The 263,967-nt window shown below is 36.7% G+C and overlaps 10 protein-coding genes across 12 annotated transcripts; 3 read left to right on the top strand and 7 right to left on the bottom strand.

Moving 5' to 3' along the window:
* Positions 1-6,367: 6,367 nt before the first annotated feature.
* Positions 6,368-49,606, bottom strand: LOC137404697 (tyrosine-protein phosphatase non-receptor type 11-like). Of its 2 annotated transcripts, XM_068090932.1 has the most exons (16): positions 49,468-49,606; positions 47,450-47,537; positions 46,166-46,288; positions 44,403-44,597; positions 39,488-39,650; positions 36,645-36,761; positions 35,213-35,423; positions 32,685-32,764; positions 31,182-31,337; positions 30,670-30,889; positions 28,871-28,952; positions 27,786-27,853; positions 16,329-16,498; positions 12,754-12,869; positions 11,983-12,026; positions 6,368-7,060 (listed from the first exon to the last, which is right to left on the bottom strand). In XM_068090932.1, the coding sequence occupies exons 2-15, from the start codon at positions 47,464-47,466 to the stop codon at positions 12,023-12,025; spliced, it is 1,722 nt and encodes a 573-aa protein (XP_067947033.1). In that variant the 5' UTR covers positions 47,467-47,537; positions 49,468-49,606; the 3' UTR covers positions 6,368-7,060; positions 11,983-12,022. The 2 variants fall into 2 exon arrangements, with proteins under 2 accessions (XP_067947033.1, XP_067947032.1); XM_068090931.1 differs by lacking the exon at positions 11,983-12,026.
* A 10,128-nt stretch (positions 49,607-59,734) lies between these two features.
* On the top strand, positions 59,735-66,562 carry LOC137405198 (uncharacterized). The gene is made up of 4 exons (XM_068091426.1): positions 59,735-59,903; positions 64,230-64,350; positions 64,994-65,159; positions 65,945-66,562. Exons 1-4 carry the CDS (start codon positions 59,735-59,737, stop codon positions 66,071-66,073), a joined length of 585 nt encoding a protein of 194 aa, XP_067947527.1. The 3' UTR covers positions 66,074-66,562.
* A 1,530-nt stretch (positions 66,563-68,092) lies between these two features.
* LOC137405197 (3-galactosyl-N-acetylglucosaminide 4-alpha-L-fucosyltransferase FUT3-like) lies at positions 68,093-69,442 on the top strand. Its single transcript, XM_068091425.1, has one exon. It carries the CDS (start codon positions 68,093-68,095, stop codon positions 69,440-69,442), a length of 1,350 nt encoding a protein of 449 aa, XP_067947526.1.
* A 1,771-nt stretch (positions 69,443-71,213) lies between these two features.
* Positions 71,214-81,611, bottom strand: LOC137403987 (zinc finger protein 593-like). The gene is made up of 5 exons (XM_068090140.1): positions 81,530-81,611; positions 75,284-75,429; positions 74,455-74,528; positions 72,503-72,565; positions 71,214-71,772 (listed from the first exon to the last, which is right to left on the bottom strand). Exons 1-5 carry the CDS (start codon positions 81,561-81,563, stop codon positions 71,586-71,588), a joined length of 504 nt encoding a protein of 167 aa, XP_067946241.1. The 5' UTR covers positions 81,564-81,611; the 3' UTR covers positions 71,214-71,585.
* Positions 81,612-86,881: 5,270 nt separating this feature from the next.
* Positions 86,882-121,940, top strand: LOC137405195 (DNA helicase B-like). The gene is made up of 21 exons (XM_068091424.1): positions 86,882-87,047; positions 87,425-87,575; positions 87,759-88,021; positions 89,864-90,042; positions 92,766-92,991; positions 93,529-93,719; positions 94,032-94,210; positions 95,043-95,098; positions 96,071-96,248; positions 98,886-99,030; positions 99,954-100,161; positions 103,212-103,406; positions 103,694-103,775; positions 104,850-105,079; positions 105,747-105,869; positions 106,367-106,509; positions 108,712-108,867; positions 109,080-109,237; positions 111,535-111,688; positions 114,331-114,423; positions 121,103-121,940. The coding sequence occupies exons 1-21, from the start codon at positions 86,882-86,884 to the stop codon at positions 121,424-121,426; spliced, it is 3,600 nt and encodes a 1,199-aa protein (XP_067947525.1). The 3' UTR covers positions 121,427-121,940.
* A 590-nt stretch (positions 121,941-122,530) lies between these two features.
* LOC137405521 (serine-threonine kinase receptor-associated protein-like) lies at positions 122,531-136,996 on the bottom strand. Its single transcript, XM_068091820.1, has 8 exons — positions 136,812-136,996; positions 134,215-134,350; positions 133,211-133,365; positions 129,982-130,081; positions 129,764-129,901; positions 125,691-125,827; positions 123,597-123,722; positions 122,531-122,937 (listed from the first exon to the last, which is right to left on the bottom strand). Exons 1-8 carry the CDS (start codon positions 136,924-136,926, stop codon positions 122,822-122,824), a joined length of 1,023 nt encoding a protein of 340 aa, XP_067947921.1. The 5' UTR covers positions 136,927-136,996; the 3' UTR covers positions 122,531-122,821.
* An 8,433-nt stretch (positions 136,997-145,429) lies between these two features.
* LOC137403601 (sestrin-1-like) lies at positions 145,430-194,321 on the bottom strand. Of its 2 annotated transcripts, XM_068089565.1 has the most exons (11): positions 194,151-194,321; positions 193,486-193,683; positions 187,904-187,984; positions 177,005-177,034; positions 153,877-154,047; positions 153,294-153,476; positions 152,744-152,935; positions 152,312-152,435; positions 149,988-150,261; positions 147,594-147,822; positions 145,430-146,101 (listed from the first exon to the last, which is right to left on the bottom strand). In XM_068089565.1, the coding sequence occupies exons 1-11, from the start codon at positions 194,304-194,306 to the stop codon at positions 146,015-146,017; spliced, it is 1,725 nt and encodes a 574-aa protein (XP_067945666.1). In that variant the 5' UTR covers positions 194,307-194,321; the 3' UTR covers positions 145,430-146,014. The 2 variants fall into 2 exon arrangements, with proteins under 2 accessions (XP_067945666.1, XP_067945667.1); XM_068089566.1 differs by lacking the exons at positions 187,904-187,984; positions 193,486-193,683; positions 194,151-194,321 and adding an exon at positions 180,129-180,368.
* Positions 194,322-210,827: 16,506 nt separating this feature from the next.
* Positions 210,828-211,310, bottom strand: LOC137405194 (piggyBac transposable element-derived protein 4-like). The gene has a single exon (XM_068091423.1). The coding sequence runs from the start codon at positions 211,308-211,310 to the stop codon at positions 210,828-210,830; it is 483 nt and encodes a 160-aa protein (XP_067947524.1).
* A 21-nt stretch (positions 211,311-211,331) lies between these two features.
* LOC137405193 (piggyBac transposable element-derived protein 4-like) lies at positions 211,332-212,831 on the bottom strand. Its single transcript, XM_068091422.1, has 2 exons — positions 212,819-212,831; positions 211,332-212,392 (listed from the first exon to the last, which is right to left on the bottom strand). The coding sequence occupies exons 1-2, from the start codon at positions 212,829-212,831 to the stop codon at positions 211,332-211,334; spliced, it is 1,074 nt and encodes a 357-aa protein (XP_067947523.1).
* A 15,256-nt stretch (positions 212,832-228,087) lies between these two features.
* Positions 228,088-262,846, bottom strand: LOC137405418 (translocation protein SEC63 homolog). Its single transcript, XM_068091673.1, has 17 exons — positions 262,654-262,846; positions 261,510-261,615; positions 255,628-255,742; positions 254,615-254,730; positions 254,041-254,212; positions 251,771-251,879; positions 251,518-251,612; positions 249,204-249,438; positions 247,302-247,444; positions 246,667-246,814; positions 245,641-245,772; positions 245,332-245,414; positions 243,613-243,750; positions 241,150-241,245; positions 234,494-234,613; positions 232,033-232,227; positions 228,088-228,499 (listed from the first exon to the last, which is right to left on the bottom strand). The coding sequence occupies exons 1-17, from the start codon at positions 262,775-262,777 to the stop codon at positions 228,359-228,361; spliced, it is 2,268 nt and encodes a 755-aa protein (XP_067947774.1). The 5' UTR covers positions 262,778-262,846; the 3' UTR covers positions 228,088-228,358.
* Between the last annotated feature and the right edge of the window lie 1,121 nt (positions 262,847-263,967).

Below are 263,967 nucleotides of genomic sequence, written 5' to 3'. Positions count from 1 at the left end.
TAAGCAACGTTGTTTTTACGTCATTTTTTCCAAAATGTATTTATCATTAATAATTCAAATATTCTTGTTTTTTGGTGAGTTGAAGACTATAGAAATTCTCAAAAGCATTTGCTAATTAACCAAAAAATTGTTTTGGATTCAAATTGGACATAGTTATCACAAATTAACTGAAATACTTTAGAAGTTCAAAAATAGGTCAGTTGATGATTTTTGAAATAAAATTTTTAAATATCGTGTGAACAATATAAAATGGAACATTATAAACTAAATATGCAAAGCCCGTTCTAAAACTTTTCCTTCCATCTAATTTTTTAGCAAGGCATGTATAATTGTGAGCCGACGACGAACCATTGAACTTTCTTATTTCGAGCTTCTGCCTGTAATAGAGACTGAATTGTTAGTTGCAGAAATATTTGGTAAAATCCATTATTTCTAAAAGGAAAGTCAGTTTGATTAGCTTCTGTGACTATTTTGTTTGAATCTGTAAGATTTTTACAGTTTAAAAGTTTAAAAACTGTTTAAAAACCTAGTTTAAAAACTGCAAGTTTTGGAAAAACCCAATTAAGGTTTTGTGTGTTGTATGATTATTAAGAAAAACAGAGAGGGAAAGGAGCGAAATAAAAATAATCAGAAAAGACAGCTGGAGTTTTTTAGGCACGTAATGCGAAAAGAGGGTCTAGAGAACTTGACAGTAACAGGAAGAACTGAAAGAAAACAAAATAGGAGTGGAAAGCGGCTGACCTACTTGGTAAGCCTAAGCCAAGTTCAAGTACACAGTATGTTTTTAATACTCAGATGAGTTGTGCTTGTTACTGTATAATGTACACAGTATGTTGGTAATACTCTGATGAGCTGTATAGTTGTCACTGTACAGTGTACACAGTATGTTTGTAATACTCAGATGAAATTGTACTTGTCACTGTTTAGTGTACACAGTATGTTTGTAATACTCAGATGAGTTGTGCTTGTCACTGTACGATGTACACAGTATGTTTGTAATACTCATTTGAGTTGTACTTGTCACTGTTTGGTGTACACAATATATTTGTAATACTCAGATGAGTTTTACTTGTCTCTGTACGATGTACACAGTATGTTTGTAATACTCAGATGAGTTGTACTTGTCACTGTACAATGCACACAGTATGTTTGTAATACTCAGATGAGTTGTACTTGTCCCTGTACAGTGTATACAGTATGTTTGTAGTACTCAGATGAGTTGTATTTGTCGCTGTACAGTGTATACGGTATGTTTTTAATACCCAGATGAGTTGTACTTGTTACTGTACAATGTACACAGTATGTTTGTAATACTCTGATGAGCTGTAGTTGTCACTGTACAGTGTGCACAGTATGTTTGTAATACCCAGATGAGTTGTGCTTGTCACTGTACGATGTACACAGTATGTTTGTAATACTCAGATGAGTTGTACTTGTCACTGTACAATGCACACAGTATGTTTGTCATACTCAGATGAGTTGTGCTTGTCACTGTACAATGTACACAGTATGTTTGTAATACGCAGATGAGTTATACTTGTCACTGTACAATGTACACAGTAGGTTTGTAGTACTCAGATGAGTTGTATTTGTCACTGTATAGTGTATACAGTATGTTTGTAATACTCAGATGAGTTATACATGTCACTGTACAATGCACACAGTATGTTTGTCATACTCAGATGAGTTGTGCTTGTCACTGTACGATGTACACGGTACGTTGGTAATACTCAGATGAGTTGTACTTGTCACTGTTTAGTGTACACAGTATGTTGGTAATACTCAGATGAGTTATACTTTTCTCTGTACAATGTACACAGTATGTTTGTAATACTCAGATGAGTTGTGCTTGTCACTGTACGATGTACACAGTATGTTTGTAATACTCATCTGAGATAAATAATAAAATGGAGTTCAGACATACAGTAACTGTAGTAATACATATTGTTTGGGATACATATTTCAGCTGCTATATAAACATGCAGTAACTGTAGTAATACATATTGTCTGTGATACAGACCTCAACTGGTATATAAACATACAGTAACTGTAGTAATACATATTGTTTGTGATACAGGTCTCGACCGTAATATAGACATACAAAAAACGATTCTGAATGTGAGGTCACAGAGGTCAGGCATGGTGTGAATGGAGGGCCAGTATAAATTTGTCCACACAGCTATTCAACACAAAAAAGAGACGGTGACCCAGCGGAGGTTGGCGGAATGACAGAGCCTTACCTTTGCCGAGGGGCAGTTCAACTACCAGAAAAAGAGAGAGCAGAGGTATCAGGGCAAGCATTGTTGAAAAGAACAAGGAATAGGAAATGGTGGAGAACCATGACGGCCAATGTCTTTACAGAGCGTGGCATATAAAGACAGACAGAGTAGTGCGTGATGACTCAGAAGATGTCAAAATTAAATTATTGTGATTGGTTATCTTAAGAAACTATATTTGTCCTCTACTGATATATCTCATGTAGAAATGTCATCTTCTACATCTAAAGAGATTTTTTGAATTTGTTGGCTGGCAGTCTACTAGTCCATCTTCTGGCAAATGCAGCAAGCACTCGCACCTCGTTGCGTAATAACAATTTATCTTAAAAAGAAAATAAAATTGACTAGCATTCAATAAAAGAACCGTTTAGAATCATGGCAATCCTTTCAAGGCTATTCATCTGAAGAGATTAAAGAACAAATTCTGGTAATACCTTCGGTTGGTGGGAGTGAAATAAAGATCTCCAAGTTAATTAAAAGGCAACCATTTATCGAAATGAGGAATTATAACCAAAGCCAAGATTATAAAAACATGTTTTAGTGATTCATTCATTCATTCATTGAAAGTGGTTCCTTTGGCATGAAGTACTTAATACAGCTACTTCATTCAAAGAGGAAATGATAACATCCATTAGAAAAGGATGATGGGCTTGAGCTTTCAAAAAACTATATTGAATATTTTCCGGCAGCATGACATTTATTATTTTCGTCTTCTCATTTCTGCTTTGGCATCAATGGACAACGTCCTTTTCTTGATGATGGATTACTAATGCCAAAAGAGTTATACAAACCGAGAAAAATACATTAGTTTTCCTCACTCAATATCAAATTGGTAGACTGCAGTGTTAATCCGAACAAAAATGTTGCTATGTCACAGAAGTGTTAGTTTTTGCTGATCAGTTTTGAATTATTCAATTATCGAACACTATTAATACTGATGTGCCACTTTTCTATTTGCAGTCCAATAGAACTTACGCTAGGTTGTTCTCTCAGTCCCCCTAATTACAGCGTCTGCTTGATAGTAAGCTACATCAAGGTTGGACTGCTTTGCCTGATAAAATTCAAGATCTTACTTGTTTTACCAGCCTCAGCATTTCTGCTGACTGTAGCAAGAAAGGAGCGCTTTGACAGCGCATGAAAACTGAGTTCTTTGAAGTTTACTGTTCAATCATTGAACTAGCATTCCAGCATCAGAGCTCATCAAAATTATCAAGAATTTCATGATTTGGTACTTAGATTTTCCTTCCAGTACAAATGAGCTCGCTTGAGATCTGTGGATTACATAATGTGAAAATCAAAGTTGTATATATATAAAAAATTCTTGTAGATTCTTGTTCCATCTGTTTCTCTAAATATTAGAGGGCAGATCACTAGCAAATATGAATCAACTAATCTGATAACATATCAATAGTGAATCAATTAACTACTATCAACTGAATGGTACCAGTGATTTAAATTGGGAAGTGTGTGAGCAATTGCCAATGACACGAAAGGTCAATCTACCATGTGAGGCAGTCATCTGCTTACTGTCACAACTTCTAGTTTTTGAGTGTGACATTGTCTATTTGCACTGAGTGTGACATTGTCTACTTGCACTGAGTGTGACATTGTCTATTTGCACTGAGTGTGACGTTGTCTACTTACACGGAAGGGGACGGACATTGTCTACTTACACTGAGTGTGACATTGTCTATTTACACTGAATGTGATATTGTCTACTTGCACTGAGTGTGACATTGTCTACTTGCACTGAGTGTGACATTGTCTATTTGCACTGAGTGTGACGTTGTCTACTTACACGGAAGGGGACGGACATTGTCTACTTACACTGAGTGTGACATTGTCTATTTACACTGAATGTGATATTGTCTACTTGCACTGAGTGTGACATTGTCTACTTGCACTGAGTGTGACGTTGTCTACTTACACTGAGTGTGACATTGTCTACTTACACTGAGTGGGACACTGTCTACTTACACTGAGTGTGACATTGTCTACTTGCACTGAGTGTGACGTTGTCTACTTACACTGAGTGGGACATTGTCTACTTACATTGAGTGTGACATTGTCTACTTGCACTGAGTGTGACGTCTACTTACACTGAGTGGAACATTGTCTACTTGCACTGAGTGTGACATTGTTCATCTACACCAAGTTTCCTATTTGTTCAAATGGTTTGAGTGCTACATTGCCTACTTGCTCTGATTGTCATATAGTTTAACAAATGCTAACTTTCAAAAGTTTGAAACTCTAATAAACTGTTACTACATGGAAAAACATTCCAATGTCCAGAAAAGTTTTGTCATCAAGTAATATTATTTGCTTAGAACAATTGTCTGGAATCAAAGCCGTTGCCTGATTGTCTACAAAAGTGCCCATTTTGAAAGAAACCTGAAGTTGATGACCTTATTCTTTCATAACTATTTGAGTAAAGGTATAAAATACATTTGAGTTTACAATTATTTTCCCACTGTTTCTATCTATGAAGATTAGCAGGTATATCCATGTTCTGGTAGCATTTATTAGCTTTATATAAGATCTCAGTTTATGGACGGACAAGCAATATATAACTTCTGGTAAGCTATGTAGATAATCTAACCACTAATCTAAAGAGCTGCTTATGGATTAAAATGTACCGCATCTGCCAGTCATTTCAATTCTGGTTTAGTCCACAGCACTAAAACTAAATCATGCTATAAACCTCTCCTCTCGCTATCGCAGCCAATTTAGATGAGCTACTATGTTTAATGGGAACAGCAGTTACGGCTGATTAACCAGTGATTTAAGCAAGCGCATTGAGGATTAGCACTTAATACTATGTTAGATTTTAAAAGATTATTACTGTTGCTCAACAATTTATGGTGTTCACAGAAAAACAAGACCAGATTTCTTTGTTATTGAACTCATCTTGGCATGGAGAGCTTCGCTTGCTAGCACTTCCATGCCAATGATTTCAACAAATGGCTGAGTTGAAAGCACGACTACTCGAGTCTGGTAATTTACTTTTAGAATAAGTAAGTTCAGTATTGATATTCAGAGTAATGTGTTTGTTTCAAAAAAGACGGAAGAAAATTAAGATGCAACTACAATAAGTAAATTGTCATTGTTAATATCTTAACATTTCAACCCTTTCAAGCCTTGGCGGGAGATAATTTGGGGTGTTGTTATCCCGCCTGATTATACACTTTGCACAACTGCAACTACAGACGTCATAATCTCACTTTTGCTGGAATCTAAACGGTTAAACCGCGATAAAGTTTTGCCGGTTTCAATCTTGATAAATCCTGGCTGTCAGATCACATCAAACATAAAAAACAATTGCAAATGATAGAAACTCAGATGTATAGTTTCACTTTGTTTTTGCAGTTTTGGTTCACGTAGGATCACTAAATTTTGATTGCTGTGTGCATAAAAGGTTTTCAGTACAATTCCGAAGTTTCAAGTCGATTGGAGGATTAGTTCTTGAGATATCACCGAAATACCATGGGTATTATTAATCAACCGAGAAATGAAAAATGGCTGCCGACAGAACATTAGTTTCTTCTGATACACTGACTGAAAGTCTTTGTAATTAAGTTTTACTAATAAACAAAGCTAAAAAGCTTTTTTTCTTCAGCAACAGAGGTTTACACTAAAACTATTGGATTTTTTATTCATAACAAATACACACACTCTATCAGACTCGGCGTGCTGCAACCATTGTTTCTTCTGTTACGTTGTACCTCTAAAACATCACTTTTTTGAAAGTGTGTGAAAAAAAACTATTTGCACACTCCATTTGATTTATGTTTTTTTCATTGTGTTCTTCAAGTTTGGAGCTCCAAAATATTCAATTCAACAAGGATTGTGCTATTCTGAATGCTTTTTACAATCAATGGAAAGTGGTTAACCCGACTGCCTACTCGCACACGCGTACAAGATTACGCTTCAAAGCATTAATTAAGTATCCATTGTAAAAATCTTGTAAAAAACAGTAATTTTATGTAACAACTGACTACATGCATTTAGGAGCTACATATGTTTGCATCTAATTGACTTCTAAACAAAACAATGAAGTATGAAAGTTTGATTCCGACAAAAGACTAGTATGTATTTGCAGATAGCGTTTATAAGAAAAAGAACATTTATTATTAATAAGAACAGCCTATATAAATGCATCTAAGAATATTATTTGGTAAGATCATGGTAAGGCAACAGAGTAGAATGAATTCGTAAGATACAATTACCTAGAGCATAACTAACACCACAAATATGTAGGAGCGTATTATAGTACAAATTATATATATATATATATATATGTGACATGACGCTCTATGAAATACTTTGCAGGCCTAAATCCTCAAAACCTTCTTATAAAGTCTGACTCGTGTATGGATAGTCTATTATCAGTAGTAAGATGGGGCCTTAGGATATAAGAAATATGTAACATATAGGGGTAGCTTCGCATAAGCCTTCAGGGTCAGGATATATAGCCTCTAACTTTTTAGTTTTATATTCTAATTCATAGAAACTTTATTAGCTTAATGCACCGCTCACTGGCATCAGTCTAATAATACCCTAGTCACTACCCTGTTCCCAAGGAAACTGGCGGTCACAAAAAATGGCATTATTAAATTCACAAAAATACTGTGGAAACAAAGCAGCACTAAAAAGATTTTGCAAAGGAGATCAGCTGGAGCTAGATGGATTGAGACAAGCTAGTATCACTCCCGGCAGCGCAGGGTCAGCTTTTTTTTAATCTCGCCGGAGCTGCTGGCAGCGGTAGATCCATTAAACTCTCAATGCTGAAAGTAGAACAATTACATACTAGACAAGCTTGCAATTGTCTAATAAAACTAGGAAACAAATCAAGTCACAAGCAAGACATTGATTCACTCGGAGAGTCATTGTCAATTTTTTGATCTAAATAAATAAATAGAGCAACTGCTAACCAGGACCCAGCCTCATCGCAGCTCGGTCCTTGTCACACCTTTTTTTCTATTGCTCGCTGTTATGTACTTTATTCAATGACATGAAACAAAAAACCAAACTATAAAATTTAAATGTAATTTTTCAAGTTGTGCTTAGACAAACCACATAAGGTTGGCATCCCTTATAGATTATGAAATTGGTGCTAATTTCAACAATAATTTGGGTCTTGTTTGTATTCCCTACATGTAAGGGGTGTGAAATTAAGGTACATACTACATGTTTAGGGGAATTTACAATTTTAAGAGAATACTGGTAGTTGTCGCCTTGATCTGGGACATAAGGGTGCAGAATAATCGGGTCAGGTAGAGTTTGTTCACAGTGGTTACAGATGATCTTACACAAAGTGTTAGTATATTTTATTAGAAAGTATGAGTATTTTTCTATTATTTGTTATTGTTTTTGATATTTGAAGTGCTCTGACAGCCAAAACGTTTCAAGATTAAATTCAACAAAACTTGATTGCAGTAAAAATGCTCAGAAAGATAAATATGCATCAAAATGATGACACTACTTGCAATCACCGCTTGCGTCTCTATTCTGCTGGTCTCTTTGAAACTATAGATGTCATAATGGTGCTTTCTTGAATCGGTAAACTGAATCGCTAATCTTGAAACACCCTGGCAGACAAATATTACATCATATTACATAAGCACCAGTTATTAGTGTACAGTTATCAGTGTACAGTTATCAGTGTACAGTTATCAATGTACAGTTATGAGTGTACAGTTATCAGTGTACAGTTATCAGTGTACAGTTATCAATGTACAGCTATCAGTGTACAGTTATCAGTGTACAGTTATCAGTGCACAGTTATCAGCAGACTGAATCAGTCTTCAGCATTCTCAAAGATGAATTTACGCAAAAATTTTGTAGATTTTATCAGAAAGTATCGGTATTTTTCTATCATTTGTGATTGTTTTTGAGGTTTGAGGTGATCAATGTTGAAATCGACAAGTCTTTATCGCGGTTTAAACGTTCAGATTCAAGCGAAAATTATGATGTCTGTAGTTGTAGATGTAATAGTCGATGAGATGTCTGTACACTTCGGTGAAGAGACTGACCGACAGAATAGAGACACGCAACGCTGCAGCTTAAATGCAAAAAAATCTTCTAAAATTTCAACTGCTCTGACAACTTCCTTGTTACTGCTGACTAAAAAATTAAATTTAAATGCCTATAAAATCATAGTTACAAGCCATCTACACAATTATAGCCTGAAAAACAATTATATCTGATGAAGGTCCCTCATGTCTGTTAACCTTTTACTGAGCTCTCCGAAAAAACACATGCGTATTATTTGTTATTGAAGAGCCTCTTTTTAAACAATTCTAATAATTGGATTATCATTACTGAAACTTGGTTGAGGTTCATTGCTATTATGTGCTCTCTACAGGGGAAGATGATGAGTGGCTCGTCCATATAAACATAGACCTTAAGGCTAAACTTAACCCTTTGCTCATTGAACCCGAGTCACTAAAACTTAAGAATCAAGAGCCAATCGGAGAGGGTAACTTTGGAAAGATTTATCTCGGCCAGCTCTACAAAGATCGGCAGGTCAAAACAGTGGCCGTCAAAACTTTAAAAGGTATTTACAATACAGATATTTCCAAAGATGGGGAGCTACAGCAGCGATAACAACTGGTGGCGCCATTTCAAATGTGTTTGTCTAGTTGTCTATTTTAATCCTGAAACAGTCAGATCATTTCAAACATTAAAAACAATAGCAAATGATAGAAAAATATCGATACTTTCTGATAAAATCTACTACAAGGTTGCAGGAAGCAGGATTCAAACTTGCCAAAAGTACATTTCTAATGAAAACTTTGAAAGCAAATAGTTGGTAGAAAATAATGAATAAGGTGCCAATAGTAGACAATCTGTATGATAAATACTATTACAAATGGATAAATATCTATGAACATTTCAATATTCAAAACTACAATCTTGTTACCCTTCAAAGAGTAAACCTGTGAGCATGAAACTGCAGAGGCAAGCGAGTGAATGACTAGACAGCTAAACAGCTCAGGCTGCTCAGCACACACGTGACCTTGTTAGCATACACGTGACCTTGTTAGTGGAAAGCTAGCAGAATTAATCACACTATCGATAAGCAGGTGAGGTTAGATTTATGAAAGACAAGCTGTTTTTACTAGTTAGCAAAAGGGGAAGGCAAACTTATGTTTTAACATGGCGTAAGAATTTACAGTGATTTATAGTGATGTATACCATAAATATTATCATAGTTATATTAAACATCATGAATATTATCATAGCTATATTAAACATCATGAATATTATCATAGTTATATGATATACTATAGATATAATCATAGTTATATTATATACCATAGATACTGTCATAGTTACTGTATATTATACCATAGATATTATCATAGTTATATTATATACCATAGATACTATCATAGTTATATTATACCATAGATACTATCATAGTTATATTATACCATAGATACTATCATAGTTATATTATATACCATAGACACTATCATAGTTATATTATATACCATAGAAACTATCATAGTTATATTGTATGCGATAGGTATTATTATCGCGATACAATATAGTCAAACTTGAGATATAAAGTTAACCGATACAATACAGTCAATCTTGAGATACAAAGTTAACCGATACAATACAGTCAAACTTGAGATACAAAGTTAACCGATACAATACAGTCAAACTTGAGATACAAAGTTAACCGATACAATACAGTCAAACTTGAGATACAAAGTTAACCGATACAATACAGTCAAACTTGAGATACAAAGTTAACCGATACAATACAGTCAAGCTTGAGATACAAAGTTAACCGATACAATACAGTCAAACTTCAGATACAAAGGTAGCTGACTGACATGTGCTTCAATTCTGGAGCATATACTCCAATAAGAACTAAGTATTTTGATTAATTCGTCCCAAAGCTTCATATTGTCAAGAAATACACTTAAAATAATTACACCTCGCATTAAAACAAATACGATATATAAAACCATGTAAAAATTAAATATCAAAAACTAACTAATAAGCAAAACAGTAAAGAATATAATAATCAATAAAAATGCATTTGTATTGTCAATATGTCTTTTGTTAAAAACAGGCTAATTGGAGAGTAGCTTAAACAGCGCAGAGAAAAGCAGTTATAGCTAAAGATCTTGATAGGAATACAGACGCTCTCCAACTTACGAACGAGTTACGTTCCGAATGATTGTTCGTAAGGTGAATTCATTCGTAAGCTGCTTCAGTGCTATATTTTGTATTATAATTTATGTTTAAGGCCTATATAAGTATATTGAAGGTTTATATAAGTATGTTTAAGGCTTGTATAAGTAACCTGTATTGGTTTGTACAACACTTTAATAAAATGGAGAGAATACTGTGGTGGACGCCGGGCCATGACACTGCATTTCTTATTTAGTGTATGTGTTGTCCTTTCGTTGTTGTCTTATTTTATTGTATGTGTTGTCCTTTTATTATATCGTTGTTTCACTTGTGATGCTATTACTTATCGTCACTTATATTGTTGTCATACCAACGCACTAGCGATCCTATTTATTCACCTTGTTAGCCGGTGTTCTTACCGTTTGCCGTTAGCCGGAATGGTTGATATTATTGCATATAAATGAGCGCGCTCACTTAGTTGAGCAGAGCAGATAGCTGTACACTCGTCGGCTAGTGAAATTTCCTTTGCTAATAAAAAGCTGAATGAAACTACACGCACTCTCTTCTCTTTATTCATTAGTTTAGATCGTGCCAAGTAAAGGCCGACAAATTCCTTTACGATACGTACAGAAAAATAAATAAGTTCTTTGTGCACTGGAGATATGTTCACGCACTTATGCACTGCAACGAACTGGGCAGAGGAAGGTGGATGTTGGTTGGTGCTTCCGAGTAGGGCCTCTTTCCGCCGCTAATACGTCAGTAATACCTCCACTAATAGCGTCGGTATTAGCGGCGGACATACGCGCAGACATGTTCGTATGTACCGTTGTTCGTAACTCGAATGTTCGTAAGTAGGGGAGCTTCTGTACAAAGGCAGTCTAACTTAGATCTTGCCAATTTTAAATTAACATTTGCTTATGAACTTTTTAGATTCAATGATTTTTAATTTTTGCCAACCAGTTACGATGAGCTACCTCTCCACTTTAACTTGCTCGTGTGCTTTTATTTGATTTCTTTTTAATTTCTTCATCCCTAAAGGTGGCTTCAGATACGTTTTAGAGAATTGATCCAAAATACGCTTGCTTATTTTTTTTTATAATATTCTGTTTTAATGCAAAGGAAAACATTGTTTTTCTTTGCATCAAAACTACTACTTGTACTACTCTTTTTAGAATTCTTGACTTCAATTATAACATAAAATCAAATTATTTGAAGAACTGCGAACATAGGCACTAATTTAAAAAACCACAATGTTTTAAAAAACATCAAATATCATATGTTAGAAATTTATTTGTATGGCGAAACGAATTTTGCCTCAAATCATTTGTATGTAGAGACGGTCACAAGTCGTTTGAGGTTTGACTGTATGCCATTATTAGCATCATCGGTATTATCATAGTTACAAAACTCTAGCCTTTGATTTAAATGTACGTGACACTAACAAGTTGGGCCAAGTTAAAGCAACACTTGATTGTTAGCGGAAAGAAGCTGTTCAGTTAGTGACACACAAAAATGGTTAGCCAACAACACACTGCTCTTAGATCGTCATAGTTACCGTGTATACAGGAAAATGGAACTCGTTGCCCCTCTAGTGTTTAGCTAATGAGAAAAGAAGTTCAGGTAAAATGGTTAAAGAATCCAGAAATCGAAAAGGTAACAAAGTTTGACAGGAAGGATATCGTGAGACAGTTATAATCTGGTTTAAAATACACTGACGACTGACAAATTGGGTAAGAAAAGGAAAGTACGAAATGACAAATGGCTCATTTAATTGATGAGTAGAACAGTGTATGTGCAGTAATGAATTTCATACTAATCAATTTGTTGAGCAAGATTTACCTACATACCTCAAGGAATCTAACAGACATTTAACTAATCACGAAAAATGCAACCACAGTGCCATATACAATGAGCTAAATTGATTCAGTATTTCATGCTGTTCTGCAACGTAATGGCCAATAAAGAATCAACTTCATACAAAATTATTTCCTCTGCCATGAACATGAGATTTATTTAGCCAAGACCATGTCAATATTGACATTTGCAAGGATTTAACATATTAATGAGATAGGTGGATGAAGGGTACTGAGCATCAATGCTACGGGTGCCTATATACACATCCCATTTAAGTCGATGATTTTCAAAATACATTACGCAATAAAACTACAACTACAAGAACACCACAACAAATTACTCAAACAAAACCTCAGCATCACATGGCTGTAACATTTCCTCTAACACTGGCAACCTCCAAACGCTTCACATTACAAGACATTCAAGACTCCAGGCAGCAAAGGTGGTGAGTTCAACAGTCGATGCTGCTTACCTGACATGTGACTTGCTCTTAGACTGCTTTCTAGATCCGCTGCCGGTTAGACTGGGTAATGATCCCGGATTGGCCGGCCCTCCAGCAGCCTCACTTGCATACTTGAGATTGGTGTACTACGAAGAAAAGGTTGGTTCATATTAAAGCACACATAACAACATACAACGATAAAGTTCGAAAGCCTTGGTATGACAAAGTAGATATAACTCAAGTTACAGTATGTAGGCAGCAGTCAGCGTGAATTAAGTTATGTACAAGGTGTTAGTTATTAGTAGATATGACTCGAGTTATATACAAGAGGTTAGTATTAGTAGATATGACTAGAGGTATGTACAAGGTGTTAGTATTAGTAGATATGACTAGAGTTATGTACAAGGTGTTAGTTATTAGTAAATATGACTCAAGTTATATACAAGATGTTAGTAATTGTAGATATGACTCAAGTTATGTACAAGGTGTTAGTATTAGTAGATATGACTCAAGTTATATACAAGGTGTTGGTTATTAGTAGATATGACTAGAGGTATGTACAAGGTGTTAGTATTAGTAGATATGACTCAAGTTATATACAAGGTGTTAGTATTAGTAGATATGACTAGAGGTATGTACAAGGTGTTAGTATTAGTAGATGTGACTCGAGTTATATACAAGGTGTTGGTATTAGTAGATATGACTAGAGGTATGTACAAGGTGTTAGTATTAGTAGATGTGACTCGAGTTATGTACAATGTGTTAGTATTAGTAGATATGACTAGAGGTATGTACAAGGTGTTAGTTATTAGTAGATGTGACTCGAGTTATGTACAAGGTGTCAGCCATAGCTTTAGTAGCGTCTTTGACAAAGTGAGACACTATCGATCAAGATCAGAGAAAAAAATATATATACAGTCAAACATGGATAACTCGAACTTCAAGGGACCGAGCAAAAGTGTTCGAATTATCAGAGCATTCAAGTTATCAGAGCACTGTCACAAGTCCATATATTTACTTATTTATTAGTAAATACATGTACATATACAAACTATAATATAAATCAAAAGCACAAATGGCTTGTTTCAAATTAAATGCTTCTAATGTAAAGTTTAAAACGTTTTCATGAAAAAGTATAGAGATTTTTCTATCACTTGAGATTGGTTTGTTGTTTGAGGTGATGTTATTGCCAGGACGTTTTTCAGATTGACATTGGCAAAACTTGATCGTTGTTGAAATGCTCAAAAGAAAAGACATTTTTTTCTTTTGGGGTTTTACCCACCATCAATTTTGCCGTTTTTTCTTGAAGTTTATGCAGATTACCTTACTTTACCTGGGATTCGTTAAGAGCAACACTCCGAGGCAGTTCAATTAGAAGTTTTACGAGGTTTTACGGTACATTCTATATCACTCACGCTTTTTTAATAAATACTTATTGAATGTACACACGTATTCTGTGTTTAGGTCAAACGATGAATAGTTTTTTGTAGCTCAGACAAAGTATACGTTTAATTACAACATTTTTTAAGACGTTTTAAACATTCAACATTCCGACGTTGATTCAACACGGAATCAACGTCGGAAAACTATTCATCACGGGCTAGCCGAGTCACGCACTCAAGGATTTTCGCCACGCACATACAAAACAACATGCGATTTTTGTTTTGTATGTGCGTGGCGAAAATTCTTGCGCGCGTGACCCGGCTAGCCCGTGCTATTCATCGTATCGCAGTATAAATCAAATTTCACCAAACTTTTAGAAAAGTCGTTGACAAAAATATTTTGCCGATGGTGGTAATAACGACGCTTATGAATTACGAAAAGATGAAGTTTACCTCTATGGCTTTGAATAAAGTGATTTTCTAAAGCGAAAACAACCGTTTCGGTAGCTGTTGGGCAAAAAAACAGTTCGAATTAACAGTGTTGAGTTCGAGTTATCTAAAGCAATTTATCATTACGTGGGAACAGACCAAAGGAAATGTTCGAATTAACCATGTGTTCGAGCTATCCGTGGACGAGTTATCCATGTTTGACTGTATTTGATTAATATATATATATACATATATATACATGTATATTAGTAATGAACTTAGAAAAGAAACAAATGAAATCACATTTTACTCAAAGCTGTTGTATTTTTAGCTATGTAATTTTGCCAAGGATTCTTAAAATATTCATGATGATTTCTGATAGCCAAATGTTTAGAGTAAGTTTGAGTATAAATATTGAGTCAGTTCTCAGTAGTATCGTCCAGACCACAACATCGTTACAGATAGTTCTCAGTAGTATCGTCCAGAGCACAACATCGTTACAGATAGTTCTCAGTAGTATCGTCCAGACCACAACATCGTTACAGATAGTTCTCAGTAGTATCGTCCAGACCACAACATCGTTACAGATAGTTCTTGGTAGTATCGTCCAGACCACAACATCGTTACAGATAGTTTTTGGTAGTATCGTCCAGACCACAACATCGTTACAGATAGTTCTTGGTAGTATCGTCCAGACCACAACATCGTTACAGATCAAAAAGGATAAAAATGAAGAGAGGATCACAAATCTTTACAATTGATCTCACTCTCTTACATCATACACCGTACTTATATACTTACTCTCTTACATCATACACCATACTTATATACTTACTCACTCTCTTACATCATACACCGTACTTATATACTTACTTTCTTACATCATACGCCGTACTTATATACTCACTCTCTTACATCATACACCGTACTTATATACTTACTCTCTTACATCATACACCGTACTTATATACTTACTCTCTTACATCATACGCCGTACTTATATACTTACTCACTCTCTTACATCATACACCATACTTATATACTTACTCTCTTACATCATACGCCATACTTATATACTTACTCTCTTACATCATACACCGTACTTATATACTTACTCTCTTACATCATACACCGTACTTATATACTTACTCTCTTACACCATACACCGTACTTATATACTTACTGACAGTTGAAAACTGCTTTCTTTTTAAAACTTGTCCAAACTTTGTAACAAGCTTAAGGACTTGCAGAGTTTAAATTTTAGCACTGTGTATCACGGGTATGAAAACTCTACGATTAAAAATATAAAGCACTATTTAATCTATGCATTCTAGGGGTGGAACAGCGATACTACTCCGTGCTGTCATGGCCAATACGCACACTTGCTTTAACTCTCTGTCAAGTGGAAATGTACACTTGACAGTGTGTATGTTGTATGTTGTGTATGTGTTGTATGTCATCAGAAAGGTATAATTCCTATAAACATACACATACACTTGGTGTATGTGTATATTTTATAGGAATTATACCTTTCAGATGAGGGTTTGCCTGCAGGTCTGCCTACATGGAACATATGAACGAGTGCCTCTCAACAATATCTATTCCGGTGCAGTGAAAATGTAAAAGTAGATGGTAAGAGAGAGACGGGATACTAACAATAAAAACAAAACTAAGAAAAAAATAGTTTTTGGAGAAAAGATCAAGAAAAAAAGTAAAGATTATAAGAAATGCAAAAAAAATTAGCAAAACAATGAGAAAAGAAGAAACGAGAGATTGATAGAAAAGCTCAGATACCTCTCTATTGTGGCTCTGTCGTTCCGCCAACCTCCGCTGGGTAACCGTCTCTTTGTAGTGTTGAATAGCTATGTAGACAAATTTATACTGGCCCTCCGTCTGCACCATACCTGACCTCTGTGACCTCACACTCAAAATCGTTTTTTGTATGTCTATATCACAGTCGAGACCTGTATCACAGACAATATGTATTACTACCCTTACTGTATGTTTATATACCAGTTGAGATATGTATAACAGACAATATGTATTACTACAGTTACTGTATGTTTATATACCAGTTGAGATATGTTTCACAGCCAATATGTATTCCTACACCTACTGTATGTTTATATACCAGTTGAGATATGTTTCACAGCCAATATGTATTCCTACACCTACTGTATGTTTATATACCAGTTGAGATCTGTATCACAGACAACATGTATTCCTACAGTTACTGTATGTTTATATACCAGTTGAGATATGTATAACAGACAATATGTATTACTACAGTTACTGTATGTTTATATACCAGTTGAGATATGTTTCACAGCCAATATGTATTCCTACACCTACTGTATGTTTATATACCAGTTGAGATCTGTATCATAGACAACATGTTTTCCTACAGTTACTGTATGTTTATATACCAGTTGAGCTCTGTATCACAGACAATATGAAATGCTACAGTTAAAAATTGGAACAAACAGGCTGAAAGCTCGTAGGCAGCTATGCACGCAAAATTTGATTGGTAGAAGCCGTCAATCAAACAGTCCAAGATGTTGAATACTTGATCATGTACATTTGACTCAAGAAATATCCATTAGCTTGCACCAAGGTGTTCCAACAAAAGTCTGTCACACTGCCAAGACAGATAGAGGGAAGACCAGAAATCTGTATCTTTACAAATAAAAAGTGATGACAAGTAGAAAGAATCCTGACATCAGTGACACAAGCAGCCACTCAGTTGTTACGGAGATAGGTTAGTTACATGAAATTATTAAATCCCTGTAAACTGCGTGGATCTCCTGATGCCCCAAGCGTCAACTTGGCATGAGCTAAGTTGTCAATGAACAATACAACTTGACACTAATCGTGAAGTTGTCATTAAGTGTCAATGGACACCTAGTGGCTAGGTAAAATGGTGTTAAGTTCTGTTATCATCAACTGTTATCGGGACAAGTAAAATGAGTGTCTGAACCTAATAATGTTATAGGCCATCTATTGGGTGTTAATAGCTGATTTTAGTTGTGTGAAGGCTTTCCTAGAGCTTGTCATATTACGCTGAGAACTCCTTTAAAATGTAAATAATCATGAATAAGGATAATGTATAGCGGCGGTAAGGACCCAAGATTGTAGAACCATGCACAAGTGATCATATTAACTTAGGAGGATCTCATCTTACCATACAGGAACCAATACGTGATTAACGCCTTCCAATGCAAAAGATAAGAGATAATCCGAGTGATCTAAGCGGGTTGTGCGTCAGAGAGTCTATTTTGATTCCGCATATCTCTAGATCTGACAGTCCCAAAAGTTACAAATCAGCTTATTTTCTCCTGACAGCTGTCACAACGTACTACGAAGTGGTATCTGGAGACAGCTGGATTATTAGTTGACAAACAAGAAGTTTCCAACAATCGAGCAATGGTAATCCTTTTCTCCAATTCATATAGCAGCTTTCTCTTGCGTACTATGAACATATATTTCTAAGCGGTGTAGCTAAAGCATCTAAATATTTTAGTTGTAGTAAAAAGTGGACATCAAGTGGTATCAGCATTTCGCACTTTAGTTTTTATTTTATGGCGCCCAAGGTAGCTTATAAATAAAGCTCTTTTACAAACCTCGGATAAGACTTTGTGGCTTGCCAGTAGCGATAAGACTTTGTGGTCTTTTAGAGGTTGTGGGTGAGTACAACTTTTACAGTCGGATGACCTTCTTACCACTATCCGATTATCGAAAGCAAAGAAGCTATTTTCTCTTTCACGAGAGTTACAGAAGTTCACCTCATTAGACCCAGAAAAAAAGGCCGGTACGTTGCCAGTTTTTATTAATGAAGTCTTTAGTAAAGTTAATGCAAAAGAACCTAAAAACATATCGTCAGATGTAATCCAATATGGAGCATGAATCGTTCAAGTTATAGCAGTTATCTGTAGTTTGTGTGAGAAATACGCCAAGAAACGTGTCATAATCTGATTTTTATTTCCTGCATCTGGTGACTGTTTGCTAAAATAAAAATTTAATCTATTTGCACTTCTATTTATCGCTCTTCTACCACTAATCCAGATACTAAGCGCTTGTAATACACTCATTAAATTGTTTTAAAGGCTTTAATATAATTTTCTTGAAGTAAAACAACTTTGTCGTCTAATTGTAAGAGCAATATCTTGTTACAGAAGCCTGGAAAAACACAACCTGGAAAAAAGAACCACATCTTAATGCTAAATGAATCACATCACTAAATTTTTCAATGGCAAATACTTCAAGTTTAAAAAGATTTAACCAGTCAGGACTAGACCATGTATATATGTACTTTATAAAGACAACAATATAGAAAGCTATCTACACATGCATTTGTGCTAAGAAATATAGCGCACAATTCCTAGATAGTTTAAGAGTTGATACATATATATATATATATCTATTTATATATATATAAAAGTTATACTTATACACATTAGTAAAAATAGTGCTCAATGTTTTGAGTAAAAACAGGGCTGATATAAAACTATGTGTACTAAAAATCTACAAGTTTTGTTAAAACATTTTATTACTTAAAGTTTCGTGTGTTAGGCTAATGACATATATATATATATATATATATATATATATGTCATTAGATGTACATGATACTTTCAATTCATATAATAACCATACATTAGGTATTCTATCAGTTCCTATAAACAGTGCAAGAATTTGACACTGAAACGTTGTAGCTGTCAGGTACTAATGCCCTGGCAGTCTTGTGTGCCGTGAGAATTCGTCAAGTACGGCGATAAAGCGCAGAGAGCAAGAATACAAACAACTATTCTTAAATGCTACAAGGCTGGTGATTAGCCCGGATGTAAGAGAGTTGGGCTGCCAAGCTGCGGGTCAGGAGTTCAAATCTCGTACACTGCTATCCTCTTTTTCCAACCTAGAACAGCGGCTTCAAACAGACAGACGGACACGCTTATATCACGTCTTATACCACTGATTATGGTAAAGACTAGCTGAAGGCCCAGCGTTGCACGGATAATAAAATAACTAGCCGATGAGTTTGAGTAACTTAAGCTAGTAACTTAAACTCATCTAAATTTTTACCATAAGAGCCATGAAGCCAGCTTGACGTTATGCGTAATGACATTACATGTAACGTCAAACTGGCCAATCCTTCGTTTTTTCGTGACATCATTTTATCGTTGTCGGCCATCTTTATAGACAATTTTATTGTTAGAAACACGAAGCTTTTGCAATGATCTTTTGAAAACGATGCTTTTGTTCGCAATTTTTTTATTATAGTATCAAAACAATACCAAAAAGTACTAATAAATAAAAGAAAAATGATCGGTTTCTACAAATATGGCAGCTTCTTCGTGAATGAGCACATGTGCAAACAACTTGATGACGTCAAAAAAACGATGGATTGTATTTTCGCAAGAACTACATAAGTATGTGCACAATTATTCATTGCTACGACCAGTTGGACACGTAGTTGGACGATCTAAGTTCAAATCCAGTCGAAAGCGGATTTTTCATTCCTAAAACTTTATCGCTGTAACTGGACACAGGAATGACAGATGACAGCCAAACACTGAGATTTACAGATATAGATTAACAGGTGTTATTTTGCAACCAGGAATTTAGTTAACATATAGGGTGCAGTAACAAATCATCAGTTATAAGTTGTATGTCAAATACAGAATAATTAATACAAAACTCATTGTGTAGCAACTGCGATCATTTATAACAGCACTTGCGAGGAAGTGTTGCTCAAACAACATTTGACAGATGGCATGATCGGTCAACTCATTTATGAATACTTGCATGATCTCTAGCCTTTGGCTTTGATTCATATCACTTCTAACCTTAGGTCTTCAGTTCAGCAAATCTTTATTGAGGGTTTGAGCCGACATTTTTGTAAATAATTTAGAAGGATAAATGAGGGTCTCTGACTCCGGTTTTTAGTATCATATTGATCATGTTGATCCGCAAAAGTTAGCTAACAACAGATATTTCTGCATAATGAAGCGACGGTGTTTGAAACAGGAAACAGTTCCAAATGCTCCAAACTTTAGTAGATTTTATCAGAAAATAGTTTTTTTTTTTATCATTTGCGTTTGTTTTTTATGTTTGAGGTGATCTGACTGCCAGGATGTTTCAAGATTAAAATTGACACAACTTGATCCCGGTTAAAACAATCAGAAAAAATATACATGCAAAATGACATCGCTATTTGCTATCATTGCTATAGTTGATATCAGCTATTACATTCAAGTTGCAGCTTTGCGGGTCTCTATTCTGTCTCTTTGCAACTATAGATGTTATAATCACCCTTTTCCTTGATCTGAGTGTTTTAACCACGGTCAATCAAGTTTTGTCGAATTTAATCACGAAACATTCTTGCAGTCAGCTCACCTCACACATCAAAAACAATCGTGAATGATCAAAAAATACTGATACTTTCTGATAAAATTTACAGAAATCTTGTACAAGTTTATCTTTAAACATTTGATAGCTGCTGTGATATAGCAGGACGATTATTTAGCGTGTCGACTCAATGCTGATAGGTTGGTGTGAGAAAGAATATATCAATAAAACATAATATCTAAGACAATTGTTTGTAAGAAATCCAGGATAACAGGAAGAATTTTACAAATATAGATGTAACAAATAAAAAGTAACGCTTAACGAACTTCATGAGAGCTCGACTCCATCCTGGCCATAACGTAATCATGCCACAAATATTTGTGTTTGGGCAAAGGTTTTTAGAGTTTTGAAGAATTGCTTAAAAACTGGACATTGAATAAATGCCTGCGTTATGTTTCCTTGTAAAAGATAAGGGGTCGATCAACATATAAACAGAAGCTCATGATTCTGAAAGCTGGAAATCCAACGCGTGTCCTTTAAAGGTTGACTTGCAACAAAATTCACATTACAGTTATTTGGTATCAAAAGATTCACCATGTCTTACTCTGTTGTGTTGTAGGTGCCAAATATGTGGAAGTGTGATTACAAGCTCTTAAAAGCTAAAAAACGAACAGGTAATCGCAGCCACATGAGACCGCCGTAGTTTGGATTCGCTTACCAAAACGGCTCAAATGGGACGTAGTTGTTACAGGATGGTTTCTGTTTACACTTTCATGCAACCTCATTCGTCGAAATATTTTCACAAATATACTTCATGCATTCAATAAAACTATGTCTATTGTTCTTACGCGTCTGTTTTATCGTCATTGTTATGCTGTCACTTTTAGCACTGATATCTTATAACTTACCGTAAAAAATCGTTAAACTTTTTAACCTTACCTCGAAGGAGTACATATCATTGTCTGATAATCATGACGAGCCTGTTGGTCACTTGTGACAATCGAAAAGTGCTGCAGAAATTATTTTTGAAGTATTGGGTCACATGATCAGATTACGACTTGACGATTGAATAATGCCGAAACAAAACTGTAAAGTAGCAAGCATCTATATTTGATACGGGGTCTTCGGTAAAACCCGAAGTGTTTGTGATAAACTAGTGCTACGATAAGTTTTATATTGAGCTTTTTATTGGCCTTTCAATTCACGTGAGAATATCACGTGACAAGACGATATCCAAACTGTAATGAATACGTCAGATAAATAAAGAGATTCCAATCTACGGCGGCTTTTCGTTTTTGAGCTTTTAAGAGCTTGTAATCACATTTCCACGTATTTGGCACCTACAACACAACATAGTAGGACGTGCTGAATCTTTTGATACCAAATAACTGTAGTGTGAATTTCGTTGCAAGTCAACCTTTAAGGTTTTCAAATATTGCTTTTTTATCAAAAGACCCTACATATCTACACCTACATATATATCTACATCTAACTATTTACCTTTAGACTCAAGATCTATGTCTAACAGAATCCTCTCAGTAATAGTCAAACTCATTCCAAAGTTCAAAGATGTTTCAATTTTATTGTCAATATGCGTTCCATTTCTTGTGGTCCTTTGTTGGGTGGGAATAAATCTGTAACAACTCTTATCTATTGAGATTTATCCACATAAGTTTTTTTAATATATAACAATGTTACAAAAATGGATCCACCCTATTATTGTTTCTTATTTGCTGTATGTGTGCGTGTAAGTAGGTAAGTACCATTTTTACAGTCAAATGCCCTTCTTGTTACCATCTGATAATGGAAAGCAAAAAAGACTATTTCCTCTTTCACGAGAGGCACGGAAGTTCACACTTTCAGACCCCAGAATAAAAGGCTGGTGCGTTGCTCAGGACCTTATGCCAGCTTTTATTGATGAATTCTCAGACTTATTCTCGAGAGTATGTAATATACTAAATGTAGAATGAAGTATAATATATAAAAAATAAAGTGTACTTAGGCTATTAGTCAATTCACTATAAATTTGGTTCAAGCAGATATAAAAATGCTCTCATCAGGTGATAGATTTATCAGGTTATCGCCTGATGAGAATAGATCTATATTGGGTTTGAAACAAAGTTGTAGAGATTGAATAATAGATAAGTGCTATTTATATTTCATATCAAAACATATTTACACATTCATAGAAATGTACTTCTCACTAGCAAAAAATGCCATGTTAGAAAAGACACCGGAATTGTAAAACAAACAGTTGAAAGCAGGATCCAGTAAGGCTAATAGCCCGGAACAACCACGTATCAAGAGCAACCACGTATCAATTACAGCTGGGCTAAGAGCCTAAGATACAGGCAAGAATCTGCTGTGTGGACAGGGGTGTGACCAATGAATCAGGATTAGAATATAAGCTATTTGTACCTCCATAGAATCATGTTGGAAGAATGACCAAGCTTTAACGAAGAATATTGACCAAACAGAGTTAGATGAAAGGACAAAGCGGCGGGAAGCATTATGGAATATATCCAATTGATAGTACAAAGCCTGATGCAAGACCAGTCAATTAATGTGCATGTATGATAATATTGTATGATTCATTCGGACTCGAAGTCACAGCAATACAGCCAAGCTGTTTGACTACTCGATCGGAGGTATCGCATAACTAGGTAAATATCTCATAACCTTTTGGCAGCAGTCTTTGTTTCGTTTCCATGACAACAGATTTAACTCATGATAGGAAAAGTATAAAGATTTTTCTGCACTGATTATTTTTGCTATGAAAAACAAGAGAAACTGCCTCATGAATTTATGCTCAGGCCCTTGCCAAGTGAATACATTTTTATCAAAACTTGGAAGTTCTTCTCAAATGTATTTTGAAATGTTTTACCGCTGATTTTCCAGGAAACATTGCAAAGGTTTTTGATACAAAAAAATTATGTACAGGCGTTAAAGCTCAGCCGACTAAATATTCTAGCAGAGCATCAAATTGTTTCTTTTGTATTCTGTTAATTGTTTTAATTGGTTCCAATCATGAACCTCGCACAATGGTAGGATTGTTTTAGATTTTCTGCAATAATTGTAGTACGTGATGATACACCAGAAGCCAGTCGTTTAAGTTTCGATGAAAGTGGGGATGAACAGGCATCTATTTAAAAAGATGGCCAACGGTCTTCATCAAATTTTTCGTTTTCCATAACAGAAATGTTTGTGACGACTGAAAACGTTTTAATTGGATTCGTCAGCAGGTTATCTACGAGGTGTTGAAATAATTACCATAACGATTACATATGAATGAAAGTAGAGGGTAAAGGATAAATCCAAGTTTATGAATGTGCACGGAATACGCAATACGGAATTCGTACATACATACAAGCGGAATCCTACAGCATCTGAAGTCACTGTATCACTCAAGGCCTAACTGTATGCTCAATGGAATAAAGGATGTAACGTAACTCAAGAATGGTGAATGGCACCTTTTGTTCTGGAAGTGGGGTAAGGTGGCTTGGAGAAATGCCTAACAGTTTAAGGTTTCGAAATGTTTTAAAGCACTAATTCCTGCAGCCATATTCTTAGTACCAACACCATAGAGTGTGAGAGCCACACGAAGAACCAGCTGCATTGTTTCCAATCAAAAAAACTGGAAACCACAACCAAGAAACCTGCCGCATTTTCCTTTGCAGCTGCTAGATTCTACCACACGCATATATTAGGTCATTTGCATGTCAGCGTTAGGTTGCCGCGTGATAAAGCACTTCTATAGCTACCTTTGTCCATTGATTGAATGATAGTAAGTGATAATGTCATAGGAGTTATCCAGAACTGCATACACTCCTGATGGGCATTTGCATAATCCTTGCTCGATTTGCCGGTGCCCATTGTTAGCTGGCAACAAAATAATTCAGTACGCATTATCATTCACTATGACACGTCTTTGCTTCCTCGACTGACTAACAAATCATACTCGGACAATCTATATCATGTCAGTGTAACCCGCCACCTTTCACTACAGTCGTGTTTACCATTGTAGGGAACGCAAATCTAAAACGACTGGACTCGCATAGCTTCTAAGAGCAATATATGCCTGGCAACGCCGACAAGCTCATTCGTAAAGGTCTGTAAGGGTTCAGGACATATTCTTTGTGAACAAAAAATATAAAATTCATTCCTAAAGGAAATCATTCTGTTGCAAGGTTATGACATGCGCTAAGTGTAATGAATATTAATTATATTATGCCGAGTTATTAGTCAAGTTTGTAACTACAATACACGGTGAATTGCGGAAAGCTTATAGCATCTCATTATGCAATATTAGTATTATGTCAATTTACTTCAACTATTTTAGCTTGCGATGAAGTGAGTGAGTGAAGAAGGAAGCCGGAGCGAATAAAGGAAGAGTGTGAATCTTGATTGATTACGCAGTAAAAACTGATATTAATCGAACAAATAATTTTAATAAGAACGATCTAGTTTTTGTCTACAAGCAGTAGAAGTTAGTTAAGGCACAGCCAGTCCTCTAGGCGCAAGGTTACTTTGTTACACAAGATCTACTTCAAAAGCTAAATCTGCCGTATATTAAATAAAATTTAACTATAAGAATACAGTAATTCGCTCCACAGTTCAAAATTTATGATGACTCCTTAATAGTCGCTGCTGACAAATACACATCGCAATAAAAATGGATTATATAAAGAGATTTGGATTATATAAAGGGATTTAAAAACATGAAATAGCAAATGAAAACTTTGGTTTTTATGGTCTTTACCTTAGAAACAGGCAGACGTAAGTAAGTATAACCTTGGCAATACAGGATATGGATGCTGTGGAAGCAAAGGCGGTTATAGAGATGTGCAAAATGGCTTACTCCAACTAAAACGATCGGGTTCTTGGATTGGATTCACATTTGGCTTATTTGGTTTTCATCATTTATCCTTCTATAATTTTTTAAGGAGCTGCGGTGACCTAGTGGTCAAGGGTACTTGACCTGTAAATAACAGCTTAGGGTCCATTTTATAAAAAGACTCTGCTGATGATGACAGGGTGGGAATCTGAACTTCACACATTCTCTCAACACATGAACAATGTAAACTAGTCTGCTGTCTGATAAAACAATTGGCTGAAGCTGCTTATACACTGTCCGATAATCGGGTAGATTTTACCAAAAACCTGTATCGCCCGATAGTTTAAAAATACCTTTCAATCCAGCCCACTAAAAATGTTTGAAAAAATCATCCGCACAGCGGTTTGGACTTGTTGAATTCACAAATGAATGCTCTGTTACGACAACCAAACAGAGCGGCTCGAGTATAGCTCAATAGGATCATAAGATCAATCGGCAGTGTAGATGGGTCGATGTGCCGATGTGGATTGGTCGATGTAATCATTTGTGAAGCAAATTAGCACTCACAAAATTGATCGCACACTAACAACAGATTATCAGCTACCGAACACACAGCTTGTCTGGAGTTTGGTAAAAAAGAAGAAAAAAAAACTTTGTGGTTGGTTTTTAATTTACACCCTCAGCCTTTTTGCTATCGCTTACAAAACTGCAATGCCATCATGGAAACCGTCGCGCCGCTGTCATTCTTTCAAAATTCAGTCTCCACATTTGGAAGTGAAACACCCGTGCAATGCACCATCTTTGTGCCATGGAAACGGCCTCAGCGACCAATGGCATCGCGCTAGTGCATACGCATAGGTCTTGTTTGACCTTGACATAAGCTGTTGTATAACCATCGCTCTATTACTATAGTGCCCTATGAAAATATGAACTAGTTGTCAGCCTGGCGTGGCGCTTGAGCTCCGGCGTACCAACGTGTCGCTACTCTATCAGCGTATAGAAACTTGGCAATCCTAAGGCAACCATAAGCAGATGTTTGATTGTATTTACATCGGGATATGATAGTTTATCACATGTTATATGCAGCATGGTTCTATAAACATACTCGTAGATCTATAAGCTGAAAATACGCGACACTTGAATACCGTAGAGAGTTAGCATGGAACTTTAACGGACTTGACTGTTGTGACCAATGATTAGTAGTATTACTACTGTTAGTGAGTACTACTGTAGGTGAGTACTACTATTAGTGAGTACTACTGTAGGTGAGTACTACTATTAGTGAGTACTACTGTTAGTGAGTACTACTGTTAGTGAGTACTACTATTAGTGAGTACTACTGTTAGTGAGTACTACTGTTAGTGAGTACTACTATTAGTGAGTACTACTGTTAGTGAGTACTACTATTAGTGAGTACTAATATTAGTGAGTAGTACTGTAGGTGAGTACTTGTCTGGTCAGTCTTAGTTTCTCGACTTGTGACAAAAGAACAATCTGCATTGTAAGAAGTCACATAAAGAATGTGGGGTACCTTCTACATAATGTTGTTCTAGAATACTTTCGACAGCATTTCTCAAATCTCTATAAAACCTTGAAATTTCGGTCCAGCTCAGGCAATAAAAAATGTCTAGTGTATCAGTAGATCCCCGCATTCAATGTTTACCAGTGTTTTAGAATATCTATTGTACCGTAACTATTACATCTTTGACTATGAAGCACCTGCCTACAAGTGACTGTGACAACAGGCAATATCAAATGATAAACGAATTGTACCATAACTATTACATTTTTGACTATGAAGCACCTGCCGACAAGTGACTGTGACAACAGGCAATATCAAATGATAAATGAACAACTCTAGCACTTACCGTAGAGTTGCACCTACCATAGAGTTGCACCTACCATAGAGTTGCACCTACCATAGAGTTGCATATACCATAGAGTTGCATATACCATAGAGTTGCACATACCATAGAGTTGCAGCTACCATAGAGTTGCACCTACCATAGAGTTGCACATACCATAGAGTTGCACCTACCATAGAGTTGCACCTACCATAGAGTTGCACTTACCATAGAGTTGCAGCTGTGTGAGTATTATGTCAATCACTATAAACGTGCCAGTCCTCCCTATTCCAGCGCTGCAAGGTCATGCAAGGTCATTCAAAACATATTTAGGAATTAGCTGTATGAAATGCTTGACAAGCTAACAGTATGCAGTGATACAGCAAATAGCAATACAACAGAAGCACAAAATGCAAGAGAAAACAACCCTGATCTAGATATGTTCTTTGTCATGTGTTAAAAGATGAATTTTGACTATATACAAGTATAATACGCATTGAAACAACTGGCACTGATAATGTCAGCTTACAGTGTAAGTGTATGCAAGTGTACGTGTATTACATAGTACATAATACAATATAGACATAATACATAATAGGTGTACACATATGTATACGTGTATGTGTACGTCTATTGTAAAAAGGACTAGTTTCTACCATTGTGAAAGACCCAAACTTAGGAGGAAATTCACTTACATGTATATAAAACTAGAGCCACAAGACAAATATTACATACATTTGAATTAAATTTTATCGAAATCTCATATCGATAAAAATATTTTAATTGCAACAAATGTTCCATATTGAGTTTTTAACAAACTTTGATATAGAATATTGTAAATAATTTAAAACAATTTTATTTATAGCTAAATAAAATGGCTCATCAAGTCAGTACAAATATGAAGTTTATGTAATGAATCGGCTATAAAATTAGCAAGAATTAGCAACGTTTTCAAACAGAAACATATTAAAGTCAATGTTACCATTGCTCCAGTGGTCGACGCATAAACCGCAAACATCCGGCCATATTTGGCCCTAGCTGACAAAAAAATTGGTGAATCAAAACTTGCTAAATAAAGAGCATCCGCCCATCATACCATAAGCTAGCGGCTCGGCTCGTGCCAAAACATGAAAGCCATGAGTGATTTCATGAACAACATCACACTGCGTAAGCACCTTATGAAGCACATTAATGGTTAGTGTTGTCTCATAGTTAAAGGTTTCTGGAGCCATTGAAGCCATTGTCATTAGATAATCTTGTAATATCGCAGTCATTGCGCAAGAGTTAATTGCCTGTGCTAAAAGGATAATTACCTGCAATGAACAACAATGCAGCCAGCATCCGGAAGACTGTTCTGTTTGTCGTTGATGTCATGGAGGAAGTTGAGCACACAGCCTGTATAAAGAAGTAGCAAATAATAACACAAATAAGAAAAGACAACAGTAAATGTTCATGATAACAAAATATCTACCAAAGGGTTAAGAATGTTGGAAAAAAGTCAGTCAAGTTTGGTTGTCTGTCATCGACTGCCTCATTCTGCAGCGAGAAACACGCCTGATTGGTGTCACAGGTAAAAAAAATTGTTTAAATCACTAATGATTTTTAAGCTTTTTGCAATGATAACACTAATCGTCTCGGAAACCCTTTATCGCTATCCAATCTGATTGCTGCAGGACCAGAGAGCTCGTGAAGCCAGGATATTTGAAAAACTGGGTAGCACAAGAGGTTCCCTGTGCCAGTATATATTCTTTTCTTACTTTCCCTCCCTTCTAAAACACTAAACTACATGATTGTATCCTGCGATGAAGAAGGATACACTCAGGTATGGATTAGAACTGTACTAGCTTATCCCTTTCGATGAGAAATTAATATTACCTACTTACAAAGACTGGCTTTACTAGTTCCGAAGTCAGATTATCCAACGAATAGTCATTTGTAGTACAAGCGCGTCGAGGAAACGTTTTTAATAGAAAAATGACTTCCCTCATAAACACACAGCTATACAAGATCAATTAGACCAAGTACAGCGAGTCGTGTGATTTGAGTGCGTGAGGAGAGCCTTTGATGTCATCGATTGATTTCCAGTGAAGCCAAATAGAGTTGAAAAAATTCTAGTTGGCTCTTGAAAAGACTGAAGAATGCATTTAAAGTCATTACTGGTCACAGAATACCAATTAATCTCAAAAAGTTTCAAACAAAAAGGAGTCTGCAATGAAAAATACATTTGCCTCGACACAGGATCAAACGACCGTACAGTTTTAAAAGCCTAACATTCACTTCGTGTCAGAAATGAGCCAATCTGTCCTTTCTAAAGAATATCCAGTATTTGAGTGAGAAACTTCAAAGTTCCTTGAAGTTTCTTCTCCACCCAATATTGACATTCTATCTATGCATTTTTAGTTTAAAGTAGATACCCCCACATAATCAAGAGGAAAATCCATCAAATTATGATATTGGGTAATGGCTGCATGTGGTATTACTAGCATGAGAAAGGTCAAAATATAGGTTATAAATTAAGGGACCGACAACTTCCACACATTGAAATGCTAGAAACTTCCACCTGTTAATTGTAGTAAACCTATAGATGACAGTCGAATTTAGTACTAGCTAGTATATTCTTAGCCAGTGGATAAACTCATAGTCCGCAGGTAAAATGCTAGTTAGCAGGTAATCCTACAACCAGTAGATAAACTGAGCGCTAGCAAGTCAGTCGGCAGCCTAAGTGTGGAACTCAAGAGATAATAGATGATGCCTTACCTGGGTCCTTTGGCACCCCATGATCTGGCCATGACTTAGACTGAATCAAGAGATAGTAGATGAGGCCTTACCTGGGTTCTTTGGCGCCCCTTGATCTGGCCATGACTTAATCTGAATCAAGAGATAGTAGATGATGCCTTACCTGGGTCCTTTGGCACCCCATGATCTGGCCATGACTTAGACTGAATCAAGAGATAGTAGATGAGGCCTTACCTGGATCCTTTGGCACTCCATGATCTGGCCATGACCTAAACTGAATCAAGAGATAGTAGATGATGCCTTACCTGGGTCCTTTGGCACCCCATGATCTGGCCATGACCTAAACTGAATCAAGAGATAGTGGATGATGCCTTACCTGGGTCCTTTGGCACCCCATGATCTGGCCAAGACTTGAACTGAAACTGGTAGACCTTTCTCTTCTCTTCCGACTCGCAGCTGACCATTAGTTCCCTCATAACATAGTCTGAGGTGTTGTGCTCATGCAGGTTGAGAACAGTAATATCTGGTCCCTTCCCAGATGGATGTAGCACAGGCATAGCCTTGTCGACTTCGGGCCAGTACTTGGCACACTTGTTCTATTGATAGCCAAAGTAACAAACATTTACAAGTTGAGCTTGTTCAGGGTACTGGGGTGACGCAAAAACATAATTTAGCAGATGATAGAGGAATAAAAGGATGCAGTCTGAGTAGCTGTATCAGAAATATTTCCAAAATGGCGACCAGTTTACTCAATATCATACCTGATATACACCAGAAATAAAATACCATAGTTGTCAATAAATGTTTTCACAAAAGATTAAAAAAACCGGTTCATTACAAGCGTTCATGATTGCAAAAATAAGTTGTGAAACACCCAAGGTCATATACCTTGCCTCTCTCCACTTCCTTTGTGGTCATCACTATAACCTGGCATTTCTCCTGCCATACCATTCGCCAAAAGTCTGTGACTGTAGCATTAAGACAACCTTGTGTAGCTATGTATTTCTTTTCATACTTCTTGTCATACGGCCCATCCTCATCCGACTATGAACATATGCTATACAATTAGTGACTTAAAATAAAGCTCTGAAAAAAATCTAAGCAAATTTTTATTCACCGCTAGACTAAATACGCGCTTAGTGGAGCTGATGTTATGATGTGGGCTGAGCGCAAAATTGTTGTAACTTATCTTTTGTACTATATGAATACATAACACAAGTTTAACTTGTGTTAAACTTAGTGACTATAAAAATGTATATAATGATATAAACGATATATAAATGCGCTAGCGACAGTTTGCTTATGTAGTAAAATTAGCGCAACTGAAGTAGTGCTAAGGGCTGACTCAACAAGACCAGTGTGACACATTTACACGCTGATACGTCTGATCCTAATGGTATATCGAAAGTCTAGCAGAGACAGAGTAGAACAATTAGCCCACTCAGTTATGCCTAGAGATATCCAGTAACACAGCAACCGTTCCCACTGGTAATTATCAATATGCTGGCAACAGAACATTCAGCAGTAGATCTCAAAGTTGGAACCAAGAAAAATCATGGCTGACTAATATTCTCAAATGCTTCTACACAGCTATAAACCACGATAGAGAAAACAGTTGTACATCTTATCTTATCAGCAGATTGCTAGCCTTGTTAAAGGATGTAGGGCGTAAGCATTATAGAAGCACATTGTATAGTCCATAGATATATATACCTATGGTATATAGGTATATATATCTATGGTATATATACCTATGGTATATAGGTATATATATCTATGGTATATATACCTATGGTATATAGGTATATATATCTATGGTATATATATATCTATAGGTATATATATCTATGGTATAGTCTAAGTGCTACTGATCTTCCCAATGCTTAATTTGGAGTTGTCTTCTCAAACAACACTAGATAACCCCTGAACAGTAGACTCTATGCTACAGCCATAACTAATACTATTAGTTACATGCGCCCATAATAAGTTTGATATTAATGCTAATTGTTTCAACTTTTAAAAGCTAGGAGCCATTTTTAAAAAATAAACATCTAATTGTATACATCTATCAGTGTATAAAAGCACAAAGCTACTTTGGTTTTGATAGTACAAAGATACTGTAAGTTGGTGTTTGACAGTACGTACAAAAATACATTGGTATCGAACAATACAAACCAAAATGGCATCTAACAGTACAAAGATACATTAAAATGTTATCAGCCCAAAATACACTGGTATCTAACAATACAAAGGTATGTTGGTATCTATAGTAAAAATATATGTGCAGTACACAAATACATTGATGTATAAGAGTACAAATATATATTAGTAACTAACAGTACAGAGATGACTGACAATAAAAGGTTCTGTACCCAACAGAGCGATACTCACGGATGCTTCTATGAAGTTAGCATTGATATAGTCAAAGGCAGGATTAGATGAGTCAGACAATTTGACCCTCGTGTAGTCAACTAAAAGAAACAGAGCCAGAGCTATAAGTATAATAGTAAATGCAAGATGAATTTGATTCTGCGGACAACAGCTCACAGCATGCATAACTTAACCAATGATATAACTTTTCATTTTCATGTAAGAAGGGAGTCTTCAGCAAACCCTATGCATTTGTGAAGTCGGTGATAAGCAGATTATATATGTATATTTACAACCATAGTTTTTATGTGTGAATTCATAAATGCTTGTCTGAGACACTCCCATTGGGATTCAATATCAACTATTGATACTGATTAAAGGGTAAATAAATACTCTGCTAGCAGGCTGTTTCCTCAAGTAGCCATTGTTCTACAGAATTGATGCTTGCAATGTCTGTCACAGTTTAGATTGTAAAATTCTGAAGTTCAATATGTAAAGCTTGTAACATGTTTACTATAATAAGTTTGAATTTTATGCAAGCGGCCTACGCGAATCAGTCACGTGAAATTTGTTATGGGCCGTGTAAGTTTATGTGAACAATCATCAAAGCAATAGAAAATTGCACAGTTGGCTTCTCTTGAAAGTACCCTTTGGCAGATAACAGCCCAATGGAAGCAAATCAAATGGAATATACACCTTGACGAGATACCCAAAGTGTTTCTTGCTTATGATTTTACATTTCTTGTGCTTCTTTGATGTGTTCAATGTTTAGTCTCATATATTGCAATGAATGGTGAATAATGTGGAAGAAAGAATTTTTAGATAACCTGTTGCACATGTATGTTAATTTCAAGCTACAAGGACAGACAACTCTCCAATGCAATAAAGTCTTACCAATGTCACAGCGCAGAGGTGAAATATGTATTCACGCATTATGTCAACAATACAAAGCGTAACCAACAGTGATTCGTGACCGGAGCATCATCCGTTAACACCGAAGTTCTCTAGAACAATTATGTGATATGGCTAACAGCTACATATCACTGATAGGTCCCATGTATCTATTATTGTACCTCAGAGCACCTTAATACACGCATGATCCTCATACCAGGAACTTAAAGGTTGACTTGCAACAAAATTCACATTACTGTTATTTGATATGAAAAGATTCACCATGTCTTACTCTGTTGTGTTGTAGGTGCAAAATATGTGGAAAGGTTATTACAAGCCCTTAAAAGCTCAAAAATGAACAGAAAATCGCAGCCACATGAGACCGCCGTAGTTTGGATTCCTTTCCAAAACGGCTCAAATGTGATGTAGTTGTGAGAGATGGTTTCTGTTTACACTTTCTTGCAACCTTATTCGTCGAAATATTTTCACAAATATACTTCACGCATTCAATAAAACCATGTCTATTGTTCTTACGCGTCTGTTTTATCGTCATTGTAATGCTGTCACTTTTAGCAGTGATATCTTATAACTTACCGTAAAAATTTGTTTAATTTTTTAGCCTTAGCTTGAAGGAGTACATATCATTGTCTGATAATCATGACGAGCCTGTTGGTCACTTGTGACAATCGAAAAGTGCTGCCAAAAGTATTTGCGAAGTATTGTGTCACATGATCAGATTACGACTTGACGATTGAATAATGCCAAAACAAAACTGTAAAGTAGCGAGCATCTATATTTGATACGGGGTCTTCGGTAAAACCCGAAGTGTTTGTCATAAACTAGTACTACGATAAGTTTTATATTGAGCTCTTTATTGGCCTTTCAATTCACGTGAGAACATACATGACAAGATGATAACCAAATTTCGTGGTTACGTCATCGAAATAAAGAGATTCCAATCTACGGCGGCTTTTCGTTTTTGAGCTTTTAAGAGCTTGTAATCACATTTCCACATATTTGGCACTTACAACACAACAGAGTAAGACATGGTGAATCTTTTGATACCAAATAACTGTAATGTGAATTTTGTTGCAAGTCAACCTTTAAACATTTTAATTTCCTATATGACCTTCTGACCATCCACACCATGATCACTTCCTACATAGCCTATGACATGTTATGGTATTATTCCCTCTCCCTATGCTTTAACACACACGTAGCCTTAGAGCAGTCACATACTAGATTGCGGCATTTTTTCCTACATGAGCTTATCAAATTCCCATAGTTTTCCCTCCTTGGTAACCTTACATTACACATGTAGCTTTCTATCAGCTTACACTGCCTTGTCACGCCCCACAAAGCTTTACTTCCTCACAAATAGTCTTACAACTGCATCAATTCCACCCGCATTCTGCTGTTAAAAGCCCAAAAACGGTTCTAAAAACTTTTGGTACATGAACTTGCATTGATCTACTACAAAAATTAGGGTTTGCATCATAGACAAAACTGATTTTGCATAGACAAAATCAGTTTTGTCTATGAAAAATATTAAAATTACTTTATCGACAAAAATGACAAGATCTAATGACACCCTATGAAAACACAGGAATATCAGGTTTTCTCAGAAAAGAATAAAACAACCTATTAAGCTTACTCACATGGAAGAATATTTTTGTATCTATTTTTAGCCCTATTTTCCTCCTTCTGTCCTTCTTTCCTACTGTATAGATGCTTGCATTCCTGCTGCTGCAGTTCCTCAAACTCATCCCAGAATCCACCTTTAGAAGTTGTGCTTACATTGTGTTCTTCTTGGAGTTTTTTTACCCTGTCCTCAATGTTAGCGACCGGAAATCGTGATGTGTGTAAAGGCTGCAAAATATATTTTCAAAAAAATCTACGTCACTTATAAGAATACAAAAAGCAAATTCACACATTTCCCCCATCAGCGTTGCGTGTCTGTCTGGCCGGAGAGAGTACCAATCTAATCATTTGCATTGGATCCGATGCTCATTCTCAGCGGTTAAATGATTACGTAAGTATGGTATGAGCATAATGGCTAATGACATTCTAGCAGGAGCAAGCGAGATAACAAAACCTCATAAACCATGTCATGCAACTGATTTATTACCTTTTTCTAAAGACTTCTCATCGGTCAATCACCAAATTTGGTTTGAATTAGTACAGTATATAGACCTCTAGAGACACTTGTATTCAACTAGTATATAGACCTCTGGAGACACTTGTATTCAACTAGTATATAGACCTCTGGAGACACTTGTATTCAACTAGTATATAAACATCTGGAGACATTTGTAGTCAGCTAGTATATAGACCTCTATAGAGACATTTGTAGTCAGCTAGTATATAGACCTCTAGAGACACTTGTATTCAACTAGTATATAGACCTCTAGAGACACTTGTATTCAACTAGTATATAGACCTCTAGAGACACTTGTATTCAACTAGTATATAGACCTCTAGAGACACGTGCATTCAACTAGTATATAGACCTCTAGAGACACTTGTATTCATCTAGTATATAGACCTCTAGAGACACTTATATTCAACTAGTATATAGACCTCTAGAGACACTTTTATTCAACTAGTATATAGACCTCTAGAGACACGTATTCAACTAGTATATAGACCTCTGGAGACACTTGTATTCAACTAGTATATAGACCTCTGGAGACACTGTATTCAACCAGTATATAGATCTCTAGAGACACTTGTATTCAACTAGTATATAGACCTCTAGAGACACTTGTATTCAACTTGTATATAGACCTCTAGAGACACTTGTATTCAACTAGTATATAGACCTCTCGAGACACTTGTATTCAACTAGTGTACAGCAATATAAAGACAATCGTACTCAACTAATATATTGTATATAGAGTTTCTTCGAATAGATTGAGTCGTTGAATAGATTGGATCGTTGAATAGATTGGATCGTTGAATAGATTGTGTCATTGGATCGATTGAGTCATTAGATCGAATTTTTCAATCAATTGAGGCAAGCAGCAAAAGCAAAGATAAATTATATCATTGCTATAGAAAAATGAACTAGCAAGAGAAGTGACAACTCACCTGTTTTAGCTGCACAACAGCCCCAGAGATTTCTACCATTGGATTTTGTTTGTAGTGATCTATGAGTTCACCTAGCGTCTCACACCTCTCTCCACCACCGATATCATACCGGTTGTCCTGCACAACATGTAATTTACTAGAAGCATGCACAAGAGTGCCACAGACATAGTTTAGTAACCTGACATATGGTTCTATATCACCTTAGATGCTATGCCACTTCAAGAAACTACCCAACAACTTACAACTGCACAATTGTTAAGGTCAGAATGAAAATTTATGCAGAGCAATGACAGTTATAAGTGATATTTTAATGTGTAACATCGGAGCACGCATATAAAAACTTAAAAGACACCTCTAAAGGCCAAAGTGTTAGATCAAGCAACACTTGATCACTCTGTAAATGCCTGCTTGTATGTAAACAAATGAATTGAACCTTGAGCGATTAAACGGACTCCACGAACTACATATAACATATAACTATAATCTTATTTATAGCTAATATTTTGAAGATCAAATACAATTTATACTGATAATGCAAAAAAGGTACATGTACTAAAGCTAAAATATATTTGAAGCATTTGATAAAAAACATCGAAGTTGTATTTCTGCAATTGATGACATATCGATGCTTAGAATTTCACTGTAGAGATGTTTATTGAGTAGAGGTGTATTACAAAGAAAAACACTTTTTGATTTTGTTTAACCTTCAAATACCAAAAGCATTGAGATATTCCAATGAAGCCTTAATGAAAGTGCAATGGAGTAGCAAAACTATTAAACATTTAAAAAATATTTCTGCCATACGTACAACTGTTTGTATTTTCTATCCAATACAGTAAGCGCTCCTATAACGTAAATAATTTGTTCCAGAAACATTTACATTACAGAGATTTTACGTTATAAGAACAGTAATGCATGTGAATTGCCTAATCCGTTCCAAGATCTTTCCAAACTCACCACTTTCGCCATACAAAAAGAAAAAACAAATGATTTTTTTTAATTTCTAAGCTGTACTGTAACTGCAGTATAATTGGTTTGCATTGACAACTTTTCTCCTTTTTGCTGATCAATTTCACTGGTTTTATAGACTATGATTGCGATAATTTTACAATAAATTGATGGAGAGCGCAGATCTTCAACGCTCATTTACAAATATTTGCTTATTTTTTCTAAACGGCAAAGTCTATTCTGCAAAGTAAAACTGATAACAAATATTTATACGCCTTGAATATAGTAAGACAACAAGATCCTTCTACTATAAAAATGGTACTACCTGTTCGTCATACATCTGTACCCAGGAGTCAAAGTTAGGATAAAAGACAACTTTTGACAATATTCCAACTCGTGACATTCAGATTGGCGAACCGAGGTTGTAACACCTGCACCAATCGATCGCCTTTAAGCATTTATGAACAATTGCGAAGCTACCTACTCTCTGTTTTGTCGACACAGCTGACGATCTATCACAACAAACTAGAATGTCATGGAAGTTGTATAGTACAGTGCATGTATATATCCAGTAGATATAACACTATACGCACGGCAGTTTTTCTTTTGCAAGTGCGGCAAGATAGATTAACATTAAAATCAAAATCAAATGGGAGAACTCGCCCAAATTGACACTTTACATTATATGGAATTATTTACATAGTACGAAGCAGAAACTTCACATAAAATCTTTACGTTATCTAGAATTTACGTAATAGGAGGTATACGTTGTAAGAGCGTCTACTGTAATTAAATATTTATAAATCAAAAGCAAGCGGATAAACAGAATCGGCGACGATGATACTCTACTACACTTTGAAACAAAGTGCTGGAGAAGGAGCTAAGAATTGCAGACAGATTTAATAGCACGGAGAATAGTATACACATAGTGACGGCGTTTTATACAAATGATACCTTCGCCTTTGCACTTGATACTGAATGATACAACTATGCTGATATTGTTTATCAACGTGTGATGAGCCTACTGCGTACATACACATAGGGATCTACAGTTTCATAATTCAATCCAAACAATATAAATCTAATACCAATTGTAAATCATCTTTTACAAAGTAGTTTGCTGAATACTTTTAAACGAGTTTTAAGTGAGCTAGTAAACAACAGGAGTAGTAAGACCAGTAGGTGGTAATTCATCAATCTATTCATCTACTTGTAATAGTGAACTAGGGAGAACTACACAGCAGTAATAGCTTTATCATGTCTATAGATTGATAGATTTGAAAACTTGTTGACCTGACCAATCATACAGTGGAACTAGTTATTATGATACAATATAATTTGAGTGAGATAGTGAGCCAAGATAGACCGAGTGTTTTTGTTTGTTATGTAAACAGGTCGGCTAGTAACAGAAAACCTATTAGTGTTGCAATACATGCGCACATGTATCTCTGTTAGCATTGAAGTTTCAAGAGCTGATGAGAGAGAGAGGAGTGAGAGAGAGGGAGAGAGAGGAGTGAGAGAGAGGAGTGAGAGAGAGAGGAGTGAGAGAGAGAGGAGTGAGAGAGAGAGAGGAGTGAGAGAGAGAGAGGAGTGAAAGATAGAGGAGTGAGAGAGGGAGGAGTGAGAGAGGAGTGAGAGAGGACTGAGAGAGAGAGGACTGAGAGAGAGAGGAGTGAGAGAGAGAGGAGTGAGAGAGAGAGGAGTGAGAGAGAGAGGAGTGAGAGAGAGGAGTGAGAGAGAGGAGTGAGAGAGAGGAGTGTGAGAGAGAGGAGTGAGAGAGAGGAGTGAGAGAGAAAGGAGTGAGAGAGAGGAGAGAGAGAGAGAGGAGTGAGAGAGAGGAGTGAGACAGAGAGGAGTGAGACAGAGAGGAGTGAGAGAGGATCAGACGCTCGTACCAGGAATCTAATATGTATGTGTTTAATCCCATCGTCACTCTTGATGGAGAGAACATAGTTGCCCGGCTGACTCTGACTCTCTCGTACTAAAAAGGTGCCGGTTTTTCCTTTCTCACTAAGCATCCTTTCAGCATCTCTGCCAGACACAGAACCGTGGAACCATCTGCAGCAGATAAAATTCATGGTTAATCCGAAACCAGAACAAACTTACAACACCGGTGAGACAGATAAAATCATGACTCAAGAATTTCAACACGACCAAACAATATTGACAAGTAACCTCAAAGCAAAACAATGATTTGACAGCACCAAAGGTTTTGTAAGGCAAATCAGTTTTCTCACACCCAAATCAGTTTCTCACACATCAACTACAGTGCCAGGCCTACGTTAAATTTAACCAGGGGCAAAAATAAATGACAAGACCCATGCATCTCTGCAGCTAGCTTGCAATTGCCAGGTTTTGAAACTACAACAATCACTGAAGATGCTATGAAATTTAGTAAGAAAATACGAAGCCAATACACAGTGCACTGATCTCCGGACTTACGAGTAAGGTATTTACTTATGTATCATGAGCTGACTAATGCTCGGTAGAAGGAAGCACTTGAGAGAGATAAACTAGAGAGCACAAGGAACTTGTTCATATCAAAATATAAAAAAAACAGATGTTTGGGTCAAGGTTTAATTGATAAGGCAGACCGAAGGCCTACTAACAAAATACCTAGCAAGCAGAGTGTCAATAACCCGATCACAAAGCGTGTGACTGAGAAACAAGGAGTTAAATGTGTGACACTGGAATTTTAACAATTGTTGCCTTAGGACAAGAACAAGCACAAGCCACCCGTAGATGTCTTATCTAGTAGATGTTACAGGCTTCTATGACACGACTGGCATTTTATAATTAGAAAAATTTGAAATTTTGTCTTTCTTATACATTTATAACGCGACTAAAAAAACAAAATGAGAACACACTAAACTAAGCTGCTCCCACCATGTTACTAATTCTAAAAAGGCTCATCCAGAGAAAATGAAGTGCCTTCCTGACAGCCTTGATGCTGCACTTTCAACTTGTACTATACTTTATAATGCATCAACTTTCAACTTGTACTATACTTTATAATGCATCAACTTTCAACTTGTACTATACTTTATAATGCATCAACTTTCAACTTGTACTATACTTTATAATGCATCAACTTTCAACTTGTACTATACTTTATAATGCATCAACTTACAACTTGTACTATACTTTATAATGCATCAACTTTCAACTTGTACTATACTTTATAATGCATCAACTTTCAACTTGTACTATACTTTATAATGCATCAACTTTCAACTTGTACTATACTTTATAATGCATCAACTTTCAACTTGTACTATACTTTATAATGCATCAACTTTCAACTTGTACTATACTTTATAATGCATCAACTTTCAACTTGTACTATACTTTATAATGCATCAACTTTCAACTTGTACTATACTTTATAATGCATCAACTTTCAACTTGTACTATACTTTATAATGCATCAACTTTCAACTTGTACTATACTTTATAATGCATCAACTTTCAACTTGTACTATACTTTATAATGCATCAACTTTCAACCTGTACTATACTTTATAATGCATCAACTTTCAACTTGTACTATACTTTATAATGCATCAACTTTCAACTTGTACTATACTTTATAATGCATCAACTTTCAACTTGTACTATACTTTATAATGCATCACCTTACAACTTGTACTATACTTTATAATGCATCAACTTTCAACTTGTACTATACTTTATAATGCATCAACTTTCAACTTGTACTATACTTTATAATGCATCAACTTTCAACTTGTACTATACTTTATAATGCATCAACTTTCAACCTGTACTATACTTTATAATGCATCAACTTTCAACTTGTACTATACTTTATAATGCATCAACTTTCAACTTGTACTATACTTTATAATGCATCAACTTTCAACTTGTACTATACTTTATAATGCATCACCTTACAACTTGTACTATACTTTATAATGCATCAACTTTCAACTTGTACTATACTTTATAATGCATCAACTTTCAACTTGTACTATACTTTATAATGCATCAACTTTCAACTTGTACTATACTTTATAATGCATCAACTTTCAACTTGTACTATACTTTATAATGCATCACCTTACAACTTGTACTATACTTTATAATGCATCAACTTTCAACTTGTACTATACTTTATAATGCATCAACTTTCAACTTGTACTATACTTTATAATGCATCAACTTTCAACTTGTACTATACTTTATAATGCATCAACTTTCAACTTGTACTATACTTTATAATGCATCAACTTTCAACTTGTACTATACTTTATAATGCATCAACTTTCAACTTGTACTATACTTTATAATGCATCAACTTACAACTTGTACTATACTTTATAATGCATCAACTTTCAACTTGTACTATACTTTATAATGCATCAACTTTCAACTTGTACTATACTTTATAATGCATCAACTTTCAACTTGTACTATACTTTATAATGCATCAACTAGTAATTCACAAAAAAAACTCCATACCGAGTTACTATTCATGTATTATGTAAAAATATAGAAAGTTATGTCCTAGCAACTATGCATCATACAATTATGCATTATGCATCATATAATGATGTATTATACATCCCACATCCTCTCAGTGGCTGACAAAGTGTATACTCGTCATAAATTGTCCACAATGAGAATCGCAATGAGAATCCTTTGCGAGAAGTCCCCGCAAGAATTGCAATGAGAAGTCCCCTATCACAAGGAGAATTCTTTGCGATAGGGTGAAGGCCCAGATCCTCATTATAGTTTGAATTTTGTTGAAAAAATTACAAACTGCGATAGAGCCAAAAACGGAAGCCTTCTCCAAATATTGAAAATTTGGACTTCATGAAATGTGTGATCATCTTGACACACCCCAGATGATACACACAGTAATTGATGAATTCGTGTAAGGTTCCCGAGTGAATTAAATGAGGCACACCAAAATGAAAGTAAATGCATGATGTAAGTTTTTTTTAAAAAAAGGTTGTCATAAGAAAAATAATTTATTTTTGTTGTAGTAGTAAGTAGCCTGTTTAGTACACTGGCTATCAACAATGCACCGATAGAGAGCGGATTCATTTGTTACGTGTTCATGTATGTTAGAGATGTATTTGCTGTAACCCCGGCTGCCATCGCAATATCTGTTGCAGGTGAGAATATCTTTTTCCATATACAAACAGTTGTTTCTATGAGACCAAGTCATCATTCGAAAGTTAATTTTGAATAAAATAAGCTTACACTAAAGGTGAATAAAATGGACTCGAGATGTTAATTGGGAATCAACTCTTTCGGCTGATCATATATTATCCATTTCGACTCTATCAACCTTAGACCAACACGTCTGTTTAAAGAAGACACTTCAATAATGCGTTACCAAAACATTGACTGCACAAGTGACACATTTTTTCAATGTGCACCCTTAAAACCATGACGGACAAGACTAGCTTTGTCATTGACCTGCGCGTGTGAGGTCATTGACCTGCGCGTGCAAGCACCCTAACTGATTACAAATTGTTTCACAAGAAAACTGCTCTCATTTATTTGTAAGACTACTAATAACCCGATAACAATTTTCACTAAATGCTAAGAGTTCGTTGTCACACTCCCATTCAAGATCAGATCCTTTCTTGACTTCACCAATGATTTATGTGATACTCTCACTCTTCCCTGTTGGGTGCTGTGACCATGCGAGCATATAGGCCTAACTTTGTCATTGCCATTGAATTTGAAACTAGTTCAAGATGCTTAAAACACAGAGGCAGTACTTGATAAATGAAAAATGTGTCAGCTATTAGTCCTGTTAGTTACAATGATTTCCGTTGTTACATGCTTGCCTAGAAGCATTCCAAACACCTTAAGATATATAAAACCACACATGGGGTCCCGTGTAAATGACAGGAATTGTCCATACGATTAATACCAAAACTATTCAAATCATAAAAGCCGTTATGTTGCGAGCTATTACACTTGAGACTGAACTCTATAACAAAATAAAATATTGGATAGCATTGCTATTTCCAGTGTTTGTGACACAGTGAACATTCAAACGCCTTCAAAGTGAGATATGAAAACATTCAAACTGCGTAAAATGTTGATGTTTCGTCTTAATTGTGGCAGTGAAATTTTTATCCAAATTTCGATTACATACTCGAAGACAGAAGAATTTCTGGTTACGTGAACATTTTTGCAATAGCTTATTCCATTATTGTTCTAATGTGCAGGACTCCTTTTTGCTAGAAAAAAGGTTGGATAGCCGAATCTCAAAATGTTTAAGATTGCTGAATGCCTATTATGACAGAAAAACTTATGCAGTTTTGATAGGCATTTTCAAGGTATTATGTAATTCATAGTTGAATTAGTGAATCTTCAATGAGTTATTTGATTTTTCATTGCTACTCATTACAATGTTTAGCCTTTTATCCTCACAGGTCGACAGTGAATTTGTGCCGAGTACCGCATGAGTATCCTGAAAAAGAATCAAATTTCTCAAGCTATGCGAGTAGAAGGCCATAGCCATTAGTAATAAGTTTTCCCCGAGAGAAAACTTGTATGGCATTGCCAATAGCTTGCATATGTAGCTGAATAATATTACCTATTGGAAGAAGATATATTCAGCTGTGTGTTGATACCAAAAATTGTTTTATAAACTAAATAGTAACAAGGCACCCATGTTCTTTTGATCACACGGGGTGACCAGTTAGGGCAGCCAAGCTGGCTGCTAGCTCGAAAAACATTCCCAAAAAAATTCTTCTAGATGGAAAGACCCCAGGCTGCGTTTTTACCAATGCTATACCTTTTTAGCAACTGATTCAACAAACTCACCTTTCAGCAGTTGGCCCAGATACATTTAGGGGATATTTAAGCTCAATGATCTCTCCATTTTTTTCCTTGAGAGGTCCGAGTCCTTCGTAGTAGTACTGTACAAGCTCAACAAGAGAAGCAAACTGTGATCCGCCGAAGAGATCATAGAAATCACCTTGATTTTGGATTTTTATGTGAGTCACTTTACCCGCTCTCCTAAAACAATAGAGACATTGTTCAGAGAGCTTATGTTTACCCGCTCTTCTAGAATGATAGATGGTTCATAGAGCCTATCTCGCAGCCAGGCTATAATAATTATTATAATTAATATTAATAATAATAAAATCATCACGTCAATAAACACTCTTGACTCTTCTCATTTTTTGTATACCACTTATTTTTTCTTAAAAAAGAATATGCCAAATCACAACCAAAATTTTGGCTGAAGGGGCGCAGTGAACTATTCATAGATAAAAATCATCAATATACAGCCACCGCTGCTCACCATTGCCTTCATATCAGGATTTTCCGACATGGTCTCGAAACTCCAACCCCTACTGACGCTATACTAAAGTCATTTCTAACATAAAATTCCTGAAGTTGTTCAAAGCAGCATAGTTTCGTGAGCAACGTGAAAAGACTGGTAAAACTTTAAAAAAGACCTAAAACTATTGATAAAATGAATGATACGAGCTAAGTTAGCTACATGAGGCTAGGTTATCATAACTTGACCTAGTTAGCATAAGTTACTGCCCATATCCATCAACACCTCCATAGCTATATATGCGTTGCTGAGTCTATACTCTTGTACTTGTGTTTCTAAGATACAATAACAATGCAAACATTTTACAATTTGTAGTGATTAGTACTTGGTTAATTTATGCTTTACATATAATTAATTATATATTATATTATATATAATTTATATAGCACGTGTAACCACCTGCAGTATTTATTATGGTGTCATCATAGATATTTGGGCCATGCAATGAATTAAATGATTTAGTGTATTCTTATAAAAAACATCCACAAACAACTGTTTTAAAATAGGAATGAGATGTTGGGATTACTTAATGTCATATATATAGATCTGCTTGTCTATGTAATCAAATAACGATAATGCATAGGGCGATAGATTCGGTGCAGATGATACAACCATTAAAAGAAAATCAGTGGTACAATAGAATACCTAACCGACTACTTTATAGTTCAGAATATTACAGTCCCAGCCATATGTGTAAACTAATTCGCTCTCAAAGGACGATGCTCATCAAGACAAAGTTAGGGCAATTCTAACAAACAAATATAATAAATATTTATAACACCTGAATGAACAAAATCATGCATAGAATTGGGGATGCGGCATATTGAGAGAGTGAGCTACACTCTAAATATGTTAGCACAAATCATCCAATGAGACGCTGATATACCGAGTGACATATTTCCAAGTCTTGGCGTGAACAAAATTTTTAACAATGTATAATTTCGCCATAGGCTCATTAGTTTATATAAAGCTGCCTAAACCAATTGCCTGCAGACAAGGAATTGCCTAAAATCAACCATTTTGCCTATTGGTAAACAATTGCCTACTGGCAATCTATTGCGAACTGGTGAGCAATAGCTTACAAGCAAGCAATTACCTACAGATACGAAGCTCAATCCAGCACGATTGGCTAACCACAACGACAGCATCTCAAGTTAACCCTTGTATCACAATTAAAAATGCTGCAATAGCTATCACCCTAGTGACGAAACTAGCAGTAAAAATGCTGCTCTCTGCTCACCTGACGCAGAGCGTAAAGTTACCAGGGGTGCCCTCACTTGGTCTCGCTAAAAAACTGCCATCGTATCCAGTGTCAAGCAACAGACGTTCAGCCTCATGGCCTGTTATACTTGCATGGAACCACCTGCAACAAATTGTCAGGAACAAGTTGTCAGCAGCTTAGGTATATCTTGTATTTAAAGCAAATTGGCTACTTTTAAAAATGAACTACCAAGTTCGCTTGAGGCAACGGTACGATGACAATTCAGGCAGGTGATAGTGCATCGACCAACAAAGCAAACTTTCTTATACAACTGAAATATACTGAATGATCTATGGTATAACCATTATTGCTCAGTACATTCTGCAAATAAAGAAAGGTGTTAAATGGTATACCGTAAGTCAATTTAGCACATTTTGTGTGATGCCATTTTGAACCCATAATAGGTAAGTGTTCGCTAAAAACCTAGAACTACGAGTGCGAGACTGTCTCGACAAAGTACACCGATAATCCGTCTATCAGCCTAGTTGTTCCACACATTCTATAACTATACTAAGCCCATAAATAATTATTTGACTCTATTACTATACTAAGCCCACAAATAATTCTTTGACGCAATAATTGATCTCCATATGTCAACAAACCAAATCTTTGATGTAACAACGCGCCTCGTAGAAGCCTGGTGATTATTAGTGAGCGGTGTTGCCCACACACCATATGTTGTGTGAGCAAAGCTCATAATATGTAGATTTTGCAATGATTCACTCATAACTTGTAGGTAAATAATAAATGCTCACATGCAAATTAGGTCATCATAAAAGATTAACCAAAGCCCACAGTTGAACTATGAATGCCATTTTGAGTCACAACAGCAAATGAAACCACAGCATGTATCCTCAGTTACTTTCACGCCTACTACAGTACTAGAGCTGAAGCCAAACACTCAATACATAAGTACTTGCATTCTTTACTGATGAAAGTTTTCTTATAAAGTTTTGCCATTAGCAACAGGAGGACGGGTTGCTAATGGCAGATAATGACGTTCTCACAAAATAAGCAACTTGTCATGTCAGTTCTGTTCACAACAAAACTGTTTCTTATGATAACCAAGAGGCTTGTGGACTGTCAGCCTATAGACAGGTCATTGATAAAGATCCAAAGTTGAACTAGCTAAAAATTTCCAACAATAATCTAAAAATAATACATACAAGTAACTCAACGTAATTCTACTTCTGATGCTAACTGATATCTGTAACTGTTGTCACTAGCAAAGACTAATGTGCGAATATGTACGAAATGGCATACCGTCTGCTGGCAATCATTTTGATGCCTAGACTGTGCAGCGCAACACTTTTCCCCAGCAGTTATTTCCACCGGCCAATATCCAGGATGTCTGCAATACCAAATAAGGAAAAGACTGAGAAAAGATTAGCCAACCGTAAATGTTCCAGTGGATCAAGTCACAAAAACATACACTTTCTTGTTGTATTTCTCAGCTGTACGCGTGAATCTAGCCTGCAACATTCATATTACACCTAACTTAAGATCGTGTAGCTTCTGCAAAAAATATTACCCATGAATTTTCCGTTTTATATTAAAAGGAGTTTTTTACTAATTCATCAAAGAAGTCCAATATATTTTGCCAAATGCCTTGAAGCTACAATGGAGAATGGAGCAACATTCTGAAAACAAAATTTATAGAATGACAATCTTATGTTTGAAATTAAAATTCAATTAATACTGATAATCCAAGAAGATTGCATAGGAGAGTAATAACACATTTAAAACTACTGATTCAGCCATTCTATTCTTCTATTTCTCCCTGTTATGCACTTTTTCTAACAAAATAAAACAAACAAAAATGTCCTTTCCTATGAGTTAAAACATAGGCCTATATATACCACAGCAGTACAAGATATTTTCCTACAATCCGGTGAAACAGTGATAGTCTGATAGGATTCAATCGTTAGCAACTAACTGCAAAAGATAACTGCAGAGAACATATCGGGTTCCTTATCATTTCTATTTGCTATAGCCACATACTAGTATGAGAAGCCAAGAGTGTTATCACTTTCAACATTAAAATACTATTTAAAAAGCATCCATAAGAAAATTACTTTCAAGCTTTGAGAAATCTTAATTGTAAGCAGACCTAAGAGGTTGCTCAAGTGGTTAACACTGAGTGACCAAAGTATTAATATAAATTAACCTAATGCGCATATAGAAACATACGCTGTATGACAGGTCTATTCAAATGAAAAGACAGTGGAGTTATTATGAGATATATGGTAAACAAAGCTGAAATCATGATATGAAGCTAGCTGGAAGTTATATAGCATAATACAATCATCAAGCATTACTTGGCGAAACAGCATGAAGTTTTAGCTAAAATCATCTGGGCCACACTTGAAGTGCTAAAATGAATGTTTATCTGACCTGTTGAGTCAGCATTCAAACTTGCATCACCATGCAAGCCACCATAATTTTGCAATTCAGCATCCCAACAAATGTATCAGTAAGGCAGAACAGTAACAAGGCAGATGAATAATGAATAAGACTATGTAGTCTGACGACTTTGAAAACTATGAGTGGCTCAATGTAAAAAGGGCAATATATGACTCGACAAGCACACATTCGATGACAAACTGAAATTACACATCCTGAGGGCTGTAACCCTGAAAGCTTGATCACAAACAGTCACGTATTTAGATTGGCATAATACAAATTGTATATCCTCTACTCAACTTCTTGACGGCTGTGAGTAGTGGAACGGTTAGACCACTTCTCTACCCCTACCAGAATAAATTGAGACATTTGAATCCTTTCAAACACAAAAAATAAAAACGCTGTCGCTTCGACAGTTACAATAGCTAAAGTGCTTGACCGCAAAAAGACCAGATGGGATTTCACAAGCAGCTTTGTGTGAAGTTCAACGCGAATCGCTTGCTAATAAAAACTTACCAAGCTTTGTTATGATGTACACTATTAAATCGGTTTTTGTAGATTGCTCAATGAAATACATTTGTACTTATCTTTAAGAAATGGTGCATTTGCGCCTTGTTTAACCATTTGAATCAATGAATTATATAATGAGTGGCCGCAATTAAATTTAACAGCAAGATATACGTACCAGAATTTCGTAAATACAATATATTTTGCCAGCTTGCCACTATCAAACACTTTCTCCTTTTAAAAAAATGCCCAGTAAAACCTGCAGTGAGCGGGTCGTATTAATAAACTTTAATCGTTAGCCAGGTTGTAATTCAGGAACGCCTTGTAGCAGCTAATTCACATAATATATTAAATATGATAAAGCCACTTACCTATTACGCAATTGTAACAAAGCACAAGATAATACGATATACTACCGCCAAGCAGAGCGGGTTACAAAATTTATACGCCAAGCTTTGCTAATTTTATTATCAAACGTCCTCGCGTAACTACCTGCAAAAAGTCGTCGGTGTATTGTCAATTACGCAGATAAGCTGAGAGAAGGAAGCATTCCCAATTTTAGCGAGATGAATTTACAGTTTTTTCATAGATCCTGCGCTATTCGCAATTTTCCATAAAGCTACCTATAATAGTGCAATGAGTTGAGATTTAATAAAGCTAACTCTGTCTTATCGCCACCTGTGTTGGAAGGCTCATAACAGCTTTTCAAGTTTCACTATTTCAGGTTTCAAGTTTTATTAATTAAAATGCGTTTATTTCAATGAACGCATTGGTTTTGTTGTTTTTTAGAATTACTCAACTATTACCATTATGCTAATATTGTTTATTACAATATCATTCCAATAAAGTAAAAATTTAGATTTAAACCATACTATAAAAACGTAGTAAGAGTTGTCTGCTCGTGGTTCAGCCTGCTCAGCTTGCTAGTTAGTTTCATTAGTCATTACCGATATGACAGTTCCTCTAGCTCAAGGATTGCTTTATAGTTTTATCGAAGCTCCTCTGTTATGAAATGTGTAGCCAAAACAACATAGAAGTTGTTACGCAGCACCAACCTTCTCTTTCCCACCAGCCTTCATCACCACAGCGGAATTCTGTCACCTATGATATACAGCCCCTCGATGATATACAGCCCCCATATAATGGGGGCTGTATATCATTGATCTCGCGACGGTCTCTATTGCCTGTACCAAGCCAAATCAGCAACCCTGCTGCTACATGATGGTCTCTTATGCCCAGATCACTAGTATTCACTACACAGAATATCTGTCAGCAAAATGCATGGCTACTCAATAGATCAGCTCATTTGCTCTCCACACTGAGGCTTCTCTCTCTGAGCACTGTTTCACATTCCATAAAGCTATAATAGTGCAGTGAGTTGAGGTTTAATAAAGCTAATGTCGTAGGCTCATATGCCTTTAAACATGTGTGACTATAAGATAGAGTCGCCAGACATCTCTCACATGCCTAGGTATACCATACACACACCGTGTGCTTAGAAATGACATTGGTAAACGGACCTAGCCTCTACTGTTTTATGCAAAATGGTGAGTATGGTTTCAACCATAGTTCATCACCTACACTGAAACAGCTCCCAACAGCTTCCTCAGATGTCTTTTTGTTGATATCAAAAAGCACTCATCATTGATATTGAAACAGCACATTCAAAGGAACAGACGCGTTTAGCTCCTTCTGAGCCATCACATTTTACCCGACCATTGCCTTTTTGGAAGTAATCTCTCTTTTTTCGGCAATCCTTTTGATTTTCCTGTGATTTCTCTCTGCGATTCCATTGCCTATCAGCGCATAAGCAGCCCGAAACCTAATGGAGATCCCTACTCACCAGCAAGCTGCTCAACAGCAGTTGACCTAAACGCCACTGAGTTGTTCATCAACAACTCGTCACATAGTCTTTGCTCAATAACAACACTGGGTAGTTGAGCAGCCACGCTTGCCGCAAATTCAACAGGCAAACATTGCTAAATGGATGAACTACAGTCTACCGTTGAAAGAAATAACTAGCCACCACAGTGAGTCGTGTCAATCACCTTTTTTTCAATCGTCACATCAATCAACATTTTCAACCTTTAGTGCAGGATCTGTACGCTGGCATGACTCATACCCAGCTAATTCACGCCTCACCTGTAGGCACGACAGGCCACTGCGAATCTGCTAGGCAAGATACATTGCTCTGTCAACACCCAAATGATGAGGCAAATGAGCCGCTCGTATGGCGTCTTTCGCACCCTTAAAAACCTTAGTCATACAAGTAGCCTTATTTTCCACCGCCGGTACAAAACGTATTGATATTGTAAGACCATACTCGACGATCGTGTTACTGATCACCCCAAGTCGACACTTCACTAGCATCTCTGCAGCCCTTTTCATCTTAATGCGACTGTGCTTTTCGATAGTGTTACCCATCCAGGCGGCAACAGTGGGAGAATCTATGGCCAGCGAGAAAGTCCTAAAACCTCACAAATTAATTCCTCTTGTCACAGCCTCCAACTCAGCAATGTTAATATGTAAATAATCAGTCTCTTTCCGAAGCAACGATGCATTCTCTATAACATTGTCAGGGACCTTAAAAGCCACACCCATACCAAGAGAGCTAGCATCTGTCCAAATATTGTCAGCTTCACTAGGATTCTCACTCATGCAGTTATCTCCACAGCCCCATTGCCAGTAAAAAGGTTTAATTGCCGCCTTAGCCAATCCAAGATCAATCCATGAGTTTGCTTATGATGCTGGCCAATGTGCCAGCATCCACTACCACAGGTGTCTGCTCCTGCACATCCCCGGTCGGTGGCTCAATGACACTTATGTTCCCACTGGAGACTTCGAGTCTACTTGACACTCACTCCTATATTCTCACTTACCCAATTGGCGACACTATCTTTCCACCGCCAGCGCTCAACAACAGCCAAAATAGCTTGTAGTCAAAACAACATAGAAGTTGTTATGCTGCAGCAATTTACAACGATAGCATACCAGCCTCCTCTTTGCCACCAGCTTTCACTACCACAGCGATACATGCCCACAGCAAAGTATTGTCACCAATCTTACGGCATTCCCTACTGCCAACCTGCATGCAAGGCAAAAAAGCAACCTCACTGCTATTTGATGACTTTTAAGCCCAGATCACCACACATAGATTTTCTATCAGCAAAGGTCATGGCAACTCAGTAACTCAGATCACTTCCTCCTCTCAGTGAGGCTTCTCTCCTTCAGCACTGATACATGCCCGTTTATATAGTGGAATTTTTAAATATTCCCCTGGCTTTCCATGAAAGCCAGTAATTCCAAAGCCCTGGTTTTACATGAAAGCCGGCTCTTGCATCTCTGGCTAATCACAGAAAAGCTTCAGATATTTACGTAATATCCCACAAAATGAATCCGTAATGCGTACTGGTTGTACAGTAACATCTATTTCTTTAAGTTCTCATCTTTCACAGTTTTGGTAACCAAACAATAGTCTATCAAAAATTACGCTGGCCACAGATACTACATGCTTTGCAAAAAGTGGTGTTGAGAAAACCGCCGCCTTACACAACATACGTAGCACCTGTCTGATGGGTGGTGTCTTTTTTGCTAAAACTATCCATGTGAATATAACAGGATATATTCCTCAAACTTGCACATTAATATTATATTTTCTTTTATACCATTCATTTTCAAAATGATTACAGTCAAGCTTGATAATGTGGAAAACCTGCAAAAGTTATACTGTACATTTTAGGCAAAACCAACGTTACAGGTTTAATCTTTTTCACAGGCAGAACAATCAATAAGATGATACTGAATTTGTATCGCTAAGTAACACGTTTGCAAAGATATGTTAGCTATGATTGCCGCAACAAATGATTGTGCCTTAAAAAAAACCAAAGTAAATACATTTGGTATGCAAATTGATTGAATGGCAAAAGCTCAAATAACATACTACAATTTGTTTCTGAAGCAAATCAGTAAGTAGCTGACAAACTCAATAAACGATGCTGTTATATCTAGTGGACTTAGATGCACATTCCAACTGAGTTATGGGTTGGTTTCCAGCTGTAATCCTGTCAATCTACATCCCTAGACTGCGGCCAATGTGTCTGAGCTTTATGCTACTGTCAAATATATGTGTTAGAATATTATCAAGAATTGCTTCTTCTTTTATCCTCTAGACACTTGACGGTGGAAGGGGACGATCTCCTTGATGGTCTGTAACTTTCTTTTTTATTAAAATTTCTTCTGTAGTCCTGAATAGGAAAACTCTTTTTTACCATAAAACATGGTACTACATTTGTTCACTGTAGTAGGAACATGAAAGGCATGAAAAATCATTATGCAAAATTTCAAAAAATGTGTTAATTTAGTCTAAGTTCCCTAGTGGTGCGTGGTAAGAAATCGGAAAGGTAAGGATCAGTGTTACATGTAATGGCATTTGTACCAGATCTTGTTAGTATATTGGTAACGGTCTCAATAACTTGCTCATATGCATCATTTAGACTTGGGAACTTATCATGATCTAAGAGTTTCAAAAAAACATGTTTCTACGGGCACTAGTTCTCCTGTCTTTTAACAAAACTATAGTTAACCTTTTTCTTGCTACCGTTACTGAGAAATCTCTCTCTTTGCATTTTCAATAAACCTGATAGCCTGTGACTGAATTCTTTCAAGCATATCTACATGCTTTACCCTGTAAGGATCTCAAGCTTCCATTGCATATCCCAGTAATGGTTTACATTAGAGAGAGATGATACATGCTTTCCTTTGGGGGTGCTTGAAATGGTACATGTTTTATCAATCTAAACATTTAAATTATTTTTTACGTACTGTTTCAATATGCACATCTCAGGTAATATCCCCTTTGATATTCACACCGAAATATTTTATAGTTTCCAAATAACTGAAAGGTTGACCGAGTAGGTGGTAATTTTCAAGCACATTTTTTTCCATACACTATAACATGTGATTTTACAGGATTGAACTGCATCTCCCATTTATTTGCCAATGTTTTAAGTCAATAAATTTTCAAAAATTTTAGGTCATTCTAAAATTCTATGCAGTCCTGTTTTGATTTATATCACGGTAAAGCAAGACATCATCAGCATAATGACTGATTTTCGAATGTTTAATCATATTAACTATGTCACTTATGTATAACTTACGTATAGGATAAACAAGCTGTACCTAGAACAGAGCCTTGAGGAACTCCAGATGTAACTGACAACATTTCTAAAAGTTTACCATTCACCACAACCTGTTGCAGGTTGTTGAGATTGCAGCTTAAATATTAATCTGTTGTTTCTATTTTATCGAACGCTTTTGAGAAGTTTAAGGTGGCTGCATGTAGAATTTTTTGTTATTTCGGGACTTCCACAAGTCATTTAAGTCACAAATTGAGTGCTACAAGGAGACCCTTTCTAAAGCCATGTTGGTTTTGGCTATCATATTAACAACTTCTTTAAACCCCTGATGTAAAACAAAATGTTCAAGTAACTTGCTGGATGGGCTTGTAAGTTAAATGGATCTTTAAGTTCTTTGATCATGTTTGTCTCCACCTGTCAGTTTAGAACAGGCATTTTCTTTGTATCAGCTATTTGGCAACTTACGTTTTTGTGTGGAATAATTGAAAATGTGAGTTAGCATTGTTGCTGTGGTGGTAATATGTAAGCATAAGTCTTCCTTTTTAGGACCATCTGACTCAAGAGCTTTTCTATTTTTTTGCTCAATTAATTTCAATACTCCATCTTTACATAGTGGTATTTTACAAAAGTACTTATTTCGTATATTTGACATCTCAAGAGAAGCATCTGTCAAGTTGTTATGTTTACTTTTTAATTTATTAATTGTAGATTTACAGCCTTTTACTTTCTGATATAGCTAAAGAATGGTTTGTTTATTTCTTCTGACAGTGGTTGGTATAATTTTCTGAGCATATACTCTTTTGCCATAATCTCAAATTCTTTTTTATTACTTCTGCACATACCATTGTACTTGTAATGCTTGTGTTCGTTTCTACTACACTTATAGTCATTAAATAATTTTCGATGTTTTTTAACAACTCTGCTTTTTTTGTTAAACCATATTGGTTTGTTTTCTTGTGGTATTCTAGGTTTTATTTTACCAACAAGTAAATTTAGAGCATCAGTAATTCTTCTCTGGAAAGCATCCCAAACAATATTTATTCCTTCATCATTTTATATAAGCTTATCTAATACTTTTTTGAGTAATTGCAGTGATTGGGAGAAAGATGGATGATCAATTTTTTATAGTCTCTTATAGTCTTGTTTAGAATTTTCAGAGACATATCTGTCTATAAAAAAAAACTTTAGCAAAATTTTATCATGTAGTGAAATGATAAACCAGGATTTACAACTTCTAATTTATCTATTACCATTTTATTGTTTGTACATACAAGATCTAGGATGTTTCTTTGCATATGTGTGGGAACCTCAACTAATTGTTGGAATTGTTTATCATTTAAACATATTATTAGGAATGCATTACTGTTTGACAAGATGTTATGAGAATTTGGATTACGCCAATTTATTCCAAGTATATTAAACATCTTAATATCATGTGTTGTATTCCTGAATATTTAGCTCATAGCTGACGTAAGTAGTCAATTATGTCATTTACTGAGCCATGGGTTGTTGAGCATGAAATTAGAAGTGCAATACTGCTGCTGTTTAATAAGCTTGCACTAATTGCTTCAGAATGGGATTCAAGATGGATCAATGATGATTTTAAATTTTTATCTACTGTGATTAATACCCCAACACCATACATATTTCAATCTTTACGATATATGGTCTTATGTGCCTCAAAAATCAGGTGACTTGGAAATATGGTGTTTAACTGTGTTTTCGTAAAACTAGCCAAATTCTCGGCGTTTCACGAGTAATAGAATAATTACCTGACAATTTTTTGTAATTTATTTAAAAAGCTAGATCTTTACTAAAACGATATCTGCATATTAGGCCAGCTTAACAATCGCTACGCATGACGTCAACAGTGCTAGTTATTAACCCCAAGCAAGCACTTCACTCGCGAGTATCTTAACCAATATAATGACTATTTGCACAATGAATCCATGTAGCTTTATGGTTAAGTTGGCCCACCTCTAGATCTAGAGGTCCGAAGATCAAATCCAGTGCTGCGCAGATTTTTCTAGATTTTAATTACTGCAACTGGACACAGGGTTCAACCAAAAGTCAAACACTGAGATTTATATACTATATATATACACAATAGATGTATTGTAGATTAAAGTTTGACTTGGTGAGTATACTTTTTATGACAGAGTTTAGGTGGAAAGCCTTGGTAAGCATCATCTAGACTTCAGTATGTCAAGTCTGGTTTGATTTACATATTATCAAACCAGGTCTAGTATGTTTCATTTTGAACACTAATGAAGCTGAAGATTTTGTGAAGAATTTATGTGTTGTCTGGTCATATAAACATAATAAAATTGCTGAGTAGCAGTAGCAACCAATTAGCGTCTTTCTTTCTTTTGGAATACTGTAAAGGAAATTAACATGACTCTATTTTGCCACAACAATGTTCCAGAATAACTCATAGTGAAAACTTTGTTTGGTACTGTTTCCCCTTCATCCACTGTAAAGATACAATTAAGAGTGTGTTAGCTAAAAGAAAGCGCAATACTTCAGTTTACTTGGAATATACACTGTAGAGCTAAAGTACCATGCTCTGAAGGCTATCAGGATAAAACCAATAACTTTCTTAATGATTCAACAATGTTGGTGGCATTTTTAACCTTGTAGGTGCGCACGCGTGTTTGTGTGAGGAATGTGTATGGCAGTGTGCGGACTATAACTAATCGATAAGGTAGTGTAGTCACTTTTATGTCTTGTCTTTGACCTAGATGTGTTGCTTGTAGGTAAAAGAGCTGTGATTTTCAAAGCAATCATTTTAAAAAGGTATGAAATTACTGTTAAAGGTTGACTTGCAACAAAATTCACATTACAGTTATTTGGTATCAAAAGATTCATCATGTTTTATTATTTTGTGTTGTAGGTGCAAAATATGTGGAAATGTGATTACAAGCACTTAACAGCTCAAAAACGAACAGTTAATCGCAGCCACATGACACCGCCGTAGTTTGGATTCTCTTCCCAAAACGGCTCAAATGTGACGTAGTTGTAGGAGATGGCTTTTGTTTACACTTTCAAGCAACCTCATTTGTCGAAATATTTTCACAAATATTTGCAAGCTTTATTTGTAATCTGCAACAAATTATTTGCAATAATACAAGCTAAGCACTTCGAAGCAACCATTTACCTTTGTCAGTTAGTATTCGGTCCCAAACTATAGCTCCAACCTTTCAAACACATAAGTAAAATGCTCTTTAAATAAAATACGGTCAGCAAAACTTTCATCTAAAGGTTTGTAAATCGACGAGTTTTTAGACTCAGATCTGAACTTACTATATGGTTTCACTGACTTGGTCATACTCATCAACAACCCTAATATGAGTATCCTTTCTAACCTTTCCACCTATAAGTATGTTCAGTCTCCCCGTAATAAAGCTTGTGCTTAGAAAAGATATCGTTTAAAATTGCATCTACTATACATATAAATGGCTGTGATCTACACCGCTCTGGCCTGATGCAATGTAAGACAACTTGCAACTAGTTCAGTCTAATTACTGCAGCTCATGTTTTCTGTCAAGTTAAAGTAGTTTGCTGATGTCCTGTTACTATCCAAATACATAATACAGCAGTAATGCAAGTCAATAAACAATTGTAATTGGTTGTAATCGTAAACAATTACAACCATTTATATGAGCGGACAAACCTTCAGAACATGATGATACATGAAAAACAGCAACATAAAATCTTTGGAATAATCTTCTCCTGGATTGGTAGTTATCCTTGCAGATGAGTTCAATAAATTTATAGCAACAATATAATAATTGATAAAGCAGTTTTAATAATGATTTTGCTTGATGATGTGGTAGTATATGAAATGTAAATATAAAAATATATAATAGAATATAAAAATCCTAAAAGCTATTTAACTATTCAGTAGACACGATACATTAAAAAAAATTTGTGCAGCTACATAAACTGATGTGCCTCCTTTCAACTGCACAAAATCAAAAATCTTAAAAAAACCAACAGCGGTTTTGGCATGTTTGCATTCATCGAGGTATCTTTGCTAAGAAAATTGTTTAATTTACAAACTCCTATATCGTCGACAGGCTCTACACTTTTAATAATTCTAATGACATTTGAACCAGTTATCTCTCAACACCATTGACATGGCACAGCTGAATAAATGTAACCTTCCAACTCTTATCTACATAAGCTATTGTTTGGTAATCAGCAAAGGTTTGTTATAAGTCAGTTATACTGATAAATCATACTTCTTGTTAGACTTCTGAGAAATGACTATAAATGTTCTGTACAACTCTTACTGGTTTATCCTGTTACGACCATTTTTGTTGTGAGTTATTGGTCTAATTCAACCAAATGTTATCACAATACAGAATTTCATGGCTATAACAAAGACATCTTATTTTCTATCACATCATAAAATCATTACATTAACAATAATTTTATCTAATGAACTGAAAGTTGAACTAATGCTATAGCAGATACAATAGCAATATAATTGCAATGATATAGCAATACAGAATGTCATGGATATAGCTAGCATGGCTACAGCAAGCATAATTATAGCAAGCATTGCTACAGCAAGCATGGCGGCAGTAAGTAGAGCTATAGCAAGCATGGCTACAACAAGTATTAGCTACAGCAACCATGGCTACAGTAATCATAGCTATAGCAAGCATAGTTATAGCAAGCATGACTACAGTAAGCATGGCTACAACAAGCAAAGCTATAGCAATCATGGCTACAGCAAGTATGGCTACAGTAGCATAGCTATAGCAAGCATGGCTACAACAAGCATATCTATAGCAACCATGGCTACAGCGAGCATGGCTACTGTAAGTATAGTTATAGCAAGCATGACTACAGCAAACATGGCTACAGCAAGCATGATTACAGCAAGCATGGCTATGGCAAACTCACCTTACTTTTTATCAAATATCAATATACCATGAGCTGGGTGTATTGAAAGAAGGCTTCAGCAAACATTTTAAACGTGTTTTCAGGCTCGAAGTAGCAATGCCCTATTAGATGTATCTTGTATATATAATAACACAGTGCCAAAGAGTGTTCATCATAACTTATTACGTTACTTTTGAGATCATGTTGTTGTGAAGACTAGCCGATATTTGACCATTTTTAGGTATGACCATTTTTAGGTATGATCATTTCGGCTGCGCGTTAGCTTTGCAAGTCGTTCACTGCTATTATTGATTATCCGTTATCAAGGTTCAATAGGTACGTTCAGAAACTGCTGCCATTTGTAAGTGATCCGTCTAAATGTTTGCGATTCAACAATATCAATACGCTGGGCTTAGTTTCAATTTACTTTTAAGCCGTTCATCGCACTTGATTGACGCTTTTGCATAAGTTTCTCAATCCGGCTCATAACCCTGAGCTAAAACTTGGAGACCATAGAATCAATTGATAGCGTTTGTATTCACTCAATGCCTTATTTTAGCGGCCATTGAATTTAAACCGTAATTCAAAGATATAATAAGATCAAAGAAATATGCTGCAAAGTACTCTCTCTTCAACCGAGCGTAGAGCATCACCAGTAGCCGAGTCAAGCACTGCGCTGCCACTTATCGCTGTCGATAAAAAACCGAGCCAGGTTTTGCAGCCAAAAGCTTCTGTAAAGGAGCGTAAACACCAACTTCCTCCGATCATTGAGAAAGCGGGTAAGTGATATTCTGAATACACTTTTTATGTTCAAATGCGTTACTTTTCAGCCAGCTAGGAGCAACTAATGTACTTACTGCATATGACAAGCTTCTAGTTTGCTTTTAGTAACGTTCTAAATACTACTTCAAATTCACCTGTGAATGTTTTCATCAAAGGAACTGCCAAATCACCCAAAATTTATTGAACTCCTCTGTTATACTTGCCATTTTTCAGTTTGTTGCCATAAAATGCTCTTTGAAATGTTACTTTCCCAAGGAAAAATAGAATTACAAGCTTTTTCTTTGGTGAAATTTTCCTACACGTTAGCCAACAGTGATTCAAGGTTTCCTATTTGTCAAACACACACAAACAAAGGTATCAACCACCGCTAGCTTTACAATCAGACCTCTCACATTAGCTGTATAAGATACATAAAACGTGACTTTCTATGTAGAAACACACTCTCCTAAAGAAACAGTCTCCTAAGAACACTTTGTTATCATTTCCAGATTAAATTTCAGGTCCTTATGATTTGACTCGTTTATCAAATAGATACCTAAAAATTATTATTCTAACCAAATATATATTTGCTAAAGATATGCTGTTATTAGCATTCTGTTGTAAGGCATGCAGACAGATTGCAATTTAATCAATATTACAACCTATACAAAGAAATGCTATAGCACGGTCTTCGTGTTAGCTACAGAGTAGACTCTGTAGCTAACAGACTCAAGTCTTTTGTGAAAACTCCACTATTAACAGAGCTAGCGCCTAGTTTTGCTTTAACATACTAATAAGTATGCAACATTTTCAAAAACAATTCAGAAGTATGGATAAATTGTTGATAAGCAATATATTTTCAAGTTTCTTTTGGAGTTTACTATGAACAAGATTAACTTCCTGTTGCAAGCTGCCATCGAGCGTGTTTGGTATCCTGCGTTCTCTCTCGAGAATTGATGAGACATTTCTCATAAATAGGTCATGCCAGAATGGTTTTTCGCTAATTTGATATAGCCAAGTAATGTATAAAAAGATCTATTAAACAAAAGATATCGGGAACAACCTCTGAAAAAGTTACTACGAATCTGTGCTAATTTGTTAAAGTATGGAAAGGGCTGTAGGACAGAGTGGAGATTACCAACACTTCCTTTATTAGGGTGTCCGAGTGGTATTGCTATACATCAATATAAGGCACACTGGTATAGCTCATTAAAAATAGAACACATCAAATATCTGTCATCGTCTCTTACTCAAAAGAGTGATTTGTTAGCCGTGGCTGCTGCCCTCGAGATCGAGCAGTAGACTATTTTTGGACAAAGTAGTTTACGTCTATGGCCAATATTAATTACAACGCTGACAACATTTAGAAAACATTTGTAGCTTCTAATTAAACGTTGTTGAACTGTATCACCCTGCAGCAATGCTATTTACAAATATTGATATTCCAATATAGACCTGTTGTTCAAAGCTACCTTCCCAACTCTGTTTGACAAGACTAACACGAGGTTAGAAGGAATGAAATGAATACATCGGTCTTGCTGGTGACCGCTGTCGCAGGGCTCACAAATAATACAATCGATATCAGCAATCAATAAGCCTTGCTTTGACTAGCTGCCAGTGAATTACCTAATCAGTTTTGATTTCAATAGTCTTAGCATAGCAACTGCGCATTCACCGATTAGGAATCGCTTATGGTTCGTGTACGTACTGTACATATTGTACATACTTGGTCGCCTTGTAAAGAGTAACATTTTACTTTTGCTCCATGATTTCTTTTCCAGCAGCAACGGAGCTGTTTGACTAAATATATTCTTAAAACATTGTGACAGCTTGCAAGGTCATTTATAGTTCACTTGCATGGTCATTGCTAGTTGAAGGTATATCGAGATTTCAAACAGTTTTTAGCCATACAAAGAGACACAGAATGAAGTTTTTCTCATCAAACAATTGAATGTCAATTCATACTGTAACATCTACCTTTAGTTATACCTAAGGATGGTTTGATAAACCGCATAAGGTAGAAAATGCTGCTAGCTTCACATGTAAAAAGGAAGATTGACATTTGGACTTGCTCCGGTGTCTAAATTTCTTTTAAATAGGCAAGCAAAGTTAATCTCTTTTTTCAAGCATAAGGGCAGCTTTTGTATATACTTTCATAATGAGTGTATTTACACGGAAAACCTTATATTTCAAAAACACATAATCTGTTATGTAGTCTGAGTAACGTTTAGCGCTGATTAAAAGGTGGTTCAATAGCGAAGTAAAAATACTGACAGCAGCTAGTAGTTTGGCAGCCTTTGTAATACAAGAAACTATTAAATAAAGTTAATTTCTAGGGATTTGCATATGAAATCAAATACCTTCCACAATTATGATTATTTACGAAATCGCACAAATATGTAGACCTTTTTAACTATAAAACTAACTGGAAGTTTTTTTACTAGACCTTGCAGGATTAAAGCTGATGTATTCAAGCCTAACAAGTCTTCTGTATTTCCTTTACTGGTATGTCATCGTTGACAATATCAGTCTGCTAGGCTACAGTTTGGAGTTATGCCTTTCTGTTTGAATCTCCTAATTATAGCAGGAATAGAATACCCAGTTCCTAAAGTCATACTGAAACTTTCACAGAGATCTGTGATTGGGCGATCAAGAAACATTCACTGTTCACATTGGTTAGTTCGCTACGGTTTGTTATATGCAAACAGTTTCGACTATGTCCTTGACCTGCATGAGAGTAGCTGTAGCTTAGAGGTCTAGAACAAATGATTTGCAAACAACAGGTTGGTGTTCAATTCCCAAAAAAGGCAACTGGTGGTGACAATTATGACATCCAAACTTAAATTTTTTTCTCTGCGATTGGGCATGTCTCCTGTCATTAAGGTTTCTTTACCACTAGATTTAGAAATGTCCAGACAAAATCGCAGAGCCATCATTTGTGCAATGATGCACTTAAAAACACATTACCTTCGCTTACAGTAAGATAAGCAGACATCACACTCTATCTTCGAGGAATTGTTGTTACACAGTTTTCATTTCTAGAAAGGGCTTACATTCATTTGTTTGGTAGTTTTAAGTTATCTGGGCATTATGATAAATTTATGACGCTTCTAAAAGTAGATATATGCCTAATACTTAAAGCAAACAGATACCATTTAGATGTATGCAGATGAATCCGTAAATAAATTTTTATTGAGGTAAAACTTAACTGACAGATGATTTTATAAGCTGGCGACTACTAATAATGTTATTACTCTGTGTATCCCCATGCTGTAATTTCAAAATAGCGGGCTGTACATCATGTGTCCTAATGAATTAGGTTGGTGAAGCAATTGTAGGGCAAGCCAAACATCTTTTCTACTAACTACAACCATTCATCTACAACTTTAGATATGTACAATATTTGTCAAATTTCAACGATTCTGGCTCAGATGAGTCAACTGTTAACTTTAACAAATTAACTTTCGTGCTATCTTTGATTTAATAAAATTATAAAAGCATCCCTCTCGAAGTACCTGACAGTCTTAAAAGCAAAACGAATCACAGAGTATCTGATAGGCTTAGATCAGACGGAGTATCGGATAGGCTTAGATCAGACAGAGTATCTGATAGGCTTACACGTTTTTTTTATCAAGAGAGTTTTATTGCTCAGCGACCATCAACTTTTCAAGTGCACGAGTCTGATAGCCAATAGACCTCATTACTCTAGATCAGTGTATAAACCAGGTTTAAGTTAATAAATCATTGATCTCTAAACCTACTATGATGACTGGAATCCTTTACTTGTATATGCAACAAGTTGACGGAACACAAGGTGTGGCGTGCCGAATAAACATAGTAGGCTAATTTCCTGGGTTATAAGCCAGCGATAGGAGAGCTCAGACAGCACGAGCCTGTATTAGTAATCGTAGGACAGACTAGACTTTAAAGATTAGATGATAGTTGTGTACATCAACTTTAGTATAGGCGGAGGTAACTAGGACAATGTATAAAGGAAACTATCTTTATTGCATTTATTAAATTGTGAAACAGTGTTTTCTATTTTTGGAAATTAATATAATTTAATAATAACTAGAAACATAATATATTATTCTAATTAATAGATGTACTTAAAAATTACAGACATGTACATGTTTCATAACAAAGCTATTCATTCAAGCTGTATGATGTTATAGGAAAGTGTAGTATACAAATAAATACATACAGGAAAGATGGAATGGCAAAAGTATTAGATTCTAGCTAGTTTTGCTAATAAATCATTTTTATCTCTTATAATTATTTTTTAACGACGCAAGAACAGCAAATATCATCTGGAACAAAAACATGCATTTGGTTGGTTGTAGGTGAACAAATGGATTGCTCTGGCTCTTCATCTGACCTCAGGGTTGTCGTTTACGAGTCCTTGGAACAGCGTCGAGCAAACAAAATAGGAGTGAAGCCTTTGAGAAACTTTGATGTAACAAGGTATGATTACAAGTTGCCATGACTCAATAGTTGACAGTCTAGTTTGCTGAAGACTTAATCAAATATTTTTTATTCATCGCACACGCAGGTATTATTATTCCTGCAATGATTATTTCTAAAATGTCTAGATCTGAACTTTGCTAAGTTTAAATTTACATATAACGAAAATAACTGTTACTATCAATTTTGAGAGGAAGTATGTGATTGAATAACTAGTGTGTTTCATGGAAGATCTCCGTTCAACGAGTAAATATATCTTTATTCAATCTAGAATATCTTCAACAAATTAAATTAACAGCATCGATCCATCTCGAGTTTTCTATTTTATCCTCACGAGTAAAGCTGTTTACCATAAGCTAACACAAACCTGCGACTGAGAGGCCTGGGGAGGTTTGAATGTATAGCAAGCAAATATTTGCTAGCCGTGTATGATATTGAATAACAGGTGAGCTTTCCGTCGTTGCGGAGGCCCTGACAACTGCGAGTGCCTTTAAGAAACACTTGAGATATACACTACATTAGACATCTATTGTCAGCGTACACTCTTATTGTAATAGCAACTGGACAACAAAAGTGTCTCATGCAGACGAGACTAATAGTAGTTGTAAATCTAATGAATTTCTCATGCATTTCTTTTTCATAGATCTCGAAAACTCGAAACGATGTCGGCGAGCCACAGCTTCCCTCCCATACTGACAGCTAGCTCGTCTCCCACCGCTCCTCATCTGCAGCCAATGCAAGCTGACTCAGTTGAATTGGGACTGAGACGAGGAAATACTATAGCTCCATTCACAACTCTCGCTCCCAAGGTAAAGATGATATTGAATGGGTACAGCTAGAGGAGAGGCGATGATTGCTGCAGTATGGATGAAGATGTGTAAACATTTGAAAGTTAATTTTATAATGCGGCCTGTTATTTTAATAAAATAATAGTAGTGTATGCACTAGTTGTCAGTCGGCTTCGTTAGAATCAGTAAAGAACCTAAGTTATCAAAATCTGTTAAATCGGAAAGGCTTTTTGTGATGTCAGACATAGTAATGGTCAACAACGTATTTTGTACTTGATAGACTCCTAATTTGATTAAGACTAAGTACCAATTGGTTTTAACCTCCGTCCAGTTAGTGGGCCTGAACCTGGTTCATTTTAGTTTTCATCTCTCATTGGTGATAAAGTTGCTGTTTGTTGTTCATTGAAATTATTTCAAACTTTTTCTTGAATATGGGTATAGACACTAGAATTAAATTAAGGAAGGTAGAACATCTTATTAAATGCAAATGTGTTATTCAGCTAACTCTTTGACCTCTGGAGATATAAGGAATAGAGTTTAGGAGATGAAAAATCTGTCAATGCACAATACACTCACTGTTTACAGGGTTGTCGACGCTATGTCGATATTAGCTATAACAGGAAATTAGAAATGTATGGTCATTTGAGTACCGTCTCAGACTATAAAAACCCTTTCCGATCCTTCTCAGTAGGGCAGCAATGGAGACTAAAGAGTTAACCAGCTGTGTAGGATGTAACATAGCGTAGAACCAGGTAATGCTGCCGTCAAGCACTTGTGTAATGAACTCATTTTGTTAACTCTTATAGCCTACATGCGGTTACTACTTCAACCGTGAAACGCTAAACAAAAAGGTACGAATCGGTGTTCCTCCGAGTGATCTTGTAAAGTGGAGGACTGATTACTCTCTGTTTCCACAGCCACAGAAACAAACCTAAAGCGTTTGTGATTTCCTCAACTGAATGCACGAGCAACAACAGTATATTATTGGTCAACTGTTGAACAATACATCATCTTTAGTCTTCTCGAGTGTGAATAAGGAAACATCTTTATGTTCAATGATATTATTAAGCTTGTTATTTCTCGGTTGCCATGGTGAAGACAATACTTTTGAGTAATTTTTGTCCTTTAAAAAAATACAAAGATCTGAATCAAGATTTGCTGTGACAGTAAAAGGTCTATTCATAGTGTGTTTTTTATTATTGTAGTTTTGGTCAATTTTCAGGCGGATAAGATTAATTTCCTTATTTATATAATGGTTGAACTTGGTAACTCTACACATGGCCATTTATCATGTAATGATAATTGTTATCTTCTCTTGCTGATGACTTCAGTCAACTCTTGCTCAATATTATTTCTTTTTTATATACACTGTGTAATTGTCATTGTAATCTTGCTAATATTTTCGTATAAAACATGATATCATAAAATCACATCAAAGAGTTGTTCACAAATCTTTCTCAAGTTTAATTCAATCTCGCTAACATAACATTATTTTAAACATCATCACAATTTGTTATATCTGTGATGATCGAACAAATAACTTGTTTTATAGATTTTATCTTAAAGTGCAATGTTCATCAAAACACAATGAGGAATTGTCTTTAAATCAGAACTTTTTTTTCCACATTGAAATGTCTACAGAGGCATAACTTATCAAGTCATTTAAGCTATAGATGTAGATCTCTCTCACATGTTTGCTGTGACTAGCTGATAATGGCCATGCATTGAATCTTTATCTGGTGTGTAACCTTCTTTAAGAGGTTATAGTCTACATATGTCATAAAGCAGCTGTATTGTAACATTGAGCAAGCTGCGCAGCCGAGTGGCAGGTCAGTGTTTGATTTTCACTATGACATGTCACAAAAAGCATCCAGTATGAAAATCTTCTCTGTCCTAAGATATACAGGACTACAAACTTAGTAAAAGGAAGTCATAACCGAACATTGTACCTTAATTGCATCAATGCCATAAACAGTTGAAAATTTTAGATTTATCTACCTATTATGCTCGCAACTTCTGATCTGCAGACTAAATTCAGCATTCGTGTTAACTGGAGTAAGATATTCAAGAAAGCGTGAACAGAATAAATGAAGTTTCTCATCAATTGCAAAGCAAAAAAGTTGACATAACAGTGGTTAAAAATTTCAAATAGAAAACCATTTTACATTTGATGCATTTTGGTTCATCATTGACAGTGAGTAGAAATGTTAACCTTACATTAGAAGTTACTAACAATTGCAAATCTACCACTCGTACAAAATGCATAGTCAAAACTATAAGAATGTCAGTTTCCAACCAAGACAGACACTAAACATATATCTTGTTCTTTTCCAGTTACCAATTGTTACAACTGAATAATCCTGTTATGATCATAACTTACAAAGAACTTTGTTACTGCTAGAATACTTTTAATAGTCAAAAAGTCGTTGATCTAAAAGTACAAGATCAGCGTAGAACGGACATTATTGAAACCTGAGATTCCTTTGTCTACCGTAAGATATAGCAATAAAAATAGGTCACTCATCCCATTCATAAAAGATGTTACAATGAGTTTACACAAGTTCCAATAGACCCTGAAGACATCTAAAGGATCACTCAAATAGAATTTACAAATAATCTGCGTATGTAATGGTTCACGCTTCACTGGCTGACACTCTATGACAACTAACAGCAGGTGTTCATAACAAGTCGAATTTACACTATTTGTATAGCATCATTGGTGCATTTCAGAGTATTGGTAGTGAATGTCCAACATGAATGCATTTGGACAGAAATTTCTAAGCATGATTGCCGGGTGTACACTTCTGCTGATATTCTGGAATATGCTCATGGGATACAGGTGGGGAGACAACTTGTTATCAATGAACAAATACGAAGCTAATAAATTTAATGAAATTTGGTTTAGACTTAATCAAACTCATGAAAATGTGGAGAATACAACTGTATATCAGGGAATGATTGGGGTTGATAGTAGACTTCTCACTACTGTAGTTACTGCTAAAATCGCTACTACGAGTGATTCGCCTGCTAACCCTCCTGCCTCAAGTTTTATTAACAGCGATGGATCAAGCATGGAAAATTTGGGAGCTAAGGCTAGCATCAGCGATGCTAACCTTTCTGTTGTTCTAACTGCTGCTTCTGATAACAGACTTCTCACTCGTTCAAGACTCAGCAGGAAAGGTTTAAACCAAATGAAGCAGCACCTAGCAAGTGAGGTAGAGAAAGATGATCCAACAAAGAACAAACTTATTTTAGCTTATACGACTTTCTATGGTTTAACATTTTATTTGAATCTATGGCGGACTCCTGAGGCTATCGCTAATTTACCCAACTTGCTAGATACTTGTAAGTACAAATGTACTTGGAGCACAGATAAAAGTGATTACGACAGAAGTGATGCTGTAGTATTCCACCTCTACAATGTAGGTGCAGGCTTTGAAGGGCATAGAGAGTTCTTGCTCTCACAACTACCACAGCGAGTCAGCTTTGACCAAAAATGGGTTCTGATGGTACGAGAGCCGAATGCATTTTTCTATCCTCAGCAATTGAAACTATTAAACAGGTATTTCAACCTAACCATGACATTTCAGACTGACTCAGATGTCACCATACCTTATGGCAAATTCTGGCAACGCTCCCCTATAAAAGCTGCTGAGCAATTAAAAACGTCACCTGACTTCTTATCGGGTAGAAATAAAATGATTCTATGGTTGGCAAGCAATTGCATCACCAGCAGTCGTAGAGAGGAATACGTCAGAAATCTGCAGAACTTCATACCCGTAGACATTTATGGAAATTGCGGACCATTTAAAACACCTGGTATAACGCGTGTCCGACTCATGCATCTTGACTTTTCAAGGGAATATAAGTTCTATCTCGCTTTCGAGAACTCAGATTGTGATGATTACGTAACAGAAAAGTTTTGGCACAGTCTCCTAGCAGGAATGGTCCCTATAGTGAGAGGAAAAAGAGTACGTTACGATAAGATCGCTCCTCCCAACTCCTATATTCATGCAGACAACTTCCAAACTCCGTCTGACCTTGCTCAATATCTGATCATGCTATCAGCTAATGTGACATTGTACAAGTTTTACCACGAGTGGAGGTTGAAATACAACATCAGTTCAACTGTTTTTACTTCTAACACGCGCTGGATGTGTGACCTCTGCAGACAAGTTCATCTCACACCTCGCAAATTTGTTAATGTCTATGAACACTTTAGTGAGGACACCCGATGTTATACATTCAACCGTACTCGTGATAGGAGTAAGGAACGCATGCAGGATATAGAGAATGATATTTAAGTATTTGGAGATTTTACATATTTAGCTAATTAATCTTCTATTGCCTATTATATTATTTTACTAACTGAATGCCCAGCGTCGTTAGGGTATTAAAACAATGTTTTACATGGAAAATTTATTTTTAATTGGTTATGTTTTTTTACCCAATGAATGCTGATAACTTAAGCTAGTTAATCTGACTATAATAAGAGCCGCTATTATAACTTAAGATTGATAAAAGCCGTTAGTATGCCTTGAGCCAGCGTTAAGAAAAAGATTGCAGCATGCTCTTCAAGCGTGCTACTGTGGTGCGAGTATTTTAATAAATCAGCTTTACAGGTTGGTAGGTGTAATAAGTATGATGTGCTAATCCAATGTATAGCAATGTGTCCGCATGGCCTATTGGTTTAGCACGCCTGCATGTAGGTCGTTAGTTCAATTCCTGTACGTAGCAGATTTTTCGTTCCTAAAGCTTTATCGCTGTAACTGGACATACATGTACAAACGACGACAAACACTGAGATTTATATATATAAATTATCTATAGTATCGTATATGACACCGAATTAACTGTCAATCAGTTTTCTCATAAACATAAAATGACACAAATCATCTACAACTTTCGATATTTTATCCACTTACCATTTCATTTGTAGCCAGTACTGTTAGTAGATATCTACATCATGACAAATGCCTTTTCTACCCGAATGCAGAAAAAAATTGCACAAAAAAACTAGTGTTAGGTATTTTGCCTTAAGATCAGTTGTAAGTAACAGCTCAAAAGAAACAAAGCAAGAGTGTGAAGTGTCGCTAATTTTACCTAAACTTAAACTTTGCTAAAAATTGTTTTATGATTGTGTCAAGATCACTTAGTTGGTATCACACCAAGTGCCAGAAGTCAGCTGCAAAAACACGCTAATGACACACCACTTTAGGGAGCATGACATTGATTAGTATCGACTATACGTAGCAATAAATCAGTTGGTTGAGTTGCATAACAAATTAAATAAAAGAAAATAATCAAAGTTTGGGATTCCATTCACGTTTTATGTCATTTAGCAGTTTTAGATGTCCTCCAGTAGTTTTATATGCCATCCAGCGGTTATATATGTCATGCAGTAGTTTTATATGTCGTGCAGTAGTTGTATGTCATCCAGTAGTTTTATATGTCATCCAGCAGTTTTATGTCATCCAGTAGTTTTATATGACATTCAGTAGTTTAATATGTCATCAAGTAGTCTTATATGTCATCCAGTAGTTTTATATGTCATCCAATAGTTTTATAGGTCATCAAGTAGTTTTATGTCATCCAGTAGTTTTGTCATTCAGTAGTTTTATATGTCATCCAACAGTTTTGTCATCCATTAGTTTTATATGCATGTTTTAGGTCTGTGTTACAACAGCAATGATATTAATTGATCGTTATCATGTCCTATGTGTGCTCTACTGACCAACAAACCTAATTCTGTGATTGGCGCATTTACTTGTAAGTAACGGCCCAAGAGGCTGTTGGTGAAGTTAAGCAAACAATTAGTACTGTGATCTAACTTTCTGATGGTCTTTGCATCATTATGTTAAAAAATTGAGTAGCAAAAATGCACCCCAATCCATTCTTGTCATAGCCAGAGTTTTAACAGCATGATTATCTAAAAAAACAGTGCCTATAGTTGAAGCCCAAACAAAATTTCATCATTCGCATCAAGGTAAGCCAGCAGCTAGCCTCTCAGTGAGTAGATCTAAGAAGTCAAAACAGATAGATATGAGTTTGTAAAGGAGAATCATGAGAGCCCACTTGCAGTACGAGCATGTGATATATTATTTATGAAGTTATAAAGGAGTGATACGAATTAATCTGCACCCTATTACAACTATTGAGTTGTGGCAACTATATCAGTTATATTTGTAGTTTGTTGATACTCGACTTGGATATAAAAGAAAAACAAACCCTCAATAGGTCAATATGACAAGCTGGTGCAATGACTACAGCTTTTGGAGAACAAATAACTTCTCAAATAAATCTAGATTACAAATAAAATTCATAGTTGCCACATGAAACCATTAAGCAACATTAGGTTCAATCAAGGTCAAAATTATGGTACTACAGGCCACATGCTGTGTACTCTTCATGTGGTAATGTATATAAACCTTAGAGCATATAATCTGTCTACAAAGAACTGGTACTGGGGTCATTAGATGTCTCACTAGTAGGCTGTCCAGCAGGCTCATCAGTACTATCAGTGTCCATTGTTGGAATATCTGTGTTAAATGGTTTGGGGGCTTTGAATGAGCCCATACCAGCGCAGCGTTCTGCATCCTCTTGACTGAAGACCTCAGTCTTCAATGCCTTCAACCTACCGTTAATCAGCAATCAAAATGTATAGAACTATCACGGTAGATACACAGGCTAAAAGTTTGGCGTTCAATTATACAGAATAACCTCGGTGTTCTAATGCCCCAGATCGTGAAAAACTAAGGTTTGAACAAAACTCTTTTGCTGCGGAAACAGAATAAAAATCCACGATTTTAACACTTCGAAATAAATCAATGACGCGGCTCGGTTGCAGATTAAGGCTTGTTTTTCTTGCCACCTTTAGTGTTCAACGGTTGAACGAATACATTTTTGTTGTGGTCTATGAAATCCTGAATGCATGTTGTGTTTTGTCTAGTGCATCATTCCATTTTTATCTTTTATAAGAACAAGAAACACAAGCAATTTATATAACTTTTAGTTTAGAGAAAAACCTAAAGAAACAAGGCTGGGTTACAAGTTACTAACAGATATGGCAACACATTCCACAGTTTTGCCTTCTGTATTAATAGAGTAGGCCTAATTATAAAACTTCCATGTAATTTATATATTAACTACTCTCTTAAGATATAATTGATGATGTAAAGCGATTTAAAAATGCCTACAAAAGTCACTTTCTAAACTTGGAATAGATAAAAATTATCTACATTATTCATAATGGAATCTTTTTGAAATTCAAACAAATCACTATTCAAAGAATCCTTCGACATGTATTGCAAACGAATATTGAGGTCAAACTGTATATTTAGGATTTAGATATATCAGTCACTGACCTCTTCTTGTGCGGTTTGCTCTTCATGTGTGCTTGTAATGCTTTATCATCTATACAGTACTTCCTACAAGCAAACCAGTAATGTTTTTGACTCTGTTCTAGCATGGAAAATGCAAGCTTAGAAGAAACTAGAGAAGGCATTAATAAAATGCTAGGGATGCAGTAATAAAAACCAAGATAGTATTGGGGACAGCATGATGAGAAGGAAAGTGGTTGGCTCTTAGCTGCAAATACACGTTTGGGGTGCAAAATCCTCAGATGTCGATAAGCTAGTGATCACCAAAGTATATTTTACAATTAGTGATCTAATCCTAAGCCAGCAGGTGCAATAGAAGCAAGCCTTAAGGACATGAGTTAGAATTTCATTAAAAAAACTATTTGCCAGCGTTTGACAGCAAAACCAAAAAAAAAGGCTTTGTGAAGGATATCCCAAAATATACATAAAGTCATGTGTGAGAGAGGGCCTGATATAGTGACTGCATGTGACAGGACATCTTTAACAGCAATGAGCATGAGGCGTTAAAAAGGCTGAGATAGAAGGAATGATGTCAAAGAATTATAAATTCTGATAACGGTGAAATTGTTCATGAATGAGTTAAGGTGTCAGAAACCAGAAGCAGTTTGTGTATAGTAACTATAGTATCTACAGCAACATTGCAATGATTAGCTTCTTAAGGGACATGTCACTGACTGTAAAAGACTAGTTATCGGTTTTCAAACTAACTTGTACAGGACTTTTATTGAAGTGGAGTGTTTTGTAAACGTGGTATAATAGACAACTCTGACACTTTAGCTCATGTTCTCTAACTGAATATGTACTAAAGCTACAATGCAAGGCTGTTAACATGTCTTGATAATTACCTATGCTTATGATCTATGTGACTTGCTTAGTTACTTTCCTAAAATTCTTTGTCTGCTGCCATCATATATCTTGTTTGAGTATGGCTGACAAGTATCAGCACATTTTCAACTATGGAAAAACTACTCGCAAAAACAACTACAGATATAAGTAGATTGTATACATGACTAGCTGTGCTACCCGGCGTTGCCCGGGTATTAAAAATCAGCTTATAAACAATGAGAGGTAATGAGAGTTGCCTGCCACTGCTATTAGCCTAGCACATTGCCAATGGATAATTTGAGTAAGCTTACTAATGAGAGTTACCCTTCTGACGTTAAGCCATCGCTTTGCGTCGTGACTGAAAGCAGTAGCCTATTTGCGCCAATACAGCGACATATATTGCCTAGCGAATCTATTCGGCTCGCGTGGTTTAGTTAGTAAGGTGTCCGACTGGCAAAAGGGACGTACCGAGATCAAATCTTCTGCTTTACGGATTCTTTATTCCAAGATTTTAATAGCTATAGCTGAAATGACATAGATACGACCGACTTGGAGAACTATATATATATGAATAGAAGAAGATAGATTATATACAGTTCTATGTCTAATATTACAGATCGTTCAACTGTATTCTTGCTCGGACAAAAGCATGACTTGAAGATCTATGGTAGTGTGTTAGTTACATTGAGTTTCTGTAACTTTGTATGCTTTTGATATGAAATGGCATAAACCTAGCAAGCTCATAAGGTATCTGTGCATGAAACTCGGTGTAATACAAACATGCTAACTTGCCTCTACCTACTGAATACAAGGACAAAAATCTCTTGCTCCTTCTGTTAGATGAGCATGACAAAAATTTACCAAAATTCTTGCTGATGTTGTCAACTACGGTGAATAATAGGATAGTGTCAACAGAATGATGAAAAATTGGAAATTGAACTGTTATTCCTTTCAATGGTACTTAACTACAGAAATTTTGGTTTGTAGAGTAAGCCACTAGAACCTTGTTTGAGCCACACCATAAATAAGGATTTGTGACTTACCAATGGTTATTTCTCACTACAAGAACTTGCATCACCAACCATATTTCGATTAGTACAAACAGGACTCACGCGCAATGAATACAGTAGTGCTGAGCTTGACCAGGCTTGTCATCGTCTATCTCTTGGTTGATTAGCTTCTGTACCTGAGTGAAAGATAAGTGAGACCAAGTGATGACCATAACTTCAATAAATATTAATAAAAATACAGTATCTCAGGAGAAAACTAAATGCATAGCATATAAAATAGTCATAGATACACGCTAAAGCTTAGAAACAAATAAACTTTATGACTTTAGACACCTTTCTGACATTATATAATTTTAGATTTGAGACGATCCAGCTTTATGAGATTCAGTCTCTAGCAGAGAAAAAATAATATACAACTGTGCTTACAACCAAGTGGCTTAGCAATGACAGAACTGAAAAATTTGCCAATGCTTAATTGACTGTAACTTGGACACACAGATATTGTAGAGAATTTAACATAACTGACATTTACATCTTAAGTAAAGAGGTCATGCATTACTTTAGCTGTTTGTTAATATGTTGAGTAATGATAAACATGTCTCCTCGCTTCATATTCAGTTTTATGTAAGTCTTATGTTCAAGGCAACAGCTGCAGGAAATGTAACTCTAACTCTCCAGCTTGCTAAGTCAAATTTAGTGCAGAGCTGTCATCAAGTTTATTAGACGTGTGAAAGTGCTAGTTAACAGAGTGCACACCTAATGATAAAAGTTACACAAACAGTGACATATCTTGTGTGACTATGAACTCGGATTAGCTACGAATTAGAATCTAATAAGTATTATATAACATTTACAAAAGATGCTAGGCGCTGCCCAAATGAAAAGATGCATTGCAAACTAAATCAGTAGCAGTAATTAGTAGTCCTTATACCTTTGTTGGCTTGAGGTCATCTTGTATTTCATCAAGATCTTTAGTTTTCCGCTTAGTGCGATATTTCTCCTTAATAGGATGGTCCCCTTTATACCTCTTTTTGCGACGATACGGTCCGGTGCCCATTTTAGTTGAGAATGTGTTAGCTGATAATGACAAAAAATACCCACTGAAACCAATGCAAAACAGAAGTCGCTAGTCACTACAATCTTATAATCAGCCTCTTGATTAGAGAGGCTTTCTTTCTGACTAACTTTCTGACTGGAGCAGATGTGACACTAATCTAGTTAGCCAAAATCTGTTCATGTTCAAAGCGTTTTTATGGGCATATTTTTGAATTAGCCAAATAGGACGCTTCCTTCTTTAAACAAATCTCATTTGTTTTATCAATGGTCAAAGCTATGGAATAACCAGCCACTACGAATTTTAAGTTAGTAAGATTACTTTCTAATACTATCAAGTGCAGCTATACAAAAACAAAACATGAGTGATGTGGATGTCTAAAGGCTATACAACTGACATGGTTCATTATTTATTTAATATGCTGATTTGTGGGGTGAATGAGTGTTTCAATTTGTTGCAACAGCAGTGATTTCACTTAAGAATATCTGCTGCCAAGCAGATACTAAACCAAGTATATTTGAGGCAAACAGCTAACAAAAGTGATTGTGTTGTTTAGTTTGAAATGCTTTGTGTAGCGATGCCTGCTATGTCTAATATGTAACAATTAGAATGATTTGAACTATTGTTATGGCACTTTTTTGGCATTGCCATAAATAGACTTAAAGGCAGCAGATATGTGCAAACCGAGTGCATATGAAAGCTTGATGTTGTATAAAGTCATGCGTGTTCAATGGACTCATATATATATATATATATCTAAAGTTAAAAAATCTTGAACAAGTTCATTACAGTTAGTTGTTTTGCGATTGAATAATTTGAGGCAATGCTAATTTTTAGGACAACTATGTTTGTAAGCCAGTTATGAACGAGCCGGCTGCTTTAAAAAATGTGGTTAGTAGTAAGAGATTTTTATTTCTCAAATATACACACAAATATACACACACTTAGTTACACACTTAGTTACAGTGGTTTTGCCCGTTTGTAGTACTGAACTTTTGTTATTAAACTTCATTGGCTTCAGTAAACAGATAGCAACATAACAGCACTGATAATATAATATTTGTACAAAGCTAAATCTTCAAGGTCTTCCATCATGCATTGATAAAAACATAAATTTCGAAGTATTATTACGATTGTAAATGAACTAAATAAAGCATAGATCTATAATTGATGAAGCTCATTGCTTTATCTCATACTCATATTACATGAAAAATCCTTTCCAAGTTTCTTACGCGACATGCATTATTGTATTTGCTCTAACAACAACTAGCAAACATAAACTTGATACTGGCTACACAAGTAATATATTCCAAAAATACACATTCTACAAAGATTCAAGCATTCGTGTGGCTCAGCGATAAATTTATTATAATGCTTAAAGACATGAACACCACCGCAGCTCCATTTGGGAAAATCATATTGAATGTATAGTAAGCCAAGTTGGAAAGGTACCAAAGAGTACGAAAATGAAATTGGTACAATTTAAAAACAACGCCTAAATATACTATCTGATATATTTTTGACAGTTTAATTTCATGATTAAAACAAAGAATAAAATTGAGAATTATTTAATATCACTGAGGATAAGCTTGAGTACATTGATAACATACGGACGCATGAGATACTTTATTGAACTCGCATAATTCATCAGGCTAGAATTGATTTTACAACAAGTTTCCGTTTCCTGTTGACCTGAGAGGACGTGCTATTGAGAGCTTCTCAGATTTTACAAATTTTTCTTCAACTTTTATGAATATTTATCCCTTTTATTACTTTCTTACCCCTTTTTGTACATATTTTATACTACCATATCACTTTTATATTGTTTTGAAGTTAGCAGGAAGGCAGCTTGGCCGCTTCAGGCACTGCTGTGACTAGTGGTAGACACTGAGTGGGACAACTCTTTGTTTTATTTTAAAGTCCTGATTTTTAATTTTGTTTTATTAAATCTCAGTGATAGAATGGTTAAGGCTAAGACTTCCAGAGGCAGTGGTTTGATTCAGATGGATAGTCAGTGTGGTAAATGTAAAAACAAACTGAAAGATGAAGTAGATAATTTAATTCAATGCGATTTTTGTCAGTTTTGGTTTCACTATAGATGTGCTAGTTTGAGCAAAGAGGAAGCTGAGCTGCTGTCGAGGCTGGAGCCTAAAGGTGCCAAGTGGGCCTGTAAGGTATGCAGCAAGGGAGAAGTTTTTGTTCAAAGTAATCCCCAGCTAGATAATATCGAGAAAAGTTTGGATGAAATCAAGTCCTTGGTTATTGGTAGTCTTGAACCTCAAGTTGAGGCTATAAAAAAAACATATGCAGCAGCAGTACAAGATATCGAAAGGAACACAAAAGTTCTTGTTAGTGCTGCAAAACAAACACTTGTGAAAAATGAAAACGAACAGAAAGAAGCTAGAGACAAAAACCTGATTCTTTTTGGACTCCAAGAGTTCAACACCAAACAGGAAACTGTTGAAGAAATAAACAAGCTCTTTTCAGAATGTCATCTCTCAAAAGTAATTGAAAAGAAGAACATGTATAGGCTAGGTAGGATAAGTGAAGAATCTGACTTGAAAGATAAGAAACCAAGACCTATCAAAATATGCACAGAGTCTAAGGAAGACAAATGGGAAATAGTGAGAAGAATCAACAGCTTTAAGAAGGGGGGTATTTTTGCAAAGCTAGATATGTCGAAAGAGGAAAGAGAGGAGGATTTTCAGTTATACCAGACGTTAAAGAAAATCAGAGCAGAAAATTCTACAAATCGTTACAAAATAATCAAAAAAAAAATAGTGAAAGTAGACCAATAAGCCTTCTTTTAGCAAACGCAAGGTCAGTGAAGGGTAAACTGAATGAAATAGAAGTTTTAGCATCGGAATATGATATACTATGCATTACAGAGACACATATTGATTCGTCTTTCAATAATGAAATGATTTTGAGCTCATCGCAAAAGTGTATTTATAGATGTGATCGAGATTGCCATGGCGGAGGAGTTATGATTGCCCTTTCACCATGTATTAATCACCACCAGATCCACTTAGAGGGTACATATTTTCCAATAGAAGTAGTTTGTGTAAAAATAGAATGCGTTGATAGTGGCCTAGATTTGATAATTTTGTGCCTTTACATCCCACCATCTTTTATCAGACAAACAATTGATCCACTTGACGATCTACTGGGACAAGTAGTGTCAAGATTTCCTAAATCTACTATATTTGTTTCAGGCGATTTTAACTTGCCTGACATAGACTGGATTATAGGTCAAGTTCGTTCTGGATCTCACAACAAAACACTTCACAAATCTTTTTTGAGCAGTCTGCTATCCCATCACCTGACCCAACTCGTGACTGAGCCTACACACCAACTTGGCAATACACTCGACCTAATCCTTACTAATAATGACAGCCTTTTTACAGATTTGAATGTGATCAATCCTGGACTAAGTGACCATTACATGGTAGGCATAAATATAAAAATCAGGGAATTTAGGCCAAATAGTAAGCATAATGATTCTTTTAAAATATACGCTAAGGCAAATTTTGAAGCTATCACTCTGGCTCTAGAGAAAACACTTTCTAAAGTGTCAGGCGCTATTCAAAATGAAGAAAACATAAACACAACATGGCAAATCTTTGAAACGGACTTGAAAGAAGCAGTCAGTAACTATGTACCTAAATGCACAAAAAAGATCAGAAACAAAGACGAGCCCGTATGGTTTAATGATTCTGCCAGGAAGTGTGTAAGATCGCAAAGAAAATTGTATGATAAATTCAAGAAAAGTGGCCTGGACACAGACCTACAACAGTACAAACAGGCTAGGCGCCAAAACAAAAAGCTCTTTAGGAAAATGGAATATGACCACTATGATAGAATATTATTCAAACCACTGAGTTTGGGAGATAGCAAGCCTTTCTATTCATTTTATAGAAGGAAGAGTGGGAAGAGCTGCCATGGCTCTGTTATTTTTAAGGGTAAATCAGCTTTTGAGACTTCAGAGATTTTTAACAAGTATTTTCAGAGTGTTTTTTCTGGGAGCAGTTCATACTCAGACCCGCTTTGGGCTGAAGGGAACTGTCCGATTACAATTACTAGTGAGGGGGTGAGGAAATTGTTAATTGGTCTGAAGACCGGAAAGGCCCCAGGCCCTGACCAGCTGAGGAAAGAGGACCTCAGTCTTGATGTGGTGGTCACTAGTCAGATTTTAGCTCTTATCTTTCAACATTCTCTTAATACTGGCCAGCTGCCTGATATCTGGAAGGCGGCAAACGTAGTACCAATTTTTAAAAAAGGCTCGAGAGACAGCCCCAGTAATTTTAGACCAGTCTCACTTACATGTATTGCATGCAAACTTTTAGAACATATAGTACTAAGCAATATTAATCAGCATCTTAATGTAACGCTCAACCCAAACCAACATGGATTTAGACAGGGTCTCTCATGCACTACCCAACTTGTCACAACAGTAGATGACATTATGAAAATGGTGGATGGAAATGACTCGGTACACGCTGCAGTGTTGGATTTTTCGAAAGCTTTCGATCGAGTACCTCACGGTCTCTTAATTGAAAAGCTGTTATTTATTGGTATTGACTCAGCAGTAGTTAGATGGATAGCACATTTTTTGGCAGACCGAATGCAGAGAGTGGTTGTGGAGGGAGCAACGTCTGGTTCTCTTGCAGTAACTTCTGGTGTTCCTCAGGGTTCCGTGCTGGGGCCCTCTCTTTTTCTAGTTTACATTAATGACATTTGTAGCATTATAAAGACATCGACAATAAGACTTTTTGCGGACGATGCCCTTCTTTATTGCCCGGTTAACAGCTTAGATAGTTCCCAGAAATTCCAGGAAGATTTGTTTTTGTTGGAAAGGTGGGCTGAGCATTGGGGTATGGTGTTTAACACTGATAAGTGTCAGATAGTCAGGTTTGGTAAGAACGGTCTTGATAGTTCTGTGGATTACTTTTTAGGAGGAATAGAGTTAGAGAATGTATCAGCTTTTAAATATCTTGGAGTTGAAATTACTAGTGATTTTAGTTGGGACTTGCAGATTGATTCGGTGACGGCAAAGGCTTCTCGGAGGTTGGGTATGATGAGGCATGTGCTTTTTAAGGCCCCCAGAAAGGTGAAGAGGGTTGCATACCTCACCTTGTGTAGACCTATAATGGAATATGCAGGTGAGGTATGGGACCCTCATTTAGTTAGGCAGATAACATCGTTGGAGAATGTGCAGCGAAGGGCTGTGCGTTTTATTTCAGATTTGAGGGGAAAACAGAGTGTTACGGAAGCAAGGCAGTTTTTGGATCTAGAGCTGTTGGAGGCAAGGCGTAAGAGTGCTCGCATGACATTGATGCTAGAAATTTTAACAGATAGCAAGCACAGTTCTTTTGTTGATAGTTTTAAGCATTTACAAGATACAACTCATGATCATAATACAAGGTCAACAACTAACGGGGAACCCCCCCCCGCCATTGAGTCAAATTCGAGTTTTTATCAATATAGTTTTATGCCCAGGACTTCCCGCAACCTGCGAGGAAAGCCATGAAATTTTATCGAATTTTTGACAGACATTTTGAAGGCCTTCTTTTACCCGCGAGCGGGGTCTAAAGGCTCGAGTTTTACCTAGACCTAGACCTAAAACAACTTTGTTGCCCAACGTGTCGATAATTTTAAAATCATGTATGTCGATAATTTAAAAGCAAACAGTAATCACGCAATTAAAATAAGCTGAAGATTTCTTGCTCCAACTGATCAGTCCCTTTTGAGAACTCCGAGGCAGGCTTGCGTGATTGACAAGTTAGGCGTCGATGAATAGGGTTTGTGAGGCTTAGAAATGTTATTGCTAAACAAACTCTTTTTAATATTTGAATTACAAAAACAATGTATTTTAGTTTATATTCTTTTTAATTTGTCCAGTTGTAATAACCATGGCAAACTCAACTAGCATAGGGTATTTAAAAAGTGATCGAATGGCCAGGAAATGTCGAAAACGAAAGGTCAAAACAGTATGCAAAGTGTCATGTTGAGCGGTTTTCATAACTATGTACAATGAGTAAAAGATTGCCAGACTTTTAAATTCCAATATTATTAAAATTACATGTTTTAAAACGCCAATTAACATAAGCACAAATTATTTACCTAATAACCAAAGCGTTCGCCAACCACATTTCATTAAAAAGACCGAAACTTGGGTCGGCTACACGTGAAGCACATGTGCCTAATCAATTGCTATTTTTGCATAATTAAATATTGATTCAAGTTGTGCCATTCGTTGGAAGTAAAGCAAATGTGGCGAGTATGTTTTCAGCGCATATTCTCTGTTTCCGAGTTATGCGCACCAAAATTTAAAGTAGTGTATTGAACCTTCAACAACAGTCGATGTTATAGGAGTCAAAGTGCATTGAGGTGTCATGTGTTGTTAGTTAAATGAATACTGGTATTTTGAAATAGTCAAGATTTGGCATTCACAAAACATGCAATTGCACCTTTAAAATCATTGTACGACGACTACTCATCATATAAAATTTGGAATGGTACAACAGTTATTTAGTAAATGCTAACAGGGTTGCACTGGTTCTGTTCAAAGTGTGATGGTCAGGCTTCTGGGCTACAGCAAAATGTAATGTGTGAAAAACTCTCTGAACTTACGTTAGAATTGCAAAAAACTGTTGACAAAGCAAAAGCTCAATTTAGTGAAGTGTGTAGAAACCAAGATGTTTTTAAGACGACTCTTGCTGAGGTTACTGAGACATTAGAAACAAACAGAAATAAATTCAATGAGATGAATAACCAACATCAGACTCTTGAAAAGTCGTATGCAGATGTTGCAAAAGCTTTGGAGCAAAATAGTCTTAAAGTTCAAGAGAGTTTTGCAAGGCAGGCTGGTTCCTTGGTAGCCCAGTTGGAGGATAAAGAAAAGCAAGACAGAGACTCTGAATTTAGAGCCAAGAACCTGATCCTTTTTGAAATAGAAGAGAGTGACAATAGAGAGGAATGGGCACAGCAAGTAGACAAAATCATTAAAGATTGCCATATTGACATGAAAGTAGAAAGGAATAACAGCTATAGGTTAGGTAGGTACGATGCTTCAAAGCACAAAGAGCGACCTCGCCCTCTTAGAATATCCACCGGGTCTGAAAATCAAATGTTTGAGTTGTTGAGCAGGATTAATGGCATGAAGCTGTCAGGTATTTTTGCTAGAAAAGATCTTTCTAAGAAAGAACAAGAAGAGGATTTTCGGCTTCGAAAGGAGTTGAGAGAAACGAGGGAGGCAGACCCAGATTCTGCGTACAAAATCAAAAAAGGGAAAATAATAAAAGTGAACAGGTAATAACATCGATTAAAATCTTGCTGCTCAATGCTAGATCTGTTAGAGGCAAACTGAATGACATCCAAGTTCTGTCTTCGGAATATGATATATTGTGCATAACCGAAACCCATCTTGATCCATCATTTAATAATGAAATGATTCTGAGCTCTTCTCAAAAAATTATATACAGACATGATCGAGATTGTCATGGTGGTGGTGTTTTGTTAGCTTTGACAGCCAGTTTGCCTCAAGAACAAGTCTTTTTCAAAAGATCTTTCTTACCCGTTGAGGCTGTTTGTGTGAAAGTTGGATGTCCTAGAGATGAAAATGAATTTTTTGTTCTTTGTTGTTATGTTCCGCCTGGGCTGGCGAGAGAGGCAGTTGCACCACTTGAAGAATTGCTGGATTTTATGACCTCTGACTTTCCAGGGTCTAATGTACTGGTTGTGGGGGATTTTAATTTTCCAGATATAGATTGGTGCAACCTACAAATTCGATCAAACTCAAATCAAAAACAATTGCATAGATCTTTTTTGAACTGCATCTTGTCTCATGATATGCGTCAGATTATAATGGAACAAACACATCAGCTAGGAAACACTTTAGATCTAGTTATGACAAATAGGTCTAGTTTTGTTTATGACTACAGGATAATCAACCCCGGTATCAGCGATCATTTTTTAGTTGAACTCTGTGTAGCAGCAAATTTTAAGACATCTCATGAACAGCCTTCTTTTATCAAATTATACCACAAGGCTGATTCTACTGCTATTAAGGAGCTTTTGACTGATTCTCTGACAGATATAGTACAGGCAATTGAAAGTAAAACGAGTATCAACTCCGTCTGGCAGATTTTTGAGACGTCCATGAATCTAGCTGTCAATAGATTTGTTCCTAAATGTATCCCTAAGAAAAATGATAACAGGGAGCCAATATGGTTTAATAACTCAGCCAGGCGTGCAGTGAAACAACAGCGAAAACTTTATGACAGAAGTAAGCACACTGGGTTAGAAGTAGATTTCTCCAAGTATAAACAAACTAGGCGTACCAACAGAAAGAGTTTTCGTAAAATGGAGCAGGAATATTACCACCGAGTGCTGTTTGAACCCTTGGAAAGGGGTGATAGCAAACCATTTTACTCTTTTTATAGGCGGAAAACTGGAAAAAACTCACAAGGCACTGCGGTTTTCAAAAATAAATCAGCCTTAGAATCATCTGAGATTTTTAACGAATTTTTTCAGGGTGTTTTTTCAAATAGTGACTGTTTTTCCACAACTCAAACTGAACTTTCTGCAGATAAATGCCCTATACAAGTAACAAGTGATGGAGTTCTCAAACTTCTAAATACTCTTAAGCGCGGGAAAGCCCCGGGCCCAGATAAGTTTAGAAAAGAAGATCTTTGCCTAGAACCTGAAATTATTAGTAAGATATTGGCGAGCATATTCCAGTACTCGTTGAACATTGGAAAACTTCCAGATATCTGGAAAGTGGCCAATGTAGTTCCGGTACATAAAAAAGGCAGTCGGGAAGATCCGGGAAATTTTAGGCCCATATCTCTGACATGCATTGCTTGCAAATTGTTAGAACATATTGTGCTTAGTAACATCAATAAAGATCTGGTAAATGTCATATATTCTAACCAACACGGTTTCAGAAAAGGCCTATCTTGCTCCACCCAGCTAGTCTCTACTGTGAATGAAATAATGAAATTAGTAGATAACAATAATATAGTACATGCAGCGGTACTGGATTTTTCTAAGGCATTTGACAAGGTGTCTCACGGCTTGTTGATCGACAAATTGATAAAATCAAACATAAACCCGTACATGGTAAATTGGATTAGGGACTTTCTGTCAAACAGACTCCAAAGAGTAGTGATAGAGGGTGCTGCATCTTCTGACCTGCTGGTTTCATCGGGCGTTCCACAAGGGTCTGTCCTCGGGCCCACCCTATTTTTGGTGTACATAAATGATATCTCCGATAATCTAAATTTTTCTACTATCAAGCTTTTTGCAGACGACGCTTTACTTTTTTCTCAGGTAAACACCCTTCAGGATTCAGTGAATTTCCAGGAGGATTTAAACATATTAGACCAGTGGGCCTATAACTGGAAAATGAATTTTAACACTGATAAATGCCAAATCGTTCGTTTTGCAAGGCAGAGTAGCGGAAACCCAGATGTGGTGTATTACCTAAGTGGCAGACCTTTATCTGTAGTAGACAGTTTTAAATACCTCGGAGTTTTTATATCAAATGATTTTAATTGGGATTTACATATAGACTCAATCATATCTAAGGCAAGTCAGCGATTGGGAATGATGAAGCATGTTTTGTTTGATGCGCCGATGAGGGTTAGAAGGGTTGCATATCTCACTCTGTGTAGACCAATATTGGAATATGCGAGTGAAGTATGGGACCCTCATTTGATGCGACAGGTAGCATCACTGGAGGCAGTTCAAAGAAGGGCGGTTAGGTTTATATCTGGTTTGAAAGGTAGGCAGAGTGTTACAGAGGCAAGAGTTTTTATAGATCTAGAACTTTTAGAACTAAGACGCAAACATGCAAGAATGTCTCTCATGCTAAAGATTTTATCTGACGACTGCCATGAATCTCTTATCGAAAGTTTTAACCAAATACAAAATGTTCTTCACAGTCATGAAACAAGACTGGTTACGGGGGGTGCTCCTTCAGCTGTATGTGCAAACACCGGGTTTTATATGAATAGTTTTTTACCTAGAACATCGCGCAACTTGCGCGGCTTACCATAATTTTATGTTTTATTGACTATTTTTAAATAAAGTTCTCAACGGCCTTCTTTTGCCCGATTTCGGGATTTACGGGTTCTTAAAACACCTAGACCTAGACCTAAACATCGAAAACAACTTTCATTTTGTTCATGTGCTTATTGTATAAGGCATTACACAAGTGGTTAGCAATTGTTTTGAAGGCACGCCGTGTGTCGCACACGCAAACATCAAGGTATCGTTTTGTTACATCTGGCCTAGATTTTATGGAATGTTATGCATGTGTGTTTTTGGAAAAATCACGTTATACACAATTGTTTTGCATTTACACATCTATCAGTGTTGAATTTGACTATGTTTGCTTTTGCTTAGGTTGTGTGAACTAATCTGATTAATATCTGTTCAAAAACCAATGAATATGCTAAGCTATAAGCGACGTCAATATTTACCAGTAAAAGACGCATATTTATTTTTACAAGTCCAATACTTTAAAAATGCAAACATACATAATTTTAGAACAATAATAACAGTGACAAAAGGTTGAAAATAGCCTATTAAAGTTAAATCCTTATTTGAGCAGCACTCCATGCTCTTTCATTCAGTCATGTACATCTACAAGTCTCGACAGCTTAAGGAGAGCCATGGCAGTTCAAAGAAAAAAACTCTTAATAGTTGAAGCGAAAAAGCCGTAGAAGTCAAAAGAAAAAGAACTTCAACAGACGAAAGAAAAAAAGCAAGGCTATTGGAGCTGTTTCTTTATAAATGTTTCTGTTAGCCTATGAGAAGTTTGATGTTGTAAAGGATAAGTATTTGAATAGAATTTCTTGATTACATCATCGAAATATACTGGGTGAAATGATGACTAATGCCTGTTATTTTGGTAGTGTCTGGTAGAGGTTGGCAAAACTGTGTACATGTTTTCCTATCTGCTGGTTGGTGTATCTTCTGTAATTAGTTTTTCTGAGGATCCTTTGATGTACCAGATGTTTTGCAAAATAAACGAATTGCATTCATTTGTTTTTTCTCAGGCACTACTTCCTTTTGGTATCCAGTTTTGCTAATGTATCCATACAACAGCATCAAGTCATGCATTTGCTAAAACTTAAGCGTATACTCAGTTATTATTTTATCGTTTATTAATTTTTCATTTTATATTGATTGCACTGTTTATTTTCATTTCTTTTTAATGTGTAATAATAGCAATAGTAATAATGAGTTCAGTAATGGTTTTTCCTATAACCACTGCGCAAAACAACTGCTTATGAACTACTCACCAGCCAAAATTTAAACATGAAAAACCTACGAAACTTTTTTGCCTAGTCTACATCAGAGAAATAAAACAAGTTTTATTTGTCCTGTTGTGATTTTTCACGTCATTTTCATCATATTTATTTATTAGAAAGCTTCACATGAACGCATTAAACTGAGGCAGCAGCTATGGGCAAGAAAGCCAAAAAGGATGTGCTGAAGACAGTAAGAGGCTACATAATAAGAGAGGACAAACCTGCCACCCGTGATGATGACTTCTACAGCGATGATGAAGATGATAACTTTGATTTTGCTGGAAATTATGTTAAAAAAGTTCCTCTTACTAAAACTAAAGGTAAATAACTGAGGACAGACCCTCATCCTATCTTTGGGTGGATGAGGGTATGTCCTCAGTCATTTAGTTTATATGTTATTTTTTTAAATATCTTATGCAAAACAATTATAGACATTCTATGTGTAGATGTTTGTGCATCAAACCATGCTTAGTTCGCGTTGCCATAAAATATTGAGTTTTTACGCAGAATTACATATTTTCCATATGGATTAAATGTTACGTAGTTAAAATTTGATCGCTTGATATTTACCTGCTGCATCAAAACATGAAGTTATTTAATCCAACTTTAACCTGCTATTATTTTTACTACATATGTTGGTCATCTCATATCAGTACCTTCGTGTGCTGTGTTATTGATAAAGCTTGTATTGTTATAGTTTTGATGCAGACACTGAGCCCAGATGGACAGTTGTTAGCTACTTCCTACATTCATGGCAAGTTTCCCTATCAAGGTCTGTGGTGGCATATCTGCGTAGAGGTGAAGGTCGTACATGAGGCTCTATACTCAGTAGGCTTGCCATGTTATAGGTATGCACATTACAGTCCGTGTTTCATATTTTGGTTTCGCTGGCTCCATGACAGTTTAGGACTATTTTCAATATGGTGATTTAACATCTTCAGTGTTATAAATTATTATAAATATTGTGACTGCGTAAAGGAGTTCACCGTTTTGACCAGGTTTATGTAAATGACATTTGTTTGACCTCGCAGGCTTCGCACAGACCTCTCCTGTCGAAAAGATGTTTTCAATCGGCTCATTAGCACTATCCTGAGTAGTGACAGAGTTTCTAGTGCAGCCCTGTCAACAGAGGTGAAGGTCTTTCAGGCCTATGTGAACCAGCTGCAAGACCCAGACTACACAACTATGTATAGCATAGAGGGACTGACTCAGCAGATTGTTCTCTGTTCTGAGCAGCAGCCTACTCAGCCACAGAAATCAGCCATATTGTCTCTCATCGCACACCTCCACAACAGTTAGTCTTCTCTTTCGTTAGCTGAATATGTCATTCAGTATAGTTTGTAAAGTTTATACAGATCTTTGCATAGTTTATGAAAGCATTCGGGTCTTATGTCAGGTTTTTATTTGAGCTGTAGCTATATCGAACTAGCTTGGACTAAATGTTACCTAAAACAGGTTACCCGGCTGACTTTGTGAAGAAGTTTCGCAGACATATGTCTGTTCATATAAAACATGTCCAAAATATGTATATTTATCTTTCCACGTATATGACCAACATCGTTTTTTGTTTCGTCACACCAACATACTACATCCACCATCATATATTTAAGTTTATGAACTTTCTGTCTCTACAATCACTATCCTGATTCTTCCGCAATACTGTTAAGGCGTGGTCACACGAGCACCGAACCGCCGTAGGTTCGGTTCGGAGGCTGGTTCGGTTCGTGGCACATGTCACCCGGCATCCGAAGTCATTTCGCTTTCTAGATACCATACGTATAGAGACAGGACACTGTTTCATTGGTAGTTTTTATGTATTTGAGTTAAATATTTCTATTATGAACAAAAAACTTTGAGGAACAATTATAAATTATAATTACACAGCAGATTTATCAGAAGATCGTTCAGCTGCTCAAAATAAATCACTCGATACAAAGATTTTGCCAACCCTTCCCATCAACATAATCATATTTTTTATTAACATATGAATGTTTTTCTATGCTGAGTACGTAACAAACAAAAACAGTCTTTATCATAGTACTATAGTTTTACATAAATAAATCAGTCAACGATACTTCATCAGGATGAATATGACACATTACTTATATTCTACACGAAAGAAAATCACAACCATTCTCTTACATTTATGCAGAACTTAAGTGCAACATCTTACATTTATGCAACACAATCACAAGTCAGGGTGAGCCTTGCCGTAAATTGCTTCATGTTGTTTATTTAACGAAATAAAAGTATCGTCCCATTTCTTTTTTAACTTTGCTCGCACACACGTAAGGAGAAATGTGACGCGTGCTCGCTAGAATTTTAACCAGCCAATAAGAGCAAGGGTTCGGCCACGAAATTTCGAGCAGGACCGAAATGGTTCGTTTCGGCCAGAAATGTCTTCGGCCGAACTTTTTACAGCTGACAGCGACGTCGTTTTGCATCATTTAGTTCGGTTCGGCGCTCGTGTGACCACCCCTTTAGATTGCCAACTTTAAAACGTGTCTGTTCAACTCAATTAACAGTTCCTTATTTCTGTCTTTTTTGGGCACATAATGAAAAACATCATTTTGTTGGTGATTACCAATGCCAATAAAAGGTTATATATAGATACATTTTAGCAACGAATGGAGATGAAGAATGTCAATAGCAGTACGCGGGTATAAGCTGCCACATCTGAGACACAAAAAATTAAACAAGAATTAGCAATTAAGGATTGTTAGGCTGACAGTCATTCCTTTTTGCCGGAAGGCTCTTAACAATTGGTTGCACAGCTTCTCTGAAATCATTAGGTTGCAGCCTTGGTTTTCAAATGTCACTGATCTGGACAAAGTTAGAGCGATAAATTAAAAAAATGTGAGACGTCACATGCTGAACCATGTGAAACTCGAATAGCTTTCAGAAATTTCAGTGTGCTGTATTACATACACTCTTGATATACATATAGAGATGTGAAATAAAGCACAGATGTGTAAAAACAATTATTTCCTAGTCTTTAAATTTACATAAATAAAAATTGGTAATAAAAACTCTAAGATCTGTTGAGTTTTTTTCCATCATTCAGAAGACTGCCGAGCTTAGTCCTGCCAAGTCTCACGTTGAAGTCGAATGTACGATTAGTAGGATGTTCTTACAGGCAGTGAGATGCAAGAGATAAACCTGGCGGTTAAATACCCTTTTAGCATGAGTACGTTGCCGATGCTCTACCCTCGTACTGCCCATTCTATTCTCAAGTGTGGAATAACAGAGGCTGGCTTCATGGCTCAAGTAGAGCATATGATAGTCAATTGTCCATATGAGCTCGCATTTCGTTCTGTAAGTAGCGTTGTACTTGTTCATTGTTCTTGTAAATAGTATATGTATAGGGTATCTATAAGCATATTGTATCTGTAGGTCATATCAGTGAGTACAGTATTTCTTAGTGGTAAGTATGTTGTATCTGTTAGTGTTTTACCAGTAAGTGTGCTGCATTCTTGCTTTGAATACCCGCCATTAAAATCAATAAATAAGGTTCTCATGTTCTGGATCGCTAATAGCTCATCTCAGGTTTGCTGATATACCCTACTATACGATTTTTTTCACCTTACGAAGTGGAACATGATCGTTTTCTCACCGCACCATACGAATTTTTCGTCACCATACGAGTTCAACAACATTTTCTCCGAGTTCAAATCTGGCAGTCGGTGTGCTTATTATGTATGTCAAAATAACGAAGACTCCAAAATGCTGTCGAAAATATTTTTGCAACGCCGAAAAGAGACATGATGACCGATTTCTCTCGGTTCAGAAATTCTCGTGTGTAAAACGGTAATACAGTGAAACTCGGATAACTCAACCTTCAAGGGACCGAGCAAAAGTGTTCGAATTATCAGAGTGTTCAAGTTATCAGAGCACTGTCACAAGTCCATGTATTCACTTATTTATTAGTAGATACATGAACATATACAAACTATAATATAAATCAAAAGCACAAATGGCTTGTTTCAAATCAAATGCTTCTAATGTAAAGTTTAAAACGTTTTTATCAAAAAGTATAGAGATTTTTCTATCACTTGAGATTGGTTTGTTGTTTGAGGTGATGTTATTGCCAGGACGTTTTTTAGATTGACATTGGCAAAACTTGATCGTTGCTGAAATGCTCAAAGAAAAGACATCTTTTTCTTTTGAGCGTTTTACCCACGATCAATTTTGCCGATATTTCTTGAAGTTTATGGAAAGATTACCTTACTTTACCTGGGATTCGTTAAGAGCAACACTCCGAGGCAGTTCAATTAAAAGTTTTACGAGGTTTAACAGTACATTGTATATCACTCACGCTTTTTGAATGGATACTTATTGAATGTACACACGTATTCTGTGTTTAGGTCAAACGATGAATAGTTTTTTTAGCTAAGAAAACGTATACGTTTAATAAAAACAAATTTTAAGACGTTTTAAACATTCAACATTCCGACGTTGATTCAACACGGAATCAACTTCGGAAAAATATTCGTCACGGGCTAGCCGGGTCACGCACTCAAGGATTTTCGCCACGCACATACAAAACAACATGCGATTTTTGTTTTGTATGTGCGTGGCGAAAATCCTTGCGCCCGTGGCCGGGCCAGTCCGCGCTATTCATCGTATAGCAGTATAAATCAAATTTCACTAAACCTTTAGAACAGTCGTTGACAAAAATATTTTGCCGATGGAGGTAATAACGACGCTTATGAAGTACGAAAAGTTGAGGTTTACCTCTATGGCTTGGAATAAAGTGATTTTCTAAAGCGATAGCAACCGTTTCGGTAGCCGTTGGGCAAAAAACAGTTCGTTATAACAGTGTTGAATTCGAGTTATATAGAGCCATTTATCATTGCGTGGGAACGGACCAAGCAAATCCAGTCGAGTTAACCATGTGTTCGCTATATCCGAGGGCGAGTTATCCATGTTTCACTGTATTTTCACTTTAAAACCCGTAGCAGTTTGAGTCGTGACCTCTTCAAACAGAAGGTCAGACATCTTCTCTTAACCTGCTGACAAAAATTCACTTTATGACGAAGACAGCATCGTTCGAGCTTTTTTGCCGATTTAGGTTGAAAAAGTTTTAAACAGGTACGCTAAAAGTTATAGTGAAAGTGAAGACCGAAACTGATGAGTGGTAAAACTTTAGTGATAAAAAGTTGAAATTCAGTAAAATAGTTGAACATACATACTAAAGCTTAGCTTTAATCGTGTGTGTTTAGTAAGTTAAACTTATTTGAGGTGAATTCAAAGTTTATGTTATACGTACGTCTGTCTTGAAGGTAAGAACTCTCTATGGTACATTCTAATGTTATATTTTATTGCAGATCATAATCACTAAATACAATAAAGTTCCTGTAGGTAACTATAGTTACTAAAGTTAACATACTATTCTGTTACTAGTTTTTAATATTTACAGCACTTATATAAAGTTTTGACGATTTTTACCAAGGGATGTTTGCACTATATATATATTCACTATGGTTTCTATACCCCTACATACAATTTTTTCACCATACGATGCCAAACCTTGAACAGATCAAAATTGCATCATGAGGTTGCACTGTACATGCAAATGCAATAGCAGTATTTCTTATCTGTTGTATGTTTGTTTGTTATATTTACACGGCGGTTTTGTGATGGCTGCGATTAACTGTTCGTTTTTTAGCTTTTAAGAGCTTTTAATTACATTTTCACATATTTTGCACCTATAACACAGCAGAGTAAGACATGGTGAATCTTTTGATATTAAATAACTGTAATGTGAATTTTGTTGCGAGCCAACCTTTAAGTTTGCCTTATTTCACACATTAACAACATAACTTTAATATCGTGAAAGCTTGTTTATAAAACTAAATTCTATAGTGAGAAATTTAGTTTTGCCGTCCAGTAACAGCAAAAAAAACAAATGTGGCTCGCGTCCTGTGAGCATTTTGAGCAGATTGTGCGTAGTAATTTCCTTGATGGGATAGCATAGCCACAAATTATTGCATTTGGATATCAAGTTAGTGTGGCTTGAAAGTTGTCTCTCTCTCAAGGTGATCAAGAAGAGGACAGGCAGACTGTTTTCTGAGGTCAGCCGACTGGGCTTAGAGAAGGCTGGTCGCTGGGCATCTATAAAACAGCCCTACAAGGATGCTGTAGCCATTTATGGTGTTCTGAAAGAACACTGCTACGGGACAGGAGACACATACATGAGTGTTCACAGGCTAAATGGCCAGACTCCTCGGTACAATGGCTATATCCTTTCAGCCTATAGAGATGGTGAGTTTTAAGTATGGCAAGTGTTTTAAACACTAGTAAGTAGAAACAACGAGGTCTTCAGTTGTTGATTGTTTCGTGTTGCATCACTTCCTTTGGATCGTTTGTTACTGTCTCGGTACAGCCTTTTTGATTTGTGGATTATTTCGTTTGTTTCCTTTTTAAATTATACCGTGAAACAACAAGTAAGCAACTACAGCACTTGTTATTATTGTAAATAATAGAGCAGAGGAGGAAGTCCAGCAAAATGCCCCCACCTCGCAAGCTCACCACTATTATTAATATCTTTTTTCACAGAGAAGGTAGATTTCTCGACTTGAAAAAAAGGCATGATAAGCATGAAATTTCTGTTGCGCATTGTTCGAGGAGTTGATAAAGTTTTATTGTAGCTATATTCAATATCACATAGTCAACTAGGTTATTTAGTATTAGAGTTTGCCTCCCCTGTATCGCTTTTTGCCTTCCCTGTATTGTTTCTTGCCTCCCCTGTATAGCACACAGCGACGCTAGCAAGGTTGAAGACATGCATTGTTGTTGTAGCGATTAGCTATCTCAAATCTAATGGGTCCATAGTCGAGGAAGATAGTCGAGTCTATCTCAAATGCCTCTATGACTCTGAGAAGTACATATCCGATACCCTCTCAGATATGATAGCCTCAGAGACACCGTTCACTTTCCCCACTGACTTTAGTGCTGAACCGCTTAGCGTGTTGGCTGGTGACAAGCATCAGGTAGGCTTTCTAGAATACATAATTTCAGTTTCTTATGTTCTGTTTAAAAAGTATCGATTCAACTAACTAGGTCTGTTACAATATAGCATATCTGAAGTCAAGCATAGATTGAACCGCAACATAGACATGTAACGCTACATACTATAGACACATTGCAAAGACATGTAATGCTGCCATACTATTGGTATAAGCCTTTTGAATACAGGGCTTTTCACAACATTTTCTGTTATATGTTGCTGCTCCATGTATCCTAGCTACTGTTAGTGGCTGTTAGTGACTCGGGATAACAATTTCATTTGGGTTTTTTTTTAGTTGGCCGCTGCTAAAATGATCAGCGAAAAGGCAGTTACCGTCATGTCTGGACGAGGCGGATGCGGTAAGACGGAGGTGGTAGCTCGAGCGTGCCAGGTCGCTCTCTCATACTACTACAAGCTCAAGTTGGAGGAGTATGATAAGTCTATTAAGAGACTCGTGGATTCACATATTGAAAGGTTGCTTCCTGTCAGATTTTAGCAGGTGGTTTTGCTAACTGTGTGTGCCAGTGGCTGGGTCAGCTATTCACTGATGGCTGTTGTAGGGTATAATATCTTATCTGCTAGAGTTAGGTCAGCAACATTAGAGTTGATGGTAAATGTGCCAATTGTGTTTTTCTGTCAAGATGCTGTGTTTCAAGCGCTTGTTTGCAGACAGAATAGCTTAGTGGTTTTCTGTCAATATGATGTGTTTCAACAAGTGCTTGTTTACAGACAGAATAGCCGAGGTGTTATTTGCCATGATTTGGCACTGTTGATTCTACAATTTATTTTTTTGACATTCAATGGTAAAACAAAGATTTCTGTAAATTCAAGTGTGAAATCAATTTTAGTTCACTCATATAGTTGTCAGTTTTTTCATTCTTTTTTGTATAGTTTACTAAATGACCAGTTATGTGTTAAACATTCTAGATACAATATTTACTAGTGGAAGCTTCATGGAAGTGATACCAAGTTATGTTCATCAATTAACCACACTGATTCCTTTGTTACCTTCAATGCTTGTGAGATGTTGGTACTGCTATACGCTGTGGTGTATCATCTGAAAGGGTCTGAGTTTTGGATAATCCTTTAATATGGAACTCACTGTTCATCAAAGGAAAATCTGTTTCTGTTAGCAGTTGTGAGAACATTTGAAACACTGGAGTTATTGTTTTCTAGTTCTAAAAATTTAATACAAACGGCTGGTCATTTTGTCACCTCCGTCTCTACATCATTTTAAAAGGTTCTGACTGTATGGTAGCCATTATATATGAACTTGATCTGTGATCTTTGATCTTGAAATTTGTAGAGCCAATAAGAGCCAGTTGGAGAGTTCTATTTCAGAGGATAGTAAGCCTCAGACTGGTGAGTACTGAATACTACCAAGATTATTTATTCATGTTTACATTACAGCATCGGAACTTGGAAAATTACAAGGACTTGGAAACATTGGAAAGTTCAGTTGAGAGGCTGCTGTCTGTGTTCATGTTTTCTATTGGCTGTTCATTGCTCACTGATGCTTCAGTAGCGTCATGAGTTACTTGCCTAGTTATAATTGCCGAACACATGTGAGGGGTGTATGTTCATCCAACCTATAAAGAAGTCGTTTTCCATATCTAAAAGTGGAAAGATAACTCCTGTAAGGTTGATAGTCACTGAAACCACTAGGCATCTGATTGTGGAGCACCTGCCCCTTCTCTCCTCACCTCTCACTCTCTCTTCATGGTTATATTCTAACAGTCCAACTCATGCTATGGCTGTGCAGTAGCTGGTTAATCAACTTCTCCTATTCAAAAATGTTTTTGCAATCATTCACAACTTCACTTTCAATCATAACAAAATGGTTGCGTTATAGAGGAGGCAGATGTTTTGGAATCACCTCTTCATCCCTCCCTTTGTCACAGTTTTACTAATGAAAGACTGCCAGTTCCTCTCGGGATTATATGTGTCGGAAAGTTTTTGATTTATTTTATTGCAACTTAGTACTAGTTCTCTCTAAACTTTCTTGAGTTTGGTTCAGATCCAACTAGAGAGAAATCTTCCTACAATGAGCAATGGGAGTATTAGAAGTAGATATATATATATATATATATATATATATATTCTTTGTACTGTATATCACTAGGCTTACAATAGATTCTGTAGCAAGCCTTTGCTTATAGAGTCAGCTTTGGGTCTGCAGTAATGCAAGTTTGTAGTCTACTGGATATTTAAAGATGAACTTACACAAACTTTCGTGTAGATTTTAAGTTTGTCAGACTCACTATTTTTCTAAACTCGCCAGTGAGCAGGCTAAAGGTGCCTGAGGTATAACATTTAACGCATGATCGATTACAGAGTCAGCCGCTTGCAACACCTCTGAGGAACTTCAGGATGATGATAGCAACAGCGTCATCAGCAGTAGTTCAAGAGATTGGTTTGAAGATTCGTTACCTGATATGATTGACTACACTTGCCTCAAGGAAAAGCTTGAATCTGATGATGAGTTTTTGTCAGGCAATGAGTCGCTGTCAGAGTAAGTGAAGATCTCTTGACTCTGTTGATGAGTTTGTGTCAGACAATGAGTCGCTGTCAGAGTAAGTGAAGAGTAAATGAGTCGCTGTCAGAGTAAGTGAAGAGTAAATGAGTCGCTGTCAGAGTAAGTGAAGAGTAAGTGGGTCGCTGTCAGAGTAAGTGAAGAGTAAGTGAGTCGCTGTCAGAGTAAGTGAAGAGTAAGTGAGTCGCTGTCAGAGTAAGTGAAGAGTAAGTGAGTCGCTGTCAGAGTAAGTGAAGAGTAAGTGAGTCGCTGTCAGAGTAAGTGAAGAGTAAGTGAGTCGCTGTCAGAGTAAGTGAAGAGTAAATGAGTCGCTGTCAGAGTAAGTGAAGAGTAAGTGAGTCGCTGTCAGAGTAAGTGAAGAGTAAGTGGGTCGCTGTCAGAGTAAGTGAAGATCTCTTGCTTCTTGTCAGTTCTTTTAATTTTGCTTTTGATGATCTTTGCGGAAGAGCATCTTGTGTCATATACATGTATGTTGTCATGTGTCCACAAAAGCAAGTGTTATACAGTGCACCCTCAGAATACGATTAACCTGATATACAATTTTTTCAAACTATAAAGTGGAACATGAGGATTTTGTCACCTTACTATGCGAATCTTTTTTCACCATACGATTTCAACAAAATTTTCGCCCAAGTTCAAATTTGGCAGTCGGTGTGCTTATTATGTACGTCAAAATAACAAAGACGCCAAAATGCTGTTCGCTGAAAATATTTTCACAATGCTTGAAAGAGACACGTTGACCGATTTCTCTGTGCTCAGAAATTCTCATGTGTAAAATGATAATATTTTCCCTTTAAAACCAGTAGCAAAGTTGGAGTTGCAATCTCTTCGTACCGGAGGTCTAGTGGTTAGACAACGTCCATTAACCTGCTAACCAAAATCCAGTTCATTACGAAAATAGCATCGGTGAGTTTTTTTGCCAAATTAGATTAAAAAATGTTTTAAACAGATTCGCTAAAAGTTACAGTGAAAGCGAAGACAGAAATTGACAAGTGATGAAATTTTAGGGATCAAAGGTTGAATTTCAGTAAAATAGTTAAAAATACATACTAAAGCCTAACTTTAAAGGTTGACGTGCAACAAAATTCACATTACAGTTATTTGGTATCAAAAGGTTCACCGTGTTTTACTCTGCTGTGTTGTAGGTACAAAATATGTGAAAATGTGATTACAAGCTCTCAAAAGCTAAAAAATGTACAGTTAATTGCTGCCATCACGAAAACGCCATAGGTTGGAATCCCTTTCAAAACGGCTCAAATTTGACGTAGTTGAACACGATGTGCTTCTGTTTACGCTTTCATGCAACCTCGTTCGTCAAAATATTTTCACAAATAAACTTCTCACACTCAATAAAACCATGTCTATTGTTCTTACGCATCTATTTCCTTATTATTGAAATGCTGTCATTTTGAGCACTGATATCTCAAAACCTAGCCTAAACATTATTTGTATATTTTAACCGTAGCTCGATAGGTGCATATCATCCTCTGATAAACATGAGGAATCTGCTGGTCATCTGTGATGGTCGAAAAGTGCTGCAAAAGTTGTTCGAGCCATATGGCTGAAAATATGGGTCACATGATCAGATTATGACTTAGCTGAAACGAAACAGTAAAGTAGTGAGCATCTATATTTGATAAGGGCTTTCCGGTAGAACCCGAAGTGTTTGTCTTAAACTAGTCCTACGAGACCTTTTATATTGAGCCTTTTATCGGCCTTTCATTTCACGTGATAACATCACATGTCAAAACAATAACCACGTCGAGATGAGTCCGTCATCAAAATAAAGGGATTCCAACCTACGGCAATGTTTTAACTGCTCGCTTTTAAGAGCTTGTAATCACATTTCCACATATTTTGCGCCAACAGCACTACAGAGTAAGACATGGTGAATCTTTTCATATCAAATAACTGTAATGTGAATTTTGTTGCAAGTCAACCTTTAAGGTTAATCTGTATTAATGAGTCCCACAACTTTGTCATTGTGTTTGTCTCTGTGTCCATTAGTCTGCGTAAGTGCTATTCATTTTTTTGGCCAATTTCATCCAAAAATCACACGCATATGTTCCGTGCCTTCCGCCAGTCAACTAAAATATTTGATTTCAAAACTCTGTCTGGTTCTCAGGAACCAGCATCTTAAACACCCACTTGCAGGCTATTTGATTGAAAATGACCAAAGTCTCAGCCATCTTCGGGTTTGCTGTCAGTTGTTATTAAAAGTTCTTGTTTTTGTGCTGCTTTATTATGTTTATAAATGTTGTTGCTTAACTTGACACAGTTTGATAATTTTTCTTCAGGGCGAAACTTCAGAAGTGGAGCTTAAGAGCAGTTTTATACGCATTATGGTATAACTACACTCGAGTTTCCATATTTGCTAATATAATAATAATTATTATTATTAAATTTTCAGCTTCATAGATCTATAGGTATTTGTAATTACAGGGGAGTTTCTGAGGTCATAGGGTTATAAAAGTTGAAAGAGAGTTTATAAGTTTATGATATTTTTTAAGCTGAGGAAAGTTGATAAACTTGACTCAGTTTCATAGGATACTGTAAGTTGATAGAGTCATCCAGTCTGTTAAGTCAGAAGAGTTGGTAAGAATTTGGTACTTGCAGCAGTGAAGAGATAACTCCGGAGGAGGCGGTACCTTCAGTTCCTGATGTGACCAAGAAGAGCTATATATTGCTTACCGCTCCAACGGGCAAGGCTGCTAAGGTGCTCGGCAGACGAACAGGGTTTAAAGGTTTCACACTACATCAGGTGATCATTTCACATACATGTGTATGTATATGCGCGTACCTGAGGTACAGAGTCTACACAAGTTAGGGTAACAGCTTATACAGCATCACCAGTTTTACTCGGAAGGTCTAGAAACAGAAAGGTTAAGAATTTGAACTACTAGTTTTCTTTTTCAGTTGATAAAAAAGATCGATATTGAATTTAGTTTTCTTATAGTTATTGTGTTAGTACCAACCACTTGTGGCACTTTATTTATATAGTTTAACACAACTAACTACTTGAACACTTGGGATAACTATAGTACAGTCGGACCTTGGTGCTCGATCTCCTTATTCGCAAAATTCGGTGCCAAACCACAAAATTTGAATAAAAAATGCATCTGAATTTGAACAGATTTTCAGTGTTCGAATTAGCCGAGTCAAGCCTGAGAACGTCGAGTAAGACTAAAAATAGCCGAGTTGATTTAAACGCACTACTCGGCCATTTTCAACCGTTTGGTAAGCATCTATTCGACTCAGACCATTAGCGAAATAAGATTTAACACAGTTTGTTCAAGAATCTTTTGCCAGTTGTCTACCTTTTTGTGTTGCTTTATCCCTTAATAATGGGTCCAGAGAAAAACACATGTTCTGTTAACATTTTAGCTATTTTTCCTAGGAATGAAAACGGACTAAAATACTTAGCGTGGTTTCTTAGGACACAACGGGTTTCAGTTATTGAACAAACTGTCGCTCGACCACCAAATACGAACAAATTATGATCGAACAAATAATGATCGAACAACGAGGCTCCACTATATACAGTTATTTGAAATTCTATTATTTAGTTGCTGATGGAGATGCCGCACAGGTTCAGGCGCTCAGTGATAAAATTCATGTAGTTTCATTCAACGAATTTGGTTATTGACCTCATTTATCTTATTATTAAATCTGTGTATTTATCAGGTTATGTTTCGCTATATTCTCTGGCTACAAGAACCAGCTCCTAGATCACCATTTCCATTTAAAGATGTGGCTATATTAGTGGTCGATGAGTGTTCATTAGTCGCTGTTAACAATTTCTCTTTCCTGCTGCATATCCTGAAAAGTCATGGACAGCTACAAAAAATTATTTTACTGGGTGACCTGTTGCAGCTTCCGTCCATTGAACCTGGTGAGTAGGTATAAACATAACATAACTGTAGCACATTGAGAGAGGGAGAGTTGCACAGAAGTATTAGGGACAAAAAAGCAGTATAGTTTTCATGTTTAAATTTGCATCCAAACTGTATTTGTTATGGCCTACCTTTTGCTTAGTGGTCTGTTTTAACTGTTGATTTTCAATGCGACTTATGCAATCACTCATTTATATATATAAATCTAAATGTTTGTCATCCTGTCTGTCATCCTGTCTGTCCAGCTATAGCGATTATTACTAGCAATGAAAAATCTATATCACGGGTGATTTAATCTCGGAACCTCCCGTCCATCAAGCGATATGGCAACCCATTGAGCTATACGAGATGCAATGGACTCATTGGCCGATATGAGTCGTTATCTGAATTAAAATATGCATAGCAACTCTTCATTACAAGCAATGTCACTAAAGCTTGCTCTCGCGGCTTTTATTATTAAGTTTAGTCAGTATAGATACTAGCTTACTCAAATTAGCCACTGGCAATGTGGCAGGCTAAAGGCAAGTGGCAAGCAACTACATGACTTGCCACTGTTTATAAGCTGTTTTTAATACTCGTGCAACGTCGAGCATTCGGCTAGTGTGAGTATATATGGTTGGAAATGGATTATTCAGACTGTTTGTACACATCTGGCGGAGATCACTAGTGGAGTTAGTTTGCATATCTAGTTTTTAAAAACTTCATGTAGGTTTGTTAAAATCAAAATTAGTCACACAGATTTATCATAAACTTTGCCGACTATGAAAACATTTCAAAAGTGATATAAAATGGCTCAGAATCATAGACATCTTTACGTGGTGGACTCAAGTTACTCAGCTATGCTTCCCTAAGAAGATTAGATTTCACATACGAGTGAGTACCCACGATTATATCGGTAGTAGGACTGGCTTTTGACTATACGTAGGCTTATTTTACAGTCTTCTGCATTGGATATGACTAGAGACATGGTAATAATAATGCTGGTAGTGAGTTTATATCACCTCCCATAGCAATTATAGTGATGATAATCATTTGCGAGTTCATCATTGATCTGAGCTACTGTCTGAATGCAAGTATGGTGATGATTAAACATTACTTCATAAGGAAATTACTCCTCATAAAAATTAAGTCTTACGTCTCTTAACAGCTTTCATGAAAGTATATAGATTTTATTCCTTTACTCTATAGTTTCTACAAATATAAAGAAAACACCCATGTTCTTTGACCTGAAACACTCTCTTTATGTAACTAACAAGGAATTTGTTGTGGTCGCTAATGGAACAGGCAAAAAGAGAAAAATTACCTTGAGCTTCATCATACTAAAAGTCTTATGTTGAAGGTATTTCAAAGGCTGATCCTATCAGCCAGTTATTCTTAACTTCTGTCTGATTAATTCAAAGAGACTGGAATTTCACAATAACTTTATCAGTCGCTCAGCTAATATGCTGTAAGCAAGTTAAATTATTAGCTCAGTGAGCTCTTCACAAATCTATCATAAACATACGTACATTGTTAGTTATAATTCAAAAAGTTAGGAGTTGTTTTCTCTTTTTTACAGGAAATGATTGTCTTTGTCACATTTTACTGCAGTTTGTCTGGAAATAGTTGGATATGAGTGGCCCACACACAGGTCATAAGCTCACATGTTATGTAGGTAGTAAACAGCTTACTGGTCATTTATGCAATTTTTTAACACAGAAAATATCAGGAATGAGTTACAAAATAGCTCTACTTTCTATGGAGAGTTGATGGCATTTGGAAGCCTTTTTCATGCAAAGCCAATAGCAAAATATTATGCAGTCATAGTTTGCATTCAGTTTAGTCATAGTCATAGTTATGCATTCATGGTTTAACTAGGTGAATTCCCGGCGTTGCACGAGTAACAAAAACGTTGCACAGAAAATTTATTTTTAATCAACATATACAACATTCACCATTGTAACCTTTAAATTAAGTTGTTTGTTTATTTCTGTGTGTGCTATAAGTTTAATTAATTTTATGCGGTGTATTCATATATTTATAGCATTTTGGAAAAGTCTGGCACACACATTTCTTTTAGTAGTTCAAATGTGCTAGCTGATTGTCATTAAATATTGCCATAACCAATAGCCAATCATAGTAATTAATAACCAATCGCAATTAAAGACTGGCAGGTGTAATAAGTATGTGCACAATTATTCTATAGTATGGCAAGTAGGCAGTGTGGCGTAGTGGATAGTCCGTCTGTCTGCAGAATTCTGAATTCAATTACAATATGAAATGTTTTTTGTTTCTGAAACTTTATCATTATAACTAGAAATACGGAAGACAGACCAACAAACAAACACTGTTATTCATATGTAGATGGAAGTGCTCAATTTATCAATCATATATTTTCATTAGGCTTATTAAAATATCACTTCGCTTGTCTCGTGGTCTTTTTTTTAAACGGCGTTGATCAGTGGTAATAAAGTTCCTATTTCTCTATCTTATCTAGTATTATTCATGTATCTCGAGTTGGTCAAATAGAAGTTTTCTCTTCTATTACTGTTTCATGATAAGTGTACAATAAGTCTTTGTTTTTGCTAAATTGTTTATGACTAGCGGAATGCCCGACGTTGAACGGGTATTAAAATTAGCTTATAAAATGGTGGCAGGTAATGTAGTAGCTTGCCATTAGCCTGGCACATTGCCAATGACTAATTTGAGCCAGCTAGTAAACTTGCTAATAAGAGCCGTGAGAGCAAGCATGCAAAAATGCCGTTGCGCCATAGCGGAAAGGGGTATGAGTATTTTCACTCACATAGCGACATATATCGCCCAATGAATCCATCACTTTCGTGTAGCTCAATTGGTAAGATATTTGCCTGAAGAAGGGGAGGTTCTGAGATCTAATATTCTGTGATACGGGTTCTTCATTCTAATATTTTAATAGCTATAGCTGGACAAACCGAAGTACCCACAAACTTTAAGATTTCTATATAAAGATTAGTTGAGATTCTCGATGTCCTTATAATTTATCTGAATTAATTTTTAATGAATCTGAATTTATCTCAATTGTTTCTCTCAGGTAACTTTCTAACTGATGTTTACTCGGCTCTGTCGTGCAAAGGCTGCGCTATCACTCTCCAGACAAATCACCGAGCTGAAGGAAGGCTGATTGTAGAGAATGCTATAAGAATATCTGCTCGATGCTTTCCTACATTTGACCAGCAAAGATCCTTCACAAGTATACCTCTAGCCGATATGGAGCATTTGGAGCTGGGTGGGTCTATAGGAGTTTTACGTTCGCTGAATCCAGATTACATACAGACTTGTCTGAAACTAGAAGCAGACATATAGTTTTGATATGTTCAGGAGGGTGGGTGTTAGATTTGTCGTATGTTTAGGGCACCAACAGCTATTTGAATCTAAAAGTACAATAAATCAGAGGTTACCTAGTTTTAAATAGATTCGGAGCATCTATCGACATTAGGCGTGTCAAGGTACGAGTGAGTTAAAAATGTATGGAGAACGCAAAGGTAGAATAACTAACAAAGTTTTTTGTTGTAGCAAGAGATGATGCTGTCAAACAATTAATTTCCACAGAAGCATTTCGGAGTGACAGAACAAGCCAGTTTGTAGCGTTTAGAAAGTAAGTAACTGTGTGGTGAGCGATACTTACATTCAATTTTTCAGTATTTCTGAGTTTGGTTTTGGTTAATAATAGTCTTTGGTGATATACAACTTCCTCTGGATTTTATTCCTCATTGTTATCCTTGAGTCTTATTTTTGCAATTTTATTTAGTTGTCGTACATACCGTACTTTTCGGACTATTAGCCACTACTTTTTTTGACGATTTGAGCCATGCGGCTTATATAAAGGTGTGGCTATTCTGGGGCTTTTTCTTTCACCGCTAGGGCGCATTAACCAGAATCTCTAGTTAGTGTGCCTCTAGCGGTGAAAGAAAATACGAAACAATGCCTAATGGTGCTGTTCCGTTAGACACTAGGTTACAAAGCGTCGGTTAATACGAAACTGTGCCGTTAGGCACTGTTCCGTTTTAAACAGGAAAGTTTCTGCCGTGTTAAAAAGCACCATCCTGAGTTCTGCGGCCTATACAAAGGTGCGGCCTATGTATTGTTTTATTATCACTTTTTGGAAAATAAAGCAGATGCGGCTTATATAGGGTGCGATTTATAGTCCGAAAAGTACGATATTCATTTCCTGTGAAGTTCAAATAATGCTCTGATGGATGCTCAGCTATCTACGATGTCTCTGATGATAATACAATCTTTTTTTAAGTTTGCCTTTAACATTTTTAAATTTTTTTGGGCAAGCAGCTCTGTGGTAGTCAGCCATCAAACATACTTTTTCCTAGACATTTCAAGACACAATCAGCCTGCTTCCAATTATATATTCCAGTTTTATAAACTGATTTTCATTAGTCATCCATCATCTCTTCGATTTGTCTTCAGTTTGAATGAGACTTTCATAAGTTGGCATTTAGGCTGACTTACTGAAGTATAAGTTAGCCTCAGTAAGTCACAGTTAGACTGAGTGAGTCACAGTTTGTTAGACTGACTGAGTCACAGTGGATTAAGTTAACTGGATGAGTCACAGTGGATTAAGTTAACTGGATGAGTCACAGTGGATTAAGTTATATTGAGTGAGTCACAACAGGTTATGTTAGACTGAGTGAGTCACAATGGATTAAGTTATTTGCAGGATGGACTGTGAGGTGATTAACAATATCTGCTCAAAGGCCTACGCCGGAGAAATCTGTATAGACTCCTCAACCAAACGACCAACTTTTAAAGAGCGTTTTAAGATTTGCTGCAGCAAGAATGGGACGGTGAATGTTGTCATATTGCACGACCCAAACAATGAAGCTAAGGACCATTTAGCGCCTAAGGCTAGCACAATGTCAGAACAAGGTGACATGGACTTGGGTACATGTAAGTTGATATTCTAGTAGTTTTGTTAAATCTCAGGCTATTTCAAGTATTATAAGTAATTAGCATTATGTTCTGATTAGTTAGTCCTGACTATTCGTATTGTATGCATACCTACACGTGACTGTAGTAACAAGTATACAGTATACTGCATACCTACACATGACTGTAGTAACAAGAGTACAGTATACTGCATACCTACACATGACTGTAGTAACAAGTATACAGTATACTGCATACCTACACATGACTGTAGTAACAAGAGTACAGTATACTGCATACCTTCACATGTCTATATAGTGACAAGTATACAGTATACTGCATACCTACACATGACTGTATAGTAACAAGTATACAGTATACTGCATACCTACACATGACTGTAGTAACAAGTATACAGTATACTGCATACCTATGCATGACTGTATAGTAACAAGTATACAGTATACTGCATACCTACACATGACTGTAGTAACAAGTATACAGTATACTGCATACCTATGCATGACTGTATAGTAACAAATATACAGTATACTGCATACCTACGCATGACTGTAGTAACAAGTATACAGTATACTGCATACCTACGCATGACTGTATAGTAGCAAGTATACAGTATACTGCATACCTACACATGACTGTACAGTGACTAAAGTACGGTGTACTGCAGCTTCCGAGAGTATATCTGCATCAGAAGAGGAGCTCGAGAGAAAGAGAATGGATATGATCAAAGACAGAATTTCTATGTACATTGAGAGGGCACAGGTGAAGTCAAACTTTGATGTTCTGTCTCGTGAGTGCTTTTCTTAGTTCATGTCTATGATAACTTTTGGAAATCTTGGAAAACCAATTTTCTTTTACTAGTTCTGCTTCACTGTGGTCAATTGCATGTTTAGCATCGGCAGACCTGGTGGCACGATTCAGTTTCAATTGTATTAGCTGATGAAAGTGGTTAAATCAATCGATAGTTTGCTAGTTTTAGCAACCTGAAACTGACCTTTCTTCTCCATGCATGTGTGAGAGAGCAGCTTTTCTTTAAACTGTTTTGTATTTCGTCTTACATAGCCTATTTGCACTTTCATATTTTGCTATTACTCGTAGCCCCAAGTTAAATGCTTTACTCCAGATTAGTTAACTTTTCTCTCACCAGAACTTGAATTTTGTTAGAATTTACTATGTGGCTATATCTCGTAATTGAACCAGTTTGTTTGTCATATTTTATCTCAGATTATAACTCGACTTGTGATGTTGAGATGAGAATTTGTTACAAGTTCTGTCTTCTTTATTCAGAGAGAGAGCAGGAGGAAATAGAGAGCCACATAAAGAATGACGTGTCGCAGCTCTCCCAGCACGAGATGGACGGCGAGAAACGTCCTCTCGGAAAGACTTGTGATATGAGATTATGCAATGGAGAGCTTTTTTGGATTAAGTCTGTGAGTTCCTCATCCAAAGTACTACAGCTGGCAGTAAAAACTTTGGTTTCATAACATGTTGTGTATCAGCGCCGAGCTGATTCTCGCATTTCATAGAACTGTGTAACAGTTTCAATTCTTCAATTTGGTAAGTCGAATATCATAAAGATGTAGCATGAAAAAGTGTTGGGATTGTAAATAATATATTTTAGCCTACTATAGTTTAAAATAATGTTTTGTTGCTCCAGTTTCATGGTATTTCAGTTTGTAATTACTTAATATTTGTTACTGAGCTTATCATGTTTTCAATAATATTATAATATCTAGATAAGAATGATGTACAGATAAAACACACCGTGTAGCATTTGGGTTGTATCCTCAAGGAAAAATATATAAGCTGGTTGACAGACAAATATAAAAGTATAAAAATAGTTGTGTTAAAAGTAGAGTTGCTTTTAAAATACCTCACTGTGTGTCATACCATTGGTAGCGGTTTACTTGTGAAATTAAAAAACTTTCTTTTCACAAGCTACAGGAATATTTGAAAATATGCAAAAGAAGGTGAGAAAGTTGCGCTATTTCTATGTGTAGCTTATGGTCCCACATGCAGCAGCGTGACTGTTGCTATCTAAAAGGACACTATGAAATGTTTTACAATTTTTTAGCTATTTAGCAAAAGTCATTGTCCAAATTTATTTTGTAGTTTTTGTAATTCTATTGACAGCAGCGCTAAAGTCTCCCGGACTTATGATCAGCTTGGACACAGATCGGAGGCTGTTACTGTTACTTTAGATATTAATTTACATATTAAGTTTCTTTAAAATTGCTGTATAGTACAGCTAGCAAGTGTACTCGCTTAAACAGATATAACAAAGTGAGAGTGTTGTATAGTACAGCTAGCAAGTGTACTCGCTTAAACAGATATTACAAAGTGAGAGTGTTGTATAGTACAGCTAGCAAGTGTACTCGCTTAAACAGATATAACAAAGTGAGAGTGCTGTATAGTACAGCTAGCAAGTGTACTCGCTTAAACAGATATAACAAAGTGAGAGTGTTGTATAGTATAGCTAGCAAGTGTACTTGCTTAAACAGATATAACAAAGTGAGAGTGTTGTATAGTACAGCTAGCAAGTGTACTCGCTTAAACAGATATAACAAAGTGAGAGTGTTGTGTAGTACAGCTAGCAAGTGTACTCGCTTAAACAGATATAACAAAGTGAGAGTGCTGTATAGTACAGCTAGCAAGTGTACTCGCTTAAACAGATATAACAAAGTGAGAGTGTTGTATAGTACAGCTAGCAAGTGTACTCGCTTAAACAGATATAACAAAGTGAGAGTGCTGTATAGTACAGCTAGCAAGTGTACTCACTTAAACAGATATAACAAAGTGAGAGTGTTGTATAGTACAGCTAGCAAGTGTACTCGCTTAAACAGATATAACAAAGTGAGAGTGTTGTATAGTACAGCTAGCAAGTGTACTCGCTTAAACAGATATAACAAAGTGAGAGGCTGTCAGGGGTTCATATACAGTAATTCCTCGCTACTTCACGTTCAGCTTTTCCTGCTCCACTACTTCATTCATAAAGGAAAAACTAAAGAAAATATATAAACATCTAGAAATACATACATCTCAGTCATACTCTAGCCCAGGGAGATCCTTCCGCAGACATCAGTCGTCGTGGTTTCGCCATTTTTCTGCTAGGTTTTGTGAAATGTAATAATGCTTGTGACATCTTTCATCATGTCTCTTGAATGCCCTTGACCCCAAAATTGAAAAAGAGGAACGTGTTTATGATTAATAAAAAAGTGTCTTGAAAATTAGTTTCTATATTACATAATTTAACTTCATGAATGTCTCAAGGTAGCAGTCTCAAGGAGAGATGACTGTACTGTATTCCTTTTTAAAAGATGCGCCATCTTTGGCTAATAGTTTGTCATAATGTAATCACAAGGGACTTTTGTATTCTGCTGCATTGGAATGTGACAGTAGAACCTAGCAAACCTTTCTTACCTTTTATTGGTGTGTAGTTTACTGCTGGGTCTCTACATAATGATGCCTCAAGTCAAATGATGAACTTTATTCAAAACAAAGAATGAGAGAATTTTAAATGTTAAACATTATTGAAATGAGCAACTCAAGAGTGATAGCCTGTTGGTGTCTATTATGATAATAACATGCGTGCGCAGTAGTTATCCATATGATTATGTGTGCATAATCTCTAGATATTCATGGAGGAGGCAATTCCACCAAAGAAATTTAGCCAAGAGCGTTGGATTCTTGAAAGTGAAGACGGCATGATAATTTGTGCTCTGCGGAGTAATTTAATGAGGGAGTGCAGGATGAAGCCAAGTTGGTGCCGAACTATACACACCTTTCAGGTTTATATGTCTATTATACTCACCTTTCAGGTTTCTATGTCTATTATACATACCTTTCAGGTTTCTGTCTATTATTTTATAACCATGCATATCCATATTTGCTGCAATATTGTTACTCGCATTAAAATTTCTGTATCTATGTATTTCAATGACCTTTAGCTACTGTGACTTCTAGAATACTTACTTGTAATTGAATATGCTGCTCCTCATAGGGATCAGAAATAAAGCACTTGGCTTACGTGGTTGGCGCTGCCGGTAGACAAAACTGGCAGCATGTGTATACAGCTGTCACACGAGGAAAGTCATCGGTTACTATTATAGGAGAGGAAGCAAATCTGCGGAAGGCTATCAACACATGCCATCTCAGAAGGTAGGAACAGTCAGGTTTCCCCCCTCAGTTAATGTGTTTCAAGTCGGTGTGTTGTTGTTTGGTTAGATATTAGTTGGATGAACCCAGCAATCCTAGTTTGTACCCATGAAAGCCCACATTCTCATTTATGTAATTTTGTAAGAGTTATTTGACAAGATATCACAACTTTGTGTTTTTGTGCATGTTTATCAGCTTTGTTAGCATGCCTGGATGTGTAGATCTGTATTGTAAAACCTGTTTGTAGAAAAAGGCCAGGTTTCCTTTCTGTACCTCAGGTGTTAAATATTTTCATTTTCGTACTTATCCATTATAAGTATGAAAACACTGATAAGCAGGTGTCAGGGTGTGGATGAAAGTGTGGATGTAGTAGGCATTTATTACTTTTTCTGTGGGACAGTAATAAATGTTTGTTAGATAGTACAGGCATTTGATTTGGTATTCATTGGAATAGTTTTCTTCTATTCAATTAGTCAATTGATTTTAAAAATGGAGTTGTCTGCACTATAAAAAAAAACTCGAAGGAGCTTAAAAGCTTACAGGTTGACTTGCAACAAAATTCACATTACAGTTATTTGGTATCAAAACATTCACCATGTCTTACTCTATTGTGTTGTAGGTGCAAAATATGTGAAAATGTGATCACAAGCTCTTAAAAGCTCAAAAATGAACAGTTAATCGCAGCCGTCAGGAAAACGCCGTAGGTTGGAATCACTTTCCAAAACGGTTCAAATGAGACGTAGTTGAACTCGATGGCTTCTGTTTACACTTTTATGCAACCTTATTCGTCGAAGTATTTTCACAAATATACTTCATGCATTCAATAAAATCATGTCTATTGTCCTTACGCGTCTGTTTCATCATCATTGTAATGCTGTCACTTTGAGCACTGACATTTTTAAACCTACCTTAAAAATTTGTTTAATTTTTTAACCTTAGCTTGAAGGAGTGCTTATCATTCTCTGATAAACATGATGAGCCTGTTGGTCACCTGCGATAGTCGAAAAATGTTGCAAAAATTGTTCGCGTTGCTTGGCAGGAAGTATGGGTCACATGATCAGATTACAACTTGATGCTTAGACCAAGCTGAAACAAAACTAACATAGCAAAGTAGCGAGCATCTATATTTAATAAGGGCTTTCCGGTAGAACTCGAAGTGTTTGTCATAAACTAGTGCTACGAGATGTTTTATATTGAGCCTTTTATTGGCCTTCAATTTCACGTGGTAACATCACTTGTTAAAACAATAACCACAATGTTTGAGTATGTCGTCGAAATAAAGAGGTTTCAAACTTCGGCATTTTCGTAATGGCTGCGATTAACTGTTCGTTTTTGAGCTGTTAAGAGATTGTAATCACATTTCCACATATTTTGCACTTACCCCACAGTAGAGTAAGACATGGTGAACCTTTTTGTACCAAATAACTGTAATGTGAATTTTTTTGCAAGTAAACATTTAACAAGGTTAAAAGCCACAAACTATTCAGATTCTGGCTTAGAAATTGCCAAAACAAATTCATTGATCTTAACTAAGATCTGTTGATATAAAAACATTTTATACTTTTAAACCACGACTTACGATTACAAATCGTTTATCATGTGACATTTCGTGACATCATGTGACAGAATTGGAGCAAATATTTGTCGCAACATGCAAAGCAATTTGGAACATATGATGTCCAAAATTTCAGCAGTTCTGTGAATAGAAGTAAAAAACTGGTTGAAATTAAAAGTTAAATATTCCAATAATAGCAGATATTTAAAGTAAGTTAATCTAATCTCTGTTTAGTGTAAGTTAGTGTAAGTTCTATCATTTACTCTACCACTGACTTACATATGACCTAACATACATTTGCTTTACCTTGCTTTTAAGTTGAAGCAACAATAAAAATATTTGTTTACTTATTATCTTATTAATTTAGTTTTACATACAGTTTTACATTTGTACATTTAGCTGTTTTATAGTTATATGTGATGTATTTATTTTAATGTTATACGAAATATCTATCATTGTTTTTAAACTTTTGCGCAAATTAAAGAAAGTACCATGTATTTCTATAAGAGAAAGGTGTTTGTATTAATATACAAAAGTCTTCGTATGTCAAGGTATGACTCTGCATGATCTTGGTTAGTATTCGTTTAAGGATTAGGGCATATTCAGCTGTTAGTTCACTTAGCAGATTCTTTAAGATGAATAGTGATAAAGGCTTGCTATTTTTTTAGTATATTTTATGCTCTATAAGATTGGTAAAATGTTAATTCGCCAACTGCAATGAGACTGTCATAGGACTGTGCTACAGGTTTTGTTGCTTGGAAGAAAAACTGAAGGAGAAGTTTAAAGTTGATGTAAAAAAAGATGATCCAAACGCAGCGAGTCGTGTGCAACAGTGTGTCCCTGGAGAGGCAGGGAGCAGAGAGTGCGAGGTTCAATACATATCTGATGAGGAATTTGATGTGAGTGATTGACAGTTTAAGGATCTCTGACATATATATATATACTCATAATATACTATCGTATAGCGGAACCTCGGTGCTCGACCATAATTCGTTCGGACATAGTAGTCAAGCACTGGTTTGTTTGAAAACTGAAACCCATTTTCCCATACGAAACAATAGTAAGTATTTTATCTGTTTTCTTCCTTAAAGAATAGAGAAAGCATGATATTATTATGCTTTATTATTTATCTTGAGGTGTTGACTGATGTTCTAAAAAAAGAATCAAGGAGATTGACCAACCAGAAGCTGAGATATAGCCAGCCAAACACAGGTCTACCAAAAAACATAAGTGTTTTGGTAATCATCAATATATGACGTATGAAATCGACTTGTGTGCCATTGGTCAATTAAGCCAACTATTGTGCTCTCCTATAACAATCACGGCGTTTTAATTGGTTTAAACCCTGGAAGTATAGAACAATCAAATTGAGCCTAACACTCATTGCTCTGAGAATTCCGAACCAGTCCCTCTGACGTGTAGATTAGTTTTAGCATAAAATAATTACACGCATCTATTATTTCGCAACGTTTCGCTATCTTGCTAGTTCAGCTCAGTTTTGTTTTGTTGTTCTCCCACTTAGCTTCCCTATTCAGACTCATCTTTAGCGCTGTTCAGACTTTTTTAACTATCGCTAATAAATGGAATCAATTAAATCAATCATCAATCTCGGTTATCATTTGGATTTCCTACAAATTATATTAGTTACATCATTTATTCTATACGCAGTTATATTATTATTTTGTATAATATGCATTATGATTATTATATTAATCATAAAAAATAATCATAGATAAGATAATAAATAAATCAAAAAATCAAATCAAAAGTTATCGTTTTCTTTTCTTACAGCAAGCGCAGCCCAGTCAAGTTATTCTTTTTAAAATTAGGGCTGTAGTCAACTTACAGTCTGTTAATAGTGACGATAATCATGAAAATCAGCTGAATGCTGCAGTAGGTACACAGTAGAAAAATGATGAATGAACAAAAATTCACATTCCCATTTCTTAATCTAAACAAACTGCAAATCGCGGATGTCGCATATAGACTATACACGCGCCGTTCGTTGAACAGAGGATCTTCGGAGCATATCCGTGGAGATCGAATTAAAATTTGAAGCACAATAGTCAAAATCTGTTCTTCTGTTTTGAAAAATCATGGCGAGGGGTTGTGGGCAAATGCCTTTACCACAAAATGTTTGCTTGATTTTTCTGAGAAACCAGAGCTAGTCTGTAAATTCTTTACTATCGCGAGAAGCGTTTCACATCTCGTAGCCTAAAACAATCATTATACGTGACGGCGGTAAGGGTGCGCAACTCCGGCACATGACAAATAAGTCGATTTCATACGTCACAGTTCTCGGGATTTTCGAAGGGTTTTTCTCTGATTCATTATTAGGTAGACCTGTGTTTGGCTGGCTATATCTCAGCTTCTAGTAGGTCAATCGCCTTGATTCTTTTTTTAGAACATCAGTCAGCACCTCAAGATAACTAATAAAGCATAATAATATTATGCTTTCTTTATTCTTTAAGAAAACATTTTGTCTTCTCTTTATGACTGTCTTTTTTGGACCCAATATCAAAAGATAAAGACCCATTATTAAGGAATAGAGAACCATTATTAAGGGATTAAGACTCATTATTCAGGAGAAAAAACCCATTATTAAGGAATAAAGATACATCATTAAGGAATAAAGTCCCATGATTAAGGAATGAAAACCCATTATTAAGAAATAAAGACCCATTATTAAGGAATAAAAACCCATTTTAAGGAATAAAGACCCATTATTATTTGATAAAGACCCATGATTAAGGAATAAAGACCCATTATTATTTGATAAAGACCCATGATTAACGAATAAAGACCCATGATTAATGGATAAAGACCCATGATTAACGGATAAAGACCCATGATTTAGGTATAAAGACCCATTATTAAGGGATAAAGACTCATTATTATTTGATAAAGACCCATGATTAACGAATAAAGACCCATGATTAACGGATAAAAACCCATGATTAAGGTATAAAGACCCATTATTAAGGGATAAAGACCCATTATTAAGGTATAAAAACCCATTATTGAGGGATAAAGCAACACAAAAAGGTAGAAACCTGGCAAAAATACGCAAACAAACTGTGTAAGTCTTATTCCACTAACCGTCTGAATTAAACAGACGATTACCAAATGGTCGAGAAGGACCAAGTAGTGCATTCAGCTTGACTCAGTTATTTTTATTTTTTAGTTCTCTAGCCCAACTCGGCTATTTCGAGCTCTGAAAATCTGTTCGAATTGAGATGCATTTTTGCAAACCTGCAATTAGAGGGAATTTTTTTAGCTCAGCACCGGATCGTTTGAATAAAGAGAGGGTCGAGCACACAGGCTCCATTGTATTCTGTGTCCGAATAAAGCATGTTTTGCTTGTGTGCTAAAGTATATGCTATGGGAGTTTTTGACTTGTGTGTTTAGTGTTTGTGTACTGCTCTGTATATGCGTGTTGTTCCATCACGAATCTTGCACTAAGGTTGGTTAATTTATCCAGTGCTATGTAGGTAAGACTGGTCATTATATGAATTTATCCTATGATTGTATACGACTGCAGATGCTGGTGGACGAGCAACAAATATGGGGAGATACAAGTGCAACAGATCATAGCATTCCAACTCAGCATTTTAATGAAAGAAAAAGAAAAGCGGTAATAAATTTTTAACTTACAGTAGTTTTAAATATTGCATTAGCAATTATCTATCCCCATGTGTATATATCTAGTGCACATGTGTGATGTGTATATACAGTCAAACATGGATAACTCGCCCTCGGATAGCTCGAACACATGGTTAACTCGAACGGTTCTTTTGTCCGCTCCCACGTAATGACAAATTGCTTTAGATAACTCTACCTTAACTCTGTTAACTCCAACAGTTTTTTACCCAACGGCTACCGAAACGGTTTTTATCGCTTTAGAAAATCACTTTATTCCAAGCCATAGAGGTAAACCTCAACTTTTCATAGTTCATAGGCTTCGTTATTACCATCATCGGCAAAATAGTTTTGTCAACGGCTTTTCTAAAGGTTTGGAGAAGTTTGATTTTTACCAAACATCCGCTTAGCGATGGCCCTTCGGAAGCAAGAAAAAGTGAGGTAACCTTTGCATAAACTTCAAGAAAAATTGGCAAGATTGATCTTGGTTAAAACGCTCGGAGAAAAAAGATGTCTTTTCTTCTGAGCATTTCAACAGCGATCAAGTTTTGCCGATTTTAATATAAAAAACGTCCTGGCAATAACATCACCTCAAACAACAAACCAATCTTAAGTGATAGAAAAATTTCTATACTTTTTGATAAATATTTTTTAAACTTTACATTAGAAGCATTTAAAGATGTGGTTGCGTCAAAAAGGTTGATTTAATGAAGTTAAGACCCATAAAAGGCCATACATCAGCTACAATTTGATGCCATTTTTGTCTTTGTAGACCAACCCTGTCTAGAGATATATGCGTTTGAAGGAGGCCCTCTTTTAAAAAGCTCACGTTCAAGCGAGTGCTTCTTTCGTGACGTCACTAGGGATACATCTGAAAAGAAACCACGATCGATAAATATAAGGTCGCTTCATTAGCCAATCATCAGCGCGAAATTTTTAAATAGGTCATAATAAATTTTATCACGCGTAAAACGCGTTGTCTGTGATCTCAAATTTAGGGATTTTACTCTATTATTAAATCGCATGGACATCGATATTTACTAAATTAATTAACATCGTTACTTCAATGAATTACTCGATCGACATGTTTTATTGGCGAACAACATAATTGTAAAAATTGCTGTGAAGTTACTGCGAAGGTGACTCCGAGTTTTCTGGGCATCAGGTGGTTAAACTGCTACGGAGGAAGATCGGAGAATGGAGGTAAATTTATCTTTTACTTTGAGTCTCCTATAGATATACTGTTGAGTTTACATTCAGATTATATTTTCCTGTTTGAGGCTAAAATGTAATTTCCTGTGTGTGCGAGATACGTATGTACAGTGAGTTCTTCACTGCTTCTTTTTAATCCATAGCATCTAGCAATACAATGGCTTAGATTGATGAATATACTAAAGGTAATTTTTTAGTACTCATTAATACATGTACTAATTAATAAAATTATAACTTTTTGCTATCACTAATCATCGTTTTATAATTTTTTATCGGTTCACCTAGCTACATTTGCTTCAAATTTTTTGTGGCAGTTTGATCTAGTAAATTAGATTTCTGATTTGACTTTAATGTTCACTTCTCATTTGTAGAAAGTGAAGAAAATCGATTGATCAATACAAATCTTTAACTTCCAGAACCAAAGCTTCGAATCGTTGGCTTGGCGTACTTATGCCTTTGTTAAACATTTATTCGTTTTTAAAATTACACTCGCAATCTATCTAACTCCCAATTTGAAAGCTTTCAGTAGATACGCGTTAGAATGACATATCTATGAATGGCATATATTTATTGCATTTTTTTTACTGATTACAGGATGTTTATGTGGTCTCACCCGCCGAAGCAGCTTTGTCAGTGTAGAAACTGCCATAAATGGGAAAGAGAGACTTGAATGTATGCTGCATAAACCATGATGTTTTGTTTGAGTTTGCTGCAGTAGATGAATTTGTCTTATTGTATCAGCTAAAACTATGTGAGTGGCCACGTCTTGCTGAATATTTTTAATAAAAGCTTTATGCCGAGATGAAAATATTTTTGCTTGTAAAAATTATATAATAAAATAATATTGTTGAAGATAATGCAAAACATAATTTGCAGAATATTGTAGTGAATTGGATACGGTATATGGATGTCCGCCGAACTGGAGAAAGTGAGTTCAAATCCAGTTTGCAGCAGATTTCTCATCCTGAAAACTCTATCCCTATGTATATTATTTTCAAAGACGCAGCTTGCTTATTTTACTTACGGTAGTAAGAAACTAGTTTTCGGTGTGGGCAATGATATAGGATAGGCGACGGGCATAATATGGGCGTGACTTTTGGGAGGCTGTATATAGTTAGTGTGGGTAGTGATGGAACTGTGCCGATACAAAGACCTTATTCTAAATAGTTTGTTTGACAGAATTACCGTAGACCGGTAGAATTGGTAGTCGGTACTCAAATGTTTACACAGCATTTGGAGAAAGTGAGTAAGACAAATTTTTAATTTTCGTTATTTCAGACCTTTGAAACATTCATAATAATGTATCTGTAGCTGGATATAAAATTTTATTCTAGCCAACATGAGCAAATACAAAATAAAATATATGCCAATAGAGCCGCGTAGGACTAAAATTTTATCGCAAATAGCCGATCTGAATAAGAGATATATTGACAGATATATCACGCGTGACATCATTTTGGGCAAGTCTGGGCATGTTTTTTTGGACAGTGTTTTTACCACGATCAGATTTTTTCGATTTTAATCTTCAAATATCTTGGCTATGAGATCACCTAACACAACAAACAACATATCAATTGATAGAGAAAAAAAAAGCTTTCTTTTAAGATCAACTCAAATTTGACGCAACCATATCTTTAATTTGAAACAAGCCATTTATGCTTTTGATTTATATTATAATTTGTATATGTACATATATCTACTAATAAATAAATAAATACATGGACTTGTGACAGTGCTCTGATAACTTGAACGCTCTGATAACTCGAACACTTTCGCTCGGTCTCGTGAAGTTTGAGTTATCCATGTTTGACTGTATATATGTATATACTATAAATATATATATATACTATGTACATGTATATCTATATATATATGTACTGTATATATATAATGTATACCGTAAAACAAAACTTCTAATTGAACCCCATGGCGCTCTATTTTTCAACCTTTCCTTTATAGTGGCGGTCAATTGAAGGGGGCGTTCAAATAGAGGCTGGCGTTATATTTTTCAAATGACTCATCAGAATTTTGGGAAGATAGATTCAGCCCTTGTACGGGCGAAGCGAATATGGCCTATATTTTGCCCTCTTCTTCTGGTGGAGCGATGTTAAACTTTTTGGATGCAATAAATCTGTTAAATTACCTCTAACTTGTCAAACATCTCTAAATAAAATATGCATTGGGAAGCTGAGAAATATCTTTACCAGTTGATATAATTATGTTGCTCGCAATTAATCTGCAATGATACTATAGTCTGTGCCTTGCTTTGCAATTTGTTCGAGCTTTGAATTTTTTATTTCATTCTAAATTTGAAGGCATATTCTTATTTTATATCTATATTTAACAATGTAAGTTATATAATAATAATCTATATTCATGAACAAGTGATATAAACAAACCAAACTTAGATTACATGCAGAGACCAAACTAGACGTTTTTAAAACCAAAATAATTAAATCGTTTGCTTGGATTCTTCTGATTGTCCAATACCTTCCGCTGTCTTCTGACCCCAACTCTTCTTCTGCACTCCTTGGCCGGTCGATATTAGCGTTCAAACAATTTTTTGGCAGAGCAATGCTTTTACACGTTGCATTTAGCCCAAATGCAATGCATATAAAAGTTTTGCTCACTAAACGCAACCTTTAGCCTAAAACTAGTTGTTCATCTGCCATCATAAACGTAAACCATTTTTATATACATGTACTTCAAAGTATCAAGACTGCGTTAAACAAGGAACAACAATTAGCCTGAGACAGTTAATAATTATTTCTATGGTGTTGCTTTCAAAGTTTTAACGAAAAAACGAAAAGCTTTAGAATTGAACAGCGAGAGATTTAGTTGTTATTGCTGTAAACAATTCATTATTAATACAATTTTATAGACACTGTTCTACTGATCAAGTGATATTATGGGCTCGTAAAGATCAAATAATGTCAAAGTAGCAGTCAAATGTGGGTGACGTTCAATCAGAGAGTGGCGCACTATTTTTTAACCCTTCTCTCAGGGTGGCTGTCAAATAGAGGTAGCTTTCAAACAGATGTGGTGTTTAATTAGTGGTTTTATGGTATATGTATATATACTCTGTAAAGATCAAATACCGTAGTGGTATATACAGTATATCAAATATATATACGGTATATCAAATATATTCTCTGTATATATATTTTTCAAAGTTTGTGTATTCGTCGTTTTGATTATCCAGCTATAACTATCTTGGAATAACGATTCCGTATCGCAGAAGATCGAAACTCAGACCCTCCGGTTCGCCAGTCAGACGCCATTCCAACTCAGCCACACGAACTTGATCATAGGCATATACATGTATGTCACTATATCGGAGCAAATACACAACTGCTGTGGATACTAAGCTGGGTGATTGCCTAACGTCACCGAGAGGATAGCTTTTATTAGCCCGCTTACTCAAATTATGCATTGGCAATGTGCCAGGCTAACAGCAAGTGGCAGGCAACTCTCATTACCTCTCATTATTTATAAGCTGATTTTTAATATCCGGGCAACGCTAGGTAGCACAGCTAGTACTGTATATATACTGTATTTATACAATGTATATATGTACTGTATATGTATATACTATATACATACTGTTTATTTATGCTGTATATGTATATACTGTATTTATACTGTATATATTCTGTATATATTCTGTATATATACTGTATATATACTTTATATGTATATACTGTGTATGTATACACTGTATATACTGTATATGTATATACTGTATATATACACTATATATATATATATATATAGTATACACTGTATATACTGTATATATACTGTATATGTTTATACTGTATATATACTGTATATGTATATACTGTATATATACAGTGTATATATACACTATATATACAGCATATATATATACAGTATACAGTGTATATATATACAGTATACAGTGTATATATACACTGTATATATACAGTATATACATATACAGTATATATACAGTATATATATACTGTATATATATATTAGAGCTGCACAATGATCGCGTTAATTAAACGATTAACGCGGTCATTACAAATACACGATTAACTGAGTTGAGCCAATTAATCTTCAATTAAAATACAACCGAGGTGGTGATCATGATGTGGTGCCTTTGTATTGTTCAATATATAGCACAAACGTAGCAGGTTACCACCATTTAATTCACTAACAAATAAGTATTATGACAAGCAGCACTTTCTTATCAATTATATACAACCACAATTATTTTGCACTCAACAATGAAACCACAAAGTGAGTGCTAACATTAAACTTGTTTATACAATGCACAAGCACCGTGCCGATCCAGCCGTAAGCGGCCAAGTAGTTAAACCGTTCAACATGTTTCTAGGTAATAGCAATAAGAAAAGCGATTTCAGTATTATTTAATACATGTATCTCACAGTCTATTTTTTGTTTATTTTAGAAAGATTTTTTAAAAGTAAATTTCACATGTATTTTCATTTTTCAAAAAATCACAATCATATTTCAGCTTTAGAATATAAGTGATATAAGATTGACACTTTATTGGAACATGAAAGCAGAAAAAATGTCTTCCATACTAGCTAGCGTATTTCCGTACGTTGTTGGAAGTGTAAACAAGAAAGCGAAGTGCACTACATGCCAAAAAGAATTTTCTTGCTACCACAGAGGCATCATTAAAAGATAATGTAACTAATTCTCATCCTACCGCGCAGAAATCATCACCAGCTGTCGCAGACAATATTTACTGCTACTGTCCCCTGCGAGTGGCTATTCTCTAAAGCTGGCAATATTGTACGTAGGAAGAGGGTATCTCTTTATTCGGATAATGTGAATAAATTGTGCTGCCTCAACTCTTCGCTGACTTAATTATAGACTTTCATAGACTGTTTTCATACTTATAATAATTATTACATCGTAACTTATTATATGTACGTTGTACATAACATGTACTCCTGCTAACAATTGTCTCAAATATAATTAATTTATATGTACCTGTATTATTTGTTTTTGAATATGCAGGTTTTTGCTAGATTAATTATAAGATTAATCGAAGATTAACTGGTTCATACCAGTTATTAATCGCGATTAATTTTTATAATCGTTGTGCAGCTCTAATATATATACAGCATATATATATACAGTATACACTGTATTTATACAGTGTATACTGTATATATACAGCATATATATATACAGTATACACTGTATTTATACACTATATATAAATGAATTTTGCTTACTAAACACACACTTAAAGCTAAGATTTAATCTTTTCCTAAACTTCTGATTTTGTCTTCGTTTTATATGTATCGTTATGTATATGTATACATGTATATGTACATATACATGTACAAAATATGTACATGCTATGTACATGTATATAGCGATACATATATAAGGTCCAGTAGAATTTTGTGAAAATAGTTACGCATGAGCATTATTAACTGAAGTCACTACATTTTTAGAATTCTGAAGAAAGCGCCAAGCAGCAGACAGAAAACATGTTCAGCCAATGGGAACAATTTCAACACAGTTTCGAGAGAAAACTGTCTAACATGGACGCTTTTGATGACGACCTTCAACTCTCTTCTGATGATGAGTTTTTTCTTGATGCAAAAGATTCAAAACAGCAGCAAGTACATGCAGCAGCTATTGACAATCAGCTTTCAAATAGCGTAAGCAGCGTCCTCAATAATACTATACCTTATAAGGTGGTGCAGTGTCAAGTTACGACAGGTACTGAAGGGGAACCAGTAGTGGTAGTTCCAGTTATAACTGAGCCCAGCTAACACCCGATTTTGTCAAGAGAATTTCAGAGCTGTTTGACCCGTTAACAACAGTTTGATATCAACACAATTTGTTCCAATTGACAGAAGTGAGTCGGGCTTTAATATCTCTGATCTTATTTAGGCCTCGTTATGGCTCTTCACCATCCCCAATATCCATTTTGTATATATGTATTTATTTTTGTACGATGTGTAAAGTTTGCTCCAAGGTCACAAAATGAAAGATATTTATAGTCTGATAGGCATTTTCTGCCAAAGCCTGCTATATATTTGTCTGTTGAGATGTTCAACGCTGCTTATTATGCTCTGAATCACCATTTAGGCACCACAGACATTTGTTTTATATTTAATTTTATTCTATTTCTTTTCCAAGGAGTTAAAACTAACATTGTTGTACCGTTTAAACAAGTTTTATTAAATCAATTTACATTTTCAATTACTGTTTTTAAAATCAACAAATTGTTTATTCTTGGTTACCTATAAACAATAATTTAGTCACGGTTTGAAAAAATAAACCTTTATCAAACACGGTCATGTTGGGTGCAAAGTGAAAAACTGTGTATTTTATATAAACAAGGTTGTAGATAAAATTTAACTGTAAGTGTACTTGTTGTATTCTCACAGATTCTTACATGTATCAGCATACTAAATGTGCCAGGAAATGGAAGCACGTTATCCATACGGGAGTGATATACATACACACATGTATCAGGTATATGCGCATGTACAGAGGTGTGATAGAGAAGTGGTTATCAAGCAAATTAGTAACAAGAGCATGTTAAAAGCTATAATACAAAATACAGTATGTTTACATGCATAATAAGGTTAATGTAGTCGATTGTGGTGTCCCAACATTACTGACTTGAGTGTTTATAATATCAACAGGCATGAAGTGTTCGTTAATTAAACTCTTTAAATCAATTCTGGAAACTGACCACTCAACAATGAAATAATCTTGTTGCTGGTCTTCATTGGTGATATGTAATAAAAGTTAACTTACAGAAATGAATTTTACAAAATTTAGCAAATTAAGACGATACTTTGATTTAGCCTTACTGATGTGAACACTGGCACTGTAAAGAGTGAGGTGAGTAAATAGAAACAATATAATATGCAATGATTTATTCATTTTATTGAATGGCATCTAGTACTGTTACAACTGCACATTTATATCTTCAAAAACACTACAACTTAATTACTATTATACATTTGCTATTTGTAAGCTCGCGTAATATATGCTTTTTTTTATTCATAAATGGCCAATATGTACATGAGATGCGTGAACAATAATTTATCAGTCAACAAAAATAGAGCATGTCATTGTATAACGAGTGAACAAAATGAGATACACGTGACTCGACAATATACAAGTAAACAAGCAGCGCAGCTATAGACCCGCTATGCCTGGCCTTGAACTTCAGTTAGATTAGATCTGTCAAGTCCATTTTCAGCAGGGGGCGAGGTGTTGACGCCCTCACTATCACCAGCAGGGCCACTTTCATATTTCCACAACCCTGGGTTATATGGTATATGATTCAACTAACTAGTCATGAACAGAAACTGCTAAATTCGTTATAATCAAAAAATGATACATGCGTGCTAAGTATGTATTTTGCTATTGTGGGTTATTTCATTTAAAGTACAGCGGTAATTAGTATTGAAATTGAATTGTCAAAATGAATTTATCCAGAAAGGTCTCCATTTTTATGGTTGAAACTACAGGTTTGCCTAAATTGAACATCAGTAATATCATTTGATCAGAGAAGTGTTGTCATGTCGATTTGTTTGTGTGAGATGAGAGTTGCATATGTAGAAACTGACCCCCTAGTTTTAGTATTAACATCAGCTAATCTTGACCGTTGAGTCAACTGAAAACACTTAGACGAGACACCTGTAGAGCTGGCTTTGTTTTTGTGCAGAAACTTCAGTTTTCATATGAAAAAAGCGTGCATAACAAAATCAAATTTATTTTGTTCAATTCCAACAACAAATTCTGAGAGAAGTAAAACCCATTTCAATAAAGAACATTGTATCTTGTACTTATGGATGCACCCAAAATGGTTAATTCTATAAACCTATCTTTCTTGATAATCAAATGGGCAGATCATGGTCCTACATTGGAATATTTCACTATACAGTACAATATACTTAGTATCACAATACTAACACTCACCATATGTCTTTCCAACTGTTGTCTGCCATAGACGCAGGGTTCCATCCTCGGAGCCGCTTGCATATATTTCACCATCGGGGGAGAACTGGACGCAGTGCACAGGGCCAAAGTGGCCCTTTACTGCCTCTGAAACAGACAAATAAAGACACACAAATAGACTATCGACATGATGTAGCATCAGAAACTTCTTACCCGTAATTTAGTTTTTCAATTTTTTTAAAGTTTTTTTTCACTGTTACATAGTTTTACATAAAGCATTTATTTTAATGTTATATACTTTATGTAATTGCATATATGTTATATACAACTACATAAAGTATTTATCACAAAGTTCTCAAGCAGTATAATGAATTAAAAGAACTACAGTGAATTCTTCCAAAAAATATTGGCTCCGACACAGACAACATGAACAGGTTACTACTTTATAAGGTTTGTATAATTTTCATGTCACACTTCAACAGTGGATTGTTAAAGAATAGAGAAAGCATAATATTATTATGCTTTATTATTTATCTTGAGGTGTTGACTGATGTTCTAAAAAAGAATCAAGGAGATTGACCAACCAGAAGCTGAGATATAGCCAGCCAAACACAGGTCTACCAAAAAAACAAGTGTTGTGGTAATCATCAATATATGACGTATGAAATCGACTTGTGTGCCATTGGTCAATTAAGCCAACTAATGGCACATAAGTCGATTTCATATGTCATATATTGACGATTGTTTTAATTGGTTTAATCCCTGGAAGTATAGAACAATCAAATTGGGCCTAACAATCATTGCTCTGAGAATTCCGAACCAGTCCCTCTGACCTGTAGATTAGTTTTAGCATAAAATAATTACACGCATCTATTATTTCACAACATTTCGCTATCTTTAGTTAGTTAGGTCGCTATCTTGCTAGTTCAGCTCAGTTTTGTTGTTCTCCCATTTAGCTTCCCTATTCAGACTCATCTTTAGCGCTGTTCAGACTTTTTTAAATATAGCTAATAAATGGAATCAATTAAATCAATCATCAATCTCGGTTATCATTTGGAATTTTCTACAAATTATATTAGTTACATCATTTATTCTATACGCAGTTATATTATTATTATATTAATCATAAAAAATAATCATAGATAAGATAATAGATAAATAGAAAAATCAAATCAAAAGTTATCGTTTTCTTTTCTTACAGCAAGAGCAGCACAGTCAAGTTATTCTTTTTAAAATTATGGCTGTAGTGAACTTACAGTCTGTTAGTAGTGACGATAATCATGAAAATCAACTGAATGCTGCAGTAGGTACACAGTAGAAAAATGATGAATGAACAAAAATTCACATTCCCATTTCTTAATCTAAACAAACTGCAAATCGTGGAAGTCGCATATAGACTATACACGCGCCGTTCGTTGAACAGAAGATCTTCGGAGCATATCCGTGGAGATCAAGTTAAAATTTGAAGCACAATAGTCAAAATCTGCTCTTCTGTTTTGAAAAATCATGGCGAGGGGTTGTGGGCAAATGCCTTTACCACACAATGTTTGCTTGATTTTCCAGAGAAACCAGAGCTAGTTTGTAAATTCTTTACTAGCGCGAGAAGCGTTTCACATCTCGTAGCCTAAAACAATCATTATATGTAACAGCGGTAAGGGTACACAACTCCGGCACATTACCAATAAGTCGATTTCATACGTCACAGTTCTCGGGATTTTCCTCTGATTCGTTATTAGATAGACCTGTGTTTGGCTGGCTATATCTCAGCTTTTAGTGGGTCAATCTCCTTGACTCTTTTTTTAGAACATCAGTCAACACCTCAAGATAACTAATAAAACATAATAATATTATGCTTTCTCTATTCTTTAAAAAGGTTTCTATAGAGTAAGGTCAAATAAGAAAATTTCAGTTGATTGCAGTCCTGATCTTTACACACTCACACATGCAAACACATTGACAAGCAAGCACGCACAAACACACACATGTAAGCACGAGCACACGAGAGCTCGCACACATAGTTATGCCCAAACACAGGCACACATACACATACACTCGAGCAGGTACCCACACAACTACAAGAGTGGTTGTCACTTACAATGTCTATTAATGACTTACCCAGCTCTTCTCCGCTGGAATAGTCGTATTTGTACATTTTGAAATCGTCCCCTCCACAGACAAATATGTTTCTTTCAGGTAAATATGAAGCTGCAAACACTGGTGTTGGTGTTTGGAATTCTTTGACTAGTTCCCATCTGCAAAAAATGAACATTGTATAGCTTTGTTTATAATATGTGGTATCAGTTAAAACAAATTTTCTAAGCGACGTCACAGAAAAGAGAAGCATAACCTCTATGGCAAATCGCAAGCTTTGAATATCCATGCAACAGATGACAAAATAGAACGTGTATGGAAAAAGTTTTTTTGATATAGAACAGTATGCAAGGTAACTGCAACTTGTGTGGTCAAGATTTGTTACTAAATGCAATCAGGATACGAGGAAGTGTCAGTGCAATTCTAAAGCCCATGAACAACAAATTTGCAAAATTACCTAAGCTTTAAATAAATGTTTAAAACACTAAACTTATTAATATATTCTTAGTTTAAAAAATAACAAACTAGCTTTTATTGAGCTGTTAAAAATTTGTTTGTGAGGGTTACTCAGAGATCAATGATTTCAGTTTTATGTGTACATTATCATGGATTAGTTTGGAGGACTTGACTTATCTATATATACTAGGTAAATGACCGGCGTTGCATGGGTATTAAAAAGCAGCTTATAAACAGTGGCAGATAATGTAGTTGCCATTGGCTAATTTGAATACGCTAGTATCCGGATTGCTAAACTTACTAATTGGAGCGGTGAGAGCAAGCTTTAGTGACGTTGTGTGTAACGCAGAGTCACTATGCATATTTTAACCTAGATAATGACTCGTATCGCCCAATGCATCCATCGCGTCCCATGTATCTTGATGGGTTAGCTTGTCGCTTTGTGAATTGGAGGTCCCGAGATCAAACCTTCTGCCAAGTTGATTTTTCATTGCTAGATTTTAATCGCTATAGCCGGACAGACACCGAATGATGACAGACAACAACAAAAACAGATTTATATAGATAAATCTCTAAGTTGGTTGTTTTTACATTTGTAACAGTATAGAGAGGTACCAGTATCGTTGTATTTAAAGGTTGGATGGATAGCTTCAGTTAACACAGTAGCCTTTTTATACACAGACTTCTATGTAATCATTGTTATTGTTAATTCAACATATTCATGTTTTTTACTTTGTTTTCTCAGTTCGTAATAATTGCATTAGCATGAAATCATTTTTCATTGTAATCTTTGTAGCAAAACAGACTATCTAGTCATTACTTGCTAATTATTTCACATTTAAACACCTTTACAGTTGTTTCATTTTCGTATTAATTTATTTGAACTGTACAAAACACTTTTTCTCATTGTATGAAGTTTAAATGGTTAGAAATGGTTAGAAGTTAGAATGGGAAATGCTGTATATGTCCAAAGACTGTTCTGTCCAAAGACCTTTTATTACCAACGCTGGGTATTCACCTAGTCATCCATAAATATAACTTGTAAGTGGCAATTGTGAAGCGCTGGGCTACAAAAACAATGACTTTTGTAGCTGCTATCAACTTAGGGTGATAAAAAGGTGGCTAATGAGAATTGGCCCTAATTGTCACTATATCCGTTTTAGTCATCGTAATCAGCTCATTTTGTCCAAAATATATCGTTGTCGAAAGAATCAAGCATTTAAGTCTTTAATATGATTAATATGAAGAAGATAAAATTTGTGCGATTATTTGGTTGTCTGTTATACCCTACAGGATGAAAATATTCGATGGATATAGAAATTCGCGATTTCGCGAACAGTCAATTCCGCAAAAAATAGTTCTACTTTTAATCACAAGGGAGAATAACTACTGCCTCAAATTTAAAAACTAGTCACTAGGCATAAATACTAAATGGAACTGAGTGTCAAAACCTTTTTAAAATAGTCGCCCGGGCTTTGAGTTAACCCCATTGCTAATACAACACATTTCTTTACAAAATCATTCAAAGTGTCGCAAGATATGCAGAATGGCGTCATCGCAATAATAGCTGCTAGGCAGATGTACTAAACGTAGCCGAGTTCCAAAACTTTTTTAAAATCATCGCCGGGGCTTCGAGTTAAGCCCATTGCCAATGCATCAAACTTCGTTACAAAATTATTCAAGGTTTTCACAAGTTATTAGGCATGGTATCGTCATCGCAAAAATCTCTCCTACAGTCATTTTACATTGAAATCAACTCCATCAACCTCTAATACCGAAGTTGAGGACGATCATGATTCTTATCTGGACCTTATGGTATGTATTTGATTTGCAAAGTGCAGATACGTTTTTCCATAATTAACTGGGTTAGTTAATTCTTTTGTTTAAAAACTGATCGCGTTCATTAAATACTTCAGCTATTGTTTTCGTACTTCCTTTACACATGTTAATATTTTTCTTTTGTGTTTACTGCAGATTGAGAATGAAACAGCACCTACCAGTATCCTGATTACGAAAACTAAAGACAAGTAGTAATATTCACCGTGGCAGGAATATTGGCAGAGAAGCAACTAATCAACCTAGACCCCTTCTTCAACAACAACTTCTTGATATCGCTGTGGCAAACTTGATTATATTATATATTTTATTTCAGGTATAAATATATTATAATTTATTACAAACTTGAGTGTACAAATAAAATATTTCAAATACAAATAAAATTTTACAAACGATGAATGGAGTAAATAAAAACAGTTACACTCATATGGCGGTTGTCTGAAAATAAAATTAAACTGATACTCTTGGTAAGTAAATACTAGCGTGCAATAGTGCTCTCTGACTAGTTATTTTGGTAATAGCAGCTCTATATCGCTGTCACTGTCTTGGGTAGATGTTAAAGACGATTCGCTCGCTACTACATGGCTGGTAAGGGAGTTATCATCAGAACTCTCCTCGTGGCTTATTATTGGAAAGTTCTGCCGGTTGGCAAAAAATTTGTGCTCGTAAAGGCGCTTTTGTTCCTTTTTTAAAACAGATATATTCTCCTCGTTAGCAGCTGCGGTCACTTCTACCTCAATTTCAATACCTCCCTGAATAATTGGTGATCTTCTAGGAATGACATCTACCACCCTTGCAGTCATTGTGCCTCCGTGTATGATGAGAATCTCTCACACTAAAACAAATAACGAAGCGGTAGGGATGGAAAAAATAAGTACTGCGTTTTACCGAAGAACCAACGTAAAATTCAACTAATTTAGTAAATGGTTTTAAAAAAACTCATTACTTACCACAAGTTCTTGGTTCATCAAAGGCCTCCAAATCGATGAATATTTGTGAAAACCTCTGAATGCAGCAAAAAATTTATAGCTTAGCATTATCGACTCGTAGTTGTAAGAGCATTATCGACTCGTAGTTGTAAGCTAAATAGAAACCGAAACACACGGTTTGCGCATGCGTAGGGTTAACTCTATTGCTAGCCGCAATAGAGTTAACTCTTCATAGAGAGTGGCAGTGTTCAGCCGCAAATAAATTAATCCGCGAATAGCATGAAAAAGGCAATTTTCGCGAAATTTAACTCCGCGAATAAATTCATCCTGTAGGGTAGTTACTTTTAGAAAAAACCTCAATTCTCCAAATGATGGCAATCTGTCATAACTTGAGCTGAAAAAAATATCTGATTTCTGTTTAACTCCTTCAGTCCATGCCAGATTACAGTTATGTCTATGAAAATAGACTTGTTAATTTGGGCACCACATCGTAAGAGCTGTTTTGTTATAATTTTTAGATGATCATTAATTAAATGCTAGTTAAAAAATTATAATTAAAATGACAAGGCCTGCAAGTACCTACATTTACAGAGATGCTCTTTAAAGGGCCAACAAATACACAATAAATAGACCAGTTTGTTGAGAGGGGCAAACAAATCCTGATGGCTACATACAAATAACTTTTTTTCAGCCATATATACTCATTACACACAAAATGCTATTTGCATCATGTGAACTTTAAAAGTTGATAGGTGAGAACAATGTTTTGTTTCCAAAATCACAAGATTTCTTCAAAACTAAAAAAATTAAAACGAATGGATTTTAAAGGCAGCTAGAAGAGTGCACTCGAGTCAAAGAATATGTACATGCACTTACGTGTCGGTGTCGTAAAACAGGACTGACATATCGTGCGCTACGACCAAACGGGACGCTTCTTTGGCTATTTCTATTGCCATGGGTTCTTTTTCAAACTGGAGAGTCTTTACTAGGTCACCATCTTTGGCATTCCAGACCCTGCAACACATCATCTTGCATGATAGAACAGGATATTTTTATGAATATATGTACCTTTGTTCTCCTTAGAAAACACCCACCTGATGGTTTTATCTGATGATGCGCTTACTACCATCTGATCATCATTGGTGAACTTGGCAGCTTTGATCGTGCCTTCATGTCCCGAAAAGACTAATGGGTCTACAAAGCATTGCGTACATAACAGCCCAAATCCATATACAGTAAGACCTCTAATTGAACACCACCTGTATTTGAACGTCACTATGAGACAATGTCATAGCGACTATGTCACTATTTGAATGTCACCTCCATTTGACCGCCACTTTGATGATTTTTTATCTTTATGAACCCATAATATTAAGTGATCAGTCGAAAAGTGTACACAAAATCGTATTAACAATGAATCGTTTCCATCAATTACAATCAATTCTCTCGTTGTCCAACTCCCAAGCTTTTCACTTTTTTTATTAAAACTTTGAAAGCAAAACCATAGAAATAATTATTAACTGTCTCAGGCTACTAGTAGATAGTTCATTGTTTAACGGGGTCTTGATACTTTGAAGTACATGTATATAAAAACCGGTTTACATTTATGATGGTAGATGAACGACTAGTTCAAGGCCCAAGGTTACGTTTAGCGAACAAAACTTTTGCACATTGCATTTGTGCTAGATTTACATTTGCGCACTTGTTCATGAATATATATTATAGCATTTAGTAGATTATTATTATATAACTTATAAAATGGCAGATTTGTAGCCGAATTATTATTTGATAGCGTTATTGCGGTAATCTGATCTTACAATTGATCAATGCTCGTAACTTCTCTTCTATTGCACATAAAAACTAGTTTTGACTGCAAACTGTAGCAAACATATCAATGAGTGCAATGAGCTTCTATTCAACATTGGGAATTATAGATATAAAATAGAAATATTTTTTTCAAATTTAGAACGAAATAAAAATTGAAAGCTGCAACAAATTGCAAGCAGGAGACAAGCTATAATATCATCGCAGGTTAATTGCAGGCACTAGATATCAACTAGTAGAAATATTTCTAGTTCTCAATGCATATTTATTAAGAGATCTTTGACAAGTTGGAGGTAAGTTAGCAGATTTATTGCATCCATAAGGTTTAATATTCCTCCACCGGAAAGAGAGGGCAAAATATAGGCTACATTTGCTTCGCCTGTAAAAGGCTAAATTTATTTATCCAAAATTCTGACGAGCCATTTAAAAAATACAATACCAGCCTCTAATTGAATGCCACCTTCAATTGACCACCACCATAGAGGAAGGGTTGAAAAATAGAGCGGTGTGGCGTTCAATTAGAGGTTTGACAGTATAGTCAATGCTTTATAGTGCATTATTATTAATTGTTGCTGTACAGCTAAGAATAATTTGAGCTGTTCCCCTCTTTGTTAACAGTTGATTCACCACCATACAATGAAAAAAGTTACCATCTTACAATATAAAGGTCACCATCATCGAATATAAAGGTCCCCATCGTACAATATAAAGGTCCCCATCGTACAATATAAAAGTCGCCATTGTCAATCATAAAGGTCACCATCGTAGAATATAAAGGTCGCCATTGTCGAATATAAAGGTCATCATCACACAATATAAAGGTCACCACCATATAATATGCTTGGCTTTTCACCATTTAATTAGTCTGATACATACAAAATTTGTAACTCAGTACTGTAACAGACTAGTGTTGGGCCGGTATCTAATTTAGTGCCGGATCGAATATCCTTGCTCTTTTTTATCGGTTTTCCCAGTATCGGTATCCTTGGTATTTACCATCTTCGGTATCCTTTGCCAACTAAGAAAGTTCGGTATTGTCGGTACTGTCGTTCGGTATGTGGTTATCAGTGTCTGTTTAAACTTTAAATGGTTCAAAGTTTAATGGTTTAAAGTTTAATAGTTTAAACTTTAAACCATAACTGTCTTGAAAAACTTTTATCGTTGTGCAAAAAGTAGCCTGTGCAAAAAACATTTTTTAGTCAGCAGTATGTTGTTACGGCAAGGAGACTCCTTGTTTTAGCAAGCCAAAAAAGAAAAGAAAGATGGAAATATAACTTTCATGATAGATGTTTTGTTTATTCTATTAAAAATATAGTTATTGATACAAACGTTATGTATAATAGAGAACAGATAGATAATGGCAAGGGGCTCTCTTTGTTAAATATACTGAAACAGTTTACAGAAATCTTACTATCACATATTGTAATCAGGTAATGTAATCACATAATTATGCGCAGTCCAATTACAGTCCAGTCCCATTAGAGTCTTTATACATCCTCCCATCTGTGGAAAACTCCCAAATTTTCGAGGCTGGTAGCATTATCAAGGTAACGTAATATACTAGCAGATACAGTAAGCGTGGAAATTTTCGTTGAATTTGTTCGCCAATGCGTGCTGAGACTAGCATGTTCGTCAACGAAGCGTTTAAAAACCTATCCGAACATCCGTATAACCATTTACTGATAGGCTTTTACGAATAAATACCGATAATATCAAACCGGCCACGGATAACTAGCTGACACTGAAAATGATTGGTTCCCTCGGATACCGAGAATCCCTCGGTATCGGTAAGAGCGGATAACCCAATACCGGCCCAACACTGGTACAGACTGACTGGGATACTTATTACGGGTTAAATCGGACAATTCTTGCGATGGATGAGGATACATGTACAGGGGATGCCCACCATATGACATTAATTTGTTCTGTGTTGGGATCGAAAAGCAAAAATATCGCATAGAGGGGCATAGGAACCCATAGTAATTATCTATTACAAACACTCCTGGTGAACAAACATCAAAATATTTTATATACGTACTGTACATATTAAACATTAGTAACAAAATAATATATTAACCTTGGTAACTTCATATTATATATTATATCAAACACTAAAATGCACAAAAAATTTGATAGCGTTTCACTCACGCTAGATCAAACCTTTACGAAACATGAAAATGCTGAACTTATTTATAGAGAGCATCGTATCTCTTTCAGACGTTGTGGTTAGGAATCGTGACGAATAGCATGTCGGCATCTTCGTAATTCCGACCGCCAAATATGAATTTTGAGAGGCATTTTTGTTGATGCTGATGGTGAGGAAAATGCCGTAAGGAAGAGTGAGAAGACTTTCATGTTCAACATCATAAGGCGAAAAAACCGTAGACAGGGACGCCGTAACACGAGGGTCCACTGTACTCACATTCCCAACTGCGGATGTACAAGCTTCTGGATCATCTGAGATTAATTAAAATATTAAAAAACAATAAAAATGTCTACCCTCATCAGGTTTGTTAAGATCATATATCCTCAACAGCATCTCATTGCTGCCAGTAAGCAAGTGGGAGGAGTCTGATGAAAAGTGGACTGATTTCACGATATGTTTGTGAGGTAGGGTGAGAAGCTCGATGCCTTTCTCCGCATCCCAGATCTTCCTAAAAATATAATGCAGCCAAATGTCTGTAGGCTTTGCAATAAACCACCCAACACTATCCTTAATAGCAGAAGAATGCTAAATGATGAACAGGTAGAATGTCTGAGACCACTGTTTGTCATATGCTACATTTTAGAAGAGATTATATGGGGTGACCATAGAAACTGCCTCTTATCACATACTTAATAACTTCATGAGTGTATCTATCGACAGAACAAACCTTCAAACTCCATCGGAAATAACTTGTGGTTGACAATTGGAATAAAGTTGTAACCTAAAGACAGTGCCATTAAGGTACATTATGGCTACCAGTTTTCACCCAACTAGTAAACCAGCAAGCAATTGTTGGCTCTGATGATGTGTATCGTCATATCGCCATTCTGTTCATCTTTGCAATGATAATAGACTGAGCCATCACAGCCCCCAACGGACTGTTTAATCAGTGCATAACACAATTCGTTTCGCCTACCAGTGTAACAAACTTTATTACAACACTGAAGTAAATTCACATCTAAAATTATCATTTACCGCGGTATTAAATATCTGGTGGCACATTAAAACTTTTGACTAAATCAGGCAATAGTAAAATAAATGCCAGATGTTAATACAGTGAGGTTACTGTTAGGTTGGAAGGCTATGCATACAGCAGCGTGAACCAAAAACAGCGTTGATATCAACAAATTAAGCAGGTCTTTTGGGATCCACACAGCACCGTTAGAAGCCTGAACACGTTCAATCCTATTTCAAGTGACTTATCGGTGCCTCAAATAATACAAAATCTGACCAACTGCAATACCAAACTCTGACACTAGCAAGAAGTACACTCTGGTTTAAAAGCTTGTTAACTCACGCAGAAAAGTCAGCGGCTCCGGTGGCAGCCCTGGAAGCATCGCTGTTAATGGCAGCACCCCAAACCGCCCCCTTGTGACCTTCAAATGTGCCAACCCAGTCACCAGTCTCTCCCTGACGCAGCATTGGCTGTCCATCTGTAATTGGGTAAACATGTATATAGCAACCCTTTTATGACCAGGAGCATATAAGTGTGGGTTAATTTCAATACAATAATTTAAAAATTTCTATTGATTAACTGAGTACAAATCAGTAATCTTAAATCATATCTATTAAATAGTTTATTAAATTATTAAAGTTAACACTATTAAATAGTGTTAACTCAAATTAATCTTAAACTTTGTGAACCAAACTGCCAATTATCAATTATCTGTAATTATCAACTAAATGAAACCTAAAAGGTTTTATGAAACCGGAACACAGATCATCCATTAGGCCCATGTATGCATTTGGTTTCAAAACATGAATTCTTATTTTTAGGTGATCTTTGGGTGCTTGTGAAAGTGGCGAGTATGATTAACAGTTCATAAAATCAATGATGACAAAATGCGTAACATAAAATATGCAGCTATGACAGATGCCTAATATAAAAAAGCAAATCTGCGGATGGTACAGCATCCTGTTTATAGCTAAGGGTCTAACAGATAAACAGCTATTGCTATTTGCAACAAAATTATATGATCAGATGTATGGTTAGACAACTCTACAGACAAGCTCTATAAACCAGGGAGCGACATGAATTTTAGAAACAGGTAACAACTTTGTCAATTTCCAATTTATTAATTTTATTTAATTATTTTAATGTTTAATTTAAACCAAAACTACACAACGATTTTAAACAGTACATAGAGTCTTGAAGATATTTTTAATGACTACATCATCAGTACCAGACAATAAACTCTGCATTTTCTACAGAACTCAAAAAACCAGACCAGTGCATTAGCCTAAATACAGAATGTAAAAACTATGTATACTTCCCACTACATGTCACGCACATGGATTGTCAGTGAAATACATTAAACTAAAAAACATTTCATCAAATGAAACTGCGGAATATTTGGGTCAAGGACCTTATTAAGATAGTGAATTGATATCTAATTGAGAGGAAACTAGTAGCATTTTGTTTTTATACAAATATAATGATCACAAGGATGTGTATATTGTAATGCAAACATTTTATTTTGAAGACTAAAAAACTATTAAAACAGAATCTTTCTTCTACAAACTTATGGACAATGAAGTGGATGCTAAGTTTTGTGATTTTGCAACAGACAGTGTGAAGATTAAACTGATGAAGGTGAACATCACATGTATAGAGAACCTTCGCCAATAGATTTCAATATAAGTACAACGAGACTGATGTACAGTTATGATGCGTATTCTTGTTTTTCGTTATGTCATAGCTATTTTAATTAAAGTTGGTTATAACAGTTAAACAGAAAGTAAGTAACTCTTGCTTGTAAAAAGCACCAATATAAACTTTCCCTTCAATATTACTAACTTATTTTGGCTCTAAAGCGAGTTTAGATTTTAAAATTTTCATAACCCATTGCGTTATCACAACTGCTCAATGCCTTACACTAAAAAGTTTGACATACAACTTGTGGCTGAAAGAGACCTACAAACGTGTGAATAACAAAATGAGTGTAGTTCCTGTGTAGATCATCAGAAAAAAGAATTATATGACAGCTTTTACATAGAATAACTTCTGACACGCATTTAATCATGTGCTGAAAATAAAAATATTAAAATATAAATTTTTAGATTTTCAGCAAACCAAACATAGGCTAAGCGAAAATGAATAAATTTTTTTTAAATCCAAAAATGTGGCAAACTACGTAGGACTCTCACTTGTAAAGTTACACACCAGAACACTTTGGTAGTCAGAAGTTGCTTCTGACACTAAGCAGTAGTGTTATAAGCATGTTTGCCACAGGATATTGTAAAAAAAAACTATAAAAAAAGCCTTCCAATAATTTTAGCAAAGCTTCTTATTTTTTAAAAATATTCCGAAAACGACTTTTAAATTTAAACGACAAATTCGGTTGCATGTTGGCCCCATATATATGTTTGTCGACATAATCTTCTCTCTGGATTTTAGGGGGTAGAGCAATATGAACAGTTACGAGACAAGTTTCGAAACTTATTGAAGAACATCAATTACATTTTATGGCAGCCTAAAAACAGCTTCTTTTAACTCAGCATCCTAGTACTCTACACATCAGAAGCTTTTCTCTTTACGGTGCTCACAGCTCTCACATTGACAACGAAATATTTTGAATTTCAACCTAATAGTCTCTATGATGTAAGCAAAGAATATTCAAAATTTTACGATATATCACACTTTTGCACACTAGGGATAGCAGCGTTATGCGTTATACAATGTTAAAGGTTATTTGAGTTGCTGCAACAAGACTAATGGGTTGGAGACTGGAGTTCAAAAGTTGTGAAGGTATTCATGCGAAATTTTTCAAACTACAAAAAGTATTAGAATCTTATTAATCAAATATAAAACTAAAATGAAACACACAAATTGAAAAACCAGTAACAAAGCTAAAACACGAAACGTGGCATAGCTAAAGTTGAACTAATAGGCACCTTTGCAAGCACTTATTAAAAAATATCCATATGCCGTTATTCCACTGAAGTTTAAATCTACAACCGGTCGTGTATGCCCAGCACAAGATATCGGAACTTGCCGAAGAGACGACATTTTAACTGAATGTAGTGGTAAAGTCACTTATACAATGTCTCTGTCCTCGGCAATGTGAGAGTGAAAAAGGTGGACGGATCACAAAATTATTATATCCGTCGGTAGCGAAGCAAATTACGAACTTTATTTTTACAATAACGAGAGGAAGCAACTTTAAAATTGCGTTTTAGTTGCAATAAGCTACTAAAGTGCTGGTGAAATATACTACATGTGCGTACCATCAGTATTGTTCATGCTTTAAAAATTCAATGACGTCAGAATTAATTATTTATTGATTGTGATTTTTAGTAATTTTATATATTCTGCCAAAATTCACTGCTACTTTCGTGAGAACTATTTGCTCTCTATGACTGACTTGCAACTGTTGCCAGTAACTCTAATTGGTCATTCAGAATGTTTGGTCTAACAATACTATCTATGACAATCTAACTATATTATATTCATATCTTTCATCGTGCAAAATAAACTTGCTCTCAAACTAATACAGTGTGCACATAAAGCAAATTTTAGCATCAACTGAATAAAACCATTTGCAATTAAAATTTCAAATTTTTTCAACCAATTGCACTAAAGGGGTTTTTATTTACGACTTGCAAATGTGTTACAAATATTACTGAACACCACAACACCTTAGTAAATGATCTGATTCTTGTTGGCTGATTTTTAAATTATAAGTTATGTTCTTCGTCTCAAACACAGTACCAAACTTCTATCATTATTAAACATACTAACAAAGTAAAAGCAATGTATGCACATTTTCGTCTAGCCTGTGATCGTGTGTTCAAAATATTTGACATAAGTTTGAAAAAGCAAAAAAATAATGGTGTGAAGCACTAGTTTTCGTGAGTTTGGAAGATTTTCAAGATTCAGGTACGCGTTGCTATAGTTAAAAGCCCATGCATGATGGATACCAAATGCTTACATTATTCGATATCTTCATGAAAAGTGACAGGCAGCTTTTTTAATAGCAGACATAATTCTGATGTCATATATGAATGTTTATGTCTATCCACAGCTCATGTCAAATAAAAGAAATTTGACAAGTCCTTTCTGACCATAAAATGTATATTAAGCATGTATGTGATCGAATTACTTTCTGGACTGCACTCCAGACATGATATCAACAGATAATTTAATTTTGAATTGAAAATTGTGTTTACATTCCATATTTATATATATCGATTTTATGTTACAATCTTTCCATAACAGTTTAACAATTATTACTCTACCGCAGTCTGTTTAAATCTTTATAGATTTAAAACTTATCTAGCTGCAAACTAGTCAGTATTTTTGATCAAGTCAGCAGTTTCAATCAAGTCAGCAAAGCTCGGCTCTTATTAGATGACGCTGCTTTGACACATTTTCACAGACACGGTTATACATTGTTTATTTTGGTATAAACGTGTTGGTATATTACATAAATCCTAGTGCAGAGCAGCAAATGAAATCAAAGAGTTGACAGCCAACTACATAGCCTGGCCTGCTACGTACTATTAAAGACTGTATCGCTGTTGCTTTGTGAACAGAAACAAACCACTTAAGGTACTACTTGATTGAAGCCGTTTGTTTGACAGTATTACAAATGGAGTACCAGGGAATTCACAAAAACTTTGTTAAGTTAGCTTGTATGAGAGGGCGAGCGAAATGGCTTCTTGAGTGATTTGATTATGTATAGCAACATTGGTAAACACAACAGAGAAGCTAATACAGCGGCAGCTTGAATCAGATATGTTGTTTACTGAAAACTATAAAATCCCGTTAAATTGTGTCATTTATTTTTGTGTCACATTTAAATTGTTGAATAAATAGATGAAACATCATGGAAGATTTCCTTAACTCAAGCACTTATATCACCATATGAGCCTCACATTCTATAAACAACCTTATGCAAGCTTTTCTTGTTTATGCACTGTAACGCTGGTGTGAGTCTTATCTGTTGCACAAAATGTCTTTATCAACTCCAAACTTAATCACACCAAAAAGGCAGTTGCAACATTATTAGTGCATTACTAATACGGAGTACAGCTGATCTCAAGGATAAAAACAGACACGAGTGTCAGCTGCAACTCCATCGTCGACTATCGTCAAACTGAGTTCAGAGTTCAACTATATTCTATGATATTTCTTGACACATCTTCCAGCTGGTTTAGAAATAACATTTGCAACAATCTTTTATCAGCCGCATGGCTTGGATGAAATGCAAAAAATGTAGAACATGAACAAGCTCTGGATGCATTTGCCAACAGTTGCTGTGTTAAAGGAATGACACGCCATAGATATATCAGGATTAGCCATCCCAAACAATGGCTATACCATACCTTTGTACCAAATCCTCGGATTATTTCATTCCGAAGTTACTGGGCTGTTTTAACTTAAAGACGGCCATCTTGAAATATAGTGACTATACCCTCGATGTTAAGCAGAGGATAAGGAATAATCAGAAAGTGTTATTATTGCTGCAATATGATAGTAACTCACTCATCTTATTGGTTGAGGCTAAAACGCTGAGTAAATTAATATAAACTAACATGATGTTAGACATTAAAAAACAGAATATTTAATGAATAATTGTTATAATGCTGTCATACACCATCTTAAATATTATCTTAAATACTATGATTAGTGAGCATATGAAAATTTGAACAGCTAATATTGACTAATACTCAATGCTTATTTATTCTATTTAAAATAGCAATTAAGTCAAAGTAGGTGTAAGCCACAAGTAAAGGAATAAAAAAAGGTAAACAAAAACTCAATTGTTTAAAAAGTGTTAAATTTGTTACATAAACAAAGAATAAATAAGATAATCAAAAGGAAAATCAGAATAGCTATACAATCTTTAAAGAGATTCTGAGTTTGTTTCCATTTCCTACCTCAACTATGACACACATTCAAAATTTTCCAAAATGACAATTGCGTCAGGAAATTAACGAGTGAAATTTTAAAAAACACAAAAATGAAATACAAAATAATACCAATAAATTAAGTTAATTCAGACCACACATAGTAAAAGTAAGAACAAGTTGCAGCACATAATTTTATCACACTGCTTTTAAAATACTTATAAACAAAATAATTTTTATAAATAAAATTTTAGAAATTATCTAGTCTAGACTAGAGCGAGTTACATCACATATTTCTGTTACCTCTTCTACCTTCAAAACTACTCATTGTCAAGCCTAAAATTCCATTGATGCCTTTAATGTGAAATAACACAAAAAATGATCCCTAATTTATTAATTTAATTTTGAAATCATGCATTTAATGCTAGATGTAATTACTTGAAGTGTTTTTCAACATATTTTAGATTTTAGAATGGATTAAACAAAATGTAATGTATTCTTATAAAAATATGTGTTTCAACATATGACAGTTTCGCCATACGAAGCATATATGTGCAAATGTAGTCATGTACAGACTGAATATGTCACAAAGATGTGTACAAACATCTTATCAGGTTTATAGATTTTATTCAACAACATAAGATAGATATTAATTCTACAACCCAAAATACGTCCTACAAAACAACTGCAACACAACTACAACACAACACAACTACAACACAACACTACAACACAATTACCACTACAACACTTATGTAAATGCATACAAAGAGCTATGTGGCTCACAGAAATATCTGTTGGGATTTGTTAGAGAAGTCAGCTGGAGGCAGATATGCTTATAGTTACATCTACGGTTTTGTCTATGGTCTGGTTCGACGTTATAAATAAACTAGCTGAATGCCCGGTGTTGCCCGGGTAATAAAAGTCTTTACACAAAAAATTTATTTTTATTTAACAAGTTCTAACTTTCAAACTTAATATCACGAGGAAAATGTTTTGAGCAGGCCAAATAAATTAAGAAACAAAATAAAACAACTATAAAAGTGTTTAAATATAAATGTAAAAGACTTAGCAAGTAATAGCTAAATTATGTCTGTTTTGGTACGGTTACAATAAAAGATGATTTGATAATGATACAATTAATACGAACTGAGAAAAATAAAATAAAAATCCTGAATATGTTGAATTAATAATAATGGTTCGTGCCTAGAAGTGTGTGTATAAATGTTACTGTTCCACCAGAAGCTATCCTTCAAAGCTTTGAATACGACGATACTGGTACCTCTCGATACTGGTGCAAATGTAAAAATGAGATATCGGACTGTCTTTGTCTGAACAGACTGAGAGGGAATGTAGAGGCTATTCCTACTCGAGATAATACAATTTTCCACATGAAAAGTAATGTAATGGCATTTACCGGTCTAGCAATTGAACCTTACAAAAAAACCAGAAATAGCAGTTCATGGGAACACGAAAGAGCATCGTATTTCATAGAGTTAACAGGGTTCATAGAATTTCAATTAATACGCCATTTAGTGTGGGCAATTGAGAAAAAGGTATACGTTGTGTGATAAAAGCTACAGAAATGTGAGAACGGTGTACATAGCTTGGTGCCTAAGTGCATGTTTGAGTCCTACGGTTTAAATCATGTGGTTGTGTTCTTCCCGAGTTCAACTCCAACAGAGTGCAAGCTTTTATTTCTTAAATTTTAATTTTTAAATTTTAATTCTTTAACTTTAATTATACGTAATAATCAATTTAACACGTGGCTACACTGTATATTATATGTGATAATTAATACAATATGTGGGTATACTGTATATTATACGTAATAATCAATTTAACATGTGGCTACACTGTATATTATATGTGATAATTAATACAATATGTGGATATACTGTATATTATACATAATAATTAATCTAACTTGTGGGTACACTGTATATTATATGTGATAATTAATACAATATGTGGGTATACTGTATATTATACGTAATAATCAATCTAACACGTGGCTACACTGTATATTATATGTGATAATTAATATAACATATGGGTACACTGTATATTATATGTAATAAATAATATAACATGCGGGTACACTGTATATTATATGTAATAATTAATCTAACATGTGGGTACACTGTATATTATATGTAATAATTAATCTAACATGTGGGGACACTGTATATTATACGTAATAATCAATCTAACACGTGGCTACACTGTATATTATACGTAATAATCAATTTAACACGTGGCTACACTGTATATTATATGTGATAATTAATACAATATGTGGGTATACTGTATATTATACGTAATAATCAATTTAACATGTGGCTACACTGTATATTATATGTGATAATTAATACAATATGTGGATATACTGTATATTATATGTAATAATTAATCTAACTTGTGGGTACACTGTATATTATATGTGGTGATTAATACAGTAACAGAACATTGGCACTCATGTGAACGGGTTTACATTTCAGAACTTGTGTATGGTTGTCACATCTAACATACTTGACATGCCTTTATAGCTTCATCAAGTTCTCAGTATTATTTATACAAAGACTCCTTTATAAGAATGCACGAGAAAACTTACATTTGTATCTACAGTAATTATGGATTTTCAATGAAATAATAATTAAGTTCACAATAGTATAGGAAATATATTAGACTGTCAAGATGAAGGTGGTATTTATGACATGTACAGCTTTAAATTTATATAATCCTGTTGAACAGATTCTTGAATATTCTAAAAGTGGCTTCAGGACACTGGTCAACTAGTAATTAATGCAAGCAAAGAGAGTACAATTCTCGATTGAGAATCACTCTTTGGCAACCTGTTTTGTGTTGATTGAATTCAGGTTCCAGAATATTCTAAGAGCTATTCCAGGAAGCTTGATCAACTAGTAATTAATTCAAGCAAAGTGAGTACAATTCTTAACTGAGAATCACACTTTGGTCACCTTCTGTTATTGGGCTGATCATACTCAGTTCCTAGAATAATCTAGAAGACCTTTCAGAAAACACGCAAGAGCAGAGGTTACAATTCTCAACTGAGGATCACTTTTTTGGCCTCACTGAAAACTGACAGAGGAAATACGTTTAGACATCATTGGTTTAGTAATTCGAAATCCTCATCCACTGCCCATGATATTCCAAACAATATAAACATGATATTTCAAAGCACTCGACTATCCATTTGCTCCATGTAGGTTATATACTACGGACACTATTTTGTACAACCTCCCTTCCGGTTGGCATTGTGGCTCTACCAATACTGCTATGATTATTACTGTTGATAGATGGAGGGTCAGGACCCCAAACACCAGATCTACAAAATTATTAAAATCTTTTATGAAGGGGCCTTACACAAATGACAGAAGTTGTCCATGCAATCAGCTACCATGCTGGTTAGTACATTTTAGGCTTATATTTATACACAAATAAAATGTCGGAGGATCAAGTTACTAATTTTATTATTGATGACAAACTGCGCAGCTATGATAGCTCTCAAATTTATTATGTTCATGTTTTTGCCAAGTAGAAGAGGCAAATTTATGTCCGAGCGTAGTTAATATATTCAAAAGCAAAAATATATTATTTTAACTTTTGGTACTCTTCTGGGCTACGACTTGTATACTCCGGTCTCCAAATGCTTCAGATTTTTCCCATTTCGTTTCTCATTTAATAATAAACTTTATGTCGAGTGTTAATCAGGTATTCTAAAAAAGAATTGTTACATTTATCGTTATATTAGTCAACCTTCAGTGAATAACTTAATTTATTCATTGATATATGCAAATTTATTTACTCAGTGTTCAAATTGATTATAACATTTAAAATTTCATCGAGGTTACAACAGTAAATGTCTACCAGCTGCTGTATGAGTATCCTAAAAAGGAATGCAATTTTCAAAGTCATATGGTCTAAATCGGAATTGCCTCATTTTTTATAATCAAAATATATCAGCGAAATATTGCTAAAGAAATAGCCACTGATAGATTTTCAGCAAATTCTGGTGCATGGCATTGCTAATAACATGCATTTTTGTCTGAATATATATATACATGTATAGTCTACTGGGAAGAAGAGATATTATCCTGTGAGTTTATAGTGCAAGCTGCCTTGATAAACTAAAGTCAGCACGGCACTTTTCTCTATTTACATGGGCATCCCATTTACATGGGACATGGGTCCAGCTGGTAGCTCACTCATCTAGCAGTCCCCCCACAATGGCGTATATCACATTACAGCACAGTGTTATATTATGAGATACTGGAGGGCCATCAAGTGACAGAACAAAATCGCAAATGCAGAAGTCTTAAAAGGGGCAGGCTTATCATCAATGGCCGACGACCTTATTGAAAAAAGTTTGAGATGGTTGAGCCGTGTACACAGAATGTAACAGTACTAGCTTTCATGTCAACTATTATACTAGTAACTATGTGATGGTAAGTGAAATCAAAAAAGGCCTAGACTCCGCTAGAAAGATGTGGGTAAGTGGAATTTAAAATGGAGGCAGATCAATACAAACTCATCAAAGCCAACTGTTCGTAATCAGCTGATTGGAGATCTGCTACCATAGGTAAGCCACAACCATAGTCTTAGCCGCCTCAGCGACTCCAAGAGATAAAACATCGTTATGCAAAAAGAACTTTTTCCCTTATATACATAATTTTACTTTACTATTTTTTGTTTGTCTAATTTGCTTTAAACGACCTTGACATGAGACCTTTCATTGACCTGTGTAAATAAAGGTCACAGGTCTATCTATCTTACCTCCAGCCATCACTTATGGCAAGCGCGTGGTTGCTTTTGAGAACCATGCCAGGCACAAATCAATGTATATGTAGACTTCAAATTTTCTGTCATGTTTGGAGTCTGGCAAATACATGATTTTCCTTACTGTCCGCTACTACTATACTATACCCTTAACATTTTTATTTCAATGAACTTTTGAACCAGGACTTGAAACGGATTAGTTCAATGCGCAGTCAGTTGCTACTGGTAGTATCTACATGTATCTATGTTTATGTCATTTGTTTGGCCGCTATCAGACATTCTCGCATGCAATTTTTTAACTGGTAATTCAAACTTGCAGACATGACTTCTCTGGTTTATTTTAGTTGCTGCTCAGGTCAAGTCAGTAACAAATGAGACGGAGCTATTTATAGCTAGCAGCTTTTTTTAACGAAATTTTAAACGTAGTCCAATATGGTACGACAATGACACAACCCCTCAAAGATTAATTATGTTTGCTAAGGCTGCACGAGTTTTAAAGAGCATTAGTGTACAAACATCGGCTCTACGATCTTGGCTAGATGTCTAAGTACAGTGGCAAGGGTTCTTCAATGACTGGAGATTTGAGTTGAGCAGGTAAGGTTGGATGTCATTTCTGGTTACCATCAGTTGTCTTTTTGGGAATTGAACCACAAAATGGTGCTTACAAGTCCTAAACCACTAGGCCGTATCTACTCTCTTGATGTGGCTAAGCCTGGTTCATTGTACATTTTGTAGCTGTACCACATTAAACAAGAGTGGGGAAAACATTCCCATTTGTGCTGCGAGTCTGTAACACCGATGTGAGCAAACCGACTCAATGCACGAGTCATAGCGAGTTGAAAGAAAGTGAAGGCTTAAGATTCAAGTGTAATACTGAGTGTATTCCAAACCAAGATGTTTAGAACAAATGGTAGAACCGGCCTGGCCGACATTTACATAATAATCAAAATATTAAGGAGATGCTAAAGCTGAGAAAAAAACAAAAACATTTTATATCACAATATTGGAATATGAGACTAAATAATAAATTAGGGCATTAGTTAATGATTCCGCTGAAAACTTGAGCTCAGGGAAGCAAAAATTGACGACTCAAAATACGTGGATAGCAGTTTGCAACAAGTAATACTCAGTCTACGAGCTGTACACATTCTATGAGTGGTACGGAGAACGGCTCTCAGATATAGGTGCTAAACGTTTACAGCAAAATACAGCTGAGGATTTGATCCCATTGAAGAATAGCCTCTGCTCCGCGTGTATACATTATGAATATGAGCGAGGTTGACTAGAGCGAAGAATCAGTCAACAAGCAACAAACACTAAGTCTATATACATCTAAACATAATACTTTAGAGAACGTTTAGAGTGTGTCCTTCACTATAGATACGGGTGGCTTCATAAACGTACCCGCATATAAAGACTTAATTTTGATTGGAACAAAACAATGACTATCGGAAGTACTGAGTAACTGCTCGAAGGGCGTAGAGAAGTTCCGACTGCATGCGTGCCTCCAGAAGGATTATACTGACGTGGATCTGCAACACAAACGATATACATGCAAGTCTCATGACCATACACTTGACACAAGAGAGCATATTTAGTTGGGTAGCTTGTGTTAATAAGGGCAAGTTATACTTTCATTCTAATCCCAAATAGAATGATTATAAGAATATAGTTTATAGGCTCACAGTAACATACGGCATAACAAACAGTCTGGTACTTTTAACGTTTGGAATAAAAGAAAGGATAACTCCAAATATCGTGTGGTACCATTTATTTTTGTATGTTATCAGCTTCAAATTTATCTGAATGTTTGTCCAAGCAAGTAACCTAGAGCAGTCTTTGATCAAGTGTTCGGTCAACAGGTCAAGGTTTACTAAAAATTTACAAATAATAACTGTCTCTTGTTTCCTAATTAGAGCATTGAGAGGAGAAACAAACTCCACCATGAACAACAAAGAGATGAGATAGTAGAATGCACACAAACTAATTAAGCAGTTGAAGGGTTTAAAACTATTGGGCCAATCGTAATAGAGCCAATCGAGCATCGACTTCCTTACCACAACGATTTAATAATAATTCTCAACAAACCTAAGCACTTAATACTTTTCCTAGTACAGTATAAATATCTAAAAAAAATTTTTTATTTATCACTATAGCTATTATCTATAGACAGTGCCTAGTTAAAAACGCATTGTCTAATTTCAGTTATGACAAATGAGAGCGCTAGCATCAGTGAAAACATGACCTACATCATCACAGGCTATAAATCCGTTTGAACATTGACCTTGAAAACATCAAATCTTTTAATTGCAAGCGAGACCAAATACAGATCTTGTTATTTGATATAGTAGATGCCGCAAGTAGACAGAAGAACACCAACTCGCTGAATAGCAACTATAGAAAGACTTCAAAGTCAATACTTGACTCCTAAAGTATCGCTCAGCAAAGCAGTTGGTCTAAACTGCTGGTTTGTTTGGTTAGAGCAACTCAGAAATAATGTTTCAACGAGCATATAAATTCTCCGAACCAATAAGATGGATCGTAATGATAGACTTAGGAAGCAGCCCAAGCCTGACTGCCTTTAGTAATAAATAATTTGTGGATACAACAGAGTTTAACAACTTATTACAGCCATTGCTTAGCGGCAATATCTGTAGAAAACAACTTGTTTATTACAAATACCTAAAACCTCTGCGTGTTAGCTAATGCTTTATTTAACTGTATTGACCATATGACATGTGGTTATCAGTGCTTATGGCAGCATCTGCAAACGGAAATTCACCAGCGGGCGCCAACGTAGAAAAATACTCAATTCTCACCTTTTCTGAATATGCAAATCCTTTCATGATTCCTTCAAAGTGTTTTTTACTGGCGGCGCTCGGTGCTGCGTGTTATCTAATGTTTTATTAAACTGTGTTGGCCATATGACATGTGGTTATCAGCGCTTACGGCAGCATCCGCAAAAGGAGGTGCAAAGGGAGGTTCGGCAGCGAGCATAAATGTAGAGAAATCCTCAATTCTTACCTTTTCTGAGTATGTGAATCCTTTCATGATTCCTTCAAAGTGTTTTTTACTGACGCGCTCGGGATAGCATGTCATGAGTTTTATGAAGCTCTTGAAACCCATGTCTAACAAAGAGTTCACTCTTCCATAGTCGTAATCATCATGCCTAATACCCATGATGCAGTGTATATAATTCCAAATGCCCGTTCGAAAGTCTTGAGTGTTGACATTGGTATATTTCTCGCCGATTCTATGAACAGAACAATAAGGCAAGATATTAGAGTGCCAAAAAGGACCTTGAATGACATTGGCTGCTGATACCCTATTACCCCCTGTCTTTATCACACGAGATCAACAACTAGGCATTCGACCTAGTCAATAACAAAGCTAAATTGGGACTAGCTCAAAATGTACAGCTGTATCAGGTTTTGTAGCCTGCAATGATCATTATGGCATATCATCTTAGCTACCCTGCAAAAATAGCATCTCTAAATACTGAACAGAGATAAACAACTATAAAATGTACTACTTTTGACCCCATATGACCTAACAAGTATATATGTAATGCATCTCAATGGCCAGTCAGTAGGCGTCTGGTCCGATAAGGAAATTGTTGAGTGTAACAACTCGGACATGACAAGGGTGAGCAGGTGGTATGACACTAAGTCTACCTTAGTGCGTCAAACCAGTGAGAGAACGCTTGATAGCTACAAATATATTTTAAGGAAAAGATTCTGCAATGTTATTAAAAACTCCGTTATCATAAACTCGATCACCAATACTGGTTTCCTCAAGAAGACAAGCTACAGTTGACCAACCAACATTATCCGACCAAAACAAAGCCATGCACAGCCCGTCTCTGTTCCCGAGCACAATCAGTTCCAAAGGGCTGTTCAGAAAGTTGCCAAAAATCCGAAACAAGTTTTTTCATTCCAGGATTAAATGGTACTTTTATATATTCCCATAATAAACAAGCTTAGCGCATAAAAAAAAGAAAATGTTTGCCAAGCTATGCAGGTGCCATCACAATCAGCTGTTAGTCAAGAACGTCCTAGAGACAGCCATCTTGCTGTTAGTTCTTTTTAAATTAGCTCTCAATCTCAAACAAGGGTAGACACCGATGGTCAATGGAAATTTGTTAATAATAACCATAGTGCATCTAAATGATAGACCTCAATACCTAAAACATTGAATAAAAGACTACTGCAACCAAGTTGCAGTGTCGAGATAAGAGCTTATATTAGCAGGGATGATAGAGACTACACGCGTGTGATGATTATATAATGTAAGAAGGGCCCTTCTCTGACACTTGAGTCATAATAGGTTGGAGAAAACTATGTGGTCTTCTGTACGTCAACCACAGGAGCAAGTCCAATCTGTTTATGGGACGAGATAGCTGGTCTGATTGCTGTGGTTGACACAGGTTAGGAGTATAAAGTTGGCAAGGGGCAATGCCAAAGAGAAAAAAGACTGCTGCAGACATGTGCTACGAAAAAAGGAGTACAACAAAAAGGAAGTGACCCAGGGAAAAATCCTTAATCCATTCTGGGGTGGGCGTCGTAAGGTGAAATGGCTGCATGGTGGGTCTCTTAACATCGATGCTTTCTAACAATTTTGTCTTGGAGAAAGATTTATACAAAAGTCTGTTTCTGACGACTGCTTAAAATATTTATGAAATGACCCTCGTGTTGTCATTAACACTGTCCAATGAGATGAATGTCAAGAAGTTTTTCTGAGTGTTTCTGTGCATTAAAACTAGAAGAGTTTTCAAACCATCCAATAGCTTTTTTATTTCTGCCGATAAAATTTGTTAAACCTCTCCCTTCTTTGAATTTATTATTTTCACCTCCGTTTCCGTAGTAACCATCTTTTCGCTTTCTCTTTACAATCACCAGCGACTTTAGGACCCATGGTTAATGAATAAATGCTTTATATAAGCGCGAAAAGAACAATGTAAATATGTTATCATAAACTTTTACACGAGATAAACATGATGCAACATTCCCCGATTTTTCACTTAGCTAGCAGTAAACAACGGATAGCGTCTCCGATCCCTCTCAGACATTGTGGGAAGATTCCGACCTATAATGCATCGGCATCTTAGTAATTTTTGCTACACCTAAAGGTAGGGAAATATTGGAACCAGATGCCGGAAAAACACTTGATTCTGCATGGTAATCTGAAAAACTGTATCCTAGGGCTGCTGTATCCAGGGTTATTGTACAAACAAAAAAAGAGTGAATTGCTAGAAAAAGGAATACAACCATAAAAAAGGTATGCTTCGTGAACGAACTGTATGCTTTCACAGAGAAGAGCGTATAACCAAATAAGACCATGCCCAAGAGAAGGGCAATGTCAAGGACAATAGTAATAAACAATTATGTAAGGAATAGAAATTACGCAGAAGACACTTACGTGAAGTAGGTCAGCTGTTGAGCTGTTCTGAACTTCTCATCCAGCAGATCACCCATATCTGGATAAAGTCGGTTAGCCATGCTGTAACCATTAGACTCCCAGTTATAGTCACTCGCTCTGAACGTAGGAGTACTTTCCTTAAACTTATTGAAATCTGCGTATACAAAGTCTGTTTTTTCTACCAGATGATTCATAGAGCTTCTAAGACAGCGGTCAGGGACACGCGGGCTGCCACCAGCGCTGCCAGCCTTGCCAGTTTCCGCTGTCGCTGAGTCTGAAACAAGAGAGCGCAAAATACACTTTTCAGTCTAGAATTAAGAAGATAGCTGTACAATCGTTACCATATTTCTGAATCTAGAATTTCCACACGACACAAGATTGATACAGGCAACTGGCTCTTTTACGGTAGTGAATCCACGCCATATGCATGAGAGATTCTATATAAGTGAAAATCACAAAAGCAATACTAGAAACTTGTTAATATAATTTATTTGTTCAACTTATCCAAACGATGTAGTGGTGCCGGGAGGAAACCCTGGCAATTCGTTTTACTGGAATACATAAAATATATTGTTATACAGAAAACATGAGTTTTGGAGTCCTAAAAGAAAGTGCCTGACAAAGAGAAACCTAAGCGCTCAATAAAACTCACAACATCGCAAAAAAAGTGATCAGCATTAAAATTGGATTCAGATCCGCTTCAACATTGTCTTATCTAAAACAAATAGTACTGCATGGGGACACCACGCCTCCTACACAATAGAGTCCGACCGAATTACTTAAAACCACAAACGACAAGCCTTTCTTCTGGCTAATTTGCATAACTAGCCATGCCTGTTAGCGGTAAACATAACTGTACCGAGCCTCGGGTGCCTCGAACCTGTACTTATGAGTGAGCAAAACAATTCTATCAGCATAAACAACTGCTCATTACCACTGAACAGGATGTGCAGGACGATAGCCAAATGCAAGCTATGGTCAGTGCGAAAATGGGTGTCAATACAGGGTGCATATGCACCAAATCACCATGGATATATATATATATATATAGAAAATATCAACACCGTGCTGAGCACCGATGATAACGAGGAACCACCTCGTCAGCAGCGAAATATGCCCATGCTCTCATCGGTATATTGCAAAATTTAAAAGAGAAAAATAATAATAGATTGACAGTAAGGTAGGTAATTTAGAGTTGAATTGAAAAGAGAAAAATAATAATACATTGACAGTAAGGTAGGTAATTTAGAGTTGAATTAAAAAGAAAAATAATAATACATTGACAGTAAGGTAGGTAATTTAGAGTTGAATTAAAAAGCCCTCGATTCCTGAATTTAAACCGGTGAGAAGTAACACGCAATGGCAGATATTGTCAACAGAATTCATTATAAATTAACCAAATCCATGTTTTTGTCATGAAATTAATTACTAGTGAGCCAACTTTCAGAAATGTAATCTTTCAAACAACAATCCACATCTACTAGTTATTTCATTCGAGTAGAAATAGATCGTAAGGACAAAACGAGTACAACGCGTCATTTCCTGTTGATATGTGTTCCTGTTGATATGTGTAAGTTTTTTCATAGTGAATACAAAACCACAAAGTTGCTCAATAGAATAGAACCTTAATATGCGGTTCTGACACAGGATTGCATTACAAAAGCTGCTACAAAATTGAGCGCAAGAACTCGAGCTATCTCAAAAGCTAGCTAAGAACCCAAGCTATAACGAAGACTGTCATAAACAAAGGCTATGGGAGCAGATCGAAGCGAGGCGTGCTACATTGATAGATAGCCACAGAGCCGGAATCAACCACAATTGTTGTTTTGCAACTTGTTTTCCAGATTGGCCAGGCGAATAAAGGTGAGCAAATATTTGAAGTATAACTTTATAGTACAAAACAACAGGGCCCAAGCCACGCCACTGGTGGCAAACAGATGGCCCGAATGTATGTTCTACATCCTGTTTGCACAGCGGGTACGAGCAAGGGTCAAGCCCTGTTTACTGGGTTGAGAACAATCACTAGCTGACAGATTGTACTTTCGAGACATTAGAAATGCGACGACGATTGGACATCGCGGTACCACAACTTACTGCCCACCATCAGTTTCCTTGTGAGTGCAGACCAGTGAGAATTCCTCGGCCAGCTGGATGCAGTTGGGAAGAATAGCGGCTTGTTGACTAACGACTGGCCAGTCAAAACCAAAATAACATAATCTGTGGCTTCAAGTGCCCGCAATCCATGGCTAGTACAGGCTACACCTCAATAACGGTAATTGACTCGAATTCATAAATTCTATCACTAGCTCTATTATGGTACGTACATTCATTCGCCTGCGACTCTATGGTCTCAAACCGCCTCTTTCCTTCTTCTTCAGAATATTCTTCAGCCTCATCTTTGAGAGTCCTCAGTCTGAGCAGAAGGCTGTCCACTGCGGCCTGTTCACACTGCAGGTGAAAACCAACATTTAGTGAGCCATGACCAGAGGCTATTACGTGGCTACAATTCTGTCTACAATCCGTTAAAAAACTTCCTGTCCTAACAGTATCAATATAATATCATTGCCACCAATTCAGGTTGGATGAGAGTTTTTACTAATAGGCATATGGTAAGACTGGAGATGAAGACATCTAGACTGACTGCCCAGAGCACTAGTAACAAGGGTTCCTATCAATATTCTCCTAGCGAATTCGTGTACCTGATTTACTGCAAATAAAACAGACTATATTTATTAGATTATATCAACATTGCTCACATTCAGGCTGTCAGCCTCGCCATCGCTACTGCTTTCTTCATCGGAGTGAAGGAGTCGTCCGGCGCTATCGTCCAATTCAAAGTTGATCCCACAACCAAAGATGGCGCTGCAGAGGGAATGGAAATGAGCGAGAAGCACGATTGCATGAGTGAGCTCGGAGAGTGACCAGCTGTTGCTGCCGTGACAGAGCCTCTGCAAGAATGGATAACTTGCTAACACTCACCAAATTGGCCACAGAAACCACACACGAGTGTTTGAACTACGTGACAACTGCAAGTTACTGTCACTGCAAGTTACTGTCACTGCAAGTTACTGTCACTGCAAGTTACTGTCACTGCAAGTTACTGTCACTGCAAGTTACGACGAGAGAGGTATGTTAACCATCATCCTCCTCCCGAGTCGATAAGGATGTAACATCGATACAGTTTGCAAAGCTAATGCTTGCCTCTCCCTAAACAAAGAGGTGGGCCATCTCCCAGCCGCTATCTAGTACCCTAGAATACCTTACAATGTTTTCACGCTCCAGTAAATTTGAAATTTTCATCTCTACCTTTATTGTATCACTAGTCACCATCCAAGGCCTGTGCGCCAGCAATCGATTTATCTCCTGCAGTTTTCTGAGTTTTACCGGAACATTCTCTAACCGATCCAGCCATGTTCTATCACCATCGGCTTGTAAAAACTCGGCAGTGTGAAGGTGAACTAGATAGGTGCATTGATGTCTGGCGGCAGCCTACAATGTTAATAATACGTGTAGCCCTGCTCATAACGTGCACATCGCATCACGTAGACATCACGTAGCATCACTGAGATGTAGGTATATTTAGGAATTAAGTGATTGCGACGATACAGCTTAGTTTTTTCTGAGTCAGTATTTCCCTCTGAGCTGAATAGATTTGATCAGGCCATAGCATCGGCCCAGGCACCATTGCAGGCACTCAAGCAGTAAATTAGATAAAACAGCCAACTAAGCACGCGCTGCAGAATAGAAAGAATCCTAGTCTTTGAAATGGAAAAGTTCCATAAGAAAAATACGACAAGCTATCAAATTAGGGAATAGAATAATCATTACACGAGTTATTAATAGATACCTCTATCAAATATAACAAAATCCTAATTTTATTATGACTTACTATTATCGCGATGTAATGCCTATGGGAGTAGGGAAGTGGACCATCCGCCCGCAGTAGCTTGTTCTGTGTTCGGAGAAAGCAGGCTAAATATTGTGGATGGAAACCCATAATTTGTGTCAAATGGTCCAATCTATTGTTCTGTCTGTATGCTTCGATGAATAGCGCCTTTGTCTAAAACAGAAAATAAATTTTTTATTGTATGTAAGGATCTAATGTAATACAATCATGCCTCAAACACCGAGCAAGAATTATTTGCGGTGGCTAATAGGTATTCTATTCAGCTCAAACAGGTATACAGCTATCGGCACTGAAGCTGACCACAAAGTGCCTGAACATGTTCAACAAATCGGCCCACTGTTCAGACTTGCCTGGCATAATTACCCCATCAGACAACAAGTCAACCTTTAAGTTTGTGATCAAGACAAAACAGACAAGACCATGAGTGATGTGCTTCGTTAGAAATGAACATGCCGACTAGGCCATGTAAAAATCTACAATGGACTACCTGCAATATATATATACATGCAATATACATGTATATATATTGCTTAATGGACAATATAGTTGTAATGATTGATAGTTTTGGGATAAATTTTTGTTTTACTTTTTTTTTATAATTTCATAATTTCAGCTATTTCATAATTTTCAAATTTTTTACAAAACACTAAATCAACTACAGTAAGTGCACACTAAACAGCCTATTACACAAAACTCATTGAATTCTTCAAGTTGAGAGGAAGTAATTAAAATGGGAAAAAGAGAAATTGCCAAAAGGCATGCTAGGATACGGAATTGCAACCACAGAGCATTGAGTGAAGGTGGAACACAATAGGTTGTCAGATCAGACCACTCATCATCCTTGATTACATATTACGCATACAGATTACAGGGTTAATCCCAGCAACCAGGCTAAAAATAGCACGGCATAGCTGGAGCGCAACGTTTCAGTAAGTGTCAGGAGACTAGAGATAAAAATAAAAGTTCATTCAACTGAGCAAGTACCAATGTAGCAGCTGGGATAAAATGGATTAACCAAGATCAATTTGAAAAATTACCACACACCATGTAAGCCTTTGGATTCAATATGGCAGCTGAAAAAAAGGAGATCTAAGCTGACCTTGAGTAATACCACCTTTATAATTTAAGCAACAAGACTACCTCATCAATGATAGCAAGCCTAGGGATAGTGAGGCTAAATAAACAAATGGTTATGAATTTCACTTCTTAGTAACTAGTTGCTATAAGTCAGGGCATATGGGTATGACAAATCCGTGTGTTTGATTTGTAAGTTATTGAACATTTTTTTCTTTGTATGCATGTCTTCAAGTATAAAATTTAAAATAAATATGGCATAATTACATCCAGTCCGCATTCTCCAAATTATCAAAATAATACCCAATGAACTAGATATCTACACTTACAATGACTTTCAAAGATTAAAACGCAAGCCTGCAAGGGATTAAATATAAGTATTTGTCATTTCTAAGCACCAACCATCGACTTGCAAACTTTATAATTGCAAGTGAAACAAGTTAGTCCAAAATCAAACCAAAACAATTAGCTACAAACATGCCTGTGACGAGAACCGACGTTGAAAAAGAAATCATAAAAATTGTGATACATAAAGACTGAGCTACGCAATTCATTATTAGTCCAAAAGCAAAACTGCTCACCGATTGCTGCAACTGTGTGAATGGTTCTGTGCGCACCATCAACATGCTAGTAAAGTGGACGTTTATCACAGTAATGTTAATTTGTTCGCTCGCTGTCAATAACTGATGATGAGCCTTCAGCGTCACTGAATATTATATGTGAGGCGTCAAGTCACCAGTGAAGCTTCATATAAACAAGAGGTCTTTGTGCGAGATCTGCGGTCTCAATAGAATAGATCAATTTGCTTGTCGACGCCGAGCTACTGGAACAGCTGATTTGCTAGCCTGTGAGCGAAGAGGAACCGGCTTCTCAATATATTGCGTGGAACTGCTTGATAATTCGTCTACACGCCACATTAGTCTAATCACAAATCCAATCAACTGAGCCATGGCATCAGCTGATTACAATGGTCATACTGTAGAATACCGCGTGTTTGTATCACATCGCTTAGTCATCAAGTGCAAACGCGAATGCTACGTGATATACAGAGAGAGGCATGTATAATGTACTGAAGTTGTTATTGCCGGAACAGCTTGTGCATCATGAAGCCAGCAACGTCCTGTCCTAGTCGTATTTTCAAACAAAATATTATGAAAAGAAAGTTCTATGTAAAAACCTCGTTATCAAAGTTAAATAATTTTTCAATTTCCTAAACATCGACCTATCAACAAGATAAAAATCAGAGTACAGTAAATCTACTGACATATTTGAAACACTGAGCTTATATTTTGTTCATACCCTTTCCATGAGTACAGCATTCAAATAGTTATGTTACAAACTTTGACTAACTAATAACAGATTTACATTTAATTCAACACACCGACTTGCCTTGCAAAGGTAGTGAGGTTTTACAAAATGCTCGCCATTCTACCTTGGCGCTTAGCTGTATTATTTGTATATTACACAATATAGAAACACAAACTCGTAGTTAGTTGCTAACAATGTAAGCAAATCAGAATAAATATTGCTGTAATATTGAGACCATACATCTTCAGACAGTTGCGCGTGTAACAAAGCAGTGAATTTTCGACGCCGAACTACCAATGAGTCAACGTAGTTGTTGGATTCAAAACATTTCGGCTTTCTACAGTAGATGTACAATGAAAAGGATAACCCTTATTCTCAAACATCACAGCAACCGAACTATATATAGCACAGAGGAACTCCTTTGTTGATGGGAATGGCCTTAGATCCTAGACCGTAAAGAAACTTTCTCAGAATAGTACAAATGAAAGGCCTGGTAAAATAGGGTGTAAGCAGCATCAAGTCAGGCACCCTCGACATTTCCTTTGTTACCTGCTTAGCCAAGGCAAACAGAGCTAGAAAAACAAAACAGATTGGCAAGGGTGCTTCTCAGCAAGGCATCATTGTCCTGGAAATATCAACAGCAGCTCAGAGGGAGTGGTTTGCAGCAAAACACTCAAACTACATGTAGATAATAACGCAATGATGCGTCAGTTAGGCGCTCTGCACTAACTGGCCACAACCATACTGAGTGATAGGAAATATTCCACGAAGCAACGAGATATTGCCATGGTTACCGGTTTTTTATCTGCTTCTTTGCATTCAAGAGAAAAAGGGAACACGGTGACATGCTGGCAATCGATCTCGCATTACTTCCCTCGTCACGATGACAAGATGAAATCTATGGCACTTTAAAAATGCCATCCTATGAAGTACACCGAGGATATAAAAACAAACATATTTATCTTCTCCATGAGAACTACTTTTGTTCATGACACAATTTATAATAGCTGTTATGGGGAGTTGAATATTAGTAAGCCATATGTTCTGGAACTATTCTGGCCGGTCTTCTTTCCAAAATTTATAGACTAATACAGAATGTATGCGTGAGTCTAGACCTCGAGGAATACGGCACTCAATTGGCAAGCAAATATACTCGGCAAAGATAAACAATAATTACTTACTCAGGTTGGAGATAGAATGACAGGAAAATAATCGGATAGATAATTTATATCTTGCATAAGAAATATTGAAAGATCAATTTTACAAGCCAAACGCTATAATAGTGACTCGCGATTCCAGCTGACGGTTAATCGTATGTCAAATATAGCCTGTGTTCCACAAGTGTATACATTCTAGCTCCCTGTGATTGTGATCATGCTTTTCATATCAAAATTTTGGAATGATGATATTTTGATTGCAGTTTCCACGAGAATAGCATAAAAAGCATTAAGTAAAGAAAGCCAGATTAACTCTGATACCCAAATCCTATTTATTTTGATAAATAAAGGCTTTAACATTGGGATAACACTAGCCCATGGAAATGCCCTAGGAGTCAAAATGGGTGATGTTTGTCAATCACATTTCAACAACTAGTTAGCCAGCTATAATATCAAACTAACTCGCACAGCAAAATATTTCATCAGTAGGAGGAAATATTGCTCATAGCTGTAACATGATAATGTATAACAGAATGAAATGCTTACATGAATAACATCTTGAAGTTTGCTCTGTCATTTTTAATGAATGTAGCAAGATCTTTTCATCAAAAGCATACAAGTGACCACATTTGTTCATATTACAGCTGGCTAATGCAATCGATCAACCATATGTAACAATTCAGTTGGGCCTATCTCAGCTTGAAAACCCTACTGTATGAGAATCCATTATCAACGACCAAAATTTGATAGATCTTTATAAAATGCAAAGTTGTTAGTTATATTCATCATTACTTCGACGCTTTAATCAAAATTCATGATGTCTCATTCTATACAGTGATGAATGTTAATGTAATAACTGAAGGGTTGAACAAAACTTTATCAAGGTCGACAGTGTAGATAACTCATTGCGGAAATTTACCGTAAAACCTCTTATTGAACGCCACCTCTATTTGACCGCCACTTTGACATTCTTTGATCTTTACGAACCCATAATAGCAAGCGATTACTAGATAAATGTCCACAAAACAGTACTAATAATGACTCGGTTATATCAATATCAATCAACTCTATCGTTGTTTTTGTTCATATCGATGTCCGTTTTCCAACTTCATAGCTTTTCAATTTTTTTTATTAAAAATTTGAAAGCAACGCCTTAGAAATAATTAAAAACTGTATCAGACTAATAGTAGTTCCTCCTTCGACGTGGCCTTGATACTTCGACGCACATGAAAAACAGTTTACATTTACGATAGTATTTGAATGACTAGTTGTAGGCTAAATGTTGTCTTTAGCGCCCATCTGGCTAAAAGTTTATCGCTATTTGTGGGCAACGCGTAAGTTTTGCTCAGCTAAAAAAATGGTTTGGACGCTAATACCGACTAGTTATGCAATGCAGAGGATGAGTTGAGGTCAGAAGACATTGTGCAAGGTATTGATCAACCAGAAGATGTTAGCTCCATCAAATGCAACAATGAGAACACATGACTGGCCGAGCAAATGATGCAAATATTTGTTTCAAAATTGTTAATTTCTGTTTCTGCGGGTATTATAAGCATGGTTCATTTATGTCACTTGTTAATGAATATATATTTGTAGCATTTGATTGATTATCATTATACAACTTATAAATTTGCAGATTTATAGCATATTATTTGATAGCATCGTTGCGGTTATTTTAACTCGGTATACAATGGATTGATGCTCCTAACTCCTCTTCTATTGCACATAACAAGCTAGTTTTGGCTGCAAACTAGCAAACATACCAATAAGTACAAAGAGCTTTTATGTAACATTGTTAAATATAGTTGTAACAAAAAGCTTTCGAATTTAGAATAAAATAAAAAATTAAAAGCTCCAACAAAGTCCAAAGCGGGGTACGGGCTATAATATCATCGCAAGTTAATTGAAAGCAATAGATATACACTGGTAGAGATATTTCTCGGCTTCTCAATGTATATTTATTTGAGATCTTTGACAAGTTCGAGGTAAGTTAGCAGATTTATTGTATCCAAAAGGGTTAATGTCACTGCGCCCAAAGGAGAGTCCAGAATATAAAAAACATTCGTTTCGCCGTGAAAAGGTTAAATTTAGCTTCCCAAAATTCTGACGAGCTATACATCATCCTCTATTTGAACACCATCTCCATTCGACCGCCACTATATTGAAAGGGTTGCAAAATAGATCGCCATGGCGTTTGAATAGAGGTTTTACGGTAATGCTTTCATTTTGCTTCGACATGTTTTTCAAGTTTACCAAATAATTTTATTACAGAAAAAATCTCATGCGATCATACATCATCCACAATACTCACTACTTTGCGATGCTATGAGCTGATCCTTCAAGGCAGTTTTTCTATGAAAAATATTTGTTCAAAAAAACATGGCAAAAACTTCATCGTACTAAAAATGCATTGATCAACTATTTATCGATCTTTGCAGATCCGATGTCAGCCGGTGGCTATATTTTTCAACCTATCAACTTTTTGTCGACCAAAATTGCAGCATGAATGAACATAGCTCATAAATATTAATCATTTCACTCCTGATTCTGACTATTTCGGGAGAAGTTGTGTTCACTTGGACCTGAGCCTAACTATATCGAGACACAAGTTGAGTAACTTTATTGATACTCCTTTTACGAATATCGTTTTCTGAAGCTTTATTCCGAAAGATAACAGTCTGATGTTCATTTTGATACCAGAATTGTGGTTGCATAAAAACATTTTACTAGGCAAATCCCGTGTTAGATTTCAACTTCTTCAACTCTGGAGGTCGCCATTTTGAATACGTTTACCGAAAGCCGTTGCTAGATTTCTGAGCCAACGAACAGAGTTATAAGTTCAGGTACTGCAGTTTAATGTACTACAACAGAATTATTGAATTATAATTTTTACTTTTTTGAATTTTTGATTTTTACTTCAAAATTGTTTTTTGCTGGTTAATCTGTTTACAATTTCAGTAGATACAAATGACATAGTAAATGCATTTACTTCTGGTTATTGTTGTGAAAGAAGTTTGGAAGCAAGAAAATTATGCCGTTTTTATATAATAATTTTTATTATCGTTATGCTGCTACTTGTAGGTGATTGTGGAAATGTAAATGATGATTCTTTTACTAGTGGCAATGAGGATATGCCCAGAGCGTCCACATCTGTCAGTGTTTATCAACAATAGATAGTTATAGTTTATGAACATTTATTTTATACGTTTTTGAATAAACATTCTTTTTATACTTATTTTGATACACGATCTTTTTACTAATTTTCATGCATTTCTAGGTGATATCAGTTTTGTACTCAAGTTGTTTGCATATTGTGTGTCTTATTATCATAATTGCAATAATGGTTGTTTGCAGTCATTAGAATATAAATTTTGCTTATATAGAATGTAATTATGATATAAAGACATAATAAACCAATCAGTTAAACTATGGATCGGAAGCTTTATTATGCCATGATATTGCAAATAGGCCGATATCCTCAGTTCTATTGGTTAGAACTCCAAAAGATTTATTTGCAAACTGCTCCTAACACACTTTCCTGTCATTCTAATATGTTATTGAAGTGTTATTGAAGTGTTATCAAGCAAGAAATTGACTGCAGTAAGTAACCAACCAAAACATAGCAACCAAGCATAGACTTTTCATTTCCAGAACGTATATCGATTTGAATCTCATCAATAACATCTTATGTAAGTTAACCAGATGTGCATATATTGGTATCAAATTCTAGCTAAAAATGTTACCAACAGTTGCAAACATACTTTAAATTATTTTGAGAGCAACATTATTTAGGCCCAATCTAATCCAAAACACTTTATTAAATAATGAGTGTGAAAAATTAATTATGCCTGACAGGCTGTCAACTGGAAAATAACTAGAACCGAATTGGTTAAAGCTACCAGTTACCTTTTATACTTGTCAGCAGCATCAGCTTTGCCTTTCAAACTTTCTTACCAATCCTTCGTTTTTTTCGTGATTTCATTTTATCGTTGTCGGCCATCTTTATAGACAACTTTTATCGTTAAAAACACGAAGCTTTTGCGATGAATTTTTGAAAACGATGCTTTTGTTTGCAATTTGTTATTATTATATTAAAAGAACACCAAAAAATACTATAGAACAAAAAATAACGATCGTTTTCTACAAATATGGCGGCTTTTTCGTGAACGAGCGCGTGTGCAAACGGCTTGATGACGTAAAAAAACGATGGATTATGCAAGCAAATAAGCTATCGATTTATTAACTTTACATCTATGTAGCCAAAGTATAAAATAAAATATTGCAAATGCTGCAAAATTAAATGGACAGATGGTACAGATATTAGACTGATTGAATGAATTCAGACAGCGCGCAACGCATAGACTAGATGGCCAACAATGACAAGGTTCTTATCATATGTCAGTGGCCGCCAAAGGCACCAAGCAGCTTCGCACAATCTCAAAGCACCCTTCCGGACCTTGCAGGTTTCTACTGAGTTACAATGAACACAAAGGAGACGTGGTCAGTTGACACGAGACACGTGTGAGGCCATGTTTTACTCTCTATCTAGAGATTAGGCTGGTCAAAATATACTTTGACGTTGCGCAACAAGTGGGACCAGTGCATTGTATGTTTACAAGCATATCTCTCTTGAGCCGAGGGGTATTGATAGATAGCCAATATTCTGAGGCTACCTGCACAGTTAGCCTCGGCCAAGGGCTGCCTCCACAAGCTACTGATAGTGCTTCAAATTGTCAAACCATCGATTGCTAACTGGTAGAATTGATTCTTTAGAGAACTGGAGCTCGGGATAGCTAGGATTCCATTGAACAGGGTGTGGGAATCGAAGTCAACAAAAATAAACACAGCTGCAGTGATCACTACAGAAGCTATAAAAATATAAATGTAGGCCTATATATTTTTTGTTTTGAACACCATAAATTTGAATGTGTCACAGAATGATCTAATGTGAATAATATTCCGCAAATGCTCGCATAGGAGGATTAATCATCTGAATATATTAAATATTTTATTATATAAACTTTTATAGGCCTGCATACTTTTAAAGACAATAAATGGTTTTGTTTTCAAAAAATCTGTTACATAAATATTAGAAAAACTGATGTTGCCTATGACCAATGCTAACCAAAACTTCCATTCCATAAATATATAGTTTCATTTTTCAAATCACAAGTTGGGGAATTTATGGACCCCGGTCTATAACTTTGGTTGAGCTATGCTAATATTTACAGTCAAGTAACAAATACATGAATAAAACATAGAGTTATCATTCACATAGAAATGATAAACCAACATAATGGCAGACCTTGGTTACACGGTATGATAACGGAATAGACAAGGAACTATATCTGTAGACTATATCCTCTCTGCGACGAGGTCATTTAGCTATACTTCTACTGACCATGCCTGGGTATAGATCTAAACCTTGTTACGACCCGACCCGCACCACTGCGAGTGCTTTATGAGAACAAAAACTATGAAAAAAGACTTTCCAAAGACTTTCAACTTTCCACACACGAAAACAGGTGAATAAAAATGATCCACTGCTGTTCAAGTAAATAATGAGGCTTAGGTGAAATGTGTGAGTCACTTTTAGTGTGTAAGTAATTATAATTGGCAGGCCAGATTTTTATTCCCCTAAATACATTGTAAGAAAAATGATGCTTCATTGTTGCAGAAAGATCAAAGAAAGGCGTGTCAACCCATAATGTTACACATCTAGAAAAGAAATGGCTAGATATAACTTATTCACACCGCAAGTTTAAAACTTACGAGTGGCTCCTGCCAAAGAACTAATCAATGTGCTAATCAATATGTACTCTGTGCATAGAATCAATCACTCAACCAATCTCACTCAACTCCCTATTTACTTCCTACCTACTGATGCCCTACTTACTACCTACCTACCTACTGATGCCCTACTTACTACCTACCTACCTACTGATGCCCTACTTACTACCTACCTACGGCAGCCCTACTTACTACCTACCTACGGCAGCCCTACTTACTACCTACCTACCTACTGATGCCCTACTTACTACCTACCTACCTACTGATGCCCTACTTACTACCTACCTACCTACTGATGCCCTACTTACTACCTACCTACCTACTGATGCCCTACTTACTACCTACCTACCTACTGATGCCCTACTTACTACCTACCTACCTACTGATGCCCTACTTACTACCTACCTACCTACTGATGCCCTACTTACTACCTACCTACCTACTGATGCCCTACTTACTACCTACCTACGGCAGCCCTACTTACTACCTACCTACGGCAGCCCTACTTACTACCTACCTACCTACTGATGCCCTACTTACTACCTACCTACCTACTGATGCCCTACTTACTACCTACCTACCTACTGATGCCCTACTTACTACCTACCTACCTACTGATGCCCTACTTACTACCTACCTACGGCAGCCCTACTTACTACCTACCTACGGCAGCCCTACTTACTACCTACCTACCTACTGATGCCCTACTTACTACCTACCTACCTACTGATGCCCTACTTACTACCTACCTACGGCAGCCCTACTTACTACCTACCTACTGATGCCCTACTTACTACCTACCTACCTACGGCAGCCCTACTTACTACCTACCTACTGCAGCCCTACTTACAGATACCTACCTACTGCAGCCCTACTTATGGAATACTTCACCATGCATCCAATTCGGAAAAGTATTCAAGAAATGTCCGGAGCAATATTTAACGGGAGAAGTCTCCAGGTTGTCAAAACATTACAACTTTGTCAGTAAAGATGAAAAGCCAGGTGAAACTTGAAACATAAAACATAACAAATGAATGTCGGTTTGCACATCCACTGTTTCTATGACGCATATGATGCAGAGTTGGAGTTGTGTGCACGTTGACTTACCATGCGATAAGTGTTTCAAAGGTCAAGTGCAAGATGTGATTAACGCTGCTGGCACTTTGTTAAAAAGGTAAGAAAGGCTCAAGACTGTATCACTAATTATTGAACCATAGGTCAATAATTGGTGATACAGTCTTGTCACGCTTTGTAGCATTCAGCAGCATTGGGAACAGCTCAAGTCGAAATAAAATGACTCGGGTGTGAAAATATTTAGAATGGAACCTATGTGACATTTTCTTGCGCATCTTTCGCAAGCATGAAGCATTCGATGAGGATTTGCGAACAACGAAACTCGCTTGACTTGCAGATTTTTGCAGTTTCCATTTTGCGAATGATTTCCAGATTGATGCAGACTTGCGCATGAGGGTTGTCATGGAAACATAGTGATACTAAAGTTTAAAAAAATTACTTATAACAAGTTCAGATAAATTGTATACATCTTCAATACCATGTCTACCACTACCTGGGTATATCTCAAAGACAGAACTATAACACAGACCCCGCTTTACTATTACCACCGTAGTAAATTAGTTTTATACATGTATCTCATTTAGATTTTTTACAAATTGCATTTGTTTTAAAGCTGTGTAATTTACTTGCAGTTTTTGTTGAAGGGTACTAGGGCTTTGGAACGAATTTAACTGAATACAGCATATTATTATGGCAATATCTGCTTTAACATAGGACTTTTTTACCATAGAAGTAGATTTCGGAACGAATTTACTTGGTATGTCAATGCTCGGTTGGACCTCATTTCTGATGATAGAAAAACTATGAAATTATATACATAGGAAGTATGAACAATATCCATCTTAACCATGCAATCTGCCAGGCTTAAAATGTCCTTGACACTCAATCTGTCATGCCAGCAATTGTTTGACAATACTGCCCGAAGATTGACAAACATATGAGCATGAAAATTCGTCAAGTAAGACAAGATCGTCTCACGGAAACTTAGCCCATGCAATACATTTTTATAACACCAATGATCCGCAAATTTGAGCCAATCCGCAAGTTAATCTCATCATGGAAATGACATAAATCCGCAAGCTCTGTGAGTTTTTCGATTCGCAAAACTCTGTCGAATCCATCACGTTTATAATGCGCATTAGAATACCGCGCCAGCTATTCATCTTCAAACTTTTTCAATACTTCTGTCATCCTTTCTCAATCGAGTTTCAAGTGTTTGCGTCGTAACCTGTGCGTCCCTAACTGCGTTGTTAATTATTAACTTATAGCGTACGATTCCTTAGCTTTTTTCAACAAAGCACCCGAGTCAATACACATCATGTGAATGTCCATAGAAATACTCAATTCGCACGGTAACACAACTCCAAGTCCGCATGACGCGCTTCGTGCGAGTCACAAAAACATAGTGTAAATCCAAACGGAAAACACAGTGCAAATCCAAACCGTCATAAAGAGCCCCATCTTTGCTGAAGATAAGAAAGCTAGCACAATCTATAGAGCACAGGCTTTTTACTACCTTAACATCTGTAGGCGTTGCTTAGCAGCACACGCTGAGGGCAAAAAATAGCTCGCTTTAAAAGGCTTCCTCGTGAGTTTATTTTTTCTACCAAAAATATCCTCACTTCTCAGTTAAAGTACGTCAACGCCAGACTGCTTTGCACGAGGCTACCACCGATTAGGAATAACTTGGTTGGAACAGTGTGCTTGGTTTAAGCAATACTCACAATCTGCACAAGCCTGACACACTGCGCAAGTCTGACATACTGCGCAAGTCTGACACACTGCGCAAGTCTGACACACTGCGCAAGTCTGACACCAGGGATCGCTAAACATATTATGGAAATGTTTACTTTTCCATATCCATTTCCATAAACATAAATATTTCCATAATTTTATGGAAATGGATATGGAAATTTTATTTTAGAAATATGGAAATGTTATGGAAATGGAAATAATATGGAAATGAATTATGGAAATGTTATGGAAATGGAAAAAATATGGAAATGAATTATGGAAATGTTATGGAAATGGAAATAATATGGAAATAAATTATGGAAATGTTATGGAAATGGAAAAAAATATGGAAATGAATTATGGAAATGGAAATAATATGGAAATGAATTATGGAAATATTATGGAAATGGAAATAATATGGAAATAAATTATGGAAAGGGTATGGAAATGGAAATAATATGGAAATTATGGAAATGAATTATGGAAATTTTATGGAAATGGAAATAACATAGAATTGAATTATGGAAATTGTAACATACACGTAATCCAAGATATAAACAGAGGGGAGTTATATTGTATAGACTAGGCTACATGAATAGACAATGGTAATACACAAACAGCTAACATCAGTGGTATTACAGAAACTATTAAAGGGGTCTGGAAGAAACTAACTCAAATTGTCTCTTGCTCGGCTACATGTATAGACAATGGTAACACACAAACCCAGCTAACATCCGTGGTATTACAGAAACTATTAAAGTGGTCTGGAAGAAATTAACTCAAATTGTCTCTGGACTTGGCTACATGTACGGACAATGGTAACACACAAACCCAGCTAACATCAGTGGTATTACAGAAACTATTAAGGGAGTCTGAAAGAAACTCTCAAAACATCTCAAATCGTCTCTGGCTTAGTTATAGGCAATGGTAGCATACAGTTTTGATGTTGCCTGGACCCTAAATAAAGTATATTAGCAAGCAAATATCATATTCATATTATGTATAAATTAATCACATATTCGGGAAGAGTTGACGATTGCACACACACACACACGCTCATTTGACACGCAAGCGCGCACACATACGTACACACCAGGGATCGCTAAACATATTATGGAAATGTTTACTTTTCCATTTCCATAAACATAAATATTTCCATAATTTTTATGGAAATCGATATGGAAATTTTATTTTAGAAATATGGAAATGTTATGGAAATGGAAAAAATATGGAAATGAATTATGGAAATGTTATGGAAATGGAAAAAATATGGAAATGATTTATGGAAATGTTATGGAAATAGAAATAATATGGAAAGGAATTATGGAAATATTATGGAAATAGAAATAATATGGAAATAAATTATGGAAATGTTATGGAAATGGAAATAATATGGAAATGAATTATGGAAATGTTATGGAAATGGAAATAATATGGAAATAAATTATGGAAATGTTATGGAAATGGAAATAATATGGAAATAAATTATGGAAATGTTATGGAAATGGAAATCATATGGAAATGAATTATGGAAATGTTATGGAAATGGAAATAATATGGAAATAGATTATGGAAATGTTATGGAAATGGAAATAATATGAAAATGAATTATGGAAATGTTATGGAAATGGAAATTGTGACAAACACGTAATCCCTGTCTGACACACTGCGCACGTCTGACACACTGCGCAAGTCTGACACACTGCGCAAGTCTGACATACTGCGCAAGTCTGACACACTGCGTAAGTCTGACACACTGCGTAAGTGGAGAACTGTTAAAAATTAACTCTTTCCATACAACGTTAGCATAATGACACACCCCCATGCGGCGTTTCAATGCCAACAGATCCGTATCGCTCTCATTCTGTCGTGATTCAACGTTGCTGTTTGGGAACGACACTGAACCATCACCACCTTTGTTCTATAGAAAAAAATTAGCGACCAACGGCCTTAGCGACCAACGGCCTTAGCGACCAACAGCATCGCACTTGTGTGTGCCTATAGGTCTCCCTTTCCTGTTGATTCAAATGCAAAAATTTTTGTTGGTTAATTGCTCTAATCAATTTTTTCTTTTACCTATTAAAGATACAACCTTGACATAAGGCGTCGCACAACCATCACTCTAGTATAAGCGCCCTATGGAAAAGTAATCTTCTTGTCAGCTCGGCATAGCGTTTCGGGACTGGCACACCTAGGGGTTGCTACACTATCTCTGTAAGGAAACTTTAGTATATGATTTAGAAAAATATAGCATTTCTACATATCTCACTATCATTTATACCCAGACAACTCACATAACCTTTATTACACGATAAGTTGCCTACAAAACTGTCAAAAATTCTTGTAAAATTGCTTGACAATGATAAATAAATTTAAACTTTTGCTGTCACAAGTCTTAATGCGATGTTTCAATAGCCTAATATAGTCAAATATCGACATGCAAAGGTTATCTGTTCTAACCTTGTATGTCAAAACGGTTAGAACAAACATTCTTATAACGTTATATTTTGTTTCATCCGTTCTAGAGTCCAAAAACAACTTCAATGCTTCAAATAATTATGTATAGCGTTAAAAAAATTATGTCAAAAATAATGTAATGACATAAACTAAACTAATAGTGATAATCAGTAAAGAGGTTTCTATTGTTATTGCCCTTTGAGACACGGAGAAGGTTTAGGTTCAGCGAATGATAGGAACATGTAGCGTAACTTACATTATGTAAAGTTTAATTGATCTTTTTATTTTTATGATTTATTTCAATTTCTGCGAGCTTAATACAATATAATTTATTAAACTTAAATCTTTCGAGAGACGACTTTAAATAATGGAAACTGCTTCAAATGTTAGCACAGCGATTACCTGAAACTGCATGTTGTATGTTGACAAAATCAATACTTTAGATGTTAATATCATATTAATCAGATAAGAATATTAATAAGATTGGCTGGTATTGATATCAGCCAATGTTATGCTTTAAATGTAAACCCAAATGCTTCTAAAAATAGAAATGACCGCTATACCAATGTATGCTTATCAGGTGTCATCACCTGGTATTTCAAGGCAGCAGAGCGCCATATTGGTATTTCACCGAACTTGGAGTCGACTTTAAACTCGAAAGACATACTGTAAAACCTCCGTTTGATCGCCACCTTTATGTGAACACCACCTCTAATAGAACACCGCTGAAGAATGGTTGAAAAATAGAGCGCCACTCTTTAATTGAACACCATCTCTATTTGACCATCACTTTAATATGACACATTGATCGACCATTTTGATCTCTACAAACAATAGAAAATACAGCGCCGTGACGTTCAAATAGAGGTTCTATGGTATGTGGCTGTCACATTTGATACACTCACTCTTCTGGGTGAATGTGTCTCTGAATGGGTGTCTGTCATTGTCTAGGGATATATGAACAATCATTGAAGCCATAAACTAGGAGTTGTCTTCTACGCACTCCTTTCAACGATAGGCAATCGACTCAGTATTGATTACAAGAAGACCAAAGGATGAATCCAATAACAGCGAGTTTAACATTTATCAAACTTTACTTTTATACCAAAATTAGTCAGTTATCGTGGACTACAAACAATATTTGTGAAAATGTTCAACGTAACATTGAAGAAGCCTATATACCTATTGCTAATGAGACCTTTTCGACCCTACCCGCACCATAGCGAATATCGCAGTTCCTAGACAACAATGATGTATTTGAATGAATCTCATATACAAACATCCTAGAAAATCCAAATACACCTTTTAGTGTGGTCCTAATAACTAACTTTCTATCGTAACCAAACATTACCTAGAGCTTTTCAGTACAAAGCCACATTCAAGTACTGTACCCCTTTGGGTTGAATAACAGAAAAGAAAGCGTATTTTCCAAACGTTCTTCACAACTTTTTAATAATATACAAACGAAGGGTGTTCATTAAAGTTTAACTTATTTACTCGATCTGCTAGAATATACAGTGAAACCTCAGTGCGCGATCATAATTCATTTGGATTTGGTGATCCAGCGCTGGTTTGTTGGAAAACTAAAACCAGTTTTGCCATAAGAAACAATGGTAAACATTTTAACCCATTTTCACTCCTAAGAACAATACCTGGCATATTAAAATAACATGTCTTTCTTTGGACCCATTTTTAAGGGCTAAAACATTAGCAAAAAGTGGATAACTAGTGAAAATACCCCAACGAACTGTGTATGTCTTACTCCGCGAGAGGTCAGAGTTAAATAGATGCTTACCAAATGGTCGAGTAGATCAGAGTTGAATAGACCAAATGGTCGAGAAGGGCTGACGAGTACTTTCGGCTCGACTCAGTTATTTTTGTTCTCGATCGGCATTATTCGGCTTGACTTGGCTAATTTGAGCACTGAAAATCTATTCGAACTCAGATGCATTTTCTACTCAAATTTTCGATTAAACATGGAATTCGCTCGCGTAGGGAGGAGGTCGAGCACCGAGGCTCCATTATAGTGCGGCAAAAGTTGTATATTTCTCTACAATGATTCTATGTAAATTTCATTCTATTGGCATCTTCCAACAATTCTGGATCCTCAAAACCTCCGAGGAAGTTCCTGCTCTGTTTTCATAAGAGAAGCTCTACTTAAACAGTATGATTTACTGATGCTGAGCTGAGTGGCTGATTGTTACCCAACTCATCTGAATTCAGTAAACACCAGGAAAGCTCTAATAAGCCATACCTGATTCATAAAGTTACTGTCGATGGCCAAAATTAGGTAATATTTTAAGAAGTTAATCATGCTACAACATAACATTGCTATATTTGTCCACTGGTCTATCGTACTTCAAGGGATCCAGCCCAATTCATGGTACCTCATGTTGTATGTTGATGAACGACCAATTAATAACTGAGAAGGCATGCCAAGATCATGCCAGGATTAAAAAATGCATTGCAGAATATAAAACCGTCTGTTTTTAGCTGGCTAGGTTAGTTTCATAGTTTACTTGTAATTTGTCTTTTCACTGGGTCAACCCAGTTTTCATCGATCTTCGCCGTACTCTGTCATGTATCGACCAACTAAAAGTTGAATCGGTATTGTGGACAGTCGCTCGTTGTAGCATATAGGTAACAGGGACGACTACACTATATTAGAACGTGAACAGTATGGATGAACAACTGGCCTAGATATAGACCTTACCGCAAGATCAGCTAGTACAACTTTATTGGAAGATGGTTACTTGGACGTATATCTTCGGTGGAATGCTTGAGAGAATTTGTTTTAGCAACAGAAAAAAAGTGGATAAGACAGGGAATGAGCAAGCACCTACACGGGTTGATAAAAGCACCTCTTCACATATCAAGTGGTGCTTGCTGCGTGTGTATGCGTAACCACAAATGGCATAATGTAAGCATCTCTCAGCAACCGATTCGTATCTCATCAACTCACATCAGCCCGAGTGCATTGTGCTATCGCGATCGAGCTTCCGATATCGTCAACAAACTGTTTTTGCACCATCAAATCGTAATGATATGCATAGGATGTTATGGTAACCAGAGCGAAACGAAGCATTACCACCGAGCCATACTTATAACAGATGACCGCCGGGAGTGACAAGGAAATCCCAGCGATGATAAAGCGAAACTGCTGAGGAAACTAGAAAGCCCACATCTGTCATCTCGATTCATCACCTCATAAGAGTAGCAGGAAGTAGGTATTTGTTTAATTGGAAAAATGCAAGCCAGACAGAAAGAGCTATTGTTAAATCATTATCTACCAGATAGTAACTTTGAAGTAAAAACTGAAGACCTCCAATACAGAACCGGCAGTGCACTCAGATGATATTTTTGAAGTTTCAGGTTTATACTTTCATGTATAGGCTTTCATTTTGGGCGCCGTTTTGAGTGACTAGGTATGATTAAGCTTGAATCAAATAACTGGGTGTGGGTATGGGTATAGTGAAAAGAGTCATGGAAGCTCAAAAGTGCATAGAAGGTTCCAGAAGCGAACTACTCATATGGATGTTTGCTTTTGTTTCACATATCATTGAGCAACTAGTCGAATAATAACTGCTTTGTTTAAGTGATCTTATACCTAGAGTACGCCGACTGACGGATGCATGGCGAGAGTTGTTTCACCATGCTTTTGGATTCTTACGCATCTTTCTGAGAATAAACATAAGTTTTCTAACGAGTATACCTGATTAGCGGTCACGTAAGTGTAAGCATGCTTGCCTATAATAGGATTTATGTTCTCCATGCTGTGATTGACAGGGTCCATTAAATGGTTCTCATGACTAGAAGATGACCAGGGACGAATCCAAAAACCTTTTAGCTTTCTTTGAACACTGGCCATTAACTTTTCATGCATTCCAAATCAAACCGGTACAAACCCGGTTTAATCGTAAAATCGCAGTTAATTAATCTATTTTTAGAACAGTTATAAGGAACTTGAGAACCATTCTAGCGGTATGTGGTCGGAGAAAACATAATGGCTCTCTATCATAAAACTTACTAAACAGGGATACCATTAAGTTAACATTTTACATGCCCGTTTTCTTTAAACAGACCAATGTCCTCGTATGTTTTATAAAGTTAACTTTCTTTCATTTAGCTCAGAATAATATGCCAGTCTTCAACATATTAAAAAACAGTTAAGTTGTTTTATCAAGTTTATTAAAAACTACGCAAATAGAAACAATAAATTCTGTTATTCAGATAAAATGCTGTTCTTTTAAACCTAATAAGAGAAATTACTTTTAGTAGCGGAGGACAACTCAAGGCGTACTCACTGGCAGCATGAAATCTAAACCTTGGGCAGAAAAATGACTTACCCTTCGGCAGTAAGAGGGACAACTCCTGAGAGTATTTTGAAATTTCAATATAGAATATAGAAAAGCAGCTCTATTAAGTGACAATAACAAGATGGGATGGCAGCAAAACATTGTGAGCCCAGTGACAGCAGCAAAACTATTGTCAATCTGAACATATGTGGTGATTCCAGCCGTATCTTAATAGGAAAGGTAGGCCCTATACATATAACACTATACCTTAAAAATCTATACATTTGTGATTGTCTTCTCATTGTACTGAAGTGGCATAATCTACTTGACTTTTACCTCAACCTCTCTGAAAAGACACTTATTAGTAACTATAAAATTAAATTGAACTTTACTGTGATTTTTAAGCCAATAACAATAACTCATTTCAGCTGACGTGATATGACAAAATTGCTGTACAACCTTTAGTGTCGCTGATAATCTTATTGCCACTAAATGAAACCATGGACCAATTAAAATTCATTGTTTACAATAGAGAAGGGTCTAGATCCTTCACAAAATCATCAGTCCCTTGTCTCTGGTTTTTAGTAGTCAGTCCGTTGAATGCATTCTAGTGCAGCAACATAGTTTACCTGCGGCTGATGTCATCAACATAGTTTACCTGCGGCTGATGTCAGCAACATAGTTTACCTGCGGCTGATGTCAGGAAGTTTAAGAATTGATTTGAATCTCTAAATCGAGTTTTCAGATTACTATAAAACAGGGCTTCGCAATTACTGAGGGGTACGCACATCCTTGAGGGTTGTACGCACACCCCTGAGGGACTCACATCCATGAGGGTTGTACGCACACCCCTGAGGGGTACTCACATCCATGAGGGTTGTACGCACACCCCTGAGGGGTACTCACATCCATGAGGGTTGTACGCACACCCCTGAGGGGTATTCACATCCCTAAGGGGTGTGAGTACCCCTGAGGGTTGTGAGTATGATACATACTCACACCCCTCAGGGGTGTGAGGGGTTGTTTGCAGAGGTACAGGAATCTATAGGGAAGACGAAGTCAGTAGGCTATACTTGTCGGTGCAAAGTTATCTGAGTCGAGACTTTTCCATAACCATTCAAAGCCTATCAGCCAGTACTTTGCCGAATCAAAATGTTACTCTTCTGATACATACGATATAATACATACGATATGATACATACGATATAATACATAAGATATAATACGTACGATTCATACGAAGATCTGTTTTTCGTCAAGTTCGGATCCATTTTGTCCCATTCTAAGGGAGGGGTACAGAAATGCCCTCGCCAGCCGTAGGAAGCTCAGCGATTTAAAAACGTATAAGAGAAGCGCTGCTATAAAGCATAAAATTTTACGGAGTCTTATTTTAGATTGATGCGCCTCCTATAGTGGCGGCATTGCAGTCAAAAGCGTGTCAATAAACATGGCTAGGTGAAGCATGCTATCTTCCAAACAGTTCAATTACTGCCGCCAGCTGCTTTAAAGGCTGTTTGCTAGCACGCTAACATGTTTACGAACAAAATATCAACACAGCGCAATTCCTAAATATTTACGTTCCCAAAAATGAACATCCGTCTCAAAGTAGTTCTTGCAAATGATCACTACGAGAAATTCAACTCAACCAACTCAGAAAACGATGATAATAAAATGATCGGCGAAGAAAATAACACTCTAGCAACATTTCATCTTTTTATTGAACTTCTTTTGAAAAATTCTACTAATAGCTTCACGAAGATGTGGGTAACTTTAGATAACTACGATCTATCTGTAGGTAATATCTTTGAGAAAATTGTCAGTTTGCGATTATCATAGATATATAAAGGTTTATATATCTATGGTGATTATAATTATACAGAATAAAGGGAGGGAGCAACTCCAACATTGTGTTGCTGATTGTCTCTTGAGATATTTTAGTGATGTATGTTTGCTTTTGTAGATAGGGGGACACATTTGAGATCGCAATGTACGTTAGTGAAATCTGAATGCAGATAATCGCTAAATCTGAGATACTGCAGTTTATCGAACTTTTTTCTTTCTCACTAACGATGTCGTGTGAAAATAATCTACTTGTCCAATAAAAGTCTAAACACATTCAATCTCTAGTGAACAGGAATATTACGCAATTTTGCTTTTACAATATTTTCCGGATCAGTTGAGCTACACTAGCTGATAATCAGACGTAATTTTTCAAAAACTGGAACATTTAAAAAAATTTATATTCAGAAACATTTCGGTATGTCAGCTGATGACAAAAATGTCCAAATTCAGTCAAAGGTCAGATTGCTTAAGTTCAAATTTATGATGTCTATTCCTTAGCAAGAGGCAATCAGACACAAATGTAATACCTGATGGGCATAGTTTCATGTAATGACAAACTGCAATCAATTTCACTTATAAGTAGGTCAATAGCCACACCAACATTTCTCATCTCAATTTGTTTACGAAGATATCATGGATCAGTCAACTATTGCAATTCCAATTTTCCTAACGAGCCACTAATAATTTTAATCTAGAAAATATTTTATCTAAAACACAGTAGACCCACTTTTTATATACTAAATAGTACAAAGAATGATCGAACTTCACGATGTAACTAAACATAATTTTGCCTTTATTAAGCTGCCTTTACAGTCTGTGTTTGAGTGAACGATAAACATTAAACACTGTTCTATCACAACGCCTTGGAACAATTTTCTGACGCTTTTAACGAAAAGCGACCATCACTAGTATTAACGATTTTTTAAAGACTTGGATAAGGAGAAACCATGAATCGTTTGCAACTAGTGAACTTCACAATCAATTAAATATTTACAAAATAATTTGAAAGTTTGATAAATTCGAAGCAACAACCAACATGACAAATGATATTCATACTTATATGATAATTGCTCTAATGCAAATTCGAATAAACCTTGATGTCTAACTGCATTCCAATAAACCTTGATGTCTAACTGAATTCAAATAAACCTTGACGTCTAACAGAATTCAAATAAACCTTGATGTCTAACTGAATTCCAATAAACCTTGATGTCTAACTGAATTCAAATAAACCTTGACGTCTAACTGAATTCAAATAAACCTTGATGTCTAACTGGGACTAAAATCATTACACACAACCAAACATTTCACCTATAGGAAGGAAGAAACAAATTATTGAATTAGAATTACAGATCTAATTTTCCACTTGCATTGCAAATTAGTTAGGATAGAAATTGGTTTGGATGGAAATTGGACAGAGTTGAATACCAGATTAGTGTTATGTACTCAAACCTTAATCCATTTGACCTCTATGTACCTTTGGCATGCAGGAGGAACAACCTCCAAGGACGGTTGGTAACAAGAGGAGCTATCAATGAGGCTCCACTCAGTTTACTCTGCACCTTTCAGTACCATTGCATAAAACATGTTATTTGTATGCGATGTAAAATAACTACCCACGTCAATATCAATTTTACTTAGTTTTTTCCTAATTTAAACCATTTGTTTATAAATTGGACAGCTGTGGGGCTTGTCAGTTATCAAATAACACCAGCAGTTGGAGCATGTTTAGAAATACGAACGAGGCATCAAATCTATAGAAGGAACCGTTATGTCATTGAACTAATAGAACACACAGCGATCTGAAATCACTTTATGATTTACATAGAGCCTTGCGAGGAATAGCTATTCGATTAGAGGCCTTAACCTTGCTTCCATCACACTGCGTGGCTGAAACATTAACGTCCTTTCACATCCTGGACCATTGGGCATCTATCTGTGGGGTTAACCATGATATATTGCTGTCACTGTCACATGATCGGACACGCAGGGCAAACAAAATTCACATCGAGGGTCGCAGCACCTGCCTGCCCGCATGTACACAACAAACTATCACACTAAGCACGCTGAGCTTGTACACAGGAAAGATACACAATAACCTTCCCATTACTGCACGAATGCAACTAGTCTGTAGGCGGAGCCTGTTAGACAACTAGTAGAATTATTGGATGCCTATTTCAGGCCTGTCCTGTTGTTATATAACAATCCATTAGGAACCTATTTGGGTTACCATTGAAAGCTGTGAGGTATCAAGCTATCTATGTGACCTCCCCAGTGAGGGCGGTAGAGCCGCACTCCCAAATACTAAGGCCATGCAGAAGGGTTAGTATTTTATCAGAATGGTTTTATAAGCGAAAATAGGGAAATGTTGAGACTTACCTCCTGGTGTTGGCTGCTAACCGGGACAACCTAAAACACACGCAATAAGTCAATGGTCTGAAGCTGAAGATTTTTCACTTTTTTTATATACAGAGACATTCTGTAGTCCCAGCTACAGTAGCAGATGATATGAACTCCTTATATCTCATGTCAGATATAGCTCTTTGTAAATTAGCCTGAGAAAACCTTCAGCAACTCCGCAGAGACCTCGTTATTGGTCGACTTATAACCCTTGAATACAAAGTCAGCAAACGTGTCACGCTATTACTTTTAACTAAAATTGAAAGTCAGCAAAATATGTTACAATATTATCTATAACAAATAACTGCAAAGTCAGCCAGCTATATCAAAGTATAATTACAGCACATAAACCGAAAGTCAGCGAACTATAGTTAAAATCTATGCAGCATATTTCAACGTATGTTTACTGTAACAGGTTTTAAGCCTAAATCATGTACACGGAGACATGAATGCCAGAGATGAAAATAAAATGGAATATTTTTTCCAGTGTATGACTTGCTAGTCACAATCTGAATAGAACAACTGGCTAGAGTTTTTCATGTATTTAATGAGAAATGATTGGGCTTATCAAGGAAATCTATGACAAGACTCCAGGGCATAAGAAAAGAGACCAAAATAAACCAATGCAAACAATGAAAGACGATAAGGAATCACTACAGTTTAGATTGCCATGGCTCTAGCCTTGCGGCAATGACACTGTCTGGCGGCATGTAAGTACAGTCAATCCAATTTACACGTTTGCCAACACGGCGATGTAAAAGTACAACGAACATTGAGAACTACCCGCCTCAATAGCCAACATGAAAGGGCCGAAGCTTTTCGAGGCATCACTGTTTCGTAAGTGAATATGGAAAAGCTGAAAGTGACAGTTTATAAAAAAAACTATGAAAAGGTATAAAAATAGATGCAAATCAAGTTGGGTTGACTTCAAAATGTCAATCAATTATGCTGTATATTTTGCTCATCATCTCTACACTGTCTATCCCCTGTATAGCACGACGTACACCCATGTTCATCAGTATTCAATGTAAAATACTAACATATATGATTTCATTGCTGTACAATGCATTTTTTTGTATTGTTATGCATGTTTATTACAAATTTATTTTATCATAAGTTTTTATGCTGTAGAATAAATGAACTACAAAAGTTTAATCCTGCAGGAATATTTGTCCCCAACACACAAGGTTTTGACATACGATGTGGGGTTCTGGAACTAATCATATTAGTATGTTGGATTTTGACTGTATATATGATTGAAATCTACCCTGCATGTGAATTCGCATATTATTCAAAATACTTTTTGGATCCCATGCTATCCATTTATATAATGTTTAGTTTTTAATATTCAATTCTGCTAGCCTTGACATTGGAACTTGGCTAGCTGGATGTTTTACAAAATATCATTGCATGCATTTCCAGCAACAGATACTTATTTACGATAGATAATTATGTACGAACTCTCTCAAGGCCAAACGAATTTCATTCTAGATTTTAATCGAGACTATATACTATCAACTAATGTAAGAATTTTATATATTATAGCCTTGTTCTTGGCAGTAGACTCGTAATAAGAAATTTGGAAAATAGGAGTTCAAGTCGAGACTCTTGTACAAGTAGGATATTCCGTTGGAAGAGAAAACAGTTTAAAACAACGACTTGCTCTGCAGAATTTCTTGGGCTCAAGCATACTTCATAGCAAAACCAGATTGAATATATAATAAATGCTACCATAGTTTCCTTATAGGTTCGTGTCAAACACCTGAATAGTTCAAATAGCGATTCAAAGTCAGCAATAATAAATTACAATACATTTAATAATAATATTGCTAATATTAGTAACAACAGACTACCACGAGTAGGCCTAAATTATAAAAACAAACGGTAAGAGAAGCGTGCCATTTTTAAGCGTCTCTATAATTTCCTTTTTTCAACTAAATGATTGTCATCACGATCTTTCATCTTGGCTTCTCATCAATGCTGACTTTCCTGGGATCATAAGAATAAGTTACGAAAAATATGAAATAATTTTTTGTACCGTGCACAAAGAGTCAAGTCTATCCTCAACTGCAGGCTGACTAAAACTGACGCTGTCAAATCAGCGCGCGTTTGGTTGTTCAAACTCCAAATACACAGTTGTATGTACAAATTTGAAGACAAAATATCCTCGAAGTTCTTGTTCCAAACTGTCAGAGGGTCAGAATTGTTCGAGTACCGAGGTTCCACTGTACACTCTTTCCTTCTGCCCCATCAACCACTGTATGACATTAATTTTAACTTCTTTTTGCTCTGATAGTTACAGACAAAAATCTTAACAGCTTTTATAAAAATCAGACATTTGGCAGTCTACAAAAAGAGAGCATGCCAAGTCCTACTTTTTACCATTCTACTATTCTGAATCCGGACGCTAGCTATTAGCGGTTTTGAGACAACACGGCCCTGGATAACTGTATGGGAGCCGATGAGGCGTGCATCTACCCTGTCAAATAAAAGCAAAATAAAACCGCAGCTGAGAACGATTGAAAAACGATTGACATTGCAAGGCTATGTTGTAATCCAATTCATCTTCAAACTCCATCATGTCATCATCTCATCGTGTCAGCATCATTACCATAAAAATTATTGTCTATCAATTTGAGCCTGCAACATTAGGTGCTTGCCCTAATTGGAGGATCGTATCACGGCTATCAATGGCGAAACCGCACAGCCACTACAAACAGAAGCTAGGATTACAGCAACCTGCAGGATACTTGTTAGTTTTAGAAACTTAACAAAACATGCGTATTGTCAGCTCAGCAACCTCCGTAGTAGTGCTTTAGCGAAATATACAGGTTGGCCAAAATAAATTGCTGATTCGTGGAAAATCTTTCACACTGTGGACAACTAAACTGGTGACTATAAGTTTTTTGGAATTGGTGAAAAGATTTTTAGCAGAGAAGTTGCCCTATCATCTAGGACAAAGATGTATCAAAATTTACCTTCGCTACTAATGGCGATTCAATAATTCATTTTTTCAAGCCAAATCGAACCTACTACTAAAGCATAATCACCTAAACTGCCATTGTTTATTTACACGTGAGAACTACGACATAAAAGCGTTTACCTGAGCGTTCTTTTCCGCACTGATTCCGTTCAAATTGTAGTTGTCCTTGCATAAGTACCAAGTTGGTGCAACCTCTGAACATATGTTATTGTTAAGTGAGTCGGACGAACCGAGGGTAAGAGCGCTAGAGGTAGCCATGAATCATTGTAGTAAGCGTTTCTGGTATTACAACTAAATTGTCTTACGGGTCGAAGTTGTAATTCGCGGTACTTAGCTAAACATACGACTGGCAATCCTCACTCGCAAACGCCGAATAGAGAAATCAGCTGAGCGCGAACTCAACGTGGTCAGAGTGAGCTATAAATAGAACATGGGCTCGACGACAGGCAATAAAACTGCCTTACAATTAGGATGCCTGGTTAATAGTCAATAGCTACGCTAGATAGCTACGCATCGCGACTCCTCGGCTCGCAAGTCGTGCGGCCACAAAACCACGCCCAATCAACGAGGCTTTCGAGGCTCTTTGCTAGAGCCCGCATGTACGCATGTAAATGGAGTTAGAGGCTAAAAGGTGTACTGTATCACAGGACTTGAACAAACATGGCCCCTGGACAGCTTTGCAAATCACCTTGGGAGCCATCGAAGATAACCAGCAGCTGAGGTCAGATAGGTGACCAGTAATGACCAGTCGGCAAGAGCAAATGGTGTGGGGCTTTAACTGCACTGGTTTATATCATTGATGAAACAGGTTTACCATATCATATTGACAAATGTGGTGAGAGAGAGAATCCAATTTCTTATCAGTTAGATCACTTATGCTTTGCATCCGGTTACAACTTATGGATAAGAATGGCCTAGCAGCTTTCAGCTACTAGAATATTATGTGTGTCTATGATTGTGAAGATTTCAGTGTTGCAGAAAATTGCTTTCAAAAGTAATTAATTAACTATGAAAACCTTAAAACAGTTGAAGTCGATGCTATTAAATTAGTTTGGATTGTTTTTTACTTGTCACAACCTTGATAATATTGATTGCATAAGATTACGCACACCCGTTTTGTGATCTGTTAAAAGCAAGCAAACATGAGTAGACGCAAACATGAGTACAAAATTTTTAATTCCAGTGAGCTGTTTATGCATATATTGCATTATCACCACGGGCTAGAGAGGTAATTATGATAAAATGCTTTCAACAAGGATGACAACTCCAAACATATGCAAAGGTGGCTACACAGCCAGATGTTTCTTTATACTGAAAACGTCTTCATCGATTGTGCTACTGATTGTTGAATTTTAGCGATGATTTCTGCTAAATACTCTATAGAAAACAACTACTTCTCTAAGATAACTCCGCTGATATTATATATTATTATATATTATTACATATTTATCCCACAAAGTTACAGATCTAAAGCTGTGTCCCACTCGCCTTTTCTGTTTCTTTTTTAAACAGAAAAAAAATCACAAAAAAGGTTTTTATTTTTTTTAGTAATTTCCGATTCAAAAAATTCTCAATAGTAAAATTTGCCAAAGCAAAGTGAAAGAGGTAAACTCAAGCTGAATAAATACAAACGTCGTAGACCTAACGTTGGTGCCAATGATTGCCTATCGTTGCAAAACAGCCTGCGAACAAACAGCGAACATATTCATACAACGAGCTGTTGAAGTATCCTCTGAAATCAAAAGAGCGGCAAATCTCCCGCCCATCGTCGGCCGACGTGCTAGAATTGCGCAGATCAAATCAACCAGCAGTTCAGAATATGACTGTATAAGCCTTAGGTCCTCGTGTCCAAGTGTTTAGGTAGCAAAACGAAGCCATTTTGATTGAGTACTGATCACATAGCAAATCTAAACTCGTTAGCCAGAAATAGAAATAGCCAGAAATCCAAAGTAGCTAGTTAGTTCACTGTACTAGTACTAGCGGAGTTTCTGTACTTCCACATCGTTGACGAAACCTCGACGGCAATCTCGCGCAGCAGAATATGCTAGTACGAGACCTGATGGCTGGTTCATATAAATCTAGGCGTTTGGGAATTACATTGCCTAGCTTAAAAAATGTCATCAAAGATGTCGGGGGGGGGGGGGGGGGGGGAATAGAAGTTGATCAGAGTAGTTCCCATATGGACTAGGAGAGTCAGGTGGCATTCAGCAAAATTGCTAATGATCAACAATGGATTGTGAGAAGGTTTTACCTGCGTCTACTTGTGCAGGTGGAGCAACTGGATCAAGTCTGGCGCTAACCAATGGTTACTAGTGGGGCCTGTTAATATTTCATCATAATGATCCAAAACTCCTGTTTCATTTGCTTGCAGCCAAACCTTACAATTAACCATAGGATTGGTATTGCTAATTACCATTGTTACATGGCCCACTGAACCTGAGACAGATTGGCGTATTGAGCAGGCCATGTGACAAAAAACCTGTTCTAGAACACTCCTGGAGCGAGCAGACATTGGCGAATCACTAGCGGAAAAAGAAAATTGGCACGCACCGCTACTCTTTAGTTTAGGAGGCAGTTTTGTACCATTTTCATTTATGATCAAAAACAAATTCCCAAGTGTCTTACGAAACAGTAAATAGAACTGTTTTAATACTATAACTGTAAATGAGGTAAGGTATACCAACCCAAAACACTCAACCACTATGTTCCCATGACGCAGTTAAATCACATTTTTGTGACGTCAGCAAGATAGAAATGGCAAAAATCCACAGGTCAAAGAAATATCGTAACTCACAAATTTTTATTCGATGTTACATACTTGTGAACGATAAAAACGGCATTTGCGAATTATACGTAGTAAAAAGCCGTGCAAGCTATTCCATTTTAAACATTTTCCACGCTTCGGTTGTTCCTATTTCAAATTGAGCAGTTCCGAACACGCCACTACGACCTCTGACCTGCACATCTTTTTCTTTTTAACAAAGTGCCCACGTTAATCTGAAAAAATGTGAATGTCTGTCGAAACTCTTATTACACTCAATGTGCACACAACTCTACATCCATGGCATGGAAAAAGTAAATATTTACAATAAGAATAGGAATATGTCCCTGACATTACATGGTTGTCCTTAGTAGAGGCATAGCCATTGAGCAGCTAGTTAGTCTTATTACGCTAGTAACTGTAACATAGTAGGTTTAGATCAGCTGCACCCTGGTACCACCTTGGCCAGGCCAAAGTTCTCGCCTTCGGTTACAAAATAGTTTGCCGTCAAGATATGATTTATAACTGGCTTTTAAAAAATCCTTCTATAGCAACAAGAAGGCAACTGAGATTTCACACGGAGTTCAAATGGATTCAGTCCCGGACTGTCCATTAGTTTTATTTAACAGTGAAGGTATTTTTCCTAATACACTCCTTCTTTAAATATTTGTACATGGAATCACCATGGCAACCAACCACTTTTAGAATTGTGAGCCAATATGATGACCACTGCAATATAATACGATGGCCAGATGAAGGTTATGCAGTGCCAAATAAGAATCCAGTGATTGATGACCAGATAGCCAGAGGCAAGAGGTGAGAAGTTCATTCAAGAAGTGCCAACAACAACATGACAGTAACTAGACATTGGCTCACGATGTCAGAAATGCTGCCATAAACAAGGCTGTCAGAGGAGCTGTTGCAATGGAGATAGCTTTTCTCCAGTGTTTTACTGATGCAACCAATGAAAGCAATATCAATGAACGTATGGCAGGTAATAGCGTAAGGTTTAACCGCAGATGGGGGGTGCTTTGTAAACATTTGCGCTTCATGGCTCAAAGGACTACAGAAAATGGTGAAGCATGTCGACACATTTTGACAGATTTAACGTTTAACTAGCGATTATTGATAAACACCGGCACATTTAGGTATTAGCCGATAAAATGATGGGTTAATAAAAGTATGCTAGTCTCTCGGTAGTCGACCATAATCCGTTAAAACTGTTTGATTTGTAAGTTAAAAATCAAAACTGTTTCAACCATAAGAAATAACCTTTACTATAATAAGAGCTGTGACTGTACAGGGCCACAGTTGAAAGTTGAGAAAAAAAAATTGCATCATACAGGGTTCGAACTCACAACTTTCAGCGTGGTAGATTGACACTAACAACTACACTAATTGACCAGCTATCAAAATTGTGAAATAATTGTAAAGATACTAATTTTCTGTGCTGTAATGGCACACTTGACGATCTCTCACGTAAGTTAAGACTGCCAGAGTACTAGTGATAATAATCTATTTTAGAGGCACAAAAATAGATATAATACAAAACATAAAATGTTTATGTATGCAGCATTAAAGAGGTAAATGTGCATAAACTAAAGAATAAGCATAATCAAAAACATTAAATAAATATTTTTGTATAATTTACCCTCAAGAGAGCGATGTGATGGCTTATAGGAACTGATGAGAGGACTGAAAGGGAAACAAGAAGGAAACGTGAGCTGGTCATGTCTCAATCCTTCGTTTTTTTCATGACGTCATTTTATCGTTGTCGAACATCTTTATAGACAATTTTATCGTTAAAAACACGAAGCTTTTGCAATGATAATTTGAAAACAATGTTTCTGTTTGCAATTTTTTTATTATTGTATCAAAACAACACCTAAAAGTACTAGTAAACAAAAGAAAAATGTTTGTTTTCTACAAATATGGCGGCTTTTTCGTGAACGAGCGCATGTGCAAACGACTTGATGACGTAAAAAAACGATAGAAAAAGAACTGAGAAAGACGGATAAGGGAAATATTTTTGCAAGCAATTGAGTCCATCAATGAAATTCTAATCAACTTTATTTACATCGAAAAGGATTTTAGTAAATGTATGATTCGTTTCACTAGGGAGGTCGACTACCAAGGGTTAATTGTATTCTGGTGACTTTCCAAGTAAAATGTGGCGAGTACAGTCTTTAGGTTTCCAGGCTACTGGAAAGGGGGGCTTGACACTAGTCCGACCAAAGCTTGCTGCATCAGATCCTATGGTTATTAGAAACAGCTGAAACCCAAAACTTTGCAATTAAATGGCTTCGGTTACGGTCAATTTAATTTGACCAAAAGCAGCAGAAGTTCAAATTTGATTAGACAATATATTATTATCAAATACACAAGTTACTTTATTTTTGTTACCACCAATTTATTCAAATGTGAATCGGAACCCAACCAATGATGTTGCTTAGAATGAATGGTTAGAATGACTACATTTTGTTAGTTGGGAAGCTTTGGATCGCTTGCTGTAAAATAGAAGACAACTCCAAATTAATGGATGCGCACGCCTCAATTACTGCTCAACATTTAACAACAGAGCACTTTCATAATCCTTCACAAATCTCTATAAGACTTTTTTACCTATATATGAGTAGGAGTGTTGGAGAAGTGTCAAATCTAATTGTACTGTAACCCATTTATAAATCATTTTGTATCTGACTGTTTTAATGGAAATTTATACATAATGGAAAGAGTATGTTTGAGATGTTTTGTTATGGAAAGGTTGATTGCACAGAACTAGAATTTATTAAAAAAGCTTTAATTGATATTTGACACTAGCGCAACCTTTAGACACCAAGAGTTTGAACACAGCAAATAGGCTCTTTGGTAGTGTGGACAACTCCATTTTCAAAAAAATTCACATATTAAATGCTTTTAAATATTGAATATTACTAGTCAGAGACTTAGTGATTTGTGATGTATTATCACCATACGCTCACCCAATCAAAATTGTTGTTGGTCTAAATGCATTGATTTTTTGGTGTCACCTTCGACTATTTGATATTAATTGTTTGCTGGTATTTATGTAAACTACATTATACTGTTATTATAACAAATTTATAGAAAGTCAGCGTACGTAGTTTATAACGAATCAGCTCTTATGAACATTTAAACTTAGTGTTTTTTTACGAATAAAATTGACTTGCTTTACATATCAAAGGTATAAATCAGTAGCCTAATTTTCAATTGTCACTACACAGCTTTAAAGATGAACTTCGGATAAAATCAACTAAAATTAACATATCTTAGTCGGGTTTATCTGAAATCGTTGGTATTTTTCCATCATTTACGATTGTTTTTGATGTCTGATGTTCGAATATCAGGATATGTCAAGATTAAAATTGACAAAACTTGCGGTTAAAACGATTAGATCAAGTGAAAGTGCGATTACGACGTCTATAGCTGCAAAGAGACTGACAGAATAAAGATGCGTAACGCTGCAACTTTAACCTGACAGTCGATATCAAATATAGCTAAAATAATAACTAGTGACGTTATTCTGCGCGCATTTTTTCTGAGTGATTTTATTGTGATGAAGTTTTGTCGATTTTATCCTTGAAACATTCTGGTAGTCAGATCACCTGAAGCATCAAAAACAATCTTGAATAATAAAAAATAGCGATACTTTCTGATAAAATTTACTAAAAGTTAGTGAAAGTTTACTTTTCAACAAATTTTCGGAAGCACAAATGTACAACCTGCATTATGTTTAGCAAAGAGAACGCAACTTCAAACATAGTTTTAGGTTGCATCAGAAGACGTAAAGGTCATTAGTTTTTAGTAGAAATTGTCAAAAATATAACTATTTTAAAATATAGTGGTAATATATAACATGAAGGACTATACAACTCGTCAAACTAAGTTGTTAAACAAATATCCAGACATATGTACCAGGCTAACCACTCAGCTGTTTGTTAGCTGAAAGATACAGTTTCTTTTGTTTTCCAAAACTTGAATCACTGGCTTTGGTGAGAATCTCAGGCTAGCAATTCAATACTGAGAATAGCAACATAAAGTAGATTTCTCTAAGAGATCGCATATAGTTTGTCGACATGTTTTTAAAGATAACAATAGTTCCTGTTCAAGTTCTAACTGTAAGCAAAACCTTAACATAAAACTAAATGTCTTTGATAACTAACCTAGCAGCGGTAGGCAGTAACAAGTGGCCATCACTAGAAACTGGACACAAATAAACTGTTCTTTTATATTTAATGATGAAATGTGTGTTGCAACGAGTGAGAGCACATATGCTACTAGCTAAATGAACTTCGAACTACATTGTTATAAATGTAGCTATTCTACTACCTTTTCTTCAACACAAAATCCTTCAATCCATCGTTTTTTTGAAGTCATCAAGTCGTTTGCACATGCACTCGTTCACGAAAAAGCCGCCATTTTTGTAGAAAACGATCGTTTTTATTTGATTTATTAGTACTTTTAAGTGTTGTTTTGATACTATAATAAAAAATTGTAAACAAAATCGTCGTTTTCAAATTATCATTGCAAAAGCTTCGTGTTTCTAATGATAAATTGTCTGTAAAGATGGCCGACAATGATAAAATGACGTCACGAAAAAACGAAGGATTGTGCACAAAACCTAGAATGATTGAGTTTTTTAATTAAATATCTTCTGTCATTGTGATAAAAAGACTTCATAGAAGTTAGATAGGCAGCCAGATAGATATTCAAAGTAGCTAATAGCAGAGCTTACCAAACGCTGAAGTAATGACCAGCATTTAAACTGACAAAGTAAAATAGGTTAACATCCTGGTCTTCCACCTAGTTTTTGCACTGACTGTTGGTGTGTAGAAAACATCCCGGAATAGTTTAGGGCATCGCAATCCCAAATGACAGGGCTATGGAAAATTTACTGATTCGACAAAAAACTGAGGAATGCAGGACGCGATAAAACAGGGTTTGTCAACACAATATTGCCTTATAATTATTTTTTCAAAACATAAACAGGATTTACATACATGTATACACAATAATATCAATACTCATTACTCGTAACGTGAAGTCATGTAACCATGCTTATGTGTTTTTATCACCGACTGTGTCTACTCAGCCATTCTGATCTGTAAATACTCACTGCATTTATAGGAATGAAGGAGCTCGGTCCTCCCTTCTGGAAATCAAATAGAATATCATCCATCATGGCTACTCCGCTATCCTGAAAACATACATTTGATTTACATATGCTAATAGAAAACAACATTTGAAGTTAAATGTTTTTAGAAGAAATATCACCAGGTGTTAACAAAATACTGAAGCACTAACAATAATATTGGTTTATATTAAAACTAAGAAAAAAACTATTAATTACCATTGCTACAACAAGGAGTAATGCTCATCTCGCGTTTCCAGTTTTGCAACGGAGTTGTTTTCTATACAAAATACTATAAGCACGAGAGCAGACAACTCCGATAAATAAAGTAACTCGATTTGATGCAGAAATTATTATTTTTATATTATTAGACTAACATGCCAAAATTTGGTGTGTCATTAAACTGTGAAATCAAATGTAAAATTTAGCTTTAGATAAAATGTAAATATTAAGCAAAAAGAACAGACTGCTAAGAGCCGGAGCTTCCTGTACGAAATACTTGCCAATGTTTGCAGCTAGCCTCTACGGTTGCCGGCAGCAATCATTTGAGAAGATACTAAAGCTCTGTATCCCTCCTAAGAACGGTATGCTAATTGGTGTACAAGTCTTATGCATGGAATGCTGCCTGGAAACAATGTCTCTGCATTGCATCAGCTCGCTATCACAAAGCCTTACATGTAAGTAATGTCTGCAGAGGGGCGGGACTTAACCACTCCTTAATACAGCTAGTCATTGCATTAGATTAATGAATGAGTGAGCTACCTTTGCCTTACGGCTACCCTTTCACGAGCGTTATTACAAGAGTATTATTGATTTTGTATTATTAGATGAAAACCAATGGAAAAATACCTGACATTACATCAGCAAAGCCATGCCTAATTCAAATGGGCCCATATGTGTAGGTCGGCGCTGAGTTCACTGTACCCAACAGTTTCTAATTAAGAAAACATCTTGCTGTAACATTTGCTATTTCAAAATTAAAATGGAAATCTAATTTTCTGAAAGTTAATACGAAATCCAACAAAACAACAATTTCAGATTAGTGTTCTCAAACTAGCGCTAAACATCTCTGATTTTTTTGTTCCGTGTATTCAATTTAGGTTATCTCACTGTAACACAAACATGGTATAAAAATGACCACAAGTGACTTACTCCACAATCTGTCGCTCTGCACTTGGGCTGACTTTAGCTAGTTCTAGTTTAGTTTTCAAAAGAAAACACTACAAATGTTAACGAAAATTTGACTCTTACTTGTGATAAGCTTATACACAACCTTGACCTCAAATAATCTCATTGTCAAACACAACAACAACGTAATTGAAGGGCAATATTTTACCCCTCTATCATCACATTTCATTGTTTTCTTAACACTAAGAAATGTTAGATTGATGATGGGCTGAGGACAAGGTGTCGAGATACTGGGTGCGTTTTATTTCTCAAATGCTAATAGATCTACAATCAAAGCATATCTAGCTATTGTTGGTATACACTAGCTTGAGAGACAAGGGTACTTATATAGCTTAGACATTCCAAATGGGACAAATGATGTTACAACCATGAATCATTGCAATATTTCCCACACACGGTGTTCATGTCTTCAATGATGTCCATGCCTCTGGTTGATGTCTATCACTGCGTTTCCATGCTTTGAATGGGTTCGGAGCTGCCCGCTGCCGATGAGTTCGCACTCTACCATTTCAACAGTTCGGAGTTGCACGGAGTATGTAGATCTTTCCAAAATTTGTGATGTATCCCTTAAAACAAACTTGTTAAAGCAGACTCACTTTTCCACAGCGAATACCTTCGCACAAGTTTGGCGAATCAAAATGGCGTCGAATGCGTTCGTATTTTACCGTATGATTGAGAGTGGAAACGGCTCCGAACTGATTTAAAGCATGGAAACACAGTGAATTTCTTAGATGTTTTCTACGCCTCCACTGTCTAAGCCTTTGCTCATGGAAAACTTATCAAAGTACTAAGGTGAGACAACTCCTAGCAGTAAAGAACAGCATCGGTTCATGATTTACAGGGTTTTTTGACAAGCTATAGTAAGTCTATAGGCCAATCTTGATCATGCCGTTTTATATTCACAATTAACGAAGAGCACCTTTGATGTAACAGTCATAGCTAGCGATTCTAGGATACCTCAAGTTGTATAAACACGGGAGTCATCAATCGAATGGAAGCCTACAGTTTCAAAGGCGCTTATTGATCCTTTTGAATTGTACAGTAACTGGCAGATTGAGTGAAATACTAACAGAAACCCTTTTGAGGAGACAGGAGTCCAGCATACTTGAAAATTTGCTTTACTTTGCAGTACATTCTGAGAATATACGCTATGTTTCCATGGCACGGTTAATCCGCGAGTTTCTGTCATCAGCAAGATGGCCAAATGATCGTAAAATGGAAACGGCAAACGTTGCCATGAATTGGGTTGGATCCCTTGAAGTACGATAGATCAGTGGACAAATGTAGCAATGTTATGTTGTAGCATGATTAACTTCCTAGAATATCATCTAGTTTTGGCCATCGACAGTAACTCTATGAATCAGGTTTAGCTTAGGAGAACTTTCCTGGTGTTTACTGAATCTAGATGAGTTGGTTAACAATCAGCCACACAGCTCGGTACTGGTTGTCATACATTATGTCTCGATGATGCGGCTATTCTGCATATTTGCGCCATCCGCAAGGTGGAAGCAGCAAATGTCCGCAAGTCAAGTGAGTTTTGTTACTCGCAAAGTTTTATTGAATGTTTCATGCTTGCAAATGATGCACAAGAAACTAGCTATTCTTTTTTAAACATTTTTCAAAATTTAGTCATTCTTATTCTGATTTGAACAGTTTCGAATGCGCCACTATAAGATCTCTGGCCTAAAAATCTTTACCTTTTCTAACCAACCGCCTGCGTTAATCCGCAACGTCCATGTCCATCGAAGCACTTAACACGTGAAAACTCAATAAGCGCCCAACTCCAAATCAACATCATGGAAAGATACTGAGTGTCAACTAATTATTAAAAACTCGCAGTTCTTTTTACCAAAGACAAGCATCAGAGGAAGACAATGACCTCTAAGCCTGCCATTGAGAGCCTCTCTAACGTTGAGATTTACTGTCATGGAAGACGGCCTTAGGAAAGGTTGGCCAGTTTAGAAATCAACTTCTAATTAATGTACATGAGGGCACTTGTGTCAGGTCTAAGTAAAATCAATCACTCTTGCAGCTTGATTGGTTCTGCCTTGCAATAATGGATTCAACGGACAATCACCAAGCTTATCTGAAGAGGAATTAATATTCCATGGTGTCAATAGGTAGGTTTTAAGGGCCAAGATGTGACAAAGTATTCCATATATCTATCATGATGGGGCACATGATAATCTTCCGTTTAGTCATATGCAGATTCATAAACTTAGAAATGTCTTCTGCACACCTCTTTCAGCCCGTATGCGATTGACAAGGTAATTACTCTATCAACAGCCTGCAAATCAATGGTAGCCTTTAAACATTAAAATCTTTGTTAAACGCTAAACTAAGAGCCGTGTGTGTGTGTGTCCGTCCGTAACCACGCTTAGAGGCTACGAAAAAAGATTGTTTTCCACAGGGTGCGAATTAATGACTTTAGGCTTAGAACACTGACACTCTACCATTGCACCAATCTATCACAATGCCACAGTTGGGAATAATTGTGCAGATATTTATCCCACCTGATGACCCAACACTAGACACTTAAGGTACTACTGTTTATAAAGATCTCAGTTTATCGACTTCTTCCGTTGCATCGCCACACATGAGCTTATCGACTGTCATTGAACCATACCCTACTTGGCCACCGTGTACCATTATGCATTACATCGAAGCAAAAACTATCATTTATTTCTACTAAAATTGAGAGGAATACATGGTTGGAATCCTCACGTCATGAGTATACCCAAATCGTGTATCCTCTACCCGTAGGGAACTCGCAAGCATTATTAAAGCAAAGCACCTGTTTGTTGTGATATTTTCCGGCTAATTGAAGGAGTTTCAATATTTAGCTCAAGATAAAACATGGCAGCGCCTTCCATCTCTCAATTACTTGTGGAGACCTTAGCTAGATGTGGAGAGAGTTGTATGGTATATAGTAACCATCGATTGAAAAGCAGCAATAATAAAATGCAAGTATGCTGCTTTGTGGCAGTGGAAAATTTTTGAAATCAATTCTGATAGTTGCGCAATGACGCACTGAGGCAGAAGTTTCAGCTCAGCGGTAAATATACAGTGCCAATTGCTGTGGCCTTAGATCCCTAGATGGAGCAAAGAATAATACCCTAAGGTGGTCATATTGTTTGATCACAATGCATCTCATATGCTAGGGTAACTTGACAAACGAGGTGTTGAATAACACTCCGACATGAGTATCAAGTCATATTTATGGAATGTTGATGGCGTCATTCTGAAACTGTAGGGCTAGTGGTCATACTGAAACTGTAGGGCTAGTGGTCATACTGAAACTGTAGGGCTAGTGGTCATACTGAAACTGTAGGGCTAGTGGTCATACTGAAACTGTAGGGCTAGTGGTCATACTGAAACTGTAGGGCTAGTGGTCATACTGAAACTGTAGGGCTAGTGGTCATACTGAAACTGTAGGGCTAGTGTTGATGAGCGTGTTGGTACGGATTCTTTTAGTTTTGGAAATAAAAATTACACAGAGTTATCAAGTTTGTAAAATATTAAAAAATTTGAAACAATTTCCATATAACAGAAATTGCACACAATGTTCCATATTATGTGTTAGTAATGTTTAGGAAATTGTTAAAATGATGCTGGGAAACGAAAAAACTCAACCTAATATTTTTGAGTAACTGTCTAAATAAACAAAGAATTATTTTGATATCAGTATAAATGCTCAAGCTTTTGTAAAACATAGAGCTCTTTATAGAATTTCAAGTAGCCACGCACAATCTTTCAAATGGCAAAAAATATGCTTTCAAATGCTTTCTTGAAGGAGCCGCTTCAAGCTTTTAAAAAAGTGGACAACTCTGTTTAGTAATGATGAAAGCTGTCACCCGTCGGTGTTGTGATAAAACGCTAGACATTTTCTAAGTGGTTATGTTTAAAATCAAAACATTTTCTGAAAACAAAACAGCATGGCACCATCTCTCAGCAACGTCGTAAATCGCTGCATTAGTGTCTTGCAACATAACAAAACCACCTGCTCTTTATGGAATACTGCTAAAACTGTTCAACCAAACTGGGGTTGTATAGGATGAGACAGTAGGCAGTGCTATCAATCTCAATTAATTGCAAATAGTCCAAGGTGATACCTATACTCTTGACTAGGTCAGACCTGCTATCTCATGCCTACATATACATGTAGAATGCTGGGTAGCCACACAATGCAACATTATCTTGCGGTGGCGGGTATCATTAAATTAGTGCGGGTGACAACTGTCTGCAGATCATAGCACGAGTTTTTATGTACCCGACACTTGAGGTCAATGTACTGTTTACTGTGTATGTCCAAACTAAGACCTATGGATACTAGGCTATACTACTAAAATGTCAACACGCTATATGAAGTAAAGGGGCACCTGTATCAGAGTGACGAGCTGTGTGCAGTAGCCCCTAACATCTTCCAAGGGGCATTGAACTGACAAGCAACACAAGGTGTCCATGTGATACTGCAACAGTTGTGGAGTGCTGGCGTCTCCGTTCACATCTCTTATTAGCTTCACTTTTATGTTTCGTTTGTGCCTTGGCGATTCGACACAGCCCAGCCAGGAGCAAATCTGTAACGATTATATTGGTATATTTATTTTTTAATTTAATTTCATTATCAAGATTTATTCCCTCTCTGCTGCATGTGTGACACTACATTACGAAGCAGATTTATTCTGGAACTGAATACACTGTGACCATTTGCCCGTAGGATTTGGCACAGGAGCCATTGTGGCTGGATGCCCTTACTGACACCACCAACGACCCTTCTGGGATTTGAACCACTGACCTACCGATTTTATGCCAGCGGACGAACCACTAAAGCACGGCTGCTCCGTAGATGATTTGCATGAATGTATCATTAAATTCCTATCTACAGAAATACAAGAAGTCATGGAGAGCTAGCAAAATCCTACATCATCTGATATTACTTACAATCATAAAAGCTCAACAAGTCATTGCTGCTGAGATGTTTTGATAAAAACATTAGAATGAAATAAAAACAGCAATCAGACAGTATTGATGTGAACAGGAGTACCTTATTTCTAAGGTTGCTATACGTGTTGGCTCTCGTTTCAGCATCCAAACTCGTAAATCCTTGATACGATCGACTATCGAACTTTCGAAAGTCATCAAGAAAACAGTCGTTTGGACAGAGAATGCGTCGAGGAGATGATGGTTTACTTCTATTCATGGTGATCGATGAAGGAGGTAACGAGGAAGGCTGCTAGAATAAAAATGTGTGTATGTGGTCTACCGCTACGGTTACATTCGTGTCTAAACAATAGCCTTGCATAGCCATAGGCTACAATTATATCAGGTAATAAAAATAATGCTTATAGCCCATTGGTCAGGCCATTCTCAGGTCACTCCACATGCGTGCGCTCATTACAGGCAAACAACCTTGAAAGGTTGAGCTTTTTTGGCTTCAACAAACTCTAGACCAGAAAGCATGCTTTTCTAACTAAATAGTCTCTAAACTGCTAGACTGACAAGAGCAGGTGTCCACCCGACACTTCGCTGTCCTTAAAAGTAAACTTGTACAAATTTTAGTAGATTCTATCAAAAAGTTTTGGTGTTTTTCCATCATGTGAAATTGCTCATCATGTTTGAGGTGATCTGCCTGCCAGGATGAAAACTAAAATCGACAAAACTTGATTGCGGTTAAACTGTGCAGATCAAGCTAAAAAGCGATTATGACATCTATAGATGTAAAAAGACTGACAGAATAGAGACGTGTAATGCTGCAACTTGACCGCAACAACTGATATCAACTATAGCAACTAGTGACGTTTTTGTGCGTCACTAGTTGCGACTTGACGCACAAAAACGTCGCGCTTTTGTGCGTCGCGTCTTTCTGATTTGAAAGACGTGTTCTCTCTTCTGATAGTATTTCACAAGTATTTCTCTTCTGATAGTTTTAACCACGATCAGGTTTTATCGATGTTAATCTTGAAACATCCTGGCAGTCAGATCATCTCAGAAAAATGCTGACATGAAATTTTAGTAGATTTTATCAGAAAGTTTAGCTTTAAAAAAGTGCGGCAACAGGGAAAATGATTAAATGACAGAAAATTATATTCGAATCAAAAGTAAATTTCTAATTTAAAAAGTTTACGACTGAGGAGTGAGGCAGGTCGAACTTCTGATCAGTTAACTAACGACTTAAATACTACAGCAAATGCATCATAATTCTTTGTACGAGACTTTTGTAAATTCCGGTTTTAGGTAGCCAATTATTCGTCATGAAAATGGATCCGTCTACAAAGATTGTTCTGTATGCATTGTAATTGCTTGTTATTCTTGACGATGTATCTGTATCGCTAGAGAGTATAACACTATTGCATCCCTCTGTCTATCAATTTGAGTAATATTATATCACAATCACGATAGTTCTCAAGTCAGCAAAAGTCTAAGTTTGGTTGAATTTCGGTTGTCTTTGTTACACTTGTTTAAGTATTATTAAGACAGCGTACATACAAATCTTTCAATTTTAGCTACAGAATCGATTTCTTTGAATCTTTGCCATAAACACCAACAAGAAGTGTTGGGCAGGTAGTAGTTGAAATACATGGTCGGCAGCATTGAATGTATCTTCACGAATAGAAAGTTGTACAAATACAGTGAAACTCGGCTAACTCGACCTTCACGGGACCAAGAGAAAGTGTTCGAGTTATCAGAGCGTTCAAGTTATTAGAACTCTGTCACAAGTGCATGTATTATTGTATTTATCAGTACATATACAAACTATATATAAATCAAAAGCATTGATTGCTTGTTGCAAGTTAAGGGACCTCTCATGTAATGTTTTAACAATTTTTATCAGAAAGTATAAATATTTTCCTTTTATTACTTGAAATTCGTTTGTTTGTTTTAGGTGATGTGACTGCCAGGACGTTTTCAGATTAAAATAGGCAAAACCTGACCGCGGTTGAAACTCTCCGAAAAAAAGACATATTTTTTCTTTTGAGCGTTTTAACAAAAACCAGTTTTGCCGATTTTTCTTAAAGTTTATCTGAAGGTTACCTGGGTTCTCCTTGCTTGCGGAGGGCGATCCCAGGTGAATTTTTGGGAAATTTGATTTTTTGCAAACCTTTAGAAAAGTCGTTAACGAAAATATTTTGTCGATAGTGGTAATAATGGTGCCTAAGAACTACTAAAAGTTGTTGTTTATCTCTATGGCTTGGAATAAAGTGATATTCTAAAGCGATAACAACCGTCTCGGTAGCCGTTGGGCAAAAGAATTGTTCGAGTTAACGAAGTTAAGGTCGAGTTATCTAAAGCAATTTATCATTGCGTGGGAACGGACCAAACAAATCCATTCGAGTTAACCATGTGTTCGAGATATCCTAGGGCGAGTTATCCGAGTTTCACTGTATATGTTTTTGTAAATATACAAAAATAGAGTTATAACTGCTACGGCTGTAAAACTTTACTGTCATACCTTTAATAATGAGCAGATCAAGCCTCATCATAACAAAGTTCCTATCTGAATGCTTTTAAAAATGAAGTTATCCGCTCTAGCGAAGAGCGTTTACAAACTTTTTGAGTTATATTCCAGGGTCGTGTAGGGTCATATACAATGTCAAGCAGAAGATCAAATGTCAATATATAGCCTGGTTCTTTTCAATTCACAATTTTATATAAAAAATGTCTAAAAAATCCGCCTCTGCTCATATTTCTCCCAACTATCCTATCTGTTGAAGCCATACTATTCAGAGTAAGCATATACAGTTTGTGTCAAAGATTCCAATCTTTCCACGACTTTCTTTCCTCAAATATTTTAAATATTTGAAAAACACCGCCTCACAGAAACACACAATAAAAGTACCAATGCAATTCAACATAGCACATACGACGCAACTGCCTGAATCGCGCTATTGTTGAATCTTTATCATTCGGACACCATGGCTACAAATAGTTTCTTTTTTAATAATAACAATTTTTTCAGCAGCAAAAGTTCTGTTGTAGAAAGAGTTGCCATTTTTAGCGCAATCAAATCAATCGCATCGTATTTACAATGGCAAATTGCGTTAGTATTTTTCTTGCGTGTCGTGTCATGTTTCTCGGACTATATAAATTGCAAAAACAGCTAGATTTGTGCTCGCTAACAATTTGCTTAGCTAATTAAAAGCGTTGCGTTTTGTCGACGATTTTGGTAAGTAGACACAGCTCTGACAATTTGTGAATTTTGGCCGAATAATTCTGTTTTTCATTATTTCGTGAATTCGGTCAGCACCAACGAAAAAATCAGCACGTGTGACCGTACCTTAACGCAGCTTAAAATTAATAAGCAGATGGGAGGAATGCAAGTAAATGTAAAGATAAAACACAATGCTGACTGCTTCAAGTCAGCTGGAGGACCCACTCTGCCTCTAAGGGCTACGCTTACCGCTGTTCCTTTAGCTAGCATACAGTTATCAAAGATTGCATCTATTCCAGATATGAACCATTGGATTTCCTTTGAATTTATTTAATTTATTTTACCAGAATATTTATATTTATTCTACATTTTGTTTATATAAACTAGAATAAATACACGATAAAAGTATCGCTGTTCGATATTACGCCAGCAGAATTAAATCGCAAAGAATGCTGTATATTTATAGAACTATAGACTTTAGTCAATATCTGATGTACCAAATAGTGGGCCAGAGGCCGTGCCATTAAATGCAGTAAATAATTTTTGCTAGTGCAGACAACTTTAATATCAACAATGTATAAACACACGTAATATTCGGTAGAATCGCTAGTGAATATGAAATTTGTAAAAGCCATAATCTGCCTGGATATTCATATGGGATAAGTCTAGCCCATAAAACTGCAAACAGCGAAATACTATAAATTTGTATCCATGACATGTACTTTAACTTTTTACAGAACTATTATTTTAGAAAACTCCATTTGTAATATTCAACTTTTGCGTTTACAATATTTTAGTTTACAAAATATCTCCTACAGTCACAAACTATAAACATTTTCAATTTAGAAATGATGCGGTTTAAAAAATCTTTGCTTTGAAATGAAAGGAAAAACTTCGTTCAAGTTAATAAAAATATCACAAGGCAACAAGTTATGTTAGTAATGAATATATAATACACATAGCGGCAGTTATTGAGAAGGAAACATACTTAGCCTATATGGAGTTGTAATACCACAAACACAAAATTGAAACTTCCATAAAATGAACACTTATAAGCTAACAATGAGTTCACAGAAGACGCTATCTTGTGAATATATCTACTGGTAAAGTATGTGTCTATTGATAGAGTATGTCTATTGATAGAGTATGTTTATCGATAGAGTATGTGTCTATTGACAGACTTAGAATTTGTATCTACTAGCCAACTACTAACCAATGTTGATAATAGCAAAGATAAACTAAACAAATCACTGTATTTATGGATTGGGGCCAGTGGCCTCAGGCCTAACCATAGAACCCTTATAGTAAATCCTAGCCCCTATTGTCCAGAACATTCCACGCGTGTTGTGAAGGCAATACACACCCTCAAGGAATCATAAGAAAGGCATCGAACTAACACATATTACACATGTGTCTCCTAATGTGTATTGCAGGAGTGCTGGAAGCTTGCATCAGCTTATACAGGCTTGGAAGCCTCCTATTACCGGCCCTGCCAATTTCAAGCAGTAAACATGTTGCATAACACAACTTTGTGACCAAGGCCCAAGAAAAGGTCCGGAGGAGTCTTCCATCGGCAGGTTCCAAACCGAGGAAACGTAGTTAAACTGACAGATATCAAACCTGAACTAATCTTAACTACCAGAATTCCAATCTTCTATTTGGTGAAGTGAATATCAAGTGAAAGCACAAAGATTTATACAGCTGAAAGCTGTAAAAATAAAACGTAAAACTCCTTGAATATCTGCGTTTGTGGACATCCTACTGAGAAGGTTTTCATTTAAGCTGCTATTACTTGTATATATTCAACAATATTTCTTTATAAACACAGAACGTGTTGAGAACTTAATTACGTGTGCAGTGCGTATTTTGTATTTAGTATTTTGTTAAAACAAAATAAAGATAACACAACGCACTATCTTTTATGGTAATATAAGACCTATACATATATAGAAGGTATAATTTTAGTTATTATAATTAGGCCTAATTAATTTAGTAGAATATATCTAGTCATCTTTAATAAAGTCTCCTAAGACTTTATTAAAAATTCTGCTTATGGTGAACTGCTAGAACTTGCTAGAACGTGCTAGAACTGAGTACTTTCCTGGCTAAAGCTCTAATAAATGTAACAAATTTGTTTGAATGTCAATAAAACGACTTGAGATTCAGTATAGCCGATTGTACAGAGCAGAGTGAGTAAGAACCAAGCTACAGAATGTGTGTCTGTCAGTGTCACAGTGTGTCAGTAAGTGTCGCGGTGTTTGACAGCAAGTGCCTCGGTGTATGTTAGCAAGTGTCAATGTGTATCAACAGGCGTCACAGCTTGTATCAAAAGGTGTCACGATATGTACCACCATCACGTCGCATGTAAAACAACATAGCTGGTCTGTAACTAAAGACAAGGTCACTTAGACAATCAGCTAAGAATTTACGGCAATAAACTACAGACAGATAACAGCTATCAAATTACAACTGCATTTCATCAGCTAGTTTTTATAGCAAAAGTGCTAAAACTTATGACAGATACTGACAGGTGCTTGAATGATGATAGAATATGTCTTGAAAGCTAGCTTACATAACAATGCAAAGACTGAAGCAAGAGAGATGAATGTGAGCTTAGTTAGTCAACTTACTGGATCTAAATGCTTGACGATTACGCTATCTATTCAGCTCAGCTAGGCGAGACAAACTAACCGCAATGCTGGTCGGCCGGTCTCAGTATGAATTGCGCAAAGCTAGCTGTTCAAATAGTTAATGATTCTTTGCCAGGGTAGTAATTATACGGTCGGCATGTAAGCACTACAGAAGGAAATCTGATAATCCTACTAAGAAAAATTATATCTGAGTTTTTAACAACTCACTCATTCGCAACTTACTATCAACTCGATATATTAGCAATTAAAGAAAGTTTGACTGCTACTTTTTATTGTTGTTTTATAAATATAATTAAATTGAAATAGTTATTTTTTGACATATACTGACAAGTACTTGAATGCTGAAAGAATTTGTCTTGAAGCCAGTTTGGGTAACAAGGAAATTATGGTGTAATTTTTTACACAAACAGTAGTCAACCATCCTGAATAAACAAAAATACTGACGATGTCAAGCTTCTGGGCATACAAATACAAATAGAGAATACAAATAGGGCATACAAATAGAGAATTATTTACGGTTCTCAAGCTATGTCAACTTTATTATCTCAAAGACTAGAGCATCAACTCATGCTCTTATTCAGCTCAACAAGATTGGTGTAAAACAAAAAGGTCTATTACTCTTTCACCAGGATCGTGTATTGTCCATTTTGTTTTACACTGCTCCAAGCTGGTATCCTTTGTATCAAAAACTGATAAAGAAAATCTTGAACACTTTCAAAAATTATGTTTTAATATTGTGCCATCTGATATGGACAGCTATGACCAGCGTCTAAATGCTCTTAATGCGGAGGAAATAACTCTGTTTTTAGATAATTGCTGTTTAAAACACTCAAATCGTATCTCCAATCTGTTTGAACCTTCTGTACATTCCTACTTCCCCGAAAATCCGCTACACCTCATACCAGACACCAACACCTTGCCGATTTACATTATAGAACAACGTTATGCAAAAAGAGCTTTTTCTTTTAATACACATAAATTACTTTACAATCTTTTGTTTTTATTGTTTGTCTCATGGTCTGACTTACTCTAAACAGCGCTGACTGATGTAAATAAAGTTAATATCTGTTAGTCTAAGTTACTAACTAAACTTTGTTCATGCTGTTCCTGTTCATTTTACAGATATAAATGTAGGATAGAGACTTATATATATATATAGTACTTTATTGGCAATAATTTCATTTCACAAATAGAAATGTTTTTCAAATTAGGCCATACAACAATAGTAAAACAAAAAAAAACAAAAAAAAGGGAAAAAAGCAACAGTTAGCCAGACTTGGTTGTTATCATTTATATTTGCATAAAAATGAAAAAATATCTTTAAAAGTGTTTCAGAAAATGTTGAATAACATGTTATGTCCTGTCTTGTTTATGACTATGAAAATATGTTTATACTAGTAGGTGTCATACATGGAAACTGAAAACCTCTGTGTGATAGTGATTGTTCTTGCAATTAGGATATAGTCAGCAAGTCACCTGTGCTGAGTAGAAATTATTTATGGCAGCCAACAATTGATCAATAACAAGCCACAATTTATATTTATCATATAAAAGTATTAGTCATGTGAGATCATTTTGATTTACGAAATTCCTTTGCTAACACTTAATTAAAAACATTAGATTGTCTCTAATTAGTTTATTTTTGATAAAAAACCTCAGTCAAACCTTCATTTAGGATTGCCTTAGCATACAAATTTTCCAATACACAAAAAAAAACTTGAAAAAAACTTTCATTCTACAAATAAATTAATTTTGTAGATCCCAATTGGAATTTCTCAATTCATTTTTGTTAAAAGTAAAGTTAGTGAAATTAAAAATGTTGCAAATTAAAACTATAAGCGAGTGTAAAAACTATGGAAATAATGCAAAAACTTTAAACTTTACCTAGTCTAAATTTCAGTGAGTTAATTTTTGGACAGTTAATTTGTAGTTATTTTTATGATGTTGCTTTCAAAGTTCCATCTACCGTCGTGAAGTTAAACCGTTTTTTACATACTGTGTGTAGATGTACTTCGAAGTATCAGGACCGCGTTACACAAAGAGCCTCTATTAGCCTGAGACAGTAATTGTTTCTATAGCGTTGTTTTGAAAGTTTATCTACCATGTTAAATTTAAGCAGTTTTTTATATACCGTTTGTAGGCTACTTTGAAGTAGAAAGACCGAGTTAAACAGAGAGCTACTACTAGCTTGAGACCGTTATTGATTATTTCTATGGTGTTGCTTTCAAAGTTTTAACGAAAAAACGAAAAGCTTTGGAATTGGACAACAAAAGAATTAACTGTTATTGATATAAACAATTTATTGTTGTGGGCTGTACAAGACATATTGAGCTTTACTCGATCAGAGCCGAGCTGAGTCAAGTTGAGCTAAGCCAAGCCAAGCCAGCCGAGTCCAGCTAGATGGAACAGAAGGCGGGGCCTCCCACTATATGAGAGCATGCGCCCCGATCAGAAGGCAGAGCTATTCTGCTCCTGTTCATTACATGTTGCATGCTTTCTATTGCAAACCCTTTATGAACGAAGTAGACATATATATGTATAAACACTTGCACTGAGCCGTGTACTTGTGGAGCAGTAAATGTAGCGCAATAAACCTTCACACTGGTGACAGCGGTGGGATAAGGCGATCCCCAACAAAGCTCCACATCCAGGCTCATACTGGAAAGACTTTCTGCTGCCTTCAAAGTGGCAGTAGTAAAAAACCAGGAAGCACGGAGTAAAGCCTGCCTAAAAAATGGCAGTGCAGCTCCGACTGGAAGAACCTTCTGCTGCCTTTAAACTGGCAGTAGGGAGAAACCCAGAGGGAGTGGTGTAAGTCCTGCCTGCAAACCGGTAGCACGAAACCCACACAACAACACGGAAGGAGAGGGACAGTAGAACAACTGTCATACAAGTTGCAGAAACCTACTGGGAGCCCCTCACTAACTGAGCTGCTTTCCAAGGCAGCAGCAAACAAGCGAGAAGGGACAGTAGAACAACTGCCATACAAGTGGCAGAAACCTGCTTGGAGGCCCCACGCTAAACACATGACTAACAGAGCGGCAAGGTGTGCCGACCCAGGCCCTGACCAATTAGTTGAGGCTCTGGAACGGGTATTGCTGATGCCGAGACCTCAAGAGTCAGCACGGCAATTCAAGACTCCCTAATACATGGAAAAAGGGGTCGTAGAGTACTTCATTGCTCGCTTCCTGGAGTTGGCCGACGCCAATCGCCGGATCGAACGAGCAACTCTGCTACACTTCCGAGAGGCGCTGAGCAAACAGGCCAAAAATTGTGGACGGGCCCGAAAGCCCGGGGCCATGTTCAATGCTCTTTAGGCAAGGTTTGGGCTATTCGCCAGGCAGGCAGTAAGCCAGCTTAACGCTCTCAGGCGAGGCAAAAAAATGTCACTCAAGGAGCATGTCATGGAGGCGGAGAGGCTGGTATGCATAGCGTACGCAGACCTCCCGAACCCTCACAGAAACAACATGACCATGGAGGCGTTCTGCAGCTCACTGGGAGATCCTGATCTGCAACAACATTTCTTGGCGGTACCAACACCCATGCTGGCATATGCTGTGCGGGCCGGGAACGGCTACCTCCAGATACAGGAGAGTGCAAGCCTGCTGACTTTTCTGTATGAGCCGTGGAAGGAGGGCCTCCTAACTGAGTGAACTCGGCCGAGACCGAAGTTATTGCCCAATTCGCAAGATTGGTCCAATCTCTCACAGAAAAGGTGGAGCAACTACAGGAGCGAGTCCAATTTTGGAAAGAAGGGAGGAGCCCACAGGCTACCCTTTGTGGGAGGTGTGACGAATGGTGGCACGTCCGCATGAACTGCCGCCGCCACCTAAAATCAGCTTTGGGAAACGAAGAAAGGCTACAGCGGTAGCTCCGGCTACTGATTGTGCTAAGGCCAAAAGTCCCTGAAAACCTGACAAAGTCACCCGGGACCCAGGAAACACTGACAGATGGTCTCGCCCTGCAAGAGGAAGAACCTGTGAAAACACGAAATTACTATTAGTCCTTGAGCAAGGCCTCCCCCAACCCTTTACCGGTCTTGGACACAGCCTACACCCCTTCGTGCAAATGACAGGGATATAGTCGAAAATGTAGGGAAGTGACCACCAAATCCTGCCTGCCCAAGACACTGAGAACCATCGAAGCCAATCCTACAAGACAGGACAGTCGAAAGCCTGCTTTAAAAGTGGCAGGGCCAGCACCTTCCATGCGTTATGAACAGCGCCCAATGAAGCCACAGGTCGACCCTGAAAACCGGGTCACCCCAGAAACCAACTTTGCCCAGTTACAAAAGAAGGGAGTCGACAATCTTTTGAGGGACTCCCTAGAGGACCTAACCATGGCGCAAGCCCTCAGCCGACCCCACTCAACTAGTTACTTCCTTCCCAGAAGAGTGGAGAGTTGGCCCATACAGTTTTTATTGGATATGGGTTGCACCACCAACCTGTTGAACAAACGAGTGTTTGACCAACTGCCAGGAGCCGTACAAGAACGGCTTCAGGAAAGCGACAGTCATGGTCTGTTAGCCGATGGGACTAGACTTCCATTCTACGGAATTATTTGGCTGCCAATTTAATTAAGGGGGTTAAGACCGAGGAGGTCTTTGTGTTCAGCCGATTAAGTAAAGATGCCATCTGGGGCATGCCGTTCTTAGTGGCACACCAATGTTCCTTGGAATTCGAGCAGACAGTGGTTCGAGTGGACAGAAAGCCGCTGGTGTGCACCGACAGGCACGGACGGCTGCTCCAAAACAAAATGCAAGTAATCAGGGAGGTCGTGGTACCAGCCCGGACAGAGATGACACTGCACTGCCGTATCACCACTCAAAACTATTGTCCCATGGGACTGATTGAAGGGTTCCCCGACTGACCCCCTGTGGCAAGCAGCTTGAATCAGCCTGGGCACAAAAGCCAGGTCATAGCCAGATGCCTGAACACTACGGGACAGCCGCTGACTCTTAAGTCTGGTACCACTATTGGCACATATACCGGGGTAGACACTCCGCAGGTCAAAGAGGATGACCCTCTATTATTCGAGGAGGATGACCGGCTGTCTTCGCCAGTCAAAGACAGCCGGTTTGACTTCAACCAATGAAGTGCTGGCTCACCTGGAGGAGCTGTTCCAAGCGGCCCAACCAAACTGCACGGAAGCAGGTCAGGCAACAAGGCTGGCTGCCCTGTTGAACCGTTGTGCCAATGTGTTTAGCACAAGGGATGGGGGCGTAGGAAGTACCACCGAGGTGAAGCACTCGATACCTCTCAAAGAATGGACTCGGCCGATCCAACAGCCCCCACAGGCTAAGGCCCACAAAAAAGGCGGAGACTGAATGACAGGTGTATGACCTTGCATGAGGGTGCATGAAGGAAGAAAAGCCTAATCGAGCTAGCCGGCGAAGCTTGGAGCTCTCCCATGGTCCTGGTTAAAAAGAAGGACCGGAAGTAGCGCTTCCGTATCTACTACCGGCGACTAAATGCTGTTACTGAATAAGACGCGTACTTCTTCCCCAAGATTCATGATAGTCTGGATGCCCTGTCAGGCAGCCAATATTTCAGCATGCTCGACCTGCTCAGCGGGTACTGGCAAGGGCCGCTGAATGCAGACGCATAGGAAAAATCAACCTTCTTTACTAGGACTGGCCTGTAGAAGTGGAAAGTGTTGCCCTTCAAGTTGACCTCCAACCCGGCCACCTTCCAGAGGCTTATTGAACGCGTTCTGCACAGCTTTCACTGGAGAACGCTGTTGTTGTACCTCGATGACATTATAGTCTTTGCACCAGACATCGATACGCACCTCCACCGTCTCGAGGAGGTCTTTCAGAGACTCCACAAGGCCGTACTAAAGCTAAAGTCCTTGAAGTGTGAGCTGTTGCAAATCCAGGTACGATACCAGGATGGGATGGGGTCTCCACAAACCCAACAAAAGTGCAGGTGGTCATGAAATGGCCGAAATCATGCGGGATTAAGGAACTCCAAGAATTTATGAGGATTGTCGGCTACTACCGACAGTATATCCCGAAGCATCGGTTGACAGCCAAGGGAGAACCGTGGAGATGGACCAGTATGGAACAGACCTCTTTTGACCAGCTGAAGAACAGCATCAGCTCCGCACGGGTCCTAAGCTATCCGGATCCCCGAAAACAGTATTTTTTAGACACTGACGCAAGTGGACACGGCGTAAGGGCCGTGCTGTCCCAAGTGCAAAAGGGTCGAGAAAGAGTCATTGCATTCTACATCAAGACTCTAACCTCCTCAGAGCACAATTACTGCGTCACCCGACGGGAACTGCTAGTGGTCATCAAAGCCGTAAAACCCTTCCAACCTTACCTGTATGTCCAGGAGTTTCTCCTTCGAACCGACCACACCTCTCTTCAATGGCTATATTGAAAGAAGGAGCTCTCGAATCAAGTCACTCAATGGCTCAAGATCTTGCCAGAGTTCCGGTGCATGTTGGAGCACAGGTCAGGCTCCAAGCACGGCAACACAGATGGCCCAAGTAGACAAACCTGCGAAGACTACCGGCAGTGCATGAGCATTGAACAGAGGGACAGAGGCTCTTCAAAAAAGGACTTGGCCAAAGAGCAGGGGCTGCCAGCCACATGGGTACTGACCAGTTGCCTGAATGATACTCCAATCCTTGGCATGGCAGCATTGAACATTGGCAACATCGCATACCCCGGAATGTCAATCGGTAGCTCAACGGGACTCCCACCCCAAACATGGCGGAATTGAACCTAGGCACTAACGATGGTTCTAAAGGGCTGCCTGCCCCCCCCCCCAGCCAAATTCGGGACACGAGGAAGCCCGACACCCATGGCAGCGCAGATGACATCTGGCGAGCTGAACTGAAAGGGCGAGTTGGGGAAACTACAAGCCACTGAAAATGGGCCAGGGGCCATGATGTACCATGCTGTCGCTACAGCAAACGAAGTGCCAGCCGAACACCTGGAAGTGGGAAGCAGAGAGCTGGACGCGCTGAACCGCATGCGAGGTTTCATTCACATTCGGCAGGACGGTGTGTTAGAGGCATGAGTGGCCCAATGAGAGAGCCTGCTGTGTGGCAAACACACGCCCTGGCCCACTCTTGGGTGGGAAGGACGACGAATCGCCTCCAGTTAACCTAGTACTGGCCGGGCCTGACCTCTACTGTCAGACGGCTAGTAAAGAGTTGTGAGGTATGCCAGGCCGCAAAGAGCGGAGGAATCAAGATAGCCAGAGGGAGGCAGAGGCTATACGCGGCCAGGCCTTGGCAAAAGGTAACCATCGACCTAGTCGGCCCACTTCCTATCACGCCGAAAGGGAACAAATGGGTACTGGTCCTCACAGATCACTGGCAAGATGTCACAAGGGATCACTAATTTATCCGGTGGCAAAACGCGCTGGCACTGCCCGACGTGACAGCACCGGTGGTAGCAAACACCCTGGATAAGCGAACATTCTGTTACTTGGGGTTGCCGGAGCAGACCCACACAGACCAGGGGGCACAGTTTGAAAGCCAGCTGATGGCCGAACTGTGCCAAATCTGGAATGTGGGAAAAATTCATACCACTCCCTACCATCCACAAGCAAACAGAATAGTGGATATGAATAACCGTGGACTAGTCGACTCGCTACAGGCACTACTACTAGCCCACGAACAAGATGAATTGCTACTGTGCTACATGTGCTACTGTGCATCATGTGCTACTTCCCCATCTGATGAGAGCGGACCGAGCTATCCCACTCCAAAACCGGAGAAACAGCCAATACTCTGACGTTGGGGCGCGAGCTAAGGTTGCCAAACTAGTCGTTCCGTAAATAAATGGCAAGGGCGCAGAGGCACTATTGGAGGAAACCTTAACTGAAGGAGTGGACGAGGTCTGCCGAGTGGCTACCATGAACACTGCAAAAAAACAAATAGAGCCACCATCACCGGGTCTGCCCTCACCTCCCCTGCCAAGGCACTCCGAGCAAGCACTCCCATCAGAGAGGCACGACAGACAGAGAGCCACCCCTTGACGAAGCCGATCGTCAGAACGGTTGAATACTTGTCTGCACGCACCTTGGCACAAGTGGAGGAACATGCTAATGGAGAGAGCTGCCGGGTCTGCCGATTTGTGACCGGTCACCGGCGTATTAAGTTTTATGTGCTACAACAACGCACCGTGTTTGTTTGCTCCTGTGATTGGCAGCAAGTTTCGCGAGACCAGGTGCTGCAACATCAAGCCACTCACCAGGTGGGGGAGGTCGACCCCATGGTGTACCTAGTGAATAGAGAGATGTGGAGCCAATTCTGCCATGAGCAAGAACGAGGCTTTCTGCAAATGATTGCCTGTACCCCTACCACTAGGGGGAAGACACGACGTAGCCCGCGAAGAGAGGTACCCCACTCTACACCAAGACACCGCTCACCCGCCAGGACACGCCTTGCCCTGCCCGTGGTAAGCCAAGTGTTTATGAATGAGCCAGGTGCTCGCACTTTGGCTTACCTGGGGAACGCGTTCCAGCTAGCCATGCACTATAGCAGATCCAACGCAGTCGAGCACGGTTGCTGGCACAAGATGTCAAGGATTGGGAGAAGGGGGCCGAGGCCATGCAGACCCTGCTGCGGAAAGAAAGATTGGGAGACAAGGATCGACACCTTCTCCAAGATCATTAGTTTCATCTAGACAGTCACACCTCATCAAAAATCTCATCTGGTCACTTCATCTAACCTGTCAATTCAGCCAATAGTAATGCAAGCTATATTCTGGATGAGCTTGAACATCTTTCCTTTCTCTGCGAACGATTGACCAATCATTAACCAATAGCTCTGATCACGTTCCATACAATAAGGAGGTGGCCAAAGTTATAACTCCCAAATCAAGTTGACACTTTCCTCCATAGATATAATAAACCCATACACGTACATATAAAAGGGTTTATTATATCTATGCTTTCCTCCAACGATTTTATAAAACCTAATGTTGCTTGATTGCCACCAGACAACAAGGCCATCTTTCTGGCCCAAGCACTTTCGTTACAAGGTTTTATGTGAGATTTGTGAAATACATAATACTCCAGCCTTTTCATAACAGATTCAAGTTGCTTCAGTGTAAGTTTGCTAGTTATTTATGGCACTCAAAGAGCGTGTTGATTTAAAAATGCAGCCGAGTCTGCTATCGGTTCATTTTCAGATTTTTGCTTGATTCATGAAAGACTTTTAGCCACGCACTCTGGTTGGGTGGATAGTAAAACACAAACACGACCTTGACACCGGATCCATGTTTGTTATTACCACTATGTGGAGCAATAGAGCATTCCTTAAGTAAATATTAATTCATTTTGAAGTGATCTTTAAACTTTCTTAAGTTTGGACTCTTTTGTATTTATTTGTATGTACTTAGAAAGTTGACTAGTTTGATGCAACTTGTAGACTTCATAAGTTGTAAAAGCAGCTAATTCTAGCATATCTTGTTTGAAAAAATATAGAGGAGATGTGATAGTTTGATAGAGCATAACCAACAGTTTTTTCCAACATTTTAAAGAAGCTACATAAAACTTGACAAGTTATAGAACATAATATACCATAAAAAGGGCCAGGATTTGGTTTTTTACTTATTTCAGCTGTCATTATTAGCTAGCCATCAAAACTAATTTTTTGAAGTCTTTTGCTTGGAGAAAAGCAAGAGAACTTTCACTAATAAAGTTGAAAACAGCATTAAGGTTTTTAGGGGAAGGATGGCCACCACTAGTTATCACACTTTTGTTTACCATCTTTATTTAGATAACTTTATCTAGATAATGCTATTCAGATAACTCATACCGTTTAATTTGCGACATGAGCTAATATTATCATTAAGATCCTTTTGTGCAGCCATGATTAAAGAGGAGTTGTCTGCATACCCGAGGAGATAATTTATCCATATGTACGTTCCTAGTTATTGAATGCTGTACCCATAGATATAGTAAACCCTAGATATGCGAATAATCAAAACAAGTGAGGCCTATAATTAGCATGACGCAACGTCATGGTGATGTGCAAAGCGAATCAGCTGATCTATTAACTCCTATTGACTTAGCACTAAAAACTGCTCAATTTTTCCATAGTTTGTGCATCTGAGACTGCATATTTTATTGAAAATATGTAAAACTTATATACAGTAATACTTCAACTTATGAGTGCCCTAACGTATGAGAAACTTGAGGTACGAGCCAGCTTTTAAGCAAATTTTAGCACCAACATATGAGCCATGTTTAAGATACGAGCACATGAGTCAGTTGCCAAGTATGTCGGAAGTGTTTTATGAGAGCAGCATCACTTTGTATTTTTCAACTGCTCAGATTATACTTTTGTACCATGTTTTTTGTGCACGATTTTCAGTGCAGAATTATGTGAATTAAAAGTCCCGTGCGTAGACCGAAAGTTTGCCAGTAAAAGGATAGATAATGCAAAGAAAAAGCGAATAATAACAATTGATATTAACCCATTCAGCCCGGGATTATTTATAAGTTTTGCCGGAATTATTTATCTTTCTCAATTCCAAACTGTACCTACACGACTTTGGTGCACTGTAGTCTGGGTTTGGCCGACGTTAGCTCCATAAAACTATATATCAACATGATCTAGACACTTTGAGCTATAACAACAGCTTATGTGTTTTTTTATTGTGTCATTAGTTTAGTACCTGACATTAGATGAAACTTACACATGTTTTACCAACAAGCTGCCCAGCACGTATTTTTTGTTATTTATATATTAACAAAAAATAGAAGTATACTGATTCTCACCAATTTCTGGCTATGTACTTATTGATAAATGTGTTTCCTATGTGCATGCAAATTTTAGCTGCTGTAAACCTTTTATTTCTAGAGATAAGTGGCCTTTATTGCACTGATGTTGATATATGAAAATCAGTAGAAAACAAATTCAAAAAAAAAAACAGTCAAACAATTCGATCAGCATCTTATTTCTTGTAATCAATGGAATGATACAGGCCAAAGCAGCATTTAGGATGCAAATACACCTGACATGACAAACAAACAAAGTTAGTTCTCTTGCTCTCCTGTGGAGTGCTGCACACCTCACAGTTCCGTGCTTCTGACCGATGAGCTACCAGATGAGGTTTGTGAGAGAGCCGTTCCATCAGATGTACAGAAGGTCTTCCTGATCTTCTTGCTGGTTCTTCAGCAGCCCCAATGTCAGCAGCAGCCTCGCACAGTTGATCAACAAGTCGGTTCTTGAACTGAAGCAAAGTTAGTTTTGCATCTGGATGTGATAGGCAGTAAAGGATGTAGCTGTTTGCCTGGGCTACTTCTAAAATCCATGTGAAAGCCCTCTTCCACCACTTGATGGTTTTGCGTGTATACTGCCCATAGTATGACAGAATTTGGTCCATCTTGTCACAGCCGCCCATAAAACTGTTGTAGTTGGCAACGACAGAAGGCATGATGACAGTTTCTCGACGCCGTTAAACCTCCGTCTGCCCAGCGTGATGAGCAGTTGTTACTAGGGTGCAGTACTTTTTCGCCTTTTTATCTCTCCAAGCGACACATAGGATGGACTTGTCTTCACTGAGGTAGTTTCTGTGCTCTCTGTGCTGCAGCTTTAGCGGTTTTTTTTTAATTTCTAAAGGAAAACCAATTCGGCTGACATTGAGGGTGCCGGTGTAATGCATGGAGTGGCTTTTTAAAAAGGTGATCAGTTTCAAAGATGTATAATATCTATCAGCGTAGATATGGTGTCCAGGGCCCAGTGTCTTGATAAGATATTGGAACACTTTAACAGCTTCTCCGCAGTCTTTATCCAATTCCGGATCATATGACGTGTCAGCACCAAAATAAATCAGCAGATTGTACACATACGAGGTGTTGCTGTCACACAAACCAAACGTCTTGATGTGATATTTTGAAGGTTTGCTCGAATTATACTGTTTGCTAGACCACTTGCCGTTATAGCCGATCACCATCTCATCGACAGCTACTTCTTTGTATGGATAGAATGCTGCTTGAAATGATTCTATCAGTTTGTTGACGAATGGTTCTATTTTTGCTTTGCCTTGTGAGCCGACCTCAGATGCATGCAGCATAGTAGAATAAATTGCCTCAAACCGGTCTCTGGAAAACATGCTACCATACCAAGGTGTCTGGTGCACTGCACCAGACGTCCAATAGTCTCGCATCCTAGGCTTTTTGGTGATTCCCATAGCTATTAGCACAGCCATCAGTTTCAGGATGTCTTCCTTGTTCACTGGCGTCCATTCATTGAAGCGACTCCTCCTTTTGGCAGGTCGGTTCATTGCAAGTTTCTCTGTCGCATAGTCATTGATGTTTTGCACTAGCTCATCAATGATGTCATCTGTAACGAGGGTTCTGAAGCAATCAATGACACTAGCATTGGTGAGGTCTTGCTGCACTCCAGATGGCCGAGCAGGTATGAATCGGTAAGCTAGCTCGGGAGCAGAATTGTCATCAGCAACAGTCCAGCTAGGCAACGAAGCAGCATTACGCGGCTGAGATGCTTGTCGCTGACCTGCAATCAGGTTCCAGTACAATAAAATGAAACCAACATAAAAAGGAAATACATTTGGTCAGCAATAAACAGCAGAAAGACCGACCATTCAGAATACTACTGTCAAAAAATTATATAAATACCTAGCAACCTTGGTCGCCCTCTACGGCCTTGCCTAGGTATTTGGGTTGCTGTTGCAGAAGTACTAGCAGTAGTAGGAGTAGAAGTGAGTGGCACTATGTCCTCTGTATCAGTATCATCAGTACTATCAGTACTGGAGGCTTCTCTGTAATTCTAAAATTATATTCACCACAAGAGTTGCTAAAACTGAATAACTCTATGCTTATTGCACATGATTGCTGATACATACTTCTGTAGCTGTTACTTGTGGCTCATTTGATAGATGTAGGAATGTTAGTAGTAACATTACTCATTGCGTGTACTAACAACTAGCCACCATTCCAATCTACTAAAACATTACTACTAGCAACAATATATTACTACACCAATTACTTATAATGCATTGCTAGTGGTGAGTGATGAAGAATCAATCAATTATTTTTATACTTTATTTCTCATCAACTACAATATAACTACTAGCAACAATACTAACCACCACTAATCAATGACTGTGTGCTTACCTCATCATCTGAACTGTCCAGTATACCGTACAGGATGAAAATATCCGATGGATATAAAAATTCGCGATTTCGCGAACAGTCAACTCCGCGAATTATTAAATTCCGTGAATAATTAGTTCTATTTTTTATCACAAGGGAGAATAACTACTGCATCAAATTGAAAACTAGTCGCTAGGCTAGTTTTTAATATAACTACTAAACGTAGGTGAATTCCAAAACATTTTTAAAATCATTGCCTAGGCTTTGAGCTAACACAATTGCCAATGCATCACATTTATTTACAAAATTATTCATGGTTGTCACAAGATAGGCAGAATGGCGCCATAGCGAAAATAGCCACTAGGCAGAAGTACTAAACGTAGCCGAGTTCCAAAACTTCTTTAAAATACTCGCCGGGGTTCGAGTTTTATTGCCATTGCAGCAAACTTTACAAAATTATTCAAGGTTTTTGCAAGTAGTTCGGCATGGCTTCATCATCGCAAAAAAGCTCTCCTAGTCTTTATACATTGAAATCAACTCCATCAATCTCTAATACCGAAGTTGAGGACGATCATGATTCTGATCTGGACATTATGGTATGTATTTGATGTGCAGTGCAGATACGTTTTTCCATTATTAACTGCATTAGTTAATTCTTTTGTTTAAAACTGATCGCTTTCATTAAATACTTCAGCTATTGTTTTTGTACTTCATTGACACTTGTTAAGATTTTTTCTCTTTTGTGTTTACTGCAGATTGAGAATAAAACAACCTACTCCGATTACGAAAACTAGAGACAAGTAGTAATATTCATCAAGGCAGGAATATTGGCAGAGAAGCAACCAGTCAACCTAGACCCCTTCATTGACAACAACTCCTTGATATCGCTGCAGCAAACATGATTAAATTATATATTTTATTTCATGTATAGATATATTATAATTTATTACAAACTTGAGTGTACAAATAAAATTTTACAAACGATGAATGGAGTAAATATAAACAGTTTAGTATATATTGCGGTTGTCTAGAGCAATAAAATTAAACTGATACTCTTGATAAGTGAATACTAGCGTGTAATGGCGCTCTCTGACTAGTTATCTTGGTAATAGCAGCTCTACATCGCTGTTGTAATGGACTGAACAAAATAGTTATACTTAGTTGTGTTACCAATATTGGAGTTGTGTGTTTTTGTTTTTAGTTTTTAACTTGACCGGAAGTGATGTGGCGACTTGGCTTGGAGCACGGACGTTTTTTTCTAGCACGTGCTGACATTAGTGTTTCGACTGTAATTAGTTTACCAATTAAATAAACATCTTGAAGTCAATCAACTACAGACTTTATTATGGCGTCGTAGGCAGGATCTAATGTCAATGACATTAGATTGTATAATATACTATTGGACAATCCTGTAGTTAATTTGGTTCCTATCGCTACTATTGAAAGCTGCCGGTGCACAGTGATCGATTGAAGTGTTGAGATTTGCATTCAAACAATCTCCAGACAAATTACTTCCAGACTACAAGATGCCAGGTGGACTTGAAATACCGAAGGGACTAGATTTTTCAAATACACAAAAGGCCTGGCCTGAGTACAAGCGCAGGTTCTTACGATATCGTAGTGCTTCAGGTTTATCAGAAAAGCCTGCACAGCAACAAGTTGACATGCTAATATATTGTATGGGTGAGGAGGCTGAGTCTATCATTCCACACCTACAAGTTCGACCTCCACAGGAAGCAGATGAAGACAACAATATACCTGCGGAGGATGCCGATGAAACCCTATTTGATCGAACTGTGGAAGCTTTTGATACATATTTCAATCCTAGAGATAATCATCTGCATTATGCAGTGCTTTTTGGCTCTCGTATGCAAGCTCCAGAGGAGTCAAATGATCAGTTTATTCGTAGCCTGCATGAAATGGCAGCAAAATGCACTGGCTGGGACCAAAATCACAGAGATGATATGATACGGACTCGCATTTTAGCAGGCATGAGAGACAAAGACCTGAGTCGTGAATTGCAACTGAATGCAAATATCACACTCCAACAGATACAGCAGCAACTAAGAACAAAGGAGATAATATTAGCCAATCAGAAAGCGGAGCAGGACGACCACATGGTGATGGCAGTACGCAGCACTAGGCCAAAGACATCACCACCAGCTAAGTATCAGCATCAATCAAAATCAGTAGAAACTAGGACAAGTGGTCGAAAGTCTGGTCAAATGATTGATAGTTGTCGATATTGTGGGAGCAGTCATGTGCGTGGTCGTTGCCCTGCCTATGGTAAGCGTTGCAAAAACTGCCGCAGGATGGGTCATTTTGAAAGAGTATGTGAATCAGGTCATGCTAAATCGGATAGAGGCTATAACCAGTGTAGCATTTCTCTTGAACATGACCAGGCCTCTAATTCTGGAGATGATGATTATTTCCATGTTCAGGCAGTCAGCAACACCACTTGTCTAAATGATAGGTATGTCATTCCAATTACTATACAAGGTAAAACTATTAATGCAAGAATAGATACAGCTGCAGCTGTTAGTACTATGTCTAAGCCTACTTTCCTTAGCATTGGATGTACTCGTGTGACTCGTACTAAGGCTAAACTGACAGGGTATGGTGGGAGCCATATATCTGTCATAGGAAGGGTAAAGCTACCCGTGGTAGATCCAAGTGGGAAAGAAAGCGTGGTAAAATTTTATGTAACAGATGATGATAATGAAACTCTGATTGGGGCCCCTGCAATTGATGAGTTACAATTGATCAGAGTAAAAGGCAGCAAAGTAAATCAGGTTACATCAAATAGTCTTGAGATGCCAGCAGAGCTGTCGCAACTTATAGCTGAGTATGATATAGTTTTTTCAGGACTTGGTAGGTTTGGAAAGCCAGTAGAGTTAGAGCTCAAATCTACTGCTGAGCCAAAAACTGTACCATCCAGGTTAGTACCGCATAAATTGAGGAAACCCCTGAAGCGGGAGCTGGATAAGTTGGTTAAGCTTGGTGTGATAGTAAGAGACACAAACCCCTCACAGTGGATGTCTCCTCTAGTAATAGTTAACAAACCCAACGGTGATGTCCGCTTGTGCCTAGACCCCCACAATTTGAACCAAAATCTTATTCGTGCTCAGTGTGCAATACCTACCACTACTGAGATATTTTCCAAAGTGTCTGGCTCTAAGTATTTCACCACCCTCGATGCAAATCAATCTTTCCACCAAATTCCCTTGACAGAGACGTCAAGCATGCTTACTAGCTTCCTCACACCGTATGGTAAGTTTCGTTATAAACGATTACCAATGGGCATATGTAATGCCCCTGAGATTTTTCATCAGAGGATGGCTGATGCAGTTGAAGATCTTCAAGGTGTTGAGGTGTACATTGATGATGTTTTAATTCATGCTGCCACTCGTGAAGAACATGATATTCGTCTTAGGAAAGTGTTGGATCGTTTCAAACAGGTTGGTCTTACTCTAAATCCAGCCAAAGTGGTGTTTGCGAAACAATCAGTTGGTTACCTAGGACATGAGCTTTCGGGTAAAGGCATTGCCCCGTGCCACTCAAAAGTAGAAGCCATACAGCATATGGTTCAACCTCAGGACAAGAAGGCAGTTCAGCGGTTCCTGGGATTTGTGACATATCTAGCTAAATTTATTCCCAACCTCGCCGACCACACACTACCTCTGCGAGAAGTAATGAAGAAAAATGTTCAATTCTATTGGGGACCTGCTCAATCTGAGGCTTTTGAAACCATTCGTAACCTGATAGTAGAAGCCCCAACTCTTAAGCTATATGATCCTGAAAAACCTGTCTATCTTTCAGCGGACAGCTCTAAGAGTAGTCTCGGAGCTGTCATTCTTCAAGACGGCCGCCCTATAGAATTCGCAGCCAAAGCGCTGACAGATTGTCAGAGCCGCTATAGTCAAATAGAGAAGGAGTTGTTAGCATCTCTCTTTGCTTGCAAGCGCTTCAAATATTATTGTCTTGGGCAAAAAACTATTGAGGTGGAGACAGACCATCTTCCACTTCTAGGCTTGATGAACAAACCGATTAATGAACTGTCTCCTCGACTTGCAGCTATGAGACTTGAGTTGCTGCCGTATCCAATTGCACTCAAATACTGTCCAGGTTCAGAGATGGTGTTAGCAGATACCCTCTCACGATCCTGTCCAGCAAAATTGAGCCAAGAGGATGACCTGGGGTCAGATCCTCTGTTGTCAGTTTGTTCAGTAGTCATCCGTAGCGCTGATGTCATGACCAAATATCAGAAAGCTACATTAGCTGATGAAGAGCTTCAGGTAGTCATGAGATATATTCAGGAGGGATGGCCTAGTCATAAGAAATCATGTGCATCGAGAGCTCTCCGATATTTCAATTTACGACATAGCCTAAGTATTGTGAATGATGTAGTATTTTATGGTAGACGACTAGTTGTACCAGTGTCCTTACAAAGTGAAGTTGTTGATACATTACATTGTGCCCACCAAGGGGTGACTAAGACTCTCCAACGTGCCTCAAATTCAGTTTTTTGGCCTGGCCTTCGTCATCGGCTGGAAGAGAAATGTCGTTCTTGTGAACCATGCATGTCTGTTGAGAGAAATGAAAGAAAGGAACCATTGATTCCGTTTGCTATTCCTGCTTATCCATTTCAGACATTAGGAGTTGACTTGTTTGCAATAGGAGGGAAATCGTATCTCATGATGGTCGATTATCTTACAAAATGGCCTGTGGTGAAACAGCTAGGCTCTGGTACTGGTAGTGCTGTGGTGATTGAGTGTTTACGTGAAGTGTTCTCTGATTTTGGCCAGCCTGAGTCAATAGTGTCGGACAATGGTCCTCAGTTTTCTTCGCAAGAGTTCAAGCGGTTCTGTTCTTTGCTTGGTATAGTACATAATACAAGTTCACCACTCCACCCTTCGGGGAATGGTCAGGTGGAGCGGGCCATTGGGACAGTGAAAGGTATGATGAAGAAATGTATAGAAGATGGATCAAGCTGGCTAACCGGCTTGACCACTCTACGAAATACCCCTATAGCCAGTAGTCTACCCTCCCCGGCTGAGCTTTTGCAGGGCAGATATATAAGAGACAGTCTCCCGGTATGTAGAGACCGATATCAAGTTACTGGTTATTCTTTGGAACACATAAGAGAAAAGTTAGGTGCTATAAAAAGTTCCAACAAACATTACCATGACTCGCATGCCGGCCCACTGAAGACAGTGCTCAAACCAGGCCAACAGGTCTATTACAAGGCTGCTCAAGGGAGGTGGAGACCAGGGGTGATTGCCAAAATCCTGGGTGAAAGGTCTTATGAGATTGATGCTGGGGCATTTAAGTTAAGACGTAATCGCAAAGATCTGCGTGAGTCACAGGTGAAAGACAAACCTACTAGATCTATCATAGGGTTAGGAGTGAGAGACAGTATCACTGATACACCTTCAAACTCTAGTGACAATCCCAATGACTTACTCACAAATTTTGAACCAGAAGATACTTCAGCCATGAACTGTAATATTGAGCAAGCGGCTCCAACTGTACCTGCCATGCCTGCAGGCGAGTCACATGAGGCTAAACCAATGCGAGTTCATAAGAAACCAATCTGGCATAAGGATTATGATTTTAGATGGTGACGAGCTGGAGAGAAGAATAGATCACAAAGAGAAAAGGGAGATGTAATGGACTGAACAAAATAGTTATACTTAGTTGTGTTACCAATATTGGAGTTGTGTGTTTTTGTTTTTAGTTTTTAACTTGACCGGAAGTGATGTGGCGACTTGGCTTGGAGCACGGACGTTTTTTTCTAGCACGTGCTGACATTAGTGTTTCGACTGTAATTAGTTTACCAATTAAATAAACATCTTGAAGTCAATCAACTACAGACTTTATTAGCTGTCACCGTCTTGGGTAGATGTTAAAGGCGATTCTCTTGCTACTACATGGCTGGTAAGGAAGTTATCATCAGAACTCTCCTCGTAGCTTACTATTGCAAAGTTCTGCCGGCTGGCCAAAGATTAGTGCTCGTAAAGGCGTTTTTGCTCTTTTTTTAACATCAGATATATTCTCCTCGTAAGTAGCTGCGGTCACTTCTATCTGAATCTCCAGACTTCCCTGAATGATTCGTGATCTTCTAAAAATGACATACACCACCCTTGCAATCATTGTTCTTCCGTGTAGGATGAAAAATCTCTCTCTCTCACACTAAAACAAATAATGAATTGGTAGGGATGGAAAACATGAATATTGCGTGTTACCGAAGAACCAAAGTAAGATTCAACTACTTTAGTAAATGTGAAAAACTCATTACTTACCACAAATTGTTGGTTCATCAAAGGCCTCCAAATATGTGAATATTCGTGAAAACCTCTGAACGCAACAAAGAATTTATAGCTTAGTACGATCCACCCGTAGTTGTAAGCTAAATAGAAAACGAAACGCGCAATGCGCGCAGCCGCGCATGCGTAAGGTTAACTCTATTGCTAAACGTAATAGAGTTAACTTTTCCTAGAGAGTGGCAGTTTTCAGCCGCGAATAAATTCATCCGCGAATATGCATGAAAAGACAATTTTCGCGAAATATAACTCCGCGAATAAATTCATCCTGTACGGTATTATCTAGAGCAAATGAAGCATTCAGCAATGCTCTGGCAGCTGCAGCTCTGTGTGGCCTGTTTGCATCAGCCATGCTAGAGAATGACTTTGGAGTGAATTCAAGGACGACTCCTGAATTTTTGTGAGCAGAATATTTCAGTTTGTGGCTTGTTATGACCCCCCCAACTAAATGTAAACTACAAACAAACTTGGGCAATCTTCCAGCACAGCCTCAAACCAAAACATTATAGCCTCAAATAAAATATTAATTAATTAAAATATCTATGGTAACACAAAGCCACTGACAGTGGCTTGCCGGCATTATTGATAAAACATCAAGCCACTGTGAGTGGCTTGCCGGGCTGAATGGGCCCGATGGGCTGAATAATTTTTCAATAAATGAAAAATTATTGAAAAATATGCAAAATATGTATGCGTGATTAAGCTAGCTCAGCAATATTACAGAAATACATCCACAATTATCAAACACAAGGATTATATTCAAGGCATTTAGTTTGCAAAAGGACTAACCATAGTTTCTAAACGACGCAGCGATCTTCACGACCACTGATGGAGAGACTGCTCAGGCTTTGGATAAAAGACAAACAATTGGCCGGTGACTGCGTAACTGAAACGATGCTACGTAAAAAGGCCGGTGCTATCTATCAAGACTATAAAAAATAGACATTTGGACAAGTTGGCTAGTGGTCGTGCATTAACCCTTGGTGACGACACCTGTGTTCGTCCTGATCGCAACATGTTGAAAGGGCGACAAAGGCAAACGTCCTTAGATAGGTTTCCTTTAAAACGGCCGGCTGGTCGTGAGAGCGAAACAAAAGAAAGATTAGCTAACCAGCGAGAAACTTAAAACTATGAACGCCAAAAATTTTTTAATTACGTTAAGTTAAAGATTAAAGTTTGCTTCTAGGTTTGCTTTTAAGTTTGTCTTTTAAGACTTGGATAAAATCCAAATTTATCAAAGTCAACTGTTGTAATGAAGAATAACTTATCTCTCCCTCTCTGGCAAATGCTAGCGTTAGCTGCTATTGTATGTATTTAATTTTACATTTTAATCAATCACATTTCCTTGCATTGTTTTTTATTTGTTGCTTTTTGAAAGCATGTGGTAAGCTAGGACAATAACCAACATGTTCTTTCTGTTACAATATATTGTTTTGAGTGTTTTATTTGCATTTTTAGAGTATGGTAACCAATCAATATATATTTAATTGTTCTATATATAAATAAATTGCACCGACATGCGAGTAAATTGACATATGAGCTCAGTCTCTGAATGCATTAAGCTTGTAAGTCGAAGTATGACTGTAATGACTTTGGATGAGAAAGGCAAGAATCTTACATACATGGTAATGAATAATACCAATGATTTAGAAGCTTCTATATCATTGACAATACAAAGAGTGACCAAATAGAAATTAAACTAATAACGAACCAAAGAACCAAATGAGATTTAGAAGCAGTTACAAGTAGTTAGAAGCAGTTAGAAGCAGATAGTCTTTGTCTAAGGTTGGTTGAACTAGATTCCTGCTTTGAAGCGGCATAGTGTATTCTGATTTTAGTATAGCGATTTACTATAGTTTTGAGTAGACTGTTGGCATGCACTGTACATGTAAAACCTTGATTGAGGTTATGTAATAAGACATATATGTTATTGTCTGTGATGTTACTTGTTTAAAAGCTCTCTGTGTGATACCATAGCTCTCCATGTGTGAACGTAGGCACTTTTCTGCAGCAATACATATTCGGCCTATCAATCTGGTCACCAATCTTCTGTTTTTAACTGAGATTAGGGTTATGTCATCACTATTTCTACTTCCCACTACTTCTACATTGGTCAAGAACTTGATACACTCATCACATTTGAGTTTAAAAAAATCCTCATCACCGAACTCCTCATCTTCACCTTCCTCAGCTTTTGTCTCTTCTTTCTTTTTCTTTCTAGCCAGAGAATGTAGCAGGAGTTGGCCAGTTTTTTCAGCCCTGCTCACATCCAGATCAATACAGTTAACATTGGGATTTGGTGTGATATCTGCTTTTATGAACAGTGCTCGAAGTGCAGATCTAAAGCACTGCACATCCGGGTTATTGTTATAGCCACCCTTAGATCGTATTGTGGAAAACAGAATCTCAATGTGATCCTGGTTGATCTTAAAGGTTAGGAAGTAGTTGATGTAAGGGTAGTTGCTGAAAAGATCTTGAGCAATGCCATGTACAGATTTGGCTGCTGACTCGAAACCAATGACGAAATGATGATTTTCCTATTATTTTCCACTAGCAGCTTTCAGCTCGGCATAGATAGCTTATGATATTGTTGAGAACTTCTTGTTTTGAGTTGAAGTTCTGTCTTGTTATGGGCAATTCAGGATATACCTGGGGTGTTGTGGTCTCTTCTGATGACATTTCCCTAAGAATTTGGTCTTATTGTTACGTTTATGACTTAAAAACTAGCAAGACAAGCGTGCATCCACTACTAAACTTATTGCTCAATTGAAGGCTTTGATGCTGTGATGCACATCACTACGACGTAACGTCGTGAAAACAACAGCCAATTATAGGCCTCACTTTTGCTCCATTGTAATGATAGCTATTCGCCAATCTAGGGTTTACTATATCTATGGCTGTACCTGTCTTACATCTAAACTTTGCTAATGATAGGTCAATTTCAGCTTCTGTTCTATACATATGCTGTCTTGCTCATTATGATTGACTTATTCAGATAACATGATATTCAGATAATGGCCTTTCTACAATGAAATTTTACAAGAAAATGTTTTTTTTTTCAGGTTTTGTGCTATGAATAAAAGTGGCATTTGCATTATCATTATCTGAATTAAATTGACATCGAAATACATTTCTTATTTGAATACAGAAACGCTCTCAATTTCAACACAAAGGCACTGCTACTTATCCTTGCAAGTAAATTGTGTTTAATAAATGCTTTTTAGACTTCTAGTTATGCCAGCTACTGTTTTGATTTCTGCAAGAATGGAATATAATATCACTGTCAATATGATCAGAACAAAATCAAACATCTATCAATAAATGACCTCACAGGTTAAAACTCGAGAAAGGTTTCACTACAAGTTTTTGTAGGTGGTATTTCCGTAGAACAATACGGTTTAAACGAGCAAATACTATAAAAACATATGCAGACTAGACTTACTGGGGAGTCTCTGTAAATAGGTACAATTTTAGAAATATGCTCTATATTACACTAGTGATGGTGAGTACAATGAACTAACATCAAACACAAGGGTAGACAATACACATGATTTAAATGCTACTTTAAGGTTGCTGCAAGATAGAAGATAAGCCATTAAAATACTTCAATAATATCAAGTTAATACCTAAAAAAGTCAAAAGTTGTGCAATTGTTACTACAATTAGAGGAGAAAGACAACTTCTCCAACTTCCATTGTATATTGCCTCAAGAGTGTAAGCGGAGTGTCAACTCTGCTATTCATTTTGCTGTCTCTATTTGGGGTCTGTATTTATACCTCAATTCAGCTCAGAGCAACAGCTGAATGAAGGAAATAGAGGTTAGTCTGAAAGAATGAGCTGTTGATCCATAAATAGTTAACAGCTGATGCGTATTTCTCAACGAGATTGTTAGCAGCTGTCACCAGTTACGACCATTATTGAATTGGTTGCTTGTCACTACAGTAGTCTAGCATGCAAATTTCTCACAGGCTATTTTAGTGACTTTCCACACTTTTTAAAAATCTCAATTGGCAGAATTTAGTGAAAATGATCAAAGACGTTTTCAAACTAATGGGGGGGAGGGGGGGGGGCGATTGCAAATCCCCTTCCCTTTCTCCAAGTTTTGTGGTTGCTGTCAGAAGGTACAAAGACTGAAAAGTTGCTGGCTAGCCACATTGTTTACTCATTGGCAGCGTTTACAGTAGATGTTTTCAGTATATATGTAGGTCAACATATTTACAGAATGCACTGTGCTCTGTGATGCAGGATTAGTAGAACGCGTGATAAATTGCTTGACGCTGCGTGATGGCTACAATCATGCCAAATCATTATAAAATTGCTCATAATGGCTTACCAGATGCATTTTAAGTAATATCTCAACAAACCAGTGATTTTCTTTCCAAGTTTAAATTATTCTCAAACTAATAACGGTCAAAGTTTTTTTCAAGAATGTGTGAATATGACTCCTGGCAATTTTAGCTAGTTTTAATAAATTTTGGACCAATTTTGACCGTCACGCATTTTTCTAGTTTGAGAACAATCTCAACAAACTAGCAAAATGCCTTAGTGTCAAAATTGGTCCAAAATGTATTAAACCTAGCTAAAAACACTTTAAAAACTATTAGAAATTGTCAGGAGTCATAATCGCACATACTTGAAAAAAACTTCGACCTGTATTAGTTGAAAATAATTTAAACTTGGAAAGAAAATCACTGGTTTGTTGAGATATTACTTAAAATGCATTTGGCAAGCCATTATGAGCACTTTTATGATGATTTGGCATGATTTTAGCCATTTAGCAGTGCCACGCATACTATCACGAGTCACACGTTTTATTAAGCCCGGCTGTGATGCTCTTTTTGAACATTCGGCAGAGGTGCTTGGGCAAGGACTAATAATGAATTCATACTTACCATAAGGGCGAGTTTCTTATTGTATAACTGTCCTTGACACAAATCTGACAGTTGGTGAGAAATATTACTAAAAACACAGTCAAAGAACGACATTGCATCATCAAAGTTCATCACAGCTGTGGCAATGCAATTTGAAAGATCGATCTTGTAGAGAAAATATCACTAATTAAAAAAAGTCGGCTCTGAAAGGTCAACCCTTCTGCGCTGAAAGAAACAAACATGGCCAACAATGCTCAGTTTTCTATCACTGCTACCGACTTTAACACACCGGTATGTGATCGCTACAACTATTACTTTTATGTTGAGCAATGTGCAAAACAAGACTTTACACATCGCATTACAAAAGATCAATTTTGTGAAGTGTGTGTACGTGTGTGTATTTTATTTCATCAATTAGTAGAATATAGCATTAAGCAAATGAAGATATAGTTATAATATTGATTAAGTTAAACAAAATAAATGAAAGCTTAGTTCCTACTTGTCAAGGCATGATGAGGCCCACATGCGCAGTAGCACTACAGCTAGTCAAATCACTGGACCTACAGGAATTGGCAAACTCAAACAGCAGGTCTGAATTAATCTAGGTTTAACAAATGGATTTTAACATTAACTCTAAAACTACTAAATGCAGAGGTTTTGCGTAATTCTATTGGAAGACTGTGACATTGTGATGGTACTTTGTATTCGATTATTTTTTGACCTGCAGCAGTATAAAATAATGATAAAGGTAGATTGGTTTCTAAAAATCTGGTGTTATAGTGTGAATTTTTATTTGTTTCATCATCAATTGAATAAAATTTTGAATGAGCTATTAAAAGAATTTCATACTGATAAAATTTATGGCAACAGTGCATCTTAGGTCGGTACAACGCGCATACAATGCATGCGCAATGCACATACAAGGCACTTGCAACGCACAAACATTGTGGATACACCGTGCACACACTATCATCACAACCCACATACAACGGTCAATAAAAAATAAATAAAATACTTTGTCTAATGTTTTAGACCTGTTTTATTAACAGACTATAAATAGAGTATTGAATAATAAGGTAATATTATTACTACTATTATTATTAACACACATTAATATTATTAATGTGTATTAATAATAATAGTGTCATGTTGTGGCGCATGCGTTGTTAATTACTTGCGCCGGCATTGTATCAACAATGTTTGTGCGTTGCGCATGTGTTGTATGCGCGTTGTACCGACCTATGATGCACCGTTACCAAATTTATCAACAGACAACACAGGCAGCTGAACAAACAGGGACAGAGATGAAATTAGTGATGGTTTATTAAATATAATGCGCATTAGACGTTTTTGTGATATTAGTCTTTTTTAAATAACAAAATGGATCATTTCCTCATGACTCCAGACAGTAACTAATTTTTGAGTTAATAAACGTGTTGTATATTAGTTTCATAACACTTTTGGGTAAAAGTTTAGAACATCTACCAATCAGGCCTGACATAGATCCTATCTGCTTATTTAGCTTATCGATGTATGTGTCCCATATCAGGTGACTGTCCAAATGAATCCCTAAAAATTTGATCAAAGGTGTCTCCTTTAACATTGAATCAAATAATTTTATTGATTTTTCTAATTTAATTGTCATGGACCTACAGACAAATATCCCAACTATATATTTTACAAAGATCTATCTTGTGTAAGATGCATAATATTTTGGTAATCGAAAGTGGCTAAATGTTATGCTAGTCACAAAGCACCATTTATAGAACAGCATGACTTTTAATTCTTGATAACTAGAGTTACATATGAAATCTTTTCCTTCCATGTAACTTCAAGTGGAGTTTTCTGCTCTTACGTAAAGTACTTGTTCGTGAAGTCTTAAATTTTGCTGTCTCTTTAGTACATATGGGGTAACATAAGAACTCCACTAAATGGTTTTTCCAAATATTCACATGCTGTATATACGTAATCTTGTACTTTTAATCAACCTTTTGGATAATACAAGATTTAGATACCCCATCTCAAACCTAGCAGGCGTGCTAATGTATTATTCTCAAGTTATGTTATCCAGATAATGATTACTGAAACTATTATCGAAATAAAGCAACAAAAAGTTGATTATCTGAATGCAAGTTGTGAACAGTGACAAAAAATGTCCTCTTGCTATACTTGTGATAGATGACGACTCCTCATATAATAGTTTGTTACATAGGGCGTAAGGGAGCTAGCATTGACGTTTGCCAATGCATCATAGAGGTACCACCATACCATAGAAAATACCACTACTTTCAACAAAATTATGTAAAGTAAACCTAGTAAGAGTCTATTATACAAGTATTACTAGTAAGAGTCTATTATACAAGTATTACTAGTAAGATGGAGCCCTGCAGAAGGTATGAAGAAAGAATAGCTTCAAATATTTGTCTAGCTTTTCTGATTTGATTAGAGCATGGAAATTTTATTCCTTTGACCCTGTTTCTTGTTATCGCCTATCAATAAAAGCTAACTTGCCAAAATTCAATTGAATACACCGAGCTGCTCATCAGCAGGTCTAGCTTGCTGGAGTTAGTTTAGAGCTCATTACTCTGGCTAATTCTGTTAATGACAAGTACACTTTTTGTGTCTTGGAAAATTACAAAAGATAGCTCATTGCTGTTTTTTTCCCGGTGAAAGAAAAACCACTAGGCCTGTTAAAAATTACATTGAAAACTTAACTTTATAGGCCAACTTAGAGCCTGCACAGGCTTTACTTAGAGCTGTGAAAAAATATCAGCAGGCACAAATGTATGTCCTCTTCACCATTTGCGAAACATTAGTGCTCGAAATCAATCAATAAATACAAGTGTGAATGAAACGATATCACTGCTGCACTTCAGCTATGTACAAGCAGTGGAATTCTTTTTAAAACACTGGCCTTGAGTTGAGAAATATATTAACAAAATCATAATGGTGACTATTGGTTTTAGAATTCTGAAAGTTTATATAACTGATAGTCTAATCGGGCTGTTGCAGACAAAATTAAGTCAAAACATGTGAAATTCACTATATATACTGATCAGCAACTGCCACACTGGTAAAATTTCACCGACATCCAATTTGCAGCATATTCTTGTTTTATTTAGATGTTTCCCTTTGTTATTTGACTGTTTACTCTTGTTAGACATGCTCCATGGGAATTATTGAACATCACCATTGCTAAATATACGTGCATTACTAGTATAGAGCATTTAGACCTGCCCTGGATTGGCTTATAAAGCACCTACATATCCTGTAGATCCCAGAGTACAAGATCTCTAGATAGCCGTATACCTATTAATACTTCATTTACTAGCCAGCAGAAATCCAATATCTATAGCATCACACACTTACTATCTTTCTGTATGCAGCTGTTATACATCATACTATTAAATCACACAGCAATGTCATTATAAACAATTCAGGGATGAACCTTAAACTGTTACTCTGAAATCTGCTGGCAGCAACACACATTGATTGCTGCCAAATGACTAAGTATACTTCACCTAAAGATTAGCATATTGCGTGGTTAGAACAGCGCTAGTAATCAAGGCCTAAGCTCAACATAAAGGACATCATACGTTGACTGAAAAAAGTTTGAGTTGGATAATGCCATAACAATGAACTCTGCAAAGAATTAATAAGAAAAGGCCATGACATTAGCCAGCAACACGCAGCCTCAACACAAGAGCGTATGAGCAAAAACTGATAAGAGGAACTGGGCAGGACGTCGACTACAAGAGCCTCTCATGATGACAGAAACTGATAAAGATAAGATCAGTGCCAACTGTACAACCACGCTGTAAAAAGCGCCAACAACTATGGCAAGCCCAACGAGTACACGAGTACACGTGCACCGACAGGAAATAGCTTAGCAGTCTAATCAATGATCCTAACCTGACAGTTTGATGTAATGACGAAGGTTGTTGACAATATAACATAAATGACAAGGATGCCATAAAATTTAAACAGAAGTTATTGTAGAATGAGAGAAATAGAACTTTTTACAAGGTAGATTTTTCACAAACACCTGCCTTCCATTGTTATTCTGCCACAGCATTAACATTAAATTTGCTGGTACCATAAAACAAATTTCACCGATTAATTTGTACATGCATATAATTAGGTGAAAGGAAGTGATGCCTCCGTGTCCGCCAGTTAGTCTTCATCATATTCATATTCGCTATCAGAATTGTCCGAATAATCATTGGCATTCGAGTCCGACCCTTTATCATCTTCGTCATCCGAGATATCCCACTGCGGGTGGTTCTTTATCTCCTTTGCTTCCTTCACATCAAACTAAAAGAGAACGAGACTAGATGAGTTGTCTGCTCTTTACATATAATGATTTAGGCATAGACTGCACGAGCTGATGCTATATGTACCCTATTGTTAATGACAGTTAGAGGAGTATATCAAGTTCAGCCGGTGCTGTATGAAGTTAATTAAGGCCTTTGATTTCTTGGAACGGAGGGCTGAAAATGGTAGTCTATACTAGTGTCGGGCACGGGTAATAAAGCTCGTTGAACTCGCAGGTTTATCTTTTCTCAAGTCTCAGGTAATAGACATTTTGAGCATTTCGGCCTTACGGGTTCGGGTTTTGTTACACAGATCCGTCGAGTAGAGTGGACAAAAACTCGGTCTATTGCGCCCTGCTCTGTAAACACTACATAATAACCAGTCTGTTAACCCTTTGAACGCCTTTTTTGTCATTGCGTGTCAGTAACCCTGGGCAATCTGTCCAACGATCCGAAGTTTTAAAACTTTTATTATATATATCTGAATGTGTTCATAATACAATGATAGTTGGTAAAACACTAGTAAAAAACTCGGGCAACCCACAGCAAATGTCATCAAACAAAAACAACAGTACTTTAATCCTTTTTCGGGCTAAAACTATAAAAGTTTGTACGATTTTAAAAAACTCGTAAAAACATTTACAATAGCATCATATCCATTGAGCACATGTTCATCATTATTTTATGACTCAAAATATACTGGAAAATTGTAATTAGTATTATAAAGTTCTTTATTTACATCACAATCATTCATGACCTACCAACAAACGAGTCATGTCAATTTTTTTCGCGATATCGTTCAAAGTTTGTTATTAATGCTATCAAAACGAAGGAAGTAGGTGAAGATATTTAAAAACTGTTACAAATGGGAGTAGATTTTCTGTCTAATATTTTGTACAAAAATTAATTTGATTGAATTTCGCTGTCACTTAGAAACGACCTTTGTAAACAAAGCCATGTGAATGCCGGAATTCCGGCCGATAGAGATTCTGACACACCCTACGCCATGCCTGAAAACTGACAGTTGGGGTTCAAACTTCAAAGGGTTAAGGCTGCGAGCATGAATATCGGTCGTTAGAAAAGTGTAAAAAACAATAAATAAATTGAATAGAACTATAATTGCATTGTAAATTTTAAAATATGTCTGATGTTTAAAAATTTGAGACATAAAACCGTATCAACAAACCCGATACCCGAAAAACTCGTTGGCCAAGAAGTACTCATGCCCAGCACTAGTCTATACCATTCTGTAAGAATTATCACAGCACAAGCTGCTTTATATTTTAATTAGGAGTAATCTTTCCATGAGCAACGTAGCAGGCCAATAACAAACATGAAGCATATTCATTAAAATTATGTAGCGTGTTACCTGTTAGAGAGTTCAATGCTATGGACAATGCATTATTAACACATGGGGTTTTTATTAAAGAACTTTATTAACCCTTTCGCAGGCAAGTTTTTTTGGGCTATTTGATACCCCCTAGGCAAATTAATTTTTCAAAAACAGATTTAAAAAAAATTCATGATACAGGTAAATACAAATAAACGTGTTTCAAGTCAGTTCTTCTCATAACTGTTTCTCTAGCAATGGTACTTTTGGAAGCATTTACCCTTGCAGAGGCCTGATTAGTAAACAAATTTCTGATAGTAGTCTAGGCACTAGCATCACTGCCACCTCCATGAGTATGAAAACTGTTACTAGCTTCTTCATCAATTTCACTCTCAGATTCCGATGAAAAATCACTCCAGTCACAATCTGAACCAGATTCACTGTCACTATTACTTCTGGCTACTAACTCAATTTTAATTCAAATTCAATTCTAACTCAATTCAAAATTCAAAAAAACTTAATTCAAAATGGCTTATTTTTTAGTTTCTAACAAAGATCAATATATTGTAGTTAACTATTAGTAAAAGAATTAACAGAAAAAGGCAATAAGCAACAAAAAATCAATTTTTAAAAACTGTTCGCGTGGCGACAAAATAGTCGCTCTGCCCATTGTTGTCTGTATCGCAAAACGACAATAATGTTGATCTGCCTGCAAAAGGATTAAAGATGGCCTAATAACTGTCACAGAAACAAATCTTTATATCAAGATAAGTATGGCTGCCGATGGCCGAAGAATTCGGGTCTTTTGGATGCCCCTGGCAATCAATACAAGCAATACTATATTGCTATTACAATAGTATAAAAATCAGCCATGTCAAATATATGAGAATCTTTTGTTCTGTTGTATCAAGTTTATCTAAATATTTTAGCTGCACTAAAAATACAAAAACAGCCAATTTGTTAAAATGTTCGCTATCTACGCATACAAGAAATATCGCATGAGCAGAATTGTCTAGACGCCAGCATTTAAACAAACCATCACATAAATGTCAAACAAAAGTACCGTACTTTTCGGACTATAAACAGCACCTCTATATAAGCCGCATCTGCTTTATTTTCCAAAAAATGATAATAAAACAATACATAAGCCGTACCTTTGTATAGGCTGCAGAACTCAAGACGGTGCTGTTTAACACGGCAGCAACTTTCCTGTTTAAAACGAAACAGTGCCTAACGGCAATGTTTCGTATTAACCGACGCTTTTTAGCCTAGTGTCTAACGGAACAGTACCGTTAGGCATTGTTTCGTTTTTTCTTTCACCGCTAGAGGCGCACTAACTGGAGATTCTGGGTAATGCGCCCTAGTGGTGAAAGAAAAAGTCACAGAATAGCCGTACCCTTATATAAGCCGCATGGCTCAAATCATCAAGAAAAAGTAGCGGCTAATAGTCCGAAAAGTACGGTAAGCTAAAACTAACAACTGACAAACAGTGTCAGTTGGCCCTAAGGCGGCTGTAGAAGGAACACTTAAAATCAATTACTATCCGTGGTGTACCAACTAGTTTACCAAAGTACTACCGCTGCGGTCAAAAAGAAAGAAACCAGTTTTAAGAAGTGAAAACGGAGTTCTTTACAGGCATCTCAAACTGTCAGTTATACAAACTTGACATATGCATATCAAAGATAACTGATAAATCCTCCTTAAACATAATGGAACTTAAGTCAACTTCAATATCCATATACCAGCAATATATCTATTAAAAATCATAAACTCAGTCAAAATTGGTTGGAAAGTGCCACATATTCTGGTGGGTAGCAGTTTAAAAATGTGATACCGTTTGCCAACCAATAGAAATAACTTTAGTGCGAATGACTACTACACTGTAAACATTGGTCAGATTAGCTTATCCAAAAGTAGCGATATACCACACACCTCGTTAAGTTCGTAGCGATATACCACGCATCTCGTTAAGTTCGTAGCGATATACCTCGCATCTCGTTAAGTTCGTAGCGATATACCACACATCTCGTTAAGTTAGAATTGACATTGTATGTTTAGGCTGTCTAGAATACGAAATATAAAATTTATGCAGGTAACAAGGCAATCCTTTCCTTTTCCTTTCAACAACTATTCATAGTAAACATCAGCAAAGGTTGTGCATTAGCCAACAGAGAGGACAACTCCTTGTATCACAAAGGTAATACCTTGAGGTTTTGTATAATATCCATGTCAAGAAAGCTGTCCGACTTGAGACACATAGTATACGTATAGACACCAGGCTTTTTAGGAGCTGGAAATTTCACATCTATCTCTTGCTTGGTAACAAGATTGGTCACTCTCACAGGTACTGTTATCAGATCCGACTTCTTTTTGTCACACAAATATAGCCACCAATATTCCTAAAAGGGTAAATTTCGTTACACGTAACCGTGAATAGTTTTATTATAACATTTCATAGACATACCCAACTACATGTTTATCAAAACGAAAGTATATACAGTGAAACATGGATAACTCGCCCTCGGATATAGTGAAAACATGGTTAACTCGACTGGATTTGCTTGGTCCGTTCCCACGCAATGATAAATGGCTCTATATAACTCGAATTCAACACTGTTATAACGAACTGTTTTTTGCCCAACGGCTACCGAAACGGTTGCTATCGCTTTAGAAAATCACTTTATTCCAAGCCATAGAGATAAGCCTCAACTTTTCGTAATTCATAAGCGTCGTTATTACCTCCATCGGCAAAATATTTTTGTCAACGACTGTTCTAAAGGTTTAGTGAAATTTGATTTATACTGCTATACGATGAATAGCACGGACTAGCCCGGTCACGGGTGCAAGGATTTTCGCCACGCACATACAAAACAAAAACAGCATGTTGTTTTTGTTTTGTATTTGCGTGGCGAAAATCCTTGAGTGCGTGACCCGGCTAGCCCGTGATGAATAGTTTTCCGACGTTGATTCCGTGTTGAATTAACGTTGGAATGTTGAATGTTTAAAACGTCTTAAAAATGTTGTAATCAAACGTATACGTTGTCTTAGCTAAAAAAACTATTCATCGTTTGACCTAAACACAAAATACGTGTGTACATTCAATAAGTATCCATTCAAAAAGCGTGAGTGATATACAATGTACCGTAAAACCTCGTAAAACTTTTAATTGAACTGCCTCGGAGTGTTGCTCTTAATGAATCCCAGGTAAAGTAAGGTAATCTTTCCATAAACTTCAAGAAAGATCGGCAAAATTGATCGTGGGTAAAACGCTCAAAAGAAAAAGATGTCTTTTCTTTGAGCATTTCAGCAACGATCAAGTTTTGCCAATGTCAATCTAAAAAACGTCCTGGCAATAACATCACCTCAAACAACAAACCAATCTCAAGTGATAGAAAAATCTCTATACTTTTTGATAAAAACGTTTTAAACTTTACATTAGAAGCATTTAATTTGAAACAAGCCATTTGTGCTTTTGATTTATATTATAGTTTGTATATGTTCATGTATCTACTAATAAATAAGTGAATACATGGACTTGTGACAGTGCTCTGATAACTTGAACACTCTGATAATTCGAACACTTTTGCTCGGTCCCTTGAAGTTTGAGTTATCCGAGTTTCACTGTATATCCAATGACTTGACAACAACAACACTTGAGCCTACAATAGTGGAACTCTGTTAGTTGAACCAGTTACATTCCCTTACTATAGTAGACAGGCGCATAATGCATTCCATGTCACAACCCTAGATAGCTGCGAACAGTGTTGTGTGTTGTAAAAAAGTAACCCTGTCAGAGTTAGTTTTGGACTACGAACAGAATATGTGCAGTTATTTTCCCATCTGTGAGTTTTAGGGATGGAGAGAAATCAATATACTTTAAATGGAAATATGACCAATGACGATAGGAACAACGCTAAACACACTTAAACAGCTGTTGACATTTTGGAAATGAACATCTACTGTGTTAAAAAAATTCAACAAGCAACTGTAGACATCACACTGAAGTTCACTCAAAATATATTTGGTGTGTCTTTTTTCAACATTAATTTTAGTTCGTTATTTGTTGGAGTTGTCTTTTACTAATTTATTATAAAGCTCCTAAAATTTTCAATTGATAAACATGACAAGTATTTTAACATTTCTCACAGCAATAACTTGCGTTTTCTCTAACTGTAAGAAAAGCTATTTATTGTAATTTTTGGTAATTTATTTTAAACCTGTTTAGGTTGTCAAAAATCTCTTGTAATCTTGGTAAGTTCTCACTCACCCTGGAAAATAAAAACGGTCCCAAACTTAATTACTTCTAGATTTTTTTGGTATCTCCTACAGGTCCTCAAGTTATAATATTTTGTGACAAGCCATATGCAGCGAGTTGATTTGGTCAAATGTCCAACTTGGCCAAATAACAAATAGGTAAAAACTAAATTTACAGGCACAAATTATGTATTTTTTAAATACAGGTCTATCAATTACATAGTATAATAGATAATACATAGTGTATAGTATTCACACATGGGAGTTAAGCTTTAAATACAACGCGTATTTGAATAGCGATAAAAAGCAAGTCTCCAATATTGGACAACTGCTTACTAAATATCACAAGTATGATGCAATGACGAACAAGTTATTACTCAGAGTCTATGATACAGTGTGGTAAAAGGGAACCTGTTTGTCATTAGTGAAGAAAGGGCAATGCACTGAATGGGACTCAAGAGAGGTCGCCTCCAGCTTGGCATGCTTCTTTGACTCGGCTTCAAACTCTTCCCAGTCATCATCCTCCTGTGCCTAACAAATGTGTAATGAAACAGGCATTTTAGTGCAACTCACAAAACAACAGAATAGAAGGAATGCTGAAAAGTTAAACAAGGGAGGATGTGATAAGATAGAGCAGGGAGACACTGATAAAGATGTGCAGCCGATAAAACAAGTAAATGACCATGGAAATGAAATGACTATATGACAAATAAATGACTATACAAAAACCAAGCTGAGATAGGACAGGAAGTAGTGGTTCGACAGGAAGTAGTGGTTGAAGAGAAACTAAGAAGTAGTGGTTGAAGAGGAACTAGGAAGTGGTGGTTGAAGAGGAACTAGGAAGTAGTGGTTGAAGAGGAACTAGGAAGTGGTGGTTGAAGAGGAACTAGGAAGTAGTGGTTGAAGAGGAACTAGGAAGTAGTGGTTGAAGAGGAACTAGGAAGTGGTGGTTGAAGAGGAACTAGGAAGTAATGGTTGAAGAGGAACTAGGAAGTAGTGGTTGAAGAGGAAGTAGTGGTTGAAGAGGAACTAGGAAGTAGTGGTTGAAGATGAACTAGGAAGTAATGGTTGAAGAGGAACTAGGAAGTAGTGGTTGAAGAGGAAGTAGTGGTTGAAGAGGAACTAGGAAGTAGTGGTTGAAGATGAACTAGGAAGTAGTGGTTGAAGAGGAACTAGGATGTAGTGGTTGAAGAGGAACTAGGAAGTAGTGGTTGAAGAGGAACTAGGAAGTAGTGGTTGAAGATGAACTAGGAAGTAATGGTTGAAGAGGAACTAGGAAGTAGTGGTTGAAGAGGAAGTAGGATGTAGTGGTTGAAGAGGAACTAGGAAGTAGTGGTTGAAGATGAACTAGGAAGTAATGGTTGAAGAGGAACTAGGAAGTAGTGGTTGAAGAGGAAGTAGTGGTTGAAGAGGAACTAGGAAGTAGTGGTTGAAGATGAACTAGGAAGTACTGGTTGAAGAGGAACTAGGATGTAGTGGTTGAAGAGGAACTAGGAAGTAGTGGTTGAAGATGAACTAGGAAGTAGTGGTTGAAGAGGAACTAGGAAGTAGTGGTTGAAGAGGAACTAGGAAGTGGTGGTTGAAGAGGAACTAGGAAGTAGTGGTTGAAGAGGAACTAGGAAGTAGTGGTTGAAGAGGAACTAGGAAGTAGTGGTTGAAGAGAAACTAGGAAGTAGTGGTTGAAGAGGAACTAGGAAGTAGTGGTTGAAGATGAACTAGGAAGTAGTGGTTGAAGAGGAACTAGGAAGTAGTGGTTGAAGATGAACTAGGAAGTAGTGGTTGAAGAGGAACTAGGAAGTGGTGGTTGAAGAGGAACTAGGAAGTAGTGGTTGAAGAGGAACTAGGAAGTAGTGGTTGAAGAGGAACTAGGAAGTAGTGGTTGAAGATGAACTAGGAAGTAGTGGTTGAAGAGGAACTAGGATGTAGTGGTTGAAGAGGAACTAGGAAGTAGTGGTTGAAGAGGAACTAGGAAGTAGTGGTTGAAGAGGAACTAGGAAGTAGTGGTTGAAGATGAACTAGGAAGTAATGGTTGAAGAGGAACTAGGAAGTAGTGGTTGAAGAGGAAGTAGTGGTTGAAGAGGAACTAGGAAGTAGTGGTTGAAGATGAACTAGGAAGTAATGGTTGAAGAGGAACTAGGAAGTAGTGGTTGAAGAGGAAGTAGTGGTTGAAGAGGAACTAGGAAGTAGTGGTTGAAGATGAACTAGGAAGTAATGGTTGAAGAGGAACTAGGAAGTAGTGGTTGAAGAGGAAGTAGTGGTTGAAGAGAAACTAGGAAGTAGTGGTTGAAGATGAACTAGGAAGTAATGGTTGAAGAGGAACTAGGAAGTAGTGGTTGAAGAGGAAGTAGGATGTAGTGGTTGAAGAGGAACTAGGAAGTAGTGGTTGAAGAGGAACTAGGATGTAGTGGTTGAAGAGGAACTAGGAAGTAGTGGTTGAAGATGAACTAGGAAGTAATGGTTGAAGAGGAACTAGGAAGTAGTGGTTGAAGAGGAAGTAGTGGTTGAAGAGGAACTAGGAAGTAGTGGTTGAAGATGAACTAGGAAGTACTGGTTGAAGAGGAACTAGGATGTAGTGGTTGAAGAGGAACTAGGAAGTAGTGGTTGAAGATGAACTAGGAAGTAGTGGTTGAAGAGGAACTAGGAAGTAGTGGTTGAAGAGGAACTAGGAAGTGGTGGTTGAAGAGGAACTAGGAAGTAGTGGTTGAAGAGGAACTAGGAAGTAGTGGTTGAAGAGGAACTAGGAAGTAGTGGTTGAAGATGAACTAGGAAGTAGTGGTTGAAGAGAAACTAGGAAGTAGTGGTTGAAGAGGAACTAGGAAGTAGTGGTTGAAGATGAACTAGGAAGTAGTGGTTGAAGAGGAACTAGGAAGTAGTGGTTGAAGAGGAACTAGGAAGTAGTGGTTGAAGATGAACTAGGAAGTAGTGGTTGAAGATGAACTAGGAAGTACTGGTTGAAGAGGAACTAGGATGTAGTGGTTGAAGAGGAACTAGGAAGTAGTGGTTGAAGATGAACTAGGAAGTAGTGGTTGAAGAGGAACTAGGAAGTAGTGGTTGAAGAGGAACTAGGAAGTAGTGGTTGAAGAGGAACTAGGAAGTGGTGGTTGAAGAGGAACTAGGAAGTAGTGGTTGAAGAGGAACTAGGAAGTAGTGGTTGAAGAGGAACTAGGAAGTAGTGGTTGAAGAGGAACTAGGAAGTGGTGGTTGAAGAGGAACTAGGAAGTAGTGGTTGAAGAGGAACTAGGAAGTAGTGGTTGAAGAGGAACTAGGAAGTAGTGGTTGAAGAGGAACTAGGAAGTAGTGGTTGAAGAGGAACTAGGAAGTAGTGGTTGAAGAGGAACTAGGAAGTAGTGGTTGAAGATGAACTAGGAAGTACTGGTTGAAGAGGAACTAGGATGTAGTGGTTGAAGAGGAACTAGGAAGTAGTGGTTGAAGATGAACTAGGAAGTAGTGGTTGAAGAGGAACTAGGAAGTAGTGGTTGAAGATGAACTAGGAAGTACTGGTTGAAGAGGAACTAGGATGTAGTGGTTGAAGAGGAACTAGGAAGTAGTGGTTGAAGATGAACTAGGAAGTAGTGGTTGAAGAGGAACTAGGAAGTAGTGGTTGAAGAGGAACTAGGAAGTAGTGGTTGAAGAGGAACTAGGAAGTGGTGGTTGAAGAGGAACTAGGAAGTAGTGGTTGAAGAGGAACTAGGAAGTAGTGGTTGAAGAGGAACTAGGAAGTAGTGGTTGAAGATGAACTAGGAAGTAGTGGTTGAAGAGGAACTAGGAAGTAATGGTTGAAGAGGAACTAGGAAGTAGTGGTTGAAGATGAACTAGGAAGTAGTGGTTGAAGAGGAACTAGGAAGTAGTGGTTGAAGAGAAACTAGGAAGTAGTGGTTGAAGATGAACTAGGAAGTAGTGGTTGAAGAGGAACTAGGAAGTAGTGGTTGAAGAGAAACTAGGAAGTAGTGGTTGAAGATGAACTAGGAAGTAGTGGTTGAAGAGGAACTAGGAAGTAGTGGTTGAAGAGAAACTAGGAAGTAGTGGTTGAAGAGGAACTAGGAAGTAGTGGTTGAAGAGGAACTAGGAAGTAGTGGTTGAAGATGAACTAGGAAGTAGTGGTTGAAGAGGAACTAGGAAGTAATGGTTGAAGAGGAACTAGGAAGTAGTGGTTGAAGATGAACTAGGAAGTAGTGGTTGAAGAGGAACTAGGAAGTAGTGGTTGAAGAGAAACTAGGAAGTAGTGGTTGAAGAGGAACTAGGAAGTAGTGGTTGAAGAGAAACTAGGAAGTAGTGGTTGAAGATGAACTAGGAAGTAGTGGTTGAAGAGGAACTAGGAAGTAGTGATTGAAGAGGAACTAGGAAGTAGTGGTTGAAGAGAAACTAGGAAGTAGTGGTTGAAGAGGAACTAGGAAGTAGTGGTTGAAGAGGAACTAGGAAGTAGTGGTTGAAGAGGAACTAGGAAGTAATGGTTGAAGAGGAACTAGGAAGTAGTGGTTGAAGAGGAACTAGGAAGTAGTGGTTGAAGAGAAACTAGGAAGTAGTGGTTGAAGATGAACTAGGAAGTAGTGGTTGAAGAGGAACTAGGAAGTAGTGGTTGAAGAGAAACTAGGAAGTAGTGGTTGAAGATGAACTAGGAAGTAGTGGTTGAAGAGGAACTAGGAAGTAGTGGTTGAAGAGGAACTAGGAAGTAGTGGTTGAAGAGAAACTAGGAAGTAGTGGTTGAAGAGGAACTAGGAAGTAGTGGTTGAAGAGGAACTAGGAAGTAGTGGTTGAAGATGAACTAGGAAGTAGTGGTTGAAGAGGAACTAGGAAGTAATGGTTGAAGAGGAACTAGGAAGTAGTGGTTGAAGATGAACTAGGAAGTAGTGGTTGAAGAGGAACTAGGAAGTAGTGGTTGAAGAGAAACTAGGAAGTAGTGGTTGAAGAGAAACTAGGAAGTAGTGGTTGAAGATGAACTAGGAAGTAGTGGTTGAAGATGAACTAGGAAGTACTGGTTGAAGAGGAACTAGGAAGTACTGGTTGAAGAGGAACTAGGAAGTAGTGGTTGAAGATGAACTAGGAAGTAATGGTTGAAGAGGAACTAGGAAGTAGTGGTTGAAGAGGAAGTAGTGGTTGAAGAGGAACTAGGAAGTAGTGGTTGAAGAGGAACTAGGAAGTAATGGTTGAAGAGGAACTAGGAAGTAGTGGTTGAAGAGGAACTAGGAAGTGGTGGTTGAAGAGGAACTAGGAAGTAGTGGTTGAAGAGGAACTAGGAAGTAGTGGTTGAAGAGGAACTAGGAAGTAGTGGTTGAAGATGAACTAGGAAGTAGTGGTTGAAGAGGAACTAGGAAGTAGTGGTTGAAGAGGAACTAGGAAGTAGTGGTTGAAGAGGAACTAGGAAGTAGTGGTTGAAGAGGAACTAGGATGTAGTGGTTGAAGAGGAACTAGGAAGTAGTGGTTGAAGAGGAACTAGGATGTAGTGGTTGAAGAGAAACTAGGAAGTAGTGGTTGAAGAGGAACTAGGAAGTAGTGGTTGAAGATGAACTAGGAAGTAGTGGTTGAAGAGGAACTAGGAAGTAGTGGTTGAAGAGGAACTAGGAAGTAGTGGTTGAAGATGAACTAGGAAGTAGTGGTTGAAGAGGAACTAGGAAATAGTGGTTGAAGAGGAACTAGGAAGTAGTGGTTGAAGAGGAACTAGGAAGTAGTGGTTGAAGATGAACTAGGAAGTAGTGGTTGAAGAGGAACTAGGAAGTAGTGGTTGAAGATGAACTAGGAAGTAGTGGTTGAAGAGGAACTAGGAAGTAGTGGTTGAAGAGGAACTAGGAAGTAGTGGTTGAAGAGGAACTAGGAAGTAGTGGTTGAAGAGGAACTAGGAAATAGTGGTTGAAGAGGAACTAGGAAGTAGTGGTTGAAGATGAACTAGGAAGTAGTGGTTGAAGAGGAACTAGGAAGTAGTGGTTGAAGAGGAACTAGGAAGTAGTGGTTGAAGAGGAACTAGGAAGTAGTGGTTGAAGAGGAACTAGGAAGTAGTGGTTGAAGAGGAACTAGGAAGTAGTGGTTGAAGATGAACTAGGAAGTAGTGGTTGAAGAGGAACTAGGAAGTAGTGGTTGAAGAGGAACTAGGAAGTAGTGGTTGAAGAGGAACTAGGAAGTAGTGGTTGAAGAGGAACTAGGAAGTAGTGGTTGAAGAGGAACTAGGAAGTAGTGGTTGAAGATGAACTAGGAAGTAGTGGTTGAAGAGGAACTAGGAAGTAGTGGTTGAAGAGGAACTAGGAAGTAGTGGTTGAAGAGGAACTAGGAAGTAGTGGTTGAAGAGGAACTAGGAAATAGTGGTTGAAGAGGAACTAGGAAGTAGTGGTTGAAGAGGAACTAGGAAGTAGTGGTTGAAGATGAACTAGGAAGTAGTGGTTGAAGAGGAACTAGGAAGTAGTGGTTGAAGAGGAACTAGGAAGTAGTGGTTGAAGATGAACTAGGAAGTAGTGGTTGAAGAGGAACTAGGAAGTAGTGGTTGAAGATGAACTAGGAAGTAGTGGTTGAAGAGGAACTAGGATGTGGTGGTTGAAGAGGAACTAGGAAGTAGTGGTTGAAGAGGAACTAGGAAGTAGTGGTTGAAGAGGAACTAGGAAGTAGTGGTTGAAGAGGAACTAGGAAGTAGTGGTTGAAGATGAACTAGGAAGTAATGGTTGAAGAGGAACTAGGATGTAGTGGTTGAAGAGGAACTAGGAAGTGGTGGTTGAAGAGGAACTAGGAAGTAGTGGTTGAAGAGGAACTAGGAAGTAGTGGTTGAAGATGAACTAGGAAGTAGTGGTTGAAGAGGAACTAGGAAGTAATGGTTGAAGAGGAACTAGGAAGTAGTGGTTGAAGAGGAACTAGGAAGTGGTGGTTGAAGAGAAACTAGGAAGTAATGGTTGAAGAGGAACTAGGAAGTAGTGGTTGAAGATGAACTAGGAAGTAGTGGTTGAAGAGAAACTAGGAAGTAGTGGTTGAAGAGAAACTAGGAAGTAATGGTTGAAGAGGAACTATAACCAATCAGAGAAAAGTATATTGAAAAAGAGTACAATAAAGAAGGCAACGGTAGGATCTAAACTATAAATATAATTGCTCACAGATTCAGCCTGCTCCTGATCGCTATCTTGTTCAGCGTCGGTGTCTTCATCTGATCTTCCTACTGTTTCTAATGTACTCTCATCTTTTTTCACATCCTGAAAGTAATCGTCAAATAATGGGTCCGGTAACAATTTGTTAGCAAGCGAATGTGCAAGGCTGCCAAAATCGATTGACATCCGCTGACAGCCTAGCCAAATCAAACGAATCTGAATTGATCGCTTTACGCTATGACTGATCGGTGCATACTACTGGTTAAAAGAAAAATCTATTTATCTGAGCTCGGGTGTTTGGATAAAGCCGAGGCACGAAACAGTAGTACGAATACACTATGAACACTTTATACACGATAGCACGAAAAATGCTCAACTGCAAATAAAATTCAACAGATGCAAGTTTAAAAAATCTGATTTAGAAAAATTATATTTTACATAGAAATATTTTAATAAATTGAACTGACACGTAGATTGTATGTGAAGGTAATAGAGCGTGTCTTTAAGTAATTTAAAGGTTTATTAGTATGTCACAGCTTCATCAACTAAACATGACTGAATTTTTATGAGTTTGTCACCAGAAGCCAATTGATTGTTTTGATAGTTGACCATGAGTTCCATTTAAATTTCAAGCTTGCTATAAATGGACGTATATTAAAAAACATTTGAGTAACAAAACATTTGCAGTCTTATAATATTTACCAACAATGTCTGGCATGTCCGAATTTGAAAAATAAGTTGTTATAGCACAAACACCACACCAACACCTCCACCAAACCCATCGAAATCTCCATTTTGCCAACACCACATATACAAAACAAATAAGCAGATACATGGCCATAACAGATGTAGCCTATGCTGTGTATAAGAGCTGTGTGTACACTAGTCGACAGCCAGGCAGATCGTACTGAACCTTTCATAGATTGATCACTTAAAAGACTCGATTATCTGACGATCAGCTTGTCACACAATCGGCTCAACTTCAAACTATCTTTTTCGATTTTCAGACGATTATTTTGCTATGGTAACCAACAAAAAAAAACTACACCCAAAAAGTATGCGTTAATTTCTTGCTCAGTTTCATATTCAGATGTCCAGTATTGCAAAGTTTTTAGCACGAACATTCTGTACCTAAGACAAAAAACTGTGACATGTGTTAATACCAGTATCTATTGTATCGTTACACAGTGAAACTTCTGATTAGATAAAATATTTTATATTCACATTAAAGTTGATAATTAATTTCAATGGGAAATCACTACAAGATTTGAAAAAAAAAATATGTAAAAATAATTGTACGGAGATTAAAGCATATTTTAGTCACAATAGCTGTTGTTACACTGTTCAAGATTCCATGTGTTATAAAATCATTAATTCTTAACAAGTAAACTATTTTAAAAACAAGCAATTATATTTTAGTCAAAGCTACAGGGAGTTGTTCAAAATTAACAGTTGACTGGCTGGCTTGTTAACACAATACATAACAATTATACCTATATGCTTTAGGTAAAGATTTTAGTAGGCGTGTACTCAAATCTTAAAAAATACTTCAAAAAAACTAAATAATAAATATGAAATGCAAATATCTAAGAAACTTATTTTTTACAATAAATCCTCAAAATGTTTTGAACTGGCTATCATCCATACAAAAATTTGAATTATTTTAAATAATTTTAAGCAGCAACAGCCACTGCTGAATATTCATATTTATTAGAACGACTACTGTATATTCATCTATTGCAATAGCACAGTGCTACCCTACAGCATCTAAATAAAGAGGTTCACTTTTGACCTCTGAATTGGACCAAAATTATTGCATTGAGCCATGTGGGCTTATTTGCAACTAATGTTTTTTTCAAATGCTTCTTGTATTATAGGTCGAAACGATCAGTTAAATTTTAGATTGGTTGATACTAACACTGGCTGAAATCTAACGTAGGATTATCGACTAGCGTACATATAGCTTCAAACCAACTACCTCATCAGCGTCATTTTCTTCATTCTACAACAACCAGTCACAGAGCAGATGTATGTACTCATCAATGCTGCCAGTAGCAGTCGGTGTGACCAGCAATTTCTACTTTCAAATAACGTTAATGAAATGTGTTTGTAAACAACTCTGGGGTAATAATTAGTTATGGATAACGACACATTCCAATAACAGAATATTTCCTTTTAGGGAGCATATCAGTGCGAGTAATAAACTGATTGTGCTATGGAAAGCTCTTTTATCTCTCATCAGCATGCCAAAGGTTCTGATACACACAAGCAGCTGATACGATGCAGAGTACAAAACAACCATTTATGAGTCAGCGTGACAATCCGGTGATCAGGAAATAAGAAAAAGGATTCTTCCACAATCAGAGTTTTTAAGCCTTTCGAGCTTGTATAATGTCAACTGCGCATATCATCTGGTATGCAGCAGGAAACTAACATGAGAACATAAATATGACTGTTAATACCAGCGCATACCCCATTCGGTTTCTTATCCTCTGCAGCACCGCCATTGGATGTCGCTGCCGTCTTGGATTTGGGTTTATACGGGACGGCAGCTGCCGGCTTTTTCTTCTTTCCTCCTTTTGATTTTTTACCCTTTTGTTTCTCCCAAACCTAAGAAAAACATAATCTTTACTATAATAAGAGCTGTGTCTGTCTGTCCGTCCAAAGCCAAAGTGAACGGTTGCAATGAAGGATTGTTAGCACAGAATTCCAAATCTCTACGCTGGTCTTAGCGGCCCAACACTCTAACAATTGCGCTATTACCTGCGCATTGTCGGTAAACCGAAGGATCTCTCACTAACACACTAGACTACCAGGCATCATAACAAAATGAGCACGACTAAACACTAAGATAACATAATAATAACTTATATAATATTATCAATAACTTATATAATAATATCGATAGAATATATAAAATTAATAATAATATATATATATCACTATTGATATAACCCACAACCAAACGCGAGCGAAGCGATTGGTTGGGAGATTTATGATAAATGCACATGTGCACACAACTCCCGAAAATTATTCATCAACAATGAGACGAACCCTTGTTTCAAAATTTCATTAACAAATTTAACCATCGTTTTGTAGAGTCATTGAAATATAATAAGGATACAAAACACATTCAAGCCTATTTAAATATGTTACTAAGTCTTTGTAAACCGTCGACATTATCTTAAAACTTACCCATCTGATCGGATTATACACAAATAGACAGATTTATTTGGACGAAAATCGTTATTAAAACTTGCTAAGCATCACTTTTATCAAAGTTAGACCAAAAATTGAAACGGCGAGCGACAGAGAATAGAACGATTAAGTCGTGCGCATTTCACGAAAAAATAACGTGCACATTTCACCAGTCTATAGCATTGTCGAATTGCCGAAGGTTTCTGTAATTAACGTAGGAGTAGAGAAATCGTTTCATTTTTGCCGATTTCAAAGTAACTGACATTTTAGACACATTTGAGTACTTTGGTATTCTAACTGATGTCCCACGCAGTGTAAGTAAAGGAAATGACGATGATATTTTTTTCTCACGATTCTTATAAGATTATTACGATATCTAATTAAAAGTTTGGATATTCTTCTGGATACTTCTTGATATTGTCAGCTATGACGTTTTGAAATGTAAACAAAATTGTGCATTGGTTTTCTATTATTACTGTATTACTATTACTAAGTTTGGATATTCTTTTTGATACTTCTTGATACTTCTCTTATTACTGTATAATAACCAATAGAATAACCAATATTATTACTATATTAATAATATTGGTTATTCTAATAATATCAGTGCATTTTACTTCTAATATTGGCCAATATTGCATTTCTCCTATTGCAGGGGAGAGATATAAACATATAATCTTTTCCTTTCATTATTGCTGTTTGTTGTATATAATCACACTCACACCCAGTACATTACAGCTACTATTGCAGTTATCCTATTGCATTGCAGTGCCATTTGACTGCTAATATTGCATTTCTCAACCATCAGTACCCTTTCTTTTTTCCAATATCACTTTGGTCGTGGGCTATATGACAGTGGAATGTCTAGTATATAATATCACATTTCCATTTAAAAATATAAACCCATATTGTACAGCCAAACCATGACTTATGATCACCACAAGTTTTATGACATACAATATGAAATTGATTGTATACACTGTATAATGCTACCTTGGTGGGCTTCTTTTTCTCCTCCTCCACCTCCTCAACCTCTTCAGTTTCTTCTTCCTCAGCCTCTACAGCATCATGCGCATCTGTACCATAAATAAACATCAATAGAAAAAAGGGGCAATGTTAATATACTGGCCAAAATTAAAATCTTTAATAAAACTGCAGACGAATAAATGTTAGATTGAGACGCAGACACTTAGACTCACATAAAATGTATTAAAACTAATAAAAATATAACGTAAGTAAAAACCCAATTTATGCAACAATATTATGAGTAGAGCGCTCATCTATAGACCAATCAAGACTCACGTTCAGGCTCAGCTGACCAATCAATTGATGTCGTATCAGAGCCGTACTTCTCAAACAGCGACTCTCTAGTTAGAGTCACTAGTACAGTAACGATGGCGCCAGCAGTAATACTGTTGTCCTCATCATCCAATACTGAAATTGTTAGCAAACTGTTGAGATTACTGCAGAATTTTTTTAATAATTTAGGTTAAAAACTTCATTGTGCGTCTCTTACACCTATAGCCTGTAGTAATGTAACATAAAATTGGAAAGATAACTATGAATCATCCCTTGGAATGGACATTTGTCGCAACTTGAGCAAGAAACAACAAAAGTCATTCTGCATCATGAAGTATGCTTAAAGAAAAACTTACACACAATTTTAGTAGATTTTATCATAAAATATTGGTATTTTTCTATCATTTGCAATTGTTTATGATGTTTGAGGTGATCTGACTGCCAGGATGTTTCTAGATTAAAATCGATAAAACTTGATTGCGATTAAAACGCTCAGAGCTCAGTTAAGACTTTAAGCGAAAAGACAATTATGGCGTCTATAGTTACACTTCACCCAAGAAATCGAATGAATAGCGGCGTGTAATGTTTCTACTTGAGCGCAACAGCCGATATTAATAACGAGAGAGACGGGCAGACGCGCAACTAATGATGTCATTTTGGCACATAGTTTACTTCTGAGCACTTTAACCGCGATCAAGTTTTGTCAATTTTAATCTTGAAACATCCGGGAAGTCAGATCACCTCAAACATCTAAAGCAATCATAAATGATAGAAAAATATCGATACTCTCTGATAAAATTTACTACAATTTTGTGTAAGTTCATCTTTGAAAGGATGTTTTGCAGGTGCCCCAATCATTTACACCAACGAAGATGAGAAGATAATGACCAAATAGCTGTTTGTTGTAGCAACAAGGCTTTTACATCAACTGTTACAAGTATGTGTAACCAGTATAAAGAGGTATCGATAGCTGACAAACAAAAACTCCCATCAGTCACTTATAGCTGACAAATAAGGAGGTGGCGGTACCTTTCATATCGCATACCATGCTCACAGCAGGCATGTTACGCAAGGTGGTTATAATGTTCCTATACTCTGGATCCTCGAGGTGTCGAACAAGAGCTCTTCTGTCCTTGTCTTCCAGCTGAGAGAACTGCTTCAAGTTACGAATGGGCCTCTGAAAATAGATTCCATTGACAGTTCACAAGCCACAAGCATCAGAGAATTCATTTTACCACTGAACATGAGGGTGCAGTGAACTACACTTTGGACTATCACAGGGGATTAGAGTGATAGGCAGTTCTTGTGTCATGTACATTATAATTTTCACCAAAATCTTTGGTGAAAATTTCACCAAGAATTTTGACGCTATTTAGGACATTGGGTTATCATTTTGCCCAAAAAAACCAGTTAAGTTTTCTTTAAATAATTCTGTCAGAACAAACAAACAACTCTGTAGTGAAAGAGTTAACTGTTTCCACAATCTATTGGATACAGCAAGGTCTTATGCACTGCCAATGTATCCATGACAGACACCTGTGTTGCACGGTGATGCCGTTTGTTAGTGTGTGTAGCCACCAGGGCTCAACTAGTAAAACATTTGTTTAACTCCACCAGCAGGAGACCTTATGAGAAAACATACCTCAAGTAATCCCAACACAGACCTTTTTATGAACGAAATGTTTCAGTTGTTGTTCAGCAATATGCGGCAGCATGAGCAGCGGTGAGCTGTTCTCCCACAGGCCCTGCACCAACAATGGCCCCATCTTCATTATATTTTCTATAGTCTGCAGCCTTGGCTTAGCAGCTGCAAGATCACAGGGTCTGTCACATGACTACCATCACCATTGACAGTGAACAGCAAATTGTTTTACGATTCATATTGGAGTTTTCTGTGATTATTATGGTATTACTAAAGCAACCAACATTCTTTGATTGCGCTTTGTATAAAATAACATCTTTACACTAGAATTTCCTTAAAGACCCTATGTTCAGCTAGTTTATCAGATAATGGACAGCGGTTTCACAAAAACAAGCTTATGTCACCCAAAAATTCCGAAAACAAGTTTTACTAAGCTTATTGCAAGCTGCTATAATCTTAATTCGACAGCAGATGATTTTTTGGAATATCTCTACCAACATGCCATCTTGTCAAATTGTTCTTTGAAAAAAAGTTGCTTTGCATACATAAAATAATACATTTAAAATGGTGAAATCATTCAAAGCAAGAGTGAAATCCATTTTAGACAAGTTAGTGATATTGTATTGCAAATCTAATATCCTGATAAGTCTAACATCCTAATAAGTCTAATATCGTGATAAGTCTAATATCGTGATAAGTCTAATATCCTGACAAGTCTAATATTCTGTAAGTCTAATATCCTGACAAGTCTAATATTTTGTAAGTCTAATATCTTGATAAGTCTAATATCCTGATAAGTCTAATATCCCGATAAGTCTAATACCCTGATAAGTCTAATATCCTGATAAGTCTAATATCTTGAAAAGTCTAATATCCTAGTAAGTCTAATATCCTGATAAGTCTAATATCCTGATAAGTCTAATATCCTAATTAAGTCTAATATCCTGATAAATGCTGGTACGCAATATCTTTGTTTAACCTTGTAATTGCAACATTATGATGGTTCACCTCTGACATCAACTAATGAAATTCCTCATGGATCAGCCGATGATAACATCAAATTACAACTAAACATCTGCATTCTTTTACAACTTAACTATTATAGAGGCTATACATGCCTCAACAAAAATAGTCCTACATATCACTAATAAATAAAAAATTGACTCAGGTGTGCTGCCTTTATTCAGATCTGATAGACTAAAAGAATTGAACAATTTATTTTCAGCAATGAGCTGCTAGTGGTAGGAGATTTGTGACGGTACAGACATTTGCCAAGAAACCTGTAAGATGCTCCTTTAAGATGTAAATTCATCCTAAAGGATGTGTAATAGCCAGTCCGCGCGTCTCTGAAAATGAATAGAAAACTTTGTACTGATTTGGAGTAATGTATTTATACGATATTGCCTTTTAATCATTTGACATATTACCATTCACGTCATATTTTATATCCAATGTTCTAATATATCCTATCTGTTATTACTAAATATTACAAACCCTTAATACTGGTGAAATTACAAATGCCAAGTGATTGAAAACAAAAATACTTCAGCTGTGAAATGTAAAACAAAATTTATGAACCGTCACTGAAACTGCCATTCATGCAATGTCACCATTGCCTCATTTTAGAAGAAAAAATTATAACTGACCCCCTTTTCACTACTACTCAATGAGATTCAATTAAATAACAATACATATAGAAGCCAGAATTTTTTTGTTAAGCATATCTAGAAAAATAAGAACAGTCAATGTTTTAGTTGTTTGCCATAGATTCTTATCTGATCTAAGAAAAGGTGGCTATAAAAATATACAAGGGGAAACAAATCTAAATTTAGTTCGAGCATAAACTATGAAAGGGCTGTTATTTTTTGAATTTATAAATATTTAGTCACACCTACAATGGAACACAGTCTATGAACATACGTACCATGTCCAGCTTTTGACATGGCAGTAAGCTGAGCACATATATGAACCATTTCATTAATCAGTGTTGGTGTTTTGCCGAGGATATAGAGAACATCTTGCTGGAGAGTATTTTGAGGCAGCGGTATACGCTGCATATGAGCCAGCAACAGGGCTCTCGCCTTTATGCTGTACGGTAGACAAAGAGGCTTTTCTCTGTTTTTCTCATTCAGATACGTTGAGTGAACGTCCCGCATCAACTGAAAGAAATTATGGTAGGGTTAGGCTACGAATACTATCAAGGACGAGACAGTGATTAATCTGGTTTATTTACATTTAATCTACATGAAAAAAATTTCATGAAACTCGGACTTAAATAGTGATTAATTATAACGTGCATGTTAGAGGTGAAAGACACCAAATACAGTCAAACATGGATAACTCAAACTTCAAGGGACCGAGCAAAAGTGTTCGAATTATCAGAGCGTTCAAGTTATCAGAGCACTGTCACAAGTCCATGTATTTACTTATTTATTAGTAGATACATGTACATATGCAAACTATAATATAAATCAAAAGCACAAATGGCTTGTTTCAAATTAAATGCTTCTAATGTAAAGTTTAAAACGTTTTCATGAAAAAGTATAGAGATTTTTCTATCACTTGAGATTGGTTTGTTGTTTGAGGTGATGTTATTGCCAGGATGTTTTTTTAGATTGACATTGGCAAAACTTCATCGTTGTTGAAATGCTCAAAAGAAAAGACATCTTTTTCTTTTGAGCGTTTTACCCACGATCAATTTTGCAGACTTTTCTTGAAGTTTATGCAACTTCAAGAAAAAGTTACCAAAGAAAAATCCCTTACTTTACCTGGGATTCGTTAAGAGCAACACTCCGAGGCAGTTCAATTAAAAGTTTTACGAGGTTTAACGGTACATTGTATATCACTCACGCTTTTTGAATGGATACTTATTGAATGTACACACGTATTCTGTGTTTAGGTCAAACGATGAATAGTTTTTTTAGCTAAGACAACGTATACGTTTAATAAAAACAATTTTAAGACGTTTTAAACATTCAACATTCCGACGTTGATTCAACACGAAATCAACGTCGGAAAACTATTCGTCACGGGCTAGCCGGGTCACGCACTCAAGGATTTTCGCCACGCACATACAAAACAACATGCTGTTTTTGTTTTGTATGTGCGTGGCGAAAATCCTTGCGCGCGTGACCCGGCAAGCCCGTGCTATTAATCGTATAGCAGTATAAATCAAATTTGACCAAACCTTTAGAAAAGTCGTTGACAAAATTATTTTGCCGATGGTGGTAATAACAACGCTTATGAATTACGAAAATATGAGGTTTACCTCTATGGCTTTGAATAAAGTGATTTTCTAAAGCGATAACAACCGTTTCGGTAGCCGTTGGGCAAAAAAAACAGTTCGAATTAACAGTGTTGAGTTCGAGTTATCTATAGCAATTTATCATTACGTGGGAACGGACCAAAGAAACTGTTCGAATTAACCATGTTTTCGAGCTATCCGTGGCCGAGTTATCCATGTTTGACTGTACATGTTTCTGGCTTTTGATATCAAGATTTAGTTCAAGTTCACGGTTGTGTAATAATTCTCAACCAAATGATAAAAATAGATTTCCATATAGTGGGTCATGCGAGACATTACTTATGAAATGAATGACAAATGAACAACACTATTAACAAGAGCACTAAAGCAGTTCAAACCTTTATATGTATGTAATAATTTATATCGACAGAGATACAACTGGTGATATGATCTCCAGCGCTGTGTCATATCACATAACCACTCACTGGCCAACATAACATCTCTTGCTGGTTAACCATGGTGAAGTCCATAGTGAAGTGGTATATCGCGCATACTACGCTGCAGCTGCTCTCAATAGAACATTAGTATCAACGCTCCGACATTCGGGCAACCTTATTTGGCCACAACAATTAATCAACCTAATTAATGTGCCACACTAAATCGGTAAAATGTCTCCATAGTTACAATTGATGGCAAAACCATGAGGTGAAAAGTCTGATGAAATTGAATGATGTATGCGATTGTGAACTTCCACTTGGATGCGTCTGTGCTAGTTTAAATAAGCAAAGCCACTTTGTGCTGCGTGTCATAGAACAGAACCACAATCTCTGGGGACAACACAGACCAACATATGTAGCAACAAACAATGCATTCAATAAAGCATGACACTAAACAACATACAATGCACGACATCTGACAGAGCACCTGATAGTGTGTGTCATCAGAAAAGAGACCTAGTAGTGCAAGCCATTGAACAAATGGAGACGACACTCACCCGTCGCACTTCCTCATCGTCTGTTGGTCGCTCAACAACTTCAGGATTGTAAATCTTCCAGAATTCTAAAGACGAGGCTAGAATCATGAAGGCCCCTGCAACAGAGCATGATAGGAAATAACACACAAGTATAATGCTGATTAAAACGTGACACTCGAGTCACTTGTTACCCAGTTTTCTCACCCATAAAATATTATTGAAACAGTAATTACCATACAAAATTGAAGCCAGTGATGAAATTAAATTCACTCACTTTTAAAGACCATATTAGGAGTCTTGTTTATAAGCACGTAGTACAACTCAGTTGTGGGCAGGAGAATCTTATCTCCGCTGTACTTGATTGACTTGTACCACCAAGTCCCCTGTGAGTATCAGAAGCAGACCAACTACTATAAGACGGATATGAATGATATAGTCAAGTTTTATTCAATATAGAAATTTGTTTTCAAAAATGAGTTTTGAAAGGCCATCCGTGCAATCTCTAACAATGACATTTTAACATTGACTTATACTAGGTTTGTTTTGCTACACTTTTGTTTGTTTGTTTTATTTCATCAAAATATATGAAAACAGAAAAAACAACAAAAGAAATAATGATAAGGCCTAAACTGCGCAGTAGCATTGCTAGTTAAGGCGCTGGGCCACAAGTTAACAGCGAGCAGCCAGAAACTATTTAGTCACCGCTCAACAGGTACAGTTTGAGGGCACGTCTAAAAGTGGGCCTACTCACTACCCTACGCAGTTCATCAGGCAGAACGTTCCATTGTGCTGACTGCTAGTATGAAATTCTGCGATGACCCGAAGCAGATTTAGAGGGAGGTAGCTTTAGATTTAAGAAAGAGCAGCGAGTGGGATATTGATGAATGCGATGTGATTTAAGGCTGTAGAATAATTGATGAGACGCGATGCGAGTTCGAAATTTATAGAGTTTATTCACAGTCAAAATTGAAGATTTTTGAAAAAGTGGGCGGGTGTGTTCTAATTTAGGTTTTTTATGTAAAATCCTGATAACTCGCTTTTGTAGAAGTTGGAGTTTGTTTAAGTATTTACCTGGGGCAATCCCGCAAGCCTCAATGCAGTAACTGAATTTAGAATGAATAAATGCGTTGTAAATTAAAAATTTTTTGGAGTAAATAACTTGAGCATTTATATAAGAGTCCTAAGAAAGGTCTAACACTATTAAAAAGTTTGTCTATGTGATCCTTCCATGATAAATTTGTATCAATGTGAACACCAAGAAATTTTACACTTTTGACTTGGTTTAAAATTTTACCATGCAAGGTTAAAGCGGTCCTAGGGAATTCGTAACTGTAACAAACATGACAATAAATTAGTCTTAAACAAACAGAAAATATTACATACACACAAGAGCCTAATCACTGGGGTGCAACTCATCAGTAAGTTCTTACAAGTTGAAATTTAGATCCACAGCATTGATAAGAATGTTAATTCTATTTGAACTGCATTTAGAGTTAGGTTAGTCCATGGTGAGGTGAGCGAACCAAGTTGAACTGTTTTCAAACTTCTGAAGGAAAAATATTCAACTTTTTATTTGCCAATCTAATACCTGCAGCATTGTAACCAAACATAATATAAAATATAAAAACAATACTAGTTTATCTTCTATTTTATAGTTGGTATGTTTATATTTTTGAATTGACAAAAAATCTATCACAAAAGGTACTTGAACATAAGAATACAGTAATGCTCACACATATGAGGTCTTTTGGAAGAACTTCAATTTCATTGCCCTCATTGTCAGCATGACAAAATTAACATGTGATGAGTTTGTGAATTAAATATTTACTATTAGCAAAAATACCTGATTTTTTACATTTATGATATGCAATGTTATAACGATGTCGCAAAGTAACATAGAACCCATTACTGTTTTGTCACAACTCGGAACATTCTAAAACTGACAGCTTAGATGGTGCTATTTATCAAATTCAGACAACTCTAAAATGTACGGTATGTGTTAAAAACGGAAACTCGCAGACTGCCGACAAATCCAACTGCCATAAGTCATGTTTAATAGCATTTCCATACAAACACTCACATACAAGCACAATGAACGCTTGCATATGCTCACCACACAAGCGCATAGGATGATGCAGAACTGTGTGTAACACAAGCGCATAGGACGATGCAGAATTGTGTGTAACACAAGCGCATAGGACGATGCAGAACTGCGTGTTACGCAAGCGCATAGGACGATGCAGAATTGTGTGTAACACAAGCGCATAGGACGATGCAGAACTGCGTGTTACACAAGCGCATAGGATGATGCAGAACTGTGTGTAACACAAGCGGATAGGACGATGCAGAACTGTGTAACACAAGCGCATACGACGATGCAGAACTGTGTGTAACACAAGCGCATAGGAAGATGCAGAACTGTGTAACACAAGCGTATAGGACGATGCAGAACTGTGTGTAACACAAGCGCATAGGAAGATGCAAAACTGTGTGTAACACAAACGTATAGGATGATGCAGAACTGTGTGTAATTGATGGACGTACCACAACTGATGGAAGAATGATCATAAAGACAACAACGTATGACATGAGCACCCAGACAGAGGTGTTTCCTTCCACCAACCACTTGGGCAAGGCAATGCCAAACTGCATGGCTCCAGGACCATCCGGGTTACCATACTCTTCCCAGTTCTTTTTTGAGACCGGATCGGTTAAACTGCGGAGAAAAACGTTGCAGTAGAAATTATTCATTGTTGTTAGAAACTTTATAAAACAGTAAATAACTTCAACCTCTACAAAGAGCCTATAGGAATTATACAATAGAAGTTAATGGAGCAGGTGTTCACTTAGGAGTTATCCTATCTAGATACTGAGTTAACAGTTGTGTGTATAGTAATTTAGGCCTCGGCTATGGAGGGAGACCAGCATCAGAACATCTAACATTCGTAGGTACTACAAAATATAAGTCATACAATGGGCTGAGTCCATTTACACAGCTCATGCCACTTCCACATTTTTAATAACAGATAATAAGTATTGCCGGCACATCACTGACAACCATTCTTAATGTTAGTGATGTCAATGCCACATAATCATTAGTTGCTATGACGATACATACGCGGCATGGGCTTTCGCGATCCTTAGAAACATGGTATCGTCTCCACCACTTTTATCAGGATGGTGAGTTCTGCTCAACTCACGATATTGAGATTTAATTTGTTTGTCTGTTGCTCCCTACAAATGCAGGCAGATTGTGTGATTTTTAATCACACTAATATCGAAAGAATACAACAAAAACAATAAATATTTTTATAAATCAATGTGATAAACAGGAAATCTAGCGAAGAATCATTACATTGCAGAGTACAAGAGATGAAAACAGCTCAACTAGCAGTGCAGCTCTTGTTACTGCAAATGGAGACAAAATGTCTCAAACAAATAAAATTTCTAAACAAACCGCAGTGGTGTACAAAATGAACTGGACCCTTTGTCGGAAAGCTAAAATTCTCATATACAACATTGTAACTCATTTTGAGTTTGGTTAATATCCACAAATTATATATTAAATTTATCCTCATTTTGCCCTGATTTCAAATATGTAAACCAAACAGCTGTAAAATTATGTTTTTGAATGATTATGTAAGCTAACTTCTGAATATTTCATTTTTTAATGGTTGAAGATAACAATCTATGCAGATGTGATCACACCAGATATCTTTTTTATTTCAAGTTGTATATATGTATACGACTTGAAATAACCAAACACAAATGGTTGATAAATTAGTTTCTTGATGTTTGACTACATTTAGTTTCCTGCATCAGAACATAAGAACACAGTTACACACATATAATTCTTACATTTCAACATACTAAATAAAATAATACAAACAAGCTCCAAGACATCTACAGTCAGCTAGTACAATCAAACCTCGTGAATAAAAGTTGCGACTCGCTGCCTTATTCAATTTTGGCATCGTCAAGTAAAAGTTCAGAAGCTGCAGTAAAGATTTCATGACTACAACTACAGAACTCTCAACAACTATAGCAAGAGAAAGAACAAAGATAAACGACTGAAAGCGTTATTAGTGGTTGGTTCTTAAGTAGTCGGAGAAGTAAATATGATACACATACCCTATCAATCCCGAGAACTTCATACGGATCATATTCTACATGATCTGTTTGTATCTGGGCTACCAAATAGGCTGCATATATAAAAGTCACCCAACCGACTATTACAACTAGGCATCTACAATAATAAATAACATCGAAATCTCATTTGAATAATGCTGACATTAATATAATCCATTAAGAGGTGTGATAGCAGCAAATTCGACACAATTTAGGAAAATGAATAGGAGACAGACAACTTCTTGTTAATCAAGAGGAACTTGCTAAAAAAAATTACAATCTGACACGTTTAAGCACAGGTTGTAGCAGAGGTCAGTGATGAACGCGAAGTTTTGTTGCTATAGTTATGTATTAAGCAATTATATAGTTAAACAATTAGTTTATTATATTAGTTGCCAATTATTTGGCAACTAATTCTGCGTAGCCTTCTTCTTGTGCAAGGTTTTTGAAGAACTCTGTTCTGACCAGCCTAAAATTCATTATGAAAACCGATCTACATATAGTTAAGGATATATTTAAGGACGTGTCGCGATCCCATATCATGTTTCAGAAACTTAAAGGTTGACTTGCAACAAAATTCACATTACAGTTATTTGGTATCAAAAGATTCGCCATGTCTTACTCTGTTGTGTGGTAGGTGCCAAATATGTGGAAATGTGATTAAAAGCTCTTAAAAGCTCTTAAAAGCTCAAAAACAAAAAGCCGCCGTAGATTGGAATCTCTTGATTTCGATGACGTATCCGCGCTGTATGGTTATTGTCTTGTCACGTGATGTTCTCGCGTGAATTGAAAGGCCAATAAAAAACTCAATATCAAACTTATCATAGCAATAGTTTATGATAAACACTTCAGGTTTTACCTAAGACCCCGTATCAAATATAGATGCTCGCTACTTTACAGTTTCGGCTTGGCCATTCCGTTCGACTATTCATGTCCGAGTTGCGATCATAAAAAATGTCAAATTCTGAAAAGTTAAGACCCTGGCGTTTCGAGCCTAACGCTCTATCTGAAGAAGATCCTCAACAGAATCAAACCTCCCAGCAAGTAAGCATCGCCACTAGCCAGCTCTTATGTGCCAAGCTAGCTAGTAGTAATAGTTTTAGCTTGAGGGTGATAGAACGAATATTATTATATATGATTTTAATGATGATAATTATCGCTTCAATATTGCGAAAAAATAATTACAGATTTTTCTCAAATGACAACATTAACAATTTTAATATTTAAATCTAGCGCTGCACTGATATACTGTTGGATAACATGGACCTGATGTATTAGCTATGGTTGCATAGACATATCTGTTCATTTCTTTAGGAGCTAATACCAACGGCTACAGAGTGGTGTGCCTGCAAGCGTTGTCAAGACATGCCATCTCTTCCTGAATGTTTGTGCTGCCATTATGCTGAGTTTGCGCATTGTCTCCTTGACCGAGGGGAGCATGAATGCCTGTGTATGCATCCTGGTGTAAACGAATTTGTGGCGTCGGCACCCCTTGAGTTGAGGTGGAATAATTACCTACGATATCATAGTGAGTTGGGTATTCATTTAATGCCAACAACACCAAGGCTATGCTAATGTGTCAAGCATTATCTAAAATTCTTGTGTTACACATTTAATGCATCAGTTGAACACACACATATTCTGAACTCGTGGAACACAAGGAGAACTGGTATATTTGGCTTGTACACTTACTACAGTAGAGAGTGTATTAGTTTTATGATTTTATTATATAAAGATTGAGATTATTTTGATGATCAGCAATTATTGTTTTTCAATAATTGTTTTGGTAGATAATCTATTCCCATTTGGAGAGCCATAGCCAAATGCTCGGAAAAGGTTGTGTGCATACCGCAATCTTGTGTTTTGGTTTATGCCGCAAATCTTGTTTGCAAGTCTGCAAACTCTTCTTCATCATCCGTTGGTGGGAAAAAAGCCCGAATCTTAGACACCAAGCAGGCAGGTAGAGGCCGTCACTCACGGCGACAAATTTGCGGCATAAGCCAAAACACAAGCTTGCAGTATGCACACAACCTTTGTAACAACATCCGTTGTAATGGACCTCACTCTCAGGCCATGGGAAATTAGATCGGACTGGCATCGCTTGAAGCCTTCCAGCTCCATGGTGTTAGAGCTGGTGGTCTCTGTTGACTGCAAAGTAAAGAAAGTTACGACCAACAATTACTTTCACATTATTTGAATGAACTATTTAGCTAGATGAGCAACTTCATGTTTATGTATTGATAACTACTAAAAAATTTGGGTTTTTGTCAGGCTGTGAAGTAAAAACTGTCAAAGTTTTACCTTGACAAGATGGCTGCTGACTATTAAACCGCAGCTCTGATCCATCATAGTGTAGGCTCTGTATAGTGCGCAATGCCCCGGACTATCGCATCTACCGTCACCTGCCAAATCAAGCTCCCAATCGATTGCTGCCATCAATCCCTCGTTATGCAGGGTGTACTGCTCAGCAATACACTGTAAAATATTGTAAAACTTCATTATACAAGATTAATTTGTATCATTATCATTAGTCTAAGAATGTAGAATCCTCTTCCCCCTTTTTGTGCTATATTATGATGAAGAATCAGAATTTTGAATTATAATATATTTTGCTTGAAGGATGACATATTTTCATTTCAAGAAAAAAATTGTTTCTAAATGTCGTTATTCAATTAGTGTGCCAAGCTTTTACTCACATTTTCCAAGTTTATGAGTAAATATTAACACTCACACCATGTAAGTATTCTCTTTGTTGGTAGAGGCAAACGCTGTGGCTTGGTATTGCGATGTTCAGGAGCAACAGAAAACGGAGGTTCTGCGTAAGGCATCCGCCAGAAAAGAGTGATGTAGCTGCCAGCAGGGGGTTGATGACGTGAGCTCTGTTCACCCTGGCAGTTGTTTCCCAAGTGTACGATCGGTGACAGGAGGCACATGTAACCTTGAACTCTATCCATCCGCCTTCTCGCACCATCGTGAATGAGCAGGGGAGGGCGCAGGTGTGACAGTGAAATAGTCGCTGGAGTGCTGTCACACTTACTATTATTTTCTCCTCTTTGAAGGAGGATTCGGGTCTGAAATCACAACACAATAGTTGACTTGCAATAAGATTTGTACAACATCATTTCCTGTTATTATATCATATTTGCTTGATCAGAAAAAGAATAAATATATAGCCATGCAATCATGACACAGATTTTACAAAACCCTATCAGAATCCATGATATTGTAAACATAAAATGTGAGTAATAACTCTATGGATATTTTTTATATTTTGTCAAGTTTGGTTTAGTTCAGCTCTATCTTACATGTAATTGGAGAGCGTTTGACGCTGGCCAACATAGCGCTCAAACTCTTCCCAGTCTTCAGTGGTTGGCACAAATTCTTCATCTAATACTAATAATAATCAACTAATAATATTAATATGCTATTAACGATGATACCAGAAAATGACAATAACTATTTTATATAACATATCTATAAGTGAGTGGGGTTAAGAAATTTGGCAAAATTAATCGTGAAACAACATTATTTTATCAATTATATATTAATATATTACGTTTTACAGATGGATATGCAGTATGAATTAGTTTTGTTATTATAATAAGAATAATACACGTAATTAAAAAGATAAAATACTAATAATATAATATTACAATTAAATGACATTAATATTGTTATATTAAATATAGATTAATACAGTACTATTAGGAGAATACTAGAAAATAACCCGAGTTACAACTACTAATACAAGTAGTTCATAAATTAAATTACTCACGTGCTTTGGTGACATGTGGAGTATGCAAACAGGTTAGAAAACATGTCGTCTTTGAACTGGCGAAAACAAAGGTAAGAGTAAGCAGGCGAATAAATAAAGTTTGTCACATCCAGCTTCACCCAGTTGCTCCACGCCCGGTGGAGGTCTGGTCTTTTCTCAGCTCTTGGCCAAAAAAAAGGTGCTTCTCAGCTTGGCAGCTGCACAAACACTATGTGGCGCGTTGGACATTATGACGAATTGAAATAAACAAGTTGAATATGAGAAAGCGTGTTTGCTATTTGCGATAGATCAAACTTGAACTGAAACTAACATTATCTGGTCACGTGACTTACAATTCCCGCTATATGGCGCGAAAAGTTTCTACAGCATTTTCAACCATCATAGCGGACCAAAAGGCTCATCATTTTTATCAGAGGATGATATGCAATCGTTCAAACTAAGCTTAAAAAATTAAACATATTTTTAAGCTATGTTTTGAGATATCAGTGCTCAAAGTTGCAGCATTACGATGCCGATAAAATAGACGCGTAAGAACAATAGACATGGTTTTTATCGCAAGCGTGAAGTATATTTGTGAAAATAGTTCGACGAATAAGGATGCATGAAAGTGTAAACATAAACTATCTCGCACACATTTTAGCCGTTTTAGCACACATACGTCACATTTTAGCCGTTTTGGAAAACGAATCCAAACTAGGGCGGTCTCGTGTGGCTGCGATTTTTTGTTCGTTTTTTAGCTTTTACGAGCTTTTAATCACATTCCCACATATTTGGCACCTACAACACAATAGAGTAAAACATGGCGAATCTTTTGATACCAAATAACTGTAATGTGAATTTTGTTGCAAGTCAACCTTTAAATTTACTGCGTGCTGCTCTCTGTCAACATGAGCAATATTATATCAATATTACAATATTAATAAATGGCAGTTCTCCATTATTCCCTAAATATGGTCATATGAAATATTGCGTATATAATAGTAAAAATGCATTTGAATTCACCATCAAAAAAGGACAAAACAAAAAGGGCACATGTAATTAGTTCTTATATAAATCAATGTAAAAAGTTATAACATTTAAAAACATATCTATATGATGGAGAAGGAATTCCAGAGCTTTTAAAGAGAAACATAGTCTAAGTTATGTTAAACCTATATTTGCATTGACATTTCTTGGTTTGACATTTGCATGAAAGTTTTTGTAATACCACCCAGCCAAAAATAAATGATTATTACTGTTTTTAGATGAAACACCAAACTAAAATAACTATCAAAAAGTATGAATTTACTCTAATCAGATGATGTTGAGTTAAAATTTCCACATAAAAATAAGTTGTTTATCCCCATCAGTTTTCACAAATAGTTAGAAATCTAATGTCCAACATTATAAATACCTTACAGTAGGGCAAAGCTCTGAAATTAAATGTACACTATGTTACTAGAAATGAACAGGGATAATTTTACACTTACACGAATGAATGCATCTGGTAACAACGAAAATAAAGATACAGACACAGCCAAAGCTCTAGATACAAAGTCAGTTGACTCTGGGATCACCATCGTCAAAGCCGTTGCACGCTGGAGCAAATATTTCAGTAATCAAACACTAAATTGTATTTAATTTGTTCCACGGTCTAAATATCTAACAATATATAACTTCAGGTAATTACACCGGATTAAAACAAACTTATACATTATACAAAGCTATGTATAAACTAAATCATACATGAAAAAACTAAATGAATAATTAAAATCAGAAAAACTAGGATTTATTATTACTTTACTGTATATGCATAGAAATGGAAAAAAACAGGCTCAGCAATGCGTATGTTTGAAAGTAGAAAAAATGACACAAATATGTGATGTAACTGGCTTTAGTTTAGACTAGTAAAATCTAAACTTCATTAATATGTATTTCGTTAATTTCAATTTGCACAAGCCTATTTACATTTACTCCAAAAATGTGATGCTTTGATAAACTTTGAATCTCGTATGTTGAAAATCTTTTCGGATGTAATGTCAAACATTTATCCAAAGTTTAAACCATAATTTGGAATATTCAAACGCTAAGGTGACGTATAAGTAGTGGTTCAACTATAATAGATACTTACAATATTTTTTGAAGAACACGCTGCTTAGGTTTAGAAGAGTGCAGCCTCCTAGTTTTTGCCTGACATGGCTCACAGTGGCATACATTTTTATCCTTATCTCTAGCATCTGATTGAAAACAAAAATGCCTAAACCAGTTACTTCACACAGACCAATTGGCAATATACTTCTAGTTTTTTATAGAAACACATACAAAGAAAGATACTTGTCACCAAACACAAAAACGCAAAAGTGATTCAATAACCCATCTTCTCCTTACATACATGTATGTTCTTCACGGTTTATCTTACACCAACAGGATGAAGATGTATCAATGTGATTACATTTATGCTAAAAACTATGCTGCTGATTTGACTCTTGCCTGAAAGTACATTTTGCAGTTTAGCAAGTGAGAAATGAACATTATTATCCACAGCAAAGCAAACAAGCACGAACAAAACCTACAACATGGGTTGACCTTCCCTATGATGACTGTTCAATGAAATGAGCACCGGTGGTCACAATTATGCAATCATTCAAGCTCTGTCAATGCAATCCAACTTCAATATTGAAAGTAAATCATGTAATATTTCGTCAACAATTGCTGCATTTTTGCACCCCGTTAATGTTTACCCAAAACTGACTTTTTAGTATTAATATAAATAATCTCTATTAGAAAATGCACCAAAAACAAGCCTAGAGAATTAAGAGTGCAAAATGGTGACTTATTAAAAAACAACTTAAGGAATACAAGTTGTACATAATAATAACATGTGTAAAACGGGACACAGAATAAAGTTTTCTTTCAACTCGTTTAATTAAACAAAGTTGAACAGTGTAAAAAGAAAATAATCAAAATGTCTCGAGTCATAAAACAAGTTCTATGCAGAAATCATAGTTACAATTATTATATAAAGAGTTGACTGTAGTGGTTAAAAATGCTCGTCAACGCAAATAACGTTGGGAAATATGATTTACGCTAAATTACGATTTTTTAAAAGTTATCATAGCCTAAGTATTGTAATCAAATTGTACACCAAAAAAACTGCAACAAAAATTCACATTTATAACAAATGTTATCAACGTTAACACAGCAAAGTGCTGTCATTAATAAATGATTTAGTTTCAAGGCTATCTTACAGCGAGAGATGGGTAAGGATGACATACCTTTGCTATCACTCCGTCGCCATACCCACAATGTGAATGGTATAAGAGCTAAAGCATAGAACGAAACTAAAAAGTAATAAAATGTTCCGCCTGTTTCATCATACTGAAAATTCATTCCAGCCATGGTGAAATTTAATTCAAATAAATATGTTATTAAACTCAAAAATTAGGAAAGGACGTGTTCGAATGATTAGTCCCGTGTCGTGCCCACTAGTTTGTAAAACTTTGGGGCAACAGATAACCGTCATATCTGTGTGCATTTTGTACAACACGGACTATAAACAAAGTTCCGGTGACTCGTTGACTTCCATATACACAAAAGATCACAGATATATAAATATACCTACGTCTAGGAACACAAAGCCCGATATTGGAAACGTTGCAACCATGGTGTATAATACAACGAGACTGTATATTAGTCCGAGCCACAGGTAATAAAATACAAATTGAATAGATGGTTTGATGTCGTTCTACAGCGCTAACGCTCAATAGCTGTTGTTACCCGCCGACTAGAATCGAATATGTCAGCCTTCATTCGCCTGCGGATGTTATCGCTAGGGACGCTAGTAAATCGTACTGTTTACAAAATGAAAATATTTTCTTATAGCAACATGGACGTAAACGGAATTAATGCACATATTACCTAATGTATACATACAACGTTTAAGACTCCGTCACCTATATTTATCTATTTTATAAAATACATAAATAAGCAACACGTTTACGCATGTATGCAGCGATTGTCTGTCGGCAAACAAAGAAGAGCAGAACTTTGTAATCTGACAGTTCTTTTATTTAAGCTTGACATTATCAAAGAAGTTTTGTGTCACCCAATAGTTCAGACTGCTGTTGCAACATTATACCTTCTGGAAGAAAATTTGGCCCTTTTACCAGTTCTTGATGCCATCGTTTTTGCTAGCTTGCTTGCCATTGAAAGACGCTGTGATGTAACATGCTACATATTAGTGTTATAAGCTGTATGATCAACAGTGTAGGTGTAGTGTCTGATAAGTTATAAGCACAGCCAAGAAAATATGCATTTTATACAGGAACAGAAATTCGCGTAAATCGTCGTACTCAAATTCATAATAGATCATGATAGATTATGTGAAGAGCCTAGCCTTTATTTGCTTGAAGCCGTTTATAATAATCTGCATAAACAAACTTGCACTCCGTCTGCACTTTCATGTATATTACATTTTTATTACACACAAACTGCAATTTTATCTGTCTAATAAAACAGCATTATAATAACAATAATAATTTTTTGGAGATTTCATCAACATTTGAGCCAGTGCGATGTTTCTCCAATTT

The sequence above is a fragment of the Watersipora subatra genome, chromosome 9 (genome assembly GCF_963576615.1).
Source record: "Watersipora subatra chromosome 9, tzWatSuba1.1, whole genome shotgun sequence".
NCBI classification, from domain to species: domain Eukaryota; kingdom Metazoa; phylum Bryozoa; class Gymnolaemata; order Cheilostomatida; family Watersiporidae; genus Watersipora; species Watersipora subatra.
The sequence above is the reverse complement of the archived record's forward strand: the minus strand, read 5'-3'. Positions and strand labels throughout refer to the sequence as shown.

Coding starts and splice junctions, on each gene's coding strand:
- LOC137404697 (XM_068090931.1), bottom strand. Junction 39,651..44,402: donor TCTGGGCCAACTGCTGAAAG/GTGAGTTTGTTG, acceptor TATCTGCTGCAG/ATGGTTCCACGGTTCTGTGT. Junction 27,854..28,870: donor TGCATTGTTGTTCATTGCAG/GTAATTATCCTT, acceptor ATGACCTTGCAG/CGCTGGAATAGGGAGGACTG.
- LOC137405198 (XM_068091426.1), top strand. CDS start 59,735: ATGCTGCAAAGTACTCTCTCTTCAACCGAGCGTAGAGCATCACCAGTA. Junction 59,904..64,229: donor TCCGATCATTGAGAAAGCGG/GTAAGTGATATT, acceptor GGTTGGTTGTAG/GTGAACAAATGGATTGCTCT. Junction 64,351..64,993: donor AGAAACTTTGATGTAACAAG/GTATGATTACAA, acceptor TCTTTTTCATAG/ATCTCGAAAACTCGAAACGA.
- LOC137405197 (XM_068091425.1), top strand. CDS start 68,093: ATGATTGGGGTTGATAGTAGACTTCTCACTACTGTAGTTACTGCTAAA.
- LOC137403987 (XM_068090140.1), bottom strand. CDS start 81,563: ATGAAATGTGGTTGGCGAACGCTTTGGTTATTAG. Junction 74,529..75,283: donor ATGACCTCAAGCCAACAAAG/GTATAAGGACTA, acceptor TCTTTCACTCAG/GTACAGAAGCTAATCAACCA. Junction 71,773..72,502: donor AGCAAACCGCACAAGAAGAG/GTCAGTGACTGA, acceptor GATTAACGGTAG/GTTGAAGGCATTGAAGACTG.
- LOC137405195 (XM_068091424.1), top strand. CDS start 86,882: ATGGGCAAGAAAGCCAAAAAGGATGTGCTGAAGACAGTAAGAGGCTAC. Junction 96,249..98,885: donor GGCAATGAGTCGCTGTCAGA/GTAAGTGAAGAT, acceptor TGGTACTTGCAG/CAGTGAAGAGATAACTCCGG. Junction 106,510..108,711: donor AGCTTTTTTGGATTAAGTCT/GTGAGTTCCTCA, acceptor CATAATCTCTAG/ATATTCATGGAGGAGGCAAT.
- LOC137405521 (XM_068091820.1), bottom strand. CDS start 136,926: ATGTCGTCTCTTCGGCAAGTTCCGATATCTTGTGCTGGGCATACACGA. Junction 129,902..129,981: donor TCATCAGATAAAACCATCAG/GTGGGTGTTTTC, acceptor GATGTGTTGCAG/GGTCTGGAATGCCAAAGATG. Junction 125,828..129,763: donor CTGTTTTACGACACCGACAC/GTAAGTGCATGT, acceptor CATTTTTTGCAG/ATGGGAACTAGTCAAAGAAT.
- LOC137403601 (XM_068089565.1), bottom strand. CDS start 194,306: ATGAATAGAAGTAAACCATCATCTCCTCGACGCATTCTCTGTCCAAAC. Junction 193,684..194,150: donor ATAGCAACCTTAGAAATAAG/GTACTCCTGTTC, acceptor TAATCGTTACAG/ATTTGCTCCTGGCTGGGCTG. Junction 152,436..152,743: donor GCGAGGCTGACAGCCTGAAT/GTGAGCAATGTT, acceptor TTTCACCTGCAG/TGTGAACAGGCCGCAGTGGA.
- LOC137405194 (XM_068091423.1), bottom strand. CDS start 211,310: ATGCCTTCTGTCGTTGCCAACTACAACAGTTTTATGGGCGGCTGTGAC.
- LOC137405418 (XM_068091673.1), bottom strand. CDS start 262,777: ATGGCTGGAATGAATTTTCAGTATGATGAAACAGGCGGAACATTTTAT. Junction 254,731..255,627: donor AAGTTCTCGGGATTGATAGG/GTATGTGTATCA, acceptor CTGCATTTGTAG/GGAGCAACAGACAAACAAAT. Junction 234,614..241,149: donor ATCAGGAGCAGGCTGAATCT/GTGAGCAATTAT, acceptor CACATTTGTTAG/GCACAGGAGGATGATGACTG.